The sequence below is a fragment of the Micromys minutus genome, assembly GCF_963924665.1.
Source record: "Micromys minutus genome assembly, chromosome: 9".
Taxonomy (NCBI): Eukaryota; Metazoa; Chordata; class Mammalia; order Rodentia; family Muridae; genus Micromys; species Micromys minutus.
In genome coordinates this window covers 37,438,857-37,697,922 of record NC_137978.1, presented here as the reverse complement: position 1 = coordinate 37,697,922, position 259,066 = coordinate 37,438,857, and the positions used below count along the sequence as shown (strand labels likewise).

At 41.9% G+C, this 259,066-nt stretch overlaps 5 protein-coding genes and 2 pseudogenes across 8 annotated transcripts; 6 read left to right on the top strand and 1 right to left on the bottom strand.

The window, feature by feature from the left end:
* Positions 1-32,807: 32,807 nt before the first annotated feature.
* On the top strand, positions 32,808-89,737 carry RLF (RLF zinc finger; the record flags this gene model as incomplete). 2 transcript variants are annotated; one of them, XM_080921781.1, is made up of 8 exons in its annotated part: positions 32,808-33,044; positions 57,594-57,748; positions 59,478-59,559; positions 63,788-63,920; positions 70,291-70,493; positions 76,784-76,920; positions 80,845-80,986; positions 84,805-89,737. In XM_080921781.1, 8 exons carry the CDS (start codon positions 32,808-32,810, stop codon positions 89,476-89,478), a joined length of 5,763 nt encoding a protein of 1,920 aa, XP_080777907.1. In that variant the 3' UTR covers positions 89,479-89,737. The 2 variants fall into 2 exon arrangements, with proteins under 2 accessions (XP_080777907.1, XP_080777908.1); XM_080921782.1 differs by lacking the exon at positions 57,594-57,748 and having other exon boundaries at positions 32,932-33,044.
* A 20,417-nt stretch (positions 89,738-110,154) lies between these two features.
* Positions 110,155-110,625, top strand: LOC308424303 (large ribosomal subunit protein uL24-like; annotated as a pseudogene). The gene has a single exon. The product of its transcript is annotated as a large ribosomal subunit protein uL24-like (transcript).
* Positions 110,626-127,834: 17,209 nt separating this feature from the next.
* On the top strand, positions 127,835-131,497 carry TMCO2 (transmembrane and coiled-coil domains 2; the record flags this gene model as incomplete). The annotated part of the gene is made up of 2 exons (XM_080920874.1): positions 127,835-128,080; positions 131,180-131,497. The coding sequence occupies 2 exons, from the start codon at positions 127,835-127,837 to the stop codon at positions 131,495-131,497; spliced, it is 564 nt and encodes a 187-aa protein (XP_080777000.1).
* Positions 131,498-137,142: 5,645 nt separating this feature from the next.
* Positions 137,143-171,526, top strand: ZMPSTE24 (zinc metallopeptidase STE24). The gene is made up of 10 exons (XM_080921613.1): positions 137,143-137,434; positions 139,560-139,706; positions 147,265-147,351; positions 152,421-152,537; positions 152,861-153,013; positions 154,484-154,625; positions 159,010-159,194; positions 163,462-163,566; positions 165,431-165,574; positions 169,593-171,526. Exons 1-10 carry the CDS (start codon positions 137,312-137,314, stop codon positions 169,815-169,817), a joined length of 1,428 nt encoding a protein of 475 aa, XP_080777739.1. The 5' UTR covers positions 137,143-137,311; the 3' UTR covers positions 169,818-171,526.
* A 4,318-nt stretch (positions 171,527-175,844) lies between these two features.
* On the bottom strand, positions 175,845-190,996 carry COL9A2 (collagen type IX alpha 2 chain; the record flags this gene model as incomplete). Its single annotated transcript, XM_080921074.1, has 32 exons — positions 175,845-176,102; positions 176,351-176,428; positions 176,724-176,912; positions 177,191-177,245; positions 177,469-177,615; positions 177,755-177,787; positions 177,880-177,924; positions 178,058-178,093; positions 178,245-178,316; positions 178,394-178,447; positions 178,646-178,699; positions 178,982-179,035; positions 179,351-179,395; positions 180,722-180,775; positions 180,996-181,049; positions 181,423-181,476; positions 184,229-184,282; positions 184,391-184,444; positions 184,539-184,592; positions 185,172-185,225; positions 185,509-185,562; positions 185,644-185,700; positions 185,828-185,875; positions 185,977-186,030; positions 186,359-186,412; positions 186,753-186,776; positions 186,873-186,908; positions 187,025-187,078; positions 188,339-188,401; positions 188,494-188,529; positions 189,709-189,783; positions 190,925-190,996. 32 exons carry the CDS (start codon positions 190,994-190,996, stop codon positions 175,903-175,905), a joined length of 2,067 nt encoding a protein of 688 aa, XP_080777200.1. The 3' UTR covers positions 175,845-175,902.
* Positions 190,997-194,746: 3,750 nt separating this feature from the next.
* On the top strand, positions 194,747-195,376 carry LOC308424596 (large ribosomal subunit protein uL16-like; annotated as a pseudogene). Its single transcript has one exon. The product of its transcript is annotated as a large ribosomal subunit protein uL16-like (transcript).
* Positions 195,377-212,018: 16,642 nt separating this feature from the next.
* On the top strand, positions 212,019-257,708 carry SMAP2 (small ArfGAP2). The gene is made up of 10 exons (XM_080921883.1): positions 212,019-212,493; positions 241,624-241,757; positions 243,847-243,932; positions 244,860-244,938; positions 249,614-249,700; positions 250,982-251,063; positions 251,970-252,076; positions 253,148-253,313; positions 254,207-254,523; positions 256,389-257,708. The coding sequence occupies exons 1-10, from the start codon at positions 212,391-212,393 to the stop codon at positions 256,512-256,514; spliced, it is 1,287 nt and encodes a 428-aa protein (XP_080778009.1). The 5' UTR covers positions 212,019-212,390; the 3' UTR covers positions 256,515-257,708.
* Positions 257,709-259,066: the final 1,358 nt, after the last annotated feature.

Below are 259,066 nucleotides of genomic sequence, written 5' to 3'. Positions count from 1 at the left end.
TGCTCATGGATTGGGAGAATCAACATTATAAAAATGGCCATCTTGTCAAAAGTAATCTACAGATTCAATGCAATCCCCATCAAAGTTCCAACTCAATTCTTCATAGAGTTGGAAAAAGTAATTTGCAAATTCATCTGGAATAACAAAAAATACCTAGAATAGCAAAATCTATTTTCAAGAATAAAAACACTTCTGGGGGAATCACTATCCTTGATCTCAAGCTATATTACAAAGCACCTGTGATAAAAACTGCATGGTATTGGTACAGAGATAGGCAGGTAGATCAAAAAAAAAAAAACAGAACTGAGGACTCAGAAATGATGCCACACACCTATGGTCACTTGATCTTTGACAAAGGAGCTAAAAACGTTCAATGGAAAAAGAACAGCCTCTTCAGCAAATAGTGTTGCTTCAACTGGCAGTCAGCATGCAGACGAATGCAAATCAATCCTTGCCTATCTCCTTGTACAAAGCTCAAGTCCAAGTGGATCAAAGACCTCCACATAAAACCAGGTATAGTGAAACTATTAGAAGAGAAAGTGTGCAGCTTGGTCTTCATGTGGGTCCTGAACAACTGGAGGGGGATTGGAGGAACTAGCCCAAAAGCTGCTGCCTGTCTGTGATATACGTTCTTCTAGCTGGGCTGCCTTGTCTGGCTTCAGTAGGAGAGGATGTGCCTAGTCTTGTAAAGAATTGATGTGGCATGGTGGGGAGATACCCAGTACCCAGGGGGCCGCTACCCACTCAGAAGAGAAAGGGAAAGGGTACAGGTGGAAAGATTGTGGGAAGGGGTAAGGGGGGATGTAAAGTAAGTAATTAAAATAATTAATAATAATAATAATAATAATAATAAATATCAATGAGAAAGAAACATTTTCATCATTGCAAAAAAATGTGTAGTCAGTACATCTTTAGAGATTTTCAGGAATGAACAGGGACTTGGAGTGTACGGCAGTGATAGAGTAGTACTTACCTATTTTTATCACTTTGGACTACATGCTTAGAATTTAAAACAACAAAATATCCAAACTACTTTCTGGAGGATGAATTATTGGCAATATCTAAGTGTGTGTCCAACAAGACCAGTACTAAGCCATCACTGACTGATTTTCATCTTTATCTTATAATTTACGATGAAGTTAACCTGTGGTGGCTATAGTTGGCTCATGCCTTTAATCCCAGCACAGAGGCAGAGGTAGGAGAATCTTAGGAAGTCAAGGCCAGCCTGGTCTACAAAGTGAGTTCCAGGACAGCCAGGGAGGGCAACATAGAGAAATTCTATCTCAAAAAAAAAAAGTTTAAGGAGGCAGTTTTTGCAACTTTTGCTTTTTGAGAGAGGGTCTTACTATGTAGCCCTTGTTGACCTTGAACTCATGGTAATCTTTCAGCTTCAGTCACCTGGGTGCTGGGTTTACTGAAGTAAGTCATCTGGGTGCTGGGTTTACTGAGGTAGGTCATCTGGGTGCTGGGTTTACTGAGATAAGCCACCATATTGACTTGAGGCCTCTTTTCTTTAAAACTTTTCAGAATGATGCTAAGGCACAATGGAAAACACCTGTAATCCTCTACTCAGGAACCTGAAGTAGAAGGGTCTCAGATCCTCTTGTCCCCAAATTTAAAGTATTCAAAAAGGGAGTTAGAAAGTTGGGTGTGGTGATGCTTGTCTTTAAATCTATCACTTAAGGGGAGATAAATGGAAATAGATCTCTGAATTTGAAGCCAGCCTGGTCTACACAGTGGGTTCCAGGCCAGCCAGAGCTAAGCAATAAGACCTGTCTCAAATATCCATATAGCTATCCATATAGCCAAGTGACAGAGTCCTTGCTTAACATATACAAGGCCTGGAATCCATTCCCATATTCAGAGAAAACATCACAAGAACAGAAAGTCTTTAAATTTCCTTCTGACAAGCAATGTAACTAGCAATCAATGATACTACATTCCGGATTGTATCCACAGAGAAATAGCTTTTTGGCATTTTGCAAATACAAAGACACAATTAAAACTTTCCTTTAGGGAACATTCCCAAGGTCCAGATGGAGCCTGATTATTTTTTAAGACATATTTATTTATTATATATAAGGACACTGTAGCTGTCTTCAGCCACACACCTCTGAACTCATTACAGATGGTTGTGAGCCACCATGTGGTTGCTGGGATTTGAATACAAGACCTCTGGAAGAGCAGCCAGTGCTCTTAATTACTGAGCCATGTCTCCAGCCCGGAGCCTGATTCTTAAAGTCATTTGTCTGTGGTTTCTTCACTGAAGTGTCACTGCCCATAGCCATCTGAAGAGTGCAGGCATGTAGAGCCTAGCTCTAAGTATCTGATAATCATTGAAGGAGGCCTGAGTGCAGAATGCAAAGGTCTTTCACCCAACAGCCATTAAAGTCTTTCATAGCATCTCACAAATGCTTTTCTGTTTTTGGAAGTTCGATTACGTTCCTAATTATGGCTAGCTAGCAGGCATAGCATAATTATTAAACATATCTTACATTGGATTAATGAGCACTTGTCTTTTACTTCAGTGCACTACTGCCATCTTCAGGACATTGGGAGGAACTGCGCCCAAAAGATCATCACAGCTGACATTTCCTCATAGAAGGAGGGGGCGGGGAAAGTCATGCACCTCTCAGATGAGTATCATGTTTAAGGATACAACCCTCCCAATGAGTTGTATGCACACATGGTGTTGAGATATTAGGGAGTGCTGAATCATTTAGGCAGGGAAGAACTAGGGCAGGGGGCTCAGCTACACAGCCCTGGGGTAAGGCATCATCCATGTTGAATACAGACATTCCAGTGTGGCTACTTTCCTCGGCTCCCAGGATTTATAAATAAACCTTAAAACAAGCTCATTGTTTCCCCAGGCTGGACATTGATGGAGCCTTACTTCTAGGTATCAAATCCTGAACAAATGACTGAGGTACCTATTTAACGTATCAAAGCAGACTCTGGCTACCTGGTTCTCCCTGCACCTCTCAGTCCTCACCTCTTTCAAGGCCCTCCTGGCTGGCAAACCCTCGCCTCTGAACTTTTCAGCCCAGCAGACTGGGCTGCTCTTCCTCATATAAATCCATTCATTTCAGTTATCCCAGTGTGTTGGGCCTCTGGGCTGTTGCACCCCGCTGACCTCTCCCCTCTGCCCTCTCTCCTTACCCCTCTCCTCACATGACTCAGGGGCAAGTCCACTATGGACTCTCCCAGATATCCCAGCCTCTGACTATGTTCCCCTTTTATCCACAACAAAGCTTCTCCCCCACCATAGAAGCAGCCCTATCCTTTCCTTTTTATTTATGTTTTCATTCACTTACCTTAGTTTGTCATTGGGACCATAGAAAAAGAGGGTAGCGAGGTAAGACCATTATTGCTCCCTTCGGGGCTGGAGCAGTTGGACAGGGTTCCTCTATGTAGCCCTGGCTATCCTGGCACTCACTCTGTAGATCAGTCTAGTTGTGAACTCAGAGATCCATCTGCCTCTGCCTCTTAAGTGCTGGGATTAAAGGTGAGCCCCATCACTGCCCTGCCATTATTGGATCTTATAGAATCCAACAATTAGCACTTCCTGGATGGAAATTTTTATTTTCACCCTATTCTTTTCTTACATTATTATTATCAAGTGGAAAACCTAAATAATTCCTACGGCTCTACCTACTCTTAGTTAACTTAAAAATTACTAATTTTGGAGGCCATGCAGCTGGGTTACACATTGTTATTCTCTGTTCGCTCTGTAGATAGTGAGTGCCTTTATCATGTGGGTTATGATAATGGTTGCCTAGGAAACTTCTTAGAGACTTGAAAGAAACTTTTGCTGAAAGCACTTGATTATTCACTTTGATCTGTAGGAACAAATGGAGAAGGCTAATTAACATCTCTGCCTTATACAGTGTCATTTCTATTTTTAAATGTATTGTGTAGCACATTTGCCATGGAGTGCAATTCTACATATTCCAAGGTCAGAGGACCACATGTGGAAGCCAGTCTCTCCTTCTTCATGGACCGCAGGGATTGAACTTAAATTAGCAGGCTTGGTGCCAAACATCTTGACCCACTGAACTATCTTACTGGTCCTTCTTTATGTTTAAATTTAAGAGCCCATACTGCTTTTCTAGAATCTGAATTTGCTTCCAAGTTCTCAAATCACAACTACCTATAATTTCAGCTCCAGGGACAATTTGCAAGGTACCTACACACATGCAGACACACACGCACACACAAGTAAAAATAATTTTAAAATGTATCCTTAAATTTTTACTTTGTTTTGGGGGACTGTTTTGTTTGGTGGTGGTGGTGATGGTGGTGGTGGTGGTGTGGTTCGGTTGTTTGTTTTAGTTTTTCGAGACAGGGCTTTTCTGTGTAACATCCCTGGCTGTCCTTGAATTCACTTTGTAGACTAGGCTAACCCTGAACTCAGAGATCCCTCTACCTCTGCCTCCTGAATGCTGGGATTAAAAATGTGTACCACTTGCTGGTCTATTGACTGTCTGTATGTAGAAAAATGAAAATATACCTATATTTGTCATCTTGCACAAATCTCAAGTCCAAGTGGATCAAGAACCTCAATATAAAACCAGATAGACTCAATCTAATAAAAGAAAAAGTGGAAAAGAGCCTTTAACTCATCAGCACAGGGGGAAATTTCCTAAACAGAACTCAAATGGCTCATACTCTAAGATAATAAATGGGACCTCATGAAACTGGAAAGCTTCTGTAAGGCAAAGGACATAGTCAATGAGACAAATTGGCAATAAAATTTGAGGGAAAACTCTCCACTAACCCTACACACAATAGAGGGCTAATATCCAAAATATATAAAGAACTCAAGAAACTAGCTACCAAAAAAAAAATCAAACCCAATCTAAAAATATATAGTATATAGTATAGAACTAAACCAAGAATTCACAACAGAGGAATCTCAAATGGCTTTGAAGCACCTAAAGAAGTGTTCAAAGTCCTTAGTGATCAGAGAAATACAAATCAAAATAACCCGAGATTCCACTTTACACCAATCAGAATGACTAAGATCAAAACCTCAGGTGACAACACATGTTGGCAAGGATGTGGAGAAAGAGGAACACTCCTCCATTGCTGATGGGATTGCAAACTGGTACAACCACTCTGGAAATCAATTTCGAGAAAATATATCCTCATAAAATTGGATATAGATCTACCTGAAGACCCAGCAATAACACTCTTGGGAATTGTACTAGCTAGTTTTGTGTCAACTTGACACAGCTTAAGTTATCACAGAGAAAGGAGCCTCAGTTGAGGAAATGCCTCCATGAGATCCAGTTGTAGCATTTTCTCAACTAGTGATCAAGGAAAGAGAGCCCAGCCCATTGTGGGTGGTGCCATCCCTGAACTGGTAGACCTGGGTTCTATAAGAAAGCAAGCTGAGCAAGCCAGAAGCAACATCTCTCCATGGTTTCTGCATCAGCTCCTGCTTCCTGACCTGCTTAGGTTCCAGTCCTGACTTCCTTTGGTGATGAACAGCGATATGGAAGTGTAAGCTGAATAAACCCTTTCCTCCCCAACTTGCTTCTTGGTCATAATGTTTTATGTAGGAATAGAAACACTGAGTAAAACATGAATATACCCAAAATAATAGATACAAGTTTTGCGTTCTTTATAATTCTCTGTAGCAGCTTATACAGGTGCAGCCAGATACAAAGCTTCAGGTAAATTGTCCGAACTTTACAATGCTGGATTTGAGATTAAAGTATGAAGCATAAAGTCTACACAAATCTGATAAAAATCAGATGCTAGCACTGAAACTTAGGACCCTATGTAGAAGGAAGTCTTATTTCAAGAGCTTTGCTCTGCTACAGATCAGTCGAAATGAAGTTGGGAAGCTTTGTGTTTAAATTATACACTCTGTAGATACTGTACCAATCTCAAGAGTTACACATAGATCATAGCAGTTGGCAGGTCCAGCAAACATGGACAGTAAATACACCTGTGCAGTTAGCAAATGTGCTTTCTGTTGCATTTCCTGCTTATAAGTAGTATAGTTTAAGGAAGTATAAGGAAGTTTAGTGGAACATGTGCTCTTTACTGTTGATTTCTGTTCCAAACCTTTGTCTGCTCAACTATAATAGTTGAAACTCTTGTTGAATAAATGATTCCTTAAAGTCCAATTCAGTTCCAGTGTTGACTTGGTCCTAATAAAGTCAACTGTGCACTCTGTATAGGGGTCTTCCTTGTCCTGGTCTCACCCTTTGCTTCATTAGTTCAGTCTTTCCATTAATAGAGCTGCTTCCTTCAGCATAGTCCTGTTCCAGTGTAGGCTAAGGTCAAACAGGATTTTAGAAAGGTACAGCTCAACTAGTACAGTGCTTGTCAGACACGCATATAGCCCTAGGTTCAATTCTTAGTATGGCATAAATCAGGATGATGTCACCTTCAGAGACAAAAGCATCAGAAATATAAGCTCAGTCTTTACAAGGATAGTTTGAGACCAGCCTGGAAGGGGGAAAAGGCATTGGTGACCTGGAAGAAAACATTACTGACTTTGCCAGGGATGGAAACATTAAATAAAGTGAACATTTGCCATGACCTTTGAAGTACCATAAACAAACCAGGAATGACACTCAGGTCACCTGAGCACTGCTAGTGAGCCCAAAGACCATCAAGCTCACAGTGGCCTTATGAAAAGCAAATACCAAGTTTGGGGTGTGAACCCTCATAAAGGATTTCTAAAAGTTCTTCGAGTGGTGTCTATCCCCTAAGAGATGAGGAAAGGAGTCCAGATGTTAGTCTCTGCCTGGGGAAAGATGGGAAACATCCCAAGATGGATGACAACACCTGAGACTGTAGGTATCTCCTTGTTTTGTTTTGTTTTTGTTTTTTTCTGAACATACAAGTGAAGACACCAGTAACAATCCTATGGGTCAGGAGAAGGCCCCAGCAGAGCTTCTGTTCACCTTTGTCCTGAGAAGGAACTATGTTAGGGATAGGATGAGCAATTAGGAAGAGAGTGACAGCAATGCTATTGCTTACTCTTGTGTCTACTGGTACCTAATAAGCAAGCACCTCTCCCTCTCTTATCAGCATCTCCTGTGGCTGTATCAGGAAGAATTGAAAACCCTTCTATCTAATCTTTCTGTCTCACTTTGGGAAACATTCAGAACAAAATGTAAGGATTCTCTTTGAAGAGAATGCTGTTACCTGCTGAGAAGCAAAGTAAAAATGTACTAGCTATGAAAGCCTGAAAAGTAATAGAGCAATGGAGCTCATGGTGATCAAAGAAAGAGGGTCACTCCAGGATGAAATGTGTTCTTGCAGACAGCAGGGAGGTCCTGCCTCTGATTAACTGATTTCAAACTGCCATACTAATGTATATTTATTGATCATTACACAAAAGTTGGTTTTTGCATAAAATAAGTTTCTCATACCAGAGTCCCTGGTTGATTCTATATGCTTCATTGTTGAGAGCTTTTGGGGTCACTTGGCAAGAATCTGACATTGGGCCAAGACAATGAAGTAAGCTACTTCAGGCAGGAATTTGACATTGGGCCAGGACAGGGAAATAAGCTCAGGAAGAAATCTGAATTTAAACTAGAACAAAGAAGTAGGCTCAGGCAATAATATGACTTTGGGCTAGGACAGGGAAGTAGGCTCAGATATGAATACGCTCTTAGAAACAGGGATCACAGGACTTTGTTTATTGCCTTGCTGTTCCTTGACTGTTTGTGTTCATTGTCTTGCTAGTTCCCTTAACCTAGAACTGACCTTATTACTTGCATGTAATTAAAATGGTATAAAATCAGACTAGGAAAAAATAAACCGGCCTCAGCCTCAGAACTGGCTGGGGCATGCTACAACGTTGTTGTCTTTTTTCTTTTTAATCCTCCTTCCTGAGCTGGAGAACCTGTTGACTGACTGAACTGGATTGGTCATTTCATGAAGGAAAACATCACACCCCTGCAACTTCAGTCCTTACTGTGCACTGTTTGAAAAACCCAATCATGCAAGGTGTACCAGGATTGTCTTAAGCTAAAGTCATGTAAAGGCTATGAAGCTCCAATAGGAAGACAGCTCTATAAATCACAGAAAACAATCACTGTTTTCTACAGTGATTTCTTCAGGATCTAAAGTACTTCTAGAAAACAGCTATTTCATTCCGATATTTACCCTAGGTACAATGACTTTACTAATTTTCCCTCTATGTAAACTCAGATAATTGTTTACTTAGAGCAAACAAAATTATTGATTAGTTGACTGATTGATTATATATACCTTGGGGTGTGTTTGCATGTGATGACATGCATTACAGGACAACTTAAGAGAGTCAGATGGCTCCTTCCACCATGCAGGTCCTAGGGCACAAACTCAGGTCAGCTGGTTTGGCAAGTACCTTTTATCCACTAAGCCATTTCTCTGGTCCCCAAATTCATTCATTGTTTGTTTGGGGAAGAGTCTCTCCATGGACCCCTGACTATCCTAGAACTACATATGTAGAGCAGGCTGGCCTCTGCCTGTGCCTCCCAAATGCTGGAATTAAAGGCTTGTGCCACATCACATTTGGCTAGCAAAAATCTTGTCTCTAAGTGAAACAGAGAATTTGGACCAGCAAGATGGCTCAGAATCTAAACGTACTTGCTACACAAGCCTGACCACCTGGATTTGAGCCTCAGAACCCATGTAAAGGTAAGGAGAGAATTGATGTTTCCATCAAGATCACCAACACTAGCTATATAGAAACCTGACACTTCTAACTTGCCTGATTCCTGTACATCTTAAGCATCAGAACATTCTTTCTGCAGCTCAGGAGAGGAGCATTGGCCCACACCTTCTATATGCTCAAAATATTCCATAATCTCTGAGCTCTGACTGCAGTTCTTTGGAGTTCACATTTTCCTATTTCTCTCCAAGTCTAGCTGCACTACAGAGTTAAGTTTATGACTATGAATAAAAGGTAAAAAAGAGAAAAACATTCCCTTTTAAATATTTGTGTTTTCATCCAGAGATCTGTGCTGCTCTCAATGTTTATCAAAGAGGCTTTTTATTGCATAGGGTAGTAGTTTTTACACTTACAACTGAGAATGAGCAACTGTGAGGATTCATTCATAGATGGAACATCTGTATCAAACCCCATCATCCTGAGGCTCAGTGAACTTTGAGGAAGAGAAGGTAGAAAACATGTAAGATGATGTGATGGCTTGAGTGAGGATGGCCCCTATAGGGTCGTAGGTTTGAATGTTTGGTATCCAGTTAGTGAAACTGAGAAGGGTTAGGAAGTGTGGCCTTGTTGGAGAAGGTGCATCATCAGGGATTTTGTTTGAAGTTTTAAAAGCCCACTTTATTCTAGTCTCTCCCTCTCTCCCTGCCCCATCTCTATCTGCTGCCTGTGGATTAAGATACAAAGCTCTCAGCCACTACTACAGCACCAAGTCTGCCACTGTGCTCACTGCTCTGTGTTCCCTGACTTGATAACAAACTAACCCTCTGAAATTATAAGCCGGCCCCAAATTAAATGATTTCTTCTATATGTTGCCTTGGTCATGGTGTCTCTTCACAGCAATAGAACCCTAACAAGACATGAAATTGGGTAGTAAATTAAAACTATGTTGGGGATCCAGGGAATCCAGTGAGAAACAAAAAGAGATGAACATGATCAAGACATATTGTATATTTCTGTAAAATATTCCCTCAAATTAAATAATTAAAAATGATATTTATATTGGAAAGTTGGGCCTTACTATCTGAAATGAGAAAGTGAAGATAGAACATATTATTTTCTGTTGCATAAACAATCACCAAAAATTAAGAGAGACAGAAGGGGGAAGAGATCCAGTAAGACTATTTCACTACAAAAAGCAGTTATCAAAACATAAATATGGGGGCTGGAGAGATGATTCCGCAGTTAAGAACACTTTATGCTCTTGCAGAAGACTTGAATTCCGTTCCCAGCACCTACATGGCCACTAACAACCATTAACTCCAGTGATTTTGTTTTTGTACAACCCAGGATCACTGGTAGGATTAGAACTACCCACAGTGAACTGGGTCCTTGGACATCAATGATTAATCAAAGAAACATCCCACATGCTTGCCTATAGGCCAATTGGATGGTGGCAATTCCTAAATTGAGGGTCTTTTTCCCAGATGAGTTTGCTTGTGTCAAGTTGATAAAACAAACACTAACCAGGACATTGGGATACAAGTGTACAATGCCATACTTGGTTTCTCCTGACATCTTTTGTTTAAAAGATATCTCTGTGTGTGTATGTGTGTGTGTGTGTGTGTGTTACCTAATTTTATCCACAAATAGCCATATTTATTTATTTCCCAGCTTGTAAACACATTCTTACTTTGTTAATGTAGCAAACAAATTTCAACTCTGCTTGTATGCAGCCCAAAAGGGAACCTACCTGCTTTGCAATTACCACCATAGGTTCAGTTGCATGCAGGTAATATGAATATATGAGAAAATGAATAACAGAATTACTGGTGTTAAATACTGAAAAAAAAAAAAAAACCCAACAGCTTCTTATCATCTATTTTACCTAACAATGTAACACAATGTTCACAGGCATCAGCAGTGCCTGTGTGATTTGGGAACTGTCTGTGAAGCTGTTGGGGTAGTGGACCTTGTAGGTTAGAAATAAATGCCTATTTTCTCTATCACACGCCAAACTGACCTCATTATTTTCAATTTCATCAAACTTTCCTGGCCCCTTCAGTATGGCTTTTACTGTGCCAATGTTAGTGTGTATTCTCTTTTTATATTCACAACCCTCAAAAGATATTGATGGGGTTTGGGGGGGTGGGTGTTTTGGGGGGGATTGGTTGGTTGGTTGGAGTCACTCTCTTTTTCTCTCTCTAGGTTATATGGAATAGAGAGAAAGGGGGGAAAGGAGGCTGATTTTCTTTGACAGTCAACAGTGTAGGGGCCTTCAAGCTGACACAGGCTGTTTGAAACCCTAACCTGAGGTAGATGATGGAATTAAGAGAAGTTCCTGGAAAACAGAAAGTGCCTTTAGGTCTCTGTTTTACATAGTATCAATCAATAAAGATCCTTCTGTTTACCTGGCCTAAATCCTTCTGTTTAGGACATTGTCACCAGCACTGACATTTTTCGAAGGCCACTTTGAACTTGACACTATGTAGCTCTATCTAGTCTAGAACTCACAATGTAGAGCAGGCTAGTCTGGAACTCATAGAGATCCACCTATCTCTGTCCCCAGAGTGCTAGGATTAAAAGAATGTACCACCAAGCCCAACCAGAATATATTAGTTTGATATGCATGGTGCCAGGGCCCTCTTGGCCACCATAGGTTTTTTCCTCTTTATCTATTATATTCTTACAAAATTCTACTTTGATCTCATAGGAACTCTAGTGGTTTCTTGGTGAGTCAAGGATAAAACTGCCACCCATCTCCTCCAGGGAAATGCCTGTTTATTATTTTACTAGCAATATATGTATGTGCCATGTAATCATAGTGGTATGTAAGTGCAGATTAGACAAGAGAGCTTTAAAGTGCACTAAAGCATTAAGTCGTACATCAAAGTCTGTACATCTTATAAAAGGAGCTTGCTCGTAAACAATTAGTTGAACTGGGCATGGTGGCACAAGCCTGTAATATTAGCACTTGGGAGTAAGGGGACAGGGCAGGAAGATCCAGAGTTCAAGCCCATTCTTATCTATACAGTCAGTTGGAGGCTAGTGTAGGCTACATAAGACTCTGTCCCCAAAATAACTAAATAAACAAGCAAATCATAAGACTCTTTTTTTTTTCCTTTGCTTTGTTCTGTTGAGACTGTGTAACCCTGGCTGGAATGAAACTCGTAGACCAAGCTGCCTTCAAAATCACAGAGTTTGCCTGCCTCTGTCTCCTGAGTGTTAGGATTTAAGGCATTCACCACTGTGTCTGGTCAATCACTTTCATTTTTGATACTTTAAATTGTGTGATTCTTATAAAGAAGATTTGTCCTGACCATGTTTTAACAGTTTTTCATGGGGCTGAAGAAATGAGTCTATGGTTACGAGCACTTGCTGATTGTGCAGAGGACCGGAGTTCAATCCCCAGTACTCTAGATAGACAACAGCTCACAATGCCTGTAATTCCAGCTTCAGAAGGGCATAGGGTAGTATCCTGTATCACTTTCTGTCTATGCCTTTAAGGCAGAGTCTCTCCCTGACCCTGTGGTTTGTGCTTCCTTGGTTAGGCTGGAAGCCAGCAAGCCTCACCCACAGACTCTCCTGTCTCCCAAGTTTTCAGAACTGGGTCTGTGAGTGAGCATGGAATGTCCGATACGTAGGTGCTGTGATACAAACTCCAGTCCTCGCGGGTATACGCATGCTCTTAATCACTAAGTCATCTTCTCTAGTCCCTATTCTCATATTTTAAATGTTTAGCTAAAATTTTTTAATTTTATTTATTTATTCATTCAGTTGTGTGTGTGTGCCTGCTCATCTGCTTGTATGTGTGTGCATGTGTGTACCACAGCACCAGTGTGGAAACCAGAGGACAACTTGTTGGAGTCAATTCTTTCTTTCCCTCATGTAGGTCCCAGGAATAGAACTCAGCTCATCAGTTTTTGTGGCAAGCACCTTTATCTACTTGAGCATCTCACTGGTCCATTGGTTTGATTTTAAAATAGATTCTTAGTTCTATGCAGTTCTGAAACAAATTTATACTCTCTCTCTCTCTCTCTCTCTCTCTCTCTCTCTCTCTCTCACACACACACACACACACACACACACACACACACACACACACACAAACACACACACACACACACACACATTTTCAGTTATGGGAAGCTTCATAATTTAATCTTATTTCATGCACTTAAAAAAAGTTTCTCAGTAGCCAATAAATCTTAAAAACTAAAACTGGTAAACCCAGTCCACTGGCAAAATAGTTAAATTAATGGTGCAAATAGAGTGCAGAACTTCCAAAGCACGTATGAACTGCAGTCAGCAGGGGGTGGTGTGAAGCTGGCCTGTTGTCTTTAAAACGGAGTTCACTGTCGGAGTTCTAAACTCCTAAGCAAGAAAACCAAAAGAAGAAAGAGACACAGACACAATTCAACCTACAAAAGCAATAATAGCAGAAAACAGCAACCACTATTCCTTGACATCTATTAACATAAATGGACTCAACTCCCCAATAAAAAGACACAGGCTATCAGACTGGATACATAAACAGAATCCAGCATTTTGCTGCATACAGGAAACTCATCTCAGAGACAAAGACAGACACTATCTCAGAGTAAAAGGTTGGGAAAAGAACTTCCAAGCAAACAGCCCCAAGAAGCAAGCTGGAGTGGCTATTCTAATATCAAATAAAGTAAATTTCCAACCAAAAGTTATCAAAAAAAGATAAGGAAGGACACTTTTTACTCATTACAGGGGAAATCTGTCAGGAGGAACTCTCAATCCTTAACATATATGCTCCAAATACAAAAGCACTCACATTCATAAAAGAAACCCTACTAAAGCTCAAAAAATACATCTCACCCCACACAATAATAGTGGGAGACTTTAATACCCCATTCTCATCAATGGACAGATCATGGAAACAGAAACTGAACAAGGACTATGTAAAACTAACAGAGACTATGCACCAACTGGAATTAATAGATATCTACAGAACATATCATCCTAAAACAAAAGAATACACCTTCTTCTCAGCACCTCACGGCACCTTCTCCAAAATTGACCACATAATTGGACACAGAATGAGCCTCAATCGATATAAGAAGATTGAAATACTCCCATGCATCCTTTCAGATCACCATGGGCTAAGGCTGATCTTTAATAACAACAAAGACAACAAAAAGCCCATATACACATGGAAACTAAACAATCCTCTATTAAACGATAGCAGGGTCAAAGAAGAAATGAAGAAAGAAATTAAGGATTTTCTAGAATTCAATGAAAACAAAAACATGACATACCCAAACCTATGGGATGCAATGAAAACAGTACTGAGAGGAAAACTCATAGCTCTGAGTGCTTCCATTGAGAAACTGGAGAGAGCATACACCAGCAACCTGACAGCACAATTGAAAGCTCTAGAACAAAAGGAAGCAGATACACCCAAAGGAGTAGACTGCAAGAAATAATCAAACTTAGGGCAGAAATAGACCAAATAGAAACAAAAAGAACAATTGAAAAAATCAAAACCAAGAGCTGGTTCTTTGAGAAAATTAACAGGTTTGATAAACCCTTAGCCAGACTAACTAGAGGGCAAAGAGAGAGTATCCAAATTAACAAAATCAGAAAGTGGAGAAATAACGACTAAACTGAGGAAATTCAAGAAATCATCAGATCCTACTACAAAAGCCTATACTCCACAAAGTTGGAAAATTTGAAGGAAATGGATGAATTCCTAGACAGATACAAGATCCTAAAGGTAAACCAGGACCAGGTAAACCATCTAAATAATCCCATAACACCTAAAGAAATAGAGGCAGTCATCAAAAGCCTCCCAACCAAAAAAAAACCCAGGTCCAGATGGGTTCAATGCAGAATTTTATCAGACATTTATTGCCGAAATAATACCAATAGTCTCCAAACTATTCCACAAGATAGAATCAGATGGAATACTACCTAACTCATTTTTTGAGGCTACAATAACCCTTGTTCCTAAACCACACAAAGATCCTACAAGGAAAGAGAACTTCAGACCAATCTCACTTATGAACATTGATGCAAAAATACTCAACAAAATCCTTGCAAACCGAATCCAAGAATACATCAAAACGATCATTCACCATGACCAAGTAGGCTTCATCCCTGGGATGCAGGGATGGTTTAATATACGAAAATCCATCAATGTAATCCACCATGTAAACAAACTCAAAGAAAATCACATGGTCATCTCACTAGATGCTGAGAAAGCATTTGACAAAATTCAACACCCCTTCATGCTAAAAGTCTTGGAAAGAACAGGAATCCAAGGTCCATAACTAAACATAATAAAAGCAATATACAGCAAACCAACAGCCAACATCAAATTTAATGGTGAGAAACTTGAAGCAATCCCACTAAAATCAGGGACTCGACAAGGCTGCCCACTCTCCCCCTACCTATTCAACATAGTACTGGAAGTCCTGGCTGGAGCAATTAGACAGCAAAAGGAAATCAAAGGTACACTAATTGGAAAGGAAGGAGTAAAGACATCACTATTTGCAGATGACATGATAGTGTACTTAAGTGACCCCACAAATTCCACCAGAGAACTCCTACAGCTGATAAACAAGTTCAGCAAAGTGGTTGGATATAAAATTAATTCAAACAAATCAGTAGCCTTCCTATATTCAAAGGACAAACATGTGGAGAAAGAAATTAGGAAAAAGATACCATTCACAATAGTCACAAAAACTATGAAATACCTTGGTGTGTCTCTAACTAAGCAAGTGAAGGACCTGTATGACAAGAATTTCAAACCTCTAAAGAAGGAAATTGAGGAAGATCTCAGAAAATGGAAAGATCTCCCATGCTCATGGATTGGAAGGATCAACATTCATTCTAAAAATGGCCATCCTACCAAAAGCAATCTATAGATTCAATGCAATCCCCATCAAAATTTCAACCCAGTTCTTCATTGAGTTGGAAAGAGCAATGTGCAATTTCATCTGGAATAACAAAAGACCTAGAATAGCGAAATCCATCCTCAACAACAAGAAAACATCTGCGGGAATCACTATCCCTGACATCAAGCTCTATTACAAGGCAATTGTGCTGAAAACTGCATGGCACTGGTACAGAAATAGGCACATGGAACAATGGAATAGAATAGAAGACCCAGAAATGAGCCCTCACATATATGGTCACTTGATTTTTGACAAAGGAGCTGTAAACATTCAATGGAAAAAGGACAACCTATTCAACAAATGGTGTTGGTCCAACTGGCACTCAGCATGCAGAAGAATGAAAATAGACCCCTTCTTATCTCCTTGTACAAAGCTCAAGTGTAAGTGGATCAAAGATCTCCACATTAAACCAGATACACTGAAACTATTAGATGAGAAAGTAGGGAAAACCTTAGAACACATAGGCACAGGAGAAAATTTTCTGAACAAAACACCAATGGCTCGTGATCTAAGGTCAAAGATTAACAAATGGGACTTAATGAGATTGCAAAGTTTCTGTAAGGCTAAGGCCACTGTCAAGAAAACAAAACAGCAGCCAACAGAATGGGAAAAGATCTTTACCAACTCCACATCAGATAGAAGCCTAATATCCTAGGTATACAAAGAACTCAAAAAACTAGACACCAGAGAACCAAACAACCTTATTTAAAAATGGGGTACAGAGCTAAACAAAACGTTCTCAATTGAGGAATATTGAATGGCTGAGAAACATGTAAGGAAGTGCTCGACATCCTTATCCATCAGGGAAATGCAAATCAAAACAACCCTGAGATTCCACCTCACACCAGTCAGATTGGCCAAGATCCAAAACTCAGATGACAGCAGATGCTGGCGAGGCTGTGGAGAAAGATGAACACTTCTCCACTGTTGGTGGGGTTGTAAACTAATACAACCACTCTGGAAATCAGTCTGGCGATTCCTCAGAAAATTGGACATAGTACTACCTGAAGATCCAGCTATTCCACTTCTGGGCATATACCCCAGAGACACTCCAATATACAACAAAGATGCATGCACCACAATGTTCATAGCAGCTCTATTTATAATACCAGAAGGTGGAAAGAACCCAGATGTCCTTCAGTAGATGAATGGATACAAAAATTGTGGTACATTTATACACAATGGAGTACTACTCAGCTATCAGAAACAATGACTTTATGAAATTCTTAAGAAAATGGTTGCATCTAGAGAATACCATCCTGAGTGAGATAACCCAGTTACAAAAGAACAGACATAACATGCAGTCACTGATAATGGGATACTAACCCCAGAAAGCTCGGCCTACCCCAGAAACAACTCACAGACTGTGTGAAGTTCAAGAAAAAAAAAATTATACTCAATCCTTACACACCAAGAATACTTTGACTAATTCTGGGTTACATCCTGTTTTACATGTACTTTTTGCTCATTGTAACTAGTAAGACCTTAATGCAGAATATCAAACCTTAATAAAAAAAAAAAAAAAAAAGCCAAGCACTGACAAAAATGTATTCATATACATTTCTGCAAAAATGCTTAAAATTTGTTCTTTTATCTTTGTTTTTTTAAAAATAAAGTTAAAAAATAAATTTAAAAAAAAGACTATTTTAATGAGAGGCTCTACCAGCAGCGAACAGACAGATGCGGATACTTACAGCCAACCTTTGGACTGAGATCAGGGCCCCTATGGAAGGGTTAGGGGAAGGACTGAAGGAGCTAAAGGGGATGGTAACCCCATAGGAAGAACAGCAGTAACAACTAACCCAGACCTCTTGGATCTCCCAGAGACTAAGCCACCAATCAAAGAGCATACTTCGGCTGGTCTGTGGCCCCAGGCACATACACAGCAGAGGACTGCCTTGTCTGGCCTCCGTGGGAGAGGATGCCTTAATCCTGTAGAAACTTGATACCCCAGGAAAGGTTATTGCTGGTGGGGTGAGGTGGGATGGTGAGGTGGATGAGGAGCATCTTCTCAGAAGCAAAAGGGAGTAGGGAGGGGGTAAAGAACTCGGGGAGGGGGAATAAAGAAAGGGGGCAGCGTTTGGAATGTAAATAAATAAAATAATTTTAAAAGAATATTTTAACACTACAAGAGACATTTTTCTGTTTTGATAAAGTAAAATATGCGAGTTCAAGTGGATGTTGGGTTTAAAACAGTGATAGGAACTCTGCTGATGAGAAATAAAAGGGCTTGCAGATGATGATGAGATAGCAAAGCCCATTAGATAAGAGGAAAGACAGAGATTAGGAAAAACCAAAGCAGTCTTGGCAGGCTTTAACTGGCACCTGCAGCCTTACCTCTTACCTGGAGTGGACTGCCCCCCCAGCCCCTACCCTGGCAAAGTACTAGATGTTAGGTAACCAAGGAAAGCCACCACTGCAGCTGTATATGACAAGGATCCTTTATGTTGAAGGTCCTTAAAGTGAGGCTGTTCCCATCGGAGCAGAAATGAACTCACCAGGACATCCCACTCGTGCGCAGTGTAACAAAGGTTGTGCAGCCTCAAAAAGACCTCACCCCTTGTAATATCATTTGCAACCCTCATCTTGTATGGTGATCCTAGGGGGAAGCACCTAAAAGAAAACATTCTGTTCTTTTGGGTGCTTCCCACTATATTTTAGACAGAAGAGGAGTCACTTTACTCATAAATATTCATACAGACTTCCTTAAAACCTACAAAACAACAAGCAGCTTCCCATTTTGAGGCAGTCCACTCCAGGCTGTCTTTCAAGTTCTTGCCTTGCTTAGCTTTGCTTAGTTTTGCTTCTGTGCCTTTGCTATGTAAATTCCTGCTCAAACTAAATTCATTCCCTCAACAAGATAAGAACCTAGGGCTGGCAAGAAGGTTGGGCAAGCCTAACAATCTAGCTAGATCCCTGGAAGCCACATAAAAAGCCTGACCAGTGGCACATAGCTATAGTTCCAGCATTCCTGTGGTGAGATGGGAGAAACCCTGCCTCAAAAACAAGGTGAAAGGAAAGAGCTGCTTCCAAAGGTTGTCCTCTCCCCTCCACTCACATAATCATGATGATGATGATGATACTTTAAATTAGGTTTGTTTGGTTTAGACAGGGGTTTTGCTATGTAGACTAGAATGGCCTCAAACTCTCAGAGATCCTCCCCGCTGTCCGCCTCATGCAATGCTGGGATTAAAAGCAAGTGCTACTATACCCAAAATAAATAAATAAATAAATAAATAAGCCAAAATCGGAATGCCAAGGCACTGAGGTGGAGAGGGTGGTTGGGAAGGAAGCACCTTCATGGAAGCAAGTGGAGCAGGAGGGGGGGAAAGGAGTTGGGGGAAGGGGATAACATTTGAAATGTAAATACAGAGAATATCTGATTAAAAATTAACTTTAAAATTAATTAATTAAAATAAATAAAATCTTGAAATATTTTCTTTTAAAAAAGCAAAACTCCAGTTGTGCTTGTGTATGCATTTAATCCCAGCACCCAAAAGGCAGAGGCAGGTGAGTCTCTGTCAGTTCCTGGTCAGCCTGGTCTACACAGTAAGTTCCAGGACAGCCAGGACTACACAGAGAAACCATGTATTAAAATCATAAATTAATTACTTTAATTAATTAATTAAAACTAATAAAATAAAATAGAAGCCAAGGACCTAAAGAGCCCTGCACTCTCTCCCATATTTCTTTCAAGTTAACTTCTGAGTGAATTAGTTAATGAACTAGTTGCTAATAACTAGTTTACCAAGCAAATCAAACTGATGAGAAGCAATATAAAAAAAAAACCTGTTGTTTAAACCCACTTGTATATTTTTGACACATTGAAAGACCCCCGCAGAGGGGAGACCCTCACACAACCCCCCAAGAACTCACAAGAGACCTCCTTGCTGCAATTACACGAGGTTTTTTAATGAACCAGTGCACTGGGGTGGAGACTCATATCCCACGTAGGGGTAGAGGAGTCTGACCCCGAGTGGCTGGGAGAAGGGGTTTTTAAGGAAAAAAACCACAACCCGGGAGGTGGGGAGGAATACGTCATTGGAGAATACCAAAAATACCAGTGAAGAATCGTAAGGGAAATGCCTGGTTTCTCAAGATTGCCTATAAGGTGAAAATTACCAGTGAAGAATTGCGAGGGGGAACATCTGGTTTCTCAAGTTTGTTTATGATGTGATATTTAACTTTTATGTTTTTATGGTCAGTCAGTTTCTGAAACACAGTCACCCTGACCTTAGGGCCATAAATTCTTTATGGTCAGCTAGTTCCTGAAATAGAAGGATAGTATTGCAGAACTGGCTAGCCTACATTTTTGGCTCTACTCTACCTGCTAGGGGTCTTCTACTTTACCTGTTAGGGGGCCAGGCTTTATCCTGGTCTTTCATTGTAACTGTGACATGAGAATTCTATGTGATGAAAGTCTTTCTAACAAAACCAAGACAAAATCTCTTCTGAGGTTTATGTTTCTCCCAGAATCCCTGGTACATGGAACTGCCCATATTAAGCATCTTTGCTTTCACAACAGAGTCTAGCACATGTGAATGAAGGAGTGGACATTTCACATTTTCCTTGTTCTTCATTTTGTGTAGTCCACAAATAATAATGTCAGGGACAAAAACTGTCCCCTTAGCTTTTCAGACAAGTTTTTAGAATTCTATTCTTCAACAGATGAAGAAGATAGCTTCAGTGTCATTTAATTTGTGACTGTTTACATACTCTTCTTAATTCATTCACTGTGGATTCTGGAGCCAGCTCATATGCCTGATCTGATCTCCCTCTTCTCTCCCTCTCCCTCCCCCCCCCGTCTCCCCCCCTCTCTTCCTCTCCCCATCCTCTCCTTCCCTCCCTTCTCCACATGCTCTTATGTTTTATTTTTATTTTTGACAGGGTCTGATATAAGCACAGCTGGCCTTAGACTTACAGCAATCTTCCTGCCTCCACCTTTCAGGTCCTGAGATCACAGGTGGGGCACACCTGTAATTCCAGATTCAGAAAGACTATTCTTTTGCAATCAATTACTTTGTTATCTTGTAGTGGGCAGTGGGCAGTGGGGGTGGGAGAAAGTTGACCAAAGTCTCAGCAAATCGGTAATCCTAGCATTCTGTAAGAAAGAAAAAAAAAAAAGGCATTCGGATCAGGAGTTTAAGGTCAGTCTCAGATGTATGGCAAGTTCCAGACTAGCTAGAGCTTCGAAAGACTCCGGTTTAGAAATTAACAACAACAAAACAAACAAACAACACCACCTTTAATCCCAGCACTCTAGAGGCAGAGGGATCTCTGAGTGGGCTTTAGGACAGCCAGGGATGCACAGAGAAACCCTGGTCCTCCATTTATGCTACTTACTTTTACTTTTTCCTCCAGCTTTCTTTCTGACTCTCCCCACAAACCATTACTTTTTCCCCATGATCAAGATAAAAACATTTATAGCCAGTATTCTGTGTATTGTCTAGAAGTTAATTCCCAAAGTTGAAACTAAAAAGGACTGTCCTATCACCCTATGTAATTATTTGAGGTAATTCTAAGATATATGTAAATTAAATATACATGTTTCTTGCTAAGGGTGTTTGTCTTGTTTCTACTGGTGATTGACCTCAGAGACCTAAAATGCCAGGTCTTCTACAGCTGAGCTTTAAACTAATTAACTTTTCTCTGAAAGAGTTTATTTATTGTTTATTTAGTCTGGGTGTTTTGAGACAGGCTGGCCTGAAGTGCCCTATGTAACCCAGATTTGCCTCAAATTCACAACAATCTTTTTGTTTCAGCATTGCACATCTATTCTCTCTCAATGTTTTTATTCTTACATTTTTAAATTTATATTATTATTGAGTGTGTGTGTGTGTACCAGAGCTAGCTCTTTCTACCATGCAGGACCCTGGGATTGAACTCAGGTTGTTAGTTTTGATAGCATGTCCCTTTATCCATTGAGCTATCTTTTTAGCTCTTCTTTTGATGTTTTAAAGATTAGTTATCAGCAAAGCCATTTATGGCAGAACAAAAGAGGGGGAAGGAAGGAAAAAAGGAAGGGAGGGAGGAAGAGAGTGAGAGAGGAGAAAAATAAAGAAAAGGAACCCATTTCCCCTTATGGGAATAGCCAAAAGGAAAGAGAAAATATTGGCAAGAGGGGGTGGGGTGTAATGATTTAGGCCAGCATGAACTATATAGAGAGACCCTGATAAAAGGAAGAAGGAACACAGGTATGAAAGTTCCACACATTTAAGATATCTGATAAACACTGGACATATTACTTTGTGTTTTAAGGGCTGTGGAGAGACTTAATTAGCTGGGTAATGAGGGGTTAAAATGTTTTCAGGTTGTTAGTGGGGCTGCCTCTAGTTGTCAAGGACTAAGTGAATGAGAAGAGGAGTAGGTGAGGACAACTCTGCACTTGGACTGCAACACTATACCATGGCTGGAACAGAGAACAGGGACTGGAAACACATCAGAAGCATCCAGGCCAGGGAGTAGTTATCTGCTAAAAGCTCTTCAGAGTGCACCCTCTCCTGGAGGGGTAAAGAAACCTCTTACATGCCTGGTGCCCCTGCCACTCAGAAACTAGACACGGTCAGGTCACTTTTGTTTGACAAACGCTCTTCTGGCACCTGGTGAGAGAAATTGCTCAGAACTTCAAAATAGATCTGTGCTTCCAGAGTGCAGCTGTTAGCACTTTGCTGGAGGCAAGTGAGGCCCATCTGGTTGGCTTTTTCTTTCTTTCTTTCTTTCTTTCTTTCTTTCTTTCTTTCTTTCTTTCTTTCTTTTTTTTTTTTTTTTTTTTTTTTTTTTTTTTTTTTTTTTGATACCAGTCTGTGTGCAATCCATGCTGAATATGTAACAGTTGTGCCAAAAGACAGCTAGATAGCAGGCGACCACGGAGAACATGAGTCCTTTATTCATTCTCAAAAACAAAAACCCTCTTTTTCTTTGTCCTGTTATTGGTATTTTTGAGTGTTAGATTCTTCTTGAAACCCCATGGGACCTAATGATACCAAAGTATATAACTGGGAGTAGAAAAACACAAGAAATCAAGTATTGGCAGCTTTTCCCATTTTCATATGTGTGTGATTTTTTTTTAAATATTAATCCAGGAATCTAAAGCATTGATGTAAATCTGAAAGTTTACATGACAGAGTCTCAACTATTCACCTTGACAACAACAATCAACAAACTCATTCAATTTTGTTTGCTTGTTTTGTTTTGAGGCATAGTCTCTCTGTAGCCCTGGATGTCCTGGAACTCCATATGTAGACCAGGCTGACCTCACACTCATAGAAATCCACTTGCCTCTTCCTTCCGAGTGCCAGGATTAAAAGCATGCTCCACCAAGTCTGGCTTCCTGTTCAACCGTTCCTTTTCTCTTTTCCTTTTCCTCCTTCTCTCTCCTCCTTCTCTTTTTCCTCCCTCCTCAGGAGCACTGTGCACCTCACATAGAGCCTCACCCATGTGTAGGTGTTCTTCCACTGAGCTACAGCCCCAGTTCTAAACTTGTGAAACTTTTCTTCAAAAGAACAAAAACTACTAGTGAGAAGCTAAAGAGATAACTCAGCAGTTAGGAATGCTCTTGGAGAAGGTCAGGGTTCAGTCCAAAGCACCTGTCTTATTAGGATTTCCATTGCTGTGAAAAGACACCTTGATCAAGTCAACTCTTAAAAAGGAAAGCATTTAACTGGGGCTGGCTTACAGTTCAGAGGTTTAGTCCACTGTCATCACAGCAAGAAGTATAGCAGCTCACAAGCAGATATGGCACTGGAGAAGAGCTGAGAGTTCTACATCTGGATCAGCTGACAACAGGAAGAGAATGCAACACTGGATCTGGCTTGAGCATCTGAGAACTCCAAGCCCATGTGAAACATTTCCTTCAACAATGCTGCACCTTTTAATAGTGCCGTGCCAAAGGCTTATGGGGGCCATTTTTATTCAAACCACCACAACACCTATGACAGAGGGCTCCTAATAGCCTGTAACTCCAATTCCAAGGAATCTAATGGCCTTTTCTATCTTCCACAGGTGCTCATCTGTATATGTGTACACACACACACACACACACACACACACACACACACACACACACACACTAGTGTTCTAGCTCACTCTCTACTCAGCTATTTAACAGGGATTTTTAGTTTTAGTTTTATTTTTAGGTTTTTTTTAAGATTTATTTATTTTATTTATATGAGTACACTGTAACTGTCTTCAGACACACCAGAAGAGGGCAACAGATCTCATTACAGATGGTTGTGAGCCACCATGTGGATGCTGAGAATCAAACTCAGGACCTCTGGAAGAGTAGTCAGAGCTCTTAACCACTGAACCATCTCTCCAGTCCCTTATTTTTAGTTCTTTAAGACAAAGGCTAACATGTAACTTTGGTTGGCTTATAACTTGATTTATAGACCAGACTAACTTCAAACTCATAGAGACTTGCCTGCCTGTCTCCTTAGGACTAAGATTAAGGGTGTGTGCAATCACACCTCCGTCCATGACAGAGTGTTAATGCAATGTTTAATTTTTCATATTCCACACAATATCATTTGTGAACTAGATGTACATTGTCTTTGAAATCATCCTCTGTTACTTTGCTTGTGTAAAACTGTACCTCAATACTTACATATGTTTTTCTCAGAGCACATCTCTACCTTTAAATGAAGATTAACTCAAGATGAATGATCTCCAAGTTCAAGACCAGCCTGGTCTCCAGAATAGCCAGGGCTATGCAGAAAAACCCTGTCTCTATTTGTTTTCCTTTTTAAAGCCAAATCTGTGGGGGCTAAAGTGACAGCTACAGTGTATTTATATATATTTATATTATATATATATATATATATATATATATATATAAAACAAGTAAATTAAAAAAAAGCAAGTCTGTAATCTCAGCATTTAGAGGCTATAGCTCAGTTGACAGAGTGATTGCCTAGCAGGGACATAGCTCCAGGTTCAGTCTCCAGCACCTAATAAGCTGGCTATCGTGGCACACACCGGCTATCCCATCACTGGGGAGGTAGCCATAAAGGATAAGACGTTCAAGGTCATCCTTGGCTACACAGCAAGCTGGACAGTAGCCTGAGCTACATGAGACTCTTTCCAAAATTCAAAGCAAGACAAAAGAATAACAAAAATACTTTTGACCTGCCATAAAGTCTGCGTCTTGATATATAGCCAAGGTAGAACTCCAAGTCGTTTTTAAAAAATTACTTACTTGACTTATTTACTATTTGTGGTGATGTGCATGTGGAGGTCAGAGAACTGATTTTGGAAGTTAGATCTCTCCTTTCTATAACAGGCCCCCAGACCTTAACACAACTAACTCCATGATGAACCTATCATTCAGGCCATTTAACTCAGCATAGCACCACCAATCAAAATGAAAACAAAGTCCTAACCCATCAAAGGCCATAGTTCCAGGGAAGTCTTTAAATGTACTAACTTTGCTATTTAATTCCGCTTCTGGCTAACTGTTCTTGTTAACTGAAGTGTGTCAACCCAGAACATGCTTTGTGTGTGTGTGTGTGTGTGTGTGTGTGTGTATGTTTAAAAGCTCACTCTGTGAAAGGCTCAGTGCTATACTGGGATCCCAGACACTCAGTGTAGTTGCTGGTCTGCCACAGACTTTCTATTGGCTTAAACCTATGTGCTAGCAATCCTCTCTGGTGGATACCCTACAATACTTTCACTTTGTGTATTCTGGGGATCAAACCCAGGTCATTAGCCTTCAGTAGCAAGTGCTTTCACCTGATGAGCTATCTCAATGGCCCTTTTGGAGATAAGCTCTCCATTTATAACTCAAGCTGACCTGGAACTTACTATGTGTCTCAGGTTGGCAATTCTCCATCACAGGCTCTGAATGCTAGCATGTAGGCATGAGTCACTACACTCAGCTAGGTTTGAAACTTTTAAAAAACAATTCATTCTTTCATAACTGTATTCATGTCTAACAATCACATTCCTATTACTACATCAGAGCCTCTCCTCTGCTTCTGAACACCTTCTTCTTAACAATCCACTCTCGGCCTGGAGAGATGGCTCAGTGGTTAAGCGCACTCACTGCTCTTTCAGAGGTCCAGCAACCACATGGTGGCTCCCAACCATCTGTAATGAGATCTGATGCCCTCTTCTGGTGTCTGAAGACAGCAACAGTGTACTCATATATAATAAATAAATAAATCTTAAAAAAAAAAAAAAAAGCCACTCTCCTACAACACCCCCCCCCCACTCCTGACTCTGCATAGAGACCAAAACCTTGAAAAAAAATTTACAGGGACTGGAGAGATGTCTCAGTGATTAAGAGTTCTGGATGCTCTTTCAGAGGACCCAGGTTCAATTCCCAGCACCCACATGGCAGCTCACATCTGTCTGTAACTCAAGTTCCCAGGTTTCTGACACCCTCACAAACAAACACATGCAAGCAAAACACCAATGCACAGAAAATAAAAATAAATCATATATTAAGTTGGGTTTGTTTTTGTTTTTTTGGGTTTTTTGTTTTGTTTTGTTTTGTTTGTTTGTTTGTTTTACAGGGCTGTAGAAATGCCTCAGTGATTAGGAGCATTAGTTGCTCCTGCATAGGACTCTGGTCTTGGGTTCAGTTCCCAGAAATCACAGGTAGTTCACAACCAACCATAACTCTATTTCAATGCCCTCTTCTAATCCATGGGTACTGTGCACTCTTGTGCAAGCAAAACCCTTATACATATAAAGTAAAATAAATAAATAGTCTAAAAAGAATGAAAAAAGATTTATTTTATATGCAGGAGTATTTTTATCCTCATGTATGTAGGTGCACTGCATGAATGTCCACAGACACCAGGAAAGCTCATCAGAGCCCTAGAACTGGAGTTACAGACAAGTGTAAGCTACCACGTGAGTGCAGGGAACCACGTGGGTTTTATTACATAGCTCTTGATGACCTGGAACTCATTTTGTAGACCATGCTGGACCCCAACTCACAGAGATCTGTGATTAAGAGCATTTATTACCTCTTTTGATATCAGACATGGAGACGCAAAGTTTGGAGTTCAGCCATCTGGTTTTAGTCTTGCTTTGGTATGGTACTCCTCACTATGCTCAGTTTCCTCCCTTTTAGAATGGCAGTGTATGCTGGAGTTTTATGTTGAAAGTACAGGATCTGCTTTTTTTTTTTTTTAAACAGGGATTGCAGTTAATAGATTGCTGAGTCTCAGAAGAGACTTTAAACGTTGCACTTCTAAATAGTGTTGAAACTGTGATGAGTTTTGAAATTGAACTGAATGCATTTATGCATTATATGATATGGCTACAAGCCTACAGGATCCAGGGAGTGGAATGTGGTGGTTTTGTAAGAATAGCCTCTCTAGGCTCATACATTTAAATTGTTTGTCACCAGAGAATGGATCTGTTTGAGAGGGTTATGAGTTGTGGCCTTATTGAAAGAGGTATGTCACTGGAAAGGTGGGCTTTGAGGTTTCAAAATCCCAAGCCAGACATAGTCTCCCCCTCTGCCTTTGGATCAGGATGTGGCTTTCTACTCCTTCTCTAGCACCTCCAGCACCATGCCTGCATTACCTACTGCCCTGCTCCCACCATGATGATAATGAACAGTAAACGAGCACCAACTAAATCTTCCCTTTCTAAGAGTTGTGGTCATGGTTTCTCTTCACAGCAATAGAATGGTAACTGTGAAAGAGGTTCAGATTTGAGAGTTGCTGCTAGCTCAAGGTCTGTCTGAGCTACATGGTGAGACTGCCTCAAAAAGAAAAATGAGAACAAAAACATCTTTTTAAATAGTAAATTTTATGTAACTTCTAGTATCTTGTTTTCACTTCTGCATTTCAAAACGTTTATATGTTTTAATTTAGATTGGAGCACATCAAATCTAGGACAAAACCTTCCTGTTATTGGATATCAGCAGAGTCAACTTACAGTCAAGGTTACCAGGATTTGAAGTTCAACCGGGAAAAGATACCCACATTCCAAACAGCAAGTTCATCACATAATGTTTCTACTGCCTAGTTTTTAATTTTCTTTTATCTTTTGAGACAGCATCTTGTTGTGCAGCTTAGACTGGCCTGGAACTCCCTATATAGTCCTGGCTAACCTTGAACTCTTGACAACCCTTTTACCTTGTCCTTCTAAGGGCTGGAATTGTGGACATGAGCCACTCCAACTATCTAGATCATACTGTTGTGTTGTCCTTGTATGTGATTATGAAGTGGTCTCATCATCATCAGAGTAGGTTTGCCTGACATTTGTGTTTTATAAATGTTGTTTATATTTAACTTGAATACCACGATTGGTTGTGCTTACAAGGCTAGTGCCTAGATGTACTACTAACTAGGAGTAAATACCAAGATGGCTTTAGATGCTAGGGGCTTCTTTTTCTGTATAACATTCAAGACATACATGGTGGGGCAGGAGAGGTGACTCAGTGGTTAAGAGTATTTATTGCTCTTACAGAGAACCTGGGTTCCATTCCCAAATCCACATGGTGGTTTATAATCATCCATAACTCTAGTTCCAGGAGATCTGATGCCTTCTTCTGACCTCCACAGGTACTAAACACAAAATGGTACACCTTTATATGCAGGCAAAACACCCAAACATAATAGAAAGTGAATAAATCTAATAAAAATTTTATTTAAAAAATATGACCCAGGAGTGGTGGCACACACCTTTAATCTTTTAGGAAGCAAAAGACAAAACAAAACTGTGAGGCTCTGTGATGAGCTGTACTAAATGGGCCCATCAGCAGTCTATCACAGAGCATGGGGGTGCTTATGAGGCCCCACTGGTCTCTGGGCCTGTGCAGCAAAACAGGCAGAGTTCAAATATATTCTGGTACTAACTCATTTTTATGACTCTATTATTAGAGAATAAGTATTTATGCATTCTTTATCACAGGACTTAAGGAAAACAGAGGACATTGTATCATCAGCAATAACAGTTGCAACATCTTGAGCAATTATGATGTGTCAGGCATCATATTAACACTTCATATTAATATATTATCTGATCTCATTCTTACAACTCTGTGTATTCAGAAGTACCCATGACCTCACCTATGGCTAACGCAAACATAGCATATATTTAGCAATGCTTGAAAATACACCAAGCTGGAATCACAGTTAAGTTAGTAGAGCACTTATCTCATGGATGTGAAGCCCTGGGTTCGATCCCCAGCACTACATTACTGGGACATGATATAACCCATGCCTGTAATCCTAACACTGGGAGGATGCAGCCTCCCTTGGCTACTTAGTAAACTAGATTCCATCCTGGGCTGCATAAAACTGTCTCAAAAAACAAAAACTAAGAAGCAACATAAACATCTTCCCACCAGGTTCTGAATAACTCCTTTTATGCTTTTATGGCATATGAGTAAGCTTTCAATCAGGTCCTCTCCCTAATTCTCTGAAATAACTGCAACTTGCACAAACACTCTGAAGATTGGGACCAGTTTATTTGATGTCTAGCTTCTTCCTGGATCCACCAGCATTTTATCTGTGATCCATTACTATGATGGGGCCAATTTCAGAGATGATCTGGAACTTTCTGTTTCTAATGTTTGAGTAGCTCACAAAAATTTGGTTTATTATTATTATTATTATTATTTTATTTAGATCCAAAATGTTGCCCCCTGCACAGTTCTTCCCCCCATTTCCCCTCCCCTTCACCTCTGAGAGGATGACTCCCTCTTCAGGCATCTTCCTCCACTAGAGCATCAAGTCTCTACAGGATTAGGTGCATCCTCTCCCACCAAAGCTAGACAGAGCAGTCCTCTGCTACATATGTGCCAGGGACCTTGGACCAGCAGCCAGTGTATGCTCTTTGGTTGGTGGCTCAGGCTCCCAGAACTCAATGTAGGTGACCTTAGCTCAAATGCCCAGCAGTGGGGATATGGAACCTGAAGAAACCACCTCCAGCAGTTAAACAGAGACCCCAATGGAGGGATGGAGATACCAACCCACATTCAAAATTTTTCATTCAAGATTGTTCCTGTCTGAAAGAAATGCAGGGACAAAAATGGAGCAGAAACTAATTAAATGTCCAACCGGCTCAACTTGGAATCCATCCCATGGGTGGGCATCAAACCCTGATTGCATGTTGTGCTTGCAGACAGGAGCCTAGCATGGCTGTCCTCTGAGAGGCTCTACCAACAGCTGACTGAAACAAATGCAGATACTCACTGCCAAGCATTGGACTGAGGTTGGGGATCCCTATGGAAGAATTAGGGGAAGGAATGAAGAAACTAAAGGGGATGGCCAACATGTCAACTAATCTGGACCCTTGGAGCTCCCAGAGACTGAGCTCACAAAGTTTCTTATGCCTACCTAGGCCCAAAGTCTGTTGTCTTAAAAACAAATTTCTCTAGGGGGCAGTGTGGATAAACTCCTGGCCAAGATAATTCTGTACCTCTGGGAGAGTTAATTATCAAAACAGATGGGCACTGAGTCTCAGAGAGAGGTAAAAATATATAAGGGATGGGTGGGTGGATGGATGGATGGATGGACGGATGGACAGATAATTTAAAAGACCACCTTGACCAAATTAGGTATAAAGAAACATGTTTGTCACAAGTTCTTGGCCATTCCAGGCTAACATCAATGGCCTCAGAAAACAACAAACCATGCTTCTATACTTGGGAAGCAGAGACAGGAGTATCTGTACCTCAAGACTTCTTGGCTACATAGTGAGACTTTGCCTAAAAATTAATAAAGACATACACACACATGCATACATAAATAAGAAAGCAAAGATTGGGGAAGGAGGAGACAACAAAGAGAAGAAAGGGTTTGAGAGATGATGCAGAGGTTAAGAGCACTTCTGTTCCTTCAGAGAATCCAAGTTCAAAATCTAATGTTCAATTCTGGTGGCTCACAAGTACCTGTAATTCCACCTCCAGAGTATTCATGCCTATCCTCACATATGTGGTATGCTCTCACATACACATACATAAATTATTTTTTAACCTTTGGGGCCAGAGACTTTGTAGACCAGGCTGACCTTCAACTCATAAAGAGCTGTCTGCTTTTGCCTCTGGAGTGCTGAGATTAAAAGTGTGTTGTCCCCACAGCACAGCTGGACTCCCTTAAGCTATTGTAGAGAGTAGCTGCTCTGAATGAGTGAAGTCCTGAGCAGATGTATCTTTTGACACAGGTAGAGCCTGCCAAGGATTCCAAGACCAACTGGTTCATGGAAAATTGGTGGTTATTACCCTTATGGACCAGACTCAAGAGAAATTGGGACTCTAAGTGTTTTTGAACAATTGATCAGTGTATGTAAAGACTAGCAACTGCAGTTTCCTCCTCCTGGATGTTTATAGCCTGAGACTGCTGGCCTATAGAAAGATCTCCTTTAAAAAACTAGCTAACCTCTCCCTCTAAGCTTGTATCTCATAAAAATGTTCAGATTCCAAGTTGCAGTGAAAGTGGTAGTCTTAGGGAATTCCACCTGATCCCAGATTCAGTGGATATGTGTCTGTGTCTTTTTCTTCATTCCTTGGCCACCCCTAGCCAGGGTTCCAGAAGCCAAACCTCTAAGGATGTGGCAGGGTATGACTAAAGAAAGGTGTAAATAAATTAACTGCTTTGTAACTTCAAGGAAACAAGAAAGGATACAAAACTCAGGACTAGTTTTATAGGGCAGAACCAGAATCATATTGCATTGTCAATGAGTATTTGTTGAACAAATGAATGCCATTCAACACTGCCCCAGAGTCTCTCTGTATCTAGTATATATCCTCTCCTTTTTCACTCTGAAAAAACTTGAACACGGTTTTTTTTTTTTTTTTTTTCTCCCTTAGAAGCTTGATGACTATTGCTATGACTCCTTTATTGCTATGATCAACACAATGCCCAGAAACAACTTGAAGAAGAAAGGGGTTTGTGTGGCTTGCACATCCCAGTCCCAGTTGGTCATTGAGGGATGTCATGGCAGTAACTTAAGCAGGAGCAGAGGCAAGAACTGTGGAGAAAAGCTTATACCTACTAGTACCACCTGCCCCAGGGTGATACCACCCACAATGGGCTGGGTCATCCCACTTCAGTCAACAAACAAAAAATGACACAGATGTGCCTACAGGGGTCAGTGTGATGGGGGTACTTCTCAATTGAAGTCCCCTTCTCACAGGTGACTCTGTTTTTGTATTAAGGTCACAAACAACTAACCAATCAGCATAATGACTCCTATTTCACAGAGAGGAAAGTAACATTTAGGCCATAACACTCAAATCTCCCATTACCAAATTATACATTTACCTTCATCTAGGCCCATCGTTTATAGTCTTCCAGTTGAAATGAGGGTATCCCTCATTTGCATACTAGACCAAATCTCTTGTGTTCTGGATGCTATCTTCTCTAGCCTTCACAAGGACTTTTCTCCTGCAAGTCCCCCAGTTCCTTCTGCATCATAATTCCCCTTGTTTGTATCATGTATACATATGTTTTCACCACTACACCCACTAGGCTGCAGACACACCACCACACCGCTTTGCCATTCTCCCTTTTCTTCTTTGTATTTCTTTCTTGTCCCCTCCAAACAAGACCTGGAACTCATGATTGGTATTCTCTGTGATCATGAACTCATGATCATGTGACTCCTGTCACAGTCTCTCAAGTGCTGGATTACAGTGGTTTTGCTTTGGCTGTCCTGGAACCTGTTATGTATACCAGCCTGCCTCTGCACGCCTCCAGTCCCAGCACTTGGGAGGCAGAAGCAGGTGAATCTTTGAGTTTGAGGCTAGCCTGGTCTATAATACTCCTACACACAGAAAGAATCCCTATCTTGGAAAAACTTTAAGTCCCCCCCCCCCTTTTAGTAGAATCGTTTCAACGCCATATATTTCGGCCGATCTTTTTTCCAACGACTAGTAGTGCCATTCCCATTATAAACTACGTTCCCTTGAGCTTGTTTTCAGGTCGACCTAACAATATTTTCCTCCAACCGGGGATGTTTTTCTCCAAGCTTCTTTCTAGGCTACCTTTCCCTTGCTCTTCAGTTCGCCGCTCGGCAGACATCTCTCTCACATCTCCATTGTCTCTAGGCCCTTTGCGCTTCTCGACTCTGAAGGGCCTATAGAACCCAGAGCCGCCAGAATCTCGCCGTTGCTAGGCTGTCGCTAGAGCGGTTGCAGTGGAGACTTCTGACAGGACCAACATTCGGCATCCTACTGACGTAATAAACTTTGCGCCAGCGTCGCCAGAGAGTGCGTCACTAACACGGGCGATTGGAGGCGGAGTCAGGCGGAGTCACGTGGTTTGGTTGCCTACGCGCTGCTGGGCCGTGGGAAGATGGCGGACGGAAAGGGAGACGCCACCGCCGCCGCCGGGGCTGGGGCCGGGAATGAGGCTCCGGCGGTCGCGGGAGCTGGAACCGAGACTGAGTCCATGGCTCCGGGTCATCGCCCTGCATCTCCGGCGTCGGGAGCCCCGGGCCTACGACCGTGTCTCTGGCAGCTGGAGACCGAGCTGAGGGAGCAGGAGGTGTCCGAGGTCTCATCTTTGAACTACTGCCGGAGCTTCTGCCAGGTGAGGGGTGGACTGGCTGGCTGAGGGTGGAGGGGCGAGGAGGCCGGGAGAAGAGACCCTGGATCCGCCTCCACAGCCAGGGGCTACGAGGGGAAAACGCCACCCCCGTGTCTCGTCGCGCCCCCGGGCCGGGCAGGCCCAGCTCTGCCATAACCCCGACTTCAGTCACTGCCGGGGCGGATTGCGCTGGGCGGTACTGAGAGCCCAGAGGGCTCCCTGGAAGGGCTTTGCCCTGTCGCTGTTGCCTGGGACCTGGCTGGGTGGTTGGAGCGCCACTGCCCCCCTCAGGGATCGATTGCCAGTTCCTGCAGGGAGATGCTTTATTGAGTGATGTACTGATCTCCAAACTGAAAAACCTTGTTTTTCTGAATAATCAGAGGTGGGCTGTGACCAGAGACTTATCTTTGAAGTCACATATTTTGGCTTCCTTAGGAAACGACGGTTGGTTTTGGATGGCGTCTAGAGCTTTTTGATTAGGGATTACTGAGCCATTTGGATGGTTGGTTGGTTGGATGGTTGGTTGGTTGGTTGGTTTTTGTTTTGTTTTTGCCACTGGGCGAGTGTGAAAAGATATGTTTATGCCATTTTTTAACCTTTTTTGCATTCATTTGCTGATTGTACTACTAGGAATAGGACTGATGAGCTCTGTAGTGGAGATCAGTCTGAGTAGAAGAGGTTGGGAGAGAGATGTATAGAATAGCCTCTTTTGGCATTCGGGTAATTGGTCATTTCGGTGCGGGTCCCATCTGTGGGGCTACATGCTGACAGATGTGTTTTTAAGTTTGGTCTCCGTGATCACACTGCAGTTTTTTCTCCATGGTTTCAAGTCTATTCCAAGTGTAAATGCTTGCCGTTATTGTTTCTGCTTCTGGTACCTGCACTATCAAGTTTCTGTCATCCCTTTGCTCCTCATTTGGAGTCCCTTAGAGAATACAAAATAATCGAGGTAAGTTGGCGCATGGACTCTTAATGAGCGATTGAGTGCTGAAAAAATTGTGGAGTTAAAAAGTTGTAGTTGGGGTAGTGAACAATCTGCTTTGTTGGTCCTGAACAGGATTAGTTATTTATTTAAAGAGTTTGTTTGTGACCCACTCTTTGACTCAGAACTTTGTCTGTTTGGGATTTTGTCTCTGCTAATCTTTTCCATACATTAGTGATCATGTCGGTTTTTGTGTGTACAGTCTTCAGCGTTCTCATTGTTGTCTGCCAGTAATGATCATTCTTATTTAGGGCAGGCACTTATCCCACAAATTTTTGGCATCCTTTAAAATGGTGCCAAGAAGATTTATAGAAATTCAAGGACATAATGGGCTCCCATTCTAGGCTACAGTGTGATATTCCTCTCTCAAATAGATATTTCACATCATCCCCCAAAAAGAAACAACAGGATTAATTAGTACAATTTTGGTAGTGATGAGAAAAAAATGTCACACAGAGAGTGTAAGGAGACTTAATGGGACAACCTACTGAGAATGACAGAAAAAATGAATGTTATGTGTGTTGAGAACTGGGAGAAGTCACTTTGGTTAGGGTAGAGCCTCTAACTTAAAAGATAAATCCTAGGAGAGCCTGGAGTGAGAGTGACAGAGGTGGAGCTGAGAAGGCACACAGCATGCTGTGGGAGAGGAGGGAAGTAATTGCAGGAGGAAGTAGGAAAACAACTGTGGATTTTGAGCAGAGCTTTGAAGATTTCGCTATCTGTCCCCAGAAATTAAAGGGTGAATGTAGCCAGTCAGATTGGATTTTGTCGGAATATACTGTACATAAGTATTCTGGAAAAATTGGATAGTTTTCTTAGTCCCCCCCCCCCACTTGTGTATCCTTGGTTGCCCTGGAAGTAGCTCTGTAGACTAGGCTCACCTTAAACCTCCACCTGCCTCTGCTAGAGAGCTGAGATGAAACATTGGTTCCACATTTGAAAGGTAGAGAAAGAAATACTTTATTGTATGACTAAATGCTGAAGATGAGAAGCTGGGGGCACATAATACATAACGATTGGTAGTACATTAAAGTAAAGGGCTGACTGTGCTCCTCCAGTGTTTACTGTTACAAATTGTTCTCATCAAGTATTTATCTAGTAATGTCATCCTAGCCTGGGTGTAGTGGTACATACTTTATTTAATCTCAGCATTCTTGAGGCAAAAGTAAAGGCAAAAGGGTCTCTGAGTTTAAGGCCAGCTTGGTCTATGTGGTGAATTCCAAGCCATCTAGGGTCTATACAGTGAGACCTTATCTTTAAAAAAGAGAGAGAAGAAATGTTCTAAAAACTTAAATTATACCTGCAATTGTAACATGCTGTTACCATACAAGAAATATATATGTCTAACTCAAGCCAGCCTTTAATCCCAGGAGTTAGAGAAGAGAATCTCTCTAAGTTCCAGAACCTCCTGGTCTACCTAGTGTGAGTTCAGGACAGCTAGAAATACATAATGAGACCCTCTTAACAAAAGAAGGAAAAGAGGAAGGAAGAAAATAATACATCTATCTAAAGTGCCTTAAAAGCCAGTAAATGTGATGTCTCATCTGTAATTCCAGCTCCAGGGAAGCAAAGACAAGAGTTCCCCCAAGGAATCTGGCTGGCCAGACTTTGTGAAAATAGGAACTCTTTGTTTTGTTTTGTTTAATATTTATTTTTATGTGCCTTTGGTGTTTTTCCTGTATGTATGTCTGTGCAAGCATGCCAGATCCCCTGGAACTGGAGTCATAGACATTTGTGAGCTGTCATGTGAGCTGGGAATTGAACCCAACTCATGTCTTCTGGAAGAGCAACCAGTGCTCTTAACTGCTGAGCTGCCTTTCCAGCTCAGGAGCTCTGGGTTCAGGGATGCTTACCAGAGAGACCCTGCCTTGGTATAAAGGTGAAGAACAAACAAGGAAAATCTGCCAGCCTCCAACTTCCATTTGGAGAAAGAACCAATTCCTTAAAGTTGTACTTTGACCTCTGTGATATCACACATCTGCACATAAATGTTTTTTAAAGTAACTTTTTTAAAAAGATTAATGCTATACTTTTTGTTAATGTTGAAAAATTGATGTCTTAATTTTTTTTTTTTTTTTTTTTTTTTTTTTTGCTATATTTAGAAAACCAAATTTTTCAGTCTGGGTGGGCAAAGTGATTCAGTGGATACAAATGCTTGCTGCTGAGCCTGATGACCTGAGATTGACCCCTGGGATCCACATGCTGTCCTTTGACCACAAGCACACTCTAGCATGTCCCTCAATAGATGACAGAATGAATGAATTTTTTAAAAAACATTTGAAAGTCTTAGAACTGGTGGCTTTATTTGTAGCAAAGATTTTGAAAGCTTTTTAATTGAATTTCATTTAATGTACAAGAAATTAGTAGGGAGATGATTATACTGTAAGGATAAAAGAATTGCCAGACAGGTAAGTTTATGAGTAAATATGTTACACACTTCTATATTCTAGGTTTATAGTAATGTTGCAGATAGTTTTTTGTTTGCTTATTTGTTTTTATTTTTATTTTTTCTGCTCATTGGTATGTGAAGGTGTCAGATTTTCTGGAAATGGAATTGCAGACAGTTTTAAGCTGCCATGTGGTTGCTGGGAATTGAACTCAGGACTTCTAGAAGAGCAGTCAGTGCTCTCAACTACTGAGCCATCTTTCCAGACCTTGTTTTTATTTTTGAGGTAGGGTCTGACTGTGTTGCTTTGGCTAGCCTCAAATTGGCTACTAGACCAGGCAGTCCTGGAACTCATATGCTTGCTTCTGCTTCACAAGTGCTAGAAATAAAGGTTTATATCACCATGTCCAGCTCAACTATATAGATTTTTTTAATAGTTAAAATAAGTACTGCATATATCTTTTTGGATTGGTTGAGTAAAAAGGTTCTAAGTCAAATAGGCCAAATAATAATCAGCTCTTTATGGGCAGGGTATACATCCAAGACTGTCCCAGACAGATGTTTAAAATGAATCTCCTTACAAACTGTTGTTTCATGTCTTCCACTCCCCATCTCACCCCCACATTTACCCATGGGGCAGGCAAGATGGCTCAGTGAGGAAAATCAGTTACTGCAAAGCCTGATAACCTAAGCTAGTCCTTAGAACCCACAATAAGAGAGAATAACTCCCCAAAGCAATTCTTTGACCTCCAGCAAATTCACCTTCACATATGCTTCCCACCTCAGCTCCCACAAATATGGATGGATGGATGGATGGATGGATGGATGGATGGATGGATGGATGGATGGATGGATGGATAGATGAGCTGGCTTTCTTTTTTTTTTTTTATCACAGAACATCACAGAATAGAACAATCACAACAGTATTCCATAGTGAAGGTTGTATGAATGTTATTTCTTTCTCAAGATGTCTTAGTGTGTATCTTTCCTGTGATGATGTGAAATGACGACATGCCTAAGAGATGGAATAAATTGAAAAAAAATGGCTTCTTATGGCTTGCTTACTAGCTTTAAGCTATTGTGTAAGGATTATTTGAACACAAGCTCTGTAATAACCGAGCTGGCCTCTCAGTAACTAACACTATAACATATCCTAACTATTTGGATATGTTAGAAGGATATTTATATCCCTAGTGGGGCAGTGATGAGTGGCCCAAGAATTCATCACTACTCAAATCAGTGTATCATTTAAAAGTTAATACAGTATTATTTGGGGACTTTCCCACTTGATATTTTTGACCAACCAAAATTGTGGAGAGGGCTGCCATCTCACTTCATTTAGATTAGCTCTATTGACGTGGACTTTTTTTTTTTCTTGTTATTAATTTGCTTATTTGCAATTTGAATGGTACTAGTATATTTATTATATTCTAAGTAAATACATTGTGAGGACTAAGACAGTCTTTAAAAAAAAAAAAAAAAAACCCTTGGGTTGTATGAGTTGTCCAGATTTAGCTTTGAGGAAAGAGTCTGATGCTGGTTTTGGTGGCTCACACTTTAATCCCAGCACTTGGAGGCAGGGGAATCAAGAGTTTTGAGTCAGCCTGGGCTATATTAGATTCTCTCAAAAAACAAAACTGATAAGGGTCTGAGGATATAAGTCAGTTGGTAGAATGCTTGCCTGCTATGCAAGAAGCCCTGGACATGGTGATGCATACCTGTACTAGTTAATACTCAGGAAGTGGAGGCAAGAAACTAATTTTTTTTTTTATTTTGAGGGTAGGATGTGGTCTTTGGGTAGAATGCCTGAAGCCCCGGGGTTCAGTACCCAGAATCCACTAAACTGGGTGTGGCATACTCAGAATCAGAAGTTCAAGATCAACCTCAGATATGAAGTCAGTTTGAGGCCAATGTGAGTTATAGGAGAACCTGTCTCAAACAACAAAACAAAACCTACATCTAAACTCATTACCTAGTGGCATTAAGACTATTAGGATTATACAGGTGTGTCACACATCACCCTGCAGGACTGGCTTTTATAAGTAGGGATACTATTATATACATCTGTATATTCCAGGCAGGACTCTGTATATACTAGCCTGGTCTTTAAGTTGTGATCATTCTGCCCCTACTCTACAAATGGTAGGATTGCAAGTGTGGGCTAATGCAGGAAGTTAATTTTAACCAGTGGCTGCAGTGCTTAGCAAGTGTTTACCACTGACCCCTTCCTTTTGTTTTTGTTTGACACTTTGTATGTAGTATGACTAATTTTTTTTTAAGTTGGCTTCCTCCCTATTTGTAGCCCTATTTTCACAAATTTCTTGCTTTCTGGTTGCCTTTATCTATGGTTGAGATTTTTAAATTCCCTGTAGATCCTTTTTTTCCTGTTATCTACTCCCGACCCCCTCAAACTCACTGTGTAGGCTAGGCCAGCCACACTTTATTTCTGCCTCCTGAGTCTGCCACCACAGCTACCCCAGCAATGCTTCACCCTCCAGTGTTTAGGATTACTGGCATGAGTCACTGCACCAGGCTCTCTTTTTGTGCTTTGTATTTAATAGGTAGTACAATGCTGACATATAAATGATATTTTAAAAAGATTTGTCCTAGTGTGTGTGTGTGGGGGGTCGTGTTCTTGAATGCATGGGAGTATCCAAGGAGGGCAGAAAATGGTGTTAGATCCTCTTCTGAAGTTGGAGTTTCAGAACTCTGAAGGAGCAGCAAGCTCTCTTGACTGCTGAGCTGTCTTCTGTCCCCACCACCCACCTCAAGTAATTAGTTAAATGAGCTCTAGTGTAGGAACTTGTGGTATTTGAAGAGGCAAAAACTTTAAAAGAATGGAGTAGGAGTCTTTTACCACTTTCTGAGGGACATTATCAGCGTTAGCCTGTAATGGTGTTAGTAAGAATAGGCAGATAATATGAAAAGCATTTTAGTATTGTGGAATGTTGCAGGATATCTGATCACACTGCCAACACCAAGATTGTTATTTACTGGGGGAAAAACTGTTTTTAGTTGTGTGGCTCAGCCTTAGCACACACCTCTAATCCAAGAGGTTTTGCGTGAATATTGTAAACAGGATTAAATAATGTAAGATAAGGTCAAGAGTCAGAGCTAGCAACCAGTTGACAGGAAGTAAACATAGGATTATTAAGGAAAAAAAATCAGTTAGAGGGAGTCAGGAGGATAGAGAGACACACAGGAAGCGGGGGGGGGGGGGGGCATTTGAATTTGAAGGTTTTTGACACTGTGAAAGAGGAATTCCTGGTGAGATGTTGTCTGAAGAAGGTGATCAGCTGGATGCTTTCTGTCCCCTCTGAACTAACAGGCTTTCACTTCAGTGTCTGACTCTCTAGTCTTCATTGGTAATATAGAAAGATCAAGATTTTGTTTTAAAAAAAAAAAAAAAAAAAAAAAAAACAGTAGAAGAGTTGAGATAGCAAATGAATAGTACAGCAGTGCAGAGATGCTGAGATGGGGGAGTGTGGTAACCATGGAGATTCTTGAGCTTAATGTTTTCTTTCTCTTTTAAAGCTTTGCTGTGCATTTTTTAAGATTTATTTTTATGTGCATTAGTGTCTCATCTTCATGTGTGTTGGATCCCATGCAACTGGAGTTATAGATACTTGTCAGCTTCCATGTGAGTGCTGGGAATTGAACCTGGGTCCTCTGGAAAAGCAGCCAGTGCTCTTTCCAGCCCTGAGCTTAATATTTTCAATATATTTTAAAAATTTTAAAAATCAGGCTGAGGGTGTAACTAGAACAGAATTTGTCTAGCATGACACAGTCCTGGGTTCTATCCTCAGCACACAAACATACTTGAAAACTTCACTATTCGTGTTTTCATTTTGTGTGATGTTTACATTTCTGAGCATAAGTGTGCTCATGTCATTACACTAATGTGTGGAGGTCAGGACAGCTTTCAGAGTCAGCTCTCTCACAGTGAACTCTGGGAATTGAACTCAGGTTGTCAGGCTTGTATGGCAGGTGCTTTTGCTCTCTGAAGCATCTACTTGGCCTGCAGACAAGTAATTTTAAATACATTAGCTTTTCTTCTGTCACTGCTTTCTCTTGGGAGATACCTAGATAGAAATTACATGTCAAGTTGTTCTCTAAGCAGAAGCAAGTTTTGTAGCCTGTGTAATCCAAACATATGAAGTGACCCGTAAGCAGTGGAAATTTTGGTTACAGTGTCTTCTGTGGGATCATTCTCTGAAACCACTGTTGTACTATTATATTCTGTGCTCCCCACTGTTTAGTCATTGATAAGAAGCACCACTAACTGTAAGACTGAAGACTGCCAAAACTTACTCATTCAGACCATACAGTCCAATTCATGCTGCCTAGAGACTCTTGGCTGGGCATGATCTACCAAGGGTTACACTTTACTTCCAGGGATCAATCATATGAAAAGCTGACTCTCTTCCAGTAGAGGCCAGTTGCCACTAGCCCATCAGTTAGAAACAGTACTTGGTACCTACTTCCTCCTCCATGCTGGGATTTTTTCTGATTTGAGCTTGTCTAGGTCTCATGTTCTCTCAGCCACTATGAGTTCCTATGTGCAGCTGTCCTGTTTTATCTGTCCTGTTTTTTCAGTTTATCAACCACCTCTGCCTCTTGCTCCCCTTAATCTTTCTGCTCCCCTTTCCTCAATGATCCCTGAGTCTTGCAGGGAGGGATATAATCAGATGCCTCATTTAGGGCTGAGCATGCCAAAATCTCTGCATGTTGACCACTTAAAGGATTCCTGTGTTAATCTCTATTTACTTCAAGAAGTTTCTCCTGTGAATGTTGGGAGACAGGTATAGCAATGAGTTATTAGTTTAACTATGTCCGTTTAACAGTACATTAGTAATAGGTCGCCTCTAGGACCCATGACACATGAACTAGCCACAGGTTCTTGACCCCAATAACGACTCCAGGTGGGTTTCATCTTGTTAATTGGTCCTTAAATCTAATCAGAGTGTTTAGTTACTGCTATAAAATGTGTGCCACTATTTCACCAGCAAGTGTGTTGTAACCGCTTTAGATATGTTTCATTTGTTATATGTAAGCGTGTTATAGCTCTTGAGTTCACAGCTGGGTGAGATTGATGATAACTGTTCTCCACTGGCAATGTTCATCTAGCATCTTCCAGTACTATAAAGCTAACCAGCAGGGTGAAGCATCTAGTTGAGTACCAGCTTGATTCCTCTGAGTCGGGTCTTTCTGTCAAACTCTGGAGGGTAACCAAGAGTAGTGGCAGTAGCCTTTAATGTTTGAGGTTTTATAGGGCCCCACTTGTCAACAACTCCAAAAGAGGTAATTAGTCCCTGGTATTGTTTTTTCTTTGCTAGCCTATGGTATTCAGTAGGGTTTTTAAGTTGGCTCCATTTAAGCTCTATGTATATGAAATATACATATTTCAGTAAGCTTCTGCAGTAGATGTCCATATGACTTTTCCAAAAGGCCTTTACTTTAGAGCTAGTCTTTCCTTGTTCCCTCCTTGATCCTGACTTCCCATGCCCTACTCCACCCAACCTTTCTTTTTCCATTATTTCCTTTAGTTCCTTTATTTGACTGTGTTCTCTTTCTCCTCCCATAGAAGTTATTTCCCTTATCCCTATGGCCTTTTACTAGTTTTCTGAACTCTGGGTATACCAAATGAAACATATCTAAATATTACAAGCTAGCACCCACATATGAAAGAAAATGTGAGTCTTTCTGATAACCTCCAGATGATTACTTCCAGTTGAATTTATTTACCATAAATTTCGTAATTTTATTTTTCTCAACAGTTGAATAATATTCCATTGTTAAAATATCACATGTCACTATCTGCTCATTAGTTGATGGGTGTCTATGGTGTTTCCATTTCCTGGCTATTGTGAATGGAGCATCAGTGAACCTGGTAAACAAGTATCTGCACTAGGGTAGAGAGTCATTTTGGTATATGCCCAAGATTATAGCAGGGTATCTCAGTATGTAGACCAGGCTAGCCTCAAACACTCAGAAATATTTATGTCTTTGCCTCCCAAGAGCTGGGATTAAAGGTGTGAGCCATCATATCTGATTTGAAGTTTCTTTGTGTGTATATATATGTATGTTTCATCGTCTGCATCTCTTTTGAACACTGTTAATAAAACACTTAATAAAAATAAATAAATAAAACAGAGCTAGTTTATAAGATCATGAAGATTGCCAAAAACCTAAGTGCATTGTTTTTATTTGTTGCATTGTTTTTATTTGTATCCAAATGCCTGCCTCCTCTTAGAGACCTTCCTTCCTTGGCTAGCTTTGGTATCAAGGGTTGGGGGGGGGGGGGAGGGGCTCTGCACTTGTGCGTTTGGAGGCTACAAGTCCTACCTTACTTAGACTTCTGTTTTTATTTTACATGTCTTGTTAAAATGTTAAGTTATTAAAACTAGATTTTTACCTTATCATTAAACTTAACCTAGAATCTTAATAGTGTTTGTTGAGAAAGGGTCTTTATATTTATAGCTCATATTTCTAACATCTTAGTGTTGAAATGATAGGTGAGTCTTATCACACTGCTCTAATCTTACAAACTCTTTTACGTTCTATGTTCTGAAGCAGACATAGCAGTCAGTGTATGGTGGTTTACAACTTTAAAGTAAAAGCAGAAGAATCAGGTTTTTAGGGCCAACCTTAGCTAGATATGGAGTCTTGCCCAGGTCACATGGGACCCTGTCTCCAAAACAAAGCAAATACATAACAGCAAAGGCAATGGAGACTATATCCTGAAGAGTTAAGGCACTGAACTTAACTTTAAGACAGTTAAGAGTCTGCTGAAGTGATTGAAAAGTGTGATATAGTGTGGTAATGGATTGTGGCTGTGAGATACTTTTTTTTTTTTTTTTTACTTGTTTTTGTTTTTTTAAGAAATGTTTAGTCTTTTTGTCACAATTCTATTTCTGTGAAGAGACTCCATGACCAAGGCAACTGATAGAACAAAGCATTTAATTGGCACTTGCTTACAGCTTTGGAAGATGAGTCCTTGCTAGGAAGCAGAGTCTTTCCAGTTGTTATTCCTAGGCTTAGTGTTCCCAGAGTCTAGTGGCAGCAGGCAGGCATGGCACTGATTAGGTAATAGCTGAGAGCTTACATCTGAACCACAAGCAGTAGGCAGAAAGTGAGGGAAACTGGGCCTGGTGTGGGCTTTTGAAACCTCAGAGCCAGCCCTGAGTTGTACGCCCCCAACAAGGCTGCACTTCCTAATCCTCTAATGGTTCCAAGTGGAGACCAAACATTCAAATATAACAGTCTGTGGGGGCATTTTCATTCAAGCCATTGTCATCTCTGCCTCCTGATGCTGGCTAAAGGTGTGTCATCTCATCCACCTAGGAGAGTCTGGGAACACTAAGCCTTTGAGGAATAACTAACTAGAAAGACTTGTGCTTTCCTTTAGATAACTTCCTTATGTTTTGGTGCTCGTTAGGTTTACAAACAGGGACGTAGAGTGCCACTGAAGGGAGAAATATATCATCTCCAAACATTTATCTATTGTATCATCAAAGTAATTGAATCTCCTCTCTCTCTCTCTCTCTCTCTCTCTCTCTCTCTCTCTCTCTCTCTCTCTCTCTCGTGTCTCTCTCTCTCTCTCGTGTGTGTGTGTGTGTGTGTGTGTGTGTGTGTGTGTGTGTGTGTGTGTGTTAGTTGCGGGATGGAACCCAGGCCTGCCACATGCTGGGCAAACACGGGGCAACTAGCTCTGAACTGTGTATCTTTAGCCTTCTTTATACTTTATTTTGAAACTGGGTCTTACTCCATTGTCCTTAGAACTTTGCAAACTATCTAGGATTAAAGGTTGTCACACTGGACCAAAATATAAATCTTATTTATACCATATTAATAAATTGTATAAATTATAATTCCAAACCAGAAATGTACAAAAGGTATGATAATTCCTACTCCTCTCATTCTACTCCAGGCTAACCTGGAACTCACTTTGTAGACTCAGTTTTCCTACTTGAATCTAGATAGCTGGTGTTAGCAGTCAGCTGCCTCACCTGTTTGTGTGGTACTAGAGATCAAACCCAGAGCCTTGTGAAGACTACACAAACCCTCTGCCAATTCACCTGCATCCCCAACCCCCAGGGATGAGATTTTTAAGATGTTATTTAACAGTAAGTGTTAATATTATATTTGTGCCCCTGGTGAGTTATCATTTACCCCTCTAGAGTAAAAGCCTATCCCAATGGAAGCCTTACTACTAATTTAACTAAGATTGCTTGTTTACTTGAGTTGTGTTTACTCTCTTGTTTTGGCTTTTCTTTGTAGTGAAATCTTGATTTCTACTTTAAAGGACTTGTAAATGCAAATGCTAATTTAAAGCACAGTTTCCCATAACCTCCTAGCAGTAAGGAGAAAAAGTCGCGCTTAGAAAGGCCTAGTCCTCGTGAACTAGACTACATGCATTTGTTCCTCTGATTAGGAGTTTGCACTAAAATCTTCCATTCCAATTCCTTTTGACCTTCAATCATTCTACAGATCTGTATTGTTATCTAGATAGCTGCTGGTGTAGGTGGTGAGGTGGAGAAATTGGGACCAGACATCATTGCCCTTAGCTTTGCCTTGAGTAAAAGATAAGTACCCAGTATGTTAAATTTCTTTCAAAAATAAAAGAGTTTTTAAGCAGGATTCTGCTATGTAGCTCAGGCTGACCTAGAACTTGCTACTCTTTTCTGTCTGCACATTTCCAGGTTATGGTATATGTACTATATTATGCTTGGCTCAAAGAGGTTTTTGTTTTGTTTTGAGGCAGGGTCTTATGTAGCCCAAGTTGATCTTAAACTTTGAACTAATATTCCTGTCTTATAGAGACTGTACCAACACACCTGATTTATGGAGTACTGGGGCTTCCTTGATGTTAGGCAAGCACTCTACAAACTGAAGTATGTCTTTAGCTTTCCATAAATGTGCATGTGTATGCTTGTAGTGCAGATAATAAGTTCTACCTTTTGCAATCAGTAGATTGGTCTCTAAAAGGCTTTATTTTAGACCAGAGCATGGTGTTACATGCCTTTAATCAGGAAACCGAGGCAGATGGATCACTGTTAGCTCTAGGACAGCCAGGGCAACACAGAGAAACCCTGTTGCCAAACAAACAAAACATTTTATTTTGTATACTCCCAGAGAAGCCAGAGAGTTGGTGTTAGGATAATGTAACTCAGGTCCTCTACAAGTGCAGTGTGCACTTTTAACCACTGAGTCACCTCACTAGCCCCATAGATTAGTCTAAATAAAGTTTTTTTAAGCTTAGCTATCTTTTTATTTTATATTTAAATGTTTCTTTTTCCTCTTTTTATTTGTTTTGTTTTGTTTTGAAGCAAATTCTTACTAGTTCAAGCTGATTCTTGATCCTCCTGCCTTCCCAAGTGCTAAGATTACAGGCATGTATTACAGTGCCCGGCTGTGTTTTGTGTTTTATTATATTGAAGTATACATATATAAAATTATTTATTTCATGTTCTTGGAAAAAATTAAGCTGTTTCCATAATTGTAGAAGTTTGTGTTTGAAGTAAAAAGAACTTTTGGAAGTCATTTAGCACATCTACTTGTCTGCTAAAACTTATTTAAAATTTTTAATTACCTTTTTATTAAGAGAGTGTGTGTTGTGTGTTTGTACATGTACACCACAGTGCTCAAGTAAGAAGACTACTTTCTTGAGTCAGTATTATTCTACAGTGTAGGTCTCAGGAATCAAACTCAGGTTATCCAGCTTAGTAACAAGGAATTCGACTCACTGAGCCATCTTGCTGGCCAAAGACCCGAGCTTTGGTTTATTTTATTTTGAGCCCAGGATGGTTTCATGTGCTTCATACTAACCTTGACTTCACTATAGGTTGTTTCTTGTTTTGTTTTCTTAAGACGTGATATCAGTATGTATCTTGACTGGCACAGAGCATGAGATATTCCTGCCTCTGTTAAATTGATTGGCTAGTAGAGAACATTAAACAAATGTTCATATTGCATTTGCAATAGAGCAATAGTATTTGGTGGCTAAGTGTTATTATTTTTCTACTTTCCTTAGGATTCCTTACTGGCTCCTCAAGAGCATCTGTAAAATGTTACTTTAAGGTCTTTCTTGGCCTAGATTGTTTATGTAGACCATGCTGGCTATAAAGTTGCAGTGATCCTGCCTATGCCTTCAAATTCCTGGGATTACCAGAATATACTACTCCCAGCTACATAATTTCCCTCTTTATAAGTTAAATTTTATTTATTTTGCATGTGTGTAGTTTTTTTTTTTTTTTTTTTTTTTGACTACATGTCTGTTCATAAGTGTATTTAGTGCCCAACGAGGCCAGAAGAGGGCTGCTACCCTGGAACTGGAGTTTGTGAGCCACTGTGTAGGGAATCTAGGTCCTGGAAGAATAACAGTGCTTTTAATCACCCTTAGCTTGTTGGGTTTTTTTTTTTTTTTTTAAGGATTTTATGTAAGCACAATCATAAAATCTGTGTGGCTTCTTTCACTCGGCATAATTATTTTGAAATTTGTGTCATACCGTAAATAGTTGGTTTCTTGGTATGGATATACTATAATTTTTATATTTATTCAACTGTTGATAAATGTTTGGCTGTTTCTAGTTTGTGGATACTATATATTGAGCTGCTGTGAGCATTCTGTGTGTGGACAAAATGTAAGAGCTTGATCCGTTAACAGGTTGTATCATTTTAAACCCCATCAGCAGTGTGTGAAGTCTGTCTTTTACTTCCTGACAGACATGTCAGGTAGCCTGGCATGGCTACTTTTTAAGCTATTACTACTCTAAAATTAGTGGTAGCTCGCGGAAGCTCTGCGCTTGCATTTCCCTTTTGAGTTATGTTTAGTATTTTCTTTTTAGACTTATTTTGCAATCTGTATCTGGTCCAGTGTTTAGGTGTTTGGCATTTTAGAAGATTAGGGTTCTTTTTCTATACTGTTGAGATTTGAGAAAAGTAAGTCTGTGTGTTTCTAGATAAAAGATTTTGTTAGATGTGCTTGCAAAGATTTTCTTCTCCTTTTGCCTCTTTAACAGTTAATTCAGTGACATAGATTCTTAATTTTGTTTAAATTCAATTTTTCCACTTTTCCTTTGGGTTGTATTTTTAATCATCTGTCTAAAAATGTCCTCTCATCTTAAGAATAAGATAACCTGTGATGCTCACCAGAGATTTTATAGTTAAATTCAGGTATATGGCCCATTTGAATTAAATTTTTATATTTAGTGTGAGGCATAAGTGGACATTACTTTTGTAAAAATTGAGTTTCTAATTAAACACTATTTGTTGAAACATTATCTTTTTTTCATTAACTTGGTTTGTGCTATGTGAGAGTCAGTAGTTATATGTTTAGGGCTGCATTTCTGGGTTCTGTCTCAAACGTTTGTCTGCTTTGCTGCCAATAACACACTTTCATTTTGCTCTTCTCAAACAATATATTATGAAATGATATTTCACAGAGAAAGAGGAAGAAAGACACTTGCTAAGGAATATGGAGAATATGGAGGAGTTTGTTTGTTTTTGTTTTTCTAGACAGGGTTTTTTTCTGTAGACCAGACTGGCCTCTATTGCACAGATATTTGCCTGCCTCCACCTCTTGAGAGGTGGGGTTAAAGATGTATATCAGTGTGCCCAGCCTGGAGGGGTTTTGTTTGTTTGTTTGTTTGTTTTTAATAGTTTTCAATATTCCCAGTTCTGTGTGTTAGTGACTAGCAAAATAATGTGAATATACTTGCCACTGTAGGGCTGGCTATAGATGCGCTTGGCAGGTGCTTGTTATGCTACATACTTCACCCGTTTTTAAAAGGTTGTACAGTATCTAGTACAAAATGAGTATTCATTCAGCTTTTCATTGCTTGATAGAGCCCAGGGTTCAGTCCTCAGCACTGCCAGATAAACCAAAAGAATCCTAGAAAGGTTGTCTTAAAAATGATGGGACTTGGACTAGAGAGATGGCTCAGTGGTTAAAATGGGGCACAGCTCAGCTTTCAGACAGCCAAAAAGCATGTCTTACATGTTAGGATTATTATGCTCTTATCATTTGTGGTAAGTTTCACACTTTTCCACTTTTGGTGCTAGGGTTGTAACTTAATTGGTTGAGTACTTACTGAGCATGCAGCAAACCTTGGGTTCTATACCCAGAATCCATTAACCTGGCTGGGTGGCACAAGTCTGTAATCGCAATACTTGGAAGGTGGAAGATCATTCATTGCCAAGGCCAGTGTGAGGTATGAGAGGCCTAGCTAAAAAAAGAAAAAAGAAAAAAAAAAACCTCATTTCAGCAATTATCAAATTGTAGATATAATATTGCAGGTGAGTCTCTTTAGTAATACTGACTCACTAAAGGAGAACTGGACAGTTACTTGTATCTGTCTCCCTCTCTAGAGCCTTATGGTTGCACATTCAAGTTCCTCTAGAATCTTGAGGTTCATAGTTGATTTTCAACGGTTAAACTTTTTCTTGTCTTTTATTTTTTATGTGCATGAGTGTTTTGCCTGCTAAATGTATATATGTGTACTCTGTGTATGATTGGTGGCTGCAGGGTTCAGGAAAAAAGCTTGAGAACTGGAGTTACAGATGCTTTATGCCGAGCCATCTCTCCAGCCTCTTATTTAAACTTTTAAAACAATCTATTTTTTATGTATATGAAGATTTGCCTGAATATATGTATGTATGTGCACCATGTATGTATGCCTGGTGCCCTTGAAGGTTGATCAGATCCCTTGGAACTGGAATAGGTGGTTGTGAGTCATGTGGGTATTGGAAATCAAATCTAGGTCCTCAGAAATAGCAGTAAATGTCCTTAACCATTAAGCCTTTTTTTTTTCCAGCCCCAGTTGACTTCTTTTAGATTAATTGCATAAAATGTATATGACATAAGTTATTTAACTTGGGTTGGGACTTGCTGTTTTGCCACATCAGTTCTTGAGTTCCAGCTATCTTTCTGTTTTAACTTCCTCTAGATGTTGCATCTCTGCACCTGCATCCAGTTCATTACAACAGTACATTTATTTCCACTCTGTACAACAGAACCTGTTCATCTTCCCCAAATGAAACTGTTCATTAAACACTTAATTCCCTATTTTATTCTTTCCTTTCCTCTTTCTGTCAATTTGACTGCTCTAATATGTACCTTTTCATCTTTGTTTGTTTTTGTTTTCTGTTTTAGACTTCACTGTGTAACACAGTCTGGCCTGAAATCACAGAGGTCTACTCCTGCCTCCCAGGTGTTGGGATTAAAGGCATGTGTCATCAGGCTTGCTTTTTCCCCCTCACCCAATGGTTCTTAAAGTTTGAGTGTGTGTACAAGGGTACATGAGTGCATGTGTATGTGAAGGCCAGGTCATCCTGTGTGAGCCTGTTCTCTCCTTCTGCCATGTGGGGATCCTAGATTTATCAACAGCTGGTGGCCTCTGAGCTATCTTGGTTGCTCTCAGTTTCGTCCTTTTGCATGTGGACATCTTGTTTCCTAGGATTAGTTAATGAAAAATTTGTCTTTTTCTTACTGAATGGTCTTGTTCCAGTTTTTGAACATTATTACACCATATATATAAGGATTTTATTTCTGATAACTCTCAACTTAAAATTTTAAGTTAAAACAATTAAAAACAATTCGGCCACATGGTGGTGAAAAGGTTGTTAACCTGGTATGGTGGTACAAGCCTATAGTCTCATCACTTCAGAGGCAGAGATAGTAGGCTCTGGAACTCAAGGCCAGCCCAGGCTACACCACACCCTGCCTCAAAAAAACAAACAAAAGAAAACAAAAACAAAATGGAAGGACTGTAAACTGAGCAAGATACTGCATTTCTCCATTATGCTGATACTTCATTCGTGCAAAAACCACACCTCTTACCTCAAAGAAAATAAGAGATAATTTGTTATGGAGCCAAGTATGAATGACAGTGGTCTAGAAACATGAACTCAAACTACCTCGATACCACAGGCTACCCCAATGCCATGGTCCATTGTAGAGGTAGTTACCTGAGATTTTATTAATTCCAGAACAAAGGCATTTACCAGATTTGTTGCTGAGGACCAACGGGGTCCAGCAAAGTAAGGTGGGGGTGGATTGTTATAGGTATTATGCTATTTGACATTCTTGGTTGTTGTGGTGGAAGCTAGTGGTTTGCCAAGAATGCATTTTAAAGGCTTTGATAGTCACGAGGTTGTTAGGTCAGACAGACATTGGGGTGGGCAATGAATACCTTTTAAAAGGATAAGAAATAACCCAAGGCACTTTGGCTCTGGCCTGTAGCATTTTAATTTCCATAGAAATTCCCTTTTTAATTTCATAAAGAAAGTTTGCCTTGTAGAATTTTTAACACAGTTGTGACTACCCTCTTCCCCAACTTCATATGCTGTCTAATGTGATAATTCTTGAGTGTGTCGCTGTCTTTTACAGATAATTGGAATGTAAATTGGGATTGATCCCCTCCCCCCAGCAGAACCTAGCATCATGTAAAGCCTTAGAAGTTATGGAGCCAGAAATTCTGTTTATAGTCCATTCTAAGAAAGTAGTTATGGGGCTTCCAAATTCCAGTGGACAGTTTCAAACCTGTGGTCACTAAACAAAACAAGAAGTTATGGATGTGGTGGAGGGAGATAAGAGTCTCGGTGAAGAGTGCCTATATGTAATGTATGAAACTGTCAGTAAGATTGTCATTGTCATGAATGTAAGTAAAATTTTACACATAGGGAACTGATGTTAATTTTACACTGCAGAGCTAAGGACACATGTGGTAGTAGGCACCTATAATTACAGCATTTAAGAGACTGAAGGAGGAAGATTGTGAATCCAAGGCCAACATGGGCTATACTGTAAGTTTTAGGACTAGCCTTGGTTACATGTTAAGACCCTGCCTCAAAAGTCAAAACAAAAGTTAGAAACTATAATGTCCATGAATCTACAGTATAGCTAGGGATATAAACTCCATGGAAGAGGGTTTACCCAGCATGCTGGATTGAAGGGAATCACACAGTAAAAATAAAAATGAAGTCAAAAGAAAGCCCTACAATAAATGTAGAAACATAACATCACCATAAAATGTTTCACTTTACACACTGAGGAAATTCTCAAACTTGCCTGTTAACAGTGATCTGTTTCGGCAGTGTTTTTAAGTGTAATGGAAAATGTTGTATATTTAAAGATGCATTACTTAATGTTAGGGCAAAAGCAAGAAGCATTTTAAAACTAAAAATGAAATGAAGCTAGAAAGTATATTTATGACCCATGACAGGATCAGTATCTAAAATAGTCTGGGAAGATGGGGATGGTGGACTGGACCCAGTGAAATATAATCAGGGTGGATGAAGAAGTGTAGGCCAGATTTCTGAGCTCAGAGCAGTTGGAAGTTTGCAGAGGGTGTGTTTACACAGAGGCAGCACAGGTTCCAGATGTACTCTAGTTACTTCCTGAGTTCAAGTAGCCAGCTGTTCTCTTCCCATTCGGTTCATGTCGGACCCCTTAGTCCTCATTGCTGGCCGATGTTTAAATCTTAGTTCTAATCATCTTTGGAGTCCTCCCATCTCCATAGTTTGCATTTTTAAATGTTACCTTCTGTTTCGGGGATGAGATTCAATTGCTGACTCCTGTGAAGTTTGCCCTTTACAATATAATTATATTGCTTAGATTTAGAACTTTATTTTCAAAATAGGATTTCTGTGTGTAGCCCTGGCTACAGGACTCTGTAGAACAGATTAGCCTCGAACTCAAATGCTGGGATTAAACTGGCTCTTGGATAGATTTAGAATTTTATGCATTTTCCCCTTTTTTATTGGATATTCTCTGTATTTACATTTCAAATGTTACCCCTTTCTCCCCACTCCCATCCCCCTCCCCCTCCCCTTGCTTCCATGAAGGTGCTTTCTCTCCCAACCACCCTCTCCCACCTCAGCACCATGGTGTTCCCCTACACTGGGAAAACAAGCCTTCACAAGACCAAAGGCCTCTCCTCCCATTGGTGCCAGACAATGTTATCCTCTGCTGCATATGCAACTGGAAGTCTGTCTCTCTTCTGTCTCTTTCTCTTTTAATTCAGCTGTAAGGGCTGGATGTGGTTCAGTTTGTAAAGTGCTTGCCTACTGTATATAAAGTTCTGAATTTGGACTCCTACCCAGTAGCACATAAAATCATTCTGTAATCCCAGCCTTTAGAAAAGGGAAGCAACTGAATCAGAAATTCAGAGTCATCTTACCTAAATGAGAAGTTGGAAGCTGGTTGTCCCCCCCCCCCCCATAGCTAATGTGGAAAGTGTGAGTTAGGTACAAGTAGCAACACAAGGTGCAAGAGTTGTGGTTTTACTTAGCCACTTCCTCATTATAAGCAGGCAGCCAGGTTCAACTTTACCTACTCCTCCCCGCTTCTCATACTCGCGCGCGCACACACACACACACACACACACACACACACACACACACAGAGAGAGAGAGAGAGAGAGAGAGAGAGAGAGAGAGAGAGAGAGAGAGAGAGAGGCAACTGCTAACCATGGCCTAGCATTCTTGAATTTACTTAAACTTAGGTGCCATGAGAGCCTCTGTACATTTCAGCTATGTGTTGTTTCTACCTTATTGTTTCTAGGCTCAGGATATTACTACACTAGATACTGTCAGCAACTTGCAACATATCTAATAGACAACAAAACATTTTTTGTTCTTTTTAAACTAGAAGTCAATTTTATTCAAATCAGAACTGTCCTACAAAATACTATGTTAATTCATTATCTGAATTTTGGAGTGTCTGAATAAATTATGGTATACTTTGAAAGCCACAAAACATTCATTTTATAATAAAAAGGGCAAAGGCTAATATTCTTTAGCTTTTTCAAGATATATTCTATGGGGCCTGGAGAGAAGGTCTGAGGCAGGGACGGGGGAGCAGGTACTGGGAGTATGAACTTGAGTCCTCAATAAAGAACCTGGTGTGGTGGGGTTGCAACTTTGATCCCAGCCCTTAGGAGACAGCCAGGTGGATATATCTCTGAGTTTGAGGCCAGCCAGGACTACCTAACAGAGACTGTCTCAAAACAAGCAAACCAAGAGCCGTATATGTGCTCTTAATGGGCTCTTATAGAATTAAATAATTAGTATGTTTCAGGGGCAGGTTCCCTACCGGTCTCAATGATTTATGTTCCCCAGTGAAAGATACACACGCATAGCCTTTATATTTGTATATGCCTCAAACAGCACAATAGCTGGGCCATTGTCTAACCTTCACTACCTCCCGCTACTTACTTACTAAATGCTGTATTTTATCTTTGCTGCCCTGGACCCATTTGAGCTGTGCTTTTCTGGCTCCTTCACATGGTGCTATCCTCTTTGTTCTGTATTCTCAGTCATGGTGAATCTCCTTTCCTTTACATATCCCAGAATAGCAGCTCTCCTCTCTGTCCCAAGCCTGGGAATCCTGAAAGTCCTGCCTCTGTCTACTCTGCCCAGCCATTGGCTGTCAGCATCTTTATTTACCAGTCAGAATCAGCTGGGGACAGGGTCTTGGTGTCTTACTACAGACTTGTGTGGACTCATTCATGCAAACAATTTTGGGAACCCAAATTAACATTAGAGTACAATGTCCAGTACATGATCTTTGTCGATTTATTCTGTCATCTATCCTAACTTAAAGAGTTTACAATTCTGTTCCCGAATTATGTTTGATTTTTAACTTGTAATACCATGGGAAACCCTTCCTTTCAAATCTAGAACATCTTTAGTATTAAATAACTTCAAGTTTAGTAATGAGATTATAGCTAGTCTTCAACCCAGACTGAGCCATATCTGTAAATCCAACACCATCCAAAAAATTGTCAAGTGATTTAGACTATAATAGGGTGAAAGCCCTTAGGAAAGTACTACTCAAATACAATATGCCCAAAAAATATAACTGATTTTGGAATGCATTTTTTTGCATAAAATGTGACCATCTTGAAATTATTTCTTCTTGATAATTTTCGCATAATAAACTATAAAGATGACAGAAAAAATAGCCCACAGTCCTATTACTATTGCTGTCTCACTATGCTAGCCTATTTCAGTCCAGCTGTCTGTGGTCCTTTTGTCCTATATGCATTGATTGTTAATGTGCAAATATGTTGCAGTTTTAGCATACTTGAGAACTAGAGAGCCTTCAGATCCACAGAAGAGAGCTGTTGTAACAATTCAGATAAGAATTGTTATCTGGGGGCTTGGAATAAGTCACTCACTGGCTGCAGAGACGGTGAAGGACTCCGTTGTTCTCTGAGCTAGAATCAACAAACTTGGTATGCTGGTTTCCAAATTATTTTAGTTTTGGCTTCTTAAAAGAGGTGGAGGAAGATAAAGGCAAGGGGATATATTTTCTGGGGAAGATACGTGGTATTGTACATGTTGGGATTTGAGACTAAAACAGTCCATCCAGAAGAAAATATAAAATAGGCATTTGAGATATAGCAAGGGCTTGAGGTAGTATTCAGATGGTAATCTGCCTGGAACTAGAATAAAAAATGAGCTTGTATTTAAATAATTAAACATGGTGCCTAAATAGTTAGGTATAGTAGTCTTTCAAATATGCATTTCTGGTTTTCTTGTTTGTGGAATAAATTTGTTTCCTGAAATAAAGAAGAAATGTCTTTAATTTGATCTCTATAGAATGCCACTAAACTGGAAAGGGAGCTATTTGTCATTTATTACTTCCTGCCAGCTTCATTGGTGGGGGGGGGGGGGCTTTTTCATAAATGCTTCTGATGAGATTTGGTTCACATGAGTTAATTGGTTTGAATGAGTATAATTCATTGAGCCTAATCTTGCATTAAAAAAAATGATAAAATTTTGGGAGTTTAGCTTAATGGTAGAGAATTTACATAGCAAGTTCAGTCTCCAGCAGCAAATAAATAAATAAACAAATAAAATGACTGAATTTATGAAAACAGTGAAGATTGTTTCCGTGATTTTTAAATTTTTTTTAAATGCTAAGCATGAGCCTAGTGGCTATTTAAGGAGACTTCATTATTTAATTTTAACTAACAAGGGGGAGGTTAAGATTTAGGAGTATAAAAATATAAGTCAAGAGGCTGGGAAGATGGCTTAGCAGTTAAGAACATATAACTACTCTGACAGAGAACCACAGTTGATTTGCACCATCCACATTGGATAACTCACATCCAATGCCTTCTGGCCTCCTTTAACACCTGCACTCGTGTGCATGCTCAAATGCACATAACTAAAGATAAAATGCCAATCAGTGCTAGAGGTAGATGAACCTCTATTAATTTGAAGTCAACCAAGGCTACACATAAACCTTGTATCAAACAGAGTAAAGTGAAACAAAATCTAAAACAGACAAACAAAACCAAGACAATGCACAGGAATCCCAAGTCTTGGATAATTTGAAAGTGAGTGGTAACCTGGACTGTGGTCTGGAGTTAGTTGGTAGAGTGCCTGTCTGACTTGCTTGATCTCTAGCACAGCACCAACTGAGCATGGTGGGAACACGTAATCCCAGCACTCAAATTCAAGGTCATCTTGGGCTACATGAGACCCTGTCTTTGAGGGGCAGGAGGAAGGATGATTTGATTAAATGATATATTGCTTTTCTGAAAATACAGGACATTCAATTTAGCATTCAAGTATGTACATACCACATCATTCAGTGCGTTGAGAGCATTTTTACTGTATGCAGCATGATTGTTCATCACGTGTCATTAAAAGGGGGGTTTTGTTTCTTAACTAATAGGAAAGATCAATATTGTTCTTTTGTTTTGAGGTAGGCTGGCGGTCAAAGACTGTACGGTCAAAGATCACTTTTAAACTATAAAACTTAGAAACCCTGGCATTTCAGGTGTAGAGCACACTCCGCTCAGGGGCCTTAATGTGAAACTAAACATGTAAAAAGTTTGGAATCCTTCATTGTCACTATATTTCTTTGTAGTTTTTTTTAGTTGTGTGTGTGTGTGTGTGTAGTGGGGAAGTGCATGTGTGCCTGACACTCATGGAAATAGAAGACATCTTCAACTTGTAGGTCTCAGGTCATCTAGTTTGATAGCCATTGTTACAAACTGTTAGCTATCTTACTAGCCCTATTTGTAGTCCTGTAGACAGAAAATTCTAAGACAATAGTTAAAATCTTTTTAGAAAATACTTTAGGGGTAAAAACTTACGATCACATAGAATTTACTCATATTCAAGCTGCCTTTTGAAAATAAGACTTAGTTATAGGAGTAAAAGCCTAATTAGGGGTTCCATAGACCAGTTAGAATGTGTTCTCTAAAAGGAAAATGGTATCTGTCTATATGGGACTTTGGAACAAAAAAGTTACATCAGATTTTTGTTGTTGATTGGTTTTGTTTGTTTTTGTTTTTGAGGCATGGTTTCTCAGTATAGTCTTGGATCTCCTGGAACTTACTCCAAACTAAGCAATATCTTCTTGCCTGTGCCTCTCTACCTCCAATGCACCCAGCTTTCCATCAGGTTCTTGGTATCTTTTCAAGATATATATAAAGGCTCTTGTATATAAGAGTAAGCAAGAACACTTCTTTCAAAAGCAAGATAGGCAAGATAGTATCGAAGTCTTTCCTGTCTTCAGTAGTGACCGTAGCAACATGAGTAAGAGACTAGCTATTTCCTGGGGCTTTCTTATAAAGTAGGAAAGAGGGACTAATTGTTTGGGTTCTCTGTTTTAGTTGACAGACCTGAGTTGTCTCTTCTGATGACATACCTGATTTTAATCATTTAGTATTTATGTAGAGTCATAAGATGGCAAATAGGAATTTTTTCTAAAAGTTTAATTCATGACATTTGCCTGGTTGTTCATATACTCAAAACCAGCCTCTCTCAATCTTGCATATATCTAGGAGTATATTTGAGTAATAAGTGAAAATGGGAGGAGAAACTTCCTGTTAGTGGTTCAGTGTACATGTAGCAACCCCCTTTCCTTTTCCTCCTTCAGTTTAATGACTTGCTACTTTAATTCTGCATGTATAGTCAGACCCAACTTAGGCATATTGTGCCTTTACTCCTCTGATTTCTCCCTGTCAGTAGAACCATTCTACTTGCTTTGAAGGGATGATTCATGAATTGGTGACTATTGAATCTTTTAAACAAACCGGACCTAAAAAGACAGTGTGTCCACATATGTTATGAAAAGAGGAACAAATAGTACATTTGAGAATGAAGAACCAATTCGTTTCATTTTTTATTTGTAAAATGATTAAATATGTTTGTTTTTTAGACCTTATTGCAATATGCAAGCAACAAGAATGCATCAGAACACATTGTGTATCTTCTGGAGGTATACCGCCTTGCTATCCAAAGCTTTGCCAGCGCACGTCCATTTTTAACTACTGAATGTGAAGATGTCCTCTTAGTGCTTGGCAGATTGGTCCTGTAAGTTTAAGCTCTTAAATTACTTAAGAATTGAGCACTGTTGGCTGTGATATTTACTTGACTTCCTTACAGTGGCACTGTTTATTCTGCAAAGCACCAGTTCCCTTTATTCTGAGCTTTCACCCCTAAGTTCCCAAGAGACAAAGTCCAAGTGAGGCTCCACCTGGCCTTTAGAATCAGTCTCAGTCTCTCCTCCAACCCCCACCCCTGCATCCAGGGACTGACCCAGCCATCCTGGAACTCTCGCTATAGACCAGGCTGGCCTTGAACTCAGGCATTCACCTGCCTCTGCCTCCAGAGTGCTGGGATTAAAGCCTGCACTGAAGTCTCTTTTCTTACTCAGGCTTATACTTCAAGTACACAGTCTATTTTTCTGTGTGTTAAACAGTATATTGTGACTGTGACCAAGTACCAAAGAAAACCAACTTAAGAGAAAAGGATTATTTTCGTAGTTTCGGGGGTTTTAGTCCATCATGAGGCAGAGGCCTGGCCAAGTAGAGTAGTCTTCACCCTGAAGCAAGAAACAGAAGAAGCCTGCTCCAAGAATGGGTATGCTCTCTTATCTTCCTAAGGCTTTAGCTCAAGCCTTAGGTGGCACTGCTAACCTCCTTTAGTCATTACTGGAAATGCTTTCACAGATACACTCTGTTCATCTTCTAGGAATCTCAGTCTAATCAAGTTGGCAACCAGAATTAATCATCATAGATTCAGGATCTGGAAACTGGGTATCTTTGAGAAATACCATATACTTTGAAAAAGATACTGTGAAATTTTGTAACTTGATTACAAAAATTAATTTTAGCAGCACAAAATACCAATATAGTAAAGCCATCCTAAGTGTCCATAGTCATTTAGCTGTTTTAATATTAGATTGCCTAATGGCAGACAAAATCACACCATTAACATATTCATCTCAACATCTATTCAGACGTAGGCTGGTGCTGGCTCATTTAGATCCTGCATTATTGTAGATACATGCTAGTCAGGATAATCTGTTAATTTTTTCTAGCCCTACCTGTTTGTATTCTCTTCACCACAGGTGAATCTCTGACATTTTTGTGAAAGAGTAGTATTCCCTGTTTATGCCATTGTTCTCCCTACCAAGTCCCCGCTTACCGCCTGCCTCTTGATTTCAGTCTCTGCAGGCAAAGTAATGTGCTCTTAAGATTTAGATGAGCTGTTGCTGGATTGATATTTTGAGTTGTTCTTTATTGACATTTTTGGGAATCTTCTAAAAATCCTTTTCTGTTACTTCTTCCCTGTGCCTGGGTATTATCATAGAAGGGGGAGTCAATTTTGCTTGGGTTTTTAGAAGAGAGAAAATCACTGTGCTGATCATTCTGTTTCCTCTGCAAGTAATAGAAACTGAAGTGGATGGCAGTCTACATATCTCTTTATCATTATGTCAACTAAACTCCCAAGATCTTGTTCTTAGTCTATAGGTGTGGGTAGTCTTCCTGTACAAGTGAACACTGCTTAGAATATGACTTTGTAGGGGGAGCTCATATTTTTTAAATGTATTAAATCAACAATATAAACAGAAAAGCATTATAGTTTTTCTTGTTTTTTTTTTCTTGAAAAACCAATAGAATAATTTCAAAGAAAAAATTTAAAGAGTATAAGTATTTAAAATAATTAGAACAAGTATAAATTTCTTGCATATTTTTCGTGCAGTACTTAATTATTACTCTAACCACATTACATACTTACATAGTTATTTGTATTGTAGGAGTTGTTTTGAATTACTGCTTTCAGTATCTGAAAGTGAACTGCCCTGTGAAGTCTGGGTACCATTCCTTCAGTCTCTACAGGTAAGTTCATTTTAATTCAAAGAAATTCTCTGTATAGTTGTACAAATATATTTAATTAATTACATATTTGTATATTTGTGATTATTAAACTAAAATATTCAGATTGTTCATGATACAGTGCCTTGTTGATTAATATAAACCTCTAGATCAACCAAACTAGGTGTCATAGATTCATTTTAGACATTATACTCACAGGAGACCACTTAGACTCTCACCTTTCTAAGTGGGTAGAACAGACTAGAAAATGGCAAGTGTCCTGACCTTCAACAGGTGTCAAATGATCTTTTGAGGGTAGAAACTGAAAAGGTATTTTAAAAATAGATGATTCAACCAGGTCCTTGCAAGCATGAGGACCTGAGTTTGGATCCCAGGAACTCATATAAAAAGCCAGGTGTGGTACCACAGGCCTATAATCACAGGGGTGGTGAGATGGGAAACAGAAAAGAGGATCCCTAGAGCTCATGTCTACCTAGCCTAGCGTTCTAGGCAAAGCTCCAGGCCTCTTGAACAAAGAGAGTTGGTAAAATGCTGGAAAATAACACCAAGGTGTTGACCTAAGTACGTACACACTTGCGAATACATGCACACATACAAATAAACATTAAATAATATCAATCATTTAATCACTGGTCACTGCTCTGTACTTTTATTTTAAATATTTTATGTTCTTTAATCAAGTAAACCTTGCAATGTGGAGATTATTCGAATCTCCATTTACAGCAAGGAGGCACACAGGAAAGTTAGCTTGCCCAGAGTAACACTCACCTTCAGATTCAGAATCCTTTATTACTGGCTTCAAGCAGGACACACATTTCACAGTAGTTTGGACCTGTTTTATATGGGTACAGATAAGGATTTGTATATTAAAAATACATTTTAGGGTATAGGAATTTATTTCCTTTGGACTACATACTACAGAATGAAATGATTGTAATGTTTTTCTCCTAGGAGAGAAGAGAATTCTTTTGTCATTCCTGGTCTATTTGAAACGATGTAATGCAGTCCTGATTTCTCATATATCCAAAGATCCAATGTGTGTGACACATTGATTTCTGCTTTTGTTTGGGATTTGTTTGGGTTTCACTTTAGCTGCTTTTTTTTTTCTTTCTTTCTTTTTTTTTTTTTTTTTAAAGCTGATCACACCATGTGGGTTAGCTGAAATCCAGACTGTCCTTGAATTCAGTCTGTAGCCCAGACAGGCCTCAACCTTGTGACAGTGCTGAACCTACAGATGTGCAGCATCGTGCCTAGATGAGCACAAGCGTTGTTGTCCTGGTGTGTTGTATTCTAGGAGGGCACATATACTTCATTCTCGTAGTGGTGCTCTTAGTGTTTTTATTATATCCTCCCTCTACAAATTACTTCCATTAGCTTTTGTTATTTTCTTAGAGTGTTTGCCTGAGTAAAATAAAAATAAGTGCTTCTTCCTCCAGTGTAAGTTTTTAGTAGTTATCAACGTGTAGGATATATTTTTGAATCTGTGTTCAGGAAACTTAATGAAATAACACTGCAGATAAATGAGGCTTGCCCCTGTTAAAATTCGAAATATAAATATAACTTTTTCTCATTTTATGTGACAAATGGACAAAACAGTACAAGGCATTCTGGATACTTTGTCAAAAATAAATGTTTTTTTTTTCCCCCTGAGATAAGGACTTGTGTATGTAACCTGGGCCAGCCTTGCATTTTTGATCTTTTCTCACCTCCTAAGTGTTATGATTGGTTAGCATGCCACCGTGTCTGGCTTTTGGGGGTTTGTTCTATTTCATGCTCCATCCCCACCCAGAATATGAATTTGTATCAGCAAAGGCCTTGGGTGGCACCAAGTCCTGTTGACTGATGTACAGCCTCATGTGTATTATTCTGAGCAAGTTTGTGTTCTTGTTCTTGTTCTTGTTTTCAGGGCTGGAGATTAAGCTATGTGGCCTTGCTTATGCTGTCTGAGCACTCTTTAACACTGAGCTATATTTCCAGCCTGGTCAGGAATTTTGTTATTGTTCATGGTATTAGCTGTGGGTTTTTGTTGTTGTTTTGTTGTTTAGGTTGTTTGTTTGTTGGGATAACATCTGTATACACTACCTAGGCTGGACTGGAACTCACTTTGTAACCCAGGCTTGCCTTGAACACATAAAACATCTATGTTGTCCATTCAGCTTGTTCTTTGGCTATTTTTTATTGTGAGCATGTGTTCAGGACAAAGAAGTCTAAAGACCTGTCAGTTTTTAAAAGGAAAATTGCTGTGTTAACAATCTAAAATGATACCAAATAATTACAAATTAAATATTGGTAAACTATTACTAGAAGTCTCCCTATTTTTTTTTTCTTTTAAATAAGGTTTTATGTAGCCCAGGTTGGCCTGGAGCTCTTTTGGTTGATTGGTTGGTTGGTTGGTTGGTTGGTTGGTTTTGTTATTTTGTTGTTGCTGGTTTTTTGTTTGTTTTAAAGATTTGCTTATTTATGTGAGTACACTGTTGCTCCCCTCAGACACACCAGAAGGGAGCATCAGATCCCATTACAGATTATTGTGAGCCACCATGTGGTTGCTGGGAATTGAACGCAGGACCTCTGAAAGAGCTGTCAGTGCTCTTAATCACTGAGCCATCTCTCCAGCTAGCCTGGAGCTCTTGATCTTTCTTCTTCTTTACTTCTTACTGATTGCTGTATATATGCCACTCTGTCTCACTGTATAGACTTGGCTGGCTTAGAACTCCAGATAAGCCTGTCTCTGCTTCTCAACTGCTGAAATTAAAGGTTTGTGCTATCATACCTAGTTGAAATTATGTTTTTTTAAAAAACGCTAATAATAATAACCAAGACATTAAGACATTTTGTATAAAGCCACCTCTTATTTAAATAATAGATTAACAAGAATTCAAATAGCTGAAAATCAGGGCTGGAGCTGAAGCTTAGCAGTACCCCTCACGTCAGTGTAATACAGCAATTACTCCTATATGGTAATTATTTTTATTTGCAAGACTATGCTGCATGAAGACTGAACAGGCCTTTAAGTGATGTCTGCTACTGCTAAGGTTATTAGGTCTGGCCATCATAATTACTGGGATATTTCAGATATTCAACTCAGATCTAAATTGATTGTGATAATAATTTTACATGAAGGAATTCGTGAAAACATTTTAAATACATTTTTAAAAAAATACTTGGTTGGAAATCTCCCAATAAGAAAGCACAAACATTTGAAATTACTTTTTCTCCCTCTCGTTGTGTTGGAGTCAGGCGTTGCCTCACAAACCACATGAATACTTACTCAGTCAGACAAGAATAGTGTACTGAGCATATGCCCCAGGACTGATCGATCAGGGCTGCAGATGTAAACAAAATTATTGTACAGGGTTTTTAAGCCTAAAATCCACAAACAAATATACCAAGTTATTCCATCAGTCAGGATTTAGGGACGGGATTTTGCTAGGATCATGTCTTTGTTATACACTTATACTGTTCCCATTAGTTGGGGTATTCAACTGTGGCAGGGGACTTGCCACATCTAACATTGTTGTCTTGTCAACAAGGATGTCACTTACTCATGTACATGTCTCTTTGTGCCAAGTAGGATAGCAGTTCCCAGGGAGGTCTCAGGAACTTAAACTTAACCCGTACTCAAAATGGAAGTCTTATTCCAAATAGTTTTTTATATTGGTGCAGTTGTCTCTCCTATGTTGGGGTCCATCTCAGGGGCAGCTTATAACAGCAAATACCATAAAAGCTTATGCACAAGGCTGGAGAGTTAGATGGCTTAGCAGTTAAGAGTACTGACTGCAGCTCTTCCAGAAGTCCTGAGTTCAATTCCCAGAAAACACATGGTGGCACACAACCATCTGTAATGAGAATTCAGTTCCCCCTTCTGGTGTGTCTGAAGACAGCGACAGTGTACTCACATTTAAAAAATTTTTTTTTTAATTTATACACAGGTGCAGGAAGTGTTGCTGGGTGGTTGGTTGGTTCAGGTCCAAGCTCATTGTGGGTAACTATACAAAATAGTTGTACAGACCTCTATCGTGATTGGTTTCCCAGGGCACAGAACAAAATGGCAGGCTAACCAGGTAACAGTTGACTGGGCTTTAAGATTTAACCTAGGCCTTAATATTTTACCTAGGCCTTAAAAACAAGTTTTTTTTTTTTTTTTTTTTTTTAGTTTATTGATATTTAACTCAATTGAGAAAGCAAAGCTTTGTTATTAGCTTCTCTTCTAAATATACTACTTTTGTTTTAGGAGTCACATGATGCATTGTTGGAATTTGGGAATAATAATTTACAAATACTGGTTCATGTTACAAAAGAAGGAGTATGGAAAAATCCCATTCTTCTTAAAATTCTGTCACAACAGCCAGTAGAAACAGAGGAAGGTAAGTCTTAACACTTCTTTGACCATATTGAATTCTAAAAGATTTGAAATTCATAATTGATGAAAAATTTTTACCTGAATTTTCTGTTTGTTTTTCTGAATAGTAAAATACAGTTTTGTGTGTGTGTGTGTGTGTGTGCGCGCGCGCGCGTGCGCGCGCTAGGAGGATTGGTTCCAGGTCAGCCTGTTAGCATAATGGAGACCAGCACCTGTTTCAAACAAATTTGTTGATATTTTACTTTTTTCTGTAAGAATCCTTACACTTTTAGTGTTGTACGTATGTCTTTGTATTTGTTTCTTAATTTGTCATATTGAATAATACTGATATGAAGTTCCCAAAATGAATATTAAATTGTTACAATTCTAAGATTAACAACAGGTTTCAGAACAATAGCCCAGCTAACTAACATTTTATTAAATGTGACTATTGTGTTCAAATTCTTCAGGCCTCTTTTGTATAGAAAGAAGCTTAGCATGACAGTTTGTGGTTTTGTTTTTGCTTCTCAAATAATTTTTAAATTGTTTTTGGTGGGTGCACATGCCATAACCTGTTGGTTGTTCAGAAGACAGCTTTATAGGCTAGGGTTTCTTCTTCCACCTTTTCATTATGAAGAATCTTACCTCAGATTGATAGGTTGTCTTGGCAGCCCTCAGATTTAGATTTTCTATTGGTTGTGACCTATGATAACTTGTTTGGAAAAGACAACTTTCCTTTGTAAGTGTAGGCAGGTGAAGACTAACAAACCATGTTTGTTATCAATAAGAGCTGTTAGAGGTCATACTCTGATTAATGGCAGGGTATGCTTTGCTTTTGTTTTGTTTTTCAAAACAGGTTTTCTCTGTTGGTTCAGCTGTCCCGGAGCTCACTCTATAGGCCAGGCTGGCCTCAAACTCAGAGATCTGCCTGCCTCTGCCTCCTGAGTGCTGGGCTTAAAGGCATGAGCCACCACCAGCTAGCTTATCATGTACTTCCTAATTTTAGTGGTGTGCTTTTTGTTGATGTGGTAGTTCTGTTTATATCACTATCATCACAGAGTGATGCATTATATCATAATGTTCCTATGACTACATTGTCATTAAATGGCAAGAAATTGCCTTTTACTTTTTTTTAAGTATGTAAATATTTTGCCTGCGTGTATATATGTGCACCATGTCCATGCCTGGTGCACACAGAGGCTTGAAGAGAGAGTGTAGTGAATTCCCCTGGAAGTGAGTTACTGATAGTTGTAATCCACCATGTGGGGATTGAACCTGGGTCAATCTGGAAAAGCAGCTATGCTCATAACTGCTAAGCTATTTTCTTCAGCCTAGCAGTAAAAATTCTCTGCTATAGTCTCTCTCTTGGCTTTCTTCACATGTGTATGAATGTTTTGCCTGTGTTTGTGTGCATTGCATGCATATGTGAGTGTCTGCAGAAGTCAGAGGAAGGTTTTGGATCCCCCTGGAGCTAAAGTTCTGAATGATTGTGAACCACCATGTGGGTGCTGGGAATCTAACCCTGGTTCTCTGCAAGAGTAATTAGTGTTTTAAAATACTGAGCCATCTCTTTAGCCCCTTTCGTTATAATTTAATAGAATTTACAAGGTCTTACTGTGTAGTCCTGACTAGCTTAGAGCTCCCAGTGTAAACCATCCTGGTCTTGAACTCACAGAGACCCTCTTGTCTCTGCCTCCAGCATTCTGGGATTAAGCTTTGTTTTGGATTCAAAAGATTTAATTTGGATTTAAGCATTTTTGCTTGTCACCCAATGACCTAGAACCCAATGCCTAATGACCATAAAGGAAAAAACTAAGTTTTCTGACTTCCACATAGACTTTCATGCACAGCACACAAACGCTAGTAAATTTGGAAAATTTGTATAAAAATTGTTTAAAACTGAACCCTGTGGTAAATACCAGTTGACTCTCTGAGTTGATGGCTAAAGACATCCTGAAAGAGTCTCCTGTCTCTGCACCCATTGCTGCTACCGCCCCCTTTGGTTGTGTGTGTGGAGGCAGTTTGTGGTTCAGTTTGGTCTTGGCATGCCTTGAATTGTGTGTGCGCACATGCGTTTTCCACATGTGTGCCTGGTGCCTGCTGTGACCAGAGGAGAGGATTAGATCCCTTGGAACTGGAGAGTTAAAGATGGTTGAGAATTGCCATCCTGCCATGCAGGTGCTGGAAACAGAACCTGGGTCCTATGCAAGCACAGCAAGTGTTCTTAGCCATTGAATCATCTTTACAGCTCAAGGACTTGAGGGTTTTTTTGTTTTGTTTTTTTCTTAATCAACCTCCCAAGTGTTAAAAATACAACCACAAAAATAGAACTGCAGAGTACATTGCCTAGCTAAGAGCTCCTTTTACTTTGTTTTTTAAAGGTTTAATTTTTTAAATTACGTATATATGGATGTGTCTGTGTGGGGTTTGTGCATGTAAGTACAGCGCCCAAGGAGACTAGAGTCATTGAATTCATCTGGAGCTAACAGCTGTGAACCATCTGATGCGAGTTCTAAGAACTGGAATTTGGTCCTCTGGACCAATATGTGCTCCTAACCACCGAGTCATCTCCATCCCTAAGAACTCCTTTTAAATTAAATTAAATCCTAACTGTGATTGTTTTCAGATGATAGGTACAGATAAGGTAGAGTATCATACTGTCAATAACTAAGTAAATAAGAAATAATTATCTAAGAAATAGATATACTTTTAAAGAAAGGTAAAGAGGCCAGGCATGATTGCACACACTTTAATCTCAGGTCTCAAAGGCAGAGGCAGGTGGATTGACCTTATTGCCATATTTGAACCAGAATTTCCATGGTTGCTGGCTGGCCAGCAGAGCTCTGGAGCACTGCCAGTCTCCAAGCTTCAGTAGTGGAGTTACTACCTCCTTTTGTGTGAGTCCTGGTATCAAACTCAAGACTGCAAAGCTTTATCGAGTGAGCATCTCCCAAGCTCTTGAAATAACCTTTTTATTATTATTTAATAAATAAAATTAGTAAAACATTATTTAATGGTTTACTTATTTTTATTGAATTTTCTTTCTATGCATTGGTGTTTTGCCTGAATGTGAGTATACCCCTAGAAATGGAGATTCAGACAGTTGTGAGCTGCCATGTGGTTGCTGGGAATTGAATTTGGGTCCTCTACAAGACCATGAAGTTTTCTTAACCGGAGATTCATCTCTATCCCTGACCTGATTTTTTTTTTTTTTTTTTTTTTTTTTTAATGCAAGACTGAGCTGTGTTATAAGTGGTAAGTGCAAGGTCTGCTGGAATAGCACAGTGATAGAACTGCTTACCAAGCAACTTGAAGCTCTGGGGTTAGTCCTTATCCATGTGTTGTGATCATGTGCCCAACTCCTACCACCATCCTCACATTAAAAAAAAAAAATGTAGAAATTGTTTTAACCATTATAATATATTGAGTGGAATAGGGTTTTTTTCTCTCCTAAAAATAACAACAGTGATACTTGGAGTGACTGTTATGTGTTGAGTATTTTACTAGTGTATTAATATCTCATTACATCTGTAACCAGATGAGAGATCACACAAGCCCAGAGACCATGTTGTTGAAATTGTAGAATTAGGTTCAAGCAAACATGACTTTAAAAGTATTTGACTGAAGGTTAATGATCCTTACATCAATAAGTCCATGGTTCCATAGAGAGTTCAGAAGTCAGAGCGTTGTAGTTGATCATATTGGTAGCAGAACACAGAAGGTATCAGAGATAAATAGTAGCCAGTAATAGTGAACATTTATTACATACTTGCTTTTGTTCTCTTATTTGTATCACTCCCATTTCATGTATGAATCTGTGATTCCCCTTGAGGTAAGTGAGTTTCGTTAACATTTTGTAAATGAAGTCTTTCAACTTCAGAGTGGTCAATGCATTTGTATCAGAATAAGGCTGAATCCTCAGATGGTGATTTAGAAATCTACAGTCTTAAGTTGTAAACCCTTATTCTGCATGCATAGAGAAATCTTAGTGTGGTAAGAGATGAGAAGTACTGTGCAAATTTAGCAGAACTGGGGAAGTAATGGTAACATTACTGTTTTCCAGTATATTGTCTCCTGTGAGAGAGTCATAAGCTGCTCATAGCCTTGTAACAGACAGAGCAGGTCTGGGAATAGGCAGGACAGAGTGAGAGGGAGAGTAGGCAATAATGAAAAGAAGTTAAAGAACTGTAAGGCCAGGGGCAAGTAACTCTAAGGTTCCCTGAGGAAAGGAGTAGTGTAGAAGAATGCTGCATAGTTTCGGTTTTTGGATACCTACGTAACATTACTGAGAACAAAAACAAATTGATAGGGGGAACTATAATGATGAATTCTTTTGCGGATTTAAATGATTATTGATCTAAAATGGACCCCTAAGGTAAATGTGTTTTCCCTACATGACTTTTGGCTTTGGCTCCATTTTTATACAATTTAAAACCAAAAGCATATACTACTAAGACCCAAGCTCTGCCTGCTAAATCTAACTCTAACCAGAGTTGGAACTCTGTAGTTAAAGGTAGCCACAACTTGTGGAGAACAGTTTGGCTGTATGGGTGAGAATTATTGAACAAAGCCTTTATCCTAGGATTCCACTTCTTGGGCTTTGTTTTGTTTTGTTTTTCATATGCCCATTGGTAAAATAACCTGTGCACAGGCTTATGAATTGCATCATTATTGATGACTGCTAAGATTGGAAGCAACTTGTAGAAAGATCAGTAGGGAATCGTTGAGATAAATTACATAGTGCATCCAAACAGTGCAGTTGGGTTGATAGCGGTAAATAATAAGGCAACTCTAAGAGATCGGTGGTAGAATGAACTATTACATCATTTACTTGGTTGGTCAAGAAAGGGATCATATATGGAAAGTTACAGAAAAAGATGAAAAGAATTGTTTCACTAGGAGGGAAATTAAAGTAATGATGTCAAATAAAGGTGAGGTTTTCTTTCTTTTCTTTCTTTCTCTTTTAAATGAATCTTGCAGTCTGGAGAGATGGCTCTGTGGTTAAGAGCACTCTCTTGTTGCTTCCAAGGGGACCTAGGTTTGATTCCCAGCACACTTGTGGTGGTGCTACTCTGTAACTTACAGATTCTCACATGGTACACATTTGAGCACACAAACCTGAATATGAACACATACATACATGCATATATAAAAGAATCCTTTTTGGGCTCGATTGCTAAGATTACAAACATACACCACCATGCCTGGTTTGGGCCATAATTTAACTTCATATGTGTATACACATTGTGCATACACATAAAGACAGTGAGTTATCTTATTTTTTTTAAGATAATTTAAAAACCAGGGGACTACAGTGGAGGGGAGTTTTTTTTAGAAAAAATGTAAAGTTCTAAATAAGTCTCCTGTGTTCTTAGGGGCCATTTTCAAGTCTGAGAAACAGTGCCTTAGATTAACCACCTAAAGCAGTCTTTCCGTTTAACTTGCTTGAATGCTGCATTATTGGGTAAGGCTTTATAATGTCAGACTTGTTGAGTGGCTTTGCAAAGTTGAGGGCTTGGCTGAAAACTGAATGTTAGTGCTCAGAACAGCATTTTCCAAAGTGTGTGCTAAACCAGGAGTATATGTTTTACAAGGGACTATAATATTCACAAAAGGGTTCTCTGGTCAAATCAGCTTGGGAAACACTGGGTTAAATACACGTGAACAGTTTTATTCGTTACAGGACTGTTCAGAGATTTGACCAAGGAATCCTTTTTTTTTCTAGGACTATCTCTCAGGTCTTTTGGTCGCTGGAACACACTTTGAGAAATGCCTGGTTTAGAGGAAACAGCACCACTGGCTTTGGAATCCTTGGCAAGTGACCTAACTTCTCTGAATATTAATTTTCTAACTTTAATCTATGAACATTACTTGCCTTGGTGGTGGTGTGAAGAATAAATGAGATATATAAGAACATTTAGCACAAAACTTGGTACCTCACACAAATACTTGGTAGTTAGTATCTTGAAGGTCACTTGTTTTATCTTCTTGAATATGTTTGCACTTATAGTTGATTTCACAATTCTTAACTGTTCTTTACTGAACTTATTAGAAATGGGAGATGATTAAATAATTTTGAAATATTGACAGTTTCAGTTTGGTATTTAGAATAAAACTAATTAATGGGAATTTTTTTATCTCTATTTTCTTCTTGTCTCTGTTAGAGGAGTCTTGAGACTAGAATAAACACACATTTATAACAACTCAGGATTTAGTAACAACAATCAAATTTGAGGCAGGCGAATCATGAATTAAAGATCATCCTCAGCTGTATAGTAAGCTCAAGGCGGCCTGAAATCCACCGGTCTCAGAAGAAAAAAGGCAAACGCAGAAAGATGAAAGTGTCATGACTTGTGGTATATTGTCACACTATTGCATTTTTTCCTCTTTTCTAGTTAACAAATTGATTGCACAAGAAGGACCTTCCTTTCTACAAATGAGAATCAAACATTTGTTGAAATCTAACTGCATCCCCCAAGCTACTGCTTTATCAAAACTGTGTGCAGAATCTAAAGAACTTGCACAGGTGTCGTGTTTTCAGCAAGCCTATATTACATGTTTATGTTCCATGCTTCCCAGCGAAGAGGCTATTCAGGAGGTAAGTACATTAGGTAACTGTTTAGACTTGTTATAGCTGTAATGTGTCAGTGCAGGCGTTGTATGGTTTGTTTCCTTTCATCCAGAATGAAAGCCACAGTTCATCTTTTATGCTTTAAAAAAAAAAAAAAAAGTGCTTTAGCTATATGTTAAACTTCTTTAGATTGGATATAAAGTTAGTTATAAGTGTAGTTGGGTTTCTAAAACGGATGATTAAGAATGTACAAATGGAGCTAGAGAGATGGCTCAATGATTAAGAGCGCTGATTGTTTTTCCAAAAGTCCTGAGTTCAAATCCTAGCAGCCACATGGGGGCTTACAACCATCTGTAATGGGATTTGATGCCCTCTTCTGGTGTGTCTGAAGACAGTGACGATGGATGGATGGATGGATGGATGGATGGATGGATGGATGGATGGATGGATGGATGGGTGGGTGGGTGGGTGGGTGGGTGGGTGGGTGGGTGGGTGGGTGGGTGGGTGGATGGATGGATGGATGGATGGATGGATGGATGGATGGGATAACTTTTAAAGAAAAAGAACATACAAATGATGCTTAAGTGTTTACAAGTGATGGTCTACCGTGGAATCATCTGATATAAAAGTAGCTTTCCTTCTTACGGTTCTAACTTTATTGGATTTAGGAAATTAATGAATATGTCGAGGAATAATAAAAGGAGTGTGGGACTTAATCTTAACTTAGTTAATGCTTAACTTTGTAGTTTGGCCTCTGTAACACACAAGTGCAGGACTCTTAAGATCCATGAATATATTTTATTAATAATTAACTGGTCAAACTGTATACCATGGAGTATATATAATATTAATAAAATGGTTGTCTTTAAACTGTTTCATCAGTTGTATCATTTAAATGAAACATGAATCATTTCCTTAGAAAGTTTGGAGTTACTTCTTTCCAAATATTTAATAAATCATTCAGAAAAAAATAGGAGTGCTTAGGCTTTACTTCATTGTTTACTTTTCATCTCAGCTGCCATTCCAAATTTAACCCATGAATTCTTATTTTTACATTGACACATCTTTGTTTATAACTGTGCATGTGTACTCATGGGTGTATACATGTGTGATGTATTTTGTAAGCATGCATGTCATGACATTCATGTAGATGCCAGAGGTTTGATGTTGATCCTCTTACCTGGTTTCCAGGAAGCTCAGGTCACCAGGATTGTTGGCAGGTGTTGTATCCTCCCTGCTGGGCCAGCTCAAGTTTATAACAAATGTAGGCATCTCAAAGATAAGTTCTCTACTGTATAGTAGTTTCTAAATTTAAATTTTTCTTTACTGTATGGACTCTACCAGCACCAGTCAGGATCCGTTGTGTCTCTCTGATTGACTACCTCAACTATATCTACTCTGTCGTATTTACTTGTATCCACAGGGTAGGCACTTGAAAAAAGCTTACCAACTAATTAATCTTTAAGTCAGTTGTGTTATATGTATTCCTTTAGCCCACTTACCACCCACCATCGTAGGAAATCTCTCTGAAACCTGTTGTTGGTGCACTTCTTCCTGTTCTGTAGAAACCCAGGTGCTTGGAACGGATTTTCTTTAAGTTTCTGAATGTCTGCTCTCCTTGACTCTGTGTGTGCACCTCTCCTGTCATTGGAGGCAGAAAGCTCCTCTTCTTAATGCTAACTATTCTTGTATGACAGATCTATCTCATTCATTCTTTGCTGTCGTAGAGGATAGCTGGTAGTCCTTCTGCATTCCATTAGAAATCTGAATTAAATTTGATTAAAGAATAGTATATTAGGGTTAGGGCAAGAGATTGTGAGAAACAACAGGCTTCACTGACAAGGCAGAAATAGGGACAATAAGCAAAATAGTATATGGCTTCAAGATACCCAGAATAATAGTATATGGTAGTGCACACTTAAAATTCTGTGCCTTTCCTGGAGAAACCCCCCAGAACAGTGAGTAGAGGAGCCAGGAAAATAATGGGAAGACAGTCAGCTTATGGTACTTGTTGTTTTAATGGTGCTACAATTAAATCTTGGGCTGTGCATTTGTTTAAGATTATACATGTAGCTGTCAGCTTTGTTTTATCCATGATCTTTCTTGGTTTATTAATACCAGATTAAGGAGCTAAGTTATAACTCTGACAATAGTACTTGCCTAGTACTGCTATGCTAAGTCAGTCAAACTAGTAAGTAAATAGGGGTTTTCATGAAGTTACTTAATTGGTTCGTTTGTGAGGTTGCTGAGTTTGCAGGGAACCGCTATGGGAAATGGGACTGCTAGTGCTGCTGCTCTACAGCCTATGTGGATTGGAAGATGTGCCATGAGGCAGTCTCATTTGTGTGCCAGCACTATGGTGCAGTTAAAGTCTGGATAGCATCGGCCTACTACCCACATAGGCTGTGTAGCAGATGCTGTCATATATGCTGTCTGGTTGAAACATTCTATGACATGTGACTGTACCTGTTTTCTGTTTGTTTTATTCTTTGTTTACCTCAGGTAACATTGAACGATCATGTAATAGAGACTAGCTTCAAACTCTTACTTAGTTCACTTCTTAGCCTCCCAAGTAGTGGAGTTACTATAGACATACACCAGCATGCCCACCTGTGTCTGTATTTTGACAGGGTGCACAATCAATCACTCTTGGCTCTTTCCTTTCTCTGGCTGCTTTTGTGCTACAGTAGTGGGGTACTTAATAGCAGAAACTATCTGGTAAAGGCTGAAAGTATTTTCTTCTGTCCCTTTTGCCAAAAGTTTACCAACTCATAATACTACAAATTTTCAGTGTTATCACCATTAAATGACAGTCTCCATGAAAACAGTCCTCTATACTCCACCAGTGATGGTCTCAAGTCAGGCTAAAGGCAGTTCAGCTGGCTCCTTGGCTATCTTTCCTCTGTGCCATTTATTTCCATTGGGTAGAAAGTAGTGAGCAGTGTCTCTCCTGCTCCTTTTCATTGTTGACAATTGAACTTCATACATGTTAGGCAAATATAAGTGTAGTTTTAAATATTTCTTGTAATTTGAATTAATTTGTTAGATTTATCAGGACAAAGACATCTAGCACCCAAAATTATTTTAAAAGAAGCACTGATTTCATCTAGTCAACAATGGAATTATAAAGAACTTACTTTGGAGAACTACTGGTGGCTTGCTACATGTTCATTAATTGGTGTTTTTAATCAGCGTATATGTTAATATAGCATAGTTTTTACTCCTTTTCAGCTTTTAGGAGAAGAGTTAAGTTAACCTGAGGAACAGCTGGGAATAAAAGTTCTTTGTATGTCAGCACCTGTGGGTATCCTAGTAATGGGTGTGTGTAATGAGAAACCTCTGCTGGGGATCATTTTGCCAAACACATACAATTAAGATTAATTGACTGGGTCCTGTGAAAGCCAGAATTCATTGTCAGTGCATAGTTAGACAAATTAGGAACTGGGGGATCTAAAAAACAGAATACCTTGGAATTTGGAGTTCTTTGTTGGAACAGTTTGTATAGAATTAAATGAGAAATCATTGGTTCTGATTAAAATACTTTTTTAGATTTTGGAGTTGGGTTTTTTTTTTTTAACTGTGTATGAGAGATGTGTCTAACTGTATGTATGTGCACCGCACGCATACCTGTGGAGGTTGGATGAGGGTGTCAAATACTCTGGAACTGGAGTTCCTGATGACTGTGAGCCACCATCTGGGCTCTGGGAATCTAACTTGGGTCTTCTGGAAGAGCAGCCAGTGCTCTTAACCACTGACTGAGCTATCTTTCTGATCACTAACTAAAATTTATTAAATAACATTTGTTATTTATTTATGTGTACATGCACATGCACACATGTATCCAAGCATGCCGTCCCATGGTACATAAATGTGGGGAGGTCAGAGGACAACTTGTAGAAGTCCATTCTCTCATTCATCTATTTGTATATAATTAGATTTTTGAGTCTTCAGGTGCACAATCACTCTTGGCTCTTTCCTTTCTCTGGCTGCTTTTGTGCTACAGTAGTAGGGTACTTAATAGCAGAAACTATCTGGTTTGAATGTGAATGAACTACATCTTTCCTGGCTCTTAAAGTTGGTAAGCACAGTAGCAAATACTTATTTCTTCTCTTGATAAAGACAAGAGAATATAAACAGGATCTCATTTACTCCCAGTCTGACTCTGTTGGGAATTGACACGTCACTAAGTATAAATGATGAACAGAGCAGATGCATTTAGACAGGACCCAGTGGGAACTCAGTTGGGAGTACAAGAGTAAACAGGAGCACAGAGATTCTAGGTATGTCTCTATTGAGACTTTGTTAAACAGTAGAGAGCTATCTGATCAGATTAAAGGCCTGAGCCACCACTCATGGCTTTAAGATTATGATCTTAGTACTTGTATTTTTTTTCCATATGGTCATATGGGGAATTAAGGAATATAATCAAGAAATACACCAAGACTGGAAGGTTGTGGAGGAGAATTTGAATTAAATATTTAAGTACTTTACTCCTAAAGTAGAATTATTCTAAAACAGTTTTTAACCCAGGTCTTCATGTCTGCTAGAAGTCAACCTACCATAAGATTGTAACTACAGCCTTAAACAGTTCTGAAGAGGCATTTTCCTAGGTTTTGATATGAATTTGGACTGTTGTTTTGTTTGCTTTGTCTTTTGTCTTTTGGTTTTGGTTTGGTGGGGTTTTTTTGTTTGTTTTTTGTTTTTTTGTTTTTGTTTTTTGTTTGTTTGTTTGTTTTTTGAAACAAGGTTTCTCTGTGTAGCCCAGGCTATTCTTGAACTCAGAGAGATTCACCTGCCTCTGTGGCCCCAGCTCCCACTCCCCACCCCCCAGGCTTAGACTTTACTTTTAGTCTCATTTTCATGGATTAGTGTCGATGCTTTGGTTGATACCTCATTGTACTGGAGGGGTCACTGCAGAGTTAAACATAATTTTCAAGAATCCAGCCGGGTGGCTCATTGATAATGTCAGCATTTGGGAAACTGAAGGATTAGAGTTGCTGTGAGTTCAAGTTAGCAAGAGCTCTATAGTGAGTTCCAGGACAGCCTGGACTATAGAGCAGACCCTCTGTCAAAAATAAATAAATAAGCATTTAAAAAGAGGGTCGTAAAAACAACTGAGTCAGTAAAGTGCTTGCTATATAAAAATGAAAACCAAAGTTTAATACCCAGAAAACATTTTTAAAATAAAACAAAATAAGCCACCATCACAAATAGTGGCTCACAAAATAGTGGCACATTTTTGTAATCCCAGCCTTGAACGGGGAAGAGAGAGGGAAATGCCTAGAGCTTGTTGGCCATGTGAGATTTGGGACAAAGTCTGAGCTGGAAGAGTTCTTGGAGCCAAGCTGTGGAGGCAGGTGTTTCAGTGTAAATTCAAGGCCAGCCTGCTCTACAGACTGAAACCTTATCTCAAAAAACAAACCTGATAAAAAGAGAAAAATTGAAACCAGGAATTAATACAACTTGCTTTTTCAGAGGGCCAGCAAGATAGCTCAGCAGGTAGAGCACACTTAACGCACACCTGACAACCTGAGTCTGATCCTGGATCCAACACGGTGGCAGGAGGGATCTCGGGAGGTGTCTCATAACTTTCACTTGAGTGATGGCATGCACTTTTTAAAGCAGGGAGGGGGAGATTTACTGGTTTCAGAACACTTGGAAGTAAAGGTTTGCAATATTTGAGGGGATTTATTCACATACAAGGAGATGGAAAGAAATGAAAAGGTCACCCCTTGAGTGTCTTAAAAGTTAGGATGAGGAGTTTCATAAGAGGAAGAGAGGAGATGGGATGTGGTGGGGCATTCCTCAGCTACTAAGGGGTGGTCCTCGGTACTCTGTTACTGTCCATTCTTCCCTCTGCAGGACACTTAGTAAACATTTTTATCTCTTCTAAAGAATGAGGGGTGAGTGAATGAAGCTCAGTTGTAGAGTGATAGTCGAACATATTAAGCCCCTGTATTCACTACTCAGCACTGAGGGGTTTAAGAGAAGAAAAAGGGGATATAACTTCTGATGGAAATAACCAGCTGATGGAAAAAATTAAACTCATATGGTAGCAATGTCTGTGAGTACTTTACTACTGCAGAATGTTTGGGTTCATGTTAATAAAGAGCAGAATGGAGCTTCTTTACAAAATGTCGGTACCTTTCTCACCTTAATAGTTTGATACATGAAGCATTCATGCTATACCACTCAGATACTCATCAGTAAAATAGTTACCATGCCTCTAATTCTTGTCGAAGAAATTACCAAAGGTAGAAAGTATGACAGAAAAAGTTACCATTTTCTTTTAACTTAGTTATCTTGATTTTTGATAGATTGCAAAGGTGGACTGCAAGGAAGTACTAGACATCATCTGTAATCTGGAATCTGAGGGTCAGGATAACACAGCATTCGTTCTTTGTACAACTTACCTTACTCAACAGCTCCAGACGGCCAGTGTGTATTGTTCTTGGTAAGTACATTTACTTTGTACATACTTTGTTAGCATATAGCATGGGGTTTAGGGTCTCTATCAGATGTAAGTCTTAGCAGATAAATAAAATCTTGATTACTAATAAAGTCATTTAAGTAGAAATGCCACTAGTATAATGTAGAAAAAGAAAGGTAAGAAAGATGTCTTCTTGCTTGTCCTGCAGTGGCTGTCTCGTCCCTCCCATAGGTCTTCTTTCTTGAAGCAGCATTAGCATTGTGTCAGTGGGGAACCAGATAGGAAGATTATCTCCCCTGAACATTTACTAATATTTTCTGGTAGTAACTTGCTCTTATTTAGAAACCCATTAATGAAAAAAGGCAGATTGCCTAGAAGTCCAGCCAAAATTTGCATTACAAAAGGAAATTCCTTTGAGTGCCTGTCTGATTTGCAACCTAGGTGCCATATAAATAACATTGCATAATTTATTTAGTTTTGTTTGTGTATACCTGTAGAATGTTTAATTACTAAAAAATAGGAAGACATATATCCATAGACTCTTAATTCTAAATGTATTAGATAAACTTGATAGGCAGGAAATACTTGTCAGTGAATGTGTGATGAGAGTACAGCAGCTGACAGGTGCCAGCCTGAGGCTAGCTTAGTTGTTTTGGGTTTTGGCTTTTTTTTTTTTTTTTTTTTCAAGAAAATCTAGTAAAAGCCTTTCACATACTTGGGCCTTGATTGGTCTCTCTCTGGAGCTGCTTTATCTCTTTGTGTAGTTTCCCTAGAGTGGGAAGGAGTGTGTGTCTCGTGTGTGCATAGGTATAGCTGTGTCATACTTGTGGAGATTAGAAAACCATCCTAGTATAGGTTTTCACTTTCCACTCAGTGATTGAAAAGTGTTATGATTTCTTAGTCTTAAGACTGAAATTATTATAAAGCATAAACCCAAAGGTTTTCTCCAGAAAAAGCGAACAGGTTTTTATTTGTTTTGAGCCAGGGTCTCTGTAGCCCAAGCTGACCTTGAACTCTGGGTTCTCCTGGCTCTACTTCCCAAGCTTTGAGCCTAGGGCTTCACACATGGAGAAGAGCTGCTGTGGGCCACAGCTACACAACACAGACCAGGATGTAGTTGTAATCTGTCACCGAGTCCATGACACCGAATGTGTCTGTCCTGTGAGCAAGGAGACAGTAGAATAAGGACCCCAGGTCTTAATAATTACTGTAGGTGTTTTGCCAGAGTGAAATAATATTATCAATATAACAAGTTGTTAAATAGCAGTGAGGTGTTTTATCATTAAATCAAGTAAAATCAATTTTTTCTTCCCATCAGGAATCTAGAGATTAGAAATTCTAACTTCAGCAAGTAGATTAAAAACAAAATCTCTCAACATAGCTCTGGCTATTCTCCAGCTCACCAGGAGGTAGTCCAGAGACCCTACTTACTGCTTCTGTCTCTCACCATCATGCCAGGGTATATTTTGACTTCGAAAGTTAGTAAAACTGTATACAGAGCATAGATTCTGTGGTGAGAGAAATAGGGAGATGCTTCTGTATGCATAGCCACTGGCTACGTCAGATCTGTGGAGATTAAAGGACAGTCTTGGACACAGGTTCTCACATTCCACTCAGTCTGAGGGCAGGGTTTCCTTGTTCTTTGCTGGTACGTAGGCCAGGCTAGCTGGCCTGGGAACTAATAGAAATTCTGTCTCTTCTGGCATCTTGGAACAGGAACACCAAGACTGTAGATTCACATACTTCTGTCCTTACATGAGTTCAGGGAATTCAAGTCAGGTCCTCATGTGTGTAAGACCCAAGATTCTAAGTATTTTCAAAACCACACCTACATGTTTAGTGTACTTTTATTTCTTGTTTTTTTTCCCCCTTTGGTTATTTGGGATAGGGTCTTATTCTCCTCTTCCCTCTGCTTCCCAAGTGCAGCTGTGAGGCAGCACCCAGCTTCAGACCTTTTTCCCATTTGGGTATATATTCATGAATACCTGTTTAGAGGGCAGTGGTCAATTGTCTTCCACCTTTTTCCCCTGCTTCCTTTCAGTAAATCCAAAACTTTACAATTAGGCTGGCCAGGTTGGCCAACACGGATCAGGAGTCCTCCTGTTTCCAGCAACCCAGTACTGGGATTCTCTGTTTGCCACACCCAGCCTTTTTCATGGGTGTAGTGTTCCTGACACAACCTTTCCTTACAGTGGTCTTTTCTCCCCCTTTTTACACAGCCACCATTCACAGGAGCCTATAGCTGTATCTAGAATTAATACTGTTTCCTGGAAGCAAGAAGGGATTAATGGGAATTTCCTTTTACCCTTGCAAAAATCAAAGAAAATCTTAGTCACTTAACACTTTGTTTAAAAAGCTGCTTCTTTGAAAGTGAAATAGAATCTAATTTTTTTTAAAAAGGCTTTTTTGTCAGGTGGGTCTAGATATTGAAGACAGAAATAATTGCCACAGTTCAAGTAAGATGTTTGTTATGCTGGGCTCTTTTGTGTGTTTAAAATGGAGGGACCTATCACTCTTGTTTAGAAAAGCATTTCAAGACTGAAGTTGCCACTCAGCTTGTCCTGAGAACTTAAGAATCTGAGGGAAAAGGTGTGCCATGAACTTGAGGCTAGCCTGCCTACATAGTAAGAACTTATTTCAAAAAACAAAGTGACATTTTTATCTTGGGGTGCCCTCAAAGTCCACAAGAGGGCATCAGATTCTTTGTGGGCTTAGAAGCAGTTGTGAGCCTGGTTTGGGTACTCGAATCCAAATTTGGGTACTCTACAAGAGCAACAAGTATTTTTAATGTCCGAGCCATCTTTTTAAACCAGTGAGAAGCATACCTATGTGGGTGAGTATGTCTGTGTGTGTCTGTATTCATGTGTGCTCACGTGTGTGTATGTGCATACAGAGACCAGGAGGGGACATCCTCCTGAAGCTGGAGGTACAAACTGTTGTTAATTTCTAGACATGGATGCTAGAAACAGAACTCCATTCCTTTGTAAAAGTAAAAAGAGCTCTTAGTGATTTAACTACCTTTCCATCCCTAGTGAGGTTTTTTTTGTGTACAGTTTTTGTGTTTCGTCTTGTTTTTGAAACTGGATTTTGCTGTGCGTTCCAGCTGGCCTCTTACTCAGTATATAGTCCAGCCTAGTTTTGAACTGATAACAATACTCCGAACAGCCTCTGGAATGCCAGGATTATACAAGGACAACTGTGTCGGACTTTAGATAGTAAGTTTTAGATAGTTTACATTGTGTAACCTTTAATCTTCATAATCATGTACTTGGCTTGTTTAGTACATTTCACATACACACACACAGGAACTGGAGGTGGGATTTGCACACACTAAGCAAGTCATTATACCACTAAACTATCTTCCCAGCTTTTAAGTACATATATCTTTTTTGATAGATTATTTATTGAAAGATTATTATTATTATTATTATTATTATTATTATTATTATTATTATTATTATAGATTATTTTTGAAAGATTATTTATTCAGTCAGTCAGTGAGTCATTTGGGGGACAGTGTCTATCTACATAGCCTGGCTGTCCTGGAAGTCACTGTGTAGGCCATTTTACACACAGGGTTGACGGGACTCTCAGTTTAATAGGCTGCATAGATTTCCTTGGTACTTGACTTCCTCATTAGAACAGGGTTTAGTTCACTCAATATAATTAGGTCAATCCAAAAGTTAAACCTTTTAGAACAAGGGGGAATCTAAGAAAAGAAGTTTAATGTCATCATAAAGGAAGTAGTTAGTTTTTAGCTTTCCACAGACAAGAAGGGAAATCAGAACTTTGGGAAGTAGTGGAGAATATGGACAGCATTTCATTTGGTTTCTGTTGTATGTGTTGTCAGCTTGCTTCCACTGAGTCAAAAAAAAGAAAAGAAAGGTCGAGAGGGACAGCAAACACAAGTTTAAAGATTTAATACAACCAGTTTTCTTTTCCCCACAGGGAGCTGACTCTCTTTTGGAGTAAACTGCAAAGAAGAATCGACCCATCTTTGGAGACATTTTTGGAGCGCTGTCGGCAGTTTGGTGTCATAGCTAAAACACAACAGCATTTATTTTGCCTGATTAGAGTCATACAGACTGAAGTGAGTAGTTTATGTTTTTCATATTGGTTGTGGAAACCTCTTAGAGAGTACTTGTTGGGTAAAGAAAATCTAAAATTGTGGAATTGGCCCTGCCTCACTGATGTGCATGCTGACCTCTCAGGAGCCACTGGCTTGGTTTAGTGTGGGGTTTTTGAGGCACTGTCTCACATAGTCTAGGGTGTAATCAAATGCTAGGTCCTCCTGCCTCCTCCTCAGCATTCTTTTCCGTGTGTGCTACCATGCATGACTAAATTTGAGCTGACTTCCTCTCCCTGTCTCACTGTCATTCTAGGATGAAAAATGAGGTAATGGGACTTGCCATCTGGGTACTGGAGATTCCAAATCCCCTGAAACACTGAACAGTGTATGTTCTTAACCACTGAGTCACCCATCTCTCCAGCTTCTGACCTAGACTTCTTAAACAAGATTATGTCTCTTTTAAAAACAAAACCAAAAAGCATTTATTTCTGTCTGTGTGAGCACACACCACATCTGTGTAAAGATGAGAGATTAGGGAATCACCTTAGATTGTCAGTTTTGACAGCATGTATTTTTACCTACTGAGTAGGTAGTAATGGTCTTGTCTTACTGGTCCTGTCTAGACCTAAGTTTAAAAGTCAATGTGGGTAGTATAGTTAGTGTAAGGTCAAATGATTGGAGACCTTTATTTGCAAAGTCCCTTTTGATATCACATGTACACTAACATATGATTGCACATTCATGTACACTTGAGAGGAAGAGATTCTGTAAAGCTTAATGCCAATCAAGAAAAGTTCTCCTATTTTTTTAAATGGGGTTTAGAAAAATATTACTAGTTTATGATTATAGGTGTTTTGCACCATATTTGCATTACATGCATGCCTTATGCATACAAAGGCCAAAACTGGGTGTTGGATCCCCTAGAACTGGCATTTTCAGATGGTTCTGAGCCACCATGTGGGTGCTGGAGATCAAAGCCAGTCCTCAAAGAGCAGCCAGTGCTTTTAACCATTGAGCCATCTCTTTCGCCCTATTTAGGTGGGTGCGGTTGTCTTTGGCTTTTTGTGTTTATGTTTTTTTTTTTTAAAGACAAGATCTTGCTATATAGACCAGGGTAGCTTCAAACTTAAAGCAATTTTACTGTTTAGTTTTCCTAAAACAGAAATTATATACATGAGCCACCAGTGATAGATACTCAGGGTTATTTTAGAATTCTACAGATTTTTAAGAACACATAATAATGGAGAAGCTGTAGGATATCAGAGGAAGTAGGGGGTGTTTTGTTTTGTGTGCTTTTTTTTTTTTTTTTTTTTTTTTTTTTGGTTGGTTGGTTTGGGTTGGGTTGGATTGGTTGGTTAGTTTGTTTGGATGTTGAATGGGGATGGAGTTGTTGTTTTTGGACAGGCTGAGGAATTTATCACTTACCTGTAGCCCCAGAACGCTCTCATGTGGGTATAGGGTATATCCTTGCCTAGTTCTCACATGATGTCCACCTGAAGGACAGAAGAAAATTCAAGTGGTAGGGAAGGGAATTATGGTGTACATTCTTGTTAAAATTGAGATTTCTTAACTCGGATCCGTGAGGGCGTGCACAGAAATTTTTCTCATTTTTTATATACATTTTATATTACATATAGAAATGTAATATAAATTAAAATGGACTCATACCAATTCAAAGTCTTAGGCTGTGTGACCTGACGTTTCCAACCTTGACTATGATATATCCATTTAGAGAGCAGGAAAGTAGAGGTAGAAGGATAGTCTGCACCATGACATGCTTTCCTTAATATACATCTCAGCACATACATGTGGGTCACCCGCTGCAAGAGAGCTAGGATGACTTTGTAACTATTTAAAAATCAAGCGACGCATACCTGTCTAAAACTCCAGTACTTGTGAGGTTAAATGCAGGAATCAAAATTTCAAGTCCACAGTTAGCTGCTATAGCAAATTCTGCTCAAAATAACCAAGGACTGGGATTGTAGTGAACTGGGCTAGGATTTACAAGAGCCTGTAATCAAGATGCTTGTGCTTTGATATGGCCCAAGGCTGTCATCTGAGTTCCTATATGATTAATAATCATGGCAAGCATGTTCATTCTTCCAGCCCCAAACAAAAGCGAAGCATTCAGCTCTAGCACTCAGAAGCAGGCAGATCTCTATGAGTTCTAGGTCACCCTGATGTACATAATGAGTTCCAGGACAGCCAGTAGTACAGAGAAACCCTGTTTCCAAAAAAAAAAAAGTAGAAGGAAAGAGTATGAGGCTTGGAGGAGTTGAGAACTTGTGTTAAAGTCCGACTCTGACCTTTGCTGTTGACCACCATTCTACCACACTGTCCTTCGGGCTCAACACTCTTCTGATCATACCTTTTTGTGAGTTTTAACTACTTTCCAGGAAGTTATTTTAGAGAGATTATCTAATTTCTGTTCCTCTGTGGAAGACAGATTTGATTACACCTTTGACTAATGTACAAAACAATTACTTCAGGAGAAGCTGGAGAAGGGTCAGTTACTAGTGTTGGGACTTTGAAAACCAGATGTTTTTTATACAAGAAGTTTCTTAAATCCACCTGTATAAACACTTCTGTTCCTGTGTTGCCTCGTTCTCTACTTAATTTGTAAGATTGCTTGTATCTTCCCACCTCAGCCTTTTCAATGCTGGGAATACAGCTATCTCTTAATACCTAGGTTTACACTATCCATTTTACCCAGCATACCACCATTTTATCTTTTATTGAGCTCTTGTCTCATAATCCTTTGGATTCATGTGCATCTATTTATATTTGCATATTATATTTGTCTCATGAGTTATTTCATTGAAGAGTAAGAACTACCTTAGTATACAATACCATCAATAGTGCCTGGTGGCACATCACACACCAAGACCCTGTCTCAAAACAACTAAAACAATATATGATGCTGTGTAACTGCAGAAGCTGTAAATATATTCTGTTGTTTCTAATCAATTCAATCCTTTTTGCATCTTGAGACAAGAAGGGTCTAAATGTGACTCTAGATGTGGTGATACATGCCTGTGATCCCAATATTTGGGGGAGGGGGCTTTGTTCAAGGTCTATATCCATTTGCCTGAAGAGGAAAAAAAGAATTAAGATGAAGTTTAATGAACCCAAAGGATTATTTAGTCAGTGATACTTTTTAGTTGTTTGTAAGTCACTAAAAGTTGTTTTAGAGCTGACTCTTCTGCTTGGTGGCATTTTAACATGCTCTATTACTCATAGAACAATAGTTCTGTTCCCTTGAACTTACCAGTGCAAACTGGACAGGTATATATTCCATCTTTCATGTGCATCATTGATGAAGAGTCTAGGCCTCTGTGCATTCCGGCTTACACAACAAACAGAAAAGCATACTGAAGAATATTACAGTTATAATAATGTAACTTATAATTAGTCTTTATAATAAATAGCCTTTACTGGGCTGTCTCACTGGCCCTGTTTATTTTTGAAACATGGTTTTATTAATATAGTTCAGGCTAGCTCTCAACCCTAGCCCTAACTGGTCACTAGTAGTCCTCTTTTCTCTACTCCCCATCTGCTAGAATTATAGACGTGTGATAAGAACTCTGAAAGTTTGAGAAGTTAAGGGGAGAGAGGGGCACTAGAGACGGGGTTTCTCTGTGCAGCCCTGGCTGGCCTGGAACTTGATCTAGAGACCAGGCTGACCTCAAACTTAGAAATCTCACTGCCTCTGGCTCCCAAGTGCTGGTATTAAAGTGTGTACTGCCACCACCCCGTATGAGAAGTTAAACCATCTTGGCAACAAAAGTTAATGTAAGCTTTTATGTATAAAAAGACTGACTTTTCCTTCTGCTTTTTAGGCACAAGATGCTGGCATTGGGGTTTCAGTCTTACTGTGTGTCAGAGCTCTTCAGCTCAGATCAAGTGAAGATGAGGAAATGAAAGCTTCAGCCTGTAAAACAATTTCATGTCTTTTACCAGAAGATTTGGAAGTCAGACGAGCCTGTCAGCTTACAGAATTCTTAATTGAACCCAGTTGGGATGGATTCAATATGCTGGAAGAGCTATATTTGCAGCCAGATCAAAAATTTGATGAAGAAAATGCACCAGTTCCAAATTCCCTACGATGTGAGCTTTTACTAGCTCTAAAAGCCCACTGGCCCTTTGATCCTGAATTTTGGGACTGGAAAACTTTGAAGCGACACTGCCACCAACTTCTGGGACAAGAAGCCTCAGATTCCGATGATGACTTAAGTGGCTATGAAATGTCTATTAATGATACAGATGTCTTAGAGTCATTTCTCAGTGACTATGACGAAGGTAAAGAGGACAAACAATATAGAAGAAGTCTAGCAGATCAGAATAAAGAGAAAAGAGACAAAAAGCCCATTGGTTCCTCTGAAAGATACCAGAGGTGGCTTCAGTATAAGTTTTTCTGTTTGTTGTGTAAGCGGGAATGCATAGAAGCCAGGATTCTCCATCATTCCAAGATGCACATGGAAGATGGAATATATACCTGTCCGGTTTGTATTAAAAAATTCAAGAGAAAAGAGTTGTTTGTTCCTCATGTAATGGAACATGTTAAAATGCCACCAAGCAGAAGCCATCGTTCTCGAAAGAAATTACTGTTGAAAAGCTCTCAGAGGGGTATTTATCCCAAGAGTCCTACTGGAAGTCTGGAACAAAATCCATCATTGAGTGAACAAGCCAGGGGAGAGTCTCATGAATATGTCACATTTAGCAAGTTAGAAGACCGCCGCCTGCAAGACAGAGACTTGTACCCGTGTCCTGGTACAGACTGTTCCCGTGTGTTCAAACAGTTTAAATACTTAAGTGTGCATCTTAAAGCTGAACACCAAAATAATGATGAAAATGCCAAGCACTACTTGGATATGAAAAATAGAAGAGAGAAGTGTACTTATTGCCGGAGGCATTTCATGTCAGCTTTTCACCTACGAGAGCATGAACAGGTGCATTGTGGTCCTCAACCTTATATGTGTGTCTCTATAGATTGTTATGCAAGGTTTGGGTCAGTGAATGAACTCCTTAATCACAAGCAGAAGCATGATGACCTCCGTTACAAATGTGAGTTGAATGGCTGCAATATTGTGTTCAGTGACTTGGGTCAGCTTTACCACCATGAAGCACAACATTTTAGGGATGCATCCTACACATGCAATGTTCTTGGTTGTAAAAAGTTCTATTATTCTAAAATTGAATATCAGAACCACCTCTCCATGCATAATGTTGAAAGTCCAGATGGAGAATTAAAGAAATCAGTGAAACTTGAGGAACCTGTAACAGGTGGGAAGCAAGATTGTGTGGACCAGTCCCATCTACTTGACCAAACTGATAAGTCCCATTCTCCTGAAGAGCTTTTCTGTCCAGAGTCAGCTAGTGCTCACATAAACACCACAGAAACCCTGAAGGACAACAGTGACAGCAACTCTAGTGACCAGTTAAGTCGCAGCTCTTCCACTTCAATAACTGAGGAGTTAATTGACTCACTAGACCACTCTGAAACCATGCAGGACCTATTGCTGTCTCACGAGAAGGTCTTTGTTCCCTCTAGTTTAAAAGAGAAGTGCTCCAATGTGGCTGTTTGTTTTGATGGGACTAAATTCACATGTGGTTTTGATGGCTGTGGCTCTACCTACAAAAATGCAAGAGGAATGCAGAAACACCTGCGGAAGGTGCATCCATACCACTGCAAACCGAGAAAGATAAAGACAAAAGACCTCTACACCTGCTTGGATGACAAACATAATGAAGCTGACAAGTTTGATGCAGAACCTAAACCCAGCTCTGATACTAACAGTGACTCCCCGGATGAAGGTCCAGATCACGGTATCCATGCAAAATGCAAGCGAGAACATCGAGGTTATTCCCCGGAACCTTCCATTTGTGCTTCTAAAAGGCCATGTACAGAGGATACAATGTTGGAACTTCTGTTACGTTTGAAACATTTAAGCTTGAAGAACTCAATAGCACATGGCTCTTTCTCAGGGTCATTGCAGGGGTGCCCATCTAGTGGTGCTAAGTCTCTTCAGTCAGTCCCATCTTCCATTTCAGACCTTAATCTTCAGAATCAGGATGAAAATATGCCAAGTCAGTACCTTGCACAATTGGCAGCAAAGCCTTTCTTCTGTGAGCTTCAAGGATGCAAATATGAGTTTGTGACCAGAGAGGCTTTGCTAATGCACTATCTTAAAAAGCATAACTATTCAAAAGAGAAAGTCCTTCAGTTAACCATGTTTCAGCACCGGTATTCCCCATTCCGGTGTCATATCTGCCAAAGGTCATTTACAAGGAAAACACACCTTAGGATTCATTATAAAAACAAACATCAAATTGGCAGTGACAGGGCAACTCACAGACTGTTAGACAGTGAAAAATGTGATCATGAAGGGCCGTGCTCAGTAGACAGACTGAAAGGTGACTGCTCTCCAGAACTTGGTCCCAACAGTAATTCAGAGACTACTCAGTGTCATTCTAAAAAAGATGAATGCAGCTCAGAAACAGACTTGGAGTCCTCTTGTGAGGAAACAGAAAGTAAGATATCTGGTATCTCATCACCAGTAGGTAGCCATAGAGAAGAGGGGGAGGGGAAAGAGGGGAGAGGAAGCAGGCGGACTGTTGCTAAAGGTAATCTGTGCTATATTTTGAATAAGTACCACAAACCATTCCATTGTATCCACAAAACTTGCAATTCTTCATTTACCAATCTAAAAGGCCTGATTCGCCATTACAGAACTGTGCATCAGTACAACAAAGAGCAGTTATGCTTAGAGAAAGACAAAGCAAGAACCAAAAGGGAACTTGTAAAATGTAAAAAGCTATTTGCGTGCAAATATAAGGACTGTAACAAGCGCTTCCTGTGCTCCAAGGCCCTGGCTAAGCACTGCAATGACTCTCATAACCTAGACCACATTGAAGAGTCCAAAGTGCTTTCTGAGACTGAGTCTGCAGCAAGGTTTTCTTGTAACCAGCCTCAGTGCCCTGCTGTTTTTTATTCATTCAGTAAGTTGAAACACCACCTGTTGGAACAGCATAATATTGAAGGAGAAATCCATTCCGATTATGAGATCCATTGTACTCTTAATGGCTGTGGCCAGATTTTCAGCCATCGAAGTAATTACTTCCAGCATGTCTACTACCGACATAAGGACTATTATGACAACCTGTTCAGCAGCCAGAAAGTAGCAAATGAACAGCTTTTAAGGAGTGAAAACGTGTGTCAGACAACTCAGGCACAGGGACAGACACAGGGGCAGACACAGACACAGGGGCAGACACAAGGACAGGAACAGCAGACTGCCAAAAGGCCATTCAATAGTAAAGCTAAAAAATGTGGCTTACTCAAAGATAAAAAAGCTCCAATTAGCTTTAAAACAAGAGCAGAAGCGATTCATATGTGTGTTGAGCATTCTGAGCACACGCAATACCCATGTATGGTTCAGGGATGCTTGTCTGTGGTGAAGCTGGAAAGCAGCATTGTGAGGCATTATAAACGTACCCATCAGATGAATAGTGCCTATTTAGAGCAGCAGTTGGAGAACCTTGTGGTTTGTGTTAAGTATGGTACCAAGATTAAAGATGAGCCCCCTCCAGAAATAGAGCCCTGCGTAAAAAAAGAGGAAAATGCTAGCTGTGGATCAGTGCACACAGAGAGCCAGTCCCTAGGAGACAGCAATGTACCCCTCCCAAACACTGATTCCACTTGCCCAGCTGAACAAGATGGTGGCCAGAAAGGGTGTTCAGAAAGAAACCCAGTTTTTGACACACACAGTCTGCTCTACAGGGGAACTTTGAAATGCAACCATTCTTCAGAAACCACTTCTTTGGAACAGTGTAATATAGTTCAGCCTTCTTCCTGTAAAATAGAAAGCCCCATAGCCAGTCCCAGTGGGATAGAAAGTGGTACTTACTTCACAGACTTCCAGCTGCCATTAGCAAGGATCAAAGAAGAACCAGGGCAGCATAGTGCAGGGCAAGAAAACTCTGTAAAAAATGCAGCCCAGGTCCCAAAAGAGAATATTAGAAAGCATTCTCAGCCCAAGTCATTTGATCTGAAGACTTACAAACCTATGGGATTTGAGTCTTCCTTTCTGAAATTTATTCAGGAAAGTGAGGAGAAGGACGATGATTTTGATGATTGGGAGCCTTCAGAGCACTTAACATTGAATAACTCCTCTCAGCCCGGTAATGACTTGACAATAAGTGTTGTGGCAGATACCATAGTGAATGACAGTGAGCCTCAAGTTGACATACCTCATTCTTCCAGTGACCCTCCAGTTTCTGAGAACCTGACTGCAATCCCACCATTAGTAGTAGCTGAAGCTGCAGCAGTTCCTTCCTTGGAAAATCTAAGGGTTGTGCTGGACAGAGCATTAACAGACTGTGGAGATCTTGCCTTAAAACAGCTTCATTATCTTCGGCCTGTGGTTGTCCTTGAGAGATCTAAGTTCTCTACACCAATTCTAGACTTGTTTCCAACTAAGAAGACAGATGAGCTTTGTGTAGGAAGTTCCTGAATCGCTGTTGTTTTTGAAGCACTGCAATATGGGGACACTTGCTAACATGAACAAAGGCTGGGAATCAGCCACACTTCCTTAGGGTAGAATAGGCTGTGTATTTACATGAATGTACAATATCTGTGTCGGCAGTATTGGCGGCGTCCAGTAGCTCTCCAGTTGGTTTATTGATTGGGATTTTTGTTTGTTTTGTTTATTAAAAAAATGGAACTGTACTCTTGTTTGGTGCTAATTAATACATCAAAATATACTGGGGCTTCCTTTTCCAATAAGTGTGCATGATTGTATATGGAACATATATTAAAGTCCCAGGGTGGGAGGGCTAGGGAAAGGGTAGGAAGTTCTTACTTGACTTGAATGTGCACCCAAGGGTGCTTTGTGTAATATATTGTACACTACAGCATCTTATATTTTTTGAGTTGAGTTTCAATAAATTACAATTTTTCACCCACTTCTTGTTTACCCATAATGAGTTTTCATGACATGTGCACACTGCAGCTGCATTTGTATTTTCTGGAGTGTGTCTCATATTTTACTCCAGTGATTTTTCTGCTAACTAAACCATTTATGATTTTTTATGACCCTTGTCTTAAAAATTTTTGTGGTAAGAGTTATTTGCCTTAAGATTCAGGATAGCTCCCAGAAGTTGACTGTAAAGACAGGAGAGGGTGTTCCAGGCAGAACATAAAGGGCAATATTCAGAAGGAAGTTCCTAGGATTCAGAAGGAATTACATATGATGTCATGTGCTGGCAATGAAAGGGATGGGATTCCTGCAGAGGTAGAGTTGTAAATAGTTGAGACAAACTTGGTGATGGTCTGTGCTGTTAGTTGAATTATGGAGAACATAGATGAAGCCAAGATACATAGAGGGACTAGAGAGATAGATGGTCAGTGGATGGGGGCTTGCCAGGCCAGACAGACTGACCCACCTGCTACAAAACTGAAAATACCATTTACCATGGCACATAAACATACTTTTTAATTCTTAATCGAGATAGGAGACAGGGCTGTTGGAACTTAGAGCAAAAAAAGCATTCAAGAGAAGCATGGCCAACTAAGGTTGAAATACAAAAATAGGTATTTGGGAGGAAGACAAATTCATGCTGAGTCTGGTTTTGTGTTCAGTGAGGGACATCTGCTGGCAAGGCAATATGAGGTTTTGTTGATGGAGATGTTTGCTTTCACTTTAGTCTCTTCTGTAGGTTCAAACTTACCTTTCTGCCCTGTGCTCCTGAGTGCTAGAATAACATACCACACCAGCTCCAAGTCAACTCATTAAGTTAATTAGGCTTGAACTGTGATCTCCCTGCACCTCACCCTCCACCCCCAAGTTCTGATACAGACTTGTCCTTCACCCAGTTAATGCAATGCTGCTTCCTGAATGTTTGGCAAATGCTGTACCATCTGAATCATGTACCCAACCATTTGGGTTCTTAGTTTTGAGACAAGCTCTGTATAACCCAAGCTGTCTTCAATCAAATCCTCCTGCCTCAGCCTTCTTAACACTGATTACAGTTACATCCCATTATGCCAAGATCAGTATTATGTTCTTAAAATACACTAGTCTCATTCTGTCCACGGGACGTTTTCAGCCACTTGAATTATCTAGTAATGAAATAATACCTATATCCCCTTTTTCCTGGGATTACTTCTCAACCCCCTCCCGTTATGAAGTCAGCTGTTTAGGACATCATTCTGCTACTTCTCACCCTGACGGTTTAAAGCAGGGTCTAAAGCCCACATCCTCTCTTGGTACAGATTCCAGTAGATGACACATCCCCAAACAAGGTTGCTGTTGAAGGGTTTTACATTTAAGACACACACTGGGTAGCCTAGGATGCCTCAAACTTATATCCTACCTTAGCCTTCCTAAAGCTGTAGTTACAGGTATACATTATACCCAGCTTTGAATTAAGTTCCTTACAAGTACTATACTGTCACTCTCTGGTGCTTAGACTGATACCCCTGCTGCTACTTTAAAGTCCAGATGCAGCCTTTAGCTTCCTCAATAAGGAAGTATGAGTGATCATCTTGGGGGGGGGGCTGTGATCTGAGAGTAAGAATTAGTGTTGTCAACCCTGTCACACCTATAATTTCAGCACTTAGAAAACCGCCACAAATTTGAGGCCATCCTGGTGTGTGTATTAAAAGTTCCAGGGTTCATGACTGGAGAGTTGCTTCAACAGTTAAGAGCACTGGCTGCTCTTCCAAAAGCCTGGGTTCAATTCCCAGCACCCACATGGCAGCTTATACCTGTTTATAAGTGTCAGTCCTAGGGGATCTGGCACCTTCACACAGATAAACCTGTAGGCAAACCACAAGTGCACATAATTTTTTTAAAAAGTAATTTAAAAAATTGCAGGGCTTTGTGGCATCATCTTGCCTCATAATTTTTTTAAAATCATTTTAAGAATGTTTAGTCTTATCTATTTAGTCTCCTATGTTTAGGAGAGAAAGTTGCTGTTTTGCTTAAAACAACTACAAATAGCCCAGGAAAGTAGAATCAAGCCCTAAGTTTCAGAGCTCATTTGCCAGCTCAAGTACAAACCAGAGCACTTGACCTAGCTAAGATCAGAAGTTGCAGTTGTCAAAGTTTGCTTCAATTCATCTTTTTGGATAGCTTTTGTGTATGTACATATATATAATTTACAAAGTAATGTGGATTTTTTTGGTTGTTTGAAACAAGACTTTACTACGAAGCCTAGGTTGGTGTTGAGTTTGACTGACATCTTCCATCCTTAGCCTCCCAAGTGCAAGATAGAGTCATGTGCCACCATGACTTTCTGTGTAGACCAGACTGGCCTCTGCCTCTCAAGTGCTAAGATTAATGGCATGTGCTACCACACTCAGCCAAGCTAATGCCTTTTAAAATATAGATTCTACATATGAGATGAAACCTGTTTTATCAATTTGAATCTGGCATATTTCACTTAATCTCCAATTGAGGCACCTTGCTACAAGTTTTCATGCATGTTTTCAAACTATACCAATTTGTATATATGCCACGTTTTTTTTTTATCCATTCATCCATTGGATAAAAAATTTTAAAAAGTAGCAGAATGATGTCCTAAACAGCTGACTTCATAATGGGAGGGGATTGAGAAGTAACCCCAGGAAAAGGGGGATATAGGTATTATTTCATTACTAGATAATTCAAGTGGCTGAAAACGTCCCATGGTGGATCTCTAGGTTGATTGTATAGTTTAATATCAAAGTCCAGCTTTGACATCCAGGGTAAACTGAAGCAATTGATTGGGACCATTGAAATGCTCCCTGGTTTTTGTTCAACTAAGAAAATCCCTTGGGGGCCTTAGAGCTAGTGACTCAAAAGAGTTTTTTCTGTAAGAATAAGCCAGATTCACTGGAGTTGGTAGTCCCTGTGAACAGGAAGAGGCTCTATCTGAATTCTTTGAACTTTTTGGAGACAAAGGAAAAAAGAAAAGGGGGGTAAAGAATCACACAGAGTCCATGGATGAAGCAAAACAAGCTTTAACAACTCACACACACACACACACACACACACACACACACACTGGACAGATGAAGCAATACTCCAACTTTACATACACATTTGGTGGATGGCTCAGTCTAGCTGTTGTGAATAGTTACAAAATGGATGAACAGAGATCTCTAATATATCAATGATGGCCTTGATTCTTTCTAATATGCAGCCATGAGTGCTAAACTGGAGCTTCGGTAATTCTTTTTACTTGTTCATGTATGTAATATTTTTAATTTATTCTTTTAAAATTTAGTACAGTATACTTTCATCATAATCACCCTCTATTCCCTTCTATAACTTCCCCCAAATTCCCCTACGCATCCTCTTCCTGTTTTCTTGTTCTCTTTTTTTTTTTCTTCTGTCCTATTAAGTCCAATTAGTACTACCCTTATGCAGATGGGTATTGGATCATCTAGTGGAACATAGGCACCCTACTAGTAACCACATCCCTAAAGAAAAGAGATCCTTCCTCTTGTAGCCTCCCTGCACTCCTTATAGCCATCTCTTCTCTCATAGTTCTCCTTTCCCTTGTAGCTATCAGCTGTCATTAGTTCACCTAGGGTTAGCACCTTAGTCTATGTGGTTTGAGGAGTCTAATAAACTGCGGTGCCTGGCTATTGGTTTCTTTTAAGACTATGCAGATTTAGTGGATCGGAAACTCCTAGACCAGGCTATCCTGGAATTCAGAGAGATCCCGTGCCTCTGCCTCTGCCTCTTGCTTGCTGGGATTAAAAGGTGAATGCTTTCACAAAAGTATGTCACCTGCTCTTCGTTTTGTTTGATTTTGAGAAACCAGAACACTGATTTCCATAGTGGTTGAACAAACTTAGGTTTCCAACAGCAGTCTATGAGGGTTCCTCTTGCCCAGCCTCTTCACTAGCATTTATTATGTTGTTGTTGTTGTTTTATTTTTGATAATAGCCTTTCTAACTGAGATGAGGTGGAATCTCCATGTAGATTTGTATTTTGCAAGTGGCTAAAGATGTTGAACTTTTTTTTTTCTTGTAATTACTGTTCTTTTATGCTTTGGGAAACTGTTAGTCAGTTGCCATTTTAGTGGTTGAATTGTCTTTTGGTGGTTTTTTTTTTTTTTTTTTTTTTTTTTTTTTTTTTTTTTTTTTTTAGTTCTTTCAATATGCTGGTTATTAATTTCCCCATTAAATGAATAGCTAGTAGCCCCCTGCTCCATTTCTGTAAATCATTGCTTTACTTTGATGATTTTTTTTTTAACTCGAAACAATTACATATGTTGAATTCCTACTGTTTTTCTTTCTTTTCTATTGGGTATTTTGAGACAGGATCTTGGCACATAGCTCAGGCTTGCCCAGAACTCTCCCTGCTGCCTCTGCCTCCCAAGTGCTGTGATTAAACACTATGCCATCACACTCAGTTTTTGTTACTTCTGGAGCAATATTTGAGTCCTGTTCACAAGGTTGCATCCTATGCCTGTATCTTAATTTTTTTTCTTTTGTAGCATTTAATGCTCACATTAAGTTCTTTTGTGTATTTTGAGTTGGTTTTGTGTACTGTGACTCCTGCATGTCGATAGGCTGTTTTCCCAGCACCATTTGTTTTAAAAGCTGCCTTTTCTTCAACTCTGTTGAGGCACCATTGTTGAGAGTCAGATGGCTGCATGGGATTGTTTTTATTTAAGTTTACAAAAGGTTAGGCAACAAAAGGTATAAATCAAAAGAAACCAATTAAGGACTCTTAGTGATTTTCCGAAGTTACTGGGAGATATTAGCTGGCTGTGGCCTGCAGTTGGCTTGGCCACTCGAGAGCTAAACAATTTATTTCAAACCTTACAAGGTGATACAGATTTAAATAGCCCGAGGAAATTGTCAGCTGAGGCTGAGTTAGCTCTGGTAGAAATGGAATTACAGAATACACATCTAGATAGTGTTGTTCCAAAGATGTCCTACATCTTAGTTATCTTGCCTTCTACTCATTCCCCTACAGGAATTCTCATGTAGAGGGAAGATTATATCTTAACCTGAGTATTTTTAGCACATAAACAGTAAAACTTTAAAACCTACATAGAGAGGGTCTCTAAATTGATACTAAAAGGAAAAAATGTGACTTTGACAATTAGCTGGAATGGATCCAGCTAAAATTACAGTACTTTTACTAATGCAGAGATTGTATCGTTATGGACACTAGATGAACACTGACAAAAAACAAAGTAATTTTGTGGGAGAGAGTAGCAGATACTCTTTTTTTTTTATTGAACAACTTTATTTTAAAAAACAAAGATAAATTACAGATTTTAAGCATTTTTTGCATAAAAGTATAGGAATAGATTTTTGTCAGTACTTGATTTTTTTTAAGGTTTGATAGTGTGCATTAAAATCTTACTAGTTACAATGAGCATAAAGTACATGTAAAACAAGATGTAACCTGGAATTAGTCAAAGTTTTCTTGGTGTGTAAAGATTAAGCATAACAGCAGATACTCTTAAAGCAAGCAACTTCAGTGTATTTTTTTAAACTAATTGGATTCGCCCTCATATAATAAAAGAAATTATAATTTCTGGAGCCCCTACATTTTATACTGATGCTAATCAGAAAAAAAACATATAAATAAGATGGCTGAGTGTCCCTATAAGTCAGTTCAAAAATCTAAATTATATGCAATACTCATGTTATTAGATTTTCAAGAGAATATAATAACTGACTCTCAATATACATAGATGATTGTCTTACACATAGAGACTGTTGAACTTACTCAGGATGATTCTAAATTGACTTCACTATTTACTCAGCTACAGCAGATGATCAGAAATAGGAGTCATCCCCTATATGGTACACATAAGATCCCATACATGTCTGTCAGGCCCTCTGGCATGAGGTAATAATAAAATTGACCAACAATTGACAGGAAGTATACTAGAGACTTCAAATTTTCATTAAGAAAAAACACTGTTAACAGCAAAGGTTTAAAGAAATAATTATCACTTGGCAACAAGCCAAGAAATTATGAGACAGTGCCCTACTTGTTCATTATATAACCAAGCTCCATTACATACAGGAAGTAACCATAAAGGTACCCAAAGAGATGATATTTGGCAAATGGATGTGTTCAATTTTGCAGAGTCTGGTAAACTCATGTGCATCATACTATAGACATATATATACTCCGGATTTCATTGTGCAACTGCCTTAGATTCAGAAAAAGGCTGATTCTGTAATTACACATTTGTTAGAAGTTACAGCTATTATGGAAATGCCCATACAAATTAAAATGGACAACAGGCCCACCAGGAGAGAGCTGGTCTCCCAGGACTGCTGACACACCTGAGAGCACAGGTAAAACCACCACTTCTGCTCCGAGGGACCCACCCAGAGCCCTCAGGACACACAAACCAAGAAGCAGCCTGGGACAGGATCCTTCTGCTTTCCATCTGCACTCGGAGATGACCCTGTGCACAGCTCTCCATAGCCAAATTCCACCCAGGGAGAGCTGGTCTCCCAGGAGTGCTGACACACAGGCTTACAGGAAGGACAAGCCACAGACAGCAAGACCAGCTAACACCAGAGATAACCAGATGGCTGGCAAGAGGCAAGACCAAGAAAATAAACAGCAGAAACCAAAGCTACTCGGCATGATCAGACCCCAGTTCTCCACCAAAGCAAGCCCAGGATACCCCAACACACCAGAAAAGCAAGATTCCAATTTAAAATCACATCTAATGATGATGATAGAGGACTTTAAGAAGGACATAAATACTTCCCTTAAAGAAATACAGAAAAGGGCTGGAGAGATGGTTCTATGCTTGACAGTGCTGACTGCTTTTCCAGAGGTCCTGAGTTCAATTTCCAGCAGCCACGTGATGGCTCACAACCATCTACAGTAGGATCTTGGCACCCTTGTCTGGTGTGTCTGAAGACAGCTATAGTGTACTCATATACATTAAATAAATAAATCTTTGAAAAAATGTAAAAAAAAAAAAAGAAAGAAAGAAAAAGAAAAAAACAAAATACAGAAGAATACAGATAAACATTAGAACCAGGATCTAAAAATTGAAATAGAAACAATAAATCACAAAGGGAGAAAACTCTAGAGATAGAATTCAAGCATCACCAACAGAATACAAGAGATAGAAGAAGAGAGAATCTCGGGTGCAGAAGATACTATAGAAAACATTGACACAACAGTCAAAACAAATACAAAATACAAAAAGTTTGTAATCCAAAACATCCAGTAAATCCAGGACACAATGACAAGACCAAACCTAAGGATAATAGATATAGAAGAGAGCAAAGATTCCCAACATAAAGAGCCAGTAAATATCTCCAACAAAATTATAAAAGAAAACTTCCCTAACCTAAAGAAAGAGATGCCCATAAATATACAAGAAGCCTACAGAACACCAAATATATTAGTTCAGAAAAGAAATTTCTCCCATCACATAATAGTCAAAACACCAAATGCAAAAAACAAAGAATATTAAAACCTGTAAGAAAATGTCAAGTACCATATAAAGGCAGACCTATCAGAACTACACCAGACTTCTCAACAGAGACTATGGAAGCTAGAATATCCTGGGCAGATGTCATACAGATCCTAAGAACACAAATGCCAGCCTAGGCTACTATACCCAGCAAAACTCTCAATAACCATAGATAGAGAAACCAAGATATTCCACAACAAAAACAAATTTAGAAAATATCTTCCTACAAATTTATCCCTACGGAGGATAATAGATAGAAAAGTCCAACACAAGGAGGAAAACTACACCCTAAAAAAAGCAAGAAAGCAATCTTTCAACTAACCCAAAAGAAAATAGCCACAAACATAATTCCACCTTTAACAACAAAAATAACAGGAAACAACAATCACTTTTACTTGATATCTCTTAACATCAATGAACTCAGTCCTCCAATAAAAAGACATAGACTAAATGATAGGATATGTAAACAGGACCCCGAATTTTGGCTGCATAAAGGAAACACACCTCAATGACAAAGACAGATACTATCTCAGAGTAAAAGTCAGAGAAAAAACTTTCCAAACAAATGGTGCCAAGAAACAAGCTGGAGTAGCCATTGTAATATCAAATAAAATTGACTTTTAACCAAAAATTACCAGAAGATAAGGAAGGACACTTCATACTCATCAAAGGAAAAATCTACCAAGATAAACTCTCAATTCTAGACATTTATGCTCCAAATGCAAGGGCACTGAAATTCATGAGAGAAATTTTACTAAAGCTCAGAGCACACATTGCATGTCAGACAAAAATAGGGGGAGACTTCAACACCCCTCTCTCATAAATGGACAGATCATGGAAACAGAAAATAAACACACACAGTGAAACTAACAAGTTACAAACCAAACAGATATCTATAGAATAGTTTCATCCTAAAACAAAAGAATATACTTACTTCTCAGAACCTCATGGTACCTTCTCCAAAACTGACCATATAATCAATTACAAAACAAGCCTCAACTGATACAAGAACATTGAAGTAATCCCATGCATCCCATCAGATCACCATGGAATAAGGATGGTCTTCAATAACAACAAGAACTAAACAAAACAAACAAAACAAAAAATACAGAAATTCCACATACACATGGAAGCTGAACAACACTCTACTCAATGACAACTTGGTCAGGGAAAAAATAAAGAATTTAAAGACTTTTCAGAATTTAAAGAAAATTAAGGCACAACATACCCAAACTTGTGGGAAACAGTGAGAGAAGTGTTAAGAAGAAAACTCATAGTACCGAGTGCCTCCAAATAGAATTGGAGAGAGCATACACTAACAGCTTGACAGCACACCTAAAAGCTCTAGAACAAAAAGGAACAAATACACCCAAGAGGAGTAGATGGTAGAAAATAATCAAACTCAGGGGTGGAGTCAATTAAGTAGAGACAAAAATAACTATACAAAGAATCAACAAAACCAGGGGCTGGTTCTTTGTGAAAATCAAAAAGATAGATGAACCCTTAGCTAGACTAACTAGAGACACATAACAACAGAAACTGAGGAAATTCAAAAAAATCATCAGATCCTACTACCAAAAAAAAAAAAAAAAAAAGAAAATATGGATGAAATGGACAATTTTCTAGACATACCAGGTACCAAAGTTAAATCAGGATGAGATAAACAGTTCCATAACCCCTAAAGTAATAGAAGCAGTCATTAAGTCATTAAAAGTCTCCCAGCCAAAAAGAAAAAGAAAGAAAGAAAAGAAAAGAAAAAAGACCAGGACAAGAAGGGTTTAGTGAAAATTTATACCAGACATTCAAAGAAGACCTAATACCAACATTCTTCAAACCATTCCACAAAATAGAAACAGAAGGAACAATACCCAATTCATTCTTTCTACCCACAGTTATGCTGATACCAAAACCATACAAAGGCCCAACGAAGAAAGAGAACTTCAGACCAATTTCCCTTATGAATATTAATGCAAAATATGCAATAAAATTCTCATAAACTGAATCCAAGAACAGATGAGAATGATTAGTCACCATAATCAAATACTCTTCATCCCAGGAATGCAAGGATGGTTCAATATATGGAAATCTATCAAAGGAAAGAAAATCACATCATCATCTCATTAGATACTAAGAAAGCATTTGACAAAATTCAACACCCATCATGATCAAAGTCTTGGAAAGATCAGGAATTCAAGGCCCATACCTTAACATCGTAATATATATATATATATATATATATATATATATATATATATATAAAACCAGTAGCCAGAATGAAACTAAATGAAGAGAAACTTGAAGCAATCCCACTAAAATGAGAGACTAGACAAGGCTGCCCATTCTCTTTCTACCTATTCAATATAGTACTATAAGTCCTAGCCATTGCAATTAGACAACAAAAGGAGGTCAAAGAGATATAAACTGGGAAGGAAGAAGTCAACATATCACTATTTGCAGATGATAGGATAGTCTACTTAAGTGCCCCAAAAAATTTCATCAGAGAACTCCTAAACCTGAAAAACAACTTCAACAAAGTGGCTGGATATAAAATTAATTCAAACAAATCAACAGCCTTCCTCTACTCAAAGGATAAACAGTCTATGAAAGTAATTAGGTAAACAATACCCTTCACAATAATCACAAATAATATAAAATATCTTGGGGTGACTCTAACCAAACAAGTGAAAAATCAGTACAACAAGAACTTCAAGTCTCTGAAGAAAGAAATCAGAGAAGATCTTAGAAGATGGAAAGAGCTCAGGCCATCTGCCACTGGGAACAGTGGAGATCAAGGGAAGCAGGCCTGGTGAGACTGCGCTGTGAGTAGCCAGGGCTCAGAGAGGTCTGGGCCAAGCTCGTGGAAAGCACGCCCCCCCCCCATTGGTTCAGGGGAACAGGAACTCTGCCGTAGGGACTCGGTTTCTACCCGTAGGGCCCGTGCGTGCAGACCAAACACTCAGGCCATCTGCCACCAGGAGCAGCAGAGATCCAGGGACACAGGCAAGGTACACGGGAGAGATGGGAACCAATCACTGACAACAAGACTACGTATAATCACAGATAACAAGATGGCAAGAGGAAAGCAAAAGAACATACCCCAGGGAAACCAAGACAACCTGGCAACACCAGAACCCAGCTCTCCCATCACAGCAAACAGCGGAATGCCAAACACTCCAGAAAAAGAAAACTCAGACCTGAAATCATACCTCAAGATGATGATAGAGATCCTTAAACAAGAATGGGAGGAAAAACATAAAGAATTAGAAACTTTTAAAGAGGAAACAAGAAAAACACTCAAAGAACTAGAGGAAAATAGAACCAAAGAGATGAAGGAATGGAAGAAGGAATTTAAAATGGAAATGGAAACAATAAAAAAAAAAAAAAAAAAAAAAAAAACACTAAAAGAGACAACCATAGATGTAGAAAACCTAAAAAAGAAATCAGGAGTCACAGATGCAAGCATCTCCAACAGACTACAAGAGATGGAAGAGAGAATCTCAAGGACTGAAGACAACATTGAAAACATAGACAAAACAGTCAGAGAAGATGCAAAAACCAAAAAGCTCCTAACCCAAAACGTTGAGGAGATCTAGGACACAACGAGAAGACCAAACATAAAGATAATAGGAATAGAAGAAGGCAAAGAATATCAACTAAGAGGAACAATAAATATCTTCAACAAAATCATAAAAGCAAACTTCCCTACCCTTAAGAATGAGGTGAGACCATGAGCATAAAAGAAGCCCACAGAAATCCAAATAGAATGGACAAGAAAAGAAATTCCTCCCAACACATAATAGTCAAAACACCAAGTGCCCAAAGCAAATAATACTAAAAGCAGTAAAGGGAAAAGGTCATGTAACATATAAAGGCAGACCAATCATAATCAAACCAAATTTCTCAACAAAGACTATGAAAGCTAGAAGATCCTGGACAGACATTATGCAGACTGTAATAGAACACAAGTGTCAGCCCAAGCTGCTATACCCAGCAAAACTCTCAATCACCATAGATGGAGAGACCAAGATATTCCAAGACAAAACTAAATTTACACAATATCTGACCACACACCCAGCACTACAAAGAATTATAGGTGGAAAACCCAATACAAGGAGGGAAACTACATCCTAGTAAAAACAAGAAAATACCTAAGCAAGAAAACCAAAAGAAGAAAGACACACAGGCACAATTCGACCTCTAAAAGCAAAAATAGCAGGAAACAGCAACCACTATTCCTTAATATCTGTTAACATAAATGAACTCAATTCCCCAATAAAAAGATATAGGCTATCAGACTGGATACATAAACAGAATCCAGCATTTTGCAGCATACAGGAAACTTATCTCAGAGACAAAGACAGACACTATCTCAGAGGAAAAGGTTGGGGAAAAAACCTTCCAAGCAAACGGCCCAAAGGAGCAAGCTAGAGTGGACATTCTAATATCGAATAAAGTAGATTTTCAACCAAAAGTTATCAAAAAAGATAAGGAAGGACACTTTTTACTCATTACAGGGGAAATTTGTCATGAGGAACTCTCAATCCTTAACATATATGCTCCAAACACAAAAGCACCAATATTCATAAAAGAAACCCTACTAAAGTTCAAAAAAATACATTGCACCCCATACAATAATAGCAGGAGAGCTCAACACCACACTCTAATCAATGAACAGCTCATGGAAACAGAAACTGAACAAGGACTCAGTGAAACTAGCAGAGGTTATGAACCAATTGGAATTAATAGACATCTACAGAACATTTCATCCTAAAACAAAAGAATACACCTTCTTCTCAGCACCTCATGGCACCTTCTCCAAAACTGACCATATAATCAGTCACAGAACAAGCCTCAATAGATATAAGAAGATTGAAATACTCCCATGCATCCTATCAGATCACCATGGTCTAAGGCTGGTCTTTAATAACAACAAAGACAACAAAAAGCCCATATACACATGGAAACTAAACAATGCTCTATTAAACGATACCATAGTCAAAGAAGAAATAAAGAAAAAATTAAGTATTTTCTAGGATTTTATGAAAATAAAAACACAACATACCCAAACCTATAGGATGCAATGAAAGCAGCACTGAGAGGAAAACTCAGCTCTAAGTACTTCCAAAAAGAAACTGGAGAGAGCATGCACTAATGGCTTGACAGCACAGTGAAAGCTCTAGAACAAAAGAAAGCAGATACACCCAAGAGGAGTAGACAGAAAGAAATAATCAATCTCAGAGCAGAAATTGACCAAATAGAAACAAAAAGAACCATTCAAAGAATCAACAAAACCAAGAGCTGGTTCTTTGAGAAAATTAACAAGATTGATAAACCCTTAGCCAGATTAACTAGAGGGGAAGAGAGAGTATCCAAATTAACAAAATCAGAAAGGAAAGTGGAGACATAATAACTGAAACTGAGGAAATTCAAGAAATCATCAGATCCTACTACAAAAGCCTATACTCAACAAAGCTGGAAAATCTGGAGGAAATGGATGAATTCCCAGACAGATACCAGATACTAAAGTTGAACTAGGACCAGGTAAACCATCTAAATATCCCATAACACCTAAAAAAATAGAAGCAGTCATCAAAAGCCTCCCAACCAAAAAAAACTTAGGTCCAGATGGGTTCAGTGTAGAGTTTTATCAGATATTTATTGACAACCTAATACCAAAACTCTCCAAACTATTCCACAAAATAGAGTCTGATGGAACACTACCTAACTCATTTTTCGAGGCCACAATAACCCTCATTCCTAAACCACACAAAACCCTACAAGGAAAGAGAACTTCAGACCAATCTCACTTATGAATATTGATGCAAAAATACTCAACAAAATCCTTGCGAATTCAAGAACACATCAAAATGATCATTCACCATGACCAAGTAGGTAGGCTTCATCCCTGAGATGCAGGGATGGTTTAATATATGAAAATCCATCAACGTAATTCACCATATAAACAAACTCAAAGAAAAAAAACCACATGGTCAGCTCACTAGATGCTGAGAAAACATTTGACAAAATTCAACACCCCTTCATGTTAAAAGTCTTGGAAAGAACAGGAATCCAAGGCCCATACCTAAACATAATAAAAGCAATATACAGCAAACCAATAGACAACATCAAACTTAATGGTGGGAAACTTGAAGCAATCCCACTAAAATCAGTGACTAGACAAGGCTGCCCACTCTCCCCCTACCTATTCAACATAGTACTGGAAGTCCTGGCGAGAGCAATTAGACAGCAAAAGGAAATCAAAGGGATACAAATTGGAAAGGAAGAAGTAAAAAAAATCACTGTTTGCAGATGACATGATAGTGTACAAAAGTGACCCCAAAAGTTCCACCAGAGAACTTCTACAGCTGATAAATAACTTCGGCAAAGTGGCTGGATATAAAATTAACTCAAACAAATCAGTAGCCTTCCTCTACTCAAAGGACAAACATGCAGAGAAAGAAATTAGGGAAAAGATACCCTTCACAATAGTCACAAACAATATGAAATACCTTGGTGTGACTCTAACTAAGCAAGTGAAGGATCTGTATGACAAGAACTTCAAATCTCTAAAGAAGGAAATTGAGAAGATCTCAGAAAATGGAAAATCTCCCATGTTCATGGATTGGAAGGATCAACATTGTAAAAATGGCCATCTTACCAAAAGCAATCTACAGATTCAATGTAATCCCCATCAAAATTCCAACCCAATTCTTCATAGAGTTGGAAAGAGCAATGTCCAATTTCATCTGGAATAACAAAAGACCTAGAATAGGGAAATCCATCCTCAACAACAACAAAACATCTGCAGGAATCACCATGTTGACCTCAAGCTATATTACAAGGCAATTGTGCTGAAAACTGCATGGTACTGGTACAGAAATAGGCATGTGGATCAATGGAATAGAATAGAAGATCCAGAAATGAGCCCTCATGTATATGGTCACCTGATTTTTGACAAAGGAGCAGTAAACATTCAATGGAAAAAGGACAGTCTATTCAACAAATGGTGCTGGTCCAACTGGCACTCAGCATGCAAAAGAATGAAAATAGACCCTTTCTTATCTCCTTGTACAAAGCTCAAGTGCAAGTGGATCAAAGATCTTCACATTAAACCAGGTACACTGAAACTATTAGATGAGAAACTAGGGAAAACCTTAGAACACATAGGCACAGGAGAAAATTTCCTGAACAGTACACCAATAGCTCATGCTCTAAGGTCAAATATCGACAAATGGGACTTAATGAGATTGCAAAGTTTCTGTAAGGCTCAGGACACTGTCAAGAAAACAAAACAGCAGCCAACAGATTGGGAAAAGATCTTTACCAACTCCACATCTGATAGGGTCCTAACATCCAAGGTATACAAAGAACTCAAGAAGTTAGACACCAGAGAATCAAACACCCCTTTTAAAAATGGGGTACAGAGCTAAACAAAAAGTTCTCAATCGAGGAATATCAAATGGCGGAGAAGCATCTAAGGAAGTGCTCAATATCCTTAGTCATCAGGGAAATGCAAATCAAAACAATCCTGAGATTCCACCTCATACCAGTCAGAATAGCTAAGATCAAAAATTCAGATGACAGCAGATGCTGGCGAAGATGTGGAGAAAGAGGACCACTTCCCCACTGTTGGTGGGGTTGTAAACTGGTACACCCACTTTGGAAATCAGTTTGGTGGTTCCTCAGAAAACTGGACATAGTACTACCTGAAGACCCAGTTATTCCACTTCTGGGCATATACCCCAGAGATGCTATAACATACAACAAAGACACATGCAGCACAATGTTCATTGCAGCTCTATTTATAATGAGATGGAAAGAAGATGGAAAGAACCCAGATGTCCTTCAGTAGAAGAATGAATACAAAAATTGTGGTATATTTACACAATGGAGTCCTACTCAGCTAACAGAAACAATGACTTTATGAAATTCTTAAGAAAATGGGTGCATCTAGAGAATATCATCCTGAGTGAGGTAACCCAGTCACAAAAGAACAGACATAATATGTAGTCACTGATAATTGAATACTAACCCGAGAAAGCTCTGTACACCCTAGAAACAACTTACAGATTATATGAAGTGCAAGAAAAACAAAGGCCAAAAAAAAAAAGAGAGAAAAATGAAAAAATCATTATGCTTAATCTTTACACACCAAGAAAACTTTGACTATTTCTAGGTTACATATTGTTTTACATGTACTTTTTGCTCATTTTAACTAGTAAGATTTTAAGACATACTATCAAACCTTTAAAAAAAATCAAGTATTAACAAAAATGTATTTATATACTGTTATGCAAAAATGCTTTTAAAATCTGCACATTTATTTTTGTTTTTTAAAATAAAGTTGTTCAATTTAAAAAAAAGAAAGGTAGTTTTTGAATGAAAGAATGTTAGTACTGGCTGAGACTATAGCATTCTACTACTATAAAAACCTCTGAGCTAGATGGAATAATAAAACATATATGAAATAAAAAAGAGGAAGATGGAAAGATCTCCTATGCTTGTGGATTGGCAGGATTAATACAGTAAAAATGGCCATCTTACCTAAAGCAATCTACAGATTCAATGAAATCCCCATCAAAATTCCAAATCAATTCTTCATAGAGTTAGAAATAGCAATTCTCAAATTCATTTGGAATAATGAAAAAACAGGATAGTGAAAACTAGTAATAAAAGAACTTCCTGGGGGAATCACCATCCCTGACCTCAAGATGGACTACAGAACAATACTGATTTAAAAAAAAAAAAACAAAAAAAAAACAAAACGTTGAGTATTAGTATTGGTATAGAGACAGGCAGGTAGATCAATCGAATAGAATTGAAGACCCAGAAATGAACTCACACTCATGGTCAAATGATCTTTGACAAAGGAGCTAAAAACATCCAGTGGGGAAAAGACAGCATCTTCAACAAATGATGCTGGTTCAACTGCTAGTCAGCATGTAGAAGAATATAAATTGGCCCATTCTTATCTCCTTGTACAAAGCTCAAGTCCAAGTGGATCAAAGACTTCCACATAAAACCAAGTACACTGAAACTAACAGAAGAAAAAGTGGGGATGAGCCACAAACACATGGGTACAGGGAAAATTTTCCTGAACAGAACACCAATGGTTTATGCTCTAAGATCAACAATTGACAAATGGGATCTCATAAAATTGAAAAGCTTCTGTAATGCAAAGGACACTGTCAATAAGACAAAGGGGCATCTAACAGATCGGGAAAAGATCTTTACCAATACTACATCTGATAAAGAGCTAATATCCAATATATACAAAGAACTCAACAAGTGCAACTCCAGTTCTCTCCTCCAGCCAAGCAAAATGCCCAAATAATGAAGGCCAAGGGGAAGAAGGTTGCCCCTGCCCCTGTCTGTTGTCAAAAGCAGGAGGTCAAAAAAGTGGTCAGTTCTTTGTTTGAGAAAAGGCCCACGAACTTCAGCATTGTGCAGGACATCCAGCCCAAAAGAGATCAAACACACTTTGTCCACTGGCCACGCTACATCAGGCTACAGCAGCCAAGAGCCATACTCTATGAGTGGCTCAAAGTACTTCCTGCCATTAACCGGTTCACCCAGTGGACAGGCAAACAGCTACTCAGATACTTAAGCTTGTCCACAAGTACAGGCCAGAGACAAAGCAAGAGAAGAAGCAAAGGCTACTGGCCTGTGCTGAGAAGAAAGCTGCTGGCAAAGGGGACGTCCCAACTAAAAGACCCCCTGTCCTCCGAGCAGGAGTCAATACAGTCACCACCTTGGTAGAGAACAAGAAGGCTCAGCTGGTGGTGATTGCCCATGATGTAGACCCCATTGAGCTGGTGGTTTTTCTGCCTGCCCTGTCTCTAAAGATGGGGGTGCCCTGCTGCATCATCAAGGGAAAGGTCAGGCTGGGGCGCCTGGTCCACATGAAGACATGCACCACTGTTGCCTTCAGACAGGTTAACTCAGAAGACAGGGGTGCTCTGGCTAAGCTGGTGGAAGCTATGAGGACCAATTATAATGACAGATATGATGAGATCCGCCACCACTGGGGGTGTGGGGGGGTAAAGGGTCTTAAGTCTGTGGCTCACATTGCCAAGCTGGAAAAGGCAAAGACTAAAGAACTCACCACTAAACTGGGTTAAATGTACACTAAGTTTTCTGTACATAAATATAATTACAAAAATTTTAAAAGAAGTTAGACTTCAGAGAACCAAATAACCCTATTAAAAAATGGGGAACAGAACTAAACAGAAAATTCTCAACAGAGTAAACTAGAATGGCCAAGAAGCACCTAAAGAAATGTTCAATAAATATCCTTATTCATCAGGAAAATACAAATCAAAAGGATCCTGAGATTCCTCCTCACACCAGTCAGAATGGCTAAGATCAAAAAAAAAAAAAAAAACTCAGGTGACAGCAGATGGTGGCAAAAATGTGGAGAAAGAGGAACACTCCTCCATTGCTGGTGGGATTGTAAGCTGGTACCACCACTCTGGAAATTGGTCTGGTAGTTCCTCAGAAAAATGGACATAGTAGTACCAGAGGACCCAGCTATACCACTCCTGAGCATATACCCTAAAGATTCTCTAACGTGTAATAAGAACATATGCTTCATCATGTTCATGGCAGTTATATTTATAATAGCCAGAAACTGGCAACAACCCAGATGTCCCTCAAAAGAGGAATGAATACAGAAGATGTGGTACATTTACACAGTGGAATACTAAAGCAAGAAACTCCTAGGATCCCATGGGATTAACATTAGCTGAAATAACCCCACAAATGTGAAAGACGATATCCAGAGGTTAGGCATGGCTCCCCAGTTGAGAGATGGGGCCACCCACCCATCTCCAAAATTTTAACCCAGAATTTTACTGTCTAAAGGAAATACAGAGACAAAGAGTGGAGCAGAGACTGGAGAAAGGCATTCAGAGACTACCCTACCTAGGGATTCATCCCATATACAGTCACCACACCCATACATTATTGCTAATGCAAAGAAGTGCTTGCTAACAGGAGCCTGATACAGCTGTTGAAAGACTCCCGCAGAGGGGAGACCCTCAGTCAAGTCTCGGGATAACACAACCCCCCAAGAACTCATAAGAGACCGTCCTTGCTGCAATTACACAAGGTTTTTTTAATTAACCAGTGCACTGGGGTCGAGACTCATATCCCACGTAGGGGTAGAGGAGTCCAACCCCGAGTGGCTGGGAAAAGGGGGTTTTAAAGGAAACAAACCACAACCCAGTGGCGGGGGGGGGGGGGGAGTATGTCATTGGAGAATACCAAAAATACCAGTGAAGAATTGTAAGGGAAATACCTGGTTTCTCAAGATTGCCTATAAGTTGAAAATTACCAGTGAAGAACATCGGTTTCTCAAGATTGTTTATGATGTGTTATTTAACTTTTATGTTTTTATGGTCAGTCAGTTTCTGAAAGAGTCACCCTGACCTTAAGGCCATAAATTCTTTATGGTCAGCCAGTTCCTGAAACAGAGTCACTGAACCTGCTTTCCTACATTTTTGGCTCTACTCTACCTGTTAGGGGTCTTCTACTTTACCTGTTAGGAAGTCAGAATTTATCCTGGTCTTTCATTATCTTCTGAGAGGCTCTGCCAGACACTTATCAACATAGATGTGGATGATTGCAGCCTACCATTGGAATGAGTGTTGGGACCCCAATAGAGGAGTTAGGAGAAGGACTGAAGGGGCTGAAGGAACTTTATCTGGCATCAATGGGAGGGAGGTTACTTGGTCTTGTGAAGCTTGATGCCCCAGTGTACAGGAATGCTAGGGCAGTGAGTTGGGAGTGTGTGGGGGAGCACCCTCAGAGAAGCAGGGTAAGGGGAGATGGTATAGGGTGTTTGCAGAGGGGATACCAGGAAAGGGTATAACATTTGAAATATAAATATATAAAATATCCATTTTTTAAAAAAGAATAATATAAAAGAATATAACTGGAAATTGAATTTTTGAGGTATATATTTTTAGGTATACTATATTTCATATTATATATCATCTCTAACACACACAGGGGTGGACTAAAAAATAAATATAATACACATGGGAGGTGGACTAAAAAATAAATATAATACCTTGAAATGTAAATAAAATAAAATGGACAATTGTCCAACATATGCATCTAATAAGATGAAGCAGTTTTTTACATATTATATAAAACATGTTACAAATATATCACATAATCCTACAGGACAAATGATTGTGGAGAGATCTAATCAAACTCTAAAAGAGATACTTAACAGGCAAAAGGGGGCAACAAAAGCTCCAGAGATAGATTACATAGTGCTTTATTAACTTTAATTTTTTAAAATACAAACAAAATACTACAGCTACTGAAAGACATTTTATTGTAGGAAAAAAACTGCCAGATTAAACCAGCCTGTTTATTTTAAGGATGTTCTGACATCAGAATGGAAAATGGGAAATGTGTTGTGCTGGGGATGGGGGTTATGCCTATATTTCCACAGGAAAAGAAAAGTTATGAGTTCCTTCCAAGTTGATAAAAATCAGACATGACAAAGGGAGACCTCCTGAAGACCTTAACTATGGACAAGAAGGAGATCAACAAGATAGGTGATGTGTCTATGGTGATGTATATGTCTCTGTACACAGAGACAACTCTAGAACTGGCTGAGACTTACATGTCTATATACAGCAATAACACTTATTGGGCACAAAACTCTCATGACTTGTTAGTACATACCATTCTTTAAGATGGCATGAATGAGCAGCCATCACTGGATCACAGCCACCAAGGTGAAGTTCAGTCCCTTTCTGATGTCTGACCAGAGCAAGAACTGCAAACGGCATTTCAGTGCACCTTCTCACATTTGGAGGAAGATTATGTCTTCCCCTCTTTCCAAAGAACTGAGACAGAAATATAATGTTCTCTCTATGCCCATTTGAAAGGATGATGAAGTTCAGGTTGTTTGAGGACACTACAAAGGCCAGCAGATTGGCAAAATAGTTCAAGTGTACAGGAAGAAATATGTTATCTACATTGAATGAATCCAGTGAAAGAAGGCTAATGGCACAACTGTGCGTGTGGGCATCCACCCCAGTAAGGTGGGTATCACCAGGCTAAAGCTGGACAAGCACCACAAGAAGATCCTGGAGAGGAAAGCCACGTCCCGACAAGTAGGAAAGGAGAAGGGCAAATACGAGGAAGAAATGGTCGAGAAGATGCAGGAGTAGAAACATCTCTTGCACAGCTTTCATTAAAAACTGCTTAAGTAAGAAACAATTCACAGACCTTATGAAGCTCAAAAAGAAGGAAGGCCAAAATGTGGATGCCTCAGTCCTTCTTAGAAGGAAGAACAAAACACTCATGGGAGGAAATACAAGGACAAGTAGACAAGGAAATACAAGGTATTGAAGAAAAGAACATTCAGAGGCTGCCTCACCTTGGAATCCACCCCATATGCAGCCACCAAACCCAAGCACTATTGCTGATGCCAAAAAGGGCTTATTGGCAGGAACCAGATAGGGATGCCTCTTCAGGGGTTCTGAAAGAATTATACAAATACAGCTGAGCATGCTTGCAGCTAACCATTGGACTGAACATAGGGACCCCAATGAAGGTGCTAAAGAAAGGACTGAAGGAGCTGAAAGGGGTTGTAACTTCATGGGAAGAGCAACATTATCAACCAACCAAACCCTCCACAACTCTCATGGACTAAAACACCAACCACTGAGTACACATGGAGAAACCCATGGCTCCAGTTACATATGTAGCTGAAGATATCAGTGTCTGGTATCAGTGTGAGAAGAGGCCTTTGGTCCAGTGAGGGCGTGTTTTACCAATGTAGGGGGATGCCAAGGTACTGTTGTGGAGAGGGTGATTGGGAGAGGGTGCATCTTCATGGAGACAAGTGGAGGGGGAGGGGGAAATGTGAGTGGTATGGGGAAAGGAATAACATTTGAAATGTAAATACAGTGTCTAATTTAAAAAAAAAGATTGCTTGACTAGTAAAAAAGTAAAAGATGGCATGAATGGAAATTTATATTGTAGTTTGATTATATGATCAAACTAACCTATGAAGAAAGGCAGTTGTGTTTATTGATCTTCCTTAGCTGATTTATGCACCCTGCATGCTCCAGATGAATGTCTTTACAGAACTATATGTTGCTTGTAAGACTTGTATATTACAAAATGAAAGAGGAGAAAGATATCCCTGACAAGATTCACACTCTGGGATGCTGAGATTCTGGAACCTTGTATTCCAGCTCCCTTTTTGATGCTACCTCCACTACATCAAAGCTGTTTTCTCTAAAGACTTGCTTCCAAAACATTTCTAGAACAGCTAGCTCACCCATCCAGCCTTTCAGACTGTTATAGTCAGAATGTGAGCTAAGCCGTGAACTTTCTCATTACATGTTGACTAGAAGGCAAACGATGCCAGCTAGCCCTCCTTTGACAAAACCAGTTTTCCTATTTCCCTTTAAGCCCCCAGAAAGGAATTCTTTACCCCAATTCAGCTAGAAGCAAGCAAAAGAAGATTCCAGACCCCTGGGTTTGGATGGATGGTTCTGGTTATTTTATGAATTACAGATATGTTGCCATTTTGAGATAATTCACAAATGTTGTAGCTTTGGATAGGAAGAAAATTAGAGAGCTTAAACTGAGGGATTTCTACTTTTCCTTTCCTCTTCTCTATCCTTCTTTCTTAGGTAAAGGAAAGGAGGATTCGAGAAAAAAGAGGATATAGTAATATCATAAAAATTAGAGGAATAAACAAATAGAGATAGGTTATCAAATTTACTCTCAAACAAAACATTGTATAACCATATCTTACATTGGTAGAAATCTTTCTAATTAATGCAAATTGAAGTTGTAATTTTACATTGGTACAGAATTTGAGTTTTCATTTGTGTGAATTTCTTATATTGATACAAAATTAATATTGTTACCCTCTGATAGGCATTGTACCTATGCAACTCTTCTAGGAATACAAAGCTTAGACCCAGTCCTTCCAATAAACAGTTTAGGATGATTAAGTAGCACAAGGGCCAGATAGTAAACTCATGGTTATATCATATTATAAATTAATCATAATAAAGTGTTTGTAATTTACTCAAAGAGAAATGATTAAGAATAGTTAAGGAGTAATAGTTCAAGTATACTTTGAAGAGATAGTCTTCAATGGAGTCAGAAGTCCACAAAATACTACGGTTAAGGCCATTTTATTATTAAAAATCATTTGACTAGAGACATGTCTGGTCCTGACAGCAACCCTTTCTTGGTTCAAAGAAGAAATTGAGAGTCAATGGAGTGCTGCAGTTGTGATGAGATACACACCAGGCAAGAATTGCCTCAATTCATCTGCAGACAAAACTAGTGTCCAGGAAAAGGACACACTATGTGGAATAGTTGACTGATAGCTTTACCAAGACAGGGTAAGCAGTCCTTTATAATTTTGCTTTACAAAGGTCTGTCAGATGATCCTGGGCCAGAAGGCTAAAGACTGATGTTCCAGCATTTTGAGGAATGAGGAACTGTCCAGGTAGTCAGCCATCTCTATAAATTGTTTAAGTTTTAGAAGCTATGATTTTGCTTCCTATATTTTCAGATAAAATTTAAGTCATTCTCAGATTTCTGATGGGGTTAAAGACTAGTTATAGACTTATAGTCAACTTAAGTTGTTTAACATTGAGAGAAATGATACATATTTGAGAGGATGGTTTTCAGATGGTAATACAAGCTAAAACCAGAACATAATTTAGGTATAGAATTGTAAGCTTTTAAAATTAGGGTAGATGGTAGAGTGCTTTATCTAAATTGACAATTACAATGTATTGGGTGTTAAATGTATCTTATACTTTCTAATTTATATAATTGTAGTGGTTGTGCTCATATCTGAAAGAAAATAGCCTTTTAATTGGACAAAAAAAGGGAGAGATGTTGTGGGTTGCCATGGTGCTGTTTGTATTCTGATGTTCATTCTGCTTCCTCAAGAGGAACTGCCCCAGTGAGTGGATCGTTTACTAAGGTGGTTTCATGTAAGCCACCTCCCTATTTTAACTGATCAAATAACTAGAGCCTGTGGTTGGGGCTGTGGTGGGGCTGGAAGCTTTAAAGAATGGAGGAAGAATAGGGAATGGGAGAAAAAGAAGATCTGATAGAAGAAGAAGAAATGGAACAAAGACGGAACAAAACCACATAGCCTGGAGGAGCCACAAGTAAAACGGGGTCTCATAGCTGGGAAATAGATTTCTACAGTGATAGATCTGCCCTATTTTACATACAGCTTATAAATATAATAACTGAGCTGTGTGTTTTTATACTGACTTACTGTGGTAAGAAATTACCGCAACACCATTCTCTTGGTCTACATGCTCCTTGTTTCAATACCACACCATTAGTTATCACAACTGTAGTGTAGTTTGAAACAAGGTTTTGTGACATCTCAACATGGCTCCTGCTCAGGATTGCTGTGACAATACTGGAATCTTTATTTAGAACATTACATAGAAAATACATGACCATCTGTCTTCTAGTAGGATATTTTCCCTAGATCTATGAATAATATCATTGAAATCTCGATAGGGTAAAGAGTATTTTCTTTGTAAGCCAGAATGAATGATCACATAATGATTCCCAGAACACTGAGTTGTTTTGAAGCTTTTTGTAATTCCAACTTAATGTCTCATTTGGAATTTGTCCCAACCTTGACCCAGACATGAAAATATTGACTGTTTCAGAACTCTTTTTTTGAACTAAGACCAACAACAACCTGATACATCTATGCTTGTCATCTTACCCAGGGCTTGCTCTTCAGTGTTTCTCTGATTCTAACTAGACCGTGTGGGGAAAGGTGGAGAGCTATGAGGAGGAAAGATTTTTATTAGTTTCCTAGAAGTGATCCATCCCAAACCTACCTTTCCTCGGGTCCTGGATTGTCCACTCCTTAACTATGCCTTAAAGACAGTCGCTGGGTGACACAATCTCTTACCAAATGATAAATATAAGTTTTGTTTGTATGTTGATGAGGGCCGGGAGTTGTTTTCAGGACTTTGTGCATGTTAAGTACACTTTACCACTGAGCTATGTCCCCCTCCCCTTTTCTTTAGACATGGTCTCACCATGTATGTAGCCCAGGCTGGTCTGGAGCTCACAGTCCTACCTCAACCTGCCAAGGACTAGAATTACAAACAGGTACAATACACTCAGCAAGTTTTTAAACATATATTTAATAAATATGGTGGCATATATCTGTATTTCAGCATCTTGGGAGGTGGCAAGAAGATTAGGAGTTTAGAGTCATCTTCAGCTATATAGTAAGTTCAAAACCATTCTGGGCTATGACACCCTGTCTCAGAAACTAAACAGACTTTGATATGCTTTGGGAGACAAAAAAAAAAAAAAAAAAAAAAAAAAAAAAAAAAAATGACAAAGTAAATCTGTCAGTGCCATTGTGCAGCTTTACCGAAGAATGGGGAATGTCCTTTCTCAGGCAGTAGGCATGAGTGTCCGAAATGAGCTTGATAAAAATGCAGAATTGCAGGCACAGCTGTTAACCAGCAAGACCAAAATCAGCCTTTAGTGAAGTCAGATGATTTGTAGGCAAAGACAGATTCTAGAAACACCTGGAATACACAGTGAAAAGTGCTGTGAGAAGTTATAGTACTTATAAAATTATACTGTATTGTGTTCATAACCCCATGAAGTGTTATTTCTTGGGTTTCAGACCTAGGACAATGGGGCTGAGGTGCATATTTTACATAACAAATCAGATCTGACCTCCAGTTCTCCTATTGTCACCCTTATTTGACAACGAAAGTGAGACAGGAAGAGATGGCTCAACAGTTAAGAATCCTGAATGATCTTGCAAAGGACCAGAGTTCTGTTCCCAGGGCCCACATGGTGGCTTGCAGCTGCCTGTAACTCCAGTTCCAGGGAATCGTATGCCCTCTTCTGGCCTCTGTGGGCTTCTGCATGCCCATGGTGCACATAAATCATGTAGGCAAACATACACAGAAATTTTTTTTCAAAGATAAAATGTGTCGCCTGACAAGAATGAGCTCAGTTTCTGATCTCACTAGAGAGCCAACAGAGCACATTTAACAGGAAGAATGACAGGTGGAAGGTGGTATTTGAAGTGCATGAGATACCACTTCTCTACAAGTTAGCTGAGAGTTGTGTTGTGAAGGTGAATAGCAGAGAGAAGCTGATGGGTGTGGGATGGTCAGGTAAGTGCTGTAGCTCAAACTCCAGCTGTTGATCCACTGCTGACATTTTTCTCTTGTGATAATAGGGACTGGGAAGTGTTCTTTGTTGTTCCTGTGAGTAACATAATATATGAACAAGCCAGGCTCGCTTGTGCACTATAGTCAGAAAAGTTGCTTCTCTCCAGTTCACACCTCTAAGTGCACTATGGTGATTCTTGGCATAAAACTGTTCCATACCTTCTATGTATAACTGTTCTAGAAAGTATAGCCTGGGCTGGAAACATGATGGTTCAGTGGTTAAGAGCACTGACTGCTCTTCCAGAGGTCCTGAGTTCAATTCCCAGCAACCACACAGTGGCTCACAACCATCTGTAATGGGATCTGATGCTGTCTTCTGGTGCGTCTGAAGACAGCTGCGGTGTGCTCATATAAAATAAATATTTTTTTAAAAAACATATAGCCTACTCTACTCAGCCTACCTGGTGTAAATCACAGGAACAACAGGTTGCATTTGGAAGTCTGAGCCCCTTCATATTAGTTAAGCAGGATAAATAGAAGAGTTTAAAATCTGTAAATGAGGCTAAGGATATAGCTCAGTGGTAGAGTTCTTGTCAAGCAAGGTCAAAGCCTTGGTTTCAATCCTTAGCACTAAAAAAATGGTGTGTGTGTGTGTGTGTGTGTGTGTGTGTGTGTGTGTGTGTGTGTGTGTGTATGATTTAGTCTGAGCCAGTCATGGTGGCACTCTCCATCAATCTCAGCACTTGGGAGGCAGAAGCAAGCATGTCTCTACACAGCAATTTTCAGGCCAGGCCCAGGCTCTATCATTATAGAGCTTGTTTCAAATAAACCAAAACCAAATTTAATCTATAAAGAACTCAAATCTCTGAGAAAGTTATCCAAATATTAAAGGCTGAGCCATTCCTCCGTGCCAGGTGGTGGTGCCAACACAGCACTCAGGAGGCAGAGGTAGATAGATCTCAAAGTTTGAGACCACCCTAGTCTACAGCCAGCCAGGGCATCTCAGAGAAATGTCTCTAAAACAAACAAAATAAATAAATAAATATAAAAGTAAAAAATATGATGCCGTATGTTTACTATACATATGTGATATGTCAGCCTCTGGGTGGCATGTGTTAAATAAGATATCACTACTTTTCTGCCAATGGAGCCTGGTAGGGAGACTGATGTGAGACAGAAGAACACAGAGTGAAAAGATGTGGCACTGTGGAAACCAAATGTGAAGGGTATGTTGAAACTGAAACATGAATCAGGGGTTAGCCAATTGTAGGACAATCTCACTACATGCCAACACTTTGTGGTACAGAGGCTTTATCCGTGATGTGGACAAGAATTTGGAAAAATGAATTAGGGTGGGGAAGAGAGGGAAGAGGAGAAGGTTGGGTTAAATACTATGGTGCTCCATGGCCTGTGCTCCATGTCTGGATGAGGGTTTTGCTTGCAGGAGCTACTGAGAAGCACGTGTTGCTTACACCAGTCCTACAGTGCGATATAGAAAATGACTGAACAGTCAGGTTGGTGGCTGGGAGCCTGGTACTGTGCAGCCAGGCTGAAATGCCTCACAGTAATAACCACATCTCTACCGCTGACATCCAACTTGTCCAAGAGCCAGAAGAGTTGATTAAAGTACTGAATGCTTCTGTATGTATAAGACCATGTATCTACATGATATTCATGCCCCTTACCTACATCTGTGGGATGAGTTGAGTGTTCTACGACAACAGCAACAACAACAAAAAAGCATTTCCAACAATGACAACTCATACAATGCACCCAAGCACAGGACACAGCCTGCAGCAGAACATGTATCATTATCATTTCACTTAACACAGTCAACTGAGGCAGCTTTTCCAAGAACAGAATCCCAAGTTCCAACAGATGTGACCTGGCCTTTCACTTCAAGTTATTTCCCACCATTGCTCTCAGCAGACCATCTCAACAAAGCTATAGGACACCAAATTTTGGCTACACTCTCTCCTTTTCTCACCCTATAAGCCTTCCGTGCCTTTACACCACCATCAATCCGACACAGGGCTTCAGGAAACTCTCTTCAGGTTCTGTGTCACAGCTTTGCAGCCATAGTGTTAACACACTGTGACATACAGAGAGTGACGGGTGACAACGGGCATTATTGATGCATTATTGAATGATGAAACACAGATACAGGAGCGTGTTCCTAGGAAAGAATCTCCACAGCCCTGCTGCCGGTGAGGTAGAACATTTGGAACCAACTGCAGAGACTAAATGGTGATTTCAGTTTGTACTTTTATGTGTGAAGGAAGACGAGTGTTAGAAACAAAACCACAGGAACAAAACGCAATGAATGGCCCCGTGATCTCCCCAAAGGAAATTCTACTGAAGGAGAAATTCATAGGGTGGGGTTCAAATTAAATAAGAAAACAATACAATTCTAAGCAATAGTTTCTACGTTGGACATACTAAGGATTCCCTTAAGTCCAAGGGTAAAATATTTCTACAAAACCCAAGATGGATTACAGTGTGTTAGTTTACCAATTCGGCACACGGCAGCTCACTTTCAGACACTCCGTATTTTAACCCCTATGTAACAGCACAGATATTTTTATCTCTTCTTCTTTTTCTAAAGAAAATGTCAAAAAAAAAAACCCTGCTGCATATAGTCTACATTAAGCAAACCAATGTAAAAATAACTACATATGTATTTACAAGGAACTTTCTGTGAATTTAGAAAATTTTGAATTTCTACCATTCATACCAACCAACCATAGCCCACTGTCTACATTCCCCAGCCAGAGGGTTTAGAATCTACACTCGAGTTAAACCCTCCTCAGAGTCAAAGACACTCCCTAACCCTCCATTTGACGCCAGCCCCCAGTCAAGACAGGCACCAGAATTAGAACCACAGTAGGAGCTATTTCCAGAACCACAGGCTGATTTGGCTCCCTCTGCATGCTGCCCTGGCTGTGGTTATTACAGGATGGGCCTGACTGCTTCTTATCTGGCCAACATGCCCATTACTGATGTATTCACACTGAGGCCTCCAAACTTCATCTCTCCATCCATATCACTATCCTTGTTATTTCCCAAACCAACTCCACCCCCATCTACCTCTACCAAACCCACCTTGATTCTCAAAGCCACCTGGGTAACCATCAGATTGTTCGCTTTCTTCTGACTGTTGCTGTTGTGTTTCGGTCCAGGTGGCATGTATGTCCACTGATTCCGTTATCTGTCTGCATAGCTTTATCGCCTGCAAATGTAACAAAGCCCTTTGATGGATTTGTTCGAAGGTCTTTCTTGACCTGTACCATAAGAACTTCTCCAAAAGTACCCAAAATAGTCTTTAAGATCCTGTTCAGGTTGCCAAATCTTTACAGCAAGTGCCTTGACCTGCTGAGTCATCTCTCCAGGCCCTGGGCTACCATTCTTTTATGGTGTCAGGCCCATGGTTGACCTGTTAGAGTCATATCTCAGGTCTTATGTGGGTTATTTCTTGCTAGAGTAGATCCTGGATGTGGTCAGTCACTTGTTGACTGTGAGTTAACTCATTAGTCTCTTTTAAATCCTGTTGTGAGGAATCCACCAGAGAAAACTGCTTGGACATAGGCTTAAGCCAATAGTAAGTCTTTATTGGCCAGTGGTAACTATACTGGTATTCAGGATCCTAGTGTAGTCCCAAGTCTTTCTCAGGGTGAGCTTTTAAGCACAAAAACACAGTCTGGGTTGATATGCTTCAGTTAACAAGCACAGCTGGAAGTGGAACTACAGAAAAGAAAAAAAAAGAAAAGAAAAGAAAAGAAAAGGCCAGGATAGTACATTTAGAGTCTTTCCCAGAACTGTGGATGTTGATGGACTAGGTCTTTGGTTTTGTTTGGCAGGTGGTGCTGTCTGCGTGCTGCATTATATGTCTGGAATGATTTTTCCGTCATGCAGTTGTGCTGAGGCCTGTGGGTCTGTTACAAACCCTTCATTTTGCTCTAAAACAGACACTCCATCTGCAGCACCATCATAGACTCCTCATGTGCCCTTGGCAACTCAAGATACTTACCACCCCCTTCCCCATTCTGCTGCAGAGACAAGGACTTCCTTTATTCCCCTCTCTCTGTTCCTGCTCTTTATCACTGACAACGAGAATGGAGAAACCGGAACCTGCCATGTCTGTGGCTCTTGTATGTCAGACAATACCAATAACATTGATCATAACTGACCCTTCTTTTGTAATACGGTAACCTTACTTGAGTAGAAGTAGTAAACATTTTATATATAGAGTGTTTTGTGTGCCTATTTGTCTGTGCACCATGTATGTGCAGTGCCCATGGGGGCTAGAAGAGGGAGTCAGGTCCTCTAGAACAGAAGTTACAAATGGTTGCAAGCCTGCACGTACACACTGGGAACAGAAAGCAGGTGCTCTAGAAGAGCAGCCAGCCAGTGCTCTTATGCTCTGAGCCATCTCTCCAGCCCCCAGCTGACCTTTCTTTATTACTTTCTTCTTCCTCCTGTTGCAAACTCTTGAATTCTGCATGTCATCCTTGGATGGGGTATGTCGCACACTGATCACTTCAGTGCTGCCCAAGCAAGCACTCTTACTGCCTTTCCAATCTGGCCTCACACTTTATTTTATGTGTATGTGAAGTACCTTAATTCATAAAGCCCATCTGGGAACCTTGCTGTTTAGATAGGTACTAGGCAGGGAATAACTGATCTAACAATATTATGTAGGTTACTGTGCAGCATGCTACTCTCACAAAATGCTGCAGAAAACTGTGTTATTTGTTAATACAATTCTCATGAAGGAGGTGGAGTCCCTTTCTGTGAACACATAAGCAAATGAGGCACAAACATGCAAAGAGGCTTAAGAACAAGGGACAGAAAGTGAAGGTCATTATCATGAATAAATTAATATGTGCTAATAAAACTTTTTAAAGGCAAAGCAAAAAACAAAGTCTATAAAATTACTTAGAAATAACTATTTTCTACAAGTATCAAAAAGCCTGAGGGGTCCCTGCAGGTATCAGACAGGGAAGCAAACCTGACAAAGAAGTAAGAATAGAAACCCGGTGTAGATTGACTTTGTCAACCTGGATCAGACTTCAGGAAGTCTGTCAGGGGGTTGTCAACATATTTAAAACACTGTACAATTTGGGAAAAGGTTTCCAGGCAACAAACACAGGTGTACAATAAAGCTTAAGGTGTGACCACATAGAAACTCCTTTACAAAGTACATGTGACCATGAGGGGTTCTATAGCTCAAAGGCCTGGTCTCTGACAAACAGCACAGAGGTCAGCAGGCCATAAATAATGTACTTGTGACATCGGCTTAAGGCTGGGTAGTGGTCTAGGAGAATCTGAAATAACCATTCTGGGAAGTTTAGGTGAGGCCTGCCTTTACGGACAGCAAAAGGTCACCAGGTCATGAACAAAATCCACTCCCAGCCTTCTGGGAAGGAAAACAGGTAGTTTATCTCCTCCATTCAGAAGAGGCCCCAGTGTATTCAACATTCCTGGTTTTTCTTAATGCTTTGTACAAGGACCTCTGTGCCTCCAACATCTCCTCCCCTACCCCTTCTAATTTTATTTTTTTAAAAAATAGTTGCTGTTATAGAGGCCAAGGTTGCTTTGCCTCTATAGCTAGACTAATTACTACAGGAAAGCATAAGAGAATTGTAAAAATGGCTAATAGAGAACTGAAGACAGGCAAAAACCATTCTCAATTTATCCATCTCTATAAATTCTGCTATTGTTTTTGTTATGAGGAAAATGGATGTAATACATTTCAACTGTGTGCCCTGGCAAAACATTATTTAACATAAGTAACTTTCCAAAGAACTAGGAGTTTCTACTTCACACAACCTTTATATTTACAATAAGCCATAATCAGCACCAGAGCTGGCACAGATCTACCCTCTAGCTATTAGAATCTACTTTCCTATAGATAGCCCTGAATTATTGCTTACTACTTATTGTTTCATCTGGGCTGCTCATAACTTCAATCAGCCAGCCCCCAGGGCCACATTTATATGGCTCATCTAACTCTTGGCAGCTTCTCCTTCTTCCTCTTCTTTCTTTTAACTCATGGTTCTCCTCCAACCCCAAGCTCAGGAAACCTAAACCCCACCTGACCAAGCCAGCTCAGTCAGTCAACTGGGTCTCAAGGGAGGGAGTGAGAATTGAAGAAGAAAAACAATTAGACAAAATTATAACACGACTACATACTGTGCTAAACCTGAAGCAGCTTTATTCTTTTCCAGTCTGCTTTTATATCATTCTAGGTACATCCAAAAAACACAGTCAGTTCTTAGATCAAAGACAAAGTAATCAAGTGAAGTAGTGAACGAGGAAATCACACAAGATAGTGATTAAGTAAAGTAGTGAGCAAAGCCATCACACAAGGTAGTAATTAAGTAAAGTAGTGAGCAAAGCCATCACACAAGATAGTAATTAAGTAAAGTAGTGAGCAAAGCCATCACACAAGGTAGTAATTTAGCAAAGTAGTAAATAAAGCCCCATGGTCACTGTTTCTAATATTCTTATCTTAGCCTACCTCTTTGTCCAAACCCAGTGACAAATGCCAAATTCCTAGAAGTGGCACCAAAAGCTCTCAACATCTCCCTGTTTTTTATTTCATAAATACAACTGCACCTGTCTTAGGTGATTCTGACAAGAAGACTTCCTTACCTGTTTTGGAATATAAATTTTAAAAAACAATGTAATTCTGTCTTAGGTTAGTAAGGTACTGTACAGAAAATTACCTGTTTTTGGCCACCAGCCTATTAGATTAATAAATCTGTCTGGGGATCCATTTTTAGTTTCAAGCCATGTATTTTGGCCTCCTACATTTTGATGTTGTTAAAGGCAAGTTTTATCACAATGGGCAGGAATAAAAGTATTCCCAGGACAAGGAGGGTCAATATGTTCAAACTATGTATGCCATTCTAGAATGTTGACTAAGATGGAAATACTGACCTTAAGCCATGAATTAGGATGAACAAAATAAAAGGAATGCCACACATTCATGAGCTGAGTTTACTTTGAGCTTTGTATACTTTAAATTTATTTAACTCCTTACACAAAGTTAAAATATCCAGAGGTGTTAGAACTATGCTTTGCAACTACTTGTGATTTTTCTTCTTAAAGGGGGCCCAAGAAATGGATTCCTAAATGGTCTCTTTAATCTGACTTAGGAGGCAGTTGCTAGCCAGCTCATGGGTCCACCCCCAAAATATAAAGCTTGCTTCAAATTTGGCTCTAATTGTGGTAGCAGCTGTGTTCTTGCCCAATGGAATTAACAGGTTCATTAGGATTAAGAGGTTTTATAAGTACTGCCTTTTATCAATAATATCTACAACTGTTCCTGGCTTTCCTCCTTTGAAGATTTTTCCTGCTAGTGTTTTCTAGAGATAGAGGTGCCAGCATACAGTATTACTGCCATGTTTTAATAAGACTAGATCTATGTATCTATCTATGTATCTATCTATCTGTCTGTCTGTCTGTCGTTTTTAAAGCAAGAAAACTAAGGAGTGTGTTAAGCCTTGTCCCCTAAGAAATAAAAACCTGGGGAATGGAAAAGCTTCGGTTGGGCTCCTCAGGGGAGCTACCGACAGTGGACTGTGGATTGTAGATGGCTCTGACCAAAGGGGGATGAGCTCAGAGCTGAGTTGGTTCCTGAAATTTCCTCAAGGCCTCGCCAAAAGTAGTGAAATGGACATAGCAGTCAATCCGAACCCATGTAACTTCCCCAAGCACTCAGTAATGAAGTTTTAGATCACCGAACCTTTGCTAAAATTTCCCTAGCTTCCTATAAAAGGCTTGCATGCCTTTGACTGGGGCCACCATTTTGATGAATGGTTGACCCCTGCATGCTGGTAATTCATGCAGAATAAACACCTTTGCATACTATTTGAGTCTGGGGTCTTCCTTCCGTTATTCTTGCACCCTAACAGCTTATTTTGCACTTTTGTCTCCTTCACATATCTCCAAACTACTCATGTCAACTTCCTGTTAACTTGTCCCCATTTTCAAGTACCTCATTCCAAATATTTCATTCCACTATATTCTTCTGACATTTACAACCTCTGCAACATTATTTTCCTCTCAAGTTAGGTCACTTTCCATTCTTGGTGTGTCTCATTTATGTATGATGGTCAGTTAATGTTGAGTCTCAGTCTTCCTTGAAAATACTCATTTTGGATGAGAATGTAAAAACTGGGGATTCAAACTATCCCATTATGGCTATAAGACTCTGCTTCTTCTTAGTCTATCCAATAAATTATCATCCAAATGTAAATAATAAGCCGTCAGTTAAAATATCAAATGGCTGAGAAATATCTAAGAAAAGCTGACTGATTACAAGGAGTTTAAACTTTTGTGCTGTACAACTTAGAGTGGGTCAAATCTTTTGTTGTGGTACATAGAGATTTGTTTGTAAATGTGTTCTTTGTCCTTTTTAAGAGGCATCTATAAAAATATTAAAGTCAATCTCTATAATAAACTTTTAAGATGTAAGTTTAGGTACTACCCGTGGAGTGGTTTTATAACATTTTAAAAAGAGGATTTTTTTTAAATATAGATTCCCAAGTAACATGTTCACATGACCTGCCCGCTATTAGCAGTGTGGAGCAAACAATTTATCTGTATTTTATTTAGTGGAAAAACAACCTTTGTAGGCTCTTTATCAGTAAGAGATAGCAGCCATATTACTTAATAAGCTAATAACCTGTTCTCTTTCAGGTATTATATGTTCATAGAATTTAACCAGGAGTTTCCAGAAAGCAACTTAAAAAGCAGAGCCAATAATGACAAACAGATAAAAGCATATGCAACAAGGGGTTCATGGGAAATGCACAGACTGGAGTGATGCCACTTCCTCAGAACGTTGTTGGCCCTCAGGGAGGAACGGTGGGACAAAATGGGTGCACAGCAGAGTAAGTTCAGCTTGCCACAAGCTCAGCAGCCTCAGTGGAATCTCTCACAGATGAATCAGCAGATGGCTGCCGTGAACCTCAGTAGTGCAAACACTAGTGCAGGTTTTGTCCAGCCCCCCATCACAACAGCAGGGTGGTCTGGAAGCTCATCCGGACAGACTCTGAGCACACAGTTATGGCAGTAAGAAGCTGCAACAGAGTTTCATCCAGAACCGACACCCAACATTCCTAGCTACAGAAGCATCTAGTCCCTGTTTATTCGTGTACATACGTATTTTTTTTTCTTTCCCCCATTTGTTCACATTAAGAATTACCTGATTGACCGTGTTGGTCTGTGCTGATTAAATTTGATGTGAAAGCAGGTTGAGAAGCCATCTTGTGTGCAGGGCACCTTTGCTCATATTTCCCATGGTGTCATAAGCCACATTGAGAAGCTGCTCAGTTAACTTGTATAATCGGTTTACTATCAAAATTATAGCTCTAACGTTTACATATAAGGGAAGTAGTTATCATGTTACTAACACCTCTAACAGTATAAACCCTACCCCCGATTAGCCAGTAATCCTGTAGGAGGTACTGTATGATCAAATGTTTAATCCTATACATAGAATGTAGATATCACTGAGCACTCTTTCTAGTGTATCAAATTCTCTTACTCGTCACTCACTCCGCTGTGCTGCTGTTATGATGCGCTTAACAGGGAACGTGGTTAGTGAGCGGAGATAAGCCTGGATGGTACAGTGAAATGCAATGAAGGTTTCAGAATTCAAATTTCCGCTGCCTCTTGTACTGTGGACATCTTCTCATGTACATAGTGCTAATATGAAGACCTTTATCTGCACTCTGTGCACACAGGGCAACTAAAACAAAGCCACTTTTAATCCTTGAAGGTATATCCAGGTTTATGACAGTAATTGTTTTTATATTTTATGGTGCCTAGTATTGACAAAATGTTATTACTCTATATTAAACAGATGAATCCACAAAAAAAAAAAAAAGCATATGCAAAGACTGGGCATGGTGGCATATGCCTTTAGTCCCAGCACTTGGGAAGCAGAGGCAGGAGGATCCCTGTGGGTTCATGGCTAGCCTGGTCTAGTTCCTGCACAGGCAGGGCCACACAAAGTAAACCTTGTCTTTAAAAAAAAAAAAAAAGCATTCAAAATTCTGAAATTTTCTTTTAGTCTATTTAATTAGTCTAGATAAATTAAGCATTTATCTAAGCATTAATTAGGTGAGCTGGGGAAGAGGATATCCTCTATATAATGAATGACCAATAACCTCTGGGAATCAAAACAGCATCGGTTGAATGCTTTATGTCCTGGTTGTGGTTGTTTCTGTACTAAACGTTGGGCTTGGGGATCCCAATGAGGCTGCTAAAGAAAGGACCTAAGGAGCTGAAAGGGGCTGCAACCTCATGGGAAGATAACAACATTATCAACCAACCAAACCTTCCAAAACTCCTATAGAGTAAAACACCAACCTCTGTGTGTCTTTGAGAGACCTATTGATCCAGTTGCATATGTAGCTGAAGATAGCAGTGTCTGGCTTCAATGTGAGAAGAGACTTTTGTTCCAGAGAGGGCAACACGTTTTCCCAATGTAGAGGAATGCCAAGGCAATGGGGTAGAGAGGGGGATCAGAAGGGAGTGCACCTTTGTGAAGGTGGGGGGATGGGATCTGGGCAGGGTAAAGGGATAACATCTCAAATGTAAATACAGAGTATCTAATAAAAAGAAGAAGAAAAAAATTTTTAAGTTGGGCTTGTTTTGATTTTTTTCCTCACATGAAGGGATCATTGATATTGAGTTATTCCTGCTATTATGGAAAAATAAAACAAACAAAAAACTCATTTAAACAAAAACCAAGCAAACAAACAAATGAGTACTGCTTTTTTCTGTGACTACAAGGGACTCTGCCCCCCCCCCCCAACAAAAGCCCTTTCTAAATCTTATCTCCAAGTTCTTCTCAACCTTAATGAACTTGGGCTTTCTCGTGTGGAAGAAAGTAACTGCTCCTCCGTGCAGAAGTACTTAAAAGGTTCTACATAGACACTCTTGAAGATGTACTTATGTAGGTACTTAAACTTAAATAAAACTAAAAGGTAAAACCAAGTTCTTCTGCAACACTATCCACCTTCTGTTGTTTTGAGACTGGGTCTCATGTAGCCTGTCTGGCCTTGTAATTATTATAGACTAGGATGACTTTGAACTTTAGATCCTCTTACTTATACCTTCATTAGCACTGAGATGGTATGTTGGTAGTTTTTTGGTTTGTTTGTTTGTTTTGTTTTCCAATTTGTAACAATCTAGGTAGAAGAAATGTCAACTAAGAAAATACTTTTATCAGGTTGACCTGTAGGTAAGTCTAGGACATTTTTTGATTGATGAGTGATGTGGGAGGGGGAAGCTCACATCAAGAAATGCCACCCCTCAACAAATGGTCCTGGATTGTATAAGAAAGCATGCTGAGGGGTGGAGAGATAAACAGCTCAGCCATTGATAACACTAGCTACTTGTTCGAAGAACGTATGCTGGTTTCCCAGTGCCTATGTAGTGGCTTATATGTCTGTAACTGCAATCCCAGGGCATCCAATACCCTCTACTGGCCTATACAGGTACATGGTGCACATACATGCAGGCAAAATACCCATACACATAAAAAATATAAAAGGAAAGGAAAAGAAAAAGCAGGCTGAGAAAGCAATGAGGACAAAGCTAGTAAGCAGCCTTCCTTCATGGCCTCTGCTTCAGTTTCTTCCAAGTTCCGGCTGTGGCGTCCCTTGATCATGGACTACAATCCACTAGGTAATATAACCCTTTCCATGACAAGTTGCTTTTGGTTATATTACAGCAATAGAAACCTAACTAGCACAGCTACCATGGCCTGTTTTGTGGTGATCGGGGTCAAACGTTGGGGTTCGTCTGTAGTAGGCAAGAATGTTACCAACTGAGCTACATTCCTGGCCCAACTGTCCTCATTTCTAATGATATTGGCTGCTATATCAAACAAGGCAGACACTAAGCATTTCCATCATCGTACGGAGTGCTATAGTGGGAGACTGCCATGCCAGAACCAAGACCGACCAGAGATCAGAGGAAGTAGTATGAATGAGCTGAAAACACAGGCCTGTGCCTGCTTGCTCTTGAGTGAGGAGAGGCCCTGGTGAGTGGAGAGGCTGAGCCTTAGGATTAGTGACATCACAAAGCACAGCTCATAATGGCTCCAGAACGCCTGAACTCCCTGACCGCTTTCCCTAATTTATGTCTAGATTCCTGAAGTCTCTGCACATGTAGTTCCTGGAGCTGCTGTTTTAAAATGCCAACATCTCCAACTACATCTTCTTCTTGGGACAACCTCTTAAATACTCTTGCTCGCAGCTCAATATGGAATTGGTTACAAGCAACTTTTATGGGAGAGACTACTAGTGTGCCTCAGCCAACAAACTTGGGGATACTCGAAAATCTCGCTCCAGCTGTGCACATCATCCTTGGGATTTCCTTTTTTACTTTGCTGGCAATTGGATTGTTTGCCTTATGGAAACGAAGCATTCGGTCAATTCAGGTTGTATACTTATAGAGAAATTTAAGTATTTTGCAGGATGTTTGTTGGTATTTGTTGTTCTAAGGGTAGTATCTTAGGCTGGCCTTGTAGAATGAGGCTGACTTCAAATTTATGATCCTCCTGCTTCATTAAGCCCCCACCCCGAACTCACCACCAAGGGTTGAAACATCAACAAACACCACCATTCCTGATTTAAATGTAAGTTTGGTTACCTATCTTTCATATTGCTGCCACCCAGTTTTAAAAGTCCATGTAAGTGATTGGCAGTGAGTCACTGTCTCTGTCTCTTGGGTTGATTAATACTACACTATCCTTGAAAACTTCCACCAATTAGGTTGTGAGCAGAAATACATTTTCTCATAATGGTTTGACTGGTCTCTAATATAAAATAGATTTGGCTGGGTGGTGGCGGCACATGCCTTTAACTGTAGCACTTGGGAGGTAGAGGCCTGAGTTTGAGGCCAGCCTGATCTATAGAATTGAGTCCCAGGATGGTCAGGGCTACATAGTGAAACCGTCTTTAAAAAATTGGGGGACAAGTTCATCACTTGAGAAAGTTATCTGAGCCACAACTTAATTGGTCACTTGTCTCTGAGAGCCTACCGTGTTCTACACTGTTGATAGGATGAGCAGTGCAGAACAACCAGGTTCTTGTGTGTGTGTGTGTGTGTGTGTGTGTGTGTGTGTGTGTGTTTATGCCAGCCAATGATATTAATGTTTCTGTGGTTTAACTGATAAGGAATTGTGTGAGTTAAGCCATTCCAGTTATTTTCCTTATTATGTTTTAACATGATAAGGCCACAGAAACATAAAAGGGCCCATTAGGGGAAATAGAAATGTAATATCCTGGGATTTTAAGGAACATTTGGAATTTGAATAATTCTGCTTAACCCCCAATGATAATAATAGCTCATTTATAATATGGTCCTCAGAGTTACAGGAAATCTTAACTCTATGAGATGGAGTTTGTTTTTCACTTGAGGGAGGAGGAATTTGGGGTGCATGGAGGCCAAGTGGGGAGTGAGGTGCATGAAAGTTCTGTGGAAATTTAAGACATAACTTAAGGAGGACTTCTGTTTTATCAAGAAGGACTTCTGTAGCTTAGCTGACCTCAGATTCGCCAGCCAGTGAAGGCTGACTTTGAACTTTTTCTTACTCACTCCACCTACCGAATTTTGTACTTACAGACAATCCTGAGGACTTTCTTAAAGGCTTGTTTTTATGAGTGTACAGAAGCACCATTACTGTATCACTCTATAGTTTTCTTTTTCCATTTAGGATAAATGGACATGGTCGAATCTGAACTTTAACTTCAGAAAACCCTATATAATAGACAGACCAGGGATTATCATGTCCACTTTGGAAATATCTCTAAAGAAAGAGAGAAAAATGGGGTGGGGAAGACACGCAAACAAAAAGGAGTAATACAGCAGAGTAACACTGTGGACTCAGGAGTCAGACTGCTTGGTATACATACATTTTTGGTGGACTATCTGCTCTGAATTCAGATCACTCATTTAACCCAAGTTTTCTTATCTGTAAAATGGGCTTGCTAAAAGCGCTGCTTTATAGGATTATTATGAGGCTTAAAAGTAATAGAATGTATATCTTAGCTTATGTATATTCAATAAGCAGTGTTGATTGCTATAAGGGGAGAACAGTTATGGTTTCATTCTTTTCCTTCCAGGAATCTGTTGTAACATGTTAAAGCAATTTCTTCATGACCGGTGTCTTAGTCAGGGTTACTATTGCTGTGATGAAACACCATGATCCAACCAACCTGGGAGGAAAGGTTTTATTTGCCTTATACTTCCATATCATTCATTGTTCATCATGGAAGGAAGTCAAGACTGGAACTCGAGCAGGTCAGGAAGCAGGAGCTGATACAGAGACCATGGAGGCATGCTGCTTACTGGCTTGCTCCCCATAGCTTGTTCAGCCTGCTTTCTTATAGAACCCAGGACTACCAGCCCAGAAGTGGTTCCACCCACAACAGGACTGGGCCCTATCCCATCCATTATCAACTAAGAAAATGACCTACAGGCTTAACTGCAGCCCCATCTTATGGAGGCATTTTCTCAATCAAGATTCTCTCTTCTCAGATGACTTGTGCCAAGTTGACATAAAACTATCCAATACAATCAGTAAATCTGCTTTTTTAGACCTCTATGCTTGGGAGAATTCCTGGACCCCAGTCCTGGCTTTATCAGTTTCAATCTGTGGTCTTGAACATTGACAGAGTCCACACTGGAAAGTATCTACACAGGTGTGTCAAGTCCTGGGTTCTCATGCATGAAAAAAAAATAGTTCATGAACTGGCAAGGTAACCTCTAAAACAGAACCCACCACATGGTAACAGACTTTGAGCAATGGCATTCTAATATTATGCTTTTTATTTGTTTTGTTTCTTTTTTAAAAAAATGATTTATTTATTTTATTATTTGAGTGTTCTGTCTGCATGTATTCTCACATGCAGAAGAGGGCATCAAAACTCATTGTGGATGGTTGTGAAGTTACCATGTAGTTGTTAGAAACTGAACTTAGAACCCTGGAAGAGCAGCTGGTACTCTTAAGTGCTAAGACATTTCTCCAGTCTCTTGTCATAACTTTTTTATTAACTAAATACAAATTAAGTCCCTGGCCTAACACTCCAGTTTGTAAGTTGATGGTGATCAAAAGATTAAAAGTAGGAAAGCTGGAGAGATGGCTCAGCAAAGATAAGAGTATTGGCTACTCTTCCACAGAAGCCAGGTCTGATTCCAAGCACCCACACAGCAGCTCACAACCATCTGTAACTCCAGTTCCAAGAGATCCAAACCTCTCTTTTGGCCTCCTTGGGCACCAGCCAGTCATGTAAGTGGTATATTTACATACATGGAAGCAAAACTCATACCCATAAGATAATAAGGTCTCTCTTTAAAATATCTTTTAAAACAATTACAAGTAAGTGTGAAAAGTAGGTGTGAGGATGTCCTGTTGAAGGGAAAGCTTGGCTTAGGAATGAGGGATTGTTGTTACTAGATCTTTGTTCTGTTTCGGCTCTGTAGCTGTGACATTTCACACACATGATCAAGTAACACTCGTCTTGTTTCATTTTAGAAAATAGTGGTGTTTGTGATCACACTCTACCAACTTTACAAGAAGGGCTCAGATTTTTTTCAGGCTTTGCTAGCCAACCCAGATGGAAGTGGTCGCCAGAATCAAGACAATAGTAATATCTTCCTGTCATTGGGTCTGCAAGAGAAAATTTTGAAAAAGCTTCAGATGGTGGAAAACAAAATGAGAGACCTGGAGGGGATGATCGTCGCCAAGAAACCTGCTGCGAAGCGGGACTGCTCCTCCGAACCCTACTGCAGCTGTTCTGACTGCCAGAGTCCCTTGCCCACATCTGGGTTTACTTCCACATCTGAAATGTGAGGAACTCCAATCTTTTCCAGAAAAGCACTGCTTCCCTGGTGTGCAGTGGTGTATCAATAAAATAGAGATAACTATATTGAAATCACTCTGCAAAGATCTGGTTCCCTCTTCAGCAGGGCCCAGCATCTACTTTGTGTGAAGTGGGTAATGTGGGGTAATGATAGCTGGAAATGTCTCCAAGGACCGGTTCCATGGCTTGGTGGTAAGACATTTGCCTGGCACAAACGGGTATGGTGCTGATTCAGCAGGCTTGGGACCTCATGGTAATGCAAGACAGCCAGACTGGAGTAGAAGCAGATAGAGAAAGAAGAGAGGGTGCTCAGGGCTGTGACTTTGAGGTCCATGCTGAAGATATTGAAGAAGCCAGTCACAGAGGGCCATGTTTGCAAATAGGCTGTCTGGTGCTGGTCCTTGTCATAAGAAATGTATGGAGTCTGGGGACCCCGGAATTACTCAGAGATGAGTAAAGGTGAGAATATACATAAAGGAGAACATGATGGGGATTTTTGCTGTTGTTTTTGTCTTTCTTTGTTTTTAGGCAAGGTTTCCGTTTCCAGCATGGCCTGGGACTCGTGTGTGTGTGTGTGTGTGTGTGTGTGTGTGTGTGTGTGTAGGTGGAGAAGTGGAGAAGTGGAGAATGGGGGCAGTTGAGATAATTGCCTGCATGTCTGTAACCACTTGCTTTCCTGGTGCCTATAGAGGCCGAATGAAGCTATTAGATACCCAGAACTAGAGTTACAAGTAGCTTTAAGTTCCCATGTGGGCACTAGAAATCAAACTTGGGTCCTCTGCAAGAGCAGTCCTCTTAACTGCTGAGTCATCTTTCCATCCCCAAATGTGCTTTTATTTTTATAAACCATGATTTACTCCAGCATATCTAGTTCACTAACAGAGTAATGATATAATTTTGCAATTTATGTTCATATGTTATCAAAATTTCTAATTGTTTCAGTTTTATCAGCTATTTATGAAAATTGCAATAATAATCAGAAGAATTCTAATTTATAATGGTGTCATTTTGATTAACTGTACATAAAAATGTCAATGATAGTTCAGAAGAATTCTAACAAAGCCTCCAGTTAGAGAGCTACTATCTGCCAACATGCCTACTTCAACCAGGTGGCCAATCTGTCTTTCAAAGGACTTAAGGCCTGCACTCCCAAAGATCCCTCTGCCTACTTCCATAACCTTGTACAACAATAAGACAAGTCTTTTACAGACTTCTCACGAGGGTTACTGAGGCAGTGGAGAGAAGGGTCGATTTGGAACCCACTGTGACATACTTGTTAAACAGTTGGCCTGGAAGAGTCTAAAAGCCCCAATCCGAAATGTGATGGCAGCAGCCCATGAAGACCTTCATAAATGGGTGATAGCCATAGCCACCAGAGACCTTGACCCTAGGGCAGGCCCTAGACCACCCTGACTCCTGCAGGGGCTGCAGAAAGACAGGACATCTCTGCAGGGACTGCCCTTAATGCTAGGCCAAGAACAAAGTTCCCTCACTGTAATAAAGGATTTCACTGGGCACGAGACTGCAGGCCTCAGAAATCTGATAAACTTGGGGATGACTTAAACTCCAAAAGGGGAGCCCCTCAGCCCCATCAATAAGAGGGGACCACTCTAAACCTACTGTATATTAAATTTTCCTCGTTTCCCCCCATTTTCCCCATTTTTCCACATTCACCCAGAATGACTGTACACATAGATGAGATTATGTTGTTGATGATGTCCCTCGCACACTCTGGGGCAGGGACATATTAAAGGACATGGGTGTTGTCCTTACAACAGATGATTGGTCCTTCTTTGATGACATCATGGAACATGAACAACTTGGCCTAACAGGCTACCTAAAAGGGGTCACCCCCAATTCTAAGGAACACTGCCCACCCAGAACCTCCTTCCATACTGTTGGCCTGGTTGTCAGATGCCAATATCTGGGTGGATCTGTGGCCAATTGTTGAAACAAAATTGTCCACACTCAAAGAACTGGTTGAGAAATAACTTAGACTCTGTCACTTAGAGCCTTTGACCACTAGACATAACACCCCCGACTTTGTCATAAAAAAGAAGTCAGGAAAATATAGACCCTTACAAGATCTGAAAGCTATCAATGGACACGTAGAAGAAATGGGGGCTACTCAGGCTGGACTGACTCAACCTGGTACCCTCCTCCCTCATCGCAGACTAGTGATAGATTTTAAGAACTGTTTTTCCCAAACCCCACTGGCACCACAGGACAGATGCCACTTTGCCTTTATAATATGTGAACCTAATATGCAAAAACGAGCTAAGTGACACCAATGGTCAGTCCTCCCACAGGGAATGAAGAATAGTCCCACCATCTGCCAGCTTTATGTGGCTGAGGCACTATAGACAGTCCCTAAAGATATTTTGATCATCCACTATGTAGACCACATTATGCGTGCATATCCTGATTCATCTCTTTTATAAGGAGCTACCAACCAGCTCCTAAAATGTTTAGAAAAGCTTAATCTGTGGGTTGCCTCAAAAAAAACTTCAGTCAGCCACACACACACACACACACACACACACACACACACACACACACACACACACACCTGCCCCTGTATGCCTTTCTGGGATTCTCTATTTCTAAGCAGATTAAACCTCTGGCCTTCTCAAATTCTTGGAAAGAGACCTACTTCCTCATGGAGCTTCAACAACTGTGTGGGACTGATAATTGGTTAAAGTCATTTCTCTCAATCCCCAATCAATAAATGAAAAATCTCTTCTCCCTACTGGGGAGCCCCTGATAGCCCCTCTACTAAGATCACCTTTACCCACGATACTGAGACTCCTGCAGAAGACAATGACCTACTTGTCTGACACAAGCCTTAATAGACATAACCCTTTGAGGCCTTTGCTGGCAATAATTATGTGGACTATGTGGAGGGGGTCCCTAGGGGCCCTGGGGCACAATGGCCTCCTCATGTGGCTGCACCAAGCTCACTCAGATCTACATAAAGTAAACTTCAAATATGAAATTGCATTTAAATTGCTGTTAAGGCAAGGAGCTTGGCAAAAAAAACTTATAATAAGGAAACTAATAAAACAATACTGCCCTTTTCTCTTAAATATTCTCAATCTTTATGTGCAGATTCCCTTGGTTTTCAAGAAATGACAAGCACCCCAGATAACCACCTGGCAGCCCTTCCCCATTTACCTATTGAAATTAAGCCCTAGCACCTACACAGTTCTAGCTCAATCCTTAAGGCCACCGTGACATTTTCTGATGCTAATAAACTAAGATATTAATTTTACTTCAGAGACCAGGCTTGAAGGATGTTACATCCTTCCAAACCCTGGATCAGTTCAATTAGGGGAGTTGTTGGGGCTTCTGGGGATCTTTGAGCTCTGTCAGGCTGAGCCTGTCATATTTTTTGACAGCCAATATGTAATACAGGTTATTCAAACACTATCATTTTCCTACATAAAAGATCAGAGTGGTCCCATACATGTCCTTATGAAGTCCCTTGAGAACAGGGCACATCACGGTTCATTTCTCACATCAGATCCCACTCCAGGCTGCCAGCAATCTTGGCTAAGGGCAGTGGGACAACTGACTTAATGACTGTTGACCAGGGAGAGGCTCTTGGAACAGGCGAGAGCGCTGCATCAACGATTTCACCCTTCCTCACAACCTTACACAAGCTCTTGGCATATTATCCATGAAACAACGCAAACATCTTGTAAGACCTTGTGCCACCTGCACTCTGCTTTCACCACTGGGGCCCCTCCATAGGGGAGGTGTCAAGACAAGAGGGTTACTCCCCAATGCTATTTGGCAGATGGACTTGACTCTATCTGTCTTTTGGTAATCTTGGATGTGTACATGTCACTGTAGATACTTGCTGCTCCTCTGTATATGCTGTGGCCTTGATGGGAGAAAAAGCCTCCTGTACCATCAAGGCTGTGACATCTGCTATGTTGGTTATGGGTGTACCTTGGGCTTTGAAGATAAATATGCCTCTCGACAACTCAATGAGTTTTCTGCCTCATGGAGTATTAATCATAATTTTAGGATTCCTTATAGCCCTCAAAGCCAGGCAATAGTAGAAAGGTCTAATTGGACTCTAAAGGAGTGGCTGACTCAGTTTGCCTCTCCTGAGTACAAATGTGACCCTCACCTGGGCCTGGCAGAAGCCTTGTTTCTCCTAAACTTTTTCACATTCTATGGTCAGGGATTAAGCTCTGCCTATAAACATTGGACTTTCCTATCCAGAAATACCACTCTTCCATTGGTACAATGGAGAGATCCCCTAACATCACAATGACAGTCACCTGCCCCTGTGCTTGACACCAGGGCTAGGATATGCTTGTTTTTCCACAGGACTCCACAACACCACAATGGGTGCTGGTGCCAGACATGCAACCAGCCTTGAACAAGGAGGACAGGGATGAAGCCTCCTCCCACTCAGACCTTCTGCCTGAGGAGGTGGCGCTTGTTAGAGATATGTCTCTACTTGCCTGTGATCCTTTTTTTCATGCCATTCGCCTTATACCCTAACAAGTCCAAAATATTTCCCAGGCCCGTGAACAAAACTCAAAGTTCAGCTGACAGTTCAGTCAGGTACACCACTAATTTTGCTGAAAGCAAAAAAAAAAAAAAAAAAAAAACCAAAAAAACATTTGGTTGCCAAAGTATTTGTGATCCTATTATACTGAAGGAATTCACTTTGTCAAGTGACTGCTACTGATAACTCTAATGTGGATGAATTTAGCCATGGTTGAGAAGTTTGAAACCTTAATCTCAATATCTTTAGCATTATAATCTCACCAAATTTTAAATTGGAGCTACAGGTTTATTGAAATTCACTATAAATAATGATTATACAAGTTGGCAACATTAGTTCGTAGAAACTTAATTAAATCATATTTACTTTTTGGTCAGAAAAATCTGACTTCACTTTTCAAGTAAAGTCAATGTATTAACAGTGGCCATAGTGACCCCATTTCAACTGCTGAATTCCAAGGCAAAAACCAGTACTGAGCTGTGATGGTCTCCCTCCCCCGTCCCTCCCTTCCTCTTTCCTCCTCTGAAACAAGGTCTTGCTAGGTTTAAAGGTAGTTAGAAATGCAGTCCCAGGACACACAGGTAAATGCCTCCTCCGACTTCACTTGGGAAGGATAAGATGAAACGTGTAAATGAAAATCCTAATCACTAGTGTCGTTTTCACCGCCAATATTCCCGAAGTCAGAACTTTCCAAGACAAGCCAAACAACCCCAAATGCCTTGTTTGGCTACTTATCCCGGAAATGCACATCTAACCTTTCAACAGCACTAAGTAGAAGAAACGGTAAGTTTTAGAGCCTCTCTCATCCGTCCCAGCTACTTCTAGGTGGGAATGGGTTCCACCCTGTCAGTTTCCGCTAAGTATTTCCATGAGCGGGTTTACCCAGCCTGGTTAAGCACCGCGGTCTATAGCCCTCTCAGGGTAATCCGCCAAAGCAAGGGCGGACCACACAGACTCTCCCAGGAAGAACTCCGGAACCTTTGAGTTTGAGTCTGGTGCACAGAATCCGGAGGGATGTTTCAGGTGCACCGCCGCTCGGTCTTCGAGCCGGAAGTGAGGAAGGAGGGGCAAGTCTTATTCTAGCAGAAATAAGTAGGTCTTTGAGGAGTAAGAGGGGGAAGAGTGTCTTTGTGACACTGCTAGCAAAGCTGAGGGGATGGGAGTCTGAAGAAGCCCTCGGAAGGGACCTGTATCGTTGTGACACCACTGGCACTCTCTTAAGGACGCGTGTCGGTGCAGCACCGGTGCTAGCCGAAGGAGCGGGTCAGATTGGGTGGCCATGGGGATGTGGGCATCGGTGGACGCTATGTGGGACTTACCTGCGGAGAAGCGAATCTTCGGGGCGGTGTTGCTCTTTTCCTGGACAGTGTATCTTTGGGAGACCTTCCTAGCACAGCGGCAGGTGAGCATTGACTGGGGGTGAGGAGCTGACCTCAGCCTCTGGACAGTCTTAGGCTAGCCTGAGCCTCGACCCAAGCCTCATAATGTTTGCCCGGTTGTAGCATCAGCTTGTACTTCGTAACCCGCAGTGAGCTTCCTAACTTTTCTCAATGGTGACTGTGGCTTTGAGGGGGTTTTGGAACGGCAGAAGTTGTTTGCAACGCTGTAATGAGACTCAAGCCTGTTAGCGTCTATTGAAAGGGAAGAGCCGCCCTACCGTCAAAACTTGAGCCTGTCTATGCCTGCTCTACAGCATCTTAGAATCCTTGAACCGAGGGTTGACCTCTTCTATCGCTGATATAAGCTTTCTAAGTAGAGATGCTAAATTTTTAGAATAATAACTTCCCATAAGGTTGATGTCACCATGCTCAACCTCCGGATTAGGTAACTTTTTTTTTTTTTTTGGGGGGGGGGGGGAGATACTTTGCAACTGTTCTAAAGGCTTGCACGCCTTTTGAAAATCCTCATTAAAGAAAATGTTGTTTGGGGCCCCAAAATGTGTGTGTGTGTTTCATTAAAATACCTCCTTTGTTTTTGTTTAAAACGTTAAATAGTGCAGTAGAAAAGCTAACCGCTCCCTGGAGATAGTAGTAATTAGCAGTTTGATTAGAGGGGGTATGGGATGTGGAACAGTTGGAGGGTGGACCCGGAGGAAAATAAAATCCGGAGTGTAAAAATAAATAAATAAACTTTCTTTAAAAAATGTGAGCGTTTAAGTGAGATGGACTTTGTGACAACAAAACAAATTGTCTGCAGCGTTATAATGGGTCCCGAGCCTGTTGGTGTCTAATGAAAGGGAAGGACGGCCCTTAAGTCAAACCTGAGTGGGTCTGTGCCTGCTTTACAGCGTCTTAGGATCCTTGGGCCTAAGTTTGGACAACACTCATCTGTGTTATCCTTGAGAACCTTTCCTTTCCCTTTAACTGCTGGACCTGTTTCTTGAGCAGTTTTCATCTACACGGCATATGAGTTTCTTTGCCAGGCAGGTGCTCTTCCACTGAACTACACTTCCTAGCCCTTCATGACTCTCTGGACTGCCAGTTTTAATTTTAGAAATCTGTCAGTGTCAGGTTATGTATACCTCAGTCTCTTCCTTTAGTATGCTCAACGTGTTAAAAATTATTATAGAAAGGTATACTCAAAGTTTCATTAGTTGTATAAGTACCCTTTCCTGAAGCAACCATGTAGTAAGCAGAACAGCAGGGTGAGTTATTGAGTACTTATCTAATGTAGTTGACTAGTAAACAGAGTTGCATCTTTTTTTTCCAAGACAGTTTCTCTTTGTGTAGCCCTGGCTATCCTGAAACTCACTCTGTAGACCAGGCTGGCCTTGAACTCACAGAGATCCATCTCCCTCTGCCTCCTGAGTGCTGGATTAAAGGCATGCACCACGGCTATCTGGCATTGTAGCATCATTGTAGGATTATTCTTTAATGCCTTCAACTTTTTGTTGTTGCTATTGTCATTGTTAACATACAACAGGAAAAGTTTTTGTTGTAAAACTATTGTAGAAGGTCTGTTATACCTTTGGTATCTGTTCCCTGTGTTATGTCCTAGGGGCTAAAATTACCCTTTAGAAATTGATATAATGAGAAAATTTGTTGTAACAATTTGATATGTTTCTGTTACCCCCTAATCTTACTTAATTTGACCTCTAGGACCAAGTTCAATGATGATTTATTAACAAATTATTAAATGTATCTGTTAATGTGTGTTGTGAGCATACTTTTCTTTTTTCATGCATTATTTTCTATATTACAAGACATACCTCATACTCAGAAAGAATGGTCCCCTCATGATGTCACAACTTTGGTTCACACAGGCAAATTAAAACTGTGTTAACAACCCAGATGGCCATTTCACCTAGTTAGCTGGCCTTGGAATTGTTTCTGTATGCTTTTAATTTCTTGTGTCAGTTGTTTCAGGGGTCAATGTTCTTGACTAAATGCAAGATGTATATGTATGTGACAAATACTACAAGCTTACGTGACAAATTAATGCTACAGTCCATTCGGTATTTGACTACAAATTACTACTATGTAACAAAAAAAATATTCATTAAAGTGTTTTTCTTCAAAATATTTCAGAGAAGGATATACAAAACAACAACTCATGTACCACCAGAGTTAGAACAGATCATGGATTCCGACACATTTGAGAAATCACGACTGTATCAACTGGATAAAAGCACATTCAGCTTCTGGTCAGGACTCTATTCAGAGGTGGAAGGCACTGTGAGTAACTTATTCCTTGGAGACATGACTCTGATATTGTTTAAAACTTTGTGATGCCTGGTTTTGTTTTTGTACATCTGGCCTTTAGGTAACAGTCCTTTAACAACCCAGTGTCACTGGTGTCTAGCCGTGCCAGCAGAGTCTAGGTTGTATTGGAGAAGAAGTCTCAGTGGTGTATGTGCCAGCATTAAAGCTGGGCCTGCTTGGCTTTTGTTTTTATTTATGATAAATAAGAGATAAAATTAAGATAAAAAAGAGTTCTTTGCTCTGGCCTTGTTGACCCCACCTCAGGGGACCTTCAGGATAGTGGACCTTGCCTGTCAATTGACCTGCCAAGCAGGTTCTTACCCATCATTGACTATCAGCTCTGAAAGGACAGCTATCTCAGAGGGCATATCAGGGCGTAAGGAGGGAGTCTAAACAGAGGCTTCTCAAATTTCTGTGAGCCATGCTCTAATCACCTGTCTGGGTGATTAGCAGATGTCACAGCCTTGATGGTACAGGAGGCTTTTTCTCCCATCAAGGCCACAGCATATACAGAGGAGCAGCAAGTATCTACAGTGACATGTACACATCCAAGATTACCAAAAGACAGATAGAGTCAAGTCCATCTGCCAAATAGCATTGGGGAGTAACCCTCTTGTCTTGACACCTCCCCTATGGAGGGGCCCCAGTGGTGAAAGCAGAGTGCAGGTGGCACAAGGTCTTACAAGATGTTTGCGTTGTTTCATGGATAATATGCCAAGAGCTTGTGTAAGGTTGTGAGGAAGGGTGAAATCGTTGATGCAGCGCTCTCGCCTGTTCCAAGAGCCTCTCCCTGGTCAACAGTCATTAAGTCAGTTGTCCCACTGCCCTTAGCCAAGATTGCTGGCAGCCTGGAGTGGGATCTGATGTGAGAAATGAACCGTGATGTGCCCTGTTCTCAAGGGACTTCATAAGGACATGTATGGGACTACTCTGATCTTTTATGTAGGAATCTTTGCCTGTCACCCAGCCGGGCATTGAGAGAAGCAGTCAGGGCTGCTCTAGAGCCTGCCCTAGGGTTGGGGTCTCTGGTGTCTGTGGCTATCACCCATTTATGAAGGTCATCATGGACTGCCGCCACCGCATTGCAGATTGGGCATAAAGACCCTCCCAAGCCAATTGTTTAACAAGTATATCTCCAGTGGGTCCCATATCAACCCTTCTCCCCACCGCCTTAGTAACCCTCATGAGAAGTCTGTAAAGGACTTGCCTGATTGTTATACAAGGTTATGGAAGTAGGCAGAGAGATCTCTGGGAGTACAGGTCTTAAGGGCCTTGAAAGACAGATTGGCCACCTGGTTGAAGTAGGTGTGTTGGCAAATAGAACCTTGGGTAACTGGATTAATGTATGCCCTGTGGCCAGTCAGCATGTCTAGAGTAATGTTAAGATTATATTCAAGATTTAATCATGTCTGACTCTCAGCCGGATCCTGACAGATTGCCAGTTTAAGAACACAGCAGGCTCCAAGACCACTTTAAGAAGATTATACCAATCATATTAGGTTTGTAAGTGCATAGCCCACTGTTCAAAGTAGGGAGAATCACACCCAGCTCTTTCGCCACCTGTCTAATTAAAGCAAAGTCAGACAGAGGTGTAGAGACCCCAAGGGCAGCTGGCTGCATCATTGCCAAGGTTGACAGGATAAACTTCCAGTCAGGCTCTATGGGCCAAGGGAGACATCTGTGTAGCAGGGGTGGTGGAAACCCAACCATAAATCAGGTTCCCACATGTTCTCAGGAGAGATCCGGGGGCTAGAATTGTTACCTCAGTCTATAAGGTTTCCAGATGAGAGGCCTTGACTTTGATGCCCCTAGAGATGTCTCTTTCATGTTGGCTCTTTCCATTGCCTGATCCAGCACCAGCATCAGTGGTCTCTAGCTATGCCAGTAAATTCTAGGTTGGCTTGGGAGTAAGTATCAGCCGTGCATGCACCAGCATTACAGCTGGGCCTGCTTGGCTAAATTTCTCCTACAAACATTAACTTACCTCTCCCATACAGAGAACATTAGTTTACTACACACACACACACACACACACACACACACACCATTTTGCCTGTTTCTTTGCATCTAAGAGAAACTAAGCAGGCCCTGTATAACCAGTTGTCTTAAATGTGACAGACAGGTAGTGAGAATGTCCAGACTCCCTGAGAGCAACATTACCTGTTATCTCACAGGTGTCCATAAAAGCTCTTCCAAGAAATGGAATGGCTAACACTATGGCACTATGCCCAGTAATCCTAGCTACTGAAGAGTTGAAGCAGGAGGATCACTTGAGTCTGAGATAGAGACCTGGGAAATACAGCAAGATTATAGCAAAACACTATCAAGAATTTATATGGCTGGGAATGGAGAAGAGTGGAGGTGAACAGCTCAGATGTATGAAATGTTTGGAGTCCATTTGCATGTGTGCATGTGTAGTAGTCAGAGGTTGACACTGGTGTCTTGCTCAGTCTCTTCTCCATCTAATTGTTTGAGACAAGGTCCCTAACTGAACCTATAGATGACTAGTTGGGTAGACCAGATGGCCAGTGAGCTTCATGGATCTTTCTGTTCACCTCCTAGCAGTGAGATTATATGTTTGAGTGCTCATGTGTGCACATACACATTCTCATTCTCTCTCTCTCTCTCTCTCTCTCTCTCACACACACACACACACACACACACACACACACGACTGGATTTTTATGTAAATGCTTGGATTCCAAAGTAAGGTCCTCATACATGTACAGCAGATAGACACTTTGTCACTAAGCCGTTGTCTCAGCTCTTTGTTTTTGTTTGGGCATATGTGTGTCTTACTATGTATGCCTCCTAGAACTTGCTATGTAGGCCATGTGGGCCATAATTTTGCAAGAATTCTCTTGGCTTGTTGAATCCTGGGATTTCAAGAGTGACCCACTAGACTCAGCTAAACTCAGATTTTTGCTTCTCTGGGTTGTACATGTTTCTACATGAGCATTTTCATCTTTTGTTATTTGGTTTTATTTTATTTTTCAAGATAGGATTTCTCTGTGTGGCCTGGGGCTGTCATAGAACTTGATTTGTAGACCAGGCTTGCCTCGAACTCACAGAGGTTGCCTGCTTTGCTTCCCAAAGTGCTGGGGTTAAAGGTGTGAACCTTCACCGCTGGCATAGTTGCACCTTTTTAAGTCTCATTTCTCCGACAAGTGGGAACTGGAGCTAGTGATTAAGAACACATACTGCCCTTCCAGAATCCCAAGTTTTATTCCCAGTTCCCACATTGGAGGAGATCAAGCTGCCCAAAACTCCAGCTGCAGGGATCCAGTGACCTCTTTTGGCCCCGTGGGCACTTGCACTCACATGCACATACCCTGCACATAACATACACACACGAATGTGTACATGCACACATTGAATCTTTTAAGTCATTACAAAATAATAAAGAAAGGACAAACATCAGACCTTTGGATGGCTTATGGCATGGGATGAGTAACCAAGGTAATATAAATGAAGCACTTAGCACAAGGCTCAACATGTAACAAGCACTTTGCCACTGGGTTTCTTTGGGCATTACTTTAACCTCTCTGTGTTACATTATTTCCCTGCCATGCCTTCTTTTCAAGGCTCTGATGAGAAAATGTATGTCAGAGTACTGGAGTTGTGTCTGTTGTGCTTATTGATTTTTTCCTTAGAACTCCCTGGAGTGTACTCAGTAAGATATCAGCATGGAGAGAGTTTATAGCTTACCATACTTGTTTTTCAGTCCCCAAAGTAAACTCAACAAGGTTTGAAAGAACAGTTTCCAAGTATGTTCATAAATTATTCAAAGGCATGTCAAAATACCCTCATGTTTATTTAAAAGATGGAATTTTAGTAGTGGCTGTTTTAGCCTTCTGTCAGAGCAGTATAAGTCCTTAATTCTACAGCATTTGTTAGTATTGGGAGGAATATAAAAGTAATGCCATCCTAGGCCAATTAGCTCAACAACTGTAGCATGTGACAGGTAGTGTCACCAGAGCGTATCTTTTAGGAGCAAGGTTTCTTATGGCCACGATGGAGTTAATTGTAGCAAAGTAGAAATGCTTGCACCTAGAGTTCACAGTCAGATTATTTAAACATCACCCGTGAGTGCCAGATTCACCTGCAGGCTGTTAGGTCCCAGGCCAGCCTTTGTGGTGTGGCCAGAGAATGTGTACTCCTGGCATAACCTCAGGTGCTGCTGTTCCTGGTTCTGTTCAGAAGCTGTACTTGAGACCTGCACAGATCAGTGCAGCTCAAAAAAACTCTAAATGATAACTAGGGGTAGGGATACACACCTATAATCACAGCCCTGGGGAGACTGATGAAGGGGGATCATTCTGAGTTCAAGATCAGCCAAGGCTACATAGTGAGTTATAGGCCAATTTTGGCTGCATAAGACCCTATTTCAAAAACAAAACAAAACTGTAAAAGATGGGATAGTATAAAATGTGTGTGAAGTTGTAGAAAGATGAGAGCTTGTCTAATGAAAGTATAATGGAGATATAATGTGGTGGGAAGCATGTAGAGAGCAGCTGGTAATGCCAAGTAAGGTTAGAGACCACTATGGAAAGATCTTTATGAATAGAGTTTAGGCCGGATGTGGTGGTGCACACCTTTAATCCTAGCACTTGACAGGCAGAAGCAGGTGGATCCCTGTGAGTTCCAGGCCAGCCTGCTGTACAAAGCAAGTCCTAGGATAGTAGAGCTACATGTTGAATCTCATAACAAACAAAAAAGCAAGTTGTGAATGAGTACAGTCTGTTATTCTTTATATACAGACTTTAAAGTAGATCTCTGTATTTCATCAATACATATTAAAAATGGAAGGAAATAAATCCATAAAATATGATCATTCCCAAGCCCTACAGACTGGATTGTAGATACAGCTTAGAGTTAGAGGTCCAATGCCCTTTATTCAATCCCCAGCAAAAATAAATATATAAACAAACAAACAAACCCTGTCCATGAGGAGCCATGCTTGAATTCATAGCTATAAGCTTCTAACCAAAGCATGATGGATCTTGATCTTTTATTCCTGACTTACTATTTGGAGAAAACTACATTGGTTCTTGACAAAGTGATCTCTGCAGCGTCATTATTACTAGTACCTATTGCAGTCATTGGAATTTCTTTTTAAAGTGATGCCGGTGACCAAATCCAGGGCTCCATACATGCAGACACCCCACCAGTAAGCCATATCCCTAGCCTCAGAGTTAACTGACTGACTCTCCTTCCTTCCTTTTCTTCCTTACAACTGGGGATTGAACTCAGGGCCTCAAGCATGCTAAGCAGTCACTCCACTACTAAGCTGTATGTCTGGCAGCCAGTTGCTGTTTTTCAACACTGCAGAAAGGTCTCACTGGTTCTTGGGCTGGCTTGAACTCACTGTGTAGCAGCCAATCTTGCCTCAGCCTCCTGGGTAAATGGGATTGCAGGCTGCTAAACATGCATTGCTTTCACAATTTGAGCTACTTCATGGTTTCTAATGTTCTTAGAATGTGACTTAGTGAATGTCTGTTTATTTGTCCAAGACAAATAGCTGTAAGGGCCTATTCCTGAAGCCCTGATTCCTGCCTTAGGATTCATCTTTTCCTGACCACAGGAGGCCTGAGTCTCTTATTCTGTCCCACAGTCTGGTAACTGGACATGGCTCACCACTTCTCTATCAATAGCAACAGTATTTTAACCAGGCATGGTTTGTGCACACCATATTCCCAGATGTGGAGGAAGCAGGAAGATCATCTAAAACCATGAGTTCAAATACTGTCTGGGCAACATAATGAGATGATATCTCAAACAAACAACAGCAAGCTAATACTTTTTCCTGACTGAAAAGGACACTTTCTTTTCTTGGAAAAGATAGTTATAAAGCCATATTGCCTGGTTCAAATTCCATCTGTTGTTCATTACCTGTGATATTTGGAACATACCATTTAACCCTTGTAATCTTAAGTGATTGATAAGTTTTCATTTTAGTCTCTTGGCAAATGTTTTTACTTACTTTTTTAAGTCTTTGTGATTAACACATATGACTCCTGTTTCTATGGTTCACTGGTTGTTTTGGTGCATTGTAATAATAATGATCATATCAGAATAATTAGCATATTATCATAAAAATAGAGGGGTGTGTGTGTGTGTGTGTGTGTGTGTGAGAGAGAGAGAGAGAGAGAGAGAGAGAGAGAGAGATACACTGAAACCCTCTCTTCTGTTTTCAAATTGAACTATACAAAGACCAGAATCTGTTCTCTCCGTGACTGTTGTACTCCTTAATTACTGGTTTTTAGCTTTAATTGACATATAATATTTATGCGCATTTTTGGAGTACGGTGTAATTTAAAAAATATATACCATGTATGACAATCAAATCAGGCTAATTAGAATTTCCATTTCCTTAAACCTTTTTAATGCCAGAAACCTTTAGGCCTGTGGTTCTCTTAAAATACTTATAAATTGTTGTAGACTAAAGTACTGATTTGTTGCAGATGCCTGAATTAAACCCTATTGACAGACTGTTTGACTAGCCATTATTTAACATATTTCTAGATTGATTTCTCCTATCCTCTTTTAGTCTCTAATGACTACTATTTTATTTTCCCTTAAAAGAATGATTTTTAAATCTTTTTAAAGATTGATTAATCTGGTGGTGGTAGTGGTGATGTGTGTGTGTGTGTGTGTGTGTGTGTGTGTGTGTGTGTGTGTGTGTGTGTAGGAGAGGCATGCACATGTGCCTCTGTGCATGTGGAGGTCAGAACCACTTCTGGAAGTCAGGTCTTTCTTTCATCTTTTACACTGGTTTCAGGAAAGGCTTATAAGGCAAGTGTCTTTACCCACTCAGTGTCTCTCTGGCCCTATATTGATTTATTTTTCAACTTCTGCAAGTGAGACTCCTTGGTTTACTTTTTAAACAGATTTTTTGGAATGTAATTTACATACTATACAGTTTACCCATATACAGTGCTTAGGCAAAAATATCTCAGTGATCTAAACTTAGTGTCTCAATGGTTTGTATTCTTCTAAATGAATTGTATTCTAAATGAGTCATGCCCGTCCCCTTTTTCCTGTAATTTACTTAGTTTTTCCTTATAACTCACCCTTTTTTTTTTTTTTTTTTTTTTTTTTGGATATTTTATTTAATTACATTTCAAATGTTATCCCCTTTCCTGGTTTCCCCTCTGCAAACACCTTTCTTACCCTGCTTCTATGAGGGTGCTCCCCCACTCACCCACCTCAACCTTCTAACATTCCCTACACTGAGGCATCGAGCCTTCACAGGACCAAGGGCCTCCCCTCCCATTGATGCCTGGTAAGGCCATCCTCTGCCACATGGGTCCCTCCATGTGTACTCTTTGGTTGGTGGTTTAGTCCCTGGGAGCTAAGTTGGGGGTGGGTAGTTGTTTGGTTGACATTGTTGTTCTTCCTATGGGGTTGTAAGTCCCTTCAGCTCCTTCAGTCCTTTCTCTAACTCCTCCATTGAGATCTATAACTCACTCTTTCATATGATAGTTGCTAAAAATGTTTGAATGTGACTACAATCTGCTTTGCTTTACAGTGTATTCTTCTCTTTGGAGGAATCCCTTACCTCTGGAGACTTTCTGGGAGGTTCTGTAGTTCTGCTGGCTTTGGACCAGAATATGAGGTACGTGATTCCTTCCCCTGGATTGTTCAGTCTTTATTTTGCTTGGTAAGCTTTACAGTGAAGTTGCCTTTTTGGCTCCCACCATTGATAGACTTGCCTCTGAGTCCTGCACTGTGCGTGGATTAGCATAAACCATAATATGTTTTGGTTACTTCTGTTGCCATGACAAAACACTATGACCAAAGCAGCTTGTAAAAGAATGTATTTAATTCAGGGCTCACCATTTCAAAGTCCATGACCATGATGTTGGGGAACATGGCAGCAGGCAGGCATGATGCTGGGACAGTAGCTGAGAGCTCACCTCTGATCCATGAACAAGAGGCAAGACACACCTCCTCCAACAGGTTCACAGCTCCTAATTTTACCAAACAGTTCCACAAACAGTACCAACATTCAAATATGTGAGCTTGTGGGATAGATAGTTATTGTAACTCCAGAATTCTAGTGACTTTTCACAATTTATTTCCCAATCACATAACAGCTAATGTGAGTATTTTAGTTAGCAGGTGACTTTGTTCCATGTGCTGAGTCAGGGAGTAAGGGTTTTTGGTTTGTTTTTTTTTCCAATTTGGTGTGTTCATCATCCGTTGATACTGGGAAGATCATGCCCTCTTAACTTCTGTAACGTTAAAATTACGCTATCTTGTATTCATATTACATGGTGAAACAGTCATTTGATCTTATCCACATAGAAGGGAGCTGGGAAATGTAGTCTTGATTACACTGCTGCTTGTTAGGAACAACCCTACGCAATGGTAGGAACCCCTGTTTTGTGGAACTTAGCAGATATTTTTGCGGCATGCACATTAAACAGACACTTTAAATTAAGACAGAGTATATCCTGTCTTAATTTAGTGTTAGGTGACTTCTCCATCTGTAATGAGAGCTGCAGCCTGGCTTCCTGACTTTCTCCTGGAAGCTTCGAAGCCTTTACCTCCCTCCTGATTCTTTATTGGAAATCATTGACCTCCTGTGTGGGTGGGTTGCTCTTGGCTTTAACTGTGCTCATTTTGTACCCTTTTAATATACTATTTTCTAAAGCAGCAAGACTCGTGTGTGTGTGTGTGTGTGTGTGTGTGTGTGTGTGTGTGTGTGTGTCTTAAGTTAGAGAACAACTTGTAAGAGTTCTCCCTTCCACCATATGTGCCCGAGGGCTTGAACTCAGCTAGCTAGGCTTGGTGGCAGGTGTCTTTACCATCTGAGTCATCGTGCAGGCTCAGAGCAGTACTTATACTTTGTTAGATGAGTAAGCACAACTTCTACATGTGCCAGGAAGAAACACTCACATCTCCCACTGAGTAAGTCCGTGCAGTGCATATGCACATAGAGACATCCACTGGTGCATGGGCAGCTAATGGCTGCTGTCCCCTCCAGCCCTGAAAAAGAAAAGTGACTTTTTCTCTCTCAGCACCCATCAGCAACCCTTGGCTCCTGAGCTGGGGGTCTTTAGCTTATTGGGATATTTTATGTAATATTCTGAGGTATGAGGTTTGCATTTAATAATGACTTAGGGTTGTTATTGGTTTATTTAGCTAGGCCTTTGTTCTTTGATGGCCGCTGATATTGGTGTCCTCACTTTGTATAATTCTGATATATACATATGTAAATCACCACAGTGTGGTTTTTAACACCAGCCATCAACACTGGCTCTCCATTCTCAGTTACCAGAGTGTATCATGTGAACAGTTAAATAAACCTCAGACATCCCCGTTAGCTGGTCAGTGCACTGATCATGATTTAAGTGGTGGTAGGCAGGAGCAGTCATGTCAGTGTTTTCATCAGTCTACATAATTGGTGTAACATGTTTTCCAGAGTGTGATGCTTCATTCTCTTCCAGTGTTTATGAAAAGAAGTAGTTGATTTGAGTCCAGTGGTGCACATCTCTGGTCTGTTACATGGGAGACTGAGGCTGGAGAATCAATCGCTTGAGCCCACTCACTCAAGACAATACTGGACAACATGGTGTGTGTGTGTGTGTGTGTGTGTGAGAGAGAGAGAGAGAGAGAGAGAGAGAGAGAGAGAGAGAGAGAGAGAGAGAGAGAGAGAGAGAGAGAGAGAGAACTGAAGTGATTGGGAGGCAGAGTTGGCTGACAAAGGTGAAAGTACAGCAAAAATGTGAAACTGATGACAGGAAGTGAGGCTCGGGTCCAGCCACGAGGGACTGTATGACCGCAGCTTGGTCGTCTCAAGTGAAGGCCATGGATGTGATAAAAGGATGGAGATATCCCAGAACTAGTGATACTAGAAAGCCCAAGTTCCACACATTGGAGTTCAAAGGGTAAAACGTTAAAAGCTGATCTAACTTTGGCTGTGTGACATCCCCAGAGAGAGCTGTTCGTGCAATAAGATGCGTGAGGAGAAACTGATGCTTAAATTCCCTTCAAATCATTGCAAAAAGGAAATAAAAAAGAGAGAGACCTGGTCCTCCACCCACTCATCCCCTGCAAAAAAATGGAACCCAGGTTTCCAGCACCCACATGGCAGTAAACAACTGAAACTCCAGGGGTCCAGCACCCTTTCTAGCCTCTACAGACACCAACACACAAAGTGTACATATATATATGCAGGCAAAACACCCAAACATATAAAATAGCTTCTTGGGAGTTGGGGAGTGGAGTTCTCAAGACAGGGTTTCTCTGTGTAGCCCTGGCTATCCTGAAACTCTGTAGACCAAGCTGGTCTGGAACTCACAGAGATCCACCTGCCTCTGCCTCCTAATTAAAAGAAAATTCATATATCTTGTTCAGTAAAAAAATCAGGTTTTAAAGCAATGGTAACTGAGTCCAAGTATGTAGATGAATATTACTACTGTCCTGGAGATGAACATGTATATTGACCCAGGTTTTTTATACAGTGATACGTATCTTTATTCTTTTGAACAGGTCTCACTATGTGGCCCTGGCTGCCTTGGAACTTGCTGCGTAGACCAAATTCACAAATTGCTGTGGCCTTAAGTTCACAGAAATACCTGCCTCTGCCTCATAAATTCAGGAATTAAAGGCATGCACCATCATGCCTGGCCCTGGTATATGTACATATTATACTTGTGCATATATTGTGCATTTCCTTTTTTAAAACCTGAATAATACGTGTCAAAATGCCAAAAGTGGTTCTCCCTCATGAGAAATTGGCCATAAGAAAATTCAACAATGCACAGAAATGTTTTGTGTAATTAAAAATATTTTCTCTATTTAAAAATGGAAGTCATGCATAATAGTATACAACATGTGAATTTGTACCCTTAATCCCAGCAGTGGGTAGGCTGAGGCAGGCAGATAGTGAATCCAGGTACATAGTTAGACCATGTCTAAAAAAAAGAAAAGAAAAGGACAGAGACTGCCTCACCAGGGGATTCACCCCATATGCAGCCACTGAACCCGAACACTATTTCTGATGCCAAGTAGTGCTTACTGGCAGGACATGATATGGATGCCTCCTCAGAGGCTCGGCCAGAACTATACTGATACAGAGGAAGATTCTTGCATCTAACTGTAAGACTGAACTTGAGAGCCCCAATGGAGGAGCTAGAGAAAGGACTGAAGGAGCTGAAAGGGTCTACAACCCCATGGGAAGAACATCAACCCAACCCACCAGAGCTCCCAGGGACTAAAACACCAACCAATGAATTCACACAGAGAGACCCATGGCCCCAAGTGCACATGCAGCAGAGGATAGCCTTCTCTGGCATCAGTAAGATGACAGGCCTTTGGTCCAGTGAAGGCTCATTTTCCCAGTGTAGGGAAATGCCAATGTGCTGAGGTGGGAGAGGGTGGTTGTGAGAGGTAGCTCCTTCATGGAGACAATGGGAGGGGGAAGGGGTATGGGATTGAGGGTAAGGGGATAACATCTGAAATGTAAATGCAGAGAATATCCAATAAAGAAAATTACAAAGAAAGGAAAAGGAGACAATGCAGTGGAAGGAGTGGAGATTCAGAGCTGCTCTGTGTGTTGGCAGCATGTCAGCATATTCTTTGGCAGGACTTCCACCATCCCAGACTTCTAGTGACCTTTTTCTAAGCAGCAATATAAGGTCTGCTCTTTCTCAGCAAGCATGAACCTCTTTGACTTAGAGTACTCCAGAGTCCTTCATGTCATGAAGAGATGATTGGTCTGAGTGCAGGATTCATAATGCTGTGGGTCCTAGGACCCTTGGGTACTGACAGAGACACAGCCTGGTTCTTGCTGCCTTCTTGAAGCATTGTTTTTCCTCATCCCCCAGGATCCTAGGTTGTCTTCCTTCTGGGTTGATGTGCTGACCAAGGAAAGCTGTGGCTAATACTCTGCAGTTTTCTCCAAGAGTGAGATTCCTGCCACACTGCCTTTCTCAGCCAGAATGGTTTTCTCCACTCTTCATACATGCCTTTAGGTGCTCTTTCCTCCCTCTGTTCTTTTACGAAACACTGGACATTTTTTCTTTTTAAATGCTATTTCTTCAGGAGCACAGTGGTGCACATCTTTAATCCTACAGAGGAAGGCAGAGGCAGGCATATCTCTGAGAGTTCAAGGCCACCCTGGTCTACAAAACGATTTCCAGGATAGCCAAGGCTACACATTAAAACCTGTCTTGAAAAAACAAACAAAAGAGTTTGAATGCTATTTCTCTTCCCCCATCTCAGTGGCTTCAAAGTAGCACCAGCCCATTAAATGTTTCTTGAATTCAGCTAGGAATTCATGATGTCAAATGCTTTTATTCCCAGCACCCAAGGAGGCAGAGGCAAGGTCTCACCATGTAGCTCTGGTCTTCATAGTCAGTGAATTTCAAGCCAGCCGGAGGTACGTGGTAAGACTCTGCCTTAACAATACACAAGAAACCCAAGAATAAATCTTTCTTGAATTCGTCTAGCATATATTACTTTCTCTAACCAACCATTTGTCCCTGTGACTTAAGGTAGCTTTCAAGTCATGTCTTCTAAGTGAATGTTTTCCAAGGGCAGGCTGCTTGCTGCTGCTATAGCCTGTTCCCCACAGGGTCAAGTGTACTGCTTGGGACAGAACAAGCGTTCAGTGTGTACTTGCTGGTTTGTGCTTCAGTTCATTGATGGTTTTCTTCCTTTCTTGTTTGTTCATAGATCATTCAATCATTAGTATTCCTACTGTTGGCCACACTCTTCAGTGCACTGACTGGCTTGCCGTGGAGTCTGTACAATACTTTTGTGATAGAAGAAAAACATGGCTTCAATCACCAGGTATGACAGAGAATATCAGGGTGTTCAGTAAGAAGGTTTTCTGTGCTTTAGTCCCATGCCAGCAGGAATTTAGATATAGTCTGCTATCTTACAGCATGAATCAATGGAGGGCAAACCATAGATATGGTAAAGACTTTAGTTTAAGGTCCTTACTGCTTCCCAGATAATAGTAGTTACATTCTGTTCTAAACTATGAAGTGCAAGACCGTTGCTTATTGTCCTAGGCTGCCAGCCTTGTGTTCTTTAAGTGCTTTAAAAGCACTAAAGCTGCTTTTAAAACAAATGTGTTGCTCAGTTAATAGTGGTAATGTTCTCTTTTTCAGACTTTGGAGTTTTTTATGAAAGATGCAATCAAAAAATTTATTGTGACTCAATGTATTTTATTGCCTGTGTCTTCCCTTCTGCTTTACATTATTAAAATTGGAGGTGACTACTTTTTTATTTATGCCTGGCTGTTCACATTAGTAGTTTCTCTGGTAAGTAAATTCTTGATTTCCTTTCTTGTTCATTTTATTTATTTAGAGACTTCCATATTTTTTTATTACATGTACATTCTTCTTGCCCTCCCTCTTCAATTCTTCCCGTATTCTCCCACTCCCTCTATTTCATTTTTTTTTTTTTTTTTTGCAGAAGTTCCTTGACATTACTAAGATTTAGTTTTCATCAGCTCATAAGTGGCTCCTAAGAGAAGGCTTCAGTGTAACCACCTCCCCATAAGCATTTTCCTCTCTGTTCCAGCTTTGGGATATAAAATAGGAGAACTGACTGACTATGGATTTTCTTCTCATTATCCTGACTCCTAATGTTTGCCAGAAGCTAGTTGCTAGTCACTTTCAGTGATCTGGCTGCTAGGTAACTAAGACTGTACTTGTAAGTTTAACCAAAATGGATGGCTTTTTTGATTGGTGAATCCTCCTGCCTCCCAGTGCCTAAAATGCCTTAATATTTTGAATTAGTAGATTTCTGAGAGACAAGAAATGAAAGCATAGAGCTAAGAATATAGCTCAGTTGGCAGAGTGCTTGTCAGGTTGCATAAGGCCCTAACTCAGTCCCCAGGACTTCATAACACTGGTGTGGTAGTGCTCAGGGAGGTGAAGACAGGAGGATCAGAAGTTCAAAACCATCCTCAGCTGTATGTGGAGGGCAGTCCGGGTTAGAGACCCTGTTATGCCTTCCTTACCCACCTTTCTCCTGCCCTCCCTTCCTGCTCCCTTTCTCTGCATCCCTCTCCTCCTTTTACACTTTGTTAATTTTTTTTAAAGAAGCATCTTGCTTTTCAGTTCAGGCCTGTCCCAAAGCTACTGTGTAGTGTCGGCTGGCCTCAAATTCCTGGCAATCCTCTTGTCTCGGGCTGCAGAGTGGATACAGCTGTCCACCCCCATGCTGCTGCTTTTCTCTGCCCCTTCTCCTTTTGCCCACTCTCCATTCTTTCCTTCTTTTCTTTCTTTCCCTTTCTCCTCTTTCCCTTCCTCCTCTCACCTGCATTCCTTTCCTTACATCTTTTTCCTTCTCTGTTTCTCATATTCTAAACTGCTTCATCTCACGGACAATCATACAACCATGTGACATGTTCACAGACCCTAGAGAATACTGTTAGTCAGTTCTTCAGCTCCATTGGTGATAAAGGTTGTTTCCATCTGAATTGTGTGGTGTTTGTTGCTTTATCTCTCACTAGTGGGATCAAGATCAGAAAATGATCTTGTCTTTAAATACCTATAATATGGCAAACTGACTAAGAGCAAAGACAAAGAAAGTACTCCAGAAGTACCATTTCAAGTATGAACAAGAGGATGTGTTGTGTTTAGCCCAGAGTTTTTAGTCACAATTAGTAGCATTATCTTCTAATATTCAGTTGACTTGTCCCAGGTGTTTGGTGGATAAACATAATTATATCATATAATTAAATCTTTATTAATGAGCAGTTTTTCCTGTTACTTATTTTTCAGGTTCTGGTCACGATTTATGCTGATTATATTGCCCCTTTGTTTGACAAATTTACACCTCTGCCAGAGGGAAAGCTTAAGCAGGAAATTGAAGTGATGGCGAAGAGCATTGACTTCCCTTTGACTAAGGTGTACGTAGTCGAAGGTAAGGCTACCTGAGAGTGAGAAGAGTGGTTTGAGTGCTCTACTCTGAAATCAGTCTTCATTGTTCAAAGTTTGTTACTTAAAATAGGATAAAATTTTACAGTTGGCTCTCTAAGATTTATAGAATCTGCGCTAGAGACATGGCTCAGCAGTTAAGATCCATGGGAATTCTCCCAGAGGAGCCAAGTTGGGTTTACAGCATCCACATAGTGGCTCACAATTTCCTGTATTGTAATTTTTAAAAATAAAATAAAAATAAAGAAAAAGATTTATAGAAACTTTAAGGCAATTTTTAATATAGAAGCTGGTAGCCTGATGCCAAGTCCAGTTTGTCTACAACCATACAGTACTAACCACACAGTACTAATCACACAGTACTAACCAAACAGTACTATTCTTAATCTTTGCTCAAAGCCATTTTACTATCTCAGCCTGTGTTGTATAGTAGACCAAACTCACCCTACTGTCTGCCTGGCTCCTTTGGGTAATTGGACTCTTGAATGATTAGCTTTGTAGCACTAGTTTAAAGATTATAAAACAAAAGCAGTGTTCTTGGCTTTGTTTCCCCTAGCAGAACGTCAGGGAAGGTCAGTGTTCCAGAGGGCTCTAACTTGTGGTACCATCAGACACCTCACATTATTAGACTGCCTTTTGTCTTGGAGAGTTAAGCCACCTATTGGTTTTCATAAGACTTAAGTTTTATGGAAGCCTGCCAAATTAAAAGGATAACAGTGGGTGTATGTCAGAATTTCTGTTTAAAATAAATAGAAAAGATTCTGTCTCAGCAACTTACTAGTTATGGGATCTTAAATCACTTCTTCCCTCTACCTTTCATCAGTGCTTCCTCTGAATGATAGTTCAGAGCTTTGTGGCCTGCATTGTCTTCTTGAGAGGTTCAGTTCTGTATGACAGAAGCTGCCACACATAGGGCATAAGCATGAACCTGGCTGTGCTCCAGTAAGACTACATGCAAATAAGCAGCACCTTGGATTTGATTTGAAGCCATAGTTTGCTGGTGCTACTAAACTGTCACCACTGAGAATCAATTAATTGCAAAGTGAAAGGAGAACAAAGATGGCTGTCACTAAAATGAGCAGCTACAAGAGTAATCTGTCAGGCCTCTGTAAGTCAGGGTGAAGAATTTGGGTTTTGTTGATGTTTGAGGCAGTCACAAGTAGCCAAAGCTGACCTCAGAATTGCTCTACCATTAAGGCTGGCCATGGACTCCTGACTTTACTCTCACTACTTCCTTCCTGCTGGAATTACAGATGTGAGCTGTTGCACACAGCCAGGAGAATGCATTATAGGGCAAGGCAAGTATGGAAGCAGTAAGAGCAGCAAGAGGTCTGTTTGGGCAGTCTAGGTTAGATGGGGTGGGGCTGGGGTTGTTGTTTGTTTTCTTTTGTTTTAGACTAGAGCAATAGCAGATGAAAAACAAAGAATGTTGATGCCACTTGCTAATAGATCACATACAGGGAAATGAGGAAGAGACGATTGAAGATAGCTAACAGCCTGGGTTTGATGTGGACAGTCATAAATGGCAGCTTGTTGAGAGGGAACAGTTGGAAGAAGAGTAGATTCATAAGGAACTAAGAGTTCTCATGTCTGTGTTAGGATTGACACAGTTAACTTTAAACAGCATTTTAATCATAGCTCTGTAAGAGCTAGCGAATGAAGCAGAGGAATATCTTATTAATAACTACAGAATCTACAGACAGTTGTTTACCAACCTTAAGAAACGGACTTTTAGATGGGTTGCTGTGAGTTCGTTCAGGATCATAGGGTGGAGCCATGCAGTGTCCTGTATTCAAGGCTTATCTCACTTAACCTCATTGGTAGACAGCTTGCCTTCCAGCGTAAAGACCTGAATTTCATCTCCAGAATCCATATAAAAATGTCTTCTGTACTCAGTGGTACTCCCTGAGCTGGGGAGGCAGAGGCCAGAGGATCCTTGGGGCACACTGGCCAATCAATCTAGCTTAATTGATGAGCTCCTGGCTAATAAGAAGCCCTATCTCAAAGGAAGTGGATGGCATTGTGAGGATAACACCTAGATTGTTCTGTGGTCTTCACGTGTACACATATACATGTGTGCACATATGTGCACCTAACACACACAAACATATAAATACTTTTTTTTTAAGTAGTGGGAGCTAGAGAGATAGTTTAGTGGTTAAGAGCATTTGTTGCTCTTTCAGAGGACCTAAATTCAGTTCCCAGCATCCATGTGGTGACTAACAACTCTAACTCTAGTACTGGGGAATTTGTCATCCTCTTCTGGCCTTGTAGGCACCAGACACACACATAGTGCACACCCATACATATAAATAAATCTAAAAATAATTTAAATATGTGTTTTATTTTGTTTGTTTGGGGGGAGGTGTTTGTATTGTTTTTAGTAAAACCCTAACATCCCTGCCACTGGCAGCGGCAGAATGAATTCTTGACTGCTTTGCTACTTTGTGTGACTCTGACTATTCAGAATTACCGGGGCTATATCACCAGCCAAGCTGGTGAATGGGGTTAGTTGCCAGGAGTTACCGAGGAAGCAAATACCTGCCTTTTAAGTTTTCCAAACAGGAAGTAGTCTCATAAGATCTTCACTGTGTGAAATTTCCTGAGCTCTGAAAGGAGATTCAGTAATGGAGAGAAAAGACATAAAAATATAAGCACTAGCCCCCTGAGGATCCTTTGCCTTCTTTTGGCTTCTACAGCACTCACACGTGTATGCATACACATTCATAAAAACTTTTAACTCTTATAAAACAACAAATAATGGGTGGAGGGTGAGCCAATAAATAGAGGTACTTGCCACCACCATGTTCTCATGAGGACTGCTCTGAACCCTCAACTTACATGATAGGAAGAGAGAACCGATTCCTGCGGGTTGTCCTCTGATCTCCATGAGCCAAGGTACATGGACACATACACACAAAAATAAATAATCTAGCCTGGAGAATTGGTTCAGCAGTTAGGAGTACTTGCCTTGAAATCGTGGTGAGTAGAGTTTTGATCTGGGTACCTCCCTAGTGGGTAGGAAGTCCCACAAACACCTGTATCTGCATCTCCAAGGGCTCTGATACCGTCATCTGGTCTCTGACCTCCCCTAGCCCCACCCCAGCAAAACACACACACACATTAATAATTAAAATTTTTAATTTCTTATAAAATACAGAGAGGTTGAAATCTATCTCAGTGCTTCTCCACATTGTTGGAAACCCCTCATATAGTAACTGGTTTTGCATTACACACAGGACGGCTTCCCAGGTTTGTGGGAAGGGACTGCAAGGTGGCTAACAGAACATATGAAAGCCCCTAACCAACGTTCTGAGTGGCAGCTTACAGGTGCATATGAACTGGGCTTGTCCATGTTCATAGTACTGACTGCACTGAGCAGCAGCTCCATATCACCTCAAAGCGATCCTACAGGAAGCTGCTTAAAGTGAGATTCCACAGATCTTAGATGGGGATAGAAGTCCAAGCAGACCAAGGTCTGTCTTAAGATTAGGAGGAACTAAGGTGGTCTTGTATGAAAGAGGGAATCACAACTTGTGAGTTTCTTTTCTTTTAAAAGGTTTTTATGGTTGTTTTATCCTTTATATTTATTTACTTTTATTTTATGTAAATGAATGTTTTTTTCAAATGGATGTTTGTGTACCACATGTGTGCTTGATGCTCTTGGAGGTCAGAAGAGGGCATTGGATCCCTGGATCCATTAGAACTGGAGTTATAGTTGGTTGAGTCACCATGTGGCTGCTGGTAATTGGCCCATTCTCATACTGTGCAATGAATAACACTTGGACATTGGAGAAATACATAAAATAGGTAATATCAACCACAGTTCAGGAACTCTCAGCTTCTCTTGAAAGTGTAGCAATGTTGTCTTCCGGTCTTAACAGAGCTCTTTCTGATAATAGGTGTTTTCTTTTTTAAAAAGAAAACTGGGAACAGAGACAAACAAAATCCATACTTCTGGGTCCCTGTGAACTACATTTCCTTACTTTGTTATTTTTTTCTCATAGACTTGGGTTTATACCTTTCTGTGTACATGCACATCTTTTAATAATATGATAACCTTATAATGCGTGACATTTTGTATTCTTCACTATACTTTGGTGAGATTTTTCTCTTGCTAAATCCCATGAGTATGTATATAAATACTTTTTTCTGGCTGCTTAAAGTTCTTTTCCATAGCTTTGCCACAATTTAATCATTTCACACTATTGTGTATTTTACACACCAGAGAATGTAAGTGGAGCAGGGTGACAGCCACTCCATTGCTGCTGATTTATATTAATAGTCTTTCAATGTTAATACCCTTCCCACTAGTTCAAAGGACCCCTGGTGTTTTAACTCTGTTCCCTGCTTTGGACTGTCTTCCATAGGATCTAAGCGCTCCTCCCACAGCAATGCTTACTTTTATGGCTTCTTCAAGAACAAGAGAATAGTTCTATTTGACACTCTGCTAGAAGAGTATTCTGTACTAAACAAAGACAACCAGGAGGAGCCGGGCCTGGAACCCCACAATGAAGGTGAAGGGGACAGTGAAGAAGTAAAAGCTAAAGTGAAAGTGAGTTCTTTCTTCCTCAAAGCCTTTTTCTTAGTGTTTATTCAGTTTCTTTGATAGATCATAATAAGACGAGTTTCCACACTGTAAGTGAACTTCACAGAGACCACCAAGTACAAATACTACAACTCTTAAAGTTCTGCTATTTGTGAGAAATGTCTGTCGTTACCACATTTAAACTACCTTACAAGCTTTCATAAGATGTACATATTAAAACTGAAAGATCTTATTTTAAAAAATATTATATAATATCTGTGTTTGTGTTTGTGTGTGTGTGTGCGTGCACCATGGTAAAAATGGAAACCATAAGGACAACTTGTAGGAGTTGATTTTCTCCGACCACTGTTAGTCCTGGGGATTATACTCAGCTAGTCAGGATTGATGATGATTGTCGAGTATCCACCAGGGAAGACTACTCAGTGTGATTACCCAAGGTAGCCTTTCTTAGGTTGAACTTTTAAGCACAAAAACTATACCTGGGTTGACATGCTCCAGTTAACAAGAGCAGTTAGTCAGAAGTGGAAGTACAGAAGCAAAAAAGCAAGGGTAGTACATTTGGCGACTTCCCACAACTGTGGACTTCGGTCGATCAGGCCTTTGTTTTCATCTTTTTGGCAAGTGGTGCTATGTGCTGAGTTTTATGAAGGCAGTTGTGTTGAGGTCTGGGGGCCTGTGACCTTTACCCAATGAACCATCTCATTGACCTATATTCCTTTTATGTTTATGATCAAATTTTCTGTAGACAAAATAAGGAGATGAGCATTTAGTTTTTAGTATAACTGAGACATACCAGTTACTAGGCTTTCCTGGCTTTACTTTGGCAGTGGACAGAGTTAAGAGCCGGTCCTGTCATTTAGTCAATGATGATTCTTGGGTACATCATGTAATTGAATCAGTTTTATTTGTTTTTAACACTTATGAAATACATTCTTTCTACTGAACTGCTTTGCTTGGCATTAAAAATACAGAAGTAATCAGGGGAAGGTGGTGCATGACTTTAATTTAATCCCAGTACTCAGTAGGTAGAGACGAGTGATTGGAGGTGGTCTACAAAGAAAGTGCCAGGGCTGTCAAAAGTGTACAAAAGTGGGGCGTGGGAATGTGGCTCTGTTGGTAAAGTGCTTGCCTAGCATGTACAAGGTACAAGTCGTGATGGCTCACACCTCTAATCCCAGCACTCGGGAGAGTACTGGAGCTAGAAGAGAAGTCTAATTATTTTTTAGATTTATTTATTATTTTATGTATTTGAGTACACTGTCTCTTTCTTCAGACACACCAGAATCGGATCCCAGATGGTTGTGAGCCCCCATGTGGTTGCTGGGAATTGAACTCATGACCTCTGGAAGAGCAGTCAGTGCTCTTAACTACTGGACTATCTATCACTCCAAGAAGTGTAATGTTTATGAACTTACAGTGTGAAGGGGGAATGGTTGGACAAACGTCCTTCACTCTCACACTGGGAAGCTGTGGATAAAGATATCGGGGAGTATAAGAGAAGCCATGTCTTTCTTTTTCCCTGGGCTGGTGAGATAGCCCAATGGGTCTTTACCAACAAGTCTGGAGACCTGAGTTTAATGCTGGGATTACAGCACAGTCCATATAAGACATTTTGGTTTCTCAGCTTCCTTTTCTTTTTCTCTGAAGTAAAGATGCTCCAGTTGTTGCCAGTACAGTATTGTTAAGGACCATGTGAGGCAAGGTATGAGTGTTATGAGAAGAAGTGTGCTATGTACATGTACAGGTTTTTTCCTTGTGACATTAATGTGGAAGGAAAAGAACATCCAGTTCTAACAGTCTTCTATGAGTCATCCAGCCTCCTTTTGGTGGCAGATGATCCATGTTTCTCTTTGCACGTTGAGGCTTTGAGTGTGACTGCCATGCTGTGTGTCATCTGTCTCCCATCACCATGCTGGGACGTGAGCACAGTGAAGTCACACGTGCAAGGCAGATGCTCTCCCACATATTCTTAACCCGCTGTGCTCCTGCTAATCTACCATGTCTTTGGTTTGGACGTTTTGTTTTGACTTTTGTTTTTTGTTTGGTTTTGTTTTTGTGTTTTTGTTTTGTAACAGAGTGTCTACATGTAGCCCTATGTTCTAGAGCAGGCTGGCCTCCAGCTCACACAAATTCATCTGCCTCTCGGCTTCTACCTATCCAGTGCCATCATGCCAAGCCTCTGTTCTCGTTGTTGTTGTTGTTGTTTGTTTGTTTGTTTGTTTTCTCTGTTCTCTGTAGCCCTGGCTGTCCTGGAACCCACTATGTAGACCAGGCTGTCCTCAAACTTAGAGATCCTCTTGCCTCTGCTGTCTGAGTGCTGAGATTAAAGGTGTGCCCCACCACTGCCTGGCTGATGAGGGATTCTTTTGGTCATGTCTCCCTATTCTGTATTCTGAATCTGATAAACCCATTATACAGATCTTTATGGCACTAATGCTGCTCTGTGTTGTTGTGCTCTCACTTGTTCTGACATTTTCTAAAGTATTTGGTGATTGTTATTATAATCTGTCACTAATTTAAAAACGAAACAAACCAACAGCAAAACAGAACTCTTCTATGTGTATAGGTGTTTGGCCTGCATATGTGTATGTGTGCCAGATGCGTGCCTGGTGCCTGAGAATGCCAGAGGATGGTATCAGATGCTCTGGAACTGGAATTATAGACAACTGTAAGCTGCCATGAAGCTGCTGGGAAGTAAACCCCAGTCCTCTAGAAGATCAGCCATATCTCCAGTCCACTGTACTGACCTTACTCTTGAGGGACCCTGAGGGCTTAGACCACAGGCCTTGTGTGAAGATGCGCATCCTCTGTATTCCCTGGGCTGCGACATTTTTTTCTATCTTATTTCAGAGATATTACTTGAATGTTTAGTTTCTTTTCTTAAAATAATGTTTAGATATTATTTTATTGTGTGATGTCGGAAGGGGGGTGCTCGTGTGCCTTTAGCACACATGTGGCAGTCAAAGGATGACTTTTAGGAACTGATTCTCTCCTACCATATGAGTCCTGAGGATCAGGCTCAAGTCATTGGCCTTGGTAGCAGGCACCTTTATCTGTTGAGCCAATGTTTCATAATTCATCTTTCTACATTTGCTGTATGCATACGTATTGTAAGGCTTGGCACAAGCACCTTTACTTACTGAGCCATTTCTCTATCTTTCAGGTCTTATTCTAGCTACTTCCTCTTTCTCTCCAGATTTAGAGGTGCTTGGTGCGTTCCCTGTGCCTTTTGAAATTTCAGCAATGCAAATCTGTTTCCTCGCCATATTCTCCACTACTACCCTGTGACTCAGTTTTGTCTGTTTAATTTGCTACCATCTGTCCCTCTGCTTTCCTTACCCCCACCATACCCACCCACTGTCCTGAACCCCAGGTTGCTGTTTTCACCCTTTCTGTTTCTCCTGTGTTCCTTGCCTTATCATTTGAATCAATTTTTATTACTCTTTTTTCTCATGGTGCTGGGAATTAAAACCAGAGCTTTGTACACATTAGGCAAGTGCTCAGCCCTCAGACTCTGTGTCCCTAGCCCTGAGGCTCTATTTTTAAAGAGCTGTTCCTGGCATGTTTTTGAGTCCTGAGTGAGAAGTGCATATTTGTATACATTTGCAAAATAGGAAAGGTATGAAATAATCAAGCTGCCAGATGATGGTGGTACACACCTTTAATCTCCACACTCCAAAGGCAGAGGCAGGTGGCTCTCTGGTCTACAGAGTGACTTCTAGGAAAGCCAGAGATACATACAGAAACTCTGTCTCAAAACACCAAAATAAATAAACTAATAAATAACTAGAATAGTCAAGTCACTGTTACCTACCATATACAATCGACTGCTCCTAACACTGCACTGTGCTTCCTGTCAGTGTTTCCAATGAATGTGCGCATAACTGTTACTGAACAGTTTCTATGTCCACATGAGCAGTTTCTACGTCCACACAAACTTTGAGGATGAGGTTCCTAATGGGTTTAGGATGTGGCTACCAAGTGGTTTCATTATGACTTGTTTAACCCTTACCTTATTGATAAAGATTTATGCTTTTTCCAATTTTTTTTCTTAATCTAAATTAGTCTAAGGTGTTAAACTCAATGAAGTTGGAGCCTGTCTTGTTTATATTTCTGTTGTTGGGCCATAACAAAATATCTCACATGGAGTGACTGCTCGGTTCTATATTAAAGTCTAGTTGTTTAATCAGATTGGTCAAGGCTAAAGATATAAATGAATTAAAGTTTGTTAATCGGTTTTCTTTCTTTTTTTTTTTTTTTTTCTTTGATTCAGAATAAGAAACAAGGATGTAAAAATGAGGAGGTACTGGCTGTACTTGGCCATGAACTGGGGCACTGGAAGTTGGGACACACAGTAAAAAATATCATTATTAGTCAGGTAAGTTTGGCATGACAGTTTTGTTTTGTTTTGTTTGAGACAGAGTCTCATGTAGTTCATCCTGGCCTGGTGCTCACTATGTAGCCAAAGATGACCCTCAACTCCCGATCCTCCTACTTTTACCTTCCACCTGTAATCTGAAGCGCTCAGGAGACCCAGGCAGAAAGATCTCAGGTTGATGGGGCTGGGAAGATGGCTTAAGAGTTGAAGGTACTTGCTTAGTAAGTGAATAAAAGTATGAGCAGCCCAAGATATTATATAGTAATGGGTCAAGACAGACCTCAAGGCAGGAATGATGTTACAGGCTTATAATCCAGCATTCAGGAAGCTGAGGCAGGAGGATCACAACTTTTGAGGCCAAGCTACCTGACTTTTCTTTGTGGTTCCCTGAGTGAACTGAGGCAATTCCTTAATTTCTCTTCTTCATTGAATAATAAAGCCTAGTGCTGGCTAAGACTTAAGTGAATAGTCCTGCCAGAGTTTGGAATGTCCCGGGAACACGGTGAGTACATATTAGTGTTCAGTGCTGTTCTATTATTGCTGCCACTCCCACAGCTGCTCAGATATGTGAACCATGAAAGCCAAAGGAGTAAAACTAGATAAGTTGCACATGAAAATGCTTTTTAAAGTTGGTGAGATTGTTCAGCATACAAAGGCACTTGCCACCAAGCCTGACAATATTAGATTGATTCCTGGGACCCATCTGGTAGAACGCAAGAACTGACTCCCACAGGTTTTCCTTCTGACCTCCACAATGCTTGCTTTGGCATACACGCTGCTGCAAAAACACATACACATGCACACAAAAGTAAGCAAAGCATAAGTGTAAAAAAAAATAAACATCTTAACCCACTTTGTAGACCAGGTTGGCCTCAAACTCAGGGTCTGCTGCGCTTTGCCTCTTGAGTGCTGAGATTAAAGATGTGTGCCAGTGCTGCTCCGCTTCTGTGTTTTTATCTACTTTTTAAAAATTTTTAAAGGATCTTTTGTAAAATAAAAATTTTTAAGGATTTTGTTTTTATGATTATTTAGCAAGTATGCCTGTATATGAATATGTGTACTTGAGTGCAGGTGCCCACAGAGGCTGGAGGCATAGGATCCCCTGGAGCTGGAGTTAAAGATGGTTAAAGTGCTGGAACGGAACCCAAGTTCTTTGCAAGAGCAGCCAGTGCTCTTAACTGCTGAGCTCTCTCCAGCCCTAAAACCCTTTTTCTGTGGTGGGCATTTTGTCACTTCAGCTGGTGCTAGCATAGCATGTTATTATATATGTTCTATATAAATGTTAAGATTAAAGGTGTGTGCTTTTAATGCCTCACGAGGCCAGTGTGGGCTACCTAGCAAGACCCTCTAAGTCTTAGTTACGGTTTCTATTGCAGTGACAAAATGCCACAACCAAAGCAACTTGGGAAGTTGTATTCCAGATACAGATATATATAGGTATCTACAGTGGTTCTCAACCTGTGGGTCTTGGCATCTTTGTGGGGTCACATATCAGATGTCCTGCATATCAGATATTTGCATACATATCAGATGTCCTGCATATTTATATTACAACCTATAACAGTAGCAAAAGTAGCAACAAAATAATTATATAATATGGTTGGGGGGGTCACCATAACATGAGGAAGTAAGTATATTAAAAGGTTGCAACATTGAGAGCCTCTAATGCATAGAGGAGTGTTGCTTACTGGCTTACTCCTCATGGCTTGCTTTACCTACTTTTTTGTACAATCCAGGACCACCTGCCAGGGGTGGCAACATCCATAGTGAACTGGGCCCTCCCACATCAGTGTTTACTCAAGAAAATGCACTACAGGCTTGCTTAGCGTCATAGTAACTTTCACTGTTATGCCCTCTCTTCTAGATGAATTCTTTCCTGTGTTTTTTCTTGTTTGCTGTGTTAATTGGTCGAAGGGAACTTTTTGCCGCTTTTGGTTTTTATGACAGCCAACCCACTCTGATCGGACTCTTGATCATCTTTCAGTTTATTTTCTCACCTTACAATGAGGTAATGTATGCTTTTTAAAACTACCATATAATATGTTCTTTGCCTGTTTCAAATCTAGATTCTTTAGGGTAGTGTAAAAATAAATCAATAAAGCTCTGCAGTCTTCTAGTGCCTCGCTGACAGATTGGACAGCATAAAAGTAGCAGAGAAACAAACCTGAGTCTAAGTAAGTAAGTGCTCATAATACTATTAGGAGACAAAAATAGAGAATTGGAGCTTAACAATAAAACTTTGTAGTATGTACCTCAAAGCTGACTATGCCATGAGGTCACCAGTGTGGGTGTGAAAATCTGTGTGTAGAAGGACAAGACAAATCATAACTGAGTAGGTGACAGCTAGACTGGACAGGGTGTGTGACAGTGTTCCTCTGATTGTTCACAGTAACTTTGGCATTCCCTCCAGGATCCACTAAACCAAAAGCAGGCATTTCACTGGTGAGGTGAGGAGCTAGTCAGAAGCAAACCTTGCTTGCACATGTAATAAGACATATTACTGACACTGTTTCAGAGCAGAATCTCATGGCATTTAGTAAGGCTTCCAAATGAAGCCAAGAAATAATATTGATGATCTTGAGGAATCTCCATTCATCCTTGAGACAGGTTCTAGAGAAGTGGTTCCCAGCCTTCCTAATGCTGCGACTCTTTAATGCTGTTCCTTTATATTCTAGTGACCCCCCAACCAGAAAGTGATTTTTGTTACTACTGCATGACTGTAATTTTGCTGCTGTTATGAATTATAAATACCTGAGATGCAGAATATCTGGTATGAGTTTGACCCCGAAAGGGGCCATGATCCACAGGTTGAGAACCACTCCCCTAGAGTAAAGGTTATAAGAGAAGCAGCTGTAAAGTATTGTCCACAGAGCTAATCTAACAGAGCCTGGATTTGTTATTTCTAAATTATCCACATTAAACTATTGGGTTTGGGTTTTAAGATTTATTTTTATTATTTTAAACTATGTGTATGATGTTTGTGTGTGGGTTGTGAATGTGAATGCAGGTGCCAGCAGAGACCAGAGTTGGTGAATTCTCCTAAAGCTGGAGGTATAGGCAGCTATTGGCCACCTGATACAGCTGCTGGGAATCCAGCCTGGGTCCCCTGGAAGAGCAGCACTTACTGTTATCTGCTGAGCCATCTCTCCAGCCCTTAAACCTTAAACTTTTAAACTTTTGATGAATGTATTTATAAAATGTATTATGCAGTTTGCTGCTTAAACATGATCCAGACCTGGGTGATGGTGGTGTACCCTTTAATTCCAGTACTTGGGAGGCAGAGGCAAGTGGATCGCTGAGTTTGAGGCCAGCCTGATCTAGAGTGAGTTTCAAGACAGTCAGGGCCACATAGAGAAACCCTGTCTCAAAAAACATCATCAACAGCAATTTTTTAAAAAATGATACAGAATGATTTTGTCATCTCAGATTCGGTAAGGTCACTGCACATACATAGTGATTGATCCTTGAGCACCCTGCCTTTTTAAAGGTTTTGTTTCTTTAACTAATGTTTTTCTTACCCCTTTGGGCTAATAATATCACTGTGGCTTCCCCATTAGTTCATGTTTAGTTTTCTCTAACTTGGTGCCTTTGCCTAGGAAGTCCGGCAGCCCGGCTCACAGGGGAGCTCCAGCTGAAGGAGAGGAGGGCTGCTGAAGCAGGGAAGAGGGCGCGGCTGAGGGTTGGAGGACAGTGCTCACACTTGCTGTCTGCTTGGGCTGCTCAGAGCACTTTTTTGTTTTGTCTCCTTACTCAGTAGTTGAATTCACTTTACAAATACTAAAGTAAATATGGAGTATTAGAGTGGTTTGGAATGTGTCCACAGAGGTACTAACAACTGATTATTAGGCTTTAGTTGCCTGGGAGATCTGTTTCAGAGGCGCTGGTTATTTTAGCCTGGACGTCTTGTAAGCAGTGTCAGAGTTTAAGGGTCCTAATGGGTGAGATACTTCCCTGGGATTGCCCTTTCAAAAGCATTTGGAGGGCTAGCTCAGTGTTTCAGAGTCACTGCTGCTCTTCCTAGAACTCACATCAGGCACTACCTGTAAGTCCAGTGTATCCAGCATCTGTAGGCACCTGTACTGTAACCATGTCCACACTGCATGCACATAGTCAGAAATAAACCTTTAAAAACTATTGGAAACATACAACAGAACAGTTGGTTATTCATTCAGCTTGTATTTTATTTGTGTTTTACAGCAGAAATCAAAGCCTAGTTGACTTAGAAGAGGTGACGGATAAGAATGAGGAATGTATGTTTTGTTTGGGGTTGTTTTTTATGGTTCTATAAACTGTACATTGAGATAAGGTTATTAGAGCCAGTGAATGAAGATTGGGGTAGGGGTTGCCTTTCCCTCCTTCCCTTCTTTCCTTCCTTGAGACAGGGTCTCACTGTGTGTAATAAGGCTGGCCTCCGACTCCTGCCTCAGCCTCCTAGTAGCTGGAGTGACAGATTCAGTCCACCTCATGTAGCTCAGATAGCCAAGCTGAAATGTATATTCAAGATTTGAAAAAAATTTCATGCAGAATCAGATGGTAACAGAGACTCACAAACTTTATTAGGAAACCAGTATTTGTTGTTAGTGGCAGAGAGAACCAGAACCAGAGTGAGCTGTATGCATAAGAATGCTTGACCAAGTGTGTGCCTGTGGAGACCAGAGGTTAACACTGGATGCCTTCCAAGGCCAGACATTATACACCAGGGATCTTCCTATGTCGCTGAGCCTAGCTGCCCAGCAAGCCCCTAAGATCTACCCCATCTCCACCCTCCCTAGCAATGGGGCTTCTGATGTACATTTAGCTGTGAGTTTAGATTTGGGTCCTTAGGCTTACACCGTAAGTATTTTACCCATAGAACCATCTCCCAGCCCCCCCCCCCCAAAAAAAACAACAACAAATTGTCATTTTTTTTTTCTTTCAGTTTTTTAGGACATGGCTTTTCTATGTAGTCCTGGAGCTGTCCTGTAACTTGCTATATAGACCAGTCTGGCCTCAAACCCAGAAATCCACTTGTCTCTGCTCCCCTCACAAGTGTTGATTCAAAACCTTTTTAATCCCTCAGAATATATATTTTTCCCCAGGAAAAGTTTTCCTCTCATAAATGTCTTTAGAAACTATAAACTTACTTTGAGATATTACCAAAGCCACTCTGATAATGTTCAGTTCTGATGTGGGAGGCTGGAGTAGGAGGCCCATGAGAGTGCGACCAGCTATGTAGGAAGACCACGGCAGTAACAAAACGAAACTTGAAACTGTTATCAAATACTCTGTCATATTTTTTAGAATAGCTCAGAGAAGACTTATTAAGGATAGATAAATGATCAAGATTATTAAAAGTGATCCTGTGGGTTGGAGAGATAGCTCAGTGGTTAAGAGCACTCACTATCCTTGCAGAGGACCTGGGTTCAGTTCCCAGCATCCACATGATGACTCAGAACCATCTATAATGTAACTCCAGGTCAAAAGGATCATGAATCCCACTTCTGACCTCTTTGGGCACCAGACAAAATACAAATACAAAATAAATATTTGAAAAAGAACTCCAGATGAGGTAGTAGATTCCTATGATCCTAGCAAGCACTTGGGATGTGGGGGCAAAGGATGTGGTGTTTGAGGTCAGCCTGGGTTATATGAAACCTAGTCTTAGAAAAACAGAGTTAGCACAGGTCTGACTGTGAGACAGTGGCGTGCACTGGCTTCAGAGTCACCCTTGTTAAGCACTAGCCTCCAGCTCTGTGGTCTCTGGAAAACTGTCCAGTCCTCTGAATGTCATCCTCCTGACCTGTATAACAGAAGCCAGAGGTTATTGACGAGCTTGCAAAACTCCTGGCACATGGCACATTTCTCAGAAGCTTCTTTTTAATAAGCTCTGTACCTGTTTCTGGTCTGTTTGCTTGGGGTGAAGGAAGCTCAGTTTGGCATAGTCCCCCAACCTAAGTCCAACCAGCCTTCCTCCACAGCCTGGCTCATGAAGACTTCAGTGATGACACATGTACCAGGCGGCTAAACCCTTCTGTTTCCTTCTGCAGGTTCTGTCTTTCTGCCTAACAGTCCTGAGCCGCAGATTTGAATTTCAAGCTGACGCTTTTGCCAAGAGACTTGGAAAGGCTAAAGACTTATATTCTGCTTTGATCAAGCTGAACAAGGATAACCTGGGGTTCCCGGTTTCTGACTGGTTGTTCTCAGCGTGGCATTACTCTCACCCTCCGCTGCTGGAGAGGCTCCAGGCTCTGAAAAATGCAAAACAGGACTGAGCCCTCAGGTCCCGTGACTGGACACACTTCTGGTTATCTCTGTCCTGGCAGCATGTTCCAGCTCTTGATGTTTTTAATTTTTTAAGAAAAATGATTATGTACATGAAAGTCCAGATTTAAATACATTTACTATCTCATTTCAAAAATGATTTTAATAATCCATTTCTTAAAACACTGGATAAAATTTTGAGGCTTAATATTTTTAAAGCATAGTTTTATCTAGCATCTGATTTACCATCAATTTATAAAATGATTTAAGGAAATGCACAACTTGTTTTATTTCTGCACTCTGTGGAATCTGCATAGAGGGTTTTTAGGGCGTAGGTTTAAAGATGGAAACACCACCTCCAAGCACCTTCTTCAAGGCAGAAACAAAGAGTGGCCCCAGATCATTGTGCTTGTGCCTACATGGGCTTCATTTTTACCTTCATGCTGTTAGGATTTAGCCTGGCCAATCAGTGTATTAGTGTATTAAATAAGAGAGAAAAGTAAATATGAGTAAGGCTAATGCTGCTGCAGTGAGTTGTTAGGCATGCTGTACTGTTGTAGTTACAAAGCTTTCTGTTCCCTTTCTTGCCACACAAATCAGGAATTCCCTCCCTCCTTCCTCTCCCCCCCCCCTTTTTTTTTTTTTTTTTTTTTTTTTGACATAAGGTTTCACTCTAGTCCTTGCTGACCCCAAACTCATTCTTTAGCACAGGTAGCCTAGAACCCATATTGGGCCTCCTGCTTCAGTCTTCCAAATGTTAGAATTGCAGGTGTGAGCCACCACATACAGCTTAGGAATTGTCACTAGTGCTTGAAATTAGAAACCTTTTAAATCATTGAGTTTGGGTTTGCTTTTAAGAAGGCCTTAATTTTAAACCAGGCTTGGTAGTACTTACATTTAATCTCAGCTATTGAGGCAGAGGCAGATGGATCTATAAGCTGAGGCCAAACCTGGTCTACATAGCAAGTTCCAGGTCAGCCAGGACTATATAGTGAGATGCTGTCTCAAGGGGGAGGAGGGGGAGTAAAAGTCAGTCTCAGTTTTATCCTTCCTTCCACCAACCTATATAAACTAGCCTTTTCTCATTCATTTATTCCCAGTAAATAATAGCACATTCTTTCACTCAGCAGAAATTGTCATATTATATACATCTCCCAATGTTAATTATGGCAGAATGTAAAAAATGACATTTGAAAAGACATAAAGGTGAAATATTCATGATTCTCTTATTACAGGAAAATCTAGTTTTCTATCTTTTTTCAAAGACAAAAGTCTCTGCTTTTATTTTTGTAATTTTTTTTATTCACAAATTATAATTAGACCAGCTTCCATTTTTTTAAAATTAATTCTTGGTAGGCAGACAGATGTTTACTTGCAGAGAATGCAAATGATTCCCAGGGGGAGAAGGCATGTCCTTGACTGCTCCGAATGTCTGTCATGTCCTGAGTGAGAATCCTGCGCCTGCTGCCTTGGCATTTGCTCCACAGTGATCAACTGTGGTCAACTGTGCACACTGGTGTCTGTGCGCTGTGACACGGAGCGATCCTTCACATGGACCAAAGCTGCGTCAGCTCACATTCAGCACTGCACTGTGTATTTCCTACAGCTACGCAGAGCAGCCCACGGTTTCTCTCCAGCACCCTTTCCTGTGACTTCATGCTCAGATAACTGCCTTTCCTTCCTTCTGTGCCTTTAAAAACACATTTCAGTTCTGCACAAGTGAGACATTAAAAATTGCCAATGCAGATTTACGTTCTGGTGTTGGGTTTGATATGATGTGTGCGTCATACATTACCTAGATGTGTTGATCACTACAGAAACAGTGCCATCCGTGGACCTGTGAGCAACCCTGAGTTTGAGTGATGTCAGCACCAGCACCACTCATGGCTGCCTCCTGCCTCTCCAGCATGTGCATCACCAGATCTTGCTGCTGTTCCCTCAGAAGCAACATTTGGAATTATTCCTTCTCCACTGCTGCAACCTCAAATTGTCCTGGGCTTGCTTTTCATTGTTTTGGCTGCCCTCTGGCTCCTTTGTCATCCAGATCAATTGGACGATACTCCTGTTTATTCTGAAGCCCACGAAACCAGGATTGCCTACACCAAAGAGCAGATAACTGCCCTGTTGGAGCCAGAGCCCACCTCTGATCCTCAGTTTCAGTTAACAGTAAGTAAGGTACAGTATTCCCCACTCCTGGTAGTGTTTCTTTCTGACTGTTGCAGAAATACCAATAACCTTTGCCAAGTTACTGAAGAGAAATTTCTTCTTAAGATATGGTCTCATGTATCCCAGGCTGGCCTCAAACCCATTGGGTAGTTGAGGATAACCTTGATCTTCCTGTCTCCACCTCCTGAGTGCTAGAATTACAGGCCAGCATGTGCTACCATGTTTATGCGATGCTTAGCATTGAAACCAGAACCTTGCTCATGCTAAAACATGCTCTTATCAACTGAGCCACAGTACAAACCCTACATACAAAATATTGTCATAACTGTTGTGTTTATTACTGTTAATCTCTCACCATTCCTAATTTACAAGCTAGACTTTGTGTGTGTGTGTGTGTGTGTGTATACACCTACTGATATATAATGGAGGGGGTCCAGTAATAGTACTATAAATATCAGAGGGCATCTTAGGAAAGGGGAACTATAGGAATAAAGGCTTTGAAGCAAGTGAGCAGCACCAGAAGGCAAGAGGGTAGGAATGGTAAGTGCTAGAGGGATTGGGAGATGAAGTAGAAAGGACAGGCTTTACTGGACCTTATGTCCCACTTGAGAATTCAGGCTTTCAGGGCTGGGGATATGGCTTAAGTAGAGTACTCACCCAGGGTGCACAAGGTTCTGAGTTTGACCTCAATACCTCAAGGATGGGGAATTTAGACTTTTACTCGGGTGTGGTAGGGCCATTAAGGCTTAAAGCATGATGCAACTTAGTTTTACAGGATTCCCTTTGCTTCTATATTGGAAGTGGGTGGTTAGTGGGATCTTCTCACCCTTATGTCAAGAAATCCTGGTGCTCCCTGGAGTGATAGTTGAAGAGGCATGGTAAGGTATGACCTGGAGGAGCCATGTTGAATCTCTTGGCAGCTGTAATGTTCTTTCTAGTAAATGTAGTTTCTTCTCTCTTGTCTCTGTCTCTCTCTCTCTGTGTCTCTCTTTCTCTCTGTGTGTGTGTGTGTGTGTGTTTGTGTGTGTGTGTTTTATTGGGAAACAAATCTAGGGCCTTACTCATACTAGGCAAGTGCTCTATTGCAATATTCTCATGTTATTTTAGCTACATAAGATTCAGTCACAGAGAGAGCAGGATCCTGCTCATGGTGCAGAGAACCACTGGGACTTTTAGACCATCAGAACACATAGTCATATACAGGTTGAAATCAAGTCTTCTTCGTTCCTAGTTTAATAATTAGTCTTGTTTCTTTGTGTCCTGAACATATGCTTTATTTAACAAACAGTGAGCACCTGCCGTGTAGCAGTCACAGTGCTGAGAAACAACAGTGAAGGAGAGGGAAAACTTTGTGGAGCTGATATTCTAGAGTCTCAGGTCAAACAAAAGCACAAAGGAGAAACAGACATTCATGAAAGGGGTGTCTGAAATGGCGGGAAGGAAGCGAGGTGCTGGTGTGAGGATAGTTGGTAGGGTCCAAGCAGCAGGCACAACATGCTTGGACAGCCCAGGGAGTATCGAGGCTGGGGTAGGACATACTGGGGCCAGACAACCTGGATGCATTCAAAGGGATATATGGGAGACTCACAGATAACACTGAAGTGATCAGAGTAGATTCCACCAACCAGGAAGCTGGAGAAGGCAGAGAACACTGGTCCCTAGGAGTAACCCCCTTTCACATGCTTTAATCAGAAATGAGGTTCTACAGGGTGTGATTGGCGAGCCATCAGCTTCTCTTGTCATTGAAACCATCCAGTGTGTCCTGTCTCACTAAGCCACCAGAGTACCAGGAAAGGGCTCCTAAGCCAGCACATGAAGAGACATCAAGGAGGAATTGGACTCTCTAAGCCCAAGGTTCCAGGCCCCAGACCAAATATGGGGTCCATTGTCTAAGAGAGAGTCACTGCCACTACCATGCCCTGTGGATACCTGAGCTCAGGGCCAGGGAGGCTCTCTTCCATCCCTTTACTAGGCCCTGAATCCTGAATCCTCTGTATTCCATGACTCTTTAACAGCCACACACCAGAGTTCCTCTGTAGATGCTGGGGTTTCTTAACATGATTGGCTGAAACGCTAAAAGTACTATACCTCATATTTCTGGCTGACCCTGACTTGATAAGGTCTGTGATGGTAAATGTGTGTTGAGAAAGGGATGGTGAGGACAGCTTCTGCAGATGCGAAGCCTTGGGCTGCAGTGCTGTGTGCCTCCAGGAGGGGACAGGATGCAGATGCTTCATTTGGGAGCAACACAAATTCAGATCTATACCTAAATAACAACAAAATTAGTCATCTATGCTAGTTAATTTTATATCAACTTGATACAAGCTAGAGTCATCAGAGAAGAGGGAGCCTCAATTGAGAAAATGTTTCCATAGTAAGCAAGCCTTGTAAGTCATGTTCTTAATTTGTGATTGATATGGGAAGGCCCAGCCCATTAAGAAAACAGACTGATCTAGCATGGAGGGAACTTGCAAGCCAGTGAGCAGTGCTCTTCCAGGACCTCTGTATCAGCTCCTGTCTCCAGGTTCCTGCTCTGTTGATTCCTGTCCTGATTTATTTTGATGGTGAACTCTGATCTCTGATGTGGAAGCTTAAGCCAAACAACCTTTGCTTCACAGGTTGTTTTGGTCATGGTGTTTCATCACAACAGTACTAACCCTGACTAATTTCAAAAGCTCCTGGCTGGCCAATAGAATAGGCCAGATGTGAGTCCCCTAGCGTTTCATACCCCACCCCGACCCCCAGGAGTCCCTGGAAGGCAACAGCCAGATCTTTCAATCTTCCACTGCCATGCCCTGGCCTCAAAGGTAACACACAGGCCACTGAGACAGGCCAGGGAGATTGGAGTATGTGGATCTGGGGGTGTAGCTCAGTTGGTAAAGTACTTCCTTGCCTAGTATGTAATGCATGAAGCACTGGGTTTGACCTCCAGTAGCATGAAAAGGGTGTTGTGATACCAACAAAAGGCAGAGAGATTCAGAAGTTCAGAGTCATCCTCAGCTACACAGCAAGTTCAAGGCCAGTCTAAATACATGAGACCCTGAATACTTGAGTCTAAAGGAAAGGGATAAGGAAAGTGGAGAGAGAGAGCAAGGAGGGAAAGAATGGGAGAGAGTCCAGGCAACCCAGTGAATATGGCACCCTTTTGTACATATGACATGGTTAAGCCCTTGTCATACACAGCTGCATAAGCAGTTTGCCCAAAGGTACATAGTGAATCAGGTTCTTACTACACAAGTTTCCCAAACAGGCCAGGGGTCCAAATGCTCACAAGGTGTACCCAGATGGAGGGCCCAGACTTTCCCTCCCCTTTGGCCCTTAGCTACTTTGCCCAAGCAGTGGAGACCCATCCTTATCCACAAGAAGTCACTTTGTAACCAACTGGGGAACTTTTATTTACACAAAGGCCAGAATGGTGTGAGCAAAAGGGACTGGGAAACTTGACATCAAAACAAGGAAGGTGGGTGTTTAAATACTCGGATGGGAGGCAACAGTGGGGCTGGCCTACAGACTGCCACCTCAGGGTATTCTCCCCCAGCAGACCCAAGAAAAGTAAGTCTAGAGAGTAAGAATGGAGTAAGGACCACCAGAAGCCTCAGCCCCCTGCCAGGGGTGGGATGGCCAGGGGTGGGATGGCCAGGGGTGGGATGGCCAGGACTGAATGGCAAGAGTGAGGGATAGTTGGTACTCTGGGCATAAAAACAATTCTCTTCCTTTAGGAGGGATGGCTCTCCAATACTTGCTCTGTTGGCATCGCCATCATTCCAATGCTCTCCCTTCCCTGACCCCTCCCTTGTTGAACTTGTCTTCAGGACCCCTGCCTGGGTCCAGACAAGATCTTGAGAAATCTAGCCTCCTGGGGCTGGGGTGCATGTCCACCCAGAGGTGACCCTGGATGCTAATAGGCTCTGTCCTGTCCTGGCTGGTTGCTCATGGCCCCTTGATGGAGCCAGGCTCTGTGAGGCGAGCAGACGTATAGGCTGAAGCTCCCAGGCAGGCAGCAGGCTCACAGAAACCTGGTAGCCCCACTGGGCCTGGCCGGCCAGGCCGCCCAGCCTCTCCTGGAGCCCCTGGGGATCCTCGGTCTCCATCCTTGCCATTGATTGCCTGGCCAGGCCGGCCAGGGAGACCTGTGAGGAGAATAGACCAGAGAGTAAGAATGGAATAAGGAATACCAGAAAATTGTTCGGGTGGGGAAAAGTAGACCACAAATATCATAGAAGGAAGACATAGACACTGCCCAACTCAAGAGTCCCAACTGCCAGCTCCCATCAGACGCTCCCAGAGACACCTAGATCCTCCAGCTTGGCTGAGTACCAGGCTTCCACACAGGAAAAAAAAAAAAAAAAAAAAACCAAATGTCCAAGGTGTTTGTTACCTGGGATCCCTGGGGGCCCAGGCATCCCGGGATGGCCACGTCCCACTTCTCCTCGATCCCCCTTCTCTCCACGCTTTCCTGCGGACAAAAAAGGAGTACCTTTTCCCATACTGAGAAATATTTCTCCTGCTGTTCATTTTGCTTCCTACACAGCTACTGCCGCAGAATACCATTGGAGGAAGTTGGAAATGACCACGGAGGGCTGCTTAGATAGAGGGGGATCCAGATAAAACTTGGGAGCTTATGTATCAGATAAGGTTTATTATAGGAAAGTGTGCAACAACAACTGGCATTTACTGTTTACTATGCCCCAAACTGCCCTTGGCCCAATCCCCTTGCTCAGCTTTAGCTCCAGCCCCAGTGGAGCGCTCACCCTTGGGTCCAGTGTTGCCAATCTGACCCACTGCTCCCACGATGCCAGGAATGCCTCGGGGTCCAGGGTGGCCATTGGGGCCCTGTTTGCCTGGATATCCAGGGGGCCCAGGAGGTCCAGGAAGTCCTACCATCCCTGCTGCACCCAGGGCTTCTCGCTTGGCACTCACAGCTACCTCTGCAAGTTGCTCTGAAGGGAAGAGGAGGAAAAGGGTCTAAAATGAACCTGGAGAAGACGGAGCGTCCTCACCCATACACGGGTAGACAGAAAAGCCCAGCGTTGAGCTTTCCCCTTCCCTCGGCCCTTTTTATGGAAGTCTATCCAAGGTTCTACAATGTCTGAGGAGGCAGAGCTGGAATGCACACCAGAGACTCCAGACTCTCGAGCAAAGACACATGGAGAGGCTGGTGAAGGATGACTGGGTTCTGAAGTGGGCTGTGAGGAGGAGCTGCAGCCCTCCCCCTCACCTTGAATCATCTTCAGCACCACATCCACGATGTGCTGGTCACTGGCAGCTCGGCCCTGAGAGCAGAGGATACAATTCAGGAAAAAGCTCTGACTGCCAAAATCAACCAGGGTTGGTTCCCATCTTTGTTCAGCATTTTTGGGTACATGTCATGCCCATTCTCTTGATCTGGTGCCAGTCTCCTGGATACCTCTGGGAACTCCCAGCTTTGAGTAATATGCCACACCCCCCAAGAAGATGCCCTTCCTATAGACTCCCCTAGCCCTGGGGTCCACTCACCACCACACCCTGTCTCCCGGGTTGTCCTGGCACGCCTCGATCTCCCACCAGTCCTCGGGGCCCGGGAAGCCCGGGGTAGCCCTGTACTCCTGGGGCACCAGCATCTCCGCTAGGGCCGGGGTAGCCCGGTTCTCCACGCACTCCTTGCTGCGGAGGGGTGGGGGGGGTGAGGTACAGTTAAACTGAGAAGGCTCCGGAAGGAAGGGGAAAGGGGGCAGGGACAGGGCTCTGGTCAGAAAGAGGAAAACATCCCTTTTGGAGGGAGGGAGGGAGGGGAGGACCTCACCTGTCCCTTAAGCCCTGGCTCGCCTGACAGGCCCTGCAAGCAGAGGAGAAGCAATCAGGATATGGCGGAGAACCCAGGCCACGCACACACCCCACACTCCTGTCCCATTCCGGTGCTCTGCTCACCTTCTCTCCTTTCTCTCCCGGGAGGCCGGCCACCCCCGGGTCACCCTGCAGAAAGAGAACGTTGTGTTAAGAACCAGCCGTAATGGCAACAACGCAGGGTGCAGGGTCTGCAAGTCTGAACAGACCCGAGGCCACAGGCACTCTGCCTGCAAGCGGGACTCTGGTAGCTGGGACTCACCACTCCGCCTCGGGGCCCGGCCTTCCCTGGGGAACCCTAGAGAAAGAGAATGTGGTGTACTGAAATGTCCTTTCTAGGAGGGGAGCTCCTGTAGCTCCCTGTTTATTCTGGTCTAACCCAACCCCACAGCCTAAAGAGGCCCAGACTTGAGCCCCTTTCCCGGGTGTTTTCCAGCGTCCTACGGTACCTTATCTCCTTTGATGCCTGGCAAGCCTTGGGGTCCTGGAATTCCTGGAGGTCCCTGTTCTCCCTTGGGGCCCTGGGGTGGGAAAAAAAAGGAGTAAATCAAATAAGGAACCCAGTTGTGGACCCCCTGTCCCCCTCAGCTCTGATTACCTGTCGTCCTTGAGGGCCTGGCTGTCCCACTGGCCCCCTCTCACCCTGGTCACCCTGAAATGGAAAATGGAGGTCACCCATGGGCTCTCAGCAGGGCTAGCCTTTTAGGTTAGGCAGGACAAATGCTGTCATTCTGGATGTCACCAGCAGGGGTCCTTCTTATTACTCCTTTTTACAGACATCCATTTGAGGCTTTGTCAGGGAGGACCCAGTGCCAGCTGCTGCAAGGATCCTTAGGGAGGGACCATTTACCTTCTGTCCCATGATGCCCTGTGGACCAATTTCTCCTCGAGGCCCTGGCTCCCCCTGGGAGGAGAAAGGAGGGTAAGCAGCAGGCCTGGTGGGTGGGACCTTTCTTCCTACCAGCCTTCCCCACCCATGGATCAGCTAATTGGTTTCAATTAAGAAAGCTGGCCCAGAAAACAGAAAGAGCTTGCTGGGAATAGCAGGACAAACTCGAGACATTCCCCAGGCTTGGGCTTCATCCCTCAGCCTCACCCTGACCCCACACTGAGGTCAAGGACTCAGGCCTAGGAGGACCAAAGTCCCCCTGAGAAAGTAGCAGGGTGGGGGTAGGGGTGTACTCACTTCTTTCCCAGGGGGACCAGAGACTCCGGGGAAACCCTGCTGGCCTGGTTCACCCTGCAGGAAAACAGTTCCTCTTATCAGTCTGCTTGGTAGCTGCCAGTCAGCCTTTGCCTGGGGTAGACCCAGGAACCCTGGGGGAGGGGGGTTCTTGATCAAATCCTCTGGATTCTATTTGTTTCTCTGGGTTCCAGACCACATTTCTACTAAGCCAGGATCAGGGGCATGGAGGTGGCAGAAGGGACTTGTGTCAAGCCTTAAATAAGCACTGGACCTCACAATCCTTAAGACGGGCCTCATGTCTCACTCCCTGGTCCCCTCACTGAAATAGAACAGAGTCTCCAGGCAGAATGGGGAGGGGGTTCTTCTCACCTTGTCTCCAGGGCCTCCTTTTGTTCCAGGCTGACCTGGGATACCCTAAAGAAAAAATGTCAGTGTTGATTTGTGCCCTGGCATGGGGAGGTGGGTGTACTTGTCATGTTTGCCTCCATGACCAGTCCAGACTTCTTCCACCTTGTGGGAACAACCAAAGGTCCAGCCATGATATCATGCACTTGGCTGGCTTCCCAGCTTGGCTGTTGGAAGAGTAGGCTTTGGACAGTGGCCTGCCTATCAATGTCTTTGTCCATGGGGTGAGAGTAGCCCACGGTGAACACAAGTCTACACATGCACAGAGAAGATTTGGCTGCCCCATGCCCTCAGGAAGGTGGGCGCCCTACTCCTGAAGTGTGGAGTAAGGGGTGTTGGGCTGAGCTCAAATTGTGGTCACTGAATGCCAAGCTAGTAAAGTCAAAGGTCACAGCTCCCTCTTTTTAACTGTTTTCTGGTTACTATGTGTAGATTTATGTTAAGGCGTTACATGATTGGACAGGGAGAGGTATGCAGAGAAAAGAGAGGAAGTCGGAAGAGAAAGAGAGTGAGAGAGAGAGAAGTAAATCAAGATGGAGCCGGGGAAAGCAGACCTGGATCCTGGGGGCCATAACCGGCAATAGGTAGATATGAATATTTTAAGGGTTTCTGTAGGTCATTTTATCTCATATGGAAGGGCAGTTTGTGTCTTGTTTATTTGATGAAATCTTATTGTATAGAGGGTTTGTGGATTGAGAATTGAACGTATAAACCTGTATGGAAAATTGCCGGGCCTTGAAGCAATGTTTGTGCGGGGCGGTAGTGGAAAGAAAAACGCTGGGACGGTAATTCCACCCAGGATGGAGGCAGTAGGGCAGGCGGAATGAAACACCAGGGAAGGGAAGTGTGCAGAGTACAGCTTGCAGACCGAGTGTCAGCCCATGTGCTCGGTTCCATATTAAGCAGTACCCACAGAGGTGAAACTGTGGGGGCCGATGAGAGATAAGCTTTCCTTTTTTTTTTTTTTTTTTAATAATTACTGCAATAACTATGTACCTCCAGTAATCAATAACTACCGAATGGCTAAACGGAGTGAATTTCGTAGAGCCTGGAGGATTAGCAGGGAAATGGTTAAGTTCCAACCAGCCAATGTGAGGATGTGTAACAATGAAAGAGAAAACTAAAACAACTGTCCAGAGGTAAGCCTCCCTACCCCAAGCCAGGAACTGCACAGACCAGGTGATGTAGTGACAGGGCCAGAGCTCAGGTGCAGATTTTACCTCACCAGCCCCTCACACTCCCACAGACAGAGGGACAACAGAGTGTCTGGCTCTCTGAGGCCCAGGAGGATCAACTTGCCCGTGGGTAGCCTTGGTAGCTCCCCCAGACACTCACCGCTAAGCCCTGGTGGCCTGGGCTTCCTGGCCGCCCCACCTGTCCTGCACTGCCCTAGAGAGACAAACAACCAGAAACACAGATCAGAACTCCAGCCTGAGGTCTCAATACTCCCACAGTATAGGCAAAGAAACAGATCCAGAAGCAAGAAGACCTGCTGGAAACAGACCGAGAGCTACTGGTTCTAAAGCCTCTAGGATTGGTGTGACCAGGCTCAAGGGCCTGAGGAGAAACAGGCCTGTCCCTGCCCAGCCCAAGTGCTTCCTACTCTTACCTTCATGCCAGGTATGCCCGGGGTCCCGTCCTTGCCATCAATGCCTGGTGGACCCTGTTTAGGAAGAAAATCCAAGGGAGTCTCACGATGGGTCAAGCCCCCCACCCTATGACATGAGCCTCTGTGACAGCCACACTGTACAGAGAGGCTCTGGTCATCTCAGGAAACACCAGCCCACAGGGAACAGGGTTAAGAAGGGCAAGCCACACCCTTCATTGGTGTGGGGATGACTGCTCAGATAGCTCAAGCTTCCCACTGTCCTTCCACACGAATCCCCACTACCTGCAGTTGTGAAGAGACTCTCAGACTGTTAACTGGTCAGGGTACAGAGGCAGCAGCCCCCCCTCACAGAGTTCAGTCTAGACCCCCAGCTTCCTTTCCATGTAGGGATGCAGACAAACTGGCCAGGGCCCGGACTCTGACTTACGGTTGTTCCTTTTGGTCCTGTTATCCCCTGGGGTCCGCGGGCACCTTGACTCCCCTGCAAAATAGATAGAGAGGAGCTCACCTTCAGAATGTTGACCCTAGCTAGCTGGGGAGAGAAGCAGCACAGCTGAGACAATGGTCCCAGAGTCCTTGTGGCATGAGCCAGACTCAGAGGCTGAATGGGAATCAATCGAGACGCACACCTATGGCCTGACACTAAGGGAAGGGTGTCCAGTTCATTGCTAAGCATCTAGGCAGGGAGGGCAGTGCAGTGGTTCCTGGGAGCCAGGCATTCAGACCGTGGTTACTCGTTATCAAGAGTGATGGGTGGGGTTCATATTGGGTGAGGGGGAGGGTGTCTTGATTTGAATAAGAGCTATAAAGATAGTTTGGGAAAAACTAGAATAAGCTAAAGACAGGTGATGCTAAAATAACTGCACCCCCCCATAGTTTTCTCTTTAATTATTTGTTTATTCCTGTGGACATGCTTGTGGAGGTCAGAGGACAACTTTCAGGAGTCGGTTCTCTCTAGACTATCGGTCCTAATGGTGGGTGCTTTTACGCTCTGAGCTATCTCTCCAGCCCTCTTTCTCCAGGTCCAATAACAATGTGTTTCTGTGAGGAAAAGTTTTTAGAGAGAAATTCAGAAGTGTGTAGAAGCAAATGAGACAAGCCAAGTATCTCTGAAAATGTCAGAGCCGGGAAGCTGGTGAATCTCTGAATTCCAGACTAGCCTGGTCTACTGAAAGAATGCTGGGACATCCAGGGCTACACAGAGAAACCCTGCCTCAAAAAACCAAAACAAAGAAAAAAGGAAGGAACGAAGGAAAAAGGAGGGAGGGAAGGAGAGAGGGAGGGAGGAAGGAAGGAAAGAGAGAGAGAAAGAGAGAGAAAGAAAGAAAGAAAGAAAAGCAAGCAATAGTAATCTAGTTAAGGACGGAGGGACTGTGGGAGGGAGAAAGAGGTGTGGTTGGGGGACGGGACAGTAAAGGAGTCAGTAGTCACGGCAAATGTCTAACTTGGAACCCATGAGACAGCCTTATAGGATTCTCCGTACAGTCTCTTCCCCCTTCCATGTATTTTTAAACTTGCACTAAAATACAGTTAACTGAACTGTCAGCTTGTGGGGAGGGGTTCCTCCCCAGGCAAATCAGCAGCTTTTTTTCATTCTGTTAACATAGCATGAATCTCTGCTCTACATCAATTATCCCACCCCCACCCCACTACTTACCAGCCTTGGAGGTTACCCACAACATTGAAGAGCCCTTGGTTTGCCATATTAGGAAATATCTTCTTACATAGTGACTTATATACTCTATCAACACTATAGCCAGTAACACAGAAATTACCTTTGCATATGTCATTTTGCCCAAATTCATGAGCTGGTGAGATGGCTCAGTGGATACAAGTATTCACCACGTAAGCCTGATGACCTGAGTTTAGCTTCCAGAATCCACGGGTGGAAAGAGAAATGATTCCTGTTAGGTCGTCCTCTGGCTCCCATGTGCATGCTGAGGCACACACACACTGAGCACACACAATAATAATAATAAATTTTTAAATTTAATTAAATGTATTGGGCTACATGTGGCACATGCCTTTAATACCAGCAGCACTCAGGAGGCAAGTGACTCTCTGTGGATTCAAGGTCAGCTGGGTTTACATATCAAGTTCCAGGACAGTCAAAAAACTACAGGGGTATACACTTTTGTTTTGGTTTGGGGTTTCTCTGTGTTTGTTTGGTTGGTTGGTGACTATGAATTATTGTTGATTTGTTGTGATGATGATGGTGGTGGTGGTGGTGGTGGTGGTGGTGGTGTGTGTGTGTGTGTGTGTGTGTGTGTATGTGTTGGGGAACATGACTATAGTATTTGCATGGAGATCAGAAGACAACTTTGTGGAGGAACTGGTTCTCTCCTTTTTCCACCTTTATTTAGGTAGATTCCAGGAATTGAACTTGGGTTACTGCTGTCCCTTTATGTGTATGGATGTGATCTGAGTTTAGTAAAACTGATTTTAATTAGGGTTGCTTTGTATGCACGTAGGTGGGGTTACTGGACTATGGGCAACTTGCTAGTGGCTGCAACACTGAAGAAAATAACTCCCCATGCCCAGGCAACTATCAGGGCTTCCCAAGCCAAGCACCTTTGCTCAAGTTTTCACTGAATTTAAAACTGCTCAGAAAGACAGGTGTGGTAGCACATGCCTTCAATTCTGGCACTTGAGAGGTAGATGCTGATGGATCTCTGTGAGTTAAAGGACAGCCTGGTCTAAAGAGTGAATTTCAGGACAACTGGGACTCTGAAGAGAGACCCTATCTCAAAACAAACAAACAAACAAATAAAAATCCTACTCAGGAAAAGGATCTATAAAAAAAATAAAGGAAGAAGAAAGGAATGAAGAAAGAAAAAAGAAAGAGAAAAAGAGAAAGGAAGGAAGAAAGGAAGGAAGGAAGGAAGGAAGGAAGGAAGAGAGAGGGAGATTAAGCAACTGTTATGATGTCTTTGGATCTAGGCCAAATTCCATTAATTTCATGGTTAATTTGCTGGAATTTGAATGTCTGATCCCAGAGGCTACAAGATTGGATCCCAGGGCTTCTTATAAAGTCTGAACATAGCAAGATGACTGGGTTCTCACCACAGACCACCAGAACACCCCCATACCCAGAAGTCACCCCCATCCAGGCTGACAGGCACATATATAAATGCCTCTGTGTGTACATGCACACACCAGCCTTGGATGAAGATGATCCCTTTCCAGTACTCTTCAGGGGAGTCTGTTCAGATAAGGGGTGCCTGAGAACTTACCACATCCCCCTTCTCACCCGCTCGGCCTGGTGGCCCCCTTGGGCCTTCTTCACCCTGGCGGGAAGAAGACAAGAATCCAAGTTACATGAGTCCATGATGACCAGCAGCCAGTTTGAATCCACAGACCCCTAGTGTAGGGCCTGGGGACAGAAGCAAGCTTACCGGTGGCCCAGCAGCCCCGATGGAGCCCACCATGCCTTTATATCCACGAGGACCCTGGAGAGAGGAAAAGATTGCATTCATTCCTAGATAGACGTTAGAGCCCAGAGTCCTGGTCACAGCAACTCTTTTCCGGTCCCCATAGACTCACCATCTCTCCCTTGGGTCCTGCCATGCCTGGGTAGCCTCTGATGCCTTGGGGACCCTGTCAGAAACAAACAAATGGTGGTAGAGACAGCTTCAAGGCCCAATTCATTTATGCCTTTTCTGACCCAACTCCTCTCACAATGTTCCTCTTTTCTTTTAAAGATTTATTTATTTATTTAATGTATATGAGCACACCATTGCTGACACACCAGAAGATCCAATTGCATTAGATTCAATTACAGATGGTTGTGAGCCACTGTGTGGTTGCTGGGAATTGAACTCACAACCTCTAGAAGGACAACCAGTGTTTTTAACTACTGAGCCATCTCTCCAGCCCTACAATGCCTCTTTAAAGTGGGCAAAGTATCCCTATCTCCTGCACAGTACAAAGCTGCTCAGATGCGGAGAGAAACCAAGGCATTTAAAGAAACAGTGACAGGCCTGAACCTTAGCCACGCCTTCTGGTGGGCAGTCTTGGTCCTGTCCTCCTTATCCCTACAACCAGTCTCAATCTTTCAACCTAACTAGGCACCCCAGCCAGACACAGATATCTTTATAAGTTAGAGGCCAAAGCTGGTGAATGGTCGAATTGAAGGACTCCCAGGATGACAGAAGGCATAATAGGGCTGCTCCGTACCGGTGGTCCAGAGATGCCTTGCTCTCCAGAGGCACCCACATCTCCTTTAGGGCCCTAGGAGCAAGGAAGAGCAGTCAGACTAACAGGCAAATACAAAACAAACAGACATCAGCAACCTTTCCAACACAGATAACCAGACAAGGCAATTATAAGCCATGAAGTCCCATAACACATGAAAGAGGAACTCAACAAGAGACCCAGTAGCCTCCTGTCCCTCAGCTCAGGGACTGGTTCCCCTTGAACCCTTAAGGACAGAGGAAGGGATGAAGAAAGAGGCAGATCTCTGTGGGATTGTTTCCTTTAATCCTCATCCCTAACCCTTAGCTCTCATACTCACTGGCTTCCCTTGGCGACCAGGATCACCCAGAACCCCCCGTTTGCCTGGATGCCCCTAGAAGGGAGAAGGGATTCTTCAGCTCCAGGTTCCCTCCAAGTACCCGTTCCACCCTCCCTCCCAGGAAAAGCCTTTCACCTTCACTCCTTGCAGACCCTGCGGACCTTTCACACCAGCAGGACAGTTGGTTGGACACTGGAAAGAAAATCCTATAAGGCCTTGAGCTTTCTTGTTGGTCAGGGCCAGCTGAGCAATGCTTCCCAAAACCCTCCTCCCATCCCTCACTAAAACCCTGTCAGTTTCCCCAGTCCCCTTTTCTCACCAAGAAATCTGCACTCCCTTCCAGGCCCTGGATAGTTCCTGGTCGGCCCTGAAAGGAGACAGAAGAGGATGAGGCCCGATCTGATCCATCCCCACTGCAAGCCACTTCCTCAGGAACACATGGCATTCAAGAGCACTGAAGACACTCACTGGTTTCCCAGGGGGTCCTGGGGGCCCTGATGGTCCCTCTGGTCCTGGATCGCCCTGGAGGCAAAAAGAGCCCAAATTACAACACCATCCTGATGGGGCCTAGTCTATCCTTTCTTCCTTGCACTGTCCCATCCACACCACCCTTCAGGGTGCCTTCCAGAAAGCTGCCACAGTGAGGAGATCCAGGAGACTGGCAGGCAGCACCAGCCCTCAGCCTCCCAGGAAGACTTGCTACAGTCCCATGATCAGCAGGAGAGGTTCTGCCCCAAAAGTTTCTGGAGGAACTCCTCGTGGGTCAGAAACTCCTAGAAAGCCTGACCCAGATGGCTAGCCTAGGTAAGCAGGGCAAGGGGCAGAGAGTTAGAGATTGACTAGGGCTCACCTTGGGGCCTGGGGTTCCAATCTCACCGGGAAGGCCAACAGGTCCAGGTGGTCCCTGTGGGGCAGAGAGATGGCTGTCCCAGATGCCTGACTAGGTAGGTCAGCTACCTCAGATGGGAAGGTAGATACAGGCATACTTGATAGAGACCTGGGGACCATACCTTCCTCCTCTTTCTCTAGTTTTCTTAGGAATCCAGGGAGGAAGGCAAAACAATGACACTTAAACAACTCTGGACAGAAAGAATTTGTGGTGCTATAAGGACCAGACTATTCCAGACTCACACTGGCCCACTCTTAACACCACACAACATGCTGGACATTTCTCATGATGGGAATTCCCCTCCTTCCCCAGAGTCTGAGTACCCTGCCCTACACACTACGCCCTCAGAACTTACGGGAGGTCCAGCAAAACCAGGGCCCTGTGACAGAGGAAAAAGAAATCAGACTCACAACTCCCTCTGCAGGCCCTCCCAACCCCCAGAGGGCCTCTCCACACCCTTGTGGGTGGTACTCACCGGCAGGCCAGGGGGCCCTGGGAGCCCAGGCTGGCCCTGCAGGAGTAATGAGAGAGAGTCAGCGGCTAGAGCCTTCTGGAATCCATACTTCCCTCTACTGTAGCTTCTCCAGGCTCGGGCCTTAGCTTAGTTTGTCTTCTGTGAGCACTTACTTTAATTCCAGGGGTCCCCATGGGACCAGGCTCTCCCTTGGCTCCCATTAAACCCTGGGGAAGAAAGAAATGGTAGGATCATTGAGGCACAGCCTGTCCTTAACTCACAGAGCAGGGCAAGTCTAGAAGATTCCTTAGGCTTCCATACCTGATAGAGACCTGGGGACCATACCTTCCTCTTTCTCTGGTTTCCTTAGAAATTCAGGAAGGCAGGCAAAACAATTATTATCTCTCTCTCTCTCTCTCTCTCTCTCTCTCTCTCTCTGTCTCTCTCTGTCTCTCTCTCTGTCTCTCTCTCTCTCTCTCTCTCTCTCTCTCTCTCTCTCTCTCTCTCTTTAAGACAGAGTCTCACTATGCCCAGCCTAGGCTAGCCTTGGATCTTGCTATATAGACCAGGCTGGCCTCAAACTCAAAGAGATTCATCCTGGGATTGAAGGGCTGTGCCACCATGCCTTGCAATTATCCTTTCGTTGTGTTGTTGAGATATAGTAGCTTCCAATTCACGGAGTACCAGAGGGTGACCTTGAACTTCAGACTCTTTCCCACCTCCTGAGTACTGGAATTACAGGTCTGTACCAGCATGCTCAATGGTGCGGCTACCACACTGCCACTGAGCTTCAGACTCAAGGCATTAGTCCTCTGAGAGATAATGGAGACTCAAAAACCTGTGGGCTCAGCCTCACTCCTCACAGCTGGAGTCTAGCTATTCTGTGAGCTCAGTGTCTGCTCTGGGCGGGCGGGCGACCTCTGAAAGCCTTCATTTTCTCACTTGCAAACGAGCGAACACACCCACTCTCTGGGCAGACTTAGGCCTTGATGTGCGGGAGTGAGGCGGTACTGTTTTGTTTCTCTGTGGGTTGTGGGTGAGGAGTCCTCCCATCAGTTAACCATCCCCACCTCCCTAAAACTGTCCTGGGGGAAATATGTGACTTTGAGGTCCCTGGACGCTCTGTAATGCCGTTCCTTCCCCGAGCTGGGCCAGAGCTGCAGAGGGGTGAGATGGGAAAGCAAAGCAATGGGGATGGGGTGACAATGGGGGGGTGCACACGGACAGGACACAAAGGCAGTATGACTCATAGAGGACAGAAGTCCCCACTAAGTCCCCACAGCTGCAGACAATCCTTGTCCTCACAGAAAGCAAAGACTCTCTCTGGCTCCTAGCTGCCAGAGGTCCAAGGCTTCCAGATAGGGTGGATATGAGACAGGAGTGAGGTCACAGTCACATCAATGAGGAGGCATAACTGGCTATAGAGCCAGCATCCTTCTGACTAGAACAAAGCCAGAATCAGACTCTTCACAGCACTGGGTACTCACATCAATGCCAGGCTTTCCATCTGGACCATCTGGACCAGGTTTGCCAGGCTCTCCTTTGGCTCCCTTGAAATTAGAAGCAGAGCAGATGTTAGTCAGAGGAGAGAAAGTACTGGAACCGTTGAAGGTCAAAGATAAAAGAAAAGAAAAGCACTCACCGGAGGACCAACTTTACCTGGAGGCCCCTTGTCACCCTGCAAGACACAAGCGGTGAGACATGCTTCCCCAAGAGATTGTGGACAAACCTGGCTGGGTGGTCCCAAAGAGCGTTCTCCTCTCTCTTCTGTGCTGTAACTTGCACTTTTTTAAAAACCAGCTCCCTTTGCTCAAAACAAAATTCAGCTGCACACAGGCCTTCAGTTCCAGAACTCAGGAGGCCTCTAGAGGTGTGTATAATAAGTCTGTAAGGTCAAAGTCAGCCTAGTCTAACATCTGATTTCAGGACAGCCAGGGTTACATAAAGAGATCTTGTCTACATTAAATTAAGACTACATGAAAACAAGACAACATAGAGGTGTATCAACACCAATCCAGCCAGCTGAGAAGGGAGTTTAATCAAGTAGATTCTAGGCATGCTGATGTTGGCAGGGTACTAGCTGTGAAGTCCTGGACTTCTGGTTAACTGGGAGAAATGAAGCAAGTGACAAAAAAAAAATGCTTTTAGAGAAATCTGAAGGGGAGGGTGGCGGTGGCCTTCAGACAGGAAAGCCAAGAGACAGAGGCAAGGATCAAGGGGGCCAGCATGGGGGTAGATTCAAAATGTTCTTAAGAAAAGAAAGGTCTCTTTTCTGTGTGACAAAGGACCCTTGGTGGGAGATGGGCAGGGCCGTGGAGTCAAATTTAGCCCCAGAGAGGCCCCAGGCATTCCGGAGCCAGCAGCAGAAGCCTGGCTGGGGTCCAGAGTTCTGCGTTAGGGGGTGGGGGCACCAGACTGAATAGAAGTCTGTCCAAACAGTAAACATCCAGCTGACCTCCTGGGGGAAGCCTCCAGAATGAGGTAGTTAACCCTCAGCACACTGGGAGAGCAGACAAGTCCAGCTGATTCTAAACCAGGGAGCTAAAAGTAAAAGTAGTGTGTCGGAACGGCGCGAGGAGGAGGAAGAAGAGAAGGAGGGGGATAAGGACACGTTGTGAGCTGAGGCCAACAGCAGAACAGCAGGCCCTTGTTGCTGGGTGGCTATGACAGACTCCCATATTTCAAAGCTGGTTTGGGGTTTTCTCTGAACAAACAGGCTCCTTGTGATGTCTGCAGGCACCGCCTACTGGCAACAGGGGGCGCTAAACTTCCAGGCATTTCCCCATCCCTGGCGTTCACAAAGTTCTCCTTTGTGGATAGCCTTCCTTCCTCTCAAGTCTGATGTTAAGATACTCACGTCAATGCCATCCGAACCAGGCACTCCTGGTGGCCCTGGTGGCCCTGGAAGACCCGGCTCCCCTGGTGGACCTCTCTGAAAACACAAGAGTGCAGCCTCAGTACGCAGAACTGGGCTCCCCGTGGAGCGAAGGTGATGAGGGAGGTATCTCCCCAAGGAGACGGTGTGTCAGGCACTGTGTGCCATTATGCTCGTTACTTTATGAACTACTCAGAACTCAAGCGGGTACTATTAGAGGAGACGGGCAGAGGGCGAAGAAACACACAAAAAAGACTAAACGTTCGTGGTCACTGGAAGTGAATGGTGAAACCGTGAACACACTCTTAGGTGGGCAGACTTCTTCCCCTGGGCGACACTGTCTTTGCACTGTCACGGTGGGAAATGAAGAAAGGTACCATTCGCTCAAATCACAGATGATGTGCAAGATGGTGCCTAGCCAACGATGGCTGCTCAAACTCTTACTCTTTTCTAACCAACAACAGACATAGCGGTGAACTGGCACCTCTCCCTCGCCTGTGGTACAGGTAGAGTGCCCTCAGGGAAAAAGGGCGTAAAGAAGGAAAGCTGGAGCTCTTCCCACCCAGTCCTCTGTAAGGTGGACCGGCCCCGACCCAGGAAAGCGTCCGCGCGTGCCGAATGCTGGTGCCAGGTGCCCTCCCCAGGTTAAGAAGTGCCAGGCTGGCACCCCACAGGCGAACTGGACCCCACGCTAGCACTGCTTGACCCGCGGACCAGATCGCACCAGGCCCAGTGTCCCCATTAGGTCCTACTCGGGGCATCGCTTTCCCAGGCCCCAGCCGTCCCTGAGAAGTGAGGTAGAAGCCCCACGGTCGGAGGAGATGGCGACAGAGAAGTCTGGCTGGAGCCCGGGCCCCTTAGGAGACTTCGGAGGCGGAGGCTCCGCGGTCGACTGAATAGCCACCATTGTCTCTGCCACCACCTGGGTTCTCTCCGCTGCCAGGACCCCGCGCCATCTCCTGCTCGACGCTCTCTGTCCCAGGGAAGGCCAAGCTTCCCGAGGCAAGGTCCCGCTGGCTCCCGGACTAGTCAGTCTGCCTTCCCTGCACGCCGTGTGCCCGGTATGCACCACCCTAGTGGGTCTGTCCTCAACTGCCCCTCGGGGTAGGGACGGACTAGAACAGGTCCTAAAGACTCCTGGATCCTAAACCAGGTTCTGCACCCGGGATTGCAGTGCCAGAGAGATGACAGGACTTACGATCTGAGCCAGGGCGAGCCCCAGCACCTGGAGGAGAATGACCAGGCTGCGGGGCGCCAGCAAGGCGGTCATGGCGAGCAGCGGGTTCTGGAGCGGGGGTCCACGCACCGACAGCGGGGGCTGCTTTCGGAGCCTCGGACTGGATCTCCCGAATACGCGGCAGGGCGGGCCGGGGCGGGGACCTACAGGCCTGTCACCTGAGAGCACTGTGGGGAGGAAGCGTCCAGCTCCGCCTGGCCAGGGGCGGATCTTCTTTGCCCACCCTGGGTCTGCATTCAGAGCTTGACTAGAAGCCCCAGATAGGAGGTCCCAGAGGCATCTTGGGGTTCGGGACCTCTTTCTCCATGGAGGGCAGAAGACCATCCGAAGTCCCTTTCCCCCTTGCCCTCAGCCCCATCCTTTCCCCTGGCCTGAGGCAGGCTTGTCTGGGTCCCTCATCCTCCGGAGCCTCAGCCTCTCAGGTTCTTGAGACCTGATGAGGACCCCAACTCGGTCTTTTCTAACTACCTCAGTCCTCTCCACAATCAGGTCCCTGCCATATTAAAACACATCATGTGTCTTGAATCACCACCTCCGAAATTCTCTATCTGCCTCTTCTCTCACCCTCCACCATCATTTCCAGTAGAGTTGTCTGTGGCCTCTGAACTTCCCTTTCCTCTCACCTCCCTGCTTCCATCGGCCTAGGATGTTGATCTTCTGGAGATCATCAGTGAGATCCGAACATCGTCCATCTCTGAAGCAGGAGGCTGTTAGCATTTGGACCTGCCCTTGGCAAAGCTGTCCTTCACCTCTACTCTCCCAAACACCCACCAGGCACCCCACTTGACCTTGTACAATTATATCCTTTAAAAATCAGTTTTTAGTTATTGTGTGTGAGTGTTTTGCCCTTATGTATGACCATGTCCCATGGGGGACCAGGCACCCTGGAACTGGAGTTACTGAAGGGTGTGGGGGCTGGCAACAGAACCTGGGTCTTTGCAAGAACAAGTGTTCTTCAGCACTAAACCACCTCTCCTGATCCCTACGCTTACACATTAAGGAGGAGCCCATGTTCTGTGAAAGGTGTCCTTTAGACTCTCAAATATCACAATGCATAGCTACACAGACTAAAGTGTACCTGGACTATGTTACCATGTGGAACCACCTGCATGTATGGAGGTCTGTTATCAGCCAAGCGACACACAACCCCACTGTCTCAGCCATACCTTGCATGCTGCTGTCTCCTGGACTGGAACTTACCACTGACCACCCCCCCCACGTTCATGGAAACAACCAGCACTTTATTCAGTAACTTCCCAAACCTACCTGACTAGAGCCCTTTTCTCTCCTCCTTCTCGTCCACTCACTAGCCAAGGGCTGTGGCTCCCATGTTGCCATTAAGTACAGGTATGACCACAGGCACCTCTAGCTACAAATATGAAGCCTTAGTTTCTTTCTCTGTAACTTGGAACCACATGGTTCTTAAAGATTGCAGAGCTGGTGAGCAGTAGCTCTCAGTGTTACACCAATGCCCTTTGACCCTCTACTGAGGGTCACATTTGCTCTTTGTGTTAGGAAAAGGATGAAGGGGGGGCAGAGATATGGCCCATGGAGGTGTGGAAAGGCCTGGAAATGAGGGAGATGCCTCTGAGGGACCCATGTTGAGAATTCCTTCCCCCTGAGGGACCAGCCACACGATGGTATAGTACAGAATAGAGTTTATTTAAGTCATGGGGGAGTTAAGGGGGTAGTAGAAGCAGAGAGAGAGAGAGAGAGAGAGAGAGGAGTAGAGTAAAGGGGTAGAGGCTGGTCATGAGCATGTAGAGAGAGAGGGGTAAAGGGAAGGTGAAGAGGAGAGGAGGGGCAAGGGCTGGAGAGCAAGAGAAGCGAGGGAGAGAGATAGAGAAAGGGGGGGCAAGCAGCCCCTTTTACAGTGTCAGGTCACTGGGGCGGAGCATACCTGGCTGTTGCTGGGTAACTGAGGAGTGGGGTTTACAGAATCCCAACACTTTGTATCCAGCTGGCATCCAGTATGGGAACTTGACCACAAGCAGATCAAGTGACCTGGCAAAGGAGGGGGCTTGGAAAGATGGCTCCACAGTAAAATGCACTTGTTACTTTTGTAGAAGTCTGGGATTTGGACCCCAGCACCCAACATCAGATGACTCCCAACTACCTGTAGCTCCAGTTCCACAGAATCCAATGCTCTCTTTTGGCTGCCATAGCCAAACACACATACACACACACACACACACACACACACACACACACACACACACACGGTGGACATATGGACACATATACATACACAAAATGAATAAATGCACATAAAAATCACCCTCAAAGTGTGTCATGAAGCTAGAGAGATGGCTCAGTGATTAAGAGCACCACCTGCTCTTACACAGGCCAGAGCACCCACGTATCAGCCTATAACCACTTCTAATTCTGGTTCCAGGGTTGGATGCCTGCTTCTAACCTCTAAGGGCACCAGACACCCAAGTGGTTTGTGACATAGGTTATCACTTCTTTCATCTCGAGATGACCAAAGAATAAGGAAGGTAATCAGCAGACCCACAGGGACTCCATGGGAGTAGAAGCATCACAGGTATATGCCCTTCATCCCCCAGCGCTGACCATCAAAGCCAAAGTCAGGGGGCCGTTTGCATCAGCAGCACCCAGAGATTGGGGTTGCGTCTTGTCTAATATTGCCACTAGATGCAAAATCTGGGGCTTTACTAAGATCTCACTCCAAGTCTAATCCATGTTGGATTTCAAAGTATGTCTCCAAACTCCTTTCTTACAGTGCCTTTAGGTAGAGACATACAGGTAGGCATAGTACATGCACATAAAATAAATAAGTTTAAATTATGTCACATGAAACTAATTAATTAAAATGTCATTTAAGTAAAGAATCAATAGCTCAAGGCCAGTCTTGACTATACAATGTTAAGGTCAGTCTAGGAAACATGAGATCCTAATTATCCTCCCAGGCCCCACACCAAAAACAGTTGAGGTATGGATGCTCACACTTTGAATCCCAGCACTCTCCAGGCAGAAGCAGGGAAATCTCTGTAAGTTGAAGGCTAGCCTGGGCTACACAGGAGACCTTATTTCAAAATGGGAGGAAGAAGAAAAAGAGGAGGAGAAAGATTAATATCATCTCCAGGATATAAAAACTCCAGAACTGGAATCCCTTCTTATGCTGTGCCCACCATAGGAATTTCCCTTCAAACAGAAGCCTGGCAGTGGGAGCCTGCGGGGTCAGCCAGGAACTAACCCAGAGAGCACACAACAGACTTGACACAGCAAACCCACAAGATATGGAACTGTCTTCCATGAGGTCCAGAGAGAAAAGGGAAAAAGGACTGGTGTCCCTTTTTTTTTATCTTGTCAGATTTACTGAAGGGTTTCTTTTTATTGCTTCAAGTTTAAGTTTTAGTTACAGGGTTGTTTACTATGTGAACAGAGTTGGAATTTGGTTTACAGTTCGTCATTGTTACGGTTTCCATTGCTGTGATGAAACACCACGATCAAAACACATCTTGGGAAAAAGGGGTTTATTCAACTTACACTTCTACATCATAGTCCATTATTGAAGGAAGTCAGGACAGAAACTCAAGCAGGACAGGAACCTGGAGCCAAGAGCTGATGCAGAGGCCATGGAGGGGTGCTACTTTCGGGCTTGCTCCTCATGGCTTGCTCAGCCCATTTCTTATAAATTCTAAGGCCACCAGACAAGGGATGGCCACACCCACAGTGGGCTGGACCCTCCCCCATCCACTATTAATTAAGAAAATGCCTGCTCTTTTACTCCGGCTCACCACTGACGATCCTATTGTCATCATGGGCCGCCACCGTGCCTGGTGTTACCGATATTGTAAGAACAAGTCATACCCAGTCTCGTTTCTGCCGTGGTGTCCCTGAATCTTTGACTTGGGACGGAAGAAAGCGAAAGTGGATGAATTCCCACTTTGTGGACACATGGTGTCAGATGAATATGAACAACTTTCTTCTGAAGCATTTGAGGCTGCTCGTATTTGTGCCAACAAATACATGGTAAAGAGTCGTGGCAAGGATGGTTTTCATATCCGGGTGAGGCTCCACCCTTTCCATGTCATTCGTATCAACAAGATGTTGTCTTGTGCTGGGGCTGACAGGCTCCAGACAGGTATGTGTGGTGCCTTTGGGAAGCCCCAGGGCACAGTGGCCAGGGTTCACATTGGCCAGGTCATCATGTCCATCCGTATCAAGCTGCAGAATAAGGAACACGTGATTGAGGCTCTGTGTAGAGCCAAGTTCAAGTTCCCTGGGCGCCAGAAGATCCATATCTCAAAAAAGTGGGGCTTCACCTAGTTTAATGCAGATGACTTTGAAGACATGGTTGCTGAGAAACGGCTCATTCCTGATGGCTGTGGTGTCAAATATATCCCCAATCCTGGTCCTCTGGACAAGTGGAGAGCCCTGCATTCCTGAAGGCTTCCACAGTGCTCTCCTGTACCCTACCAAATCATATTCAATAAATCTTGCATCAAGTCTGAAAAAGAAACGAAAAGAAAATGCCTTATCTTAGAGAAGTATTTCCTCAACTGAGGTTCCCTCCTTTCAGTTAACTTTAGCTTGTCTCGAGTTGACATAAAACTATTTAGCACACAACTCTTATGCTCTCCCCAAGTCACAGTTATCCATAGATGATGATGGTGGTGGTGGTGGTAGTGGTGATAAATGATTTGGGTGATGGTGGTACGCGATCAAACCCAGGGACCCACATATGCTAAATAAGTATTCTACCTCTGAGCTACATTCCCAGTCCCTGCCCACAAGTTAAGATTTTTAGTGAATATGTGTGGGTGTGTGGGTGTGTGGGTGTGTGTGCATGTGAATGCATGGTTTACATGACATACCTATGGAGGTCAGAGGACACTTTTAAACATTGGTTCTCTCTTTTTATCATATTCTCCCTGGAGTCATCGAATTGGTGATTTTGTCTGACAAGTCATCTTGCTGGCCCAGATTTTTTTTTTTTTTTTTTGAGACAGGGTTCCCCATGCTGCCTAGATTGGCATCCAATTTTCAAACCTCCTGCCTCAGCCTCTCAAGTGAGTTATAAATTTCACTTATTATGTAAAGAGTGGTCTTAAAACACTGATACATAAAAGGTATGTAACGCTTCATACATTTGCATGCCTTCCTTCCACAGGCTTCATGCTCATCCCTGTACTGTACCAGTTTTAGTGGGTGCGCTATTAAAATGAGCATTGTTTGACAACTTTGCTTTTTATGTGTGTGCTGGTTTGAATGGCCCCATAGGCTTATAACTTTGAAAGCTTAGTCCTAAGAGAGTGGCACTACTTGAGAAGGACCAGGAGGCGTAGCCTTGTTGGAGGAAGTGTGTCACTAGGGGGTGAACATGGAGGTTTCCAGGGACCAAGCCAGGCCTGGTGGCTTTTTCTTTTCCTGATGCCTACAGATCTAGATGTAGAACTCGCAGTTACTTCTCTGGTACTGTCTGCCTGCCGCCATGCTACAACAACAGGCTAACTTCTAAAACAGATGACTTTAACTGATATTTGGGTGCTAGAAACCCAGGTCTTTTGTTGTTGTTTGTTTGTTTTTTGAGAAAGGATTTCTCTGGCTGTCCAGGAATTCACTCTGTTAGACCAGGCTAACCTCAAATTCACAGATCTGCCTGTCTCTGCCTCCCAAATGCTGGAATTAAAGGTATGGGCTAATCTCCTTGCTTTTCTTTTCTTTTTGTTTCTTTTTTCTCATGTAGCCCAGGCGTACAGGATGGTCTCCAACCTCTAGATCCTTTAGAACTCCTCTGACTGTTGAGGCTCCCAGAATTAGGGACCAAGTAACTTCTGAGTTCTCAGATGCAATTTGGCTGTTGTTTCTGTTATTAAAGCTCACTTAATGAAATTTGAATATATATACATGTATATGTATGCTATTGATATATTTGTATGCATATTGGTATACATATATGTGTGTGTGGTTGTGGTTTAAATAGGAATGGCCCCCATAGACTCATGAGTCTGAGTGCTTGGCCCACAGGGCGTGGCCCTATTGGGAGATATGGACTTGAAGGAAGTGTGTTACTGAAGGGGAAGGCTTTGAGGTCTCCTACACTCAAGCTCTGTCCAGTGTCGAACACAGTCCCCTTTTGATGCCTGTTGATCAAGATGTAGAACTATCTCCTCCTTCTCCAGCACCATGTCTGTCCGGACTCTGCCATGCTTCCCACTTTGATGATAATGGATGAACTTCTGAAACTGTAAGCCAATCCAAATTAAATGATTTATTTTATAAGAATTGCCCTGGTATCTCTTCACAACAATAAAACCTTAACTAAAACTGTGTGTGTGTGTGTGTGTGTGTGTGTGTGTGTGTTTATCCTCTTGGTTCTGTTTCTCTAGGGAACCTTTACTAAAACATTTTTTAATAAAGAACAACTTTTAATTGGGCTGGCTTACAGATTCAGAGGTTCAGTCCATCAAGGTATGAGTAGGGCAGCATCTAGGCAGGCATGTTCAGGCAGAGCTGGGAATTCTACATCTTCATCTAAAGGCTGATAGTAGAAGACTCGCTTCCAGGCAGCTAGGATGAGATTCTTATAGCCCACACACACAGTGACAAACCTTCTAATCGTGCCACTCCCTAGGCCTACCATACAAACCATCACATTCCACTTCCTGCCCCCCCCCATAGGCTTGTTCAAACAAATGAGTCTGAGGGGGCATATCTAAGCATAGCATAATGCAAAATACATTTAGTCCAACTTGCAAAGTTCCCATAGTTTATAGAAGTCTCAACAGTGTTAAAAGTTCAAAGTCTCATCTAAAATTCATCTGATCATTTAACTATAATTCCCAAAGAAAAACAGGAAACCAGCTGGGCAAACTCCAAACTATATCTCCATGACTGATGTTCATCTTTGTTGACTGAAACAAAATTCTTTCTCCTGGGCTAGTTACACTCTCTGTTAGGAACTTTCCTCAGCAGATAAACAGCAGATAAATGCTCTGGCATTTTCACCATTTTAGGGTCTCCAAGGCAAATTCAACATTACAGCTTCTTCAGTGTCTGGGATCCACACATGATCTTCTGGACTCCTCTGAAGGGCTGTAGCTATGCAGAGCCATTCAGAGAGGGTCATCCTTGTCTTCCCCCATCTTACCTTCTTTCCTCCTTCCCTCCAGAACATTTTTTTGAAATTTATTTTAAGTATTTTTAAATGTAGGAGTGTTCTGTCTTCAGTACACCTACATGCCAGAAGAGGGCATCAGATCCCTTTATAGATGCTCATAAGTCACTATGTAGTTGCTGGGAATTGGACTCAGGACTTCTAGAAGAGCAGCCAGTGTTTCTAACCTCTGAGCCATCTCATGAGCTTACAGAAACTTTTTTTTTTCATTTTATTTATTGGGGATGGGGGTGTCAAAGCAAGTCCCAGATCCAGGTGTGGTGGTAACATCTTTAATCTGAGACGGGGGGATGCTGCACTCCACAGTGAACATTTGGAGGTCAGAAGACAACTTACGGTAATTGATTTGATGTTCTCCTTGCATCATATGTGTTCCTGAGTTTGAACTTAAGTTGGCAAGCTGGTGGCAAATGCCTTTACCTGCTGACGCATGTCGTTGGCCCTGGATCTTTCATTTTAAATAGTGAGTCACATTCTAGTTGATGGCTATGTTGGGTCACCTTCCTGGCCCTTAATTCACTTTATTTGCTTAATTAATTGTGTGTGTGTGTTCGTGCGCTTGGGTGTGTGTATATGCACCATATGCATATAGGAGCCTGCAGAGGCAAGAAAACGACAGGGGAGCTTCTAAAAATGGAGTTACAGATGATTATTAGTCACGGATCTGAACCCTGGTCTTCTGCAAGAACAAGAAGTGTCCTTAACTTCATCTCTCCAGCCCCACTTCATTAGGCACTGCTGCTATCTATACATTTTGACCAGAGTTTATGATTGTTATCTGTGGGTGGTTGGCTCTGTGCGGCTCACCTGACCAAGACTGGAACGGAAACCTGTCAATTCAGCAATATGCTATCCTTTACTGACCATCTCCCTGTACCAAGTGCAAAGCAGATGCCCTCCATTGAGGTCATGCGTGGCAGCGGATCCAGCAAGACAGAAATTGGGAACATACAGGGGACTGTGAAGACCTAGATATTGACACCCTAGAAACCCTTTGCTGGAGATCTTCTTTGTAGCCTCGTTCTCGGTAGCCCTTCATTCACCTAAGTCCTTCTCTCCTGCCCTCCCTCTTCTCACCCTTCCTTCTGGAAATACATGCTTTTTACTACAGTGGTGACACTTAGTTTATTAGGGTGTTGTGGGTTCACGTTGACTCCCCCATGACTTCCCACTGAAAGCTAATGCAATTTATCTGGAATTCTATTTTGTTTCTTCTAAACATTTCTACTATAGTTATTTCCTTTATGTGTACATGTGTATGCACATTCGTGCACATGCCTTTCTTCCTTCCTTCCTTCCTTCCATCCATCCATTCTTCCTTCCTTCCTTTCTATACAGCTGAGGATGACCCTGAATTTCTTACCCTCTGGTCTCTGCTCCCTGAATGCAGGGGTTGCCCCGTTTAAACAGTGCTGGGAGATCAGACCCTGGCTTCCTTCGTGTTGGGTAAGCACTTGGCACCTATGCTAGGTCTCCAGCCCCTCTTTAGGGTTGCTTTTGTATAGTGAAGAATACAAACACCCGAGACTTACATCTTCTGTCCCACTCTTCTGCCTGGGGAACTATCAAGCACAGAGTTCCTGCTTTAGCCACGGTGATTGTCCCTTTAGATGCTACATTTCCTAAATGTTCAGTCTGAATTTTGTCACTACTCAGTGAGGTAGGTCTGATTATATATGGGTTTTTTTGTTTTTTGTTTTTAGATTTACTTGTTCTTTTATTATTGTTATTTTTATTGTTTTTCAAGAAAGGGTTTCTCTGTATAGCCTTGTCTATCCTAGAAATCACTCTGTAGAGCAGGTTGGCCTCAAACTCACAGAGATCTGCTTGCTGGCCTGTCTCCCAAGTGCTGGAATTATCACCCAACTACACTTATTTGCTTTATGTGTCTAAGTATTTTGCTCGAAGGTATGTTTGCGGACCATATGCAGTTCTTGGTGCACATAGAGTTCAGAAAGGGATGTTCAGTGCCATGGAACTGAAGTTATGGACTGTGTAAGCCATTATGTGGGTGCTTGAAACTGAATCAGGGTGTTCTGCAAGAGCAGCAAGCGTTCTAACCACTGAGTATTCTCTCCTCCAGCCCCCACTTACTTCCGTTTGCTTAATACCAAATAAAACAGGCTAGCAGAAGGGACTTTCCCAAGACCACACACCTGCTTGATTACCATTGTTTCCTGCTCAGCAAGGGTCCCAGTGAGCTTCCACAGAGATCACAGCATGGGAATATTGGCTATGTACAGAAATGACAGAGGGCAGATGTGACATAAGATGGTCGCAGCTGGTTCTAAACCTTCAGAGAAGACTCCATGAAAAAAAAATTTAGTACACTGTAGCTGCTTTCAGACACACCAGAAGAGGGCATCGGATCCCATTACAGATGGTTGTGAGCCCCCATGTGGTTGCTGGGACTTGAATTCAGGACCTCTGGAAGAGCAGTCAGTGCTCTTAACCACTGAGCCATCTCTCCAACCCAGTTCCTTGAAATCTTAAGTTTGAGGCCCAGGAAACTAGGAGTGTTCCCTAAGCTTTTATTGCAGGTAAGAGCCGGGACACCCCCAAAACACATCAAGCTGGCTGGTGCTGTGGCGCCACCTCGTGGTCATTCCCAGCATCTTATGTTGGTGACTAATAAAATGCCCATTTCTCTGGCGCTCTAGGGGAAGGAGACAAACACGGTGAGAACAGATTGGACAGGACTGGTGAGATGGCTCAGCGGATAAAGTGCAAAGTATCTGATGCCAAAATCAAGAACCTGTGTTTCACCTCTGTGACCCTCATGGTGGAAAGAGAGAACCAATTCCCAAGAGTTGTTCTCTGAGCTCCATTCATGTGTGTGTGTGTGTGTGTGTGTGTGTGTGTGTGTGTGTATGTGTGTGATGTACATTTAAGTACAGGTGCCCTCAGAGGTGCTAGGAAAGGGCATCAGATCCCCTGCCTGTAGTTATAAAAGGTTGTGAGATGCCAACCTAGATGCTGGATCCCAAATTCTGGTTCTCTGCAAAACCAGCAAGTGTTCTTAACTACTGAGCCATCTCTCCAGCTGTTTGCTTTTATTATTTTTTTTTTTTAAGTAATGGCTTGCTTTGTTGTCTAGGCTGGCCTAGAATTAACAGTCCTACTTCAGCCTCAGGAGTGCTGAGATTTCAGGCATACCAGACACACCTACCTCTACGAAAGAAAAGTACATAAAAGGAACCGGAACCCTCCTGGAACAGCTCCCGTCTCAGCCAAGCCTAGTCCTCAGTGGATTTGCTCCCCTAGAGTGTGGCTATGCTCTTGTGCTCCGGAAACACCCCAGACACCCATTTCCAGTTCCCACCTATGTAGACCAGGCTAGCCACCATCTGCCTCTGCCTTCCTAGTGCCGAGCTTAAAGGCATGTACTACCTCATCCGGTTTCTCCAGACTTCTCTGAACAGCCACACCTGGCTCTGGTCCTGTCTGCCCTGCCATAGGCTCCACCTAATTCTTCCCTGGTCCTGAGCCAGCACTGACCACCTGTAGGGCGATTGCTCAGTTCTCTGGTTTCCTCCAGCTCTCTAGTTGTTTCTCTTAGGAGTTTCTTCTTTGCACACAGGCTTGGCTCTTCCCCAAAAGCCGGCCATGCCTTTCTCTTCTTACTTGCCATGCTCTTCCAGAACCATGTATGTATTGGTCCTTTAAAAAAATCATTGTTATTGTTGTGTGTGTGTGTGTGTGTGTGTGTGTGTGTATGTGTGTGTGTGTGTGTGTGTGTGTTGATGGTGATGGTGAAGATGATGGTAGAGTATAGAATCAGTTCTTTCCTTCCAGTTTTATGTAGACACAGGTCACCAGATTTGCTTTACATAGCATGCACTTTTACCCCAATGAGCCACCTCAGTGGCCTTATATATTTTGGCTGTTTGCTTGTTTGTTTTGTTTATGACAATGGCTCACATATCCTAATCTGGTCTCAAAGTCACTATGTAGTTGAGGATGACCTTGAACTTCTGACCCTGACACTTTTGCCTCCAGGGTTTTGGGATTACAGATATGTGCCACATGCCTGTTTTATAAAGTGCTAGCTATGGGATATTTGAGCATGCTAGGAAGCACCCTACCAACTGAGATACACCCTCAGCCCCCCTCCCCGAGCCATCTTATCCACCCCATTGGCTTTAATTATTGGTTGCTTTTGCCAGAGCCCCAGAACTACTTATGCAACTGTCTTTGGAATGTTTCACACGTACCACCAACTCCCCGTGTGCAGAATAAAATTATCTTCTTGCCCTCAAACCCACTCTTCCTCCTTTGTGACCTACACAGCTGATGGCTCCACCCTTTGCCCTATTGGTTAAGGCAAATGCACACACATATTTTCTAAGCCATCTTCCCTTCTATGTCATTCTCTTTAGTCTCTATTATTGCATGTCCCCCTCCCCCTAGGAGAGAATCTCAGGTTTGTCACTATGTAGGCCCTTTGGTCAGCTGGTCTTCCTGCTTCCTATTCTTATGAAATCACTACACGAACCCATGGCTTCATGAATGCTACAATAGCACTGTATTAACTGAGATACAACACCAGTGCTACTGCTCCTGAATTAGACTCTCATTTTATCTCTCTGTTACAGTTCTTTCTCAAGATTGTAGGGATCGATCCATTTCCCATCCTTTCTAAGTTTCTAGAAGATTCCCTACATTCCTTCATTCAAGGTGTCCTTCCTCACCTTACATCTCTCTGGCACTCTTCTATAGTAAGATCTTTTTAAAAATTGTCTTTAGGGCCAGAGAGATGGTTCAATGGTTAAGAGCATGAGCTTCTCTTCTAGAGCGTCTGGGTTCAATTGCCAGCACCCACACAGCAGTTCATGTCTGTAACTCCAGTTTTAGGTGATCTGACACTCTCACACCAATGCATGTAAAATACGATTCAATTAAAAAATTGTTTTTAATTATTGGAGTGTGTGTGTGTGTGTGTGTGTGTGTGTTTTCGTGTGCACACATATACTTGCCATAGGCCATGTGCTGAGGTCAGAGGACAGTTTTTAGGACTTGCTTCTCTCCTACTATGTGGGTTCATGAGACAAAGTTCAGGTCATCAGGCTTGGCTACCCACTGAATCATCTCACTGGCTCAACATAAAAAAAACCTCTCTCTGCTTCTCTCTTCCACTTGGAAGGAGAACCTCTGACAACACTGGCCCTGTCAAGGTACTAGAGGTCACTTCCTGTCCTATACTCTTTAACTTTATCTCATCTTGTTGACTTGCCTCCCCTCCCCCACTTAATATGACAAATTCACAAGTTATGGAGGACTAAGGACATCAACATGCTTGGAGAGCCATTGCTCTGCCTACTACCTCCACCCTTTCTCTGGTCCCTAACAATTCCTGGAGCATACCCTTCTTGCTAAATAGTCACCTCTCTTCAAGGTCTCCCTGAATTGATCTGTGTTAAGTTTTGGATGAGACTCATCAACTATAGATTAAGCTCTGTGGACACATGGAGCTAGAAACAAGGCCTCGGTTCTCAAAACACAGTGGTGGGATAGACAGAGGACACCAGGTATAAATGTCCCATGCAGAAAGAGAAACAGAAGGAACAGTTCCAAACAATTTCAAAATAGGGTTCAAGACCTAGAAATGGCCAATTCCCTGTGGACCACTCCACCTCCACCCTACACACACTTCTCTCTTCATAAAAGGTAGCACACAGTGCATCTGGGTAGTTTCCTGTTGGTGAGATTTGCAAGGGTGAATTTTCTTTTATCTCAGACTCTCTCTCTTTCAGTCCATAAGCCAGTGCCTTTTCTGGTATTAAATCCTCCATAACCTTGTGGGTCTCTTATGTAAGTCATGTGTTTTCATTCCAATAGATTCCTTTATGGGTCTCCCTGAGGAATATCTCTTCCTCTCCCCAGACCTTCCCTCCCCTCTTCTCTTCTTTTGGATTTTGAGACTCTCCCTATATAGCCCAAGATTACATAGTCCTGGGAAACCTTGAATTTGTGATCCTCCAGCTTCAGCCTTCTGAGTGCTGGGATCACAGACATGCGCCACTGTTCTCAACTTAGACAGCCTGCCTGTTTTTAAGTAAAAGTCTAGATTCATTGAAAGTGTCCATACCTGCAAGAGACTGAAAACAGGCCCAAGCCAACACAGGGCTCAAGAGCGGACAATCCATTTTTATTTCTGGCTTCCGCTGAGGTAACTGAAGGGATATGTGTGCCATACACTTCATTTCAAAGGCATTTTCTCTCAGAGAATGCTCTGACCTTTTGGTCATATTAGCAACAGATCTCTGGTCTGTAGCCTCAGCTTTCTCTCTGAAATACTCTCCCGATGGCCAGCCAGGTTTTTGTTTTAAAATCAGTTCCACCCATCAGGTCCCAGGCTTGTTGGTTTGCTTTCTGATCTGTGATCTTGCTATGTTGTCCAGGCTGGCCTCCGGTTCCTGGGCTCAAGCCATCCTCCTGCATCAGCCTCCAATATATCTGGGACTACAAGCTCTACCACACTCAGCTTTGATAAAGCAGAATTGCTATTATGTATTATAAAGCAGATACAAGATATTTTACATCCTGTATCTAAAATACTTGACAAGGAGTGAGTGTGTGCGTGCGTGTGTGTGTGTGTGTGTGTGTGTGTGTGAGTGGAAGTCATAGGACAACTTGTGAAAGTCGGTTCTCTCCATCCTGTGAGTTCTGAGGACTGAATTTAGTGTGTCAGGCTTGGTGTCCGGTGCCTTTACCTGCTGAGCTATCATGTTCAGCTTTTGAGCTTTCAGATACATCATTTGATCCAGATGGGGTTGGTGCCACACACCCGGAATCTCAGCACTCAGGAGGTTGTAGAGACTGGAGGATCTGAAGTTCAAGGCCAACCCCTGCTGCATGGGTATTTGAGACCACTCTGGGTTAGACACTTTGTCAAAAACAAACAAACAAACAAACAGGAAGTCACATGTTTTCCAGCCAAGGCCCTCAGTACAGGTTACCAGGGTCACCTTAGTGAGTCAACACTTGAGTCACAGAAATCGAATCTGACACACTGTAGTTTTCTGGAGATTAATAAAGATTAATCTTCTTTGTAGAGGTCAGTGTGTTAACCACGACAGTGTGAGCCTACCGCCAGATCAGAAAAGGCCTGGGAAGCTGCATTCTCTCAAACTCTGAGAAAAAAAGAACAGCGTTGGTGCCAACGGATGACACATCTGTTTCTTAGGAAGAAACAAAGCCACAGCAGGACTGTGCAGTTGGTATGCATGGTGATTTGCAAATCTGGGCCACTTCCTGTTCTGAAACCAGTTATGAAATTTGTTTGGGCAAGTTGCCCAGTCGGGGAGTCAAGGGAAGTTGCCAACTTGATTTCTGGCTTAAGGGAGTTCTCTGCAGGGCTATTGGGTCCACTCAGCTGAATATTTCAGGAATATGGCACCTAAAGAAAGGGTTGAGCACAAGGATGAATGGGAAAACAGCCAAACGTCATTACTGGTGAACAGAGTTAGTGAGATGAATAAACTTCCCTTTCCTTTTTAAACCTTATCTGTCTGTCTGTCTGTCCATCTGTCCGTCCGTCCATCTGCCCACGCACCGATCAATATCTATCTGTCTGTCTGTCTGTCTGTCTATCTCTGTGTGTATATGCAGTGTGTGTAGGGGGAACATGGGTGCCACAGTGCATGTGGAGGTCAGAGGACAACTTTCAGGAGTCATTTCTCTCCTTCCATTCTGTGTGTCATGAGGATCAAACTTGGTCCATCACATTTGGCAGCAAGTGCTCTCTACCTGTTGAGCCATGGGGCCGGCCCAGTTGAGCTTTCCTTTTCTATGGTCTCTGTCTCTCTTTGGATCTGGAGAGAGGACACCCACTGCTGACAACTTTCCAGGTGATGCTGATGCTGCTCATCTGGTGACACCGCCCCGATGCTGATGGCCTTGTCAGGGAGCTGTGTCAGTGTGTACGACTGTCCTGCTTCCGAATGTCCTGTTCAGTGAGAATAAGCTAGTATTTGTTAGGTCCAGTTGGATTTCTTATCACTTCCATTTAAAAGGTTTCTGAACTTGGAGCTGGAAATGAAGCTAAACTGGTGTAGTTTGGCTGGTGAGGACAAAGCACTGGGTTTGGTTCCCAGCACTGCGTAATAAGCCAGCTTGGTGGCTCATATCTATAATCCCAGTATTTGGGAGACAAGGATCAGGAGTTGAAAGCCATTCTCCGAAACCTAGTGAATTCAAGGCCAGCCTGGGCTACTTGAGACCCTGTTTCAAAACAAACGACAGATGAAACCCAAACCCAAAATGAAATAAAACACTCAAGAGGACCAGTAGAGGGCTGGAGAGATGGCTCAGTGGTTAAGAGCACTGTCTGCCCTTCCAGAGGTCCTGAGTTCAAATCCCAGCAACCACATGGTGACTCACAACCATCTGTAATGGGATCTGATGCCCTCTTCTGGTGTGTCTAAATTATATATAATAAATAGATAAATCTTTAAAAAAAAAAAAAGAAAGAAAGAAAGAAAGAAAGAGGACTGGTAGAATTGCCTGTCTCTAAGCCTGGTCACCTGAGTTCAATCCCTGGGATCCAACTAGTGGGGAAGGGAAAAGCTGACTCTCAACGTGCCCTTTCACCTCATTAAAAAAATCATTTAAAAAATAATTTAGGTGACCGGAATGATGCCTGAGCACTGAAGAACACTGGCTGTTCTTTCAGAGGACTGTGGTGCAGTGCCCAGTAACTCCAGTTCCCATTTATAATGTCAGCCAGCCAGCACCGCCCCATCTCCACTCCTATGCACTTGACCCTCTCCTTACTTCACTCCCTCCTTTGAAGTAACAATTTTCTTTTATTTTTTTTTAAAGACTTATTTATTTTATGTATGTGAGTACACTGTTGCTGTCTTCAGACACACCAGAAGAGGGTGTTGGATTCCCTTTCTGATGGTTGTGAGCCACCATGTGGTTGCTGGGAATTGAACTCAGGACCTCTGGAAGAGCAGCCAGTGCTTTTAACCGCTGAGCTCCAGCTCCCAAAGTAATGATTTTCAACTCTTAAGGAGCTTTCTTTTGTAATTGAGGGGTTTGACTAAACAGCACGCTAAATAACCCTGATTTCCCCCTCTATCTTTATCTCTTCCTGCTAAGCAAGATGAAGAAACACATTTCTTTGTTCTATCCGAGTAGTTTCTCTGTAATGACTTCCGGATACATAACAATACCTTGCTACTGTTCTATAATATCATGTTGACCACAGCATTTACCAATTAGATTTTCCTCACTGGCTAAGCCTTTGTTTTCTCTGGAGCCAAATGGCCACTCTGTGCTGAAATGTCTTAATTATCTAGGAATCTATGATTAATTCACCTCTTAGTCCTTGAGACGGGGGAGTTTCTCTCCTCTTCACACGCCCTTCTGCTAGGGTTTTGCTTTGTAGCCCAGACTGGCCCCAAATTCACTATGCTTACTGTGTAACACAAAGCCAGGCACCTGTCCTGCCCCCACCTCTGGAGGGCTGGAATTAAAGGGGCACACTATGAACATCCAGTGCGGTCAGAGTTCCTCTTAATAAATTCCAACATGTTAGCTAATCTGTCAGCTTCTGTCTCTCTGCTCTTTCCATGCCAAAGCTTGTCCTGCTGGTCCATTCCTCATGACCTTCACCCTGGCCTCTACCATTTATAACTGGGAAGAGACATTATCTCTGTTTTCCATAGTTGGTGCATCTCTCTGCATTGACTGTTCTTTTTGGATCCTGTAGGTCCAGGAGGTGGTTTGGGTAGAATCTAATCAGAAGCCCATGGCCAGTGTGAAAGAGGCAGCTGAAGAGAGATCTAAGAGCCCTTCTGTGCTGTTATCTTGAGGCCAGCATCAGCAGAAAGCTGTTATCCTCCAACTCTGGGGCAACAGGGAGGATTCTGGGAGATCGTGGTTAAGAATTTTAGTTGTGGGAGAAGGTCCTCGAAGGAAAGCTGTTGTCAGTGCAGGAAGGAAGTGCCTCTGGCAGTAGGAAAAAAAAAAATCAGAAACCAAGTAACTTGGTTTCCTGCCTGTGCCTATTTTTGGCCAATGGCTGAGCACAACTAGAAGCTTGCCTTCGAGGGATCAGAATGATGCTTTCTACTGGAGCGACTCTGGGGCCCAGGGTGGGATGAAGGGCAGATGGAGTGTTTGGAGCATTAGAACAAAGCCACAGAGGGAGCTATAACTTTGAAAGCAAGAATAGAAAGAAAAGAAAAGGAAAGGAAAGGAAAGGAAAGAAAGGGGGAAAAAATGAAAGGAAACAAAAGGAAAAGAAAGAAAGAAGAAAAGAGAAAAGGAAAGAAAGAAAGAAGGAAGAAGGAAAGAACTCCCTTGTTCCACAGTGCTTCTAGGACAGCAGGGTGGCTTGCTTGGAATTCTAGGTTGGCAACTCTTTCTCTCAGAATTTTGAAGGCACCATTCCACAGTCTCCTGGCTTCTTCTGCTGTTGCTGAGAACTTGTGCCATTCTCCTTCCTGGTCCTTTTACAAGTGACTGGCTTTTCCTTTCTGGGAACTTTTGTCTTACCTTTCCCCGGTGCTGTGGTGTGGGGTGATTTCCTTTCACTACACTTGAGAGTCGCTCCCAGGAGGCCGTGATTAGATGTGCTTGTCCTAAGGAAAATGGCAGATTTGCATAGTATGAAATCCTGGCATTGGGTTTCCTGGGTTTCCATATTGATGGGAAAGGATCAAAGGCCAGTCAACAGGCTCACAGGAAAGCTGCCTACAATCAGGGATGATTTGGAGTCCAGAGTACAATGTATAAATGATGAGGAGAAGCCATTCTCTGTCTGGAAGGAAACAACTCTGACCTTCTGGAATCCTAAGTAGTGTGAACATCAGGACATAGTGCCACTAAGTTAAGAGCACCGACTGTCCTAGTGGGCACCTTCAGCAGTGGCAAACAGAGGCACTTCTGAGAGTCAGGCTGTGGAAGTGGACATCTAGAAATTCTAGCAGGAGAGAAAGGCCAGGCAGGCAAGGCTGGCTCACAGCTGGTTTCTTCTGAATAGCCCAGTTCTCAAGGCTGATAGTGAAGCCACAGCACTTTCTCACATCCCAAAAGAGTGAGAGTTGGCTGGAGTTAGCTGGATAGGCTCTGAGTTCACGGTGAGCCATAGCTCACTTACTGTGACAGCTAACGAAGAGATGACAGGAAAATAGAAAATTAGTCCAGCTCACTTAGTGACAAAGCCATTTAATTGGTATTACCCTAAATTGGTACCCTGACTAACCAGTGGGTTGGAACCTATTTTAGTTCAATGTATGACTCAAAAGATTTTATCTCTTAGCTAGAAGATGCTGGGATGAGAAAAGCTCCATGTGGCAGAAGTCCAAACATGTTCCCCACAGCACTGCTGGATCATGTTCTGGGCATCATGCTGCAGAGCTCACTCTACCATGACAGTCTAGGAGAAAACTCGTTTCTGAGCCAGGTGCTGTGAGGTTCTCTGCCACAAAAGAAATATGCCTCAAGCATTATGATTTTTTCTTTTATTGCTCTCTTCTCTCTCTCTCTGTTTTAAGACAGGATCTCCTGTAACCCAGGATGGCCTAATATCTACTATGTAGCTGAGGCTAGCCTTAAACTCCTGAACTACCTGCCTCTATTTACCAAGTGCTGGGATCACCTATGTGCCACCATATCTGGCTTTGAAGAGTCCTTTTATGTAGGATCAGCTAAGTTACAAGTTGGTGAGAAAACAACTCAGTAACTTAACACAAGACTTTTTTTGTTGCTCATCACTTCTTAGCTTTTTTTGGATTAGTGGAGAGCTCTTGCTTATGTGAAATAAACTCAGGCTATGATTATGAAGCCTAACCTGGAACCTCCAGGGCTGCCCTTGCAGGGATCAGAAGCAAGGTCATGTTTTCTGTACTTGGTGCTTCAGTCTGTCTTGACTGTCTGTCCTTTTGTGGATAGTGTGTTCCAGTCAAAACAGCAAATAAAGCCTTCAGACATAAAACAACATGTTTCTGCTTGGCCCATTGACCATGTCTGACTATAAACAGATCAGGAAATAAGCCCTATCATGTTCTGATAAGGCCAAAAGCCAGACATTTTTAACAGCAGGTGTTGATCGCCTACCTTTCATTATGTGCTGAGAGTTGTTCTAAATGCTTTACAAGTATTAGGGTTCGAAGCTTCGCACCAACCCCGTGAAACAGGGAGTTGACACCATTATCATTCCTACTTCATAGATGAAATGCCAAGACAAGACGTTAAGCGACCTCCTAAAGCCACACAAACAGGATTCAAAATTTGGATCTCAACCTAGGTGACTTGACCTCATGGTATGCGTGTCTCCTCTCCATACTGTGAGGCCTCACACCAAGTGGAAGAAAATGAGAAGCTACCAAAGACTTTTTCAACAGCTGAGCATGGCTCAGTGAGACGGCCATGCAAAAGGAGTCAGATGGAGCAAAGCCATTTATGGACATTTATGAAAGTAAATTCTCTGAGACTTCACTAGAATGAAAAGGTTTCAGACAGAGGAATAAATTATTCTGATTAATAAAGTAACAAATATTTCAATTTCCCTTTGATAATATAAACACTTTGAGGGGAGCCTGGTGTTGGGAGAAAGCAGTGATGGACAGAAGTTCTGTCTTAGAGGTAAATAAACACTTTGTTTTGCTAATGTCCCTGGTCTATTACTCTAGTCTTCAGAGGAATCCCTTATGAACACAACTCAGGAAACAGTGTCCTCCTTTCCTTTAGCACATCCTGATTTCTATCAGTTTCTTGTAAGAATTTGATGACTAAAGGGAGGGAATATGTACACATGCAAGATGGCAGTGGGTTCAAGACAGCTACCACACACTAATTGTAACTGACTTTGGAAGATAATATTTAATAATCTTTTTTTTTTAGATTTATTTATTTCATGTATGCGGATACACTGTCGCTGTCTTCAGACACACCAGAAGAGGGCATCCGATCCCATTACAGATGGTTGCGAGCCAACATGTGGTTACTGGGAATTGAACTCAGGACCTCTGGAAAAGCAGTCAGTGCTCTTAACCATTTTAAAGTGGTTGCTTACTCATGTTACCCTATAACTGGCTCTCCCCCAAACAACCCCAGAAATGGCTCTCTCTCTGTCTCTCTGTCTCTATCTGTCTGTCTGTCTGTCTGTCTGTCTCTCTCTCTCTCTCTCTCTCTCTCTCTCTCTCACACACACACACACACACACACACACACACACACACACAAATAAAGGTTAGGTATCCATACCTTTAATCCCATCACTTTGACGGCAGATTTCTGTGAGTTCGAGGCTATCCTGATCTACAATATAAAGTTCCAGGTCACTGAGGGCTACTTAGGAAGAACCTGTTCAAACAAAAAATTTTTTTAAAGGAAAGAAAATTTCTGCCTAGTTAGAACAATGCTCAAAAAGTCACAGAGAAGGCTGATGAATATCAGCCGCAGAAGGCATTCCAAATTAAAAGTGATCATGAGGAAGGGTGTAATGTCTCTTTAACTCGGGTCAGAGGGTCAGTCAGTCCTTTTGTCTCTTGAAGGAAAGACTAGCCTGAAGGAGTCTGGGATATCCACAACCCTTGTATTATATAAGGATAATAAATACACATCTCATAAAGGCTGCTGCGAAGAGCACACTGTGATAATTGATAGAAAGCGCTTAGCACAGTACCTAGCACACAGTATGAGCTCACTAAATGTTGATCTCTCCCTTCACTTTATTTTCTTCACTCTGCTCCCTTTGCATCCGGCTTCATTCATTCTTTTCCAAGGACATGCAGGGGGCGTGTCCTCTTTCCCACCGCTTCCACCTAAGCCCCGCCCCCAGGTCTTTCCGGATTGGCTCCTAGGAGGCGGAGCCAAGGGAAGAGCCCAGTGCGGCGCGGTGGGCGGGGCGCATGCGCGGGTTGGGCTGGGTGGAGGAGGAGAGGAAGAGCTGCCGGAAGTAGGCGGTGGAGGTGGCGGCAGATGGTCGCAGCTGCCAGGGAAACCGAGGCGGGAAGCGCGGCGGGCAGACCCTCAGCCCCGGTGGTCAAGTGTGCGTCCCGCACGCCTGAGGCCAAGTGTTCGCTCCGCCTAAGCCTCTTCTGGGGTCCCGCTGCCACCGCGAGTCCCTACCTTGCCCGAAGTCCGCCAGGGGGCGCCGCGCTGAGGGGCTGCCGGGCGGGGGGCGGACGGCCCTGACCCCGGGGCGGCTCGGGGCCGGGCGGGAGGACCGCCTGGGCGGGGACCCCGAGGCCTCAGCCCCGGACCCAGGAAGGGGTTCTTGGGGGTGCAGGGGGCGCGTCGCCCTCTGCCCCCGTCGGCACCCTGGCCATGACAGGCAAGTCGGTGAAGGACGTGGATCGGTACCAGGCGGTCCTGGCCAACCTGCTGCTGGAGGAAGATAACAAGTTCTGTGCTGACTGCCAGTCCAAAGGTAACCCGTCCGGGCCGCCGGTGGGGGGCCAGCTGCGGGGCAGCGGGGTGGCGGTGGCCTGAGTGGGGAGGGGTTTCTGGAGCTCAGGGGCGAGTCCTCTTCGTAATAACAACGCGAGCCACCCTCGCTTATGAGCCTGCTGGGTTTCCTCGGGCTCGAGGTTTGGTGTGGGCGAGTGTGTGTGTGTGTGTCAGCGTCAGCGAGGTGGGGATGGTATAGTGGGGGTGGGGTTGCCCGGTGTGTTCAGGTGAGAATGTCTATGTTGCAGACTCTGAATGGCTTCTGGGCTTGCTGTCATCCAGAGCTGGCAGCCTTTCACTTGGCAAAGCTGTGGGTGAGCTGCAGTGGGGTGGGGGTGGGGGTGGCGAGGAGGAAGGTGAGATGACGAAGAGAAAAACTGTCGAAATGATATTTAAAGGTGGCAGTCCTTGCTGTCTGCTATGTCGTTAGCAACCCCTGTCATTTTACCACCTTGTTGAGCTCTGTTAGAATGCTTAGGTGGCTTTCTTCACCCAGGTAGTGTGCACTGAGAAAGCTGCCTCATGCAGTGACACAGTGCGGATTTCTAGATAGTCTAGCTGGGCTGTGGAGGCCTCATGCGTGTGTGGTGGCCGAAACTAGCAGAGCTGGGCTGTGGTACAGGACCCATTCAAACAGGAAGAAAAGGAAGCAAGGAATTCCCCCAATTCGGTATTTCCTTGGTGGTTACACTTCTAGGGATGAAATAGGAAGAGCCATTGTAAATTGGCCACAACCATTTAGCCTTTGTGTTCTGCGCCTGTAAAGGTTCATGCTGTGATACAATTAAAGGTCAATATGGCAGAAAATTTTACTAGTGAAACATTTCTACCTGGCTTTGTAGGTAGGAGCAGCTGTAATTGGGAGGGGGCTTTCACTCTGGTTCATTTCCTAAATTTGCCGCGTAGCATATGGGTATGAAGTATTACAAAACATTCAGATGTGTGTGCATTAATGTTGAGAAAAGCAGTAGATACTTAGCCCATGCTTCATGGGATTGTGGTTTATTTTAGAGTAAGGTTATGTAAGGAGGGCGCAAGAATGATGATGCATTGATTTAGACTCCTAGTTATAAATTTTTGTGACCTCTATCAGTAGGCGAATGCAATGAACTGTTAGGAAGCAGGCTCTCTCTCCTGAAATTTTGCATTAACAGGAGTTCAATTTATGCCGAGGAGTTTAAATTTCTTGTAGATTGATTCTTGTTACATCTATTGGAAGGTTTGGTTTAACATGTAGGAGCATCTTTGTTCTACTTAAATTCTCTAATGTCCTTAGTTGACAATTCCTAAGTCACAGTGAGGCATCCACTGAGTGAACATTGCCTTGTTTGGAGACTCAGATGACATTTTTGATGATTTTTAGAATCACCCCCTCTCCTGTACTCATATTGTTCATATATTTACTCATTCCAATAAAATATGTGAAAGAGAGAGGTTAACTTACCGGGCCTTCCTCCAAATTTTCCATTGTCCTTTATTAATAGTCTACTGGGTATAATCAGACATAGAACTTAGGTAATTCCTGATGAGAACTAGTAACTGGGGCCTGTGATAGGGCTCAGTGGATGAAGGTGCTTGCTACTAAGACTGACCACCTGAGTTTGATCCCCAGTACTCACGTGGTAAAAGGAGAGAACCACCTCATACAAACTGTCCCATGACTTCCACATGGGCTCTGTGGTACATACATGTTCAATCCCCACAAAGCTAATCAATAAGATGTAAAACACAAACAACAAAGCCTAGTAACTGTCTGCCACTGGTGCTCAAACCTTGGATCCTGAATGTTCTGAAGCTAGAAATTCTTTTCCACACATTTTTGCCTCAATTAAAAGAGATGCCCATGTGTCCATTATCTTTCGGTTCTGTTAAACAGGATTTTGCTGAGGCCTGTTTATCTAGCTGAAGAACGTTCAGCCCAGTCTGCCCGTCAACCCCTCCTTCGTTTTGTTCCTCTTTCCCACTTTCAGGTTTTGTAATGAGCACGTACACAGTTCTCAGAGGGTGGGAAAGAGAGACGTTTTCGTCAGTAGACCACGGCCTGCTCAGCCCTGATAAAAAGGACCATCAGTTGGCAGGAGAATTAAAAGACCGTTCACTAAAATAAGATTTGGGTTTGAATTTGCTTCTTTTGTGTTCCTCTTGTCCTTTTCAAAAAACGGAAAGCTTACCAGACAAGGTCTGGAGAGTGTCCATCTATTAGTATATAGTGTACTGGTGTAACCTGGACTACAGACCAAGTAGACACTTTTGTGAAGCTCCAAAATAGCTCTTTGGCAATAACCTCTCTCTCTTTTTTTAAAATTATTTTATTGAATATTCTCTGTATTTACATTTCAAATGTCATCCCCTTCCCCCCATCCACCCCTATGACTTCTCATTTTAAAATGTAATATTATGTTTTAATTTATTTGTTTTTGTGTGTGACATTGCCACCATGTGGGGAGTGAACTCAAGTGACCAGGCTTGCTGGCCAGCACTGTTCCTTATCCACTGAGCCATCTTGCCACCCTGACGTTTTTTAATGTATTTTCAGGAAAAATTATGCTTATTAAATTGTAGTTCTATTTTAAATCATATGTATATGTGAGTGCAGTGTCCATAGATGCCAGGAGAGGGTGTTAGATCTCTTGGAACTGGAGTTTACAGGTGGTTGTGACTCACCTGAGGGGGGTGCTGGGAACTGAACTCAGGCCTTCTAAGGAACACTATGAACTCTGAACCTCAGAGTAACTTTTCTAGTCCCCTGACTCTTCTTTTTAACATCACGTTTAGGAGTGACACCTGTTAGTTCATCCTTAAAATAACGCCATTTAAACATTAGCCCCCCTGTCTTTATTCAGTAAAAGGACTGTTGAGCCAGGTTCCTGTAGGTCTTAGACTGCTTTGACACTGCTTGGTTCAAACAAACAGACAAAACTTCCAATGCTTAGTGGTTGTGGCACACGCCTTTAGTCCCAACATTTGAGAAGGGAAGGCAGGTGGATCTCTGTGAGTTGGGAGGCCAGCCAGGTCTACAGAGTGAGTTCCAGGACAGCCAGGGCTGTTATAGAGAAATTCTGTGTCAAAAAACAATCAAAAAAGGATTAAACCTGTAATCCCAGCACTCAGGAGTTGGAGACAGGAAGGAAGATAAGAAGTTCAATTATCTTTAGCAAGTTTGAGGCCAGTCTGGGCTATGTGAGACCCTGCCTCAAAAAGCTCTCTCTCCCAAAGGCTATGACTTATTCTTAGCAAAATGCGAAGCTTCCTTATCATGACAGCTCCCAAGTTAATAAATGGACTGACTTCAGTAATGATAAAGTAGAGGATGGACCAGTGTCCATACACAATAGAGGACAAAGCTAGTTGCCAGATATGTCTCTGGTAACTGGCCACTTGAGACCCACCATACTTCTGTTGTACTTGGGGTCACAGTGGCCCAAAGCTGGGCCTTTAGCGCTGCATCCCTAGATGTTTATGAATGTGTTGGGATTAACCCATTCAGAGACTGTTGCTGGAGGGTCTGTCTTTCTGACCTGCATACTCCTGTCCACCACTGAAACATAACCAGTGTCAAGGTCTGTGAGACACAGAGAGCTGTTTATTGAGCAGACAGAGGACACGGGAGATGCATGACAGGTTTATGGAACATATGTGTGAGACTGAAGCACCTCATGCACTTCTGCTGTCTTGAGAGCTTTGTTGGTTTTTCCATCCCTTTCTGTTCCATCTTGTCTTGTGAAATACTTTCCCTCTAATTACCTAAACCACTGCCTGTGTTTCATCTTCTCTATATATTTTCATTTAAGTAGATTTCTCTTTTTTAAAAAAGTAGATTTCATGTGGTTTGAAATTCTAAAAAATCTAAAAGCAACAGAATGAAAAGTAGTTATCCTCAGGTGACCCCTCCCCACCTTTGTTCTCTTCCTGAATATAACACTGTTGCCATTTCTTACCTGTCCTTGTACTGTGTTTGAAACAGGCTGGCCTTGACCAGTAGCTGATTAACTGAACTCCTGATCTTCCTCCTTGAGAGAACTTTTATAGAGGACCCAAGTTTGGTCCCCAGGACCTACATGGTGACTTACAACCATTTGTAACTCCAGGATCTAATAACTTCCTCTGACTTCCATGGCTTCCATGGGCACCAGACCTGTGCATACTGTGCATAGACGCCTATGCAGGTGAAACATTCTTATACATTTTCTCTTTTCCGAGATAAGCTTTCTCTGTGTAGCCCTGGATGTCCTGGAACTCCTTTGTAGACCAGGCTGGCCTGGAACTCAGAGATCCACTTGCCTTTGCCTCCCAAGTGCTGGGATTAAAGGTATATACCACCAGTGTCTGGCTATTTTTTTTTTTTTTTACCATTCTTTATTTTATTTATTTTATCTTGATTTTATTTGTTGCATTTTTTTACTTTATATCCTTAAAATACTCTGGTTACTGGAAGCCATGGTTAGAATGACTCACAGTAATCCCCTCGTCCTTAAGCCAAAACCATTTCCTATAATGGGAGTTTTGGCATTTTTGCAAATATGCTTTACAGGACCCTTGAGGATAGTCTAGATGTTTCCTGCTTCTTCAAACATGTATGAAAGATTAGACCAGGGAATTTCTTTGTGTGAAGGTTTTCTAATAGCTCTAAATTTTAACTTCTTAAAATTAAAAATGTAGTACATTTTAATTGGGTATATGTGTGTGTGCGTGTGCATGTGTGTGTGTTCACTTGCTCATGCTATAGCACGTGTGTGAAGTTCAGAGGACATCTTGTAGGAATCAGTTCTCTGTTCCTGCTATTGATCCTGGGACTGAACTCAGATGGGCAAATGTGGCAGGGAAGGCTGTCCCACCAGCCCAGTGATAACTTGAACATTAATCTTTAGCTTTCCTTTTATTTGCTTTATATCAATAGCTATCTCATTGTTTCTTAATAGCATTCCTTAGAACATAAGCTTTCCTGTCAGTCTTAAGTTATTTTAGCTTCATGTCAGTGGCATATGATAATGCAGGCACTTTAAAAAAAAAACCTTCTTAAGGTTAAAGTCCACCAGATGTAGACAGCATTTCTGCTTCTTACTTCCAGCTTCCTTGCTGTTATATCCTCCTCTATCTGAGGTCAAATATCTTTCTGAGCTTTTACAGTTGACACATCGTAATTCTCACAGACATGATTATATTGACAGGTTTTACTGAAAGTAATTTGTCAGAGCTCCCATTAAATTATCTCATATTATCAATATGAAGGCTGTACCTTGTGACAAAGAAGAAAAGAGTTCAGAGTTCCTGTATGAAGTGCTCACTGTAGACTAGAGAGAGAGAGAGAGAGAGACAGAGAGACAGAGAGACAGAGAGACAGAGAGAGAGAGAATACATCTTCAGTAATGTATCCTAAAGTGGGATGATCAGGAATTCACCATCGTCCTAAGGCACAGACTAGACTTCATAAAGCCCTGCCTTAAGAGACAAAAAGTACACCTCAATAAAACAAAAGTTTTAATCACTCTGTGCCAGACACTGTGCAAGGGACATGTGATAGGATCCAGAGATGAGGCCTTTGAGCTCAAAGATTTTTATTCTAATGGGGAAGTAGATGTCTAAATCAGATAACCATGGCATTATGTCCAGGAACAGCAAAAGCACTGAAGAAGGCAAAAATAGCGTCCTAAGGGAGTCACAGCTTTAAAGAGGCAATTAAGTTGTGTCTGAAAGGGTACACGGGTTGTTGCCAGGTGAACTGTAGGAACAGAAGGCAGATATGTACAGAACTGCTGTGCGTGTGTCTGTCTGTCTGTCTTATTTAGGATGATTTGACTACATATTGTGTAGTGTGAGGGTTAGAATTTGGTAGCTAGTCAGGGGCCAATGAAATCCTCTCCAGGTGATTTTTTTTATGGTTTTGAGATTGTGAATATGCATTATGCTTTAGACCCTCTTGTATACATCTAGCATTGTAGGTCCATCTGCTTCTCTAGAGGGATTTAAGCCTCACACGCATGAAATGCTTGGTTGTTGCCAAGTAGTAAGAGGCTTGAGCCTCTTGTTGCCTCATCTGTATGGCAGTGTACGTTCATGGATACATGAATTTCTCTTAGAAGAGCCTAAAATGGCAGCAGTAGAGTGCTGTCACCTCCACAGCCAGTCCTGTTGCTTTTGAAGCTGGACATGCTCTCACGCTCAAGCAGGCCATGTTTGGAGTATCTGCTATGTCTTCTTGATTGTGTAAGGTGCTTCCTAGGTAGCAAATCTCATTTCCAGATAAATTAGAAAACTACCTCTTTTCTGCCTTTGTCATCTGATGTCATTATGGGATGTAGGTGGCAGCTTTCTTGGGTACAGTTGTCTATATAACTGTTCACCACATGAGTCATTGTCTGTTTCTGTTCTTCTGCCTGCAAATTCCAACCTGAAAATAATCTGCAATTGGTGGCTGTGACAGTGCTCATTGCGTACATTGCATCTGTGTTTGTGACTCTGTGTTGGTGCTGTGGAGAAAGGGTTAGTGACATATTCAGCAGTTAAAGTTTCTTCAGTTATATCCCCATTAAAAAGATGCACAGCAAGAGTCTGTCACACTTACTCGCTGGACAGTCAGAGCCCGTGGGGTCTCCTGTTTGAGCAAGTAGCCAGTTTAAGTAGATAGAAGAGTAGAACTTTGAGGATGTTCTATACTGCTCTTGGAGGGAGGCAGCTCAGTACACCACACTGAAAAGGCAGGAGGGAATCTCTGTAAAGTAGAACACTTTAAAACTCATTTATTTACCACATCCCTCTACTGTTAAGACAGCGATCCTGCATTGGCCAACTAATTATCTTTTTGATGCCAGGGGTTTGGCTTCTCACATGCCAGGAAAACACACTATCACTAAGCTATATCCTCAGACACCCCAACACCCCATTTTGTAGATAGGGGTTTTCTATGTAGTCCTGGCTAGCTTGAAATTCACTATGTAAGATGAAGCCTCAAACTTGTGAAGATTCTTCTACTCTGTCTCCTGAGTGTTGGGATTTAAGAGTGTGTCACTATACCCAGCCCCCCTTTTAAATGTTTTTGAGACAAAGTCTCTCCAAGTTGCCCAGGTTGGTTTGAACTTTTGAACTTCCTGTCTCAGTCTCTTAAATTACTGGGATTACAGCCTTGTGCCCCTAGATCCACAACCAGCCTGGATCACTTCTTTTTCTCTTCCTTCCTTCTTTATTTCTGTTCTTTCTTTCTGACCCCCCTCTTCCTCTTCCTCCCTCCCTCCCTCCTTCCTTCCCTCCCTCCCTTCCTCCCTTCCTTCCTTCCCTCCTTCCTGAGCTGGATCTGGTGTTTCCCAGGATGTCCTTAAATTCATTATGTAGCTGAGGGTGACCTTTAACTTCTGACTTCCTCCTCTCCTCTTCCCCAGTGCTGGGTATAGGCAGGCAGCCACTATATTTGACTCACATGATGCCAGGAGTCGAACTCAAAGCTTCATTCGTATTAGGCAAAAAGTTAGTAACTGCACTATATCCCCAGCCCACAGTTAACTTCTTAAATTGTGATTTGCCACACTTGAAGTGTCCACTAGGATATAAGCCCACAAGGAGGAGGACTTTGGACTATGTTCACTTATCTTCCAAGCAGTGACAGGGTTTGGTAAGGTCAGACTACGTACATCAGTAAATGAGTGAAGTTTTTCATCTGCACATAGTTTGTTCTTTACTAGAAGAAAAATTTATTGGACATTTGGATAAAAGATTATTTTCTAAAAAACAAAGCTTTGAAAACATGTCTGACGTACCTATTGGAAGGTCTTCTCAGTTAAGGACCAGTTAGGAAACAAATCGTAGTCAGGGAATGGATTCAACTAAGTGACTGCTGAGATCCCAGGCATTCATGGTATCCAGGAGCGGCTGTGTGGCTAAGGAAACTGGAAAGCATCAGAAGCCATGAGATACTATCCAGAACACGGAAAGAGGAAGTGTTGATGGCAGCTGGAACCCAGGCCAAATCAGAGAGAGCTCTGACTTCTTTCCCTCTGTTTCATTTTACCCTTACTAGAATCTCTCATTGAGGGAAATTGTGCAGAAACCCTTTGACAGGGCAGGCTGGGAAATGTAGTTGGTTCCCTGTGCTGTAGAAGGATGAGGGTGGGATCTAAGCTCTGACAGACACAAAGGCACAGAAAACGTCTTCAAGATGTGATGGTTCCCCTGTAGTTATTAGGGAAAGGGTTGTACACAGGTAAATGTAGACAATAGATAGGTACCTACCCCATGTGCTTCTAAAAGATCCTTACTATTGCTGGAGGAATCAGTGAGACAGTAAGTCAGAGTCTGTAAGGTTGTGTGACAGGTTGAAACTGACTATTGCTTCCACCAGGAGCTATGTGTTTGTTTATCATTTCATTACTTGGAAAATAAATTTCCACTTTTCCAATTCTTGGGAGCCTAGGGTCTAGGCATATTTATTGCCCCATCCTTACCTGGGTCAGTAATATGAAGATGCACAGAGGTTTGTGGCAGTCTTAAAACATGGCACAGTTTAATCTCTTCTTGATAGTTAGGCATTTGCTGTGGGGGTTAATTTTTTCCTTATGCCATGTGCTTCTTTATCCAGGCTTGTCAACAAGTGGTTGGAGGCTGGTGTCTGGTGTCTCCCAAGAACTTGGGTTAGGTTAGTCAGTACTGGGTGAAAAAGTCTCTCTGTGAGTTCAAGGCCAGCTGGTCTATAGAGCAAGTTCTAGGACAGCCAAAATTATACAAAGAAATCCTGTCTGAAAAAAAAAAAAGTGACATCACTAAATCCATTTTCTTTTGCACTAAACCTGAAAAGTATATAGTCTTACAAGGCAAGTCACTGCTCCATATAAAGGCAAAGATTGCCAAGCTATGGCTGCTAATTCTCTTCCTGACTGACTATAAGAGCATTTGCGTAGGTGATCCCGGTTCAGCACTTTCTACAAGTGCTTTTTCTGTGAATCAGGTCACCTGCATTTGGGCTCTGATCACGCTAATGGCTTTGGTGGAACTAGGCCAGCAAAAGGTTTCGGTGCAGTGTGAGTATGTTTGTTTTGGGGCTGTTACTTTCCACAGACTAAGCAAATGTCATTGTTTAAGTTGGCACCAACTATGAAAATCACCTGAGTTTCATTCCTTTTTTACTTTTCTCTGAAAAATTAATTTCTTTTTGACAGGCAATCTTGTAGTTCACAGATACAATTAAATGTCCTTTGAGTTCTGTTTATTTACTTTTGAGACATGGTCTTGCCATGTAACTCTGACTGTCCTGAACTCACTGAGTAGCTCAGGCTAGCCTTTAACTTGGGGCAGTCCTCTTACCCAAGACATCTATGCCTTTGTAAAGCTTCATGTTTTGTAATAATTATTTCTTACTGTTTGACTCGTCTTTTTCTCAAACGTTCTCCTTCCCTGCCCTACTCTGGATCCTACACAGGCTCTCTGGGTGCTGGTCCGTTGATGACCATCCAGCAGTGTAAGGTGCTGTGGGTCTTACAGTCAGTTGTCAACTCTCCACCTTCTCCATACTCCTGCCTGTGTGGCTGTAACCTGCTCTGGAATCCTGTGGCTTGTGGAAGAATAGGATTTTCTTTTGTTCCTTCTTCTCACTGACAGTGAACATAGATGTTGGACCGTCTTTGCATCCCAGGTTAGTTTTAGATGCATAGAGATTACAGTTTTAAAACATATTAGGTTTTACTAGTCCATGCAGAAAGATTTTGTTCATCTTTTTCTTTTCTTTTTTCTTTCTTTCTTTTTTAAAATTTTACATCAACTCAGCTTTTACAGGAAGTGTATTAATCCTAAACTAGATCTTTCTGGCTTCCCGTCACTGTTTTTCTCTCTCCAGCTGAACGAATGTATGTGGTCCCATTTTGAGGGGTACAGAGGATAGTAAAGGACTGAGGATAATTGTGTTCCAGCATGTGATTGTAGCAGGCAAAGTCTCATTCCCTCCCTTGTCTTCAGAGAGCTGTTTCTCTTAGTGTGCTTTCTGTTGCTTTGGTAAATACTATGACCAAAAGCAACTCGAGAAGGAAAAGGTTATTCTGGTTTACATGTCCCATCATTGAGGAAGTTGGCAGGAACTAAGCAGGAGCAGAGGCAGGTGTGAGGAAAGCTGCTTTCGACTTTCTTCCAGGCTCACATTCAGTTACCTTTCTTATACGGTCCTGGAGCACCTGCTTAGAGGTGGCACTTTCCACCGTGGGCTAGACCTTGGAACATCAATTCACAATCAAGAAAATACCTCAATAGACATGCCTACAGACCAGTCTGCTGAGACATTTCCTCAACTGATGTTCCTTCCTGCCACATGATTCTAGTTTGTGTCGAGTTGACAGAACCCAACTAGCACACTATCTTTTGCAGCAGTTAGCGAAAGCTAGACTGTAAATCCCCAGCCTCTTTCCACAGTATCAGCCTGTAGCTGTTTTTTTGTTCCCAAGTGCACACAACTGTTTTTTCTTTTAACTTCTTCTTTTTCTTACCTGACTGGAAGTCCCCGAATGTGTGGACTTAGAAATTAGTTCTCTTGTATTTTTGGCTTTGACTTGAAAGAATTTGCTTTATTATCTCTTTGGCGACTGTTTTAGTCTTTTATTCATTCTTTGTAGACCAGGCTGGCTGCTATTCTTACGCTGTTTTTTGTTTTGGATTGTTTTGGGTTTTTTGAGACAGGGTTTCTCTATGTACTTTTGGCTGTTCTAATATTCACTTTATAGACCAGGCTGACCTCAAAGAGATCTGCTGCCTTTGCCTCCCCCAAGACCTAGGATTAAAGGTGTGTGCCACCATACCTGGCACCTCTTAAGCTTTTGAAAACTCATTTCTTAGAAGAACTTTCTGTAGAGCGTGAGGTCTTAGTCTGCAGCCTCTAGGTCTTTCTGTTGCTGTTGATACCTTAGCTCATGTGCTGACACAGCCTTTAGAGAAGAGCCAGCAAGGACCCTTTACAATCAGCAGAGCTGTTGGAAATGAATTTTAGTGTCAGAGCAGACTTGATAAAGGAAAAGAAGCAAAAAGATTCAGTCAAGTTCTCATGCCGGGTTGAAAGTGTATTTACTCAGAGTAGCTGTTTGGCACAGGGCTTGGCTTTGTCACTCTGAAAGTGGGCATGAGGAATTTGGCAAGAGGAATTACTGCAGACAGGGGAAATCTAAGAAAAGGTCTTTCCTTGTAGTGGGGCTTTTGTGTGCCCCCAGCTCATACAAGAGGGCAAAGGCCATCTTTAAATGAAGCTTTGAACCAGGGGATGCAGTTTAGTTCCCCTGAGTATCATCCTTGGGTCCAAGCCTTGTCTGAGCAGAAGCAGCTCAGCACAAGGGACTCAAATTGAGGGTCTGTGTTATGGCAGAGTGAAAATAAACCTCATTTCATTAGACTGCTCATGTATTTAAGGGGGAGGGGAAGACTTGTTGCCATAGGAACAGACTCCTAGAGCAGGGCTTTGCTTTTTTTTTTTTCTTTTAATCTTATGAGATTTATGGAGTAGGGAAGTGTGCTTATTTTCTGAGCATTAGAGGCTGTTGCCTTTAACAGCAAAGCTGAGAGCCGCCATTTTTTCTGGCTATGGCACTTACTCATATTCACAATAAAATAATTGGAAAGTGAAAAGCCAGAATCGTGCAGATGATAGATCCCAGGACTCTCATTCTTTATTATTCATCTGAGTTTGTACTTCATCATATTTTGACTGCATTAAAAACATGTAAACGTTTTTGTATTCATTCATTTATTATCTATTTGTAAATGCATACTCCATCATGGGAGCATGTCATCTTTCATGTAACAGTAAATGTTTTCAGTCTTCATCATTATAGATAATAGTGCAATATAAATTTTTGTGCCACTATTAACACAAAAGTTATTTAGTTATGGGCCCCTCTAACTTAAAGAAGTTGGGTGGCATTTCCTGGGTTGGAACCATTTGGAGATGATTTTACTGTAGGGGCTGCCATTCTGAAATGCTTCACTGTTATAGACATCTGTTGAGGCAAGGAGTGGAGAGCTGGGAAGTCCTGCCGGCACAGGGCAGCTTTATGTGTCACATCACAGCAGGATGGGTCAGCACACCATCCTCTGCCTATTGGAAAAGTGTTGTCACTCCATGATTAGCCCCTCAGGTATTCACACATACTTCCTTCACTCACACCCATCACTGGGAAGGCAAATTAGAGGCCCTACTGTGCTAAAAAGGGAATAATAATTGCTACAATTTTTGGTTTTTAAGCAAGGGTTTTCTTAGCCTGTACACAAAGACAATGAACTGTGTCTGTGCACAGCTGATGCACACTGGCTGGCAGCGTCTCTGTGCCTACCACAGATGGTGCTTTTCTGCTGCTGTGTGTTCAGATCTCAGTCTTCTGATTTGTAACAGTCTCCTTCACACTATTCACTCGCCTGCTTGGAGACCTGTGACATTCTAGGAAGCTGAGAGGAGACTCTCGTGGCTGCTTTGTGGTAATTGCTTCTTTGCAGCATTTCATTTGTGTGCTCCTGGCATCTGTACCACATGAAAGCTGGAGCCTGTCACGAAGCTGATCCCTTGCCCTCTGTAGGAGGTTTCAGTGTGACACATCATCTGGGGGAAAATGTAGCCAGCGGGTGAAACTGGAGGCTGACAAGCAGTGCTTTAGCCCTTTTGTGGGATGGGCATAAATATTTAGACACCGTTCTGGTGGAATTAATAATATCCTTACAGCAGTTCTTAGAAGCTCTCTTTGTGCCCACTGAAGCAGGTTTGCTTAGTTGAAGAGCCTTGCCTTGACTCCTTGGAAGCTGTGATGAGTTTCTTAAGAGTCCTGGGCTAGTGTGTGGACACAGACCCCTGTGCAGATCTGTATCTGTAAGGCTAGTATGCTTGCCCTTGCCCTCGCCACATCTTTCCATCTGTATATCTCATACTTCTTTCTGATGTGCCTAGCTTTGAAACTCCATAATGGGTCTGCTGTGTGAAAGGGCAAACTCCCTTTTAGGCAGGGCTGTTTCAGTGGCTAACATTCAGCATGCCTTTTGTGCTTTGATCTCAGAATTAATTTCTATGCTGTTGTTTGTTTAGAAATCAAAGCTGTCTAACTTGTTTAGATATGGATGTGATTTGAGCAAATGGCATTGTTTTTCTTTGTGTTTGCCATTGACTGGGTCTCCTCTGCTGTCTGGGGAAAGCCACCCCTTTTGGGTCACAGAGTCTCATCTGTTGGCTCAGATGGTTTGGTATAGAGCTGCTACCTGGGTGAAAAGGCTGTGCTTTGCTGGGAACAGTGAGAAACTTCTCCTGCCTGGCTGCTTGGTCCTGAGACCCAGTACACTTTTCTTCTGGGTTTCCTTTTGAGGAAGTGGAGGAATGTGGATGGAAAGACATGAATATGTCTTCAGGCTGAGTCTCAGATACTACGTTTCCTAGGGGCACAGTCATGTTATAACACAAAGAACACCTGAAGAGTGAGGTCTTACTTTAGTAACTGTTATTGAGCATCTCCCATTTTAGGGATAAGTAAAGACAATTCTAATTCCCGCTCAACTGGTGATCATTTCTTTAATGAACTTGAACTCTTGGAGGCTCAGTTTCTCTATCTGTGCTTGAACTAGAGAGTCTCTAAGGGTCTTTTCAATTTTAGAATTGTACATTTGTATTAGTCAGCCTTCTGTCACTATAGTGAGAAATCTGAGGGAGTTATCTTATAAAGAGAAAAGGCTGGAGGCGGAGGGAGGGTTGCTGTTAAGAGGACTGTTTGTTTTTGCAGAGGTTCCAGGTTCAGTTCTCAGCACCCAAATGGTAGCTTATACCCAACAATCTGTAACTCCAGTTCCAAGGGGTGTGATGCCCTCTTCTGGCCTTCATAGGCATTAGGCCCTACACATGGTTTGTTTGGTTCATAGTTCTGGAGGGTCCATCCATGACAAAGACAGTAGTACATCATGACTGCAGTATGTGGTTTGTAAAACCAGGACACATTGAAGACGGTGAGACTAGGGTCCTACAACACCCTCTGATGGCAGACACCCAGTAATTTGAAGTCTTCTCACCAGGCCCCACTTCTCATATGCTACACCATGTCCCTGGAGTGCTACTCCGGGGCCAAGCTTTTGACACATAGACCTAAAGAGCATCCTTCAAGCTATAATCTGACTCGGAATGCCTGTCTGTCACAGAACAAGAGAAACTTTTCTGCAGAATTGGCATATTTTCCTATCTTGCCTGTTTCAATCTAAAGGCTTAAGACTGATTTCTCTAGAGCAGCATTTTTTGACCTCAGCACTGTTGACATTTTGGTAATCCCTTGTGAGGATTGCACTGTGTATTTTGGGCATTTATCAGCTTTCCTTGGCCTCGAGATGCCTAGCACATTTCCACCTTCTTCCTGTCAGTTGTGACCGCCAATAATTTCCAGAGATATCAGGGTTCTCCCTTAAAGGAGAAAGCACTTTGGTTGGGAACTCTAGGTCCAGAGGGACAAGAGTTGGACTCTTTGGATGTGGGTGGGCTTTACTGTTACAGTTGTTCCTGTGTGGTTTATCACTTGTTTTATCAGCAGGTTTGTATTCAGTGCTTCTCTGTGCAGGAAATGCTAACCCTTGATTGTGAAGAGCTTAGATGATAAACCAAGTCTAGCAGGTGCCGCTGGATGGCTTTGAAGTGGTTTTGTAACTATCAGTTCAGCCTCCCTCCCTCCTCGTCTTACCTCAGGCCAATGTACAGCTGAGGTAGTGACTGACATGCAGAAAGCAGTTCTTTGCACAGACTATCAAGTCAGCAGTGTGATTCATGTGTCAGGACTGGGTCTTGTGTGAGAATCCAGAGCTATGACAGCCCTTCAGCCACCCAGTGAAGTTTAACTTGTCATCATTGGGTAGAGGGAGGGGAATCTGTCCTATGGATAGAGAATAAAAAGTTCCTCATCAGTTTCCATGTCATCTTTCTCTAGTGGCCTCTTCCAAAAATTTGTGCCCCCTTCCCAGTGAACATGCTCTTTCTGAAATTTTCAGCCTCCCCCTTTCAAGATTACAGTGACATCATTCTTTCTTCCCTTTCCTCCTTCCAAACCTTCTCCTATAACCCTTCCTGCTGTCTTTTAAATTCATGACCTTTTTTCATTGTCACTAATATATGTGTGTGTATGTGTTCTTGTTCTCTTTCTCTCTCTTCCCCTTCCCCTAAATACAACCTGCTTAGTTTATATGTTACTTATATGTATATTTTCAAGGCTTACCTATCTGTCTATCTATCTACCTACCTACTACCTACCTACCTACCTACCTACCTACCTACCTACCTACTACCTATGACAGGGTTTCTCTGTAACCTGGCTATCCTGAAACTTACCCTGTAGACCAGGTTGACCTTGAACTCAGAGACTCACCTGCCTCAGCCTCCCAAGTCCTGGGATTGAAGGTATGCCACCACTGGTTAGGTCAGACTTTTCTACCTGTTAACTTTTGCTATAAAATGGAAGCTTAGGAACAACTTTGAGTCTTCTCCCACCAACTCTTTAATTTATTTTTCACTGGGTCAGATACAGAATGGTGCATAGGAATTAGGCTGTGTTTTGAGGGCATTCTTGCAGGGATATACTGGGATCCCAGCACCATGACTCTGACACTTCAGCCTGTGTCAGTCCCTGTCCTGCGGTTCTAGCAGCCTTTGCTTCTAGTCCAGCTGAACCTTTGCTGGAGTAATTGCTCACATGGTGCCTCCAAGCCAAACAATCATTTGTACTGAGGTAGTCTTGCTGTTTGGTGTCTTATGAAATAACAACCTCCTTCCTGCCCCCAGTAAAAGCAGCTATTTTTTATTTTCCCCTCTCCCTTTGTAGAGAAGCACGTCTCCACCACCACTCTTCTAGTTTATTCCTAAATGCTTTAATCAGGATCTTTGTATAGAGGGAATTAGCTGAAGTTCAAACTATCAAGGGCTAGCCAGGGGACAGAAAACAGACATCTAGTCCTCTGACATTCTATGACATGTTTAAGTGTACCATTTCTCTATTTAAAAAAAGTCATTTTTACAGAAATGTGCCTACTAAGTTTTCACTTATTTTTATTTTTTTACTATTTTATATCAGTTTTTAAAATTAAAAAAATTGAATTATTTATTTTATCTATATAATAAGTACACTGTCACTATCTTCAGATAGACCAGAAGAGGGCATCAGATCCCATTAGAGATGGTTGTGAGTCACCATGTGGTTGCTGGGATTTTAACTCAGGACCTTTGAAAGAGCAGTCAGTGCTCTTAACCACTGAACCATCTCTCTAACTCTCTAAGAATATTTTAAGGTAATAGTCTATAGACAGAACTCTTTGAAAAGAACTCTTAAAAATTGTGATAAGGATGCTGAAGTGTAGCTCTCCACAATTGATGGCTTTAGCAGGGGTGCAGGTGAGGAAGAACTCTGCTTTCTTTAAGGTACTGGCCACGGGGAGTTTGACCATGTTCCAGTGGGTATATGGGCAACACAAATTGGAATTTTTTTCTTATTCTTCTTTTGGGGGACAGCAGTGGTCACAAGGGTTTAAAGAACTAGGAAATGAGTGTGCTCCAATTCATGATGTAAAATTTCAAAATAATCAAAAATATTATTTTAAAATGCATTTTAAAATGTCTATGAATATTTTGCCTGTATGTTTCTAAGTGTATACCTGGTACCCACAGAGACCAGAGAGAGTGCCAAATCCCTCAGAACTGAGTACAGGTCCTCTGCAGGTGTTCTTAACACTGAGCCATCTTCCAGACCTGTTCTATGAGCTTTCCCCTACCCCCTTCTTAAAGGTTTCATGTAGCCCAAGCTGACCTCAAATTCTTGATCCTCCTGTTTCTACTCCACAAATGCTAGAATTACGGCCATCTCCTGCCTTGCCTGGCTTAGGTTTTATGGTTTTATTTATTTATTTTCTGTGCTGTGTGTGTGTGTGTGTGTGTGTGTGTGTGTGTAGGTGTGTAGGAGGAGGAGGAAGAAGAGGAGGAGGAAGAAGAAGGGAGAGGAGGGAGAGATTTCGAAGGCACACACATAGTGTATACTTGCCATGCCACACTCCTGGAAGTCAGAGGTCAACCTCAGGAGTCGGTCCTTGCCTTTCACCTTGTTTGAGGAAGAATATCTTTGTTCACCTTGCATACACCAAGCTAACCAGTTCATGGACTTTGAGGGATTCTCCTGTCTCTACCTCCTATCTTGCTGTAGGAATAGTAGGGTTATAATGTGCTCTACTACATCCCACTTTACATAGGTTCTGGAGACTCGAACTCACATCACCATCACACCTGCACAGCAGATACTTAACTCTCTCCTTACTCTCTATCTAGCCATTTTTCCAGCCCCAGCTTGGGCTTTTGTTTTGTTTTTTGAGACAGAGTTCTCTGTCCTAGAACTCTGCTCTGTAGATCAGACTGGTCTCTCACTCACAGAGATCTACCTGTCTCTGCTTCCCAAGTACTGGCATTAAAGGTGTGTGCCACCCCATCCAGCTGATGGCTTAGGTTTTTAAGAGTTATCTAAGTAGAGAGTTTTGTAACCTACAGGAATTGACAGGTAGGTAGGTAGTAGATAGATAGATAGACAGACAGACAGACAGACAGACAGACAGACAGACATATAGATTGACAGGTAGGTAGGTGATAGATAGATAGATAGATAGATAGATAGATAGATAGATAGATAGACAGACAGACAGACAGACAGACAGAATGAACCCAACATTGGAACAGCTGTGAGAGTCACATCAGAAAGAAAGCTTCTGTGGAAAGCAGCTTGGAGTGTGGACTGCATACATGGGTTTCCCAGGAGAGAGAATGGCTTCCTAAAGGCTTCTGGGAGAAATCTTCAGCCAGTCGAGAAAAGGCAGGAAGTTCTTCAAGACTTTCTACGTGTGCATCAGGGAGTGCCTGGATTGACTTCAATCCAGGTGCTTTTCCTCCTGATTCACCCTTTTTCTAGTCCCGAATTTCTAGCATCCATTTAGTCAACTCCAAGAACAGTAGGCAAACTTCACCTCCCAGAACAAGTCAAGGCCTTTTTTTCCTTTTTCCTTTACAGCCAAGTTGGCTCCTGGGCTGAGATTCTTTCCTCATGCTTAGTAGTTGTTTAGTTCCCATGCTTTCTGAGTCTTTCTTGAGGCTTCTTGGGGATTGTAGTTCAACCTGTCTCAAGGCTGACTGTCTCAAGGCTGACTGTCTCAAGGTCACCATCCATTAGTTCCCTTGGAAGTTCTTCATTCCTGTGCCACTTGTCAGCGTTCTGGGTGTTAGACTCCGGGATTGAAGGGCTTTTGAGGAATTTTTAAGTGACTGTGTCTCTTCAAAGGTGAGCCACTCCCCACTGTCTAAAGGGAAAGGATAGGGGTCACTTCTGTTTGTCTATTTTTGAGACAAGATCTGTTCTGTCTGGCTTGGACCAAGCCTGGCCTTGAACATGTTGTGATCCTCCTTGTTCTGTGCCTCTTTTTAAAGAAAGTGCGCATAAGCGAAGATATAGGCCAGTTTAAAGTTTACTGGTTTTTTGTTTGTTTGTTTGTTTGTTTTTAATCTTTTGCCTTTTTTTAGACAAGGTCTTGCTGTTTGGCCCAACCTGACCTAAAGTTCACAGTTCTTCTGCCTCAGTCTCCTGAGAAGTGAGATTTCAAAAATAGAAATACAGCCAACTTTACTATAATTGCTGGGTGTTATGGTGCCCACCTTTGATCCCAGCACTGGAGAAGCAAAGCCAGAAAGACCTCAGTGAGCTCCAGAACAGCCAGTGCTACACTGAACCTGTCTCAGAAAAACAAAGCAAAGCAAAACCAAACATTTTTACTGTAATCAGTGGTTTCTGAGTTTAGAGGGCTGGTCTCTACTGGAAGTAGCTTCAGGGCTTCCTTGATTAGACGTTCATTCTCACTGACATCACAGGACTCTCCAACACAGGCAGGGAATCTTTTGGCCAACTTTGCTTTTTCCTTAAAATATGTCTTCTCTTTATTAAAAAAAAAAATCATAGCAGCACATACCAGAATTTCCCTAGGAAATGCCAAGAGACTTGGCCCCATCCCAAGGTTTTAGATATCACCACCTTAACCATGCACGGCCACCCAGCAGGAAAGGCTGTTTTTTCCTTTGTTGCTGGGGGTTAAGCCCAAGGCCCTGTGCATAATTTTTTAAATTAAGGCATTACTGACATGAAAATTGCATACACATAAATGAGTTAGGACGTGATGTTTCCACATGAATAGCTGTAGACTTTTGTGGCAGATAGGAAGCTCTTGTGGAATCAGTAACTCACCACACCCTGGGGCCTTTCTTTCTGCTGCTTTCTGTTACAGAATCAGAAGATTACCTTAGGTGTCTGTGAGTAGGAATTACCCTCTCAGGCTCCTCTGGGTCACAGGAGCATGACTGCTGGCACAGTCTTAGGAGAAAGTGAGGCCACTGTTGGAATATAGAAACAAGAAGGGGGTAAAAAGCATCAATAGGCACACATACTAATTATTATTTCATACAACCTAACCTATACTAAATTCTACTTGCCAAGCGATAATAAACCAGGGAAATAAGACTGAGGAGATAAACTATTGAAAACTAAGTACTTTAATTTTTATTTTTATTTTTGATAAAGGATTTTATTGTGTAGCCCTGCTTGTCCTAGAATTCTCTCTGTAGATCAGGCTAGCTTCAAACTCACAAAGCTCTGCCTTCCCTGCCTTTTGGGTGCTGGGATTAAAGGTGTGAGCCACCACTGCCTGGTTTAGAATTTTAATGTTTTGTTGGTGTTGCATTTTAGGATTTTATGAGGTGTATGTGCTAGAGATTCATCTCAGGGCTTCAAGCATTCTAGGCAAGCACTCTACCAGTGTTTACTCTTTCTTAAAACTTATTGTTAATATTATTTTTACTCTTTAAGACACTGTCAAACTAAGCTATTCAGGCAGGCCTTGAATTTGCAATCTTTCTACCTCACTGACTGGGATTACAGGATTGCAAGTTGCTGGTATTTAGGACCACATCACCAAATCTAGCAGCTTAATGGATTTTAGAGGCATTAAAATTATCTTTCACAAGAGCTAGATTTTAGGGATAATCTAATCTAGGCAAGGAAATTGACTCGAAAAGAATTGAACTGACTTAAAGTCAGGTAGCATAGTTCAGATAACACCTGTCATTAGCTCTGTGCACTGCAAGGATCAGGCAGATGAACCCAGATATGTACAAACGTGTTACTGGACTAGTTTAGAGCAAGTACTGGGTTTCTAGGGTTAACAGAAAATTCTTGCTGATACTTCCTGGAACGTTTAGCTGTTAGATTGCTTTGGACTTGTATTCCTTTCTGAAATCATTATATTTTTTATTGATATTTTCTTTTGTGGCCCTCCCTGACCCAGAGCTGAGGAAAGTCAAGGGAGCTTCACAGTTTGTAACCACTTGAAAAGATGAAGAATTCTTCTTTTCTTGTCCAAGACCTCAGTTGGTTTCTTGATGTTAAAAGTTTTCAGGTGTTTTGAGAAAAGCCCTGTGGGCTGCTGAAATAGGTATAGGTCTACATTGATTATCATTTTGTCAGTGAGTGCTCAGCAGAGTTCTGTTTCATTAACCTCCTTTTCCTCCTTACCTGGTAGATTTGAGGTTGCTTTGCACCTCTACTGAATTCATAGCAATTCAGCAGTTGCATCTGTTCTTGATTAATGACCTTGGTGAAGTTGACTCAGCTGGCTTGTATTTTGGTGGAATATAAGAAGTGGAGCTCTCCTCTGCTGGGCTCTCATAGCCTCCACCATTGTCTTGCATATTTCATATAAATCTAGGAGAGAAGAGCAAGCTCTGGGAGATGGAAGTGGTCCAGATAGATGAATGGAACCCACCCAGAGCAAGCTTTCTGTAGGAGTCTGTGCCATCTAACAGTAGAACCAGCTACCTTTTGAGATGATCCCTAACTTATTGTTGCATCAAAGCCAGGGATCACCTGAAGCAGTGGTTTTCAACCTTCCTAGTGCTGCGGCCCTTTAATACAGTTCCTCATGCTGTAGTGACCCCCCCCCCCCACACACACACCATAGAATTACTTCCTTGTTACTTCATAATTGTAATGCTACTGTTACATATTGTAATGTAAATATCTGATGATATTCAGGACATATGCTGTGAATTAGTCATGCAACCCCTGTGAAAGAGTCGTTTGATCACCAAAGGGGGACCCACAAGTTGAAAACTACTGACCGAAGGGTGGTCCCCTGTATCCAGTGGGATGGCTGGGCTCAGTGACATCCAACGGTCTTTGTAATTCTGACCTTTGTTCCTAATGATTTATTATTTATTTTTACTTTATGTGCATTAATGTTGTTGCTTTCATGTATGCATGTATGAGGGTGTCAAATTCCCCAGAGCTGGAGTTAACAGTTATGAGCTGCCCTGTGGGCATTGGGATTTGATCCTGGGTCCTCTGGAAGTACAACTAACGCTCTTAACCCCTAAGCCATCTCTTCAGCCCCTGAACCTCTGACTTTTTAACTTCTTAGTATAGTTCTCTTCCTCATCCCTAAGTGACTTGTTTCTATTTCCTTTGTCTTAAACATTTAAGAAGTTTAGCTTCTAGTCTTTTCTTGATTTTGTGCATGTGGACCATGTTCCTGTTTGACAGACAAACATTCTTGCAAGATGGCCCAGGAGGAACAGGGCTTCTCTTGTAGAGCATTCTGAGAGCAGAGCTTGATTGAGCAAGCCCTATTTTAGTCTCATGGTTCTTTAAACTGCTTGTATTTACAGAAGTTACTGCTTACTGTTTATTTTAGAATAGAGAACCGGATGGATACTTTTTTGAATAAATAAAAGCAGGCTGGTAAATACACTTCCTTAGCCCTACTAAATTTCCCGCATCAACCATTAATCAGGAAAATGTCCTATAGAGTTGCTTACAGGTTAATCTTATTGGGGCATTTTCTCAATTAAGATTCTCTCTTCCCAGATAGGTCTAGATTTGTGTCAAGGTGACAAAACCCAAGTAGGACATTATCACATTTAAACTAGTTTTCAGTGCCAGTTCCAGGCTCATGAACTGAATTAGACTGTTTCGTTTCATTAATAATTAATATGTCTATAATTGGATTATTTCTCTTGGCATTTTCATTTACTCATCGTGTTCACGCACACATTCACAATGTACATGCATGTGCATGCAAGCCATGGCACACATGAGACAGGAGAAGTTAGCTCCCCTTCCCTCATGTGGATGCCTCATCAGACTTAGCAACAAGTGCCTTTACCTGCTGAGCCATTTTACAGCCACATCTGGCATTTTTTAAAGCTATTGAATGATAGTCAAGAAGCATGAAGTTAATCTTCTCAGTCTGAGTGAAGGAGCTAGGATATTAGTAAAGCTTAGAGAAGATTAGTTAAGAAGGGAGACCCTGCATGTGTGTAGCACTGTCCCAGAGGCCTTGGGCACAGAAAGAATGGAGGCTGTCTAGTGCAGGCATTCCCTCTCTCCTTCCTAACCACATGGTGACTGTGCTGTTCTCTCTTCACCATGGGGGCTAAAACCTGAATCTGAGTCAAAACAAATTGTTCCTCCCTAAGCTGTTACATTCTTGACAAATGATGACAATGTCATAGTGACAAGAAAGGGACTAACACAGGAAAGGAGCCCTCACTCCTCCCCCCACCTCAGATCACCTACAGTTCAGGGAGCATATAGCTCAGTGGTAGAGCCCTGGCCTAGCATGTGTGAGGCTCAAGCTGCAGTTCTCAGGAAGAGAAAACTCACCTCAGATCATGTGCTAGAGTTGTGGCAGAGGACAGGATGTACAGCTTCACTGACTTTACCCACACACACTCGCTCTCTGCCTTCCCCAGCCCCTGCCCATGGGGGACTTTACTGTTTCTGGATACGCTGCATTTGCTTTCATGCAACTTGATTGTTAAAAAGTTCTTTCCAGAGTGTGCTACAACCACCATTACTCACGGGTGCAGTTCTCTGATGCCTCATCAGAGTTAGCTCATCCCTCTCCTGTGACTGTTACGTAGCAAAAGAGGTAGGCTAAGTTAAAAGAAAATTCTAATTCTACTTCCCAGAAATAACTTTTAGTGTGTTCTTTGGATACCTTTCCTGGATAGCAATATTAGAATAAATTCTAATAATTTTAAGACTGAATTTTAAAAGTCAATATATCACAGAAGTAGTTCTTTCTTCTTTCCTTCTTTTTGCTTTTGAGATTAGGCCAAATGTAGCTCTGATCTTGAACTATGTAGACCAGGCTGGACTTGAACTTGCAGAAATCCACATACCCCTTCCTCAGCACTGGGATTAAAAGTGTGCACTATCATACTCAGCAGAACAGAACTATTTCTGTATCAAACAGAACTAAAAACTTCATAATTTCTTTACGTAGTCTACCAATATATGTTTTAGTTTTTAGAAAGCAATACTAAGTCAGGCACTGCCACTCAAGGCAGCAGTGCTGGTACTTGAGAGGCTGGGACAGGAGTGTTCCCTGTGAGTTCCAGGTCGATTTGGGCTAAAGTTTGAGACCCTGGGTTTTTTGTTTTGTTTTGGTTTGGTTTTTGTCCTGCTTTTCCCTTAATAAATGTATTTGTTTTTATGAATAAGTATTCTATCTGCATGTACTCCTGCATGCCAGAAGAGGACATCAGGTCACATTATAGATGGTTGTGAGTCATCATGGAATTTGAACTCAGGACCTCTAGAATAGCAGCCAGTGCCTTTAACCACTGAGCCATCTGTCCAGTCCTGGATTTATTTACCTTTAAATAAGCATTACAAAAATTCTGCCTCTGCTATGCATGGGGAGCTATTGTGTTCCCTACGGATGACAGTGAGTTACATCAACTCTTGTGACACTTATAGTTTAGCAGGAGGAAATATGGAACAATCATAAACATATGTATATAACAATCAAGCACAAGTGTAAATTAGAAAACACAAAGGATCAAGCCCATAGCACTTAGAAAAACACGGTTTTAAAAATGTAGGTTGAAACATGCTCAGGTGAACTTCTTTCAGTTCTGTTTAATATGAGGTTTGTGGATGGGGGATGTAGGTTGGAATTGCTGAAGCTGTAGTTAATTATGCTCTGCTTTTGTGTGGGTGACATTTTGTATAATAAGATGTAAGATGAAAAAGACAAGAGGACTGTGAACTTGGGCAGATTCATAACCAAGGAACCCAGGCCTCACAGCTTTGAGGCAGACGCCCTGCTGCTGAGCTGTACCTGGCACAGCAGGCAGAAAATGTTTTACATGGAACAGTGTGGTGTGTGGACATGAATTAGGCTGCAGTAGTGGCTGGTACGCAGGGAAAGAGCCTTTAGGCTCTGGCAACAGCATGTGCAAAGCCTTCAGACTGGATAGGCTGGTGCCTTGGGGGCATGACAGAAAGCTGGGGTTGTGTCTAGCCATGGGAAGACACACAAGACCGTGGAGGCCAGGTAGTTAGTACATACCTCTAATCTCAGGACTCAAGAAGCCAAGGCAGGAGAAATGCCAGCCTGGGTTACATAGCAGGTACCAGGCCAGCAAGGGCTCAATAACAAGATCTGTCTCAAAAACAACAAAAGAGGAGTAGTAAATTATAAGGCCCTTGGACATGTATAACACATGTGCATGAAAGTCACACCAGTTTACATTTTTACCTCTGTGTAGGAAATTCCATGGAAGACAGTAGTCAGAAATCTGACCTGTACAGACTTGGATTTTAAAGATTGTTCTGGTGGGAGTCTGGGGGACAATTGGTTACTGGTCTGGTAGTGTAGCTTAGAAATAGAGCACTTGTCCAGCCTGTCTGAGGTGCTAGGTTCAGTGCCCAGGACTGCAATAGAAACTGCCTTTGCACTCCTGGTACCTAAGCCTAGGTAGTCCATAATACCACTGTGAGAATGAGCGCTTTCAGGGAGAGATGAGAAGGTCTAGATAGACATGGATAGCTTCTGGGGCAGAGGATATAGTTCAGTTGATGGAGTGCTGGCCTAGCAGTCATGGAGGCCTGGGTGTAATGCATAGCACCACGTAAAACCTGGGGTGATAGTTTACACATGTAATACCAGCACTTGGGAAGCATCCTTAACTACACAGTGAATTTAACACTATTTGGGGTGACAAAGACACTGTGTCTTTAAAAACTAGAGGGGAACTGGAGAGATGACTTAGTGGTTAGGAGCACTTACTGCTTTACTTCCCAGCACCCACATGGTAGATTACCCTAGGGAATAGAGCACCCTTTTCTGGCCTTCACAGGTACCAGGCACACATATAGTATCCCTAAATATATGCAGGGAAAACACTTATATACATAAAATGAAAATAAATAAATCTTTTAAAAAAGAAATGGCTAGATTCAGGAAGTCTCTGGGTACATTGAATAGGGCTAGGAAATGAAAAGATACTTGCTCCTCACATACCTGTTAACCCTGGCAGCTCTGGTGGGCTTGGGACCAGTAACAAGCTGCATTGTAGATGCAGCAGGTACTCAGTACATAATGCCATCCAGAGTGGAACATCAGCAAGACCTTGCTTGCATGCTTTCCATTTCACAGAGGAGGCCACCAACCCTAAGGTATGCAGTTAGTGTGCAGTTAGTATAATCCCAGAGATTTCCTTACTAGGTGGATACATTCTACACTTGAGTTTTTAAGTTGATCAACCCAATCTACATGCTTTTTTTCGTTTTCATGTGTTCTTCATTGCAGAATGACTTCATGTCAGTGTGGCATAGTCAGTGCCTCCTGAGCCTGTGCTGTAGCTCCTGCTGAGTATGTTCAGCAGCTGTCACCTTGTTCTTGTGCTCACGATCACCCTTTGCTTGTATGAGTTGTTACTCCTTTTGCTTCCAAAACTGTTGAGAACATTACTTTGCATCACCTCTTTCCAAGCTCAGTTTAAGGATGATGTCTCTGGACAGTTGCAGGGACACCAGATGTAAGCAGATTCTGCAGAGCCTTGCAGCAATGGTGTCAAACACTGTGAAATCTGAGCATCCCCCGTCCACGCTGGCGGTTTGGACCATCTGTGTGCGAGAGGTGGCACATGCTGGCATAAGGACAAGGATTGTGTGAGAGGATTGCAGCCACCGGTGGGGGTTCAGTGATATATTTTAGACTACTTTGGAGGGAATAACGTTGTTTAAATTTTTGTGTTTCTTGGAACACTGAATGAGTCCATTCCACTGCAGTGACCATTTTCATGTGTTTTACAGTATCACACACATCATAAAACACATACAATAAATTTTATTTAAAAAAAAAAAAGAGTGGAGGAAGACAGGTCTTGGTACAGGTCTGTAATCTCACATTGCAGAAACAGAGGAGGAAGGATTGCTACAAGTTGGAGGCCAACTAGGGCTACATAGTGAGAGCTTGTCTCAAAATGACAAAAAGCAAAACAAACTGCAACCCCCCAGCATCCTGTAGTTATTGTACAGTGTTGGGGGGACACGTGTGGGTCTGTTGACTGGCCCTTTGGCTAATTAATGGGAAATACATTCTAGAATTCTCCTGTATCATGCTCTTCTGCAGTTGTTACTTACTGTTGTTCCCTCTGTTTCAGGCAATTTTAGGTAGATGTTATTAAACACATTTTATAGATGGGGAACTGTAAGTTTCTGAAGGTCATATTGGTAATCACTGATGGAGTTGCAGTCTTTTCTGACTTCACAGTTTATATTTTTAATCATTATACCATTTCCCCACATTTTTAGCCATATAAATTAGGAAAGAATGTTGAAGCTTGAACCCAAAGTCTAGCATATTAGCAAGTACTTTACTACTGAGCTCCACTCCTAGCCCATAAGTAGTAACCTTTGTCTCTTCCTTGATTTTACGGTGTTTTGCAGGTAATGTAGTTGGTGACTGATAAGTCTAGTTGCTCAAAACGGAGAGAACTGAGGTTGTAGGGCAGTGGTTGACCGTTTGCCTGGAATGTATGAGGTCATTGGTTCAAACTCAGGTACAGGGAGGTCAGGTGAGGGAGAGAGGCTGAGTAAGGTAGAAATGGGAAGTGTCATCATTTCATTGGGAAAATGTGGGAGGGATGCCGGGCAGGAGGACTGTGGGGGTGGGAGAGGAAGAGAGGCTGTCATCTGGTTGTTATTAAAACATAGTTGACTGTATTTCTATTCTGGGTCTTTGCAAGTGTGTAGACTTAGAGGCAGGAAAACTTACAATACTGCAAGTGTCTGGAGATCCCACAGTGATTCTAGTATTTTAGATGACTGCAGACTGCTTTCTCGTGACTTAGACCCAGGAAGCAGATAGTCTAATACTCCATAGCTAACTTATTTCCAAAAAAAAATTATGTTTGCTTATTTATTTATTTATTTAGTGTGTGTGTGTGTGTGTGTGTGTGTGTGTGTATGTGTGTTGTATCTGTGTGATGAGGGTCCCACTGCATGTGTGGAGATCAGAGGGCAGTTGTGAGAGTTCACTCTCTCCTACTGTGTGTGTTCTGGAGACTGTGTTCAGGTTACCAGCCTCGGTGGCAAGTGCCTTGACCTGTGGAGCATCTCACTGGCCCCATCTTAACTATCTTGATTTCAAGACTTTCTAATCTAGAACACAGGAAAAATGCCAAAGAAGCATGAAATATTGATATTTGGTTGGTCCCATTTAAAATTTTAAAGATCATTTGATAGTTCTGAAAACTATTCACAAAAACAGGAATTGAGCACCATGTAAAACCTCTTCCACACTGGTTTGGCTCCTTCCTTTTGCAGCTGTTTGCCACCCCACTACCAGAAACAGGCACATGAGTCATTGTGTGTCTCTCAGTCTGTGGAAGACTGTGCAGTCGGCTAGGAATCCAGAGAGATTGAAGACCTTTCAGAAGATAAAACCTGAACCAGTGAAAAGAATAGCAATAAACCTCCAAGCAGAGAGCACCATCTGGTGGTGACTAGGAAGACTTGCACCTCCTGCACTTTTGTATTTTGCCATAATGAATTTTACCTGGATCAAATAGCATCTTTCTAACAATTATGGACTCAGATGTCTAAGAATTACACAGGATTCCAGTATTTGCTCATCAAGAGTGCTGTCAAAATCCACAGGCTGGGCAACTTTCTTATTCCAAGCACAGGCTCTGCTGATTTCTGTAGAAAGCCAGCAGCTTGATGTCACTTCAACGTTTTACTGCAATCTCTAATTTTAATGCTGTGCTTAATATATGCCATTAATTTCTGAGAAATTATGGAGAATTAACTATGGCAGATTTTTTAGTCTTTGGTAACTGTCATATAAGTCCTTTTTTTCCATATAAAATTATGAGAAAGAGTTTGGAGATTTTTGCAGAGATATTATTAGGGTGAAGAGAACTGTCAGAGGATGGGAGCTTCTATGACAGATTTTTTAAATTGACACCTGAGATTTCCCATTGTACCAATAAGCATTCAAGTAACTATATTATCTGGCAATTCTGAATCTAGATAATTCTGTAGTTGGGTAAAGTAGGGACATCAGCCCAGCTGAGAGGATCTTGTTAGGTTAAAGTAGATGCATATTTTATAGGCCTGAAGAGAGGAGAGGATAACAGGTTTTCTGTTTCAGCATGAGCCTGGCTGGCCTGCAATGTACATATCCTTTTTCCTAGGAAGAAAGCTGAATCCAGGTTCCTCTCCTTCACAGTGTCTTCCACTCTTGGTGTAAGGTGCCAGGTTAGAGAGGCTTAGATATGGCTTTCCACCGCTGTGCTGGGATTTTTCTTTATACAAGTGACAAAGTCCTATGCCATGCATTTTAGCACCGATCAGACACTGAAAACCTGTCCTGTGTCTGCATATATAATTCTATGTATATTAGATGTAGGTCCTAGGCAGGTCCTAAGCAGAAGACAGACCTGTGATTGCCAGGGACTGGGAGCTGAGGGTCAGTGGGGAGCAGGGATACTGAGTTCCTGTCATTAGGTTTGGGATTTGAGTGATAAAACTGTTCTGGATTTAGAGTGATGGTCACCACATAGTAGTGTGACTGCCCTCGGGACATCTGTACTGTACACTCAGAGTTTAAGCTGCAAGTCAAACATTGATTTACAGGAATGAATAAAGTCAATAAAAACGCAATTGCAATAAAATCTCATTTGGTTTTAGCAGAGATGTAGCTTGATAATCTAAGTAGCACAGGCGGGCTGGGGCATTCTCATAATCTGTTCTTGACTGTCCTGTCTTGCTCTTCACAGGGCCGAGATGGGCCTCCTGGAACATCGGTGTGTTTATCTGCATTCGGTGTGCTGGAATCCACAGGAATCTGGGAGTGCATATATCCAGGGTAAAATCAGTGAACCTCGACCAGTGGACTCAAGAACAGATTCAGGTACCAGCACAGCCTATAGCCAGCTGCTCTTGTACCCATGTAAGAGCAGTTTCAGGCTGAATGCTAAACCAATCATGAAGGTGAAGGAAAAGAAAAACTTACAGTTGTCAGACACATTTGTCAAATTCTAATTTTTATTTTATTTGTTTGGGACAGGGTCTCAGGGGGTAGCTAGCCCTGGCTGGCCTGGAACTCAGAGTAATCTCCCTGCCTTTACCCTCTGAGTGCTGGAATTAAAAGCATGTGGCACTATGCCCAACAAATTATTTTCATTGTTGTTTTTTGACAGGCAGGCATCTAACTCTTTCTGTACTTATCTTAGCCTCCCAAGAACTGAGATTATAGGTGTGATTTTCTATTAGATAAAATTATTATTCTTTCAAGATGGTGGGACCTTTGGCATTTACAGATACAACACTTGTAATTTTAGATGTAGGCAGCCATTTAAAACAAAAAAACAAAACCACAAAAACACCTTCTGGGCTGAGGGCATAACTCAGTTTGCTGGTTTTGTTCTCCAGCATTAAAAAGAACAAAACAAACCCTTCTACATCATAGATTACTCATTTTCTTCCTTGTTTTAGAGATTGAGCCAGGGCCTCACATATATGTGCCTCTGAGCTATGCTTCCAGCTTTAGCATAATGTTATATTGCTAAAATGCAAGGATAAATCTAGCTTGCTGTCAGCTTGCTGGCCTGGTGGTGAGACATAAACCTGGTAGCCTGAGGTCTGCTTTTTAGTGTAACGTCATTGTTCTTTATTGTCTTCCTGTGTTGAAACCCTTTTTTGAATGTTATTTTTTCTTCTTTTTGTATGTGTGTGGGGGGGTGTTGGGGGGGGCTAGGGGCATTAAGGAAGGAGGATCCAAAGAAAACAACTTGCTGAAGTTAATGGTAGAGATAGGGGTTTTGTTTCATTTGTGTTAGAAGAGGCTTTAGGAATGACCTCGGACTGTACTTACAGACCATTATAGGTCTAAAATGGTGACTTTTTTTTCCCTAGTTTCATTTCTATTGCTGTGATAAAACACCTTGACCAAAAGCAATGTAAATGAGGAAAGAAAGGGTTTATTTAGCCCACAACTTTAGGTTATAAGCCACTATTTTGGGTAAATCCAGGCAAGAAATGAGCAGCTAGTCACATCAAAACAACAGGCAGAGCAGAGAGAAACAAATCCATGCTGCCTCTCAGCTAGCTTTTGCCTATCTTAGTACTGTTCAGAAACTTCGGCCTTAGAGAATGGTACCGCCCACAATGGACTGGGTCTTCTTACATCAATTTACAGTCAAGACAAATCCTCCACAATCACACCCATGGGTCAGTCAGGTCTCAAGATAACTAACGCCTTAGTTGCTACTCCTTTCCAAGATGATTCTACATTATATCAAGTTGACAATTAAAACTAACCAGTATAGAGGTCTATTTAAATGATAAATGGAAAATACACATTTATTGATAACAGAACTAAATAAGTTAAATAAAAGTATAAGTTTAGGAGGGTTGAGGGTGTAGCTTAGTGGTAGAATAGTTTTTTACCAGGTACAAGGCACTGAGTTCAATTATCAGCACTATCAAAAGAAAAAACTTGTATTAATTTAGAATTTATAGCACCTATTAGTGCTGGCCCTGTAGAAATCTGATGGATGGCTATAGCTATGTAGCTTGGATTTTCAAATGAATTATTCCTGAATTATTTGTGTTTTTATTATATAATAAAAACATATAATAAATAATAATTATTTATTATTTCAATTAAAAACAGAACAAAACAAAACCTGTTCAGGGAATCAGAGGCCATCTAATCTAGTCCCAGGGAATGAGATGTTCTTTTCTGGTCTCCTCAGGCACACGTGATACACAAACCTATATGATAGAAAAACGCCCATATATACAGAGGAAAAAAAAAGAGAAAGAAATTGAAGTAACCTATGGAGAAGGAAAAGCTGTGGGGACCAAATGTTGGGGAAACAGAACCCACAAGTTTAAGCCCTGTTTCCACCACTACTCGTCTGCACAGCGGGAGGACTGGGTGAGATGAAGGCAGTCCTAGACTCACCTCCCTGTCTCTGCATTCTCTTTCCTTGCAGTGCATGCAAGAGATGGGGAATGGAAAAGCAAACCGACTCTATGAAGCCTACCTTCCTGAGACCTTTCGGCGACCTCAGATAGACCCGTATCTTTTATGGAGTGATAGTTATGTGTAGTTTTGATGTTTGGGAAGAGCCAGGTGACCTTCAAGGCCTGAGACAAGACTGTGCCATCTCTGCATGGATTAACCAAAGACTTTGGTTTTTCTTTCCACTGCAACCAAACAAAAAAAGTGCTTATGTGCTGACGTTGGGACCTGGGACATCTAGCATCAAGTAGGAAAAGCTAGGGAATTAGGGTGGCAGTGACTTCACTGTGGGCTTTTCCCTAGAGTGACAGCTCCAATAGTTTCTGAATCTCTGACACTATTGTTTGATGAGAAGAATGGCTTACTGTGCTCTGTTAAACCCTGGCAACTGGCAAAACTGGTACTGCCTTTTAAATATCCTGTATAAAAGTACTGACTTTGACTGGTTTATCAGTATTTTTTTCCTCCATTCCCTCAGCAGGGGCTGACAAACACAGAACAAGCCCATTTGAAGGTGGCGTTTCTCAAGGAACTTTGCAGGCTACCTTTCTAGGGTTTGGCAGTGGTGGGTGTTGGTGGGACCTGTTACGTGAAAGAGATCTGTCAATCAGAATCTGGCATCGGGACCTAAGCTTATTTTTGAGAGGCTTTTAGGTGCCTTTGAAGTCTTGATCAAAGGCCTTAAAGCAGATCATTGATTCTTCCCTGGCATTGGCTGTAGAGGCTGTTTTTCAGTGAAGGAATGCCGCTTACTGTTGTCATTACTCTAAAGGGTGTCAGGAAAGGGTGATTACTTGCAGTAACTTTGAAGGAGTGATTCCAAGGTTTTGGTCAGGGAAGCTGTATATGAAGAAGCAGGAGTCCCGTGGGGGAAAGCCAGGCAGGAAGGAAAGGGGAGAGCATTGCCTGAGGGACAGATTGGTCTTGTATATTCCCACTGATAGAGACACATTTTTTTGATTCATCCTTAATAAGTGTTTGCAGAGCTGTTGAAGGATTTATTCGAGATAAATACGAGAAGAAGAAATATATGGACCGAAGTCTGGACATCAATGTCCTAAGGGTTTGTTGTAAATCTTTTAAGTTTTGTTGATTCTAATTATTTTTTAGTCAGGCCAAGGAAAAATTTGAAAGACCTCCACTTAATAAACAAAATGTCAATGAAGTAGCAAAATGGTTTCAAACGGTAAATTAATAAGTGTAAAAAGTACCTGACATGGCAGTGCATCCTTTAATCCCATCCAAGACAGGCAATCTCTGTGAACTTAAGGCCAGCCTGGTCTATATACCAATTTCAGGCCAGCCAAGATTACATAGTCAGGCTCTGTCTCAAATAAATAAGCAAACTAAAGCTTACAACAAACAAACAAATGCATACATAAATGTAAAAGTAGGAAAAGCCAGGTGTTGGGTCAAGGCTATGATATGGAACATGCTTTGTGCCTCGCTCATAGACGAGCAGGACAGTTACCAGAAGTAGCTTTGCCTTGATCTGCATTGAGAAGTGCCAAATTCTTTCCTTCCTCTCTCCTCTGATTTTGAGTTTGGGGACAGGGTCTTACCATGTAGCTTAGCCTGGTCTCCAACTCCTGCCTCTACTTTTCAAGTCCTAAGAGTATAGGTATCTTCCACATCTGACTCCACATTCCTTCCTTCTTGTATCTGTGTGTTTGTGTGTCCATGAACCCATGCACTTGTGCATGTGCATGAATGTCATGGTTTACATGTGAAAGACAGACAGTAACCTATTGAAATCAGTTCTCTCCTTCCACCATGTGGATCCAGAAAGTGTGCTCAGGTCATCAGCAAGGTTCTTACCTACTGAGCTGTCTAGCTGGTCCCAGATTATTTCTCAAGATGGATATGTTGAATATAATAGGTCAAGTAGAATGATATCTTGTGTGTGTATGTTTTAATATATGTGCACATAAACTTTTTGTTTATAAACAATGCCAAAAGAAGCAGGTCTATCTAGGTAAATCATCAGTGTTTCCTTCAGTCTGACCAGCATATCCTTCCGCTGTGATGTGTTGGTGGCTTGTCATTGGACACTTTCTTTTTCTTGAGAAGACTTTCAGAGGTAGATGGGTCACAGTTGCCAAGTGTATGACTGGGACGATTATGACACACAGACAGGAATGCAACAGTTTGTGGGTCATATCATAAGTATGCCCACTAATGATAACAGGAAAAAGCAGCAAAGATGGCACTAGTCCTATGCAGTTGGAATCCACTTGCCATCAGTCTTCTAGTTTTTTTTTTTTTAAGATGTATTTATTATATATTAAGTACACTGCAGCTGTCTTCAGACACACCAGAAGAGGGCATCAGATGTCCTTATGGATGGTTGTGAGCCACCATGTGGTTGCTGGGATTTGAACCAGCACCTCTGGAAGAGCAGTCAGTGCTCTAACCACTGAGCCATCTCTCCAGCCCAACCTTCTAGTTTTTATTTTCCTGCCATCTCACTTTCTGTTTTGCATTGGGAGGGATTAAACCCAGGCTCATGCATGCTAGGCAAGCACCTACCACTGAGCTACATTCCCTAGCCTCTAGGTACTTATTCTAATGGATGACATAACTAGTGAAATCACTATATTTGCATGGGGCTCCCTAAGCTATTTCATGTAAAAAGCCTTCCCAGGCCAGGTGTGGTGGCACAGATCTGTGCCACTCAGGAGGCAGAAACAGGCAAATCTTTGTAAGTTCAAGGCCAGCCTGGTCTACAGAGCAAGTTCCAGAACAGCTGGGCACAGGGAAACCTTGTCTCAGAAAAAATAAAAACAAAAACAGAAACAGAAAAGCCTTCCCAGATAATGAAAAGTTAAGCTATTTGGAACCAGCTGTAGATGGATATTTGGCAGGGTACAAGAAGGACATTACCTAGTGAGTCTTGACAGGCAAGGTAGTACATGTAGTTAGGGAAAAGGAATTCCTTGCCGACTTAAGCTGATCAACTCCTCACCATTATCTAGGTGGGGAAAGGTTTTCCAAGAAAGAATTAACCCCTTCTATAGCAACATTTCAGAGAGCACCGTCCAAAATAATTTCCCAGGCCTGGAGAGAGCTCAGCAGTCAGTAGCTTGTGTTCTGTGGGAGAGGATGAGCGCTCAATTCCTAGCATCCATGCAGACAACTCAGAGTTGCCTGTAACTCCAGTTCCATAGAATCCAACACCTACTTTTTAGCCTTTGTAGGCACTTTTTCACTCACATGCACAACATAACCTCTCCACACACACATAAGTTTAAAATAAAATAAATCTTTTTAAAAAGTTTCCCAAAGTATACACATTTTATTTTATTTTGTGGAAAATAAAAGCTGTGCTGAGTATGTGAAGTATAAAATCAGGTGAGGTCAGGGTGTGTGGAGCGGAACGGGGAGAAGGGGAGGCTGGGGCAGGAAGACGCCCCTGCTCACCTTAGCATTGCTGCAGCCACACCCACCGTGTTTTCACATGGGAAAGAACTACTGAGACTTTCGTTTGTTAATTTGTTATGCTTAGATGTTCTTTCATTCTTGTTTAAACAAGAATTAATACTTATTTCAGTCTTCAGCCTGTTAAATAAAAAATACTTTTGCAGTCAGGATGATGACACATACCTATAATACCAGCCTCTGTAGACTGAAGCAGCGGAATTGCCACAAGTTTGAGATCTGTATTCTCTTCCTCTATCCCCCCTCTTTCTCTTTCACACACACACACACATACACACACACACACACACACACACACTCACTCACAAGAACTAGTTTTAAACAAAAAGTAACTGGCTTTGTTAAAGAGATCGTTTGGTTAGTGTGCAGTGCTAGGGATGTAACTTAAAGTGTTGTGCACATTGGTAATGTTCTGTGACCCCCAACCAGATGTCTGCTTCTTTTTTGGTTTTTTGTTTGAGTTTTGTTTTGTTTGCTTTGTTGTTGTATCTGAGACAGGGTCTCATCATGAAACCTGGCTAGCCTAAATTTACGACATAGATCAGGCTAACCCCAAGCTCGTAGAGCTCCATCCGCTGGCCTCTGCTTTCCTGGAGCTGGCATTGCTGGTGTACAGCTCTCCCTCCAAAGGTCCGCTTTCTAAAAACAGACTGTTTTTAACTTCAGTATGTAAATAGTGTTCTGCTGGCATAATGGTGTCTGTCCATCTGTAATCCTAGTGCTTTGGATGTAAATGCAGAAGAATCAGGAGTTGAAGGTCAGCCTTGGCTACGTAGTAAATTTGAGGCCAGACTTGACTACATTAGTCTCCTCTCTACTTCCAAAAACAGAGACAAAGAGGAAACAGTGTATTCCAGTGCCACAGCATACACAAAAGACAAAGTAATATGATGATGAAGTTCTTTTTACAGGAAATAGGAAAATTAAGAGGAAGAACATGCTTACTGTCATTGTCTCCTAATGACTTCTGGGTGTGTTCGTTCTTCAGAAGCATAACCAAAATCTAGTTTTGAGGAATGTCTCCTCCAAACCCTCTAACATGTTGTACATGTTCCCTGTGTACTTCTGTGGTCATTGCTGCATCTCCTGGTGAGCAGATCAAAGTTTCCCCTCCAGCAGCAGGACTGTTGTCATTTAAGCTTTTTGTTAGCATTTCTGGGATGGACAGCTTGGTACATATGAGTTTTTACATATTTTAGATTCTTTTGGGAGGCTGGCTATTGAGACGGGGTCTTGCTGAGTATCCCAGACTGGCTTGGGGTATTGACTCTACAGCCCAGGTTATCTTTGAACTAGTGATCTCCTGCCTTCACATCCAAGTGTTGGGATTCTACACCTGCTGGACTATTTCTATCTTTTTTCTCTTTTTAAATATATATTTACTTATTCTTATGTATATAAGTGATCTGTCTTCACATATACCAGAGGAGAGAATCAGATCCCATTACAGATGGTTGTGAGCCACCATGTGGTTGCTGGAAATTGAACTCAGTGCTCTTAACCACTGAGCCCCCTTTCTCTCCTCTTTCCTCTCCGCTCTCCTCTCTTTCTGCTGTTCTCTCTCCTCCTTTCCTCCCCTCCCTCTCCTCCCTTCCCTCCCTTCCTCCCTTCCCCATCTCTGAGAAAGGGTTTCCCTCTGGGGCCCTGGTGGTCTTGGAACTCATTCTGTAGCCCAGGTTGCCTGTGAACTTTTAAGTGCAGGCAAGTTTGTGTCACTCTGCCAGCCTCTAGCTTTGTTTCCTAATTTTAAAAAATAGAGGTGAAAAGGCCAGAGACATGGCCCAGTGGTTAAGAGCACTTGATGCTTTTGCAGAGAACCAGAGTTCAAAAGAGCAACAAAAACTGAAAGGGATTTTCTTGTATGGGGAATGTTGCTTTGAGGGCCTTTTTTGTATACCCTAGACTGGCCTCAAATTCAAAATCCTCCTGCCTCAGTCTTCCAAATGATGAGATTACAGGCATTCCTCACCTTGCCTGCCTTTAGTATTTATTTTTTGAGATCTTTTGGCTTTACATAGTTATGTATAACACATAGGAGATACTTAAAGGGCACAAATGGGTGACAACCTTAAACTTCCATAGATAGTCTGTCTGTATTACAGATTTCGAAAGTGGTGAGTCCATAAGACGCGGAGTCAGCCTCATTCAGCAGGAGGCTGATGAGGAAGATGGGCGCTCACACTCCGCACCCAGTCGTCAGGATCTTTAGTGAACTTGATGGCCTGCCTGCATTTGATTGTAGCTCTGAAACACTAATTGTGCTAATGCTAAGATATCATTGTCCTGCTAAATCACTTTAGAAAGAGAAGGACGATAAATGGAGACGAGGGGGTGAACCTGCTCCAGAGAAAAAGATGGAACCTGTTGTTTTTGAGAAAGTGAAAATGGTAAGTGGGGAGCCACGTTCACACACATGGAGGATAGTGGTGGGAGGCTTCATGGCAGTGAGTGGTTTTGAAACCATATTGCACTGTTGCACTGGAACTAAAGGCCCACGTTCAGAGAGCACCTGCTGCTTGCCCATTGCCAGTTGCTGTCTACTGTGCTGTAGCTTTTCTTGCTCTCTTATTCTCTAGCACCCTCTCTGCTCCTTCTCTTTTCCTTCCTACCCCATCTCTCCCTCTCCTTCTATCCTTTCTTTTTCTTATTTTTTCTATTTTGTTCCCTTTTTTTTTTTTTTTTTTTTTTTTAATGAGAAGATTTCACTGTGTAGCCCTGGAACTCATTCTATAGGTCAGAAGAGTCGTGAACTCACAGAGACCTTCCCACATACTGAGGTTAATGTGCCACACTATATCTAGCTTATAGCTCTTTTTTATGACAGGAGACTAGATGGAAGCTTGGGAACTCTATCTTCCCTTCTGAGCGTGATACATGTTCCCTGCCAGTGTGCAAGGCCAAGTGATACCTCCCAAAGAGATGTCCCCCCCTGCTTTAGTCTTTAAGAATTCCGGAAGTCAGCCATGCTCCCTTCTTCCCCATGGCACACACTATGGCTGTGTAGTAGATTCTCTAGGGACTTATAATCTTAAAAGAAAAGCTTTCTTTTTTTTTTTCTAAAGGCTTGTTTATTTTTATCTTATATATGTGAGTGTTTGCCTGCACGTATATATGTGCACCACATGTGTGCCTGGTGCCTGTGGAGACCGGAAGAAGGTAATGTGTCCCCCTTAGACTATAAATAATCTAGAGTCTAGTCTAGAGTCGCCATGTGGGTGTTGGAAAGTGAACCTGGGTTCTCTTCAAGATCAACTTGTGTTCTTAACCATTCTCAAGAGACAGAGTTTTACACTGTTGTTTAAGGGAAAGTTCTTGACATCACTGTGAACCTCATCTGTAGGATCTCCATTTTCATTATGGCAGAGTAGATCAGAACTCTTTTAAGTGATCTTTAGAATAAACTCAAAGGTTTTGTGTTCCCACATACTGAGGTTAAGCCTCTCTACAAAGCTGAACAAGCCAGCTAGAGCTGTTTACAAGGCTCTGTCTCTCACTCGAGTTCCGCTCATGCACTCCTGCTTCCTGGCACTTCCTGAGTCTTGTTTCTTTGGTACCTGTCTTTGACAAACAGCCATACCACAAGAATTCCTGTGGCTTTGCATTGATGGGGGTACGTGTGTGTCAAGAACAACTGCTTGCTCTTTTTTATAACATTTTTTTCATCTTAGCCACAGAAAAAAGAAGACTCACAGCTACCTCGGAAAAGCTCCCCAAAATCCGCAGCCCCTGTTATGGACTTGTTGGGCCTTGGTAAGAATTGGGCTTTTCAACTCTCGTATTCTTGCAAACTCAGTGGATTCTCAGCCATGCTAGGAAGACTGGGGGTCAAGGCTTATGCTTGTGTTTACTTCACTAAAGTTGCTTGCTCATGTTTCTCCTGTTTAGTTCTGAACAGATACTCCAAGTGTCTCTGGGCCTTTTTTAGAGCAGCAGCTCAGTGTGGTGGCTGAGAGAGCATGGCTTTTGGGGCAGAGTCACCACACTGCTACTTACCATCAGGGACCTGGACAATTTACTGAACCTTTGAATGTTACGTGCATAACCATGTTCTGTGGCTACTCGGTGTCTATTTGAGATGCTGCTGGAAGGGTCACTTCTGTGGTCACTTCTGTGGTTCCGGGCCTCATTTCACACCAAGCCCTCAGTAGAAGTTAGCAATTTCATTTAGTTAGAAACAACACCTCTGAGCCTTTTGCTCCTTTCCTATGCTCAGCTGCCAGCCACTGCTCCTGTGCAGCCATTTTCTGAGGTGCCCTGTTACTGTGCAGTTCCGACTTTGCCTCTTCTAAAGAGAAAGCCGTGCTGTCTCACAGCACTGGTGGTTGGTTGTACCATCTGGTCTCTGCTGCTGATTCAGATCATTGACTACCATGGCTCCAATTCCCACATCCTATTTCTCTCTGCAAATGAGTCCTGTACCTTGTCAGGAGGAAATTAGCCACTCAGCTGAGGCACTGATGTGGCCCTCAGGGCTGCCCTCTGATAGTGAGCTGTAACCTACTCTAGAGCACTGTGGGAATGTGGGGTGAGACTTCTTCTGAAAAACACTACCCAGGCTGCCTGGGCCAAGACCAGATGGAGCCTGTGGTCTTCTTGTCTCACATAGAGGACAGGTCTTCATATCTGTACTGTATTTAATTCTGTTTTTCTTTGTAGATGCTCCTGTGGCCTGTTCAATTGCAAACAGTAAGACCAGCAACGCCCTAGAAAAGGATCTAGATCTTTTGGCCTCTGTTCCATCCCCTTCTTCAGTTTCCAGAAAGGTGAGTCTTCTGTATGTCTCAGGATTAAAGAGGATTCCAGAAAAATTGATAGCTTAATACTAGAATCAAGTCATGCTTCCTTGAAGGGCTGACCTTTCATTTGTCTTGACTTTCTCTTTGGTATTGTGTTACATTGTTAGAACCCAAGATTACTGCTTCACACTATTTAGTCTTTTGCCCTCAAAGAGTGACTATTTGAATGAACCTGTGTCACAGGGGTGTCATATTGTAATGGCTGGTCTGAGCCCCTGCCAAGGCGCTGTGGGCATGGAAGACTTGCATATCACTTGCTCACATTTGTGGAATGTTTGAGAAATAGTTTCTGTGTCGTTTTGTATATTTTGTTCATATTTTCATATTCTCACAAGAATTCTCCAAATTAGATATTTTGCAGATGAGGAACACTTAGCTATGGAAGTTGTTTCTGGTTGCATTATGATAAATAGCTACTTCCAGATCTTTGTACGCATGGGGGGTGGGGAGGGGGAGGGGGAGGTGGGAGGGAGGCTGGGAATTGTAGAGCCAGGACCGTATATGTCTTAGGCAAATGGTTTGCCAGTGAGCTATCTCCAGCCTGTACACGGACTGAGCCCAGTTCTCCCTGCTGCATCATTTTGAGATTATTTTTACTTTTTTCTTATTGAGTCACATTGTTTCATTGTTTTGTTAAAGAACAAAAGCTTGTACCAGAGCTTAATTCACAAGGCTTATCAGCTATTTTTATGGTGAAATTTTTAGGAACATGCTGACTTAACATGAGCCATAAATTCTTTTCTTTTTTCCTCTACTCCCCTGTCCCTCGGAGTTTCACACTTTAACAGTGTTGTCCAGGCTGACCTAGAACTCACTGTGTAGCCCAAGTAGCCTCAGACTCTCTGCCAGCCTCCTGCCTCAGCCTCCTAGGTTCTGAGCTACTGTACCTGGCTCATGAACCATGGTTCTTATCAGAAGTGTTAAAAGCAGCAGGAAGTGTAAGGGTTCTTCCACAGAGAACCAATCTAATTGTCTTGCTTCTGTGCGGCAAGCTGTAGTCCATGATGACTGATTTTCTCACTGTTCTCTACACACTAGGCTGTAGGTTCCATGCCAACTGCAGGAAGTGCTGGTTCTGTCCCTGAAAACCTGAACCTATTTCCAGAGCCAGGGAGCAAGTCAGAAGAAACAGGCAAGAAACAGCTCTCCAAGGATTCCATCTTATCACTGTATGGATCCCAGACGCCTCAAATGCCTGCCCAAGGTAGATCTATAAGGTCATAGATGTGCTCCAGGGAGAGACTGAGAACAAACGTGCAAGAATTATTTATTGTGTTGGAATTTTACTTAGCCATACAGAAAAATGAAATTTGAAAACAGTGGATAGAAGTGGAAATATTATGTTAAGAAATACACATACCAAAAAAAAAAAAAAAGAAAGAAATACACATACCACATATCTAATTTTACTCTCACATAAGTAAACATGTGCAAAAATTATGTGTTAGAATCCACATATAAGAGAGTACGTGTGGCTAGAACCCAGTAAACTAGAAAGGGTCTTAGGAGAGGGGAAGATGCTTTAAGAGAAAGAGATGGGGGGGCTCTGTTACGATGTGTAATATGGAAATAGAAGGAATAATGGAAGCACAGAGACAGCAGGGGTCCAGGGATCCAGATGAGGGGGAGGAATGTATGGGGGGGGATGGGGAATCAACCAAAAAAACATGTAAAGAAACATGTTCCACTGTATGCTAATTTATAAAAGGAATTGTTTTGTTATGGCGAGGACCAGTTAGTTAACTCTGAGGTCAGGGACATTATGTATAAAATAAACTTGAACATGACACTGCCAAGGAGGCTGCAAAGTGTCTGCAGATAGATATAATGTCATCAGAGCTATACTTATAGGGTCTAGTGTCACACTTCTGTGGAGTCTGACTTGAGGTCAGGGTCTTCTTCCAAAGGGGAATCAGAGCGAGGCCCAATGAGAACCATAGAAAGGCTTGTAGAGAGTTCATCTTGCTGCTTTGCTGTGGAGAGCAGGGTTCCGAGTTGAATAACGTGAGAACTTCCTGGAAAGGAGCAGGTAGTGAGTATCTGGGCTAACTTAGTATTTTTTCCTCTAACAGACCCATATGTGTGCTTTCTTGGCAGCAATGTTCATGGCTCCAGCTCAAATGGCATATCCCACAGCTTACCCCAGTTTCCCTGGGGTTACACCACCTAACAGCATCATGGGGAGCATGATGCCCCCACCAGTAGGCATGGTAGCTCAACCAGGAGCCTCTGGAATGGTTGCCCCCATGGCCATGCCTGCAGGCTATATGGGGGGCATGCAGGCTTCCATGATGGGTGTGCCGAATGGGATGATGACCACTCAGCAGGCCAGCTACATGGCAAGTATGGCAGCTGTGCCCCAGACTGTGTATGGGGTTCAGCCAGCTCAGCAACTGCAATGGAACCTTACTCAGGTAAGCAGCCTCATTGTACCTGGGACAGAACCTTCCTCAGTGTCTGACCTGGTGCCACTCCTCTATCTCCCAAATCTTTTTATATAGACAAGCTAAATACCACAGATATATCTTTTTTTATTTCACTGGAAGGCCTGGCTGAAGTTAGAGATTCCTAAGTGTCTATAGAAACTAAGTCTGAGTCTCTCCACAACTTCCCCCAAACAAAAGCAAACCTATACACAAACAAGGAATACAAATAAAACCACTATTGTGGGCTTCAGTGACATGATATTAGGCACAAGAGCATCCTATCCCACTGAGCCAGCACCACAGAGGAAACTACAAAAAGAAGAGAAGGAGTAAAGGCCTAGAGGTGACTGAGCCAGAAGAGAAAGATCCATCCTGGCGGAGGCCTACCTGGAGCAACCCAAAGGCATGGCAGAATAGAGCTCTGGTTAACTGTGGCCTCGCAGGCATGGCACCTGAAACACACAGGTGTCTAAGTTGGTAACTTGGAAAGGCATTGTGTTGGGGGAGGCAAGAGTGAGGTAAGAAGAGGAAAGACTTTTTGTTTTCTTTCTTTTTCTTTTTCTTTTTCTTTTTTTCCTTTTTCCTTTTTAAGACAGGGTTTCTCTGTGTAGGCCTGGCTGTCCTAGAATTTACTCTGTAGACCAGACCAGCCTCAAACTCACAGAGATCTGTCTGCTTCTGCCTCCGTAGTGGTGGGATTAAAGGCATGCTCTATCCCCACCCAACGGGAGGATCCATTTTATTATACTTGGAGAAACTGACTCACAGCAGTCAACTTTCAAATATCAGGAAGCTTTTATGACTTAAAGAACAAGAAAATCCCCTGGACTGAGGCCACCTCTGTACATCTCTCTCTACACAAGTCTGTCGGTCACACATTAAACAAGAAGTCAACACCCAGGCTGACATCAGGCTCTAGATAAGAGGAAAGGGCTGAGGCACTAAAGCAGTGAGTGGACTGTTGTAGCACCGTGACATTTCTGGGGTGTGCTACGGTGTGGTTCTGGGAAAGTGTTCATTCTCATGAGGTGCCTCCTGACCTTCAAGGGGTGAATAGCATGATGCCTGCAGCCCGTGGTACCCCCTCAAAGTTATTTTAAAGTAATAATATATATGGATGTGTACACAAAAATATCAGGGAAAATTTTAGCAGCTAGTAAATTTAAAGATGAAATATGGATTTTGTTGTATTATTTGTCCAATTTTTACCTAATTTTCAACTTTAAGGAAAACTGGAATCTTTTGAAGAGTTGATGGAAGAACAAGAGTTTGTTTATGCAGCAGGCATACTGGACTCAGGGGATTTAAGGTTGTCTTATCTGACAGACTGTCAGTCTGCCTTCCACTCTAGTTATGAGGGAGATCTACTGGCCAGCATAGTAGCACATGCCCATAATCCTAGTTCTCAGCCACTCATGTGGCAGAGGCCAGCCTGTCATCGGATACACAGTGAGACCCTGTCTATCAAAACAGCAGAAAGAAGACTGTCCCGCCCAGGCTGCACTTCCTGACTCCTCTCACCTCTCTGGTTGTCACAAATGGAAGGCTTACAAGTTATTTCCCTGTTCTTCCATCACCCCACCTTCCCAAACAAGCATGGCAGTGATGCCCTCTGCTGGCGATGAGGCGCAGCACTGTAGCAGGAGTCTGTCTCTGGACTCTCTAGAGCAAGGCTGTGGCCCACTGACAGTAGTTCCTTCAGTGAGGAGATGAGGAGAGGGCCTGGAAAAGAAGAAAAGTTCACTGGAGGCATTTCTGCTGACCTCCCACAAACAGAAGGATTCCTCCCCTGCTCTGTTCACTAACTGGCTAAGTGCCCATGGCCTGATCTGAAAAATCTCTGTCCTTTCCAGATGACCCAGCAGATGGCTGGGATGAACTTCTACGGAGCCAACGGTGTGATGAACTATGGACAGTCAATGGGCAATGGAAATGGCCAGGCAGCCAATCAGACTCTCAGTCCTCAGATGTGGAAATAAAAGCAAAGCACCTGTATGGCTGCCACTCTCTTCAACCCTTGCTTTCCTCCCTCCTCTTCTTTCCCCAGCTCTCCCCTTCCCTTTTTCCTACCTCTCTCTGTTTGGTTTAGAAATCGATCATAAATCATATGTGGTTTGGCATTCTGCCTAGCCCAGTCCCTTCCCAGAGTCATAGACCTCTCTGTTGCTTTATGTTGGTCATGTCCCCCGACTGTCCGGATTTCCTCCCAAACCCACCCCCACCCTCTCCCAGCACCAGCACCTTAGAAATTATTGGCAGAAGAGGGCACGTGAACTGCAGGAGAATGTATGCACTGCTCAGTACCTTCCCTTGAGGTTGAGCCTCCTCAGACCCTCAAAAAGGCCTATAAAGGATGAGTGCTTGGCAGAGGGGAAAGTAGAGAGGGTCTGTATTTGTTATAAGCTGTTTCTACGTGCTGAGAGTTTTTGCTTGAAGAGGGAGCCATCGTGTTCCCAGCCTTTTGGGTATGAAGGAAGTTCTGCAATTAGATAATCCTTGTGTCTTGGGCCAGTTTGGCCCTGGCCCTCGAGTAAGGCAAGCCCTTTCTATGAAGATGAGCAAAAATATCACTCCACTTCACTGAGTGCTTTCAGGATCTGGAGCTTCAGGACTCGATGCTTCAGTCAGCCTTCATTAGCACCAAAGACTCCACGAAGGTCCCACCCACAAACACACATCCCTTGCCCACCTTCTGCCTACCTTGAGCCGGATCCAGCCCTGTGGCTAGAAGACCAGCCCCTCTGAGGAAATGCAGAGCTTATGTGCTCTGCTAGTGTGCGTGTGGATGTGTGGATCCCACTTGCTGCCTCCCCATCTGCTCTGGGTGTGTTTTTGTTTTTTATAGTTCTAGGTTTACAACGGAGAGGAGTTAATTTATCAACAGCCTAAAGCTGTTGCCAGGTTTCCTTACAGTTTAAAACTTGCCATCTCATCAGTAGGTCCCTTCTCTTTTCCCTTCCCATCTGCCAGTCTCTCTGTGCCCTGTGTCTGAGTGCTGTTTGCCCACCTTCTCCAGGTGTAAGAGGCAGAGAGCCTGGACAGCTTTCTCTTGGCCATTGTTCACCCCACTTGAAAATTCAAACAACAAAACTCTGCTTCAAAGATCTCATGTGTGGGAACCACAGCGCCTGGTTGCCTTTTCTTCTGTGTATGTGTAAATTCCTTAATAAATATTGCAGGGAAGGACCATTTTGCTCGGCTGTCACTGTGTCACTCTCGGAAGTCAGTGAGACACACACAGGATTTCTGCTTTCCAAGAGCAGCTTCTGCCTTTACTTTCGAATCTCAAAGGATTCTGTTCTTAGTACCAAGGGAAAGCCAGTCTAGAACATAGAAAGGAGACCTTTCTCCAGTGATGATGGGAGCAGCTAAGGGCCTGGGACTTTGCACTATACGGTCATGGAACATTAGGATCTGGAGTGTTTTCCCTGTAGATGGAAAAGCTGAGACCCAGAGAAAGAACACAGTTTGCAGGCCTACCTTGGCAGACACAATAGTAGACTCCAAGATTGATTTGTGAGCACTTTGTGCTTTCCTGTCCCCAGAGCAAATAGTTTAAACTCCTCACCAGCTCCCTTTGGTTGCCTGAGTAAAGGTGACCCAGTCAGTTCCCTCTAATCAGTGAAACCTAGAAGGGGGTGAACTTCTCCATCAGGGAACAGGGATGGTGCTATGCTTGGCTAGATGGGGAGGGTAAATGCGGAGGACAGGGCCTGCAGTTCATGCCTTCCTCCAGGTGACTCCCTTCCATCCCCATCTTCCACCTCCACTGTCCTTTCATTAGAGCACATGGCTGAGTATACGGAGTAAATGGAAGGATAGCACAGTAGCCTCTCAGCAAGGCCACTGGCACCCGTATCCTTAACCGGAATTCCAACAAATTATCCCTAGAGGTCTGTGTATAAAATGGAGCCAATTGTAGTCTTAAGACAAAGTAATTCCTGTGGTGCATTTAACACAATATAGGGCAATTAGCAAGCATTCAAATGTCAGTAAGAATTATGTGCCAGACTTGTGTTAGACATTATTTCATCCAACACATATTTAATGTATAAACATGCCAAAAACTGTCTGAGGCAGTAAAGACAGTACACTTAAGTGACTACTCTAGTTGTGTGGGGTTAGTTGGTAGGAAAGGGGGACAGTTAACTAGTTCATTCCAGAGAATATTAAGGTAAGAAGATGGTGGGCCTGAGAATCTGGGAAGTAAGCAGAAGGGGTTATATTTTAACAGATCTGAATAAATGGCCAGTGTGGCAGACATCTGGAGACAGGGTAAAGTAGTTATACTTGTGAACTGGAAATGAGCTGGCTGGAGACATGAGTTTGGGAGGTGTCAGTATGGATGGTTTCATCTTGGAGGTGTCATCAAGAGGGGAGAGCTGAGTCTTGGGACCCACTAGATTCTAGGACTTAGCTGGGGGAGGGGAGGATAGTGACATCATCCCTGATCTTAAGCTTTGGATAACACATTATAATTGCTGATAGAGTTGATTATGAGCTGGTATTAGGGTGCCATCAGGAATTCCTC

What these genes read in the sequence shown, in the direction of transcription:
- ZMPSTE24 (XM_080921613.1), top strand. Translation starts at nt 137,312, where the DNA reads ATGGGGATGTGGGCATCGGTGGACGCTATGTGGGACTTACCTGCGGAG. An exon ending in ATTCAGAGGTGGAAGGCACT is followed by an intron (nt 139,707 to 147,264) that starts GTGAGTAACTTA and finishes TTTGCTTTACAG; the next exon opens with TGTATTCTTCTCTTTGGAGG. An exon ending in TTTTCTCACCTTACAATGAG is followed by an intron (nt 165,575 to 169,592) that starts GTAATGTATGCT and finishes TTCCTTCTGCAG; the next exon opens with GTTCTGTCTTTCTGCCTAAC.
- SMAP2 (XM_080921883.1), top strand. Translation starts at nt 212,391, where the DNA reads ATGACAGGCAAGTCGGTGAAGGACGTGGATCGGTACCAGGCGGTCCTG. An exon ending in TGGACATCAATGTCCTAAGG is followed by an intron (nt 244,939 to 249,613) that starts GTTTGTTGTAAA and finishes AAATCACTTTAG; the next exon opens with AAAGAGAAGGACGATAAATG. An exon ending in CTTCTTCAGTTTCCAGAAAG is followed by an intron (nt 252,077 to 253,147) that starts GTGAGTCTTCTG and finishes TCTACACACTAG; the next exon opens with GCTGTAGGTTCCATGCCAAC.